The sequence below is a fragment of the Cyclopterus lumpus genome, chromosome 17 (genome assembly GCF_009769545.1).
Source record: "Cyclopterus lumpus isolate fCycLum1 chromosome 17, fCycLum1.pri, whole genome shotgun sequence".
NCBI lineage: Eukaryota > Metazoa > Chordata > Actinopteri > Perciformes > Cyclopteridae > Cyclopterus > Cyclopterus lumpus.
In genome coordinates, this window is record NC_046982.1 from 10,920,162 (window position 1) to 11,142,918 (window position 222,757).

The 222,757-nt window shown below is 40.8% G+C and overlaps 15 protein-coding genes, 2 long non-coding RNA genes and 1 other non-coding gene across 36 annotated transcripts in view; 9 read left to right on the top strand and 9 right to left on the bottom strand.

Moving 5' to 3' along the window:
* Positions 1 to 46,890, bottom strand: part of LOC117746932 (SPRY domain-containing SOCS box protein 4-like) — a 61,561-nt gene extending 14,671 nt beyond the window's left edge. Inside the window, exons 1-3 of one of the 2 annotated variants that reach the window (XM_034556278.1) lie at positions 46,664 to 46,890; positions 23,152 to 23,536; positions 14,525 to 15,499 (exon numbers count right to left, since the gene is read on the bottom strand). In XM_034556278.1, the coding sequence (XP_034412169.1) occupies positions 14,525 to 15,257 (733 nt within the window). In that variant the 5' untranslated portion in view covers positions 15,258 to 15,499; positions 23,152 to 23,536; positions 46,664 to 46,890. The remainder of the gene's footprint in view (positions 1 to 14,524; positions 15,500 to 23,151; positions 23,537 to 46,663) is intronic. The other variant, XM_034556279.1, reaches the window with a different exon arrangement.
* Positions 6,864 to 16,409, top strand: LOC117746934. 6 transcript variants are annotated; one of them, XR_004611369.1, is made up of 4 exons: positions 6,864 to 7,272; positions 12,920 to 13,011; positions 13,884 to 13,979; positions 14,576 to 16,409. It is a non-coding gene; the product is annotated as an uncharacterized LOC117746934 (long non-coding RNA). The 6 variants fall into 6 exon arrangements; XR_004611370.1 differs by having other exon boundaries at positions 12,920 to 12,984; XR_004611367.1 differs by having other exon boundaries at positions 6,865 to 7,272; positions 13,884 to 16,409.
* Positions 46,891 to 48,016: 1,126 nt separating the features above from the next.
* Positions 48,017 to 66,877, bottom strand: LOC117746873 (solute carrier family 25 member 36-A). The gene is made up of 7 exons (XM_034556200.1): positions 66,455 to 66,877; positions 64,371 to 64,535; positions 59,893 to 59,970; positions 57,691 to 57,791; positions 52,354 to 52,420; positions 51,976 to 52,265; positions 48,017 to 50,960 (listed from the first exon to the last, which is right to left on the bottom strand). Exons 1-7 carry the CDS (start codon positions 66,493 to 66,495, stop codon positions 50,767 to 50,769), a joined length of 936 nt encoding a protein of 311 aa, XP_034412091.1. The 5' UTR covers positions 66,496 to 66,877; the 3' UTR covers positions 48,017 to 50,766.
* Positions 66,878 to 74,876: 7,999 nt separating this feature from the next.
* Positions 74,877 to 79,465, top strand: LOC117746974 (E3 ubiquitin-protein ligase MARCHF2-like). 2 transcript variants are annotated; one of them, XM_034556340.1, is made up of 6 exons: positions 74,877 to 75,229; positions 75,713 to 75,791; positions 76,303 to 76,597; positions 76,699 to 76,894; positions 77,248 to 77,457; positions 78,117 to 79,465. In XM_034556340.1, exons 3-6 carry the CDS (start codon positions 76,413 to 76,415, stop codon positions 78,270 to 78,272), a joined length of 747 nt encoding a protein of 248 aa, XP_034412231.1. In that variant the 5' UTR covers positions 74,877 to 75,229; positions 75,713 to 75,791; positions 76,303 to 76,412; the 3' UTR covers positions 78,273 to 79,465. The 2 variants fall into 2 exon arrangements, with proteins under 2 accessions (XP_034412231.1, XP_034412230.1); XM_034556339.1 differs by having other exon boundaries at positions 74,881 to 75,229; positions 75,709 to 75,791.
* A 913-nt stretch (positions 79,466 to 80,378) lies between these two features.
* LOC117746241 (ras-related protein Rab-11B) lies at positions 80,379 to 84,842 on the bottom strand. The gene is made up of 5 exons (XM_034555261.1): positions 84,653 to 84,842; positions 82,622 to 82,817; positions 81,845 to 82,038; positions 81,520 to 81,600; positions 80,379 to 81,013 (listed from the first exon to the last, which is right to left on the bottom strand). The coding sequence occupies exons 1-5, from the start codon at positions 84,690 to 84,692 to the stop codon at positions 80,868 to 80,870; spliced, it is 657 nt and encodes a 218-aa protein (XP_034411152.1). The 5' UTR covers positions 84,693 to 84,842; the 3' UTR covers positions 80,379 to 80,867.
* A 1,149-nt stretch (positions 84,843 to 85,991) lies between these two features.
* LOC117746889 (mitochondrial import inner membrane translocase subunit TIM44-like) lies at positions 85,992 to 94,746 on the top strand. Its single transcript, XM_034556222.1, has 13 exons — positions 85,992 to 86,094; positions 87,557 to 87,661; positions 87,958 to 88,122; positions 88,237 to 88,317; positions 88,484 to 88,633; positions 89,215 to 89,348; positions 89,466 to 89,551; positions 89,763 to 89,855; positions 90,086 to 90,210; positions 90,697 to 90,747; positions 91,024 to 91,113; positions 91,338 to 91,448; positions 91,844 to 94,746. The coding sequence occupies exons 1-13, from the start codon at positions 86,065 to 86,067 to the stop codon at positions 91,961 to 91,963; spliced, it is 1,341 nt and encodes a 446-aa protein (XP_034412113.1). The 5' UTR covers positions 85,992 to 86,064; the 3' UTR covers positions 91,964 to 94,746.
* Positions 94,747 to 99,968: 5,222 nt separating this feature from the next.
* LOC117746888 (cortexin-1-like) lies at positions 99,969 to 100,241 on the top strand. Its single transcript, XM_034556221.1, has one exon. The coding sequence runs from the start codon at positions 99,969 to 99,971 to the stop codon at positions 100,239 to 100,241; it is 273 nt and encodes a 90-aa protein (XP_034412112.1).
* A 4,256-nt stretch (positions 100,242 to 104,497) lies between these two features.
* Positions 104,498 to 111,491, top strand: LOC117745921 (ceramide synthase 2-like). The gene is made up of 11 exons (XM_034554540.1): positions 104,498 to 104,675; positions 105,357 to 105,527; positions 106,653 to 106,770; positions 107,424 to 107,542; positions 108,192 to 108,249; positions 108,351 to 108,401; positions 109,448 to 109,540; positions 109,758 to 109,886; positions 110,136 to 110,245; positions 110,375 to 110,528; positions 110,615 to 111,491. Exons 2-11 carry the CDS (start codon positions 105,361 to 105,363, stop codon positions 110,831 to 110,833), a joined length of 1,218 nt encoding a protein of 405 aa, XP_034410431.1. The 5' UTR covers positions 104,498 to 104,675; positions 105,357 to 105,360; the 3' UTR covers positions 110,834 to 111,491.
* Positions 111,492 to 115,170: 3,679 nt separating this feature from the next.
* trnan-guu lies at positions 115,171 to 115,244 on the top strand. The gene has a single exon. It is a non-coding gene; the product is annotated as a tRNA-Asn (tRNA).
* A 348-nt stretch (positions 115,245 to 115,592) lies between these two features.
* LOC117746332 (ubiquitin-60S ribosomal protein L40-like) lies at positions 115,593 to 116,487 on the top strand. The gene is given in 4 exon segments (XM_034555392.1): positions 115,593 to 115,641; positions 115,644 to 115,679; positions 116,225 to 116,311; positions 116,381 to 116,487. Coding segments are annotated over 4 exon segments (279 nt in total).
* Positions 116,488 to 117,051: 564 nt separating this feature from the next.
* LOC117746489 (homer protein homolog 3-like) lies at positions 117,052 to 132,948 on the bottom strand. The gene is made up of 11 exons (XM_034555648.1): positions 132,433 to 132,948; positions 132,214 to 132,262; positions 128,913 to 129,069; positions 127,084 to 127,215; positions 126,812 to 126,916; positions 126,165 to 126,173; positions 125,596 to 125,729; positions 123,390 to 123,546; positions 118,812 to 118,919; positions 118,607 to 118,687; positions 117,052 to 118,505 (listed from the first exon to the last, which is right to left on the bottom strand). Exons 2-11 carry the CDS (start codon positions 132,234 to 132,236, stop codon positions 118,320 to 118,322), a joined length of 1,092 nt encoding a protein of 363 aa, XP_034411539.1. The 5' UTR covers positions 132,237 to 132,262; positions 132,433 to 132,948; the 3' UTR covers positions 117,052 to 118,319.
* Positions 132,949 to 133,195: 247 nt separating this feature from the next.
* On the bottom strand, positions 133,196 to 150,641 carry LOC117746916 (regulator of nonsense transcripts 1-like). Its single transcript, XM_034556255.1, has 24 exons — positions 150,281 to 150,641; positions 149,650 to 149,783; positions 148,882 to 148,971; positions 147,790 to 147,957; positions 147,494 to 147,674; positions 145,322 to 145,483; positions 144,804 to 144,888; positions 144,436 to 144,534; positions 143,775 to 143,883; positions 143,162 to 143,321; positions 142,832 to 142,950; positions 142,418 to 142,582; positions 141,973 to 142,087; positions 141,631 to 141,774; positions 141,278 to 141,491; positions 139,931 to 140,048; positions 139,519 to 139,675; positions 138,489 to 138,631; positions 138,104 to 138,278; positions 137,773 to 137,854; positions 137,418 to 137,579; positions 137,039 to 137,307; positions 136,623 to 136,742; positions 133,196 to 135,707 (listed from the first exon to the last, which is right to left on the bottom strand). The coding sequence occupies exons 1-23, from the start codon at positions 150,443 to 150,445 to the stop codon at positions 136,626 to 136,628; spliced, it is 3,333 nt and encodes a 1,110-aa protein (XP_034412146.1). The 5' UTR covers positions 150,446 to 150,641; the 3' UTR covers positions 133,196 to 135,707; positions 136,623 to 136,625.
* On the top strand, positions 150,535 to 155,287 carry LOC117746921. The gene is made up of 5 exons (XR_004611366.1): positions 150,535 to 150,636; positions 151,478 to 151,548; positions 152,907 to 153,046; positions 154,155 to 154,334; positions 154,463 to 155,287. It is a non-coding gene; the product is annotated as an uncharacterized LOC117746921 (long non-coding RNA).
* pgpep1 (pyroglutamyl-peptidase I) lies at positions 151,774 to 157,763 on the bottom strand. Of its 3 annotated transcripts, none has more exons than XM_034556260.1 (6): positions 157,264 to 157,763; positions 155,298 to 155,490; positions 154,791 to 154,843; positions 154,439 to 154,555; positions 154,075 to 154,307; positions 151,774 to 153,083 (listed from the first exon to the last, which is right to left on the bottom strand). In XM_034556260.1, exons 2-6 carry the CDS (start codon positions 155,326 to 155,328, stop codon positions 152,867 to 152,869), a joined length of 651 nt encoding a protein of 216 aa, XP_034412151.1. In that variant the 5' UTR covers positions 155,329 to 155,490; positions 157,264 to 157,763; the 3' UTR covers positions 151,774 to 152,866. The 3 variants fall into 3 exon arrangements, with proteins under 3 accessions (XP_034412151.1, XP_034412150.1, XP_034412149.1); XM_034556259.1 differs by having other exon boundaries at positions 155,298 to 155,525; XM_034556258.1 differs by having other exon boundaries at positions 155,298 to 155,543.
* A 64-nt stretch (positions 157,764 to 157,827) lies between these two features.
* On the top strand, positions 157,828 to 159,770 carry LOC117746918 (transcription factor jun-D-like). The gene has a single exon (XM_034556256.1). It carries the CDS (start codon positions 158,111 to 158,113, stop codon positions 159,041 to 159,043), a length of 933 nt encoding a protein of 310 aa, XP_034412147.1. The 5' UTR covers positions 157,828 to 158,110; the 3' UTR covers positions 159,044 to 159,770.
* A 325-nt stretch (positions 159,771 to 160,095) lies between these two features.
* LOC117746919 (ras-related protein Rab-3A-like) lies at positions 160,096 to 167,577 on the bottom strand. The gene is made up of 5 exons (XM_034556257.1): positions 167,460 to 167,577; positions 165,724 to 165,948; positions 164,074 to 164,192; positions 163,394 to 163,518; positions 160,096 to 162,542 (listed from the first exon to the last, which is right to left on the bottom strand). Exons 1-5 carry the CDS (start codon positions 167,460 to 167,462, stop codon positions 162,352 to 162,354), a joined length of 663 nt encoding a protein of 220 aa, XP_034412148.1. The 5' UTR covers positions 167,463 to 167,577; the 3' UTR covers positions 160,096 to 162,351.
* A 450-nt stretch (positions 167,578 to 168,027) lies between these two features.
* Positions 168,028 to 215,822, bottom strand: pde4ca (phosphodiesterase 4C, cAMP-specific a). Of its 10 annotated transcripts, none has more exons than XM_034555583.1 (18): positions 214,991 to 215,822; positions 214,443 to 214,558; positions 213,703 to 213,895; positions 180,449 to 180,643; positions 179,219 to 179,263; positions 178,584 to 178,620; positions 177,751 to 177,824; positions 177,564 to 177,616; positions 176,706 to 176,818; positions 173,800 to 173,893; positions 173,492 to 173,664; positions 173,269 to 173,367; positions 172,984 to 173,148; positions 172,727 to 172,826; positions 172,393 to 172,547; positions 172,183 to 172,305; positions 171,674 to 171,856; positions 171,020 to 171,526 (listed from the first exon to the last, which is right to left on the bottom strand). In XM_034555583.1, exons 3-18 carry the CDS (start codon positions 213,855 to 213,857, stop codon positions 171,020 to 171,022), a joined length of 2,271 nt encoding a protein of 756 aa, XP_034411474.1. In that variant the 5' UTR covers positions 213,858 to 213,895; positions 214,443 to 214,558; positions 214,991 to 215,822. The 10 variants fall into 10 exon arrangements, with proteins under 10 accessions (XP_034411479.1, XP_034411480.1, XP_034411470.1 ...); XM_034555582.1 differs by having other exon boundaries at positions 214,418 to 214,558; XM_034555588.1 differs by lacking the exons at positions 213,703 to 213,895; positions 214,443 to 214,558; positions 214,991 to 215,822 and adding exons at positions 200,931 to 201,215; positions 201,543 to 202,053 and having other exon boundaries at positions 168,028 to 171,526.
* Positions 215,823 to 215,967: 145 nt separating this feature from the next.
* On the bottom strand, positions 215,968 to 219,547 carry ifi30 (IFI30 lysosomal thiol reductase). The gene is made up of 7 exons (XM_034555590.1): positions 219,294 to 219,547; positions 218,684 to 218,872; positions 218,440 to 218,514; positions 218,097 to 218,183; positions 217,813 to 217,965; positions 216,301 to 216,369; positions 215,968 to 216,171 (listed from the first exon to the last, which is right to left on the bottom strand). Exons 1-7 carry the CDS (start codon positions 219,411 to 219,413, stop codon positions 216,106 to 216,108), a joined length of 759 nt encoding a protein of 252 aa, XP_034411481.1. The 5' UTR covers positions 219,414 to 219,547; the 3' UTR covers positions 215,968 to 216,105.
* Between the last annotated feature and the right edge of the window lie 3,210 nt (positions 219,548 to 222,757).

A 222,757-nucleotide genomic window follows, 5' to 3' on the forward strand; every position in this document is an offset into this window, starting at 1 on the left:
GCTGCTGTACTATGCCAAACTTGCCATATTAATGCATACATCAGGAGCATAAACCATCTTTGGTGTTCAATCCAAATGACTACATGTTGAGTAATTACCACATGGATTACTCCATCATGTAGTTATTAGTGTTGATCATGTTCTTCCCACAACATCAAACAATTAACTTGTTGGACCTAAATTTACTGCCTGTAGTACAGCTCTGAGACACTAAGCATCGTCACATCTATTACTATTATGGTAGTAATACAATACTTTACATTATGGGTTGTTCATCCTTGTAAACCTGGTTTCACCACCATTATTGTCGAGGGAAATTACAGATGCAGTCTCTAGAGATCATCCACAAGGAGAACAACTGGAGGCTGGAGCCCACCAGGAGATGCTGGTATGTTCATTTTTAAACATAAAATCTTTCTCAAATTCTCAAATGCTGAGCGATATTGTATGCAATTCCAAGCAGAAGTATAATTTGCCAAGCACATGTTACACATGCCCATAATTCATACTTTGTATTTGATCTTTGTTAACTATCAGGGGCAGGGAGCCATGTAGAGCTCTGCCGTCAGCTCCGGATCAAAGACCACTTCTGCAGTACAACAGCAGGAATATGTTAGGAACAAATGTTTTCTCACACAAGTAATGCAAATACAACCTGCAATACATTATTGTGAAAAAAATACAGCAAGGAAGTGGAATACAAATATAAGCATTAAAATGACAGATTAGGGATAATGAGATGGATAGATTCACTCTTTCTTCTCCTTCCTCTGCCTTTCATGAGGTCAGTAATTGATCATTCTATGGTATAACAAGCACACAAGACCACAACAAATGCCATGTTCACAAATCTTTGAAGTGAAAAAAAAAGTTCAAGCTGTCAGCTGCGGCAAAAAAAAAGCGTATTTCTCTTTTCCACCAGCTTCCCATGATACTTAATATGTAGCTGGTTGGTCACGTATGGGCAAGATCTCCACTAGCATCACCCTGCTGGGCCAGAGGCAGGTCTTTAAAACCAGAGGAAGTGGGGGGTCGTGCTGGACACACAAGGTTGGGGCTCATCTGATGAGTATATGTGCCCCGAGAGGAGAACATTGAACTGCAGAGAGTATTTTCTCTCTGTAGACTTGGAGGATCAAGTTGTTCTGATAGTGATCCCTCTGCTGGACGTCACTGACCCGAGAGGAGGGCAGTGGAGAGAAAGATGGAGATCTTCACCTCTGCATCTGGAGACACCCAGCAGTGGAGACTGGCTGAGGGGAAGAGGGCGGAGTGTGGAGGAGCCAATCCAACCTTGACGCCCCGCCGTACATTGGCTGAAGTAATGCTATCAATACCACATGTTTGATAACAAGGCATTGGCAAGCAAGAGATGAGGAAGCAGGTGGTGAAATGAGGTGGTAAGAAACAGGAAGGGATTTGGCAGAAAAGAATAACAAGGGACCAGGAAGGAAGGAGGTGAGGCAGATGGAAGAAAGCAAGGAAAGCAGGAGCAGGCGAGAGAGCTGCTGCGTAAAGTGGAGGACTCGTTGCAGGAGAACCGAGGGTGGCACTTTTTTGTACCAAAGGCCGAAAGGGGAATTTAGCCTGAGGGAGCAGATACTGAGAGCTTGACTGGAAGCATAGACAGATGTGGGTAGTGTGAGGAGGCAACAAAAGACAACAGAGACTAAGATAAACATGAAGCCACAGCAGGAGCAGAGGTTAGAGACAGAAGAAGAATAGCAGGCAGATAGCCCAAGGAAAGAGCAAGAGAACAAGGAGGAATGTGCGGAGAGGAAGATAAATAGACGGGAAGATGAAGAGGAGAGAGCGAAGCTGAAGAGACTGAGTGAGGAAGACCGGTGGGATACAGGCTCTGACGGCGGAGGAGAGATGGAGAAGAGCACTGAAGCGAAAACTGGAATTATGGCTCCATGTCGGCCTAATGGGGGTCAACGCTTTGCCTTTTTTTTTTGCCGGGCGACTATGGGTCAGTGGTTAGCATGCCCGTCTTTCAATCAAGAAGTTGGCAGTTCAATCCCCACCCTAGTCGATGTGTCCTTGAGCAAGACACTTAACCCTGCATTGCTCCCCGTAGCTGTGTCCACGGTGTATAATGTAAAGTGTCTTTGAGTATCTTGAAAAGCACTATATAAATTAAATGGATTATTATTATTATTTAGTTCAATCAGACGGACGGCCTAAAGTAACTATGCTCACAGTCGCTGTCATTAGCTCGGCTCAGCTGAAACTGACACAGTGACTGGATCGATTTTCTCATCGACCCTCGGCAAGAAAGCGAATAAGTGTATTTCCAAAAACTATTAATGTACAAAAAGGACTGATTCACATTTTACATTTATACTTTTAAGTCACCTACTGCCTAAAAAAATCCAGTTTAAAACTTATAGTAAGCGCCATCTCAGGATAACCTAAACATCAGCCTTGAATTACAGAATAGAATTTTACAAGGAAAACATTTCCAAGATAATTATACGTTCAGACGAAGGCTGTGATATGTGTCGGCTAAACAATAACATAAATACTTATATAGCACATTTAGTCATTAAGCTTTTTGTGCGTTATGTGAAATTGCATCGTTTTATCTCTGGAAGACTATATTTTATTTACTGTAGAAATGAATGTACCAGCTGATACACACACCAACATGTGAATAAGGGGAGTACGGGCGTTTGTTTGTTTGTTTGTTTGTTTGTTTGTTTGTTTTCTTTCTACTTCCAGCACTGGGTCAATCTAATATTGGCAACATGTGCAGTTCCCTTGCAGGTTTGTAATTGTGAAGCTGTTTATAGAAGGATTTCTTGAATTGGTGTTGTGTCTAAAATGATCAGGAATGTGAGACGTTCTCAAGACGAGTATACATTCACAAACACTGGATCGTGGCAATAGGCACACAGTCTGGTATGAAAGGCAGATGTATGAGAAATGATCAATTAAAAAGGATAGTCAAATTATTAAAAAAAAGAAGAAAGGTTGAGGTTGTCGTTATTATTTAATATTTTGTGCCTTTTCAATTTGCTAAAATGGGGCAATTATGCAGGCACAACCGAGGGACGTGTGGTCTTCCATCCATTTCATTACATCTGAACAAATTGTCAATTGGCTTCAGGGATTGCCGTCTCTCCCCGGCTGACACAGACGGTTAATCCTCATCTCTGGCTCACAGTCATGATCCCAAACAAGGTCAGTTGTGTTGTAACCAACGAGGTCAGTCTCAGCCCGGGACATTAGGCAAGGCCAGAAAAGCCCAAAATACACAACATCAGATAGAACAAATATCTCTGTCCCTCACACTGGAATTGGTTCAAACTGTGCAGTGATTATAAACCAATATGTCCAAAAGCCCAAAGCAATGCATGTCAATGCATTATTTGGAGCAATACAAAATGTTCAGCCCAGTATTTATTGTAGAGATATGGCAAAGCATCAGAGTGAAGAAAGTGTGCAGACAACAGCTTCCTTTATTTAGAGACGGAAAGCTGCTGTGACACTAATTTGGTTCGAGAAGTCTTCTGTGCGTCAGCACTTATGAGCCACTAAAAGATACAGTATGTTTACGGGGTTCACTGCAACCAAACACTCCACCAGATGCTTTCAGCAGTCAGTTCCTCGTTTGTACACTGTGTAAGCCATCAGTGTAGACATCTGTAAGTGTGTTCAGTTGGGGACAAAGCCTGCACATCTCTGCAGGGCACATGGATGAGTATGATGCCAACATGTTATTTACAAATGTATTGTTTTAAAGGCTGTTGTGGAACTGGATCATACTGTAGCATTACATATTTTATGTTAAAAGTCCTAAAATAAAATATCCTTAGTCAACCAAGCATTAAAGGGAACTCTATTGCACATCAAAGTCAAGTATGTTGTATTGGGCTTCTGAGTGTTCCCCAATATTCAAAGCATCATCTAGGCTTATGAGTCAATCAGAAATCTGTCTCATGTAATATCAAAGTTCCCTGTTGGTCAGGAGTTCACTTCTTTGTATGACACTGGTGTAACGTGAGAAAGTAAAAGAAAACTTAAAAAGAGGGAACGCCCATCTTGCATTGTAATGGCTTCCCCCGTCAAAGAGCTGGCTCATAGCAACAGAGTGCTCTCCAAGAAAATCACGACACAGAGGTAAGAACAACTTGGGGGAAGCGTCCGTCATGGCTACTGCTGTTGCAATGAGACATTTGATGTGCCACGTTCTTTAGCTTAAAGCTGGGATATTTTAGCTTTCAGAACTGGGTGCAAGAAATGTTCTCGGCTCAGAGCAGCAACAGGAGGCACATCAGCATGTATTTCCCTTTGAAAGCACAAGATGAAGGAGCCAGTGGTCTGAACACAATCCAATAAAGCGTTACCCATTCTGGTGTCACTTTACTCTCTTTAGGTAACCTAGCAACATCCATCCATCCCAGAGTCGCTGCATGTCTGTTCAATATCAGCAGTTTTCCATAAGCAGCTCAAGGTGGATTTAGTAGCTACTTTTACTTTTCAGATTTCAATAATAAAAGTGTTATTTCACTGTGGAAATATGTTTATATATCATGTGAGTAATAAACATTTAAAAAAACTCAAAATATGTCTTGATTATCTCCTTGTTTGTGTTGAATTGCTTTTTTATTGATTGGTCTGGTGGGATAATTTACCATGCAAATTAAACAATTAAAATGTTTTGGGGGAAAACTCACATCAGCTTTTTCTAGTCTGGTGCGTGATGCTCTTTCCCCATCCCCTCGCCCGTGTGACTCAATTGTACGAGCAGTTCTACGAGCCTCCGGTTTTCAACAGAGGAGTGGAGCTAATTATAGGAGAGAAAAGCACCACTGCCGACTGTTTTTGTGTACTTAAGCGGATCTTGTTGTAATTTCTCTGCGAGGCTAAAAAGAAGTAGAACACATAAAGATGTGAGATACCTCAATTTCCTTCCACACCCTCTCTAACTTTAGGCTTGTTTCTACACGATTCCATTTAAAACCATTGAGGCAAAACGACCTGCAGTGCAGCCATTCTCTGTCTATAATGATTTACAGAAAGGCAATGCCCTCCACTCATTCTATTATAGCACACTTAACAATGAATTATCTTACAACATAACAGTCGTCTATCTCACAAACACGGCAGTTTAAAAAAAGATTGATAACATTTTGTCACAATCAAGATTATGAAAAGTAAAAATAACATCCAAGAACACAGGAATGAGACTGAGTTTTAGATCAGATAACAACGAATCATATCAATTCAAAAGGAAGTAGTATAGACCATTCACATCTATAAAACCAACAACCATGTCCTAACTACACTATTATGAAGATAAAACATTTTTGGGGACCTCAGTAACTTCAGCAGGGCAGGTCGGGCTGGACCGCTGCTGTACCACCGCAGGTCACGGTGTCTCTGAGGAGGACGCACAGATAACTCTGAAAGATTCTTGCACAAATCTTAAACATTTTACAAAATCAGCCCAAGTCTGTGTATCAAGCTCATTGCGACCTTTGTATTTTTTCTTGTGTCACTGAAGTATTTCAGAGCAAGACGAAGATGAATCATTTTCTATTTGTGGGTTGAGGACAGATGTTTAAATGTAAAAAAATACAATTACTCATTCACATATTGGGAGAAAACTAAAAATACAAAAATAACACGTGGTTTTGTCTTGAAGGAGAGCAAAAGGCAGAACGGGCAATTTGTGTTCCTAAGAGAAATGTAACAGATTCATCCCTGCACAGACACTTTGGGCTGTTGGTCTCCAAGGTTACGACATGCAAAGCTGCTGCAAGAATATTCACAACCGAACAAACACTAATTATAGACATTAGTAAAGAGTAGTCCTGTGTGCACACAATGCATGTTCATCCAGCTTTCAAACCCCACAAAGAAGTCTGTATAAAATGTTGGCCAACTGCACTCCAGAGTCGAAGGTGGTTTGCTTGTAATTACATGTATTGCTGTACTTGAATATTACTAGCAAGTTAGCAACATGTAAAATATTGAAGTGAACAATGAATATTGGATTTACAACTAAGCTACGACAGCAGGTGCCTGGGATTCATCACTGGTCAAATAAACCTGAATTATTTTACTTAGATTATGATCTTAAAAAGCATCAGCCTGAGAATTGTTGGTGCACTGTGTAGCAGTTCAGCTCCGTCAGTGTTTACATGCACTTCAATAACCAGGTTTCCAGGAAGAAACCTCATTTCCCACGCTCAGTATACATGTAACCAGATTTCTAACCCGGCTTTGCACAAATGTGCACGTCACACAAAAATTGCTGTTTCAACAATGAGGTATGAGCATCACCAAAGCTGTTCAAATAGTAAGTAATGCTTTCAACCTAAGGCCGGGGACAAATCTGATTACTGAACTGCTGCTGCACGTATACGTAGATTTAGTCACCAGGTTACATTGCATGTAAATGTTCTCCGTTTACCTGCAAAACATGTTTTTTCTTGTGAACCCATGAATGAAAAAATGGAAAAGTGAACAAGCAATGCCACTTAGTGTGGAGAGTAAGAAGAGTTGTGTTAAGGTGCCTTTGAGCGAGGCACTACACTCAAACAGCTCCAGGACAGCTGCTCAGGCAAACAGCAGAGGACGACATGGGTGAAGGTGGGAAACTGCAGTTTAAGAAAAGAGTAAAAATGCTCTGTCAACTTTCCATGATTAAAAAAAAAGTTTAAATGAAGGTTTTTTTCCCAGGACATGAACAAAAACCCATTACATCATGCCTCCTGAGCGCTAAGGCAAACCCTGTTCACCTGGCTGAAGTCATGACATCATTCTCCCAAGATGTACAAACAGGAAACGTTGAATAAGTGCTGTCATGGAAACAGCATGAACAGATGAACAATAGCCGCCAAACCGTTAACTCAAAGAGAAAAGCTGTGTTGTTGACTGCCTACAAGCTCTCAGTGCCCTGGGTAGCATTAAGCTTTAACTTTGCTTTTGGTCCAACAACTCAGTGTTCATCGGCCAAACTGAAAACACACATCTAATTCAGCAAAGCCACAAAAAGAAGAACAAGTGAAGCGAATGACGTATGAGAGTTTTCTTCATCCGGCAGAAAAATACAAGAGAGAAAGAGAGAGGCAGGAAAGACGTTTGAATAGAGCTGAACCCATGAGCGCGGACAAAGGAATTCAGTCTGTCAGTAAATTGGTAATGTTAGGAGGCCAAATTGAAGTGTTGATTAGGGACCGATCCTACAGCTTCCTGAACAAAGAGGGAAGGAGACAAAGATTGGGGATGACTATCTTGCTCTCAGTCATTAAGGGGACGGTGAGTGATTGGAATGCCCAGTTTATAATTCTGTGCGCGTGTGTGTGTGTTTGTGTGTGTGTGTGTGCGTGTGTGTGTGCGTGTGTGTGCGTGTGTGTGAAATGAGTAATAGTCTGTTCCTTCTGTCATCCAAAGAAGGTACTTGTGTCTGAGAAAATCGTGGCTCACAATCATAGACTAGTTTGCGGCAGCGGATTTGTGTGTTTGTAAAAAAATGAAGGGCTGAGCTTTCAAAACTGATTTCAGCTCCTCAGCTTTCCTTGCTCACATGACTTTCTTTGAATATCTGGTGGATGGAGTTGTGGTGCATCAAAAGGTTTTATTCTGTTCAAGGTTTCTTTTGGAAGTTAATGGCATTCAAATGATCTCTCACAGATTGACCTTCTCCTTAGGTCAGAATACTGTAAATGCTATATTGTTGTCGAAATCACTCTGGTTTTCTTCTTCTGTCATCTTCTTTCAACATGCAGAGCCATTTCAGTTTTACACAAAACTAATAGCACTAATCACAGGGGTTTTAAAACTCTTACTTGTGGTACAGTAGGGGCATGTTAACTGGTTTGCTCCCAAAAGTATGTGACTCCCAGGGAAGCACCAGCATTAGATTTCATGCTTTTCCTCTGTCTTTTTATCTTTTTCCTTCACCCTTTCCCCATGGACCCTTCATATAAATCCCTCATTTTGTTGATCAGTCATTGGCTAACCATCCCTCTGTCTATGCTCCTACATCTCCATCCCTCCCTTTTAGTCTTCTTGGTGACGTTTTATACAAGAACATGAATGTGAATAATAACGTCAGGATAAAGAGGCTAAAATAAAATGATGTAAAAAAATAGTAATGCCAACTAAAAAAGATGCAATGTAGAAATACTTACATTTTTCACTGTGGTTGAGTTTCTGAAGTTTAATTATTTTATTCAAGAATCCTAAATTAAAAAATATTTCCTTGACAGTTGGTAACTAAGCATGCCTGCCACTATCTAGTTGTTATCCGGCAGCAGACTGGCAGGAAGCAAACAATAGAGTTGGTGTTGCAAACAGACTCCTTGCCGAGTTATAGCATGTTTGCATGGGGAAACAAACACACATAAAACCACACAAAAACCATCTCATGAGCTCTGCTGTTGCAAAGGAATATAATAATGTTTAAAGTAAAAATATTGAATAGACTATCTCACATTGAGACGACGACAGCAGCTGCTGTAACAGGTCTCGACTATTCTGAGGGCAACACCAGGCACACCATGCAGACCTGTTAAAACATTTGCCGCGTACAACGGTGAACAGTTATTACACAAATCCTATCATCATTCCAACATTCATATTGGAATATAGGCTGTGTTGTTCATTAGTGAAGCACAGGGAACATCAAAAAATCTATTATCTTTGTGTTGAACAAAAGCTTCCAGCATACAGCTTTTAATGTCTTCGAGGCACTCCCAGGTGAAGGTGTTGTCATTTGGGTTGTTATGACAACTATATCTGTGAATCACCATCATAATAATGCCAACGGTTTCATGTACAGGAACAAGGGGCTCATCTAGAGCAGTTAGTTCAGGTTTCTAAAAGGGATTTCTGAAACAGTTTTTCTAAATGTTATTCATTATTTATGTTAAACAAGATTAATGTCAAGCACCTGTGTTGGCATTGCTCATTACCTCGAGCAGGTACTTATGCCTCGGACCTCGATGGTGCTTGCAAAATCTGGGCTGGATCAATAAAAGCCCATTCATGTGTTGGAATCAATGACAAGAAGCAAATTCCAAATTCCAAAAGAAACCTTAAACAGCAATAAAACCTTTTGATGCATCACAAAGATGAACAAATTGGTAAAACCGAAATAAAACAGTAGTGTCCCCCCACCAAAAAAAAGGATAAAGGTGTAGAAAAGGTTACTCTGCATTGAACTCGTCTTAATTGCAGTCTAGGAATCCGTCTAATCATTCAAAGTGTTGCCCTGCAGCCTGATTCTTTAGTGTCTCCTTCATTTTTCAGAACTAACACCAGTCACTTGACGTGACTTTACAATTGGCCCCTCACTCGCTCTTTAAACCTCACTTCTTCTTCACGTCTCTAAGGTCTCTCCTTTCTTTCTTTGTCTTCCTTCTAGCTGCCACACTTTGATCTGTGATAAGTCGCACATCTCACTGCTGCTTCTCTGTCTCATTGTTTGTATATTGTGGTTTATTTATCTTTCCACATTCTCACAATTTCCCCCCCCCCCCATTTACTCACTTTTACTCTTTCTTTACGCAAACCTTCTTTTTGTCCGAAGGCTGCAACTTTCCTGAAAGCTACGACACTAGACAGCATACAAGACATCACTCTCTTCACTTTTCAGGCTTCCTGTTTTGTACACATTTCTCTGTTTGTCTTCTCCTGCGTGTCGCCAGTTTCCCCAAACCTATTCTTATATTTATTTGCCAGTTTTTCCCCCGTTCCTCTCTTCGTTGCTGCTGTTAAATATTTGATTACGAGCAGGCGGACTTGACACCACTGTTCCCCACTGGAGCTTGGGGCTGTTTAGATCTCAAGCAGAGGATGCAGAAGGAAACATGAGGCACTTTCAAATATACATCTGAGCCTTTTCTGTGTCATATAATCGTGTGGTGCAATTTCAGAACAGTCAATCAGACATTTCGTCAAGTCACATGACTAGCAATATAAGTGACTAAAGAAGCAACAACTTTCTTTCTAGAACAAATACCACAATGAACATAATGGAAATTCTCAAAATTAATATTCGAATGCTCTGAGAAGCTGATATATTGTGCCAGGAAAATCTAATTTAATTTGTTCGTTTTGCTAACAATGATGACATCAGTTAACCATAATAAAATAATACTGACGAGTCTATACGAAGAAGGAAACATGCCGAGGAAATAGAGAATAGCCAAATACCTTCAATGTTACACATAGTTCAAGATGTAATGTTACCAGAACTTATCTGTTCTGGTTCGATTGTATGTGATCTACAGGGGAAAGACAAAATTACCATAAGTGTGAAGGCCAACTCTCTATAGTGAATGCAACCAAGCATGGTACCACAGGGTGCTGCGGCCTTCATGTAAACGAGCTGGTCATGAATGGATCTCAGTGTTCTCGTGTTTGGGTGAATGCGAGTCTGCATGCAGCAGCAGCTGGTTTAGGTCTGGCCTGGAGTGTGTAAGCCAGGCCAGGCTTACAGGGGGACAAGTGGGTCACTTCTCGTTGACAGATCTGCTGGAATGTGACGCCTGAATAAGCCTGTAATAGTGATTTTGACTCTGAAGTATGAATTAATCCCTGCCGACAAAAACCCGGCGTTAGTATTTGTGTCTTCATGGTGCAAATGTCACATTTCTCTAGAGTTGGAAGTCCTGCGGCTTTATGGTGTGTGGTTGACATTTTTCACACAGTGCAGTTAAAATAGACAAGGGGCAGTTTTGAAACTCACTTGAAAATATGACGAGTTTCTATCCCGAAGCCGAGTGTCATCTCATTCACAATATCTCACACAACTGCACAGCTCTGCTAGCTCTCTAGCTGTGTGGCCTTATTGTTCACACCCTTTGTATTCTGGCTCCATCCTTCTCCTGATAAAACTTCAGGATGGTCCTTTTTACTTTTAGGAAACCTGGTTTTAACTTGTTCTCACTGTAACGCTGTCTGTCTGTTTTTCTTCCATTCTGTCACCTCTTTATTACTCTTCTATCCCTCTTTTCACCTTCTCCGTTCCACACAGTTCACCTCACGTTGCTCCCTTTAGACAGTAATGATTGGTCCTGTCATCTGGTCAGCTAAACTGTCTGAGGATGAAACTGGGTTGAGCTGTTAAATCATATCACAGCGGATGGATAACAAACCTTTAATGTCACATTTTCAGCAACTGGGGAAAAATGCAATGACATTAGCTTCACTGCCAGGAAATAAAGGTAATCCTTCAACTGAAATTAAAAACAATCTCCCAAATTGAATTTACAAGGTCTTCACTTGATAGCAGACATATTTGCAAAACAGTGGCTATATTTATTTGCCCAAATGCTTTAGAAAAACTCTATTCTGGGGGGGCTCTGTGTATTAACTGATACAGAAGGCAAGATTAAAATGCCAGATTTTGCATTAGAGTTTGGTGTGATGTATGCTTGAGTACAAAGAGAAGAGAGGAGAGGAGGAAGTGCCACAAATCAGGGCCAAAGCTAAGACAGCTCCCATTGTAGTGAATCAAAGTGCTGCTAATTGGTAAAATTATAGGCACAGGACGAAAGAGAATACAGAGCTGTGTGTGTGAGTGTGTGTGTGTGTGTGTGTGTGTGTGTGTGTGTGTGTGTGAGTGTGAGAGAGAGAGAGAGAGAGAGAGAGAGATGTGCACAGACACATTAGACAAGCAGATGACAGTGAGCTTCAAGATAGCTAAATTAATTAGTGACACATTTTTATGTAATCTATCAACGATTAAGTGAAATGTACACTTTCTGGCGAACGGGGATCTGGTTCAGCTCTTAATTGAAGTGGAGAAATTCTTCAGTGAGAGCTCTTGAAGGATGAATAATTTACATCACATTTACAGGATAATGCAGTTTGAACCTCGCTCAGCATTTATTTGCATTAGTGCGCATACTTCCCTGACCCTGATTGCATTTTGTGTGATCTTCCCGAAACTACCATAAACCTGGAGTGCTGCTGGTTATAGGTCTCACCGGTGTGTGTCATGTTACTGCAGGAATGGGAGCAATGATCTGTAGTGCAGCGGTGCCAGAGAGATGAGAAAAGCAAACAGTTTGTGGAGAGGAGACGCTGCGTCTATAAATCTCTTTTTAATACCCTGCAGTCATGTTGTTTTCGCTCACAACAATAATTTAGAAACAATCCAATAGTCGCTCCTCAAGGGAAGGGCTGTAAGATTAAGTCATTACCGAACTACCAAGAAGATCTTTCATGACCATACACTCATAAACACACAGAACAGATGCATATGTTCTCATTTAAGTTTAAACTCACACATTTCATAGTGATAATACTTGAAGCAATTACCAGGGAAGAAAGCAGCCATGTGATACAATGTCTGATAGCTGACCACACACACAATGCTATTCTCACACTCCCCGACACTCACAGGCAGACAGCAATTATGACTTCTCACTGTCCGAGTCATCCGCCAATTCAATTCCAAACTGATGATGAATGAAACCGCAACACAGACCGTAATCATAGCCTGTTTGCCGAATCTGCAGCAAAGAGAGCACTCGAGGCTATTGACTTCCCCTCTGAAACTGGAGATATTATTCTCATCGCAGTCTTTGTTTCAGATTCAGAACAATGACTGGAGCACCCAAAAAAAGTAGTTTACCTCGGGACTGCTCAATTTTTCGGAACTCCAATAGTCCAACAAATGTCCTATTCGACCAACAGACCATGTGTCCCAAAAATATACACTATTGGCCCTATTTTCTTTTTCATTATGTTGTGCTCTGATCACACATGTCTTGCCGTCTCAGTGTCTGTCTGTTTCTCATGCACATCCCTGCTTGCCTCCTTTTCTCCACCTGATCCCTCTTTTCAAATTGCTGAAGACCTATCAGGATGAGCCTTTCACCCACAGCATGAAGTATATGCTTGGAGTAGCGAGGGCTTTGAACACACTCAAATATTCTCCATATTCTCCTAGATGGTCCATCACACAGACTCACCGTGAAATCCAGCAGATGGCTCCATAAATGGGAAGTGGCTGAGGTGAGGAGCTTGCTTTCAACAGCCAAAGTATGTACTTTGAACTAAGCCCGAGTGTGGGATATTACCAAACATCACACACACATACATATATATACACACATATATATATATATATATATATATATATATATATATATATATATATATATATATATATATATATATATATGAATATGAATTTCAGCCAACCCTTTGTTACACTGATTCATATTCTAGTTGACCAGCTGCAGTTTCAAGACCAAAAACATCAAATTTAAAGCTAGGATGCGTGTAGAAAATGGTCTCTTGATGTCGTGGTGACCCCTAAGAGCAAAGGAAATTTCAAGGAGGAATTTGAGGTGAAAATCCGACGTAACGAACTACAGAAACAGATGGGTCAGATCATTAGCGTGTTTTCACAACACACACTTTACTTTCCCTTCCTGGCAGGTGTGTGTCTGTGTGCATTAGGTGTTCATGATGTGTCTCTGAGAGCTTTTATAACAAGATGTTCAAAGAGTCTGGGTTTAGACTTAGACTGGAGGAAAGCCTGTCTCTTCTATCATAACACACACATATAGAGAGACGGTGGGAGTCAAACAGAATGTAGCGTCTCCTGGGAACAAAACATAGCATATTCAAATACCTCAACCCAACATCCAAACTGCTCTTTATGAACTCATCTCCCTCAACTCCTACCACGAAAACACAGCTGTTTTACACAGACACAACAACCTCTTGATACAGCCAGATGCAGTGCTGCTACAATCAGGAATATTTAGTGCAGAACAACCCCTTCCAGCGACGGTAGTGAGCCAAAAGACTATCACTGAAACAGCTAAAACAAGGATGGCAATATGGTGTTGATACCTGCAGGTACCATTTGTAAGACTACATATGAGAAAACAATATGTCCTCAGGTACCTGGCACAAGAACTGCTCTGTAAGATCAGGAGAAATTGGTTTGAGAGAAGCGTCAACAGAGACCAGAGAAAATGAGAAAACTTCACCTCCAGGTCAGCTCCTGTACCTCTAACAAGTATTATAATGAACTCAAAACAGAGGTCAACCAAACGTCCATCACCAACACTTAAATGTTCAGGAGCAAACAAATTCCTGTCTGATTTTAATACTACACAAAGCCATAACGAGTAACTTGAATGGAAGAAATGGCATTGAAAAAACAGGCCACAGCAGAGGAGCAGTTAAACTGGAAACTGGTGTAATCACTTCCTTGAATATTGCAAAACATGTGGATTTTCTGTCTAACTTTTCGCCCTGTTTGCTGCCAAAGAAAGTATGTAAAATGTACAATCTCTGACTTTACAGAGTTGCATAACGACTGAAAGTCTTGCCACAATCTGGGACACGTGGCCCAGATTGTGTCCTGACATGTCCTGATGAGAGTACCACCGTTAGTTTTCAAGTATCAACAGCCACCTAACCATAAATCTAAAGACTATTGTATTGACAGATATCATGAAATATCAGCATTGAGCACTCTACATTAGTACTCAACCATGCTCATAATGTGTTGCTAAGTGTGATGTATGATACTTACGATCCAAGCCGTTGATGTACTTCATGGCTATCTCACAATGTCCCCACACAGCGCTGACGACGGGATACAACTTCTTGCCTTTCAGTCCTCTAAATGCAACTCCTAGATACTGTCCATCCACCATGAAGCTCAGCGTCCCTTCGTCCATGTCCAGGATCACGAGCAGAGAGTCCGGCAGGGTGAATGACTCCTCCGGCTCCAGGAAACAAGGGTAAGAGGGCAGCGAGCTGTGAGCCCTGTTCTTACTGTCGTGGTAGAGCCTGTTGCGTCCCAGATCCCAGCCCCAGGATTCACAGTCTGACCCCACCAGCGCCGTGTAGCCAACAGAATGTAAAGCAGCTTCTGAGGTCGCCACCCCGACGACGGCGTGTGTGCCACGCTGCCTGGAGGGCCAGTGGATCCTCCACACGTGGAGCCCCCTCGTGTATCCGACCCGCCCCCGGATGCAGTCTGTGCTCTGAGCAACCGGGTGGCGGTGAAACGTCAGTTTATCATCGTCTTTTATGAAGATGTTGAGCGAACGATCGTCGGAGTTCCACGCGTGACGGAGCTGGGTCTCCAGTCCAGCACACGGCATGTCCAGTAGGAGATCCAACCTGGGAGGTTTGGCGAAATCAGGGCCCCTCAGTTCTGGGTGCTGCCGGTGTTGAGCCGAAGGTCTGTAGGATGGGGAGCCACCGCTTTCCCCGCGACTATCTACCGATTTGATGCCACCAGAGATCTTCTGCCCCATGACTGCGATGGAAAGGTTGACAGAAGGAGGGGATGGAGGGGAGAGGGTGGTGTTTGTGCAGGTGGGTGCTGCGCTGCGTAGAGCTCGACGTTACCTCATCAATGCGGTGGAGCTACAGGGAGAGTTCCTAACTGGAGAGTTGAAGGACGAGATGAAGGACGAGGAGTTGATGAATGAAAGATGTGTGCAATCTGGTTTTTTATGCGACAAATGTCTTCAGAAAGACAAAGCTGCTGGAACTCCTGTTGAGAGAAGAGAGAGAACTATTAAAAAATAAACCGCTATTGTGGACCATTGCTAGTTTTAGCATACTCCAAGCAATGAGCCAGAAACAGAACAAGGACTAAAAAGAGAGACGATGATGAAAAGGGAAAGTCAAGAAGAGTAACTGAAAGAGAACTTGCAAGTGTCGGCAGAACTCTTTGTTCCACAGATTTTGTGTGTCTTTGTTTTGATAGGGATAAACAATGAACAGGATGAACAAGAATGTACACACACTGGCACATTGACACACACATTTCCTCTGACTCATCCTGCATCCTCCTCACAAAGTCATACCAATAAATGCACACACACATTCCCCAGTTGTGCAACATTACCCACATTTAAACCTGGCACGCTGTCATTTAGGTAACCTGATGACATTTTAAGTATTGCCTGAGTCAGAAATATCAGCACAACAGAAGGAAAACAAAAGCACCAGTTCATAATTTATCTCCATTCCTCAGTGGCACAAAGTTGAAAAAGTTACTCTTCCCTCACACTTAATATAGTAAATGATATACACATGTAAGCAGTGGCAGGATGTTTATGTTTTGTAATCTATAACCCAAATCTTAGTGAGCAATACCCACTGACAATATTGTGGTTTCTTTTTTCGAATGTTATTTCCATTTTTATGTAATTTTCAGTGTAAAGTGTTAGTTTCCAGTGTGGGACAGTTTTAGTTTAGTTTTTATTAACTTTCAGTTTCATTTTGGGTATAGATGACATGAAAAAAACCTGTTAATTAACTTTAAAAGAAAGATGTATTGATTCTATTGATATTTATTGTTATCTTGTATCTCTAGTTTACATATGCGTAAAGAACATTTAATATGAAATAGTTGTTTTTTATGAGTTGAAAAATAAAGCTATATTTACACAGTCAAATATACAGTTTGTTGTTATTCTATTCAACAATCAAAAGTCTTGCACAGCATATCTTAGCATATAAACAAACTACAAAGATGATCACACAGAGAGAGACATACACAGACAGCTCTGTGCGGTTTACTGACGTAGGAATCTCTTCCAGGAATGGCAGTGGGTGCTTCCTGTTCACAGGAAACGAGTCAGTCACCTCGGGCAGACAGGGAAGTGGATGACACAACACTTGTGCTTCAGCTGCTTGTCTTTACCTCATCTGACACAAGCACCTATTTATTTGTATGAGTACCCTGAACTGACGCATCTTCTGGTAAGAGTGTCTCACACTTCGATAGAAGTGACGCATAGCTTAGCTACGTGTCAACGCTGCATAGAGAGAATCAAAAAAAGAAGGTGAAACCTTCTTCCACTGTTTAAATGGTAAATGGACTGTAGTTGTATCGCGCTTTTCACAACATCATTCACCCATTCATACACTGATGGGAGGGGCTACCATGCAAGGTGCCACGTTCCCATCAAGACTTATTAACATTCATACGACATTCACACCGTAGCCACAGTTACGGGAACAATTTGGGGTTAAGTGGCTTGCCCAAGGAGACATCGACATGGACTACCACGCAGTTTGTGTTTTTATTTTTAATCAAAGACTGATGACTCCAGCACTAATACTCCCACCAAATCAGTCGGCCACCGTACCACAGAATGGGATCATGGTGTAATTCTGTGTAAAATTTCTATGCCCTCCACACACACACACACACATACGTTTGGCCACTCGCATTTTCCAATTCTCTGTCTCTCTCTTTCTGTCTCCCTTGCTGTGAATGAGGTCATGGCAGCTGGCAGCCAATGTGTGCCACCACTCAGTTCATTCCTCAGCATGAGAGGGTTCAGTGCTCGGACACACGGAGACACACACACACACACACACACACAGCTGTCACAGTGTGTGTCATCACGGCTGGCAGGTGGGTGACGGGTGGACACCGCATGGAAGATTCCAGAGTTATCTACCAAACTTCAGCCAAAGAAAACACTATTTAACATTGTACAAACTCTCACTGTGTGTGTGTCAGCTGGCCGAGTCTGGCACAGCATGTGGATGACGATCTGGCATTTTGGGCTGTCATCACAGAGGCACTTGACCTCCGACACTGTGTCGTCACGGTCACCATTGCGTAGTATCCTCTCTAGAGGCGGGTGGTTGGCTGGCACAGCATCTGCTGCTGCAAATAATGGCAACATGCTTCAGCCATCTGTTGTTTACTTTCCATCCATCTTCTCTGCCAACTCATTTAGGACCGACCACACTCGTTCCTCTTCCCTTCATCTGTACTTTCAGCTGGGTTAGACAAGACGGGAGATCACGTGGTGGCACACATACAAAAGGCAAAAGGAGTGCAACTAAAGATTATTTTCGTCATCTATAAATAGGTTAATTATTATTAATGTATGAACTAATTCATCATTTGGACCAGACGGTCTAAGATCCACAGTTGTCAAAATTACTATCACAGGATATGAAGAAAAGCAGGAATTCCCAAACTTTTAGAAGCAGTAACTAGAAAATGCTTAGCTTGTTTCTTGATAAATGACAACCAATTATTAGTATTCTATCAATCACTCTATCAATCAATTAATTGATAAATCAACTAATTGTTTTAGCTATAATGATATATACTTATGTGGTCAGAAAAACAACACAGAAATGGATTCTACAGGGGATGAATGTTATTAAGGCAGATATCAGCAGCAATCTGAAAGAATAGGAGACAGGTAGGACGAGGAGAGAAGCTGGCAGCAAAAAGAGAAAATGGGAGAAGATAAAAAAGTTCAGCAAAAAAATTTTGTGAATGTGAGACAAAAAGGAGCCGACAAGTTACATTAAAGAAAGAACAATTCAAAAAGCCTTCAAGAAAGTAGAAAAGAAAGGAAAGGGCAGATAGGCAGCAGTGTGCACCTGGTGTGTGGGCTAACCTCATCTGGCTTCCCCTGCTGCACTACTAACAAGCTTCAGTCACTAAAAAGCATGTGAAGGCGGTGTGTGTGTGTGTGTGTGTGTGTGTGTGTGTGTGTGTGTGTGTGTGTGTGTGTGTGTGTGTGTGTGTGTGTGTGTGTGTGTGTGTGTGTGTGTGTGTGTGTGTGTGTGTGCGTGTCGGCCTCAGACTGTATTTCATTTACTGTCCAACAAGCTCTGACTGGGCAGACAGGCTTTGAAGTCTCACACACACAAACACACCAACTCACACACTGAGATAGAAACTGCAGAGGAACCTCTCACTCATTCTGCACCACTCTTGGAGAACACACCAGGTATGACTAAGGACGAACAGAAACCAAGTTCTCCAAGTAATATTGCGTCCAGTGGTATTTACTGTACATGTGTCCTTCTTTGTTGGTGCCTGAGAGGTTCAGCCACTGACACATAGGCCACACACGATCAGAATGAGGAGCCTGACAGTCATTCAGCCTTGCAGCCTGTTTCTGTGTTCATGCATGAATGTCTGGCCTGAGAGGCTGCGTGCGTGTGTGTGTGCGTCTGTGTGTGTGTGTGTCCTTTGTCCTAGATCAGCTGGTCCACAGTTATCATCCCTGCAGGCTCCTGCAGATGGTCACAGCAGCAGAAACAGCTGTTGTCTTGCACCACTAATACGCCATATAGAAACAATGAGGTTTTTAGCGAGTCAAATATTTGTGAATATTTCATAGACATCTCAAAGGAATAGTTTGACATTTTCGGGAGCGTATTCACTCGCTTGCTGAGGGTTTGGTGAGAAGATTGATACCTCATACATTCCATCTTACTCTCAGAAAGAATTGGCAAATAGGCATATTTCTCAAAATGTCAAACTATTCTTTCTTTTAAGAAATGTTCACATAACTTGCCCACAAGACAGCTAAGACTGCAGGGACATTCATTTGGAAAGAAAGTCCTTGCAATGAAACATTAAATGAACTACAACTAAAACATTACATGTGTCTGTCTCTTTTTATCTCTTTTTTATGAGAAATTCAGCAGCCTCCTCCTGAAATATTGAGGTGTCTTCTTTTGGGGGGGAACAGCTATGAATCGGCGTGAAAACATGACAGCAGTGTGCAAAAGTAACTTTTTGACTCGCCTTTCATGGGTCGGTGAACTCGAATCATTCTGGTTGTAGTGAGTTCTGATTTAAGTGCAGGATTAGGGAGGGTGATAATTTAAAAATTGCTTGCTCACTGATATGTTGGTCAGGTCTGAAATGCATCGTGGAGAGCAGGACATATTTCTTAAAGGCCAAACTCATGTTCTGTGTCTCATTAAATCAGATATATGGAGGATTTGCTCACCCTTAAGTTCATGTTTTGCCATTTTTACTCAAGAACTTTTTTTCACAGCCTGATCCCAGGCCATATCACCTTTTACCACTGTTAACAGATTTTGAACCAATCTTATCTTATTTGAACCTCATGCTAAAACACAGCTTATAAAACACAAAGAAAAACAGACACACACGTATAAAATATCTCTTCATGGCATGTACCCACTAGATTAAACAAACTACCTCCTCTCTTCATTGCTGACATTCGTTCCTTATGAGGGAGTCCCTGGGTAGCTGAAGATGCCGCAGCTAGACGTAAACTGTATCGTCTGGCTGCTAACAGGATGTCAAAATACAAAGAGAGACTCCAGACTGGGACTTTCAACTCATCTTGCAGCTGATGAGGAGAAGTGGTGCGCTCATATAGACATCTCTGGACTTATTAGGCAGTTGTAGAAGAAGACATCAGTACTCTTTTATCACCATCTCTCTTAATAGGCTTGGCTTTTTAACTTTCCTCACTCATCTCTATTTACACCAACTTTCTACCCTCCTTGGGGTCTACTTTCTTCCCTATTCACCTGTCTATTTGTCTCTGTCTCTGTCTCGTCGCCTGTCTTACTGTACCAGTAAATCCATGGAGGCTACAGCAGAGCTGACACCCTATCAATTGGTACAAATGATCTCATGCCTGCCACCAAAATGCCCCGGTGTCTACCATGCGGCAATCAATACCAGCTCAGCATGCGGGAAAAGCACGGCCGGCCAAACACTGCACACAAGCAAATTTACACACAGCTGCATACAAGTAAACATGCTCCCTGACACAAACTAACTCAAACAAAGAGGAAATTGACTTGTGGAAATTACCTTTAAACACAAGTTGAGCACAGTATGTTTTTTTCTTCCATCACATTCGTAACTCTTTTGTAAACAACTCCAGTCACTGTCTCCCTAATGCATCATGTTCCCTCTCCCACATTAATCTGCTCTTTTCTTGAAATGAAAAATTCCCTCCTAAAACTCCCTCGCTCTGCCTTAAATACTGAAATTGCTTCATTGGTGATCTCGAAACTAAATAGTTGCAAAAACAATTAAATGCAGCGCATTTGGACAGATTGAAACACGCACACACACACACACAAAACACACACACACAAAACACACTGTCTGCTCCTAAGTTCTTATTCATCTCATGCCTGCTGTGACACCTTCAAATCCATGGTGCCCTAAGGGAAGACCATTAGTGCTGCAGTGATTGAGCACCCCTCTACAGACACATACGCAAAACCTATTCATCTTTTTCACACATGTGGACACACACAAACACACACACACACACACACACACAGAGAGAGAGAAGGCCTTTGCGGTGCCATTCATAAAGCTCTCTCTTGGGTAGCAATAGATTCAGGTGGCAGATTCACTACCCCAGCAGTAATGAAACTGAATCAAAGTTCGCCTGAATATGACGCACTGCTGCTGCCTTACTCATTTAGCATCTGTCCCGTATGCACCGAGTGTGATGAAACTTCTCACACCCACTTGAGTCTAACGCAATACATACATTATGAATTTTTTACGCTGTCATCATGATAGAATGACGTCAACAACATTTGGGCCAATATTTTTATTGGTTTCACTGGATGGTTTTAAACTCTGAAGACTGAAGAGCTATTAGTTGTTTATCTACCAAACAGTACTTGGCACCAGGCTACTTATGCACGGTGACGCTTTGAGCTAAATACCAACGTCGGCATGTTTAGTAGGAAAGATGACCATATTAACCATATTAGCTCATGGTGTTAGCATGCTAATGATGCTAATTAGCACTAAACACAAAGTATCAGTCCACACATGTGGTCCAACAGACCAGCATTTAAATCTCCAGAGTCGTCCTTGCTAGAATGGCACAAAAAATAAAACATTTGGATTTTCAGCTCTAACATGTGAGGATTTGTGGCTTTTCTCTCATTTATATCATTGTAAACTGGATACATTTGGGTTTTGGACCGGTGTTTGAACAAAACAAGCAATTTGAAGGCGTCGCTCTGGGCTCTGGAAAGTGAGGAAGAGCATTTTTTGCTATTTACTGACATTATATTGACTAAGCAATTCAATGATAAGACCAACGAGAAAAGACAATTGGAAAAAATGCAGCCTTAGCTCTGACACACAGGCTCATGTTTTATAATTGGTCCTCTTGTCTGTCTCACCACAGTGTTCTCCAAAATTGTACTGCGGAAAGTGGAACATTGGGTTCTGTGCCAGGACATTTGACATGGAAGAGTACATCCACGCACATAAGCATACACACCCATTAACAGCTTGACACTTAGACATCTCCCCACTGTTCTCACAATGCAACCAGAGAAATTAAAAACAGTGCATAAAAAAAGTGGTTATTTAAATAGGAGGCACTAACTATAAAAAGCAGGCCACGGCTGTGGTGGAGAAAGGCTGTATGGATTTGACAGAAATAAAGAGAACATAAACAATGAAAGAGATGGAGAGAGGGAGAGAGAGAGAGAGAGAGAGAGAGAATCTGAGGTCAGCAGCTGACAAAACAAAAGGATAAAGTCAGAAAGGAGGGCTGCTATCTCTGTATCCCAGGATGGACCACACAAATACACCCTCCCACCCCAATCCATAGACCAAACACAAACACTGTGAGAAAAGCTACTGCAGGCACTGTGGAGCAAGGCGGCAGATTAGGGGTGTTTGTAACGTAAAGACAAACAGTGCGTTTAAAAATAGAAAGCAGGATCTATCCTATTATTGTATAAGACTAAAGGTAGCTTATCCCAGACCTCTCAACTGTATCCACACACACACACACACACACACACACACACACACACACACACACACACACACACACACACACACACACACACACACACACACACACACACACACACACACACACACACACACACACACACACACACACACACACACACACACACACACACACACACACACACACACACACACACACACACACACACACACACACACACACACACACACACACACACACACACACACACACACACACACACACACACACGGCATCAAGACCATTAAGAGAATTAAAGGCAACAGGAGATGAGCAAGAGGGGGGAAAGAGAGATGGAGGGAGGAAGGAGAAAGGAGAGGCTGAGTGCATGGTAGCATCCAGAGAAAAGGAAAATGTTGAGTATATTTTATATTGTCACAAAAACACGTGATCTTGTCTAAAGTAAAAGAAAGACAAATGTATACAGATAGTTTTAACCCTCAGACATGCATATAAATAGCTGTATCTTCTATTCTATTTGTTCCTCAAATACACGCACACGCACACACACACACTCCTGAAATAGCAGCACTCTCCTTCAGTAAGACATTTTTCAGCGATGACACAACCTTGTAGACAACAGGCAGATCGAGCCTCTTACTGTGAATCTCCGGTGACTCTCCTCATGTCTCGCTGCGTGTAGCCGTTCAGTTCATGTTCAAATCCATCCAAACAACAGCCAAACTCCTCCAGTCAGCCACCCGGCGAGGAGAGAACCCGAGAGGACAGGAGACGAGGAGACCAGCAGCCGGCAAGTCTGACGACAAGAGAATGAGAGAGCTACCCACCTCTCCCTCCTTGCTCCCTCTCTGGTTCCCTCCCTCTTTCACTTCCCTGGAGCTTATCTGTCCCGAGGCTATCACTTCTTCCTCACCTCCCCAACACAGTTGCGCTCCAACTCTAAAGAGTGTTTCCAAGGCAGCGACGTCACGACGTCGGCTCTGAACGCACTTTCAGCCCCGCGACAGATTCAGTTCCACTTCAGTCTTTCCGAGAGTGAGGGAGAGAGAGAGAGAGAGAGAGAGAGAGAGAGAGAGAGAGAGAGAGAGAGAGAGAGAGAGAGAGAGAGAGAGAGAGAGAGAGAGAGAGAGAGAGAGAGATAGCTAAAGAGAGAGGGGGTAGAGATAGCATTTTACATTATTGTGTACTTTTGTATTTTAATGCTTTTGCAACATTGTTTAAAAACTTGTATGTCAATAAAGCCACGTTGAATAGATTGAATTGAGAGAGAGAGGGATAAGGAGTGAGAAGAGAGAGAGAGAGCGAGAGAGAGAGAGCGAGAGAGATAGATAGATAGATAGATAGATAGAGAGAGAGAGAGAGAGAAGAGAAGAGAGAGAGAAAGACGGAGGGATGAAAGTCGATCCCCTCTGATCTCATCAAGCAAAGTTACCAACAGCAACCAGACCGGCAGGCAGCTGAGAGAAACACCCAGTCCACCTCCCTTCCTCCCTCCTTCTTACAAAGAGCTCATACCGAGCCAACCAACCAAACCAACCCCCCCTCCCCTCCCCCTGTTAGAGGCACACACACACACGCACACACACACACACACACACACACACACACACGCGCGCACACACACGCACACTGCATGAGTGGAGCATGTTCACATTTGAGACATCAAGGTAAAAATGTCAACGTCTATATATAGTATAGTATATGTTTGAAATTAAAATGACAAATATCACTGACGAATTACACTATTAGAAGTCACAAATTACAAGTATTTGAACTAAAATGTAGCAACTATCTGAGGAAAGAGTTCTCTATACCACAAATGGCTCTTTCTACAATGTGAGATTATGGTTGTTGTGTGTCTTTCCTACTTTACATTTCTGCAATTAACACATTAGATCCAGTGCCTGCTCAGTTTTGTTCTGCTCTGTTATCACATCTGCACATAACTGCAAAAATTGGCCCTGAGGTGATGCGATGACTAAGGTCATTTATCAGCCCTAAGTTGTTGGAGCCTTTTCCCATAGCTACATCAGTCAGAAAGTGAAGACAGTTTGGGAAAGAACATGCAAACATTCCCAAAAAATTTGAAAATTAAAAATTCACATATAGTCGCTCACACACACACACACACCACTGTTGTGCAGGAGTACTCGTGTGTGCGTGCGTGACGGCAAGCATTTTCACACTTTTTTTACATACAACAGCGGTGTAGTAGACTACAGTGTTCGCCGTCATGCAAGACTGAGGCCCAGCCAGTTCACTTCCTGTATAGACTTCCTTTTCCCAGGGTTGCAGCGACCACCGGGGAACCAAACTCCCCACAGAACCACTATGTCATTACTATACTATTGCATCACATGTCTGCAGAGGCATTCAAATATAACAGACCGTATGAGAGACTCGTGGAATGGTAAATCATGGTTTTGTCTGACTTTTGTTCTCAGACATCTACAATTAACAATAAGAGGACGCATTGGTACTAACACACACACACACACACACACACACACACACACACACACACACACACACACACACACACACACACACACACACACACACACACACACACACACACACACACACACACACACACACACACACACACACACACACACACACACACACACACACACACACACACACACACACACACGAATAGTTTGACATGTTGGCAAATATGCGTATTTGCTTGCCAGTGGCGAATTATATCAAAATTAGAGACTGAAACCACACCCATACCTGTCAGTTTAATATGAAGCTAAAACCAGATTAGCTTAGCTTCCCACCAGTTGCCATTTTTATACATGGTGTTTTACAAGTGATTAAACAAACACTATATATTGTGTTAATTGTAGAGCTTTGGAAGTACTGGTAGGAGTCTAGCTAACTGTGTCTAGTCTTTGTACTAAGCTAAGCTAACCAGACACTGGCTGTATCCTTAACAAGCCAATCAGCTCACAGGGCTGCAATGGTGGGGGTCGGTGCGGTGTCGCTTCAGGTACCGGTGAGATACAATAGTCCGTAAAGTCCTGGATGGATGCCCCAGCATTATTTCACGTAAAGCTAACTTTGAACTTTTGCTTTAAAGTAAGCTAATTTGTACTGTTTATGTTTATGGCCTACATGTAACTCAAACTATTCAACACACACAGAGAGACAAATAGGATCACACACACACACACACACACACACACACACACGCAGGCACGCACACAGGTACACACACAGTGTGTCCACGTCAAAGGCAATCAATTGGCCTCATTCAGAGTTGTAAAAGAGGAAATGTGCAGATCTGGCTGACATGAATCACCTGAAGCAGACGTATGGGTTAGACACATTACCTGTGCCCCGCACGCACATGGAATGTATGCACATGCACACACGTAAATGCACACCTCCTAACTGACCTTATACTAGACACCAGCCGATGTAGGTCAATGGTTTCGAATGTAAGCAGTCCCTGTAGGCTTAACACACACACACACACACACACACACACACACACACAGGGAGGAGGGGACTTTGAGTTTAGTTTGAGTTTTAGTTTCCACTAAAGTCCTGCTGCTGTGAGGTCAAGTTCAGGTTTCATGGCTTGAGGAAATATTTCACTGATGATTCTCCCTGTAAAATTGAGATTTGCTTATAAAGTTATGCCTTATTTGTATTTTTAGGCAGTTGTGCGCACATGAAGTGAGTGTAATTTATTGGTTGTTGATGTACTCGCCTAATTGCTTTAATCCTCTCACTTCTTGTTTGTAATCCTGTTGACTGCAAAAATCAATCAATTACAACAACAACATAAAAAGGCAATTAAGCGTTCTTTCCCAGTGCTAGAAGGAGATTGTGGAAGTCTAATATCGCAAAGAGACACGACTTGCCGCACTGATGGTAAAGCTTTAAAGACAGTGTGTCTATAGGCTGAATTTCAGAGTATATGAAGGCTCATCTCATTATTTCACTGCTGCCTTTATACAGTTTAATTTGCATGTAACATACAACCACAAGCTTATTCTGCTATTGGAGGCTTTTCTGGGTTTTACTTTTGGGAGGCAGTGATCACCAACATGTATTCTGTTGTCCAGCATTACAATAATAACATACTGTATGTAAAGTTACTTTAAGGGCATACCATGATAAAGTAGCATGAGGTGATAAGGATTCAGTCCTCAATGTATTTGATTGTTTAAACAAACTAATAAAGTAACAATTTATTTGATTTTGATAAGTTTGTTGTAACTTGCACAGAGACATTTAGGAGGGCAAGAGATTATTAGAAAATATGCAGAAAAATGTCTAATTTACAGATATTTAACGTTTTCTGCACCATTTGAGTGTGTTTCTGTAAACACTATATGAATTATCAGTACACTCCACTCAAACAATTCCTGTACCTTTTTAAGACATAACAAGACATGAATTGTCTCACATTGGGACTCCCTTCTCTCATCCAGAATAAGAAACAAAAGATACAGTTTGAAATTAAAGCTTCAAACAGCGGATTGAGCCTGCAGTACATCCCCCATCTTCTCTGCTGGACCTGCCGTAAATTGCCCCCTGATTTTCTGCCTAAAGGCACATTCACACTTAAGGGACCCCATGGGGGTCTGAGGAGAGTGTGTGTGTGTGTGTGTGTGTGTGTGTGTGTCTGTGTGTGTGTATGTGTGTGTGTATGTGTGCGTGTTAATCTGCAGGACAATGGGGGTCCTGTCCTCACCCGCACATACAGAATTAGGGCCAGGGGGCTCACAGCTGAGCAGCTTATTGACAATAGAAACTGGAAGTGTGTGTCCATGTGCATTTGTGGGTGTGTACATGTGTCTGCGTGCTGCCTCCTGCCAACACATGTGTCAAACACAAAGCCATCCAACTGTCCACATGGCCCAGGGGAAAAGGATCCACAGAAAGGGAGGGATAGATAGATGCAAAGGGAGAGGAGGAGGACCGAACAAAGGCAGTGGCAGGAACAGGGGTCTGAAACGAGCAACCTCGGGGTGAAGGGTGAGGACAGCTAGAGGGAGAGAAATGGTAGAATTACATGTGTGTACAGATGGCCGAAAGAGTTACAAGAGCACGGACCGTTTGGACCAGGTCATCGTGAAAGAGGGATGACAAAGGACACACAGGCGGATTTTGATTAAACGATCAACTGTTGTTTTCACACTTGGACCCAAACATGTATATTCCTGTACCTGTGAGGACCCTACATATTTACTCTCACCTAGAACATGTCAGTTGGATGTTTTGTAACTTTATCAAGTTAAATAACAAGATTAATATAATTAGTGTTTTCAATTATCGTTTTTGTACTGGACTATTTCTTGGCCAGGCGCAATGATTTCTTGGAGTCGTGTTGTCACCTTGTGGTTTCCATGCACATGAGAGACTTCAGGAAGTCACTGCACCTGGCCAAGAAATGGTCCCTAACATAACCCTTCCTAAAACCACAGCATGTCCCCTTTACACTTGGGTTTTTGTACGGATGAAATAAGATAACATATTAAGCAGTTTTCACTTGTTTCCAGTATTTCTGCTAGGCTAAACTAAAATTGTCACATGGTTGTAATTTCATACTTAGCGTATGGTATTAATCTTCTCATCTAATTCTGAGCAAAAAGAAAACAACAATGATTCTTTTACTTCGAAATCCTGATTGTAATCTAACATAATCAACCATGAGATAATAATCTGCAAAAATCAACCTTAAATGGTCCTTTCTTTGCTGTTTTTTTAGCACCCAGGGAAGGTTTCCAGGAAATGCTAGTCACAGATCTTTTCTTTGTTTGTTTATCCTTGGTGGCTGTACTCAAACCACTGTTTAAAAAAGCATAACTTCTCCATGTAGATCAGGAAATCTCAAAGCTTTCATAAGTATATTGAAAAATGGTATCAATATATGGTAGCATGTAGAAGTTTGATCTTCATAAACGTCAAGCATAATACATAATCCTAATCCCATTTAAACCTTGAACTAACCTTAATACAACCCATATCACATTTTAATTGTAATTATAATCTTCACACCCCAGTCCTCACCCTATAAGAGCCCCTTAAAGGAGCAATAATAGCCTAATTTGAAAGGGGTGTCCTCATTGCCTGTGAGGACATTCATGAGAAGACAACATTCAGCTGCCATAGTGTGTGAACACGAAAGGAAGGCTGACTGAAACACACAGGCACTCCATTTCTTTCCCTCTTACACATCAATACAGATGCTGGCCATCTGAGTACAGCAGGTAGGCATTAACTCAGCCTGGCTGCACAATCAATGATAGTAAATGGAGGCAGCAGGAGGGACAGACTGCGATCTGCTGGTTTCATTTCCCCTCTCTGCCTCTCTCTCTTTCTCTCCATTAAAACACAACCTCTCCATGTCTTGTTTTATTATGGGAAAGCTCTCACTTTATATAGCACACATGCAGTTTTCTCTCTTTCAAGCTCCTCAATTACACACAGTGACTGGGCATCATGTCTGTCCCTCGCTCTCTCTTTACAGAAGGCCCTGTCCTTACCACTGCAGAGAGGACACATCTGAAACCCGTGTTTGAAGCCGTAAAGTTTTCCGTCTGCACTCGCATTGCCAGACTGTTTGTTATAGTTTGCAGTTGACACTTGTGGAAGCCACTTAAGCCAGCGGTTACACAACATTTTCACCACACTGGATTTCACAAACTTTGAAGAGTTGTTTGCTATTTAAAAGTCGGTAGAAGGGAGCGTGTCAGCAAGCCAAAGTTCTCAAGAATACTTCAGATGACAACAAGAAGCCTTAGATCCTGTGACGTTCATATGTCAGCGTTTCCTATTTACAATAGATCAGCATTTTCAAAAATATCTCTTTTCAACACTCACTCAACATTCAATCGATTATCAAAAAAGTTGCTGATTAATTTTTTATTTAAAAAGGTGAAAACAAATTGAATAATAGATACAGCTTTAATTTCATTCTAATTTAATTTCTGAATTTATGTCCGTCCTTCGTTCTTTTACAGCTGCCTTATGGGCTCTTTCCTCCCCTCCTCCTCTGCTCTTCCCCTCCCTTCAGCCCTCCATGTCAACCCTCTCCTCCCTCTGTCTAGTCCACATCTCCTCTATCTCTGCTCATCCATCCATCTCTCCACTCCTCCCACAATGTTTTCCACTGCCAATCCTCTTCCTCTCTTCTCCCTCCCTGTTACCCTTCTCCGTCCCCCCTCCTCCCTTTTCTCAAACATCTGCTGGTCTGCGTCTGTCACTGTTGACCCCTCGTTTGCCACGTGCCAAGTCCTCCCCTCTGTGTCCCACAGAGACCCTGAATCATTAACACACACACACACGCACGCACACACACACACACGCACACACAGTAGGTGGCTGCCTCCCATCCACAGAAAACGAGAAAAGCCCACAAACTCCACCTCTGATTTCAGACTCTCATCTCTCATTACATCGCTGTATTACTTTCCAATTAAAGTATTTTAAAGGCCAAATCCTTCAATTAAAAAGGGGCCTGGACCACATGGGCAGAGAATCTCAACACATTTAAGCTGATTAAATTACAGCTGCGCTCACACTGGCGTTTGGGTTCTAGTGCTAAAACACAATAGCTTCAAGATTCGCCAACTAATGGAAAAAGTGTGTGCTATTCAGCTAAAGAAATTGGTCATATACAGCTGAAAAGTAACAGACTCAGTAGCTGTGTCACTGGTAGTGTATTGTAAGTAGTATTGGTAAATCTCTTCTACTGGCCACCCTGCAGGGCAAGAAGTCCTCAGTATCCCCAACAATCTGCATTGAACGTTCAGCTTGTGCACAGGCTACAACAATAAGAACATTATATGGCAATAAACAGCAGCTTACCACTGGGATGGAATAAACAATGTGTCCATATCATCAAAATGCTTCTAGCAAAGTGCAGTCTCTCTGCTGTTTTACTGACGTTGTTTTTGTGGCTCATAACCTTTTAGACTACATTGTATATACGAGTCACACTGTGTGAAATCAAAGTTATCTTACATTTCACTTCATGGTCAAGACACACCTGGTAGTCTTTGTGTCTGCGCCTCCATTCCATTATCACAACGCTAATCCTATTCAGGGTCGCGGGGGCGCTGGAGCCGAACCCAGCTGACATTGGGTACCCTGGTCAGGTCGCCAGTTTATCACAGGGCACATATAGAGACAGACAACCATTCACACTCCTACGGGCAAACTTCACACACTGCCTGGGATCGGTGATCGAACTCGGGGGGCCTCTTGCTGTGAGGTGACGTGCTAGCCACTACACCACCATGCAGCCCTGTCTGTACCTCTGCGAATGGATATGGCGATTGTGAAATCTGTGTAGAATAGCCATTCATCTACTGAATCAACCATTGTTTCAAAGTCTTTGTTTATAAAAACAAAAAAACACATCAGACTCGGGTCAGATAGAGAAATAGAGACAGAGGTAATTGTTGGAGACATAGATATACCATCAGTATCCACACACACACACACACACACACACGCGCACGTGCGCACGCACGCACACGAAAAAGCAGGCTTTCCTTCACTATCACATAGAAACGGCAGAACAAATTTACTTTCATCTCTTGTCAAAAAAAAAGTTCCACACACTGTAATGGAAAGAAACCTGAGAGGTAAATGTAAAATCAACTCGGCCACTATGATCATAATTCCTTCAGCCATCTGAGATCTATTCGCCACAATTGCTAATATGTTCCGCAGTTGTTCTTTGCACTTAAAAAAATATTTAGTGTTCAGTCTACATGGACACTTCTTTAAAAGTGAAAGGTCAGTCAAATATGTAGACTTCAGGGTTGCTTGTCATCAATAAACACAGATAGTAAGTTATCAGGACGACACTAGCGACACATATAAACTCCTCTACTTGCACACGTTTAGCTTCCTTCTTCCTTTCTCTTCTTCTTTGTGGTGCAGTTGTGCGTTCACAAACTGTGTCGCATTAGGTCACAACATGGCTGTTACAGCAGCGTTTAAAGTTCCCATCAACCCCGGAGTATCGTATTTTCCATTGACCACATGTCATGCTGTGTAAAGAGAACCATTTCCAAAATGTGATCCGAGCTTCGTCACACGCAGGTCGACATGCACTCTGTTGTGCTGTCGTACTGTCTGACGAAGGTGCCAACGACGTCCACAGACAGGCCTGACGTGAGTCATTTTCATCCGTCTCACTTGCGTCAGTGTCAATATTTAAGCGGTATTTTTGTGTAACTCAGCAAAACAGAGATGTAACCAAGTCCCAGCGAGACATCATTTGTACTTATGTGAGACTAAACAGAAAAATACTCTTCATGACCATGTGGTACTCAAATAACATTTGTATTGTCATGGGCAGTGATCACAAATAAAAAAACAGATAAATTGCAAACTGTAAAAGTCATTTAAATTGAATGTATTTATATATGGAATTTAATATGACCCCCTTGATTAACAAATACATTTTACATAAACGGTATGTCAGTCTCAATATCACTAAACGTAGTTCTTTCTTTTCTAACTCACTCCACTCTTTTAAAACACCGGCAAAAAGTATGTTGTCATGGCAACACACCACCTGTTAGATACCGTTCAGATGGATACGTTGGTCTCTAGTGAGTTAATTGAGTCTTTAGATTAACTGTATTATGACTTTGTGTCTAAATTGTGCCCAACAAGAGTTGTTTAAAGTTGATATGCACTTATGATTTTTTTTTTTAAATAACCCATGTAATGTAAAATGTAATGTACATATATTACATAAGGGATTTTGTTGCACTTCATGCTCTTTGTGATGAGCAGCCGACAGTCTGTTCACTGCATGCATATGCTGTATTGTGGTGTGTAAAGATGAAAAACGGAAATGCTAAAAGTTAAGACAAAAGGAGAGACAGAGGAAACTAAATTACTTTTTTCGAAATGAAACTTGGAATTGACAAGAATATGTTGAGCAGGTTATTAACTTAAGTTACATACTGTAAACGCAATTTGTTTCATAAATCAAGGGCTCTTTGCAAATAGTCGTTAGTACACACACACACACACACACACACACAGAGAGTGACAGCAGCCACACACACACACACACACACACACCTTGTACAATAGCAGGACTCTGCAGAGCAGGTAAAGAGACACGTAGAAGATGGCAGGCGGGTTAAAGAGGAGTCGAGAGTGGAGCGGAGTGATATCAAGCAGGGTTCTGGTCAACACTGCAGCACAGCCAGCAGTTTCTGAGCCCACAGAAATGTGGCAGCTTATAGCAGCTTGTTCCCTCCAGGCAGACTGAGAGCGAGCACCAGGCCGCAACAGTAATCTTCTTTACTTTTGGATTAGCAGCCCTCTGCAGGTCTCTTTCATTATCTGTCAGTCTGTCCGGCTCCGTCTTGACCTCACCAACGCTCTCCCTCACTCTGTGACTGTCCTGTCCTGCTCCTACTGATTCTGCATTTGCATTCAAACCAGTGCTCAGCTATTAAGCTATTGATGCACATATCATCAGTGAGTTCATAAATCTCTCTTTCTACTCTAGAATCCTGAATGTATGAAATAAGTAATGGGCCTTATTGAAATTAGGATTTATTTTGTGTTAAAACATACTAGAGACCGACAGGACACTATGCTAAGTTCAATGTGTCAAAGCTGATCAAGGCAACGCAACAGACCTGTACAGAAGAGAGTCTAGTATGGGTTGGTATTGGTACTAATACACCATAAGAGTAACTAAACCACAGAGTTTTGGCTGAAGTGCCTCTTCCCTGGAAATTAAAAAAATGCCTCTAGAACATGATAAAAATATCAACATGCGCTGGGCTGGGAGGGGGAGCTAAGACACGCTCAGTCACGTCTATCGTTGGCTCATTTGCCCTCACCAGTGTAGTATTACAATCAGCACAGCACACGCCTTTTCTTTCTTTTCTGTGAATTTAAAATTAAGCTGTCAGAACATTACAAAATCTGGGAATTCAGTGTAATATAACATTATGAGCATTAAAATAGCAGCAAACATCCTGTCTAATGTCTACCTCAGCAAAGTATGACGTCGCTGTTCTCTGTGTGTGTTGTCATCGGAGCTTTTCTGTGATTTGTTGACATAGCTCTCATATGTTGGCTACAGCTGACCGAGGGCGTCATCGCAGAAGCGTAGCACCCACCCTCAAGTTGTTAACACTGGGTCGTGAAAGGGGCTAACAGACGTGCAGCTCCGTCAGCGCCTTTCCCATAGTTTGAACTGTAAGACTAAAGGGCAGGATAACTCTGTTTGTCTGATTTTGATGAATTATTGTATGTCTCTCACCCCTGAAACACTCTCCAGATCAGAGTATTTTGGCAAAGTTGTTCACAAAGAGGGAATGACTAATAGGAAGAAGAGGACGGTTAAAAGGGCCAGTGTAATCAGGACTGCTTGTTGGATGGTCAAATAACTTCAGAAGCCCTCTTCTGCAACACCTTTTTGATGACATATTAGGTGAGTCTGTGTCCGCCCAACATTATGACATTCACGCTCGCATAACATCGTCATTGCAATGACCAGCTGGTTCAAACTTCTTTTTGTAGCTCTCCTTTTTACGTTTGGTACAAAATGTGCACCGCTATCCCCATATTTAAACAATATTGTGTCTCCCCCTCTTTGCTTTTTTTCAAAATAGTGTAACCCAGGCCATAGTGGAAATGTAAAAATAAATGGACTCGTTCTTTACACATCTTAATTTGGCTATCGTCTTCTATGAAATCTGAATAAGCACCAATCATTTTATTATTGTGCACATGCACTGTGAAGCCATACCTCGCTGTACTGGGAGTAAGAGTGAGAAACTCGATGCTGCAGAAGGAGCCTCATACATTCAAACTGCTGATCTGCTCTGCTGAGGGGAAAGGTCAAACTGATGAATATCTGCTTCTGAAAAACAAGACCGTGGCTCATTATACATCAACCTCACTGAAAACACCCTCATATGTCAGACAATCTAATGTTGCCATGACAGCCACAGAAGTACTGAGGGGGCAGAGACATATGCACACACACACACACACACACACACACACACACATATGCAGAGACAGACAGACGTTGAGGCGACGGCGTTCAGAAGGATGTCTCCAATGTGTGCGCGAGAAGAGAGAAGGATACTGTATGCCAAATATAGGAACAGAATAATGAACTTCTTATCATCGGATCCATCCTTTCTATATCGCCTCTGCTTTCCTCATCACTCCATCTGCTATTTTCCCTCTCCTCCTTCCTCCTTGAATGGACCAAATATTTCGCCAGGGCCACTCTTCTTTATAAAAGAGATATATAACACCAGGAATCTTCAATTATTTTGACACTGGCAACCTAAAAAAACATCTCGACAGTTACCAGCAGGATATTGGACAATTTCCGCACCTCAAGCACAGAATACTGTCTGTCAGAGCGCGGCGGTTCATGGATTCAGATATCAACTAAGTCAGCACAGTTGACAAACACAAAACATACTAATTTAGAGCTCTAACTCACTAATCCTCTAACCACAAATACACTGATGTTTGATGCCAAAAACACAAGAGACTCAAAACTCATCTGGTGACTCTCTCTCTTTCCGGTTGTAAGGTGAACAAGAGGAGTCAGGATGACGTGTGTCCAACACATCCTCAACCACAGACACACATGCTCACCATCCAAAGCCCAAATATATATGATTTAACATCACACAAAGCAGATGAAAGGAGCAAATCTTCACATTTGAGAAGCTGAAAGCAACACATATTTGGAGTTTCTGCATGAATGATTTATCGATTATCAAAATTGTTCCTTAGTTTAAGCACCGATTGACGAATGGATTAATTGTTTTAGCTGTAATCTGCACTCTTGCTGTCTCTATCTCTCGGTCTCTCTTTCCCACAGACACACACAAACTCACAAACGTACACACTCTCCGGTTTCACAGCCACCTCCTGTTGCTTTGACTAATTCAAGGCGATGGGTCAGATCTGTTACAGACGCAGATGAACCAGCTCAGAGGCCGAAGTCGAGAAGCAAACTGATGCTTTTCCTCTATCTTGCTTGCCACACATTTGACAGCATCTGTCATTTGACTGCAAACACCTGTTACTTTCTGACCACGGTTAGTGAAAAGGAACATGACACCCAGCTGGCTCACATACGATTGTCTCTCTGAATGCTAGTCTGTTTTCAAGTCACTGTACCCCTCTCATATCCTGCACCTGCCACCAGTCTCATCTGTTCGGCTAAACTGGCAGATGTCAGTCTTCATTGTACAGAAAACATCTGTTCTCATCTTTATTTCTTCCTCTCCCTCTTGCATACACACATGCTGCGTTGTCTGACCCAGATCCTCGCTTAATGAAAAACTAAAATGAATGAATGAATAAATCATAAGTGGGGGATGCTCTCCTTGTTATGGGAACCTCATGCCCTTTAATGCAATAGCTTTTTTCCCCATCTCTCTCTCTCAAAACAAACATTCTCGTACTCATTATTCTGTTCGTACACACACACACACACACACACACACACACGCACACGCACACGCACACACGCTCCTCGTCATCTCTTGTAATATTCCACAAGTGGTAGTGTAATTTCTTTTTCCTCTCCCTCTTTCTCTTTTGCACACACACAGACTGTGTTTCAGTATCCGGTGACTGGGATGACTTAGTGTTCTAAGTGTTCCCTGAGAGCTCCAGTACACTCATTTGGTAATTGAGTCTGGTGTGTGCTCAAAAGCGGGGCTGCGTACAAATTCCGCTGTGAATTCCCCCCAAAAAAGGCAAAGATGTAGCTAATAATACAGGAAGAAACGGATCCTTTACAACTAATTCTAGCACCAATTTCACTGCAACAGAAACAGCAGTCAAGGAAATGTTATATTCATGACCTAAATCAAACAAAAAGGATGGCATGGAGAAATTCTATTAAATTTATTTGTGTAGGCCAAAATCACAAATCACAAATTTGCCTCAGAGGGCTTTACAATCTGTACACATAAGACATCCTCTGTCCCGGGACATCGGCACACAAAAAACTCCCCCCCCCCCCCCCCAAAAAAAAAGAGAAGAAACCTCAGGGAGAGCAACAGAGGAAGGAGGATCCTCTATCAGGATGGACAGAAGTACAATACATGTCAAGTGTAGAGAATGAACATCATAACAGAGTTACAATGCCGGTTAGAGCAAAAACAAGTGACCACTGTCATTAAAAACTGCCCTATGATGTTTAATAAGCAACCAGTTACATTATAAAAATGTGTAAAACAAATAAATGTGCGTTATTGCATGAGACGGTATTTTACATGCTACATTTTGGAGTATTCTGTATTGTGCATATTGGCCATGATTCAGGCATATAATAACTACAGTTGTATGCTAAACTTGACTGCATGTACTTCTTCCACAGAACATTCATCAGATGGACACAAATACGGCTCCACATGAATCATAATGTTGCTCTGTATCTGGATCTTTGCCAACAAGTTCGCCATTTACTCTAGCCGAGTGATATATCAGCGATGGCTTCCAAGGGACCAAAAAGACCGTTATTGCAGATTTAATGAGTCACTGGATCAGTCAGTGGTTATAATAAATCAGGCCAATACATATCATCATAATTCTTCCACATTTACATGAAAGGTACACAAGTACAGACAACATTATCTGTAATTTAGCGTTCTTCGGGCAGTGTGAAAGAAAATAAAGCTCTGCAACGATTAAACCAACAACAGCCACTGTGTATTTTTTTACATTCAGGGAGTTTAATTAGTTAAGTTACATCAATCATCTGAATAAACTTGGTCTTGCAATTCCTCCACCTTGATCAGGTGGAAAAAAATATAAACTGTAGGTTGAGAAAACATAAACTGTCCACAGGAACCACGTGAAATTCTGACGACCATCAAAGTCCAGCGCAGGGCTTGTTTTCCCACTATATTTATTATCTATCTTTAATGTTTTGTACTATCTGGACCTTGAGTCTGAAATAAAAGTTTGATATCTGTAAAAACACGCAATTACCATTTCCTTTCAACTGAACTGAACTGACAGCTCAATGTGTTAGAGAAAGTAGTATTTGACATTTACATCATAACGACTCTTTTTATTCCTCTCGGTTCAGAAAAATATACACCAACTCGAGGTTGAAAGAATGATTGCAAAACACCACCCATCGCATTTGAAATAACAAAACTAAATCTGAAACCTCAGTAATTTGGCGCTGAGGATGCTCTAAAACACTTTAAAAGACATACTGACGGACTGACGGCTACACTGGAATGGTTTATTCATTCAATTCTCAGCTCATATAAAGCATGCATAAATAAACATACATTATATTCCAATGGCAGCTTAACATATACACGCACATAAATATTCAGAAACACACAGACACACACACACACACACGGGTGGGCTCTGCTCCTCTCAGACTGGTGACACACTCCATCAAACTGTGCTCTGTTATTAAGTAGTGCTGACACGTGTGCTTGTGTGTCTGTGAGGGTCTGCCTGTGTTCATAATCATACCAGTGTGTGTGTGTGTGTGTGTGTCACTGTCTGTGTGTCTTCACAGCATGTGGTCGGTGGTGCTCTGGTTTCCGCTCAGAAGGCTGTGAAGTGGCCTGATGAAAGCTCACACATGGTGGTGGCGTGGACGAGCCAGATCTCCTCACACAGCTGGACGGCACAACTTCCTGCTCCGTCGCAGGTATTTAGCAGGGACAAGACCGTTAGCAAAGACTCATTGTTAATGGCTGGATGCTGCCATTGTTCAAAAGGATGTTCACACTTTATTGTCACTCACGCTGCTCCCAGAACATGAATGAGCTACATCAGGACTTTTACATCGGATTTCACTTTCTGGAAATTGTGATAATTAATCTATTTTATCATCCTCAGTTTAACTCCAGTGAAATAAAATCACACTTCCATACAGTTGGGCGATAATAGTAGTTTGATACAACTTTCAGAAAGCGCAAGCCCAATAAGACGTGTTTTTTCTCATTATGGTGACTTTTGCTGGATACACTATTTATTACTATTAACTAAAAGTTAATGTACAGTCCAGGGTTTGTGTTAAGCTAACGTTAGCACTCATTCTGTGTTTGTTTTTTTAAAGACACAGTACATTGAAAGGAAACGCTGTGTCTGAATAAGCACTTTGTCTGATCAGGGCCAACTCTTGATCTCAGTTCAGCAGGGAGTCGGCCGGCTCGCCCGCAGCCGCCGGCCATCAAGAGACCGTCGGCCAGCCAGCAAGAGACTGTCGGCTAGCCAGCCAACGCCAGTTGTCCAGGATTGTCCAGGCGGCAGCGGTGGAGAGCATCCAGCAGGGAGTCGGCTGGCTCGTTGGTAGCCGCCGGCCAGCAAGAGACTGTTGGCTAGCCAGCCAACGCCAGTTGACTACATCGCAGTGGTGGAGAGCAGGAGCCAACGGCAATCACAAAATAAAAAAAAATCCAAAGATTTGCATAATAATTAAGTCAGAAGAATGGCTACACTGTTAAATAAAATTAAAAATAATTTAAATGAATGTTAAATTGTAAAAAAGGTAGAAAACCCCCAAATAAAAACAGTCCTAGACGGAGTGGCGTTAAGTTTCGCCAGCGTCCCCGTTGCCAGGACTACCAATATTAACATCCTAGTCTCTATTCTGGGACTAAACATGTTTAAATTCACCACCCTCGCGTCTCACCTTTACAGAGACATCACCATCTGCAGTGACACACTCCACTGTTCTCCCTCTCCTCTTATGCTGTTTAGGTCTCTCATCTTGCTCCCACATTTCCTTACACTTCTCCCGTCTGTTCTCACCAGAGACCGCCGTCTTTAAACAAGCCTTCCTGTCTGAAATGACTCATTATTTTAAGAGCCTCCTTCAAAATGCTTTTTTTTCTCATTTGCTTCTTTCTTTCACCTGTCTTCTTTCTTTCTTTCTCTCACACACACACACACACACACACACACGCACCTCTTTACTTCCTCTTTCCTCTCTAGGCCACCCACCCTCTTGCAAACTAGCTCCTTCCTTTTCCTTTACAATATCTGTCTCATCCTTTTATTACTCCTCATGATTTCCTACCATCATCATCCCTTTCACCCCTTCTGCTTCCATCCCTCATTTAACTCTAATTAAGTTGTGTGTCTGCATAGTTCAAATCCACCCGTTCCTTCCTCTCTAGCCCAAAATAATGACCCCCCCCTCCCTTAAAGTGCCCATCACAGAGTCACACTTCTGTTTATCCCGACCAGGATTAAGCACGATAAGACCTCGACAAAAACTAAGAGCCCCCAGAGTCCCCTTGACTACTCTCCCAGTCTCATGTCCATCACTAGCTCACTATTAAACAATAGGGAGCTGAAAGAACCAGCTGCAAGCCCCAATAGCTATGCTATTATAAACTCCCGCTGTGTGTGTGTGTGTGTGTGTGTGTGTGTGTGTGTGTGTGTGTGTGTGTGTGTGTCTTCTTCTTTTTTTTTTGCATGCTTCTACCTTTGTTTAAGCCCACATTAACTTTTCCCAAATGGGCAGCTTTTGATAATTTTCTGGCCTTCCACCCTCATTTTTAAGTGAGTGTGTGAGAGAGTGTGTGTAGGCTCATCTCCATAATTAGGGCAGACCATCCACACATGGGTCTCCCCTGACACTTCCCCTCCAAAGCCTAAATATTCATGAGACTCTAAACACTTTCATGAGCTCTGTAATTATGGCCAGAAAATAGACAGAGAGAGACCAAGACAAAAAGAGGAGAAAGTGGGAATCATAGTATGGAGAGCTCACTTCAAGCGTGAATATTAAAGCAAAAAAGCTGACAGTGTTGGTGGTAGACGGACGACATGCTGGATTCCCTGAGCTTCTCTGAGGCTGCTGGATGGTGGACAAACTCTTTACCAGAGTTTTGCAGCTTGGTCTGCTGTGTGTGTTTTTCCCCGGTGCAACGCAAAGTAAAGCAAATGTTTCCATCGCGTTATTCGCAGGAGTTTGATCGCGGGTTCATTTGTGTGTATTCGTGGCTCTCGCGTAAAACACGTCGGAGAGGACCGGTGGCTCTCTCCATGTAGACAACATCTATATATCCATAGTATTCTTATTCGTTATTTAATAAGAAGCAGACGCTTTGGTGTGTTTTATGCATGTTTGTAATCCAGATGGGTTAAAAACAATTAAAAAATAACCACATACCAACATTTAAAATCAAATATCCACCCAACGAACGAATAACTGCATGACCAAATAGTGAGGTCAAGCCTCACGAGCTGATATACAAATAATTATCTGCTCTTAATCCAAATGATGCAATATGGTGTTGCACTGGTAATAGGTGGATGGATATGTAGAGCTGTTGCGTCACACAGGCAATTTTCCTTCGACAGCTGTGAACAGAAATCGAACAGTCCAAGTAATCAAAATGAATATGGCAGTATTTTTCATTGTAATGACTTCAAGAAACAGACTCCCTCAGTGAATTCCCCATTTGGCTTGGAATCTCTGCCAAGTAGTGCTGAGGCAAAACACTCAAAAGTATACTCAGGCTGACATCGGGAATCCGCCTGCAAGTGATCTAATTTGGCCGTGAAGGTATGTTTCAGTAAAAGTAAAATCCCTGTGCTATCAATGTTTTCGCTATAACCCAAGTCCAAGGCTATGGTACAATAAAAACGTATCATTGGTTGGGTTTCCCACAAATATTGCAGCCCATTCCATTTAAGGCCTGAGAACAGATCTAATATCACATATAATATTAGTGTGAATATGATACGTTGTAATCAAACCTCAGACTGCTGTCTGGTCCACTTCGGGATTCATAAGTAAATAGTCGGGGAAGTCAGCAAGGATTCCTGGAGACAATACGTGAGAAGACTTCAAGACTTTTAAAGAGAGTCTCTGGCAGGAAAATCTCTTGTTTTCTTGTTTTCTTGCTTTTCGTGAAACAAATTAATCTTAAAACCCAGAGTGTAGCGAATACACCTCGTCAGTTTTCATTCCATGGCATTTTCCTCATGTTTTTTGCTCTGGCCAAAATGATCACATGCCTGCTTTAAATTCCAGGATGAGTCAGTTGATTTTATCTAACTGGAAAAGCCATCAGATTGTCTCCTGGAAGCCATGAAACCACAGGCAGACTGACTGCAGCACGAGGCAGCTGATTCAGAGCCGATTGCCCACATTTGACACATCGTGACGCTACACTGACACACACAGAAAAGAAAAGAGAAAAGAACCAATTAAATTAAGAGGAACACAAACACAAACACACACACACACACACACACACTCTCTCTCTCTCTCTCTCTGAATCACAGCACCTCAGACACTGCTGTCATTCACATGAAAATGAGCACCACTACTTCCACCATGCAGCCCTCTTTACTCTGCCGAAACCAAAAGATAAAGCAAACCTCCGATAGATCAGACAAGATATCAAGATGATTGGGAGCGACATGAAGCCAAACGATACTCGACAAGACGGGACACAACAAGGTGAAATGAGTCAAGATGACGGAGTTTAGAAGGAGTGGACATTAGCTGTAACTGAGGTCGGTCACAACACTCATGATTTCATGTCCCCTCGTGGGTCCTCAACTCCACTCAGGATGTATTATCTGTAAGGGGCACTTTGATCACTGCTACCTATCAGACAGGATGATGACATGGTTGTCCGAGGACATCAACCTCGCCCTGATGAACTGATGAGTAAGCTCAAACACAAGGAGAGGCACCAGCAAAGTTACAAACAATTCATGAATACATGACATCTCTGCCAGTCACTGGACTATCGGGAGGAAATCTGCACATATTACTGTAAAGTACACTGTTACTGGAGTTATCCTGTCATTATAACGCCCCCTGTGAGTCACCACTGCATCAGCAGGTACAGCACACTGCCTACACGCACACACACACACACACACACACACACACACACACGTGTGAGCACACACACACACACACACACACACACAGGTGTGAGCACACACAGGTTGTACGTATTTAGACCCAATGTACCTTTCAAGGGTAAGAGGAATACATCGTCTTCAGGTTTTTTTTGCTCTGCAGCCGCATGTCATTGACTTTAGAGTTCAGCAGTGCATGAGAGTGCTGTTTTCCTTGAGTAACGCAGGCACGCGTGTGCATGCATGCGTGCGTGTGTGTCCGTGCATGCGTGTGTGTATCTGTGTGATTTTTGTAAGCTCAGCAGTCTATCACTGACTTAACAAAAGGCTGCTGAATATAAATTCATTCCATCTCCCATCTGTCAGTGTAAGATGTACATACACATGGTTTTCCTGGACAGAAGAAAATAAATTACTCAACCAAAAGTGATATACAGCCATCCATCTTCTAAATAGAGAGCTGAAACAATTGGTTGATCAACAGGTAATTAATTGGCCTCGAACCATGCAAGCTGGCTCAGCTGTCGCTACTCAGGCAGAGTGACGCTTTAAGCTAAATACTAACATGTTCACAATGACAATGATCCTGTTCATTGTCACACTTTAGTGTTAGCATGCTAACAGTTTATTGCTTATTTTGTACAGCTAACGGAAAAAACAATACACACATTGCTGTACCAATCAACAGCTTTGTGAGTCTAATTTTGTTTTTGGAAGAATGTGTGAAATGTCAAATACAACGACTTCAAGGCAATAGCATGCATTGTATGTTTTTGAGTTTGAAGGACGTGTGTTGTATTCATTCAATCACACAATACATTAGTGGTCGTTGGAGACCCATGTGGTAGATATCTGCACCTTTCTAGTTGTTGAAAGGTGTTAATTTTCCATTTAAGTGTTTTGTTGATGTGTGTTGCAAGAAATGGTGATGGTTCCTCCCAAAATGTGGAAGGGGGGATTTGGGTAGGGTGCTTTGCCTGAAATCTATAACGAGTTTGCAGATATGTTGAGCAGGAGGTTGTTAATAAGACACCAAATGGTTGCTTGGGAGACATGTTCACTGTATTGGTCTTCATTGCTTATTAGTCCATTTATGGTTGTGTATGTTTCACGTTTGACCAGCAACATCTAATGAGTTAATCCTTGAATGGATCAGATGGACGGGTTAATGGAGGGTCGTAACGATGGACGAATAGACGGACAAGCCAAAATCATAATGCCTACATGCCACGGCTGTAACCAACAGGAAGGCATAAACATAAACAGCTTTGTTGAAGTTGGCCTATGTTATGAATTGGCAAATTGAAAAAGCTGCCGAGAAGGGCTGACAAAGGCTGACTAGTGCCAACGGTGTTACACACACACTGCAGAAACTATAGGGCCATCGGCCTGGTGTATCAGGGTCTTTAGAGCCACACTGCTAGCATGGTTAACATAGCTAGCATGGCTTAACACATCAAACAATCACTGGTCCCAGCTTCCCAAATGTGAGGATGTGCTGCTTTTCTTTGTCTTAAATGATAGTAAAATGAGTATCTATACATTTTGGACCGTTGGTCAGATAAAACAAAGCATTTCAGCAAAGTCACTTTCAGCTCTGGGAAATTGTGACAATTTTCACAATATTCTGACACATAATTACTGATGATGAATCAGTAATGAAGATTATTGAAAGTTACAACTCTTAATAGATAATATATGAAATCAGAAGTCTTTTCAAAGCACCAATTTAACACTTTTCTCATGCTTTCCAAAACACTGTGATCTATGTTGCGCCTTGATTTAGACCAGTTTGAGGCTTCACAGGTTCATATCTTTGAATGGGCTTCCTGTAGAGCCTGCTTCCTGTGGTACTGTGCTTTGGCACACAAATAAAGACAGTGGTGGAGGTGGGGGAATTCAAGTAATTAAAATGAATGACGGTTGATAAAAAAAAACAGCTCATTCGTTGGCTGCCTTTCCAAATCGTCTTGTGTGCCACTGAATGCCGAGCACGTTGAAACATTGGGTACTGAGCAGAAAGCAAATGTGCAATATGTCCGGCGACTGGTAAGAAATTAACCAAAAATCGAATTATGTTGTTGATTAATTGAGTTCACTTCTTGGCGGTTGTTGCCTTTGAGAACGGCCCAAAAAAGTCGCTCATCTCTGCATCACTGCATTTAAATCATTACTCTGACATCACTGCCACCCTTCTGAACAGCGATTACTCCAAAATGCTACAGGCAGAACTTCCACTATCTCACTTTAAGGATTTTTACCGCTCAGTACATAATGCCTGTCAGTATCTTTTCAGTTTAAGTAGCAGTGACAGGGTGTGATAAGACACAGTCAAGTTAAAAAACCCTTATCTGGCCTACGAGCTGAATCCCATCTGCCTCTCTCCCCACACTGACTCATAATGCTGCTTATTAGTCCCTCTGGAGGGATTAAGGGGACAGGGGGACATTTTTTAAAGAGGAGGGAAAACAGATTAGGAGGGAGAGAGCTGCAGGAGAAAGAAAAATATGCAGAGAATGTACGAGACTGGAAGATGCTATTTTTTTTATATTGAAAATGTAATTTTGATCGCTTACAATGAACACGGCAGGTGTGAACAGGAAAAAATTAAATCATTTCAAGATCTAGGCCGTTGAATGTTCACTTTCTATGTCAGCACTGAAAGTTAAGAATAAGAGATGAAGACCATTAAAGTTGAAGCGCTGGAGATAGTTTAGAAGAAGTGCACTGTAAATAGTTGGAGTGTAAGTTCAAGTGCTCAAGAGGCCAGAAAGAAGAACAGAGTGAAGATGTGGACAGGAGACAAAACGTTGTGGAAATAAACAGGAAAATAAGGCAAGTGCTGTGGAAGCAAAAGAAGAGGTGGAGAGTCGGGAGGTTTATGGACAGAAGACGAAAGGGAACAAAAAAGACACCGGCGGTGAGGTAGGTGCTAGTGGGCAGACTGTTCTAGTGACCGGCTGGTCAGATCCATCGAACAGATGAATGACACCCTGTCAATCTTACAATGCACCATTTCCTCCGCCCCCTCCTTTTCTAAATCTCTCCATCTCTCTCCCCACTAACAAGCTCTCTCACTTATCTCGACAGGTCATCCATCAACCAGCAGACTCTGCCCACCATCACACACACACAGTGTTGCCTAGTTGTTATGAAACAAAATGAAAACCAAACTGGACATGTGAGGAGGGAGTATGTGTCCCCTGTTTGAAATGTTCTCACTCTTCCATTTTTTCTCTTCCGACACTCTCATCCTTCTCCTCTGCCCTTCTTTTACACTCCATCCCTCTCTACTCCTCCTCTTTTCTCTTTCCTCGTCTCCCCTCCCTGCTCTTACCAGCTCTGTATTTCCAAAGTCCTTTCCATCTTGGCAGAGTAAATATCAAGACGTAGTGGCCACAGAGAGATTTGATCACTCAGTATGTGAGGAAAGTTATTGTTCCTTTACACAACAGTATACAGACACCTATACCTCTCTAAATTCAAACGCTGGTGTAGAATAACACTTCCTATGGTAATTGTATTAGGATATTAAGGATCTTCACAACACTTAAACAAACCCTTTTATTGAGAAATATTACAGCGTTTTACCTCATTGGGACTCTTGAAACTCTTCAGATTAAACCATCTAGGGCCACTCAGTTCTGGTTGACCTACTAATGCAAAGTGCGACAAGGGACCCCCAGATATAGAGATTGCTTCATTTGAAAGAGTCAGCCATAAAGGCTGACGACCACTGGTCTTCTTCTTGTGTCAATGGTCTCTTGGGATTTCTGATGAATGCATCTGTCAACGCTCCCTTATAACACATCCATGCCCCCACATTCAAACAGACGCATCGCATCCAGGCAATCCAGAGATTCAGTCAACCTTTCCATCCCATTACTGCGCGCTGCGATGACAGATGAGGTGCCATCGGTGTGGCCAGCGAAGTATAACCATGAGACAATGCAAACACGCGCAGTACGTCACACAAGCACACGAGTGCGTACACAGTCCGGTTCAAGTGCCTGAAGGATTTCTACTGCGACCTGTCAGGTCGTCCGCAGATTGGGAGGAAATAACAAGAGGCGACAAACTCAAAGTAACCCGCACCGCGCAATGGAGAGGGAAGTCATTTTTTCGCGCAGATCATTTTAAAACTAATCAGTCAATCAACGGCCTAAAATATTAATCGTAGATTATTTTCAAGTAACGTTAAAAGCGTACTGCTCACCAGTATGCAACTAAAACATAACCCATCGATCAGTCAGCTCATCCAGCGTGAACAGAGCAACACTCACCGAACTCGTCTCCAAACGACACTTTTCTTTTTGAGGATTTATCCGAGAGTTAGGACCAACCGACACGTCTCTCTTTATCCGATGATGACGATGATGATGACAACCTTTTTGCAACGATGCTACTTATGTGTCGGCGGAGTCGCTTTCTTTGTTGCGGTGAGTTGCTGCTCGATACATCCAGGCACTCGGACTACACAGGATTCTGCATTAACGCGATTGGCTCAAACTCCAGCGGTGCGTTGAGGGACTGCTCGTAAACCTAGGCTCTTGTTATAGCATTTTATAAGAGCTGTATACAAATACTACTACTTACCTACAACTACATGACACAACTAAATGTATCACTTAGACTTTGATGATTTAATCTCCTCTCAGTGTTTGAACTTCAACTTCAAATGCTTTGAGCACTTTCCCTTTAGCTGAGGCAGCACTTAGCACTTACACTTACATGGACAGTCAACCTGCTTCAGTTCTGAGACTGAAACTTGAACTTCTTTTAAAACTTCCATTTTAAGTGCCTTAATCATTTTCTTTTCAGGTACTTTGTTGTAAAAAATGTTCTATGTTGCTCTCATTAAAAAGTAATTTGTACAATTATTACTATCCCTAGAATTCCGACAGCATTTGAAGGTTTCATCATGCCCATGCTTTATTTCTGTTCTTGGGTACATACCCAGGCTGTGGTACCCAGCAGAATATTTATCACTAAACAAATCAGCGGGTTAAGTGGACGTTAATTTAGATACATAACCACAAGATCAATGGACTGATCTGCGGTAATATAAAAAAAAATCGGGCTGTTTGGTAAAACAAAGCAGGGCTGAATGATCTGCATCGAGTTGTAATAGTGTGTCCGCCATATGCTGCTTGTGCTAAACAACTTTAACAGCTGCACTACGAGATCAATTAATATAAGTCAAACCACGATGATGGATTATAACATTTGCCATCTACCCATATCAATATTCATTGATTAACTAAATAGTAATCGTTTTATTTTCTCTGTGTGTGTGTGTGTGTGTGTGTGTGTGTGTGTGTGTGCGTGTGTAAGAAATCATTGAATTCAGTAAATGTAACTTGTGCATTGGTCACTTCTGGGTTATTTGGCTCCTCCATGTGGTGATAGTAGGCAAATACAAACAAGTCGTGAACTTGTGTCTACCTACAACTACATGACGCAACTCAATGTATCACTCACTTACACTTTGACGATTTCAACTCCTCTCAGTGTGTCCTCTTTTTAATTATAGGTGTTACAAACTGCAAATACATGAATAAATAAACATTTATAATTTTAGTTGCAAGTGGATTTTTATTTACTTTTGTGTTTAAAAACAAACAAAAACCTCAACAAATAATCTTCCAGGTCAATCTTTATTCAACCCTGCTTGAGACCGCATCCTGTCCAAGCATGCAGGAGAAAGTTATTGAATTGCATACATACACTGAAATGAGTTACGAAATACAGTAACATGTCTGTACCGTTCAGGTACAGACAGGTAACATGCCTGTCCAGTTGACTGGTTATTTCACATTTTGGTAACATGACCTCAAGTATTACTGCAATGGAGCAAAGACATAAAAACGATTAGTGTTTTACAGTAAAACATGGACATTAAAATGAGTCAGCTGTTTTTTGTTTTTTTTCCAGGCACTGACAGCAATTCTGGGTTAGCAACATGTCAATGGTGACTGAAAATCAATAACTATTGACCCAGGCCTAGGTTAGCCTCTGAAATTATACTGCAATAAGGGGGCTGGAAATGAGAGCATTCAATAACTCCATACGCATAACACATCAGGTTTTCTGCAGATGGGGAAATAAACACAATACTTTTTTTAAACACGGAAACTGTGCAGACCTAATCCTTGTGGGCACAGAGACCACAGAGGTTGTGGAGGGAGGGCTTTTCTATGTTCTTCTGTCATAAGTTTTAAATGTCATACTAAAGGATGTTTTGATAATAAATATAAAACATTAATTTGATAAGGTGCTTGGATACAATTTCAAACATTCATGTGGCAACGTTTTCCAAAAGGTAATTTTTCTGTATGCTAAATGAACTTTCACGTTTAAAAAGGGGTAAATTCACAGTAACAGATTAGCTTGGCATTTCTGTAACGTATTGTAAAGATGATTCCAGTTGTTAAACTTTCACATTAAAATACCTCCATCTGGATATTCAAAACATTTTGCTATGAGACCTATGAACAATGTAAACATTACCAATGATGGAAACATCCAAACTTTGCAAAATGTAACTTTTTTTGGACCACTAAAACAACTAACCAACGCACAAATGCTGACATAAAAGTATTTATCTCGCAGCCTTTGTTAGCTTTACTGTTAACACAAATGTTCGCTTGACAGAAACATACCAATATAAATTAACTCAGTTTATACTGTAAGAAAACCCAGTCAAGCAATAACAATATTCATGTCAACAGTCAATGTCAAACCAGGTTAAATTGCACAAAAAAGATGCAAACTACAGCATGATCATACATGGGCCTAAGAACAAAAACAATAAATGATATGCATATACAGTATCTATATTATATACACACATTTGGACATCCTTCACAACTACTGAGAACTCTAAACTGTACAATATATCTGCTATAAGAACAGTTGCGCAAAATACCATTTTGATATACAGGAATACTTTTTTTCTTTTACAATGTACAAGTTCAAACTGTCCACACAAGAAAATGCAAAGCACAAGCCCTAAAAGGCCACAAAAGTGCATATTATCAGGTCAGTTGGGAGCCACTGGAAGGAAGGGCTAGCATAAGATTGGGAATGAAGGCTGCCAGTATCATACAGGAGCTTTTCCACACTCCCAACCGCAGGGTCTTGTAAGATTAATAGTTAGTGGAGGGAAATCTGGAGTAGATATTAATTATACATGCAGGCACACATGACCGCAGATGAACAAACACATTCTTAAAACATAGTTAGATCATCATGGCGAGAGTGACCAACATGTGTCTCTCTCTCTCTCTCTCTCTCTCTCACACACACACACACACACACACACACACACACACACTCACACACTCACACAACACACAACACACACCACACACAAGATGTGATGATGAAACTCAATCAACATTCTCCCACTGCAGCATTTCCCCACACGTCACATTATATTCAAGTAGTGACACTCCAATAATTGATACTTAAGTGTTGGTACCTTTTGGACAATCACACACTTCACATCTCAAAAAGGACACGGTGATCTCATGTTTCACACAATAATTTAAAGTCCTGAGCAGTTACGGGGTGCAGGCAGAAGCTGGCCTTGGATGCCAATCATATTTCAGACAGAAGGCAAACTTCACCCGAACCCCGTCACCACCATGCACCGAGTAAAACACTGAATGTCAGCTTAGCATTTCAACTTACTCTTTATGAGTGACAGGTCATAACAAGCTCAGGGGATGGGGACTGCAATGTTCAGAAGGAAATGCTTGAAGCCACACTTTGTGGGTGGTTCAGGTGATTCAGATGGTTTTACAGCCGTCTGACAGCACTAAGGCGAGTCCAGCGCAGACAAATGGTGCCAAGTAGTTTGACATTGACCTACATTTAGTTCTCATCTCTCCTGTCAAATTGAGCCTCCAAGCATTCCCCTTCACAATATCTCTATCCAAGATTGGAAAAGGCCGTTTATCACTCTCCACTCAAACGAAAATACGTAAACTAAAACCCTTGTTAAGGCCACTGAAATGTGCTTAAAATGTATTCCTTTAGGAGGTACCCTTGGTTTGACAGATGCCAAACTCTTTCCTGTCTTTCCTGTCAGCGCCTCTCTTCTTACCCATCTCATATTACCTCTCGTCTGAACTGCAGTGACCTCTATCGGTTCCAGCAATCTGATAAAAGGAACTTTAGTTGATGATGTTGATATGGTAAGAAATGGCTTTCCTCCCTCCTATTTCTTCATCTTTTGTCCATCTTTCCTCTTCTGGTCCACTAGAGTATTTTCGGTTTTCCTTTGGTCTTCATTTCAACATTTAGTCCACAGTAGCGCTACCTTCTCTGTCATTTGCTAACTGTCTCCCTCTTCAAAGAAGAAGGAGACATACCTGGAGGGTTAACGGCAAAGCAGGTAGACCACCACTTCATAGGTGCACATCATGATGGCAGTGTTGGGGATCTGTCTGACAAGGTGGGTGGTTAAGCCGCGGTACAGTGCCCGGTATCCCTCCTCCCTGGGTACCGTCAGCAGCGTTTGGAAGAACGAGCGGTACTTGCTGCCTTCCTCTCGTAGCCGTGTGCGGATCACCTCTGTAATTTGACAGTAGAAGAAGAAAATTGTGTTAAAAACACCAATGGTCACAAGTTGTTCTGGTCAGACTTTCTCTTTGAGTGTCGTTTGGTCTCCCCTAGAGCTACATTTCCATATCTGACACTATTTATGGATCCATATTTTAGGATACCAACTGTCCCTTAGTCTGCCTTCTCCTAACCTACTGAAAATACGATTTTGTTTTAGTCCCAGAATGACTTTAGACAATCCTAACAGAAGGTATCTGAACAGTTGCATTCAGCTGTGGGCTGTACGTAGGTGGAGAAGGAGAGTAACATTTACAGCATAATATTTTCCAATAAGAGAAAGTGAGACATTGTCCCACTGAAAATGTAACATGGTCTGTGCTTTCTACCTGTGAAACTACACAATTATTGTGTTTACATTTGTTTGTCTACAACATATTCTGTGCTAATTGCTGAGCTTTCAAAAGGTTGTAAGCTAAGCTAATTGCCTTCTGGACTCTGGCTCCATACTTAGCATACATGTCAAGCATAAGGATACGTCTTATGATATTCCAGTTGTTATTTATTACAAAACACATTAAAGACCAACTCCAACAATAATTGAATTCCACTAACAAGTATTTTGCATGTAACCAAAGCCAATATACATGTTATGCCTGTGCCACAGAATTCATTTCTATTAGAAGCAGATAAAGGAGACACACTTTTACACTGGTTGACAGGTTTCTTCATGATGATGAAGAGAAAGAATAGATAAGCCATAAAGTCCCCAAACATTGTACATGGGTTGAAAACAATTAGCATGTTTTTTTAAACAAGGGTATTTAATTGTGACCTGTTTTTAAAGGTTCATTCCTCCACTAGAAATCAGTGTGATTATGGGCTAAGTGCCACAGACAGGCTGGGAAAGTCAGAAATCCTTGGAATTGTTGCTTTTGGTCCTTTTATAGGATTTGTTGAAAATAAGAAAAATAGTGTAACTATTAATGTTATTGATGAAAAAATAATGAGTATGACAGAAGATTACCATGAGGGTATGCAATGGAGGTGGCACAGGTCTTGGAGGTGGCTGCTGCGAGCATCATGCCCACAAAGTCTGAAGCATCTTTGACAGACTCCTCCTCTTCGTCCATGCTGGCGTGGGCCTTAGACTCCACCAGTTTACGTTTGATGCTCTCATAGATGACAAAATGGATAACTGTCTCAGAGATGCCAGCGTATGAGGCTGACATGCCCCTGTAGAAACCTCGCAGGCCGTCCATCTGGTACACCCGCCGCACGCAGTCAAATGCATTCATTCGCCGCTCACCCCGGGTTCTGTAATCACACAGAGACAATATACGACAGGATTAAATTTATTATGATCGTCATGCAGGTTGGATGTTTCAGGTTGGATGTTACTCACCTGGTTTCCAGCTGCAGACGGGTCTTGATCAGCCAGATTGGATTGGTGGCTGTGATGGCGGTGAACCCTGGGAATGTCAGAGGGGGACAGAGGTTCAGACAGATGCAGAACATGTGGAATCTAATTTAACTGTATTAAACAATCTATACTGAACTACGACAATGAGAAAGCACTTCACTAAACAGGATCAACTCGCTTCAGTGTTTATTTTACTATGAGACATTTCAATACTGTCATAGAGAACTTGTGTACAGATGATTTGAAACAAGGTCTGAATCAATTCAATTTGTTGAACAATCATTAATTCAGTTACAGACAAAATGGCTTTTCAATTTCACATATTAATCCTCTTCATGTGAAATGCAACACAGGTGTATGTAAACAACAGCTATCTTCCTGAAGAAAACCTTCTGTACTAACAACAGTGCATGAAGGCAGCAGTTTCTTTTTTTTAATTTGTCATCTTAAAAAAAGAACTAACTGAAAACATTGGGAGATGAGGCCAAGCAGCAAAGTCATTTTAGGCCTTTGGGTGTGGCATATTGTTATTATACTGCAGTATGATTTATTTTGAAAACATGTCAGTAAGAGCTTTTGTGTTTAAATTAAAATAATTTGTTATTAAAACATAAAAGGTAATCTTAATGAGCTTACAGAGGCGGACTGTTTTAAAATATTACAACACACAAACGCATCAATCCCTTTACAAGAACATCTGTCATTCACAACATAGAAGGTTTGATTCCTAGTATTGACACTGGTCTAAATGTTCTTTCATCGTTGGATAAGCAATAGTCAATGAACGAACATCTTTATGTTTATTTTGTGACATTTACCAAACCAGTAGTTGACTGGTTAGACACGAGAGACAGGCAGTTGGCCTGGTACGAGCACAACTGGCACACCTACAACAGCACAGAAAAACAAAATGGTGTCTGGAAAATATTATTAAATTATTCAGCAGGACTAAAGTCGAAGGTCACTGACATGGAATTTAGTGTAGACTATACTTCCTAATGGTGGTGGGAAACCTTATTTTAAATATGCATCTGTTTTCACAGCCAAAATTAATGTTAGCTCCGTTTGACACGGGTCACTCAATAATGGGGCCCCTGAAAATGCACTTGTGTCCACAGAATATATATCAAGCAGATGTGAGTGTGAGTATCCACTTGTTTGAGTTATTTACAGGGGATGGTACTTTGAATAGAAGGCTGGACAATATACAGTAATATAAAGTTTGATATGTAAGGTGTAAAGTTAATAATGAGCACTTTGCATTATTATGAAATGACACAAAGTTTCTCTAAAAGTTTATACAAATGATGCAATAGAGAGATAAAACATGGCCATTTGCAGAAAACAGCTAAGACGAGGACAAGTCTAGAAATAGACCTCAGTCACATCTAGTGTATCAATGCAACACAGCCTTAGCTTAAGGCAACTGTGTGAAGAAGAGAGGAAGACACAGGTCTGTTGAAGAGATGAAGAGAAGAACAAAAAGAGGAAGAAGAAAAAAGAGGGAAGTTGAAGGAAGTAGAAGGAAGTAGCGTCTATGGCGTGTACTCACGAGGGAGGGGCAAAGCTCCTCCAGCTCCTCCCCGCTGCAGCTAGTAGCCTGCAGATATGGGGGGCACAGATGGCGGGGGTCTCCCACCCAATCACGCAGGGGTGAAAGCTTTACAGTAAAGCCCTAAAATAGACACAGGCTTTTCTGTACCACAGTCACACACAAGCAGCAGTCACATCCACCCCCAACCACCCACCCCACACCACTGGTACTGTACAGGTAGTTGGAGAAGAGATGGGAGGTAAAGGACTGACCTCCCCCCATCTTTCCCCAAACTCTACGCCTCATCCCCTTTAAATTATTCTTATATGTTAAATTATTTTACAATTCTTTAACTTTACAATGTATCCCTCCCTTTATTCCTTTTATCAACTGGAATAAAACAATGTTGACTGAACAGAAGCCAACCCAATCCAAAACTCCAGCTCCATCTCACCAGAGCGAGGTGGAACAAAGCACAAATACAAAAGGCAGAAAATTAAATTTAAGAGGTATTCTTCATTTACCTTCTGCCATTATCAGTATATAATCTACATATTGTAGATATAATTAAATCAATTGCTTATTAATAAATAAGGTAGAAAATTAAGAAAAGCAGGTGGAAATGCTAACCTTGTCGGTGTGTATAACAGACTCTAAGCGTTGGATAATGGTGATGAATCATTTTGATGGATCATTCTTTGAATATGTGATGACATAAGGATTAAGTGATTGATCATAGTAAAGTGAGTCAATGAGATGGAACAATGAATGCAACTCAGCATGCTCCATAAACCTGTTTAAGCGAAACCTCATTCTGGAAAAACTGGGATAAATTTTAATACAACGTTAAATTGTGTCTCTGGAGAGCCAGCCTGCTTCTACAAAAACACATCAAATGAATCATAAAAGAGTTATTGAAGTCCACTTCAAATCCACACAAAAGGACTGTGGAAATGGCAACCTCATAGCACAACAGATTTCCACAAGTATTGAATATTAATTTAGTCTTAATATTTATTGTAAAATAAACAGCTTAACGCTGATAATTGTGCACAGTACATCGAAGAGGCCTGTTCAATGTAGTGGTTTTTATTATGGCAATTCAACTCTTCAATATGAATCGTCTAAATATTTGTTTCTCCTTGAATATTTATTATTAATGCGTTTCTTTACTGCTAATTTATAACATGGGTCAACTTAATAGGACACGTGTCCAATAATGACTGATTCATAGTGCACATAAAATAAATAAATGCGTCACCATTATTCCTCTGAATCAATAATGCTCAAATACAAATGTCTCAATTTAGATTTTGACACATTTCATAAAAGCAACTTGAGAAATAGTTCTGGACGTGAAGTGAACCACATTTGCCTACTTGGTCATAAGCCACGAAGAAGATACGTATGAGCCCACACAGGCCAACTAGTCCTTGAGCTGAGCCCCTCTGAGGAGCTGCATCTACATATGAGCATGCTGCTGCATGTTTACAAACCCTTCTATAGACACATAACTCACATCCAGAGGAGGTTGTCCTCCATTCAGAGGAGGCAAATATGTTTTAGATAAAATGCTGGAAGAGATAAAAGGTCTAAGTGAGAAAGTGGGACCAGCCTCCCTTCTTAGACTGCAGGTTTAGCCCACAAGTCCCTGCAGGGAGGTGATGAGAGGCAATAGCTCCTTTCACACACGTCAAGTTCCACCACGGTGTGTGACATTAGATAGCATGCCGAAATAAAAAGGAGCCAAATAGGTGTGACGAGTAACACGACAGTGTCTAGTTTGTGTGTGTGTGTGTGTGTTCCATCCCTTTTACACAGGCATCAAGCTCTGCTTTGTTACCTCCGCTGCCGGCTCAGTTGCGGAAAATCTCGCCCCCTGCCCCCTTTAAATCTCTGTACCTTTGATACAGAACAACAGTCCCACCTTGAACAGGCTGTGTGAAAGGAGCTAGTGACTCCTCAAAAGTTAGCTTTCTTTAACTCTGCTATGTCCCAGTGCTGACAAATTTGAATATGGATTATGTGCCCATGAAAGAGAATAAGTATATCTGCGCAGTAACAGTGTTAGACATGTGTACTGTAGAGTACAATTACACAGATATTCCATTCAAGGTACTAAATAAATGCAACTGTCATGCTGATGAACAAATGTCTGCAACAAATGTCTGAAGAGAAAAACACTATTCTCCATGTTTACTAACCCCAAACTCTTCCATACATTGTGTTGAAGCTCAACTCCATTACATGTCTGTGGCTTCACTGCATATTTTGAATATTCAAGTCATACTTTGTGTTATATTGGGGTTTAACTTTTAAGGCAAACTCTTCAGAAAAAAATCAAAAAAATGTATGTAATGTTGAAATAGTGCTGGCCTTTTGGATGATACAGAGATACTGATTCTCCTTGAAAAGAAATGACTGGAGGACTAATGATGTTGATGGATGATGACAAAAGACAAAATGGAGAACATAAATTACAACCTTCTGTAGCAGTGACAAGGTTAGCATTTCTTTTCTGCTGACAACATAAAATCCACAGAAGTATGTGTCATTACTTTACCTTGACTATGTTGATGGAACAAGGCAACAGGAAAAGGGGGAGGTATGTGTCAAGACTAAGCAATAGTAAAACCTTATAATAAGAGTCTACAACTACAAACCAGCAGCAAACACATTGCCATAAGCAATGGTAATATCATTACAAATGAATAACCATTATGAACTTTCTAATATTCATAACAAAACAACCATGGCTTGCATCATACCAGTGTAAAGAAATAGGATGCTACCTGACTTGTCCGCCCGAGTGCCAGGGGCCCCGGTTGACCTTTGGGGGCCGTGCTCTCTCCTCTATACACACACAGAGCAAAGAAGGGGGCCCAGACCACACTGTTTAAGTAACAACCGGGATGTTAAACCATTTACAGAGTCCTCTGGAGAGGCCTCGAAATGAAAGAATAAAAAGAGGGGGAAAAGGGCAAGGAGAAAATAAAAACAATGGAGGGCAAAGGGACTAGGAGAAGTGGAAAGCACAACCTAAACTTTGAGGACCATGTGGTTTTCTTATTTTTGTCAAACACACTAAATTATATATAACACATAGTGTAAATGCCAGAAATTACACTATATAGTATGAATATGTCTGACCATTTAATTTAAAGTCTGAGACTGCTGATATAAGGTTGTCTCCTCAACTGTATGTGGGCTGGCAAGGCCACCAAACATTTACCAAATTCCCGCCTGAGGATGAATAAAGTATATATCCATCTATCTATTTGAGGCTGTTTCCACCATAATCAAGGTCAAGGTCAGTTTGATCCTGAAAGTCTTACATTGTGCTTTCTGATAAGCCCCCTACTGTTTTTATATAATATTTCTATACACGAAACAGCTACATAATGCCGACTTATAACAGACATCATTTGTTAGCTTTGGCATGCTTTAGGTATTTACATTCCTTTAACTTAGTAAAAATCCCATCATCCCACACATTTCTATAAGAGGGGGGTAAAAGGGGGTTGGAGGGGTGGGGTGTGTGTGTGTGTGTGTGTGTGTGTGTGTGTGTGTGGGGGGGGGGGGGGGGGGGGGGGGGGGGGAGAATGAAAATTATGAAAATATAATGTAAAATGAAATCTGTCAGATGACAACCTGAATAATTCTTAAACATGTTTTTATTTAATCTAAAACCCATCAGTGATAACACTGCCCAGGTAGACTGACAGACACTCAGCGACAGACAGTGACAAACAGACAGAAGGGAGGGGAGGAGGAGCCATCATTACCTGCCAGCCCAGCCGACACCATGTGCACCTGGGTAGAGTCTGGCTCCAGCACCCCATTGAGCTTCTCCTTGGCAGTTGAATAGGCCGCAAAGTAGATCGCCCTGTTGCAAATGATCGTGAGGAAAAAATAAGATAATAAATAATAAAAACACTGAGTAAATTGACGAAGAAGGATGAACTACTACTGACTAGAGAGGAAATAGCAGGAGAAAACAATTCATTAGCTTCTTCACTTTGAACACATGTACCACTGATCAAAAAAAAGAAACGATGAGTGCAGTACAAAAGACAACTGCAACCATGAGTTCATCAAATCAAAATAAAATATTGTATTATTGCAAAATATATAAACAGAGCAGCGTTACATTAACAACATACTGGCTAAATTGTACATGAGGGCCTGAAATAGTCAGGCTAAAATGTAGTCTAAATATAGTCAACTGAAAGAAGTGTATCTCTGCCTGTGTGTGTGTGTGTGTGTGTGTGTGTGTGTGTGTGTGCATTTCAATCTCATAGTGGGCTTTAGTAGCAGATGTATCTCACTAAATAAAAGCACAGGATTTAGTCAACATTTCTGCTCAGTAGAATTAAACCCAATGACTCTCCACCCTCCCTCTAAATTGAGAGCATGCACACCGTAATCATGCTGCTTTGCAGGCGAGAGATTAATTACAGGAGTTGGTCTGAATGTGTATGAGCATCTTTTGCACGTAATGAGTGATGCTGCAAGCTGTGCTGTGTGTGTTGCTAATGAATGCCAGCAGCAAGCCTAGTGGACTGCACCCTCATTAGAATCAGAAGATTGTATTTTAGTTTTCCAGCATCAGCGTGATGTTTCCCAATTATAATTGATCAGACTGCAATTAAATTAAGTGAAAATATTACATCTTACATTGTCATACATCTTCAAAATCTAAATCTCCCGCTGTAAACAGAGATTTTAATGGCGGCATGACGATCAAACGGTAGTAATTTGGGTATATTTTTATATTTGGGTATTCTTTCTTGAAGAATCTGAACTGTGGCAATTTTGTCTTTTTATGTCTTAAATTATGTCCACAAATACACAGTTAAATGTGGTACAGTTTAAGTTAAGTGGTGGGACAATCACATACTATTTATACAGTACATGTGATGATACATAATATCACACAGCCTCTAAATATGTTAGAGAATATTAGGTATTGGAAGATCAGAATTCAAGTGGTTAATAAAACTGCACATAAGACAGTCGGAAATCTCATATGTTACCATTGAGTTCATCAGACTCACTTCTTATGCAACAGTATCTTCCTATAGCACAATCTGCTATGGCTGTCATGACATGGAAATAAGCTGCCATTTCCACAGCTAGCCCATGGGACTGACACACATGCGCACGCACACCCAAGGGCATTTTTGACCCTTCAGTATCTGAGCCAGGCCGAGTCAGACAGCATAGATAGTGCAGGCCCCAGAGGACAGGAAATAAATCTGATTTCATAGAGGCGAAGAATGACAAAGATGACTCAGACAGAGAGAAAGAGACCACAACGAACCAACGGGAAGAGGACAACAATGGCCATGTGATGCAGCAGTAGCTAGGGAGAACCAGACAGGTCAGGGAGGGGGATTAGACACACACACACACACACACACACGCTACTCTCAATGTAGGAACTCCATTGTGATAATTCACAACAACATCAGCAGTCACATGACGAGTGTATCACAGCTGGCCAGCTCCGGCTGTGGTTAATGTTTCATTCAGACTTTGATTGACTGAGTTCAGGCTGTTATGCAATCATAAGCAGCCAAGCTAAGGGAGAGGGAACCTATTAATTTCCTCTTGGATTTAAAGCACACATTTACATTACATTTCTGTGAGTTTAACTCAATCTATTACGGTATTCTTATAAAAAGGTACAACTTGTTGCCGATAATTCTTCATAATTCATTCTCTAGGCTTCTTATAAGCATAAAAGATTGTGGTGACTTACTCTACTATGTTAGTTATGAGATATCTAAGTATAGCTTATTTGATTTCCCCTTAATTTTAGCTTTATTCTGCACATTGTAGTTCTGAAGTCAACCAAAGAAAATCTCTACGACCAATTGATTGGTCAATGGGGACAACAACAAAAAAAAATTGATTAAATAAATTGACCACAGTGCACGAAGTACACTTTACACCCAGAATACTGTAGATAATACTGAACATACCTGGAAGGTGCCACACCCACAAGATTGGGTCCCAGTCCTCTGAAGAGTGAACGAGGACCCTCTTTCTCTAGAATTAACCTGCAGAGAGAGATGTTTTTTTGGTTATTCCCTTTTAATACAGAGCAAACATATAGTACATTTAACATCCAAGTAATATGCTTTCATTGAACAACTCATCATGTGACTGACTGGAGAATAATGTCCTTTGCTCAAGTTAAATCACAGTTATGTATTTAGAAAGATCTTTTACTTCGGAAACTTTATACAAAAATATTGGAATGCTTTTATTTCTACAGAGATGACTAATGTCTGTATGCTAAATCCGAAAACAAGCACCAGTATCTGAGTAGCGTTGTACGGACACGAGATTGTATCAATATTCTCGACTAACTCAGGAAGAAAGCAAAAAACTGTATTTCCCAACATGTCAAACTATTCCATTAGGGTTGGGGTTTACACTGAAATAGTTATCTTTCTCACCATTGTATGTATAACAATAAATTAACCTAACATGCTGTATGATCACAGAAGAAAGACAAGAAGAACAAAGCAAATACTTCACATGAATGTGTTCAGGGCACCATGGGAGACAGAAAGGAACATCCCTACATGCTCATAGCAGATGAACCAGATTAGAACATGTTGGGCAATCTGTCAAGAACTGACACTCACTACAGCCTGGTATTATCCAAAGGGGCACTATCATCACACAGGAAGACACAAAATAAATTAAGTGTCCGGTGTCATCATGACAGCTCATGTGTTGTGTTCATGGTGAGTTGTCAGGTCAAAGACTGTTTATTGGTCTCCAACCTAACCTAGAAACCTCACTCAGACCATGCATGGCTTATGGTTGGCCTTCATTCATCACACGGTTTCAGATAAACTGTAATGCATAAATCCTGAAAAGAAATAACAGACTTTTGGGCTGCTAAACTTGATTCAATATAGATTTGAGCCGTCCCACACGGTTTAGAGTACAGTAAAGTATTTTGTTCAGCTCGTGGGTTTGTGGACTGTGCCTTGGCCTTCCCACAACCACAGCTGTGAGATTTTGCCAACTTCTGTTCATAGCTAAATACTCCAACTCAAAAATGATTTACATCCTCAAGAGTAATTGCCCAAACCTAAACAACAAACCGAACTCGGAGTGTCAGTGTTCTCCACCGTCAAAAATCTTGAATCATGAGTTGACAATCTCTGCTCTAAAATGTAACATGCCTTCACCACACGCCATGTTGACCCACTTTGACTTGTGAAGGTTTTTTTCCTTTCCTTGCCGTACTGCGTTTCCCTCTTCTACCCTGCTCCACTCTGTATTATGTAATGGTGGTCTAGTTTCTGCTTGTGGCAGTATATTTCAAGGACAACCCAAGAAGTTGGTTTATGTCGAGACAAAAGATCAAACTTTTTGATCACATATTATTGCCCCAATTACCTGCAGTTGAAAAAGGCATTAGTACTATGTTATTAAACGAAATCCTGAAAAAAGCAATGCTAACAACGCCTTGTTAAAAGCAGTCAAAGTGACAAAGAAAATATTGAGAGTAATTCAATATTTCAGCCAAACAAATTCTAGTGAACCACCGTGGTCAAAATTAGGATTGTAAGTGCAAGATTAGCATATCCTGGCAAATCAGTATTCCATGTTAACAATCTATTTATTTCCTGAGATTCCTAAAATGTAATTATACTAATCAAATACATTTTTTTAAACAATTAATACAAAAATACTATGTCAAATATATCTTTATTAATATTTGTATTACTTTATTGTATATTGTGCATTTTTAAATCTCTTTTTGCCGAATTAATTGCACTCAAAATACAAGTGTATGGAGTTGGAGTGAAAGTCTCTAACCATAACTGCATACATAAAATGTATATCAAAGATAACATGTATATTGCAACACCTAGAGAATGAATGCAAGTATTTGACTGTGGAAAATTCCCCACACGGCAGCTTGTGCATTTTGCAATACATTTAACACTGTATGACCTGCTCTGTAATAGAAATAGCGATGTGATAAGAGCGATGTGATAAGAGCGATATTCGGTATTTCTTACATTGGTTTTCCAGTAGTTGTATAAAGGAAGTAGCTTTAAAGTCAAAACAAAGCTGAGTGATCTACTCCGTCTTTGGGTGCCACTAATGAAATATACCTGACGCTCAAGTGGTTAACAAATTGAGAAAATATTTACCAGCAATCCCGAAGATTTTGACCATGGGAAGATTTAAGGCTAAATGCATAATCCAGAGAAAGTCTTTGGCCAATTTCAAGTCTAGTATTATGGTGATGTAAATGCTCATCTCCTAATACATTCAGTATGTCAAATTGGGGTAAATCATTTTCCTCTAAAATCAAATTTTTTCTCAGGAAGTAGTGTAAAAAAGCTAAGAGTAAAATAACAATAGTTAATGTAAACTCACAGGAAGATTACAGTGATACAGGACATGCAAACAACCGGTTTCATTCTCATCTCTGCCAGAAGGATCACGCGATCGGTCACGGGGTGTGCGTGTGTCTGTAAGTGAGCTACTCTCGCATTTTGCTGCAGCGAACTGCATAACATTTGGAATCAAAGACCGTGTATCACACGTACGGCAGAAACACCTGGCGGAGATCTGCATCACTCTTGTTATTACTGTGGATTCACTTTAGAGTACCACAGACAAGTTCACCAACTGATATAGAAGTTGCTGTGACAACAAACACAGGGTGTATGTTTCACAGCCCTACCCGATTAACAAAACGTATGTTTGTATCTTTCAGACTTCCATCTAATCCTGTCTGTGCACATTCATTGAGTGAATAATACAACATTTTCTCGGAGGCTGATATATATTAAACTTGGTCAGGTGTACTTTTGCCTCAATTTCTGCTGCAGATTTGCATCTGTTAGCATCCATTTGCTTCTTGCCATACCATTGGACAGTATGTATTCAGGCTTCCTTCAGTCTATTTTATTAATGAGTAGGGCTGGGCACGTTAACGCGTTATAAATACGTTAACGTAGGAATACATTAACGCCGACAATGATTCTATCATGAGTTAACAGCATTTCTTTTTTTGGAGGGGTCGGTCGTCAACCCCCTCTCTCTAGCCAATCATGGGGAGGCTGCGTGCCTGTGATTGGTGGAGCAGAGGGGAGGCGGGTTTGACCTGTTCTGGGGACGGAAGTGAGTTAAGCTAGTTAGACGAGTACCGTGTTGTTAGCGTAAGAGTGCCTCGGCAATGTTGTTGTTGAATGCAATCAATAAAGTATTCCTGAAGGACGTCAATCCGTCTCCGCGCCGTGAGTGAAACGTACCGAAATGTTACCATAGTGATGAACTGTGGGTGCTGCATTCACATGCTTTGACTGTCATGAAAACAGAAGACAGACATTTAGCAGAAACGTGCACGGAACATTGTATTCATGTTGCACAGCAGTGGAACGTTTCCAATAAAATTAGCACACTTAGCACGAATAGTGCATGAAATATATGATGCTGCTGCGAGACATCTGCCGTGTGAACACGTGCCCTGCGTTGCGCGCACCTCCTGCAGGAGGCTAACAGTTCTCTGTGTCCAGTGCTGTCACAGTATCTGCAGAACAGTGCGTTTGACAAAGTCCTGAACAAACAGTTGTGGGCCACTTCAAACACTATCCAGCAAGTGCTGCTGAATTAGAACATAAACAAATTGAACATGGACAAAGAAATAGATACAAAAAGTGGATGTTAAAAGTTAATTTTGTCATTGTGTAACTGCTCAACCTGCATCACTCAAATGGTTTCTTTCTTTGACTGAGATTCTCCTAGATTCTCTAGACCACTTTAACAGGGACCCTTACTACTGTTCAGTAAAAAAAGAAAACTTATTTATATACACTGTATGTTAACTTTCTGTTGCTCTGAGAGTGCCTGTTATATTGTTCTGATAACATTACTTTAAAAATAAAAGTGTGTAATACAATAGTTTTAAATTCATTATTGAATTGTGAGCATAATGCGATTAAATCGCTGTTAATCACAGAAAAATCATGCGATTAATCGATTACATTTGTTCATTTTTGCCCAGCATTACTAATGAGGTGACCATACCTGTACCACCCTAATTTAACAACAAACATTTTGAGGAACACGCACTACTAGTTTGGATATGATAGTATTAACATTCACTGTTCATTTCACACAGCTAGAATTGTCAGATAGTTCAGATATATCACTCAGCGAAGACTAAAACTAAGACAACACAGAAGCTTTATCACAATATTAAAAAATCCAAAGTGATGTTTATAATGATAAGAATATATTTTGACAATTTAAAAAACACTGTCATCATCTGAATATGTGCTCAGAATCGGTTAAAATAAGTATATTACATCCACTTCTTGTAACTAATAAAAACGAATCTTTGCATGGTGTCTTTTTTTTAATGATCCCTAATATAGTAAAGTTAGTGCAATTAACATTTTGCGCAAATGCAACTTACTTGAGACAGTGCAGAGGCCCTGGTGGCGCGACACGGGCCACACTGGCTCCATTCACGGTACTGAGATGGACTTCAGAGATGTAGAGAGTGATAGAGGAGGACTGCAGTCTGGTCTTCACAACCTCCAGAGGACAAGTCAAAATTGCTCCCACTGTGCCACCACATCTAGAAAGAAGTAGAGAAGTTAGGGGGGTTAAAAAAAAATAGCCAAGTGGTTAGGGCTCAGACTACTTGGGCAAAATAGAGCAGCGAGTTCTATAATTACAAGGTATTAACATTATTATATTTGGTCCAAGTCATATCTATATTTTGCCTGTTTACCCTGGAAGTTTTTTTTAACCATCCTCTAATACTGATCTCCCCACCAATGGTCACTGGTAATCCGTTATTCCTTCCTTAGCACTAAAAGTCTCTAGGGGATGGCACATGACATGAGCTTGTGTTGTGATATGCAAGATGCAACATGCAAGCTGCCAGCTAAGAGATGCTGTTCAGTGTAAATTGACCATGGCTCAGTGTATCTGTAACCATATTGCTGAATTTTGCCATCTGAGAAGGCAAGAATGAGTTGATATGAAGATTACAATGTTGTTTAGCTGGCTCACTGAAGCCAGCAGCACAAAAACAAACTCAAGTTGATTGAATATTCTGTCCCTATGCCACACAGGTACATTAATTTGTTTGAACCAAAAGGCCCAATGTTTTCCACAATAGGACTCAGACAAAGCTTCACAATCCCACCACCACAAAGATGGAAAGTGACAAGCAATGTGAATACAATACAGGGATAGTTAAGTGAATACTAGTGGTGTATGCTGACATCTTGGCTGTTGGCAGTGAATTCCTCTAACTTGCAGTCTTTTCTGAGTAGCACCAGCTATATTTACCTTTCAAAAGACCGGCCCACATTCATGCTCACAGGCAGCTGTGACCCTTGGCCTACTTTAAGGGCTACGCTGTCTGCTGTGTGCCTGTGTGTGTCACAGTGGCTGCGAGAGGAACCACTGTGCTGAAGTTTCAGCTCAGGTTTTTGGGGAAAGCAAAACTGACTTTGCTTATTCAAGATAGCAATGTGTCTTGTTCTCGGATTGAAAATCCCTGACGAGAGATAACAGAAGAGTTGGGGTGTGATGAGATTGCCCTATTTGAATGTCAATGGTTTGTGGCAGAGATAAAAGCAGAGGCAACAGACAAATAGAAACTGAAGACAATATAATAAATTAAGAGAGAGACATGCCGTTTCAATACACTTCTAGCTTTTACATCTGTGTTGTCATTTTCTTTGATTAAGTTGTTGGGCCTGTCTCCAGAGTTGTGAATTAGAGTCGTTACTCAACTTTGGTTTTGGTTGCCGGTTTAACCTAAAGTAGTCATCATTTCTTAACCACATGTTGTGGTTTACAATAGATTCCCAGAAACAGCTAAATATGTGCACCTTCAGTTTGGACAGTTAAGCTATAATAATAATAATAATAATAATATTATATAATATTTCGTCCAGTAATATAATAATATAGAAAAACCTCTGTGTAGGAACAAATCTTATCAGATGGCAAATCAGAGACAAAATATGCAAATACAAATTTACATATGCAACTGAGATTTCGTTTTAAATCATCCAATTAATCTCTTCAGGTTCTTTAAATTGAGAAACGCTGCTGTGGCTGCTGCAGGACTTAATCAAGCTATCGAGAGCAGCAACGAGCCCGGAAATAAAAGCGTAAAGCTTTTCAATTTAATATAAGAAGTCAATGTATTTACAGGCATTACAAAAAACAAAACATATGTTTAAATACTGTATACCCGAAGCCACTACGAACAACCTCTCTGTGTCACATTTGTGTTAATAGTTTACTGTTCAAATTCTCATATTTTGAAATGTCGACAGGAAGTTTAGTTTGAACCCACGGGTTTGACACTGGCGTGCACACAGCTGACACATGCACGCGCTGCATAGAAAACCGGCCCTTGTTAGCTCGCTTAATCTGTCGAGATAACCCGAATGATGAGTCACGTTGGAAGTACCGAGACTGCTGATTGTAAAACGACCCCAATATCGGAATGAAATTCGTTTTCTGACTTACCCTCCAGCGAACAAATGAACCAGTGTGTCCCTTTGGCTCATTATTTAGCACGCCCTGCCAAGCAGCGCAACTCGGGGCTGCAGCACAGGGTCAAATGCGGGCTCGGGTCGGTCCCTTCCCCGTTGCTTTCTGCCTCCAAGAGGATGCGCACGTCGATGGGCAAACGTCGTCGATGATGAGCCAGCAGCGGGGCGAGTCAGCGGTGATTCAGACTGCAGTGGGCCGACAAAATCCCCCTCTGTCGCTCTCAGCTTGTCCGGGTTACCCTCACACACAGAAATGGGTCTTATCTTCGACTAGACCACTGCAGAGCTGCGTGCTCACCAGGATAACTACTGGCAGAAGATTATTACCTCAGCTCTACCAAACGGTTTTATGGCACATCCGCAGGTTTGTCTCGAATATCTCCGCTGCTTTCATCGCTGCAGCGAGAGGGAAGGGGGCAGAGCTCATAGTATTTACTGTACAATCATAGGCTGGCAGACTGACGCTCCTATTGGTCAGCTGGGCGCGTGACGTCACGTAGTGTCCGCCCTGACCATGCACTGTTCACATGCTCAGCATTAGGGATGCATCATGTTGGAAATCTTTATCTGAAGGTTTGGTCTAATATGAAACGTGCTTTTCGTTGCTGTGTTTGTCTCATTGAGGCCACGATTTCTCTTGTAAGACACACCTGAGACAAAAAAGATTTAGCCTAAAATCAGAAAAACAAAAAACAAAAACACATAGATAAGGTTGATCAACCAACAACCAAGCAACAGTCAAAATAATTAAAACAATAGCCATCCTCACAGTGTTTCAAGGTTTATTAAGTAGGTGTGAAAAGAATTTCTTGATAATTTATCATATCGCAATATTTAATGAAATGTCAACAACAATTGCTTGTACCTTGACACGACTTTATTCTTATTGTCTACCCCGATCGCCCACCATGGATCTGAGCAAAGAAAAAGCTGAGGATGCTCAACTTCACATCCTTAAAGCTACAAGTCAACTCTTTAAACTCAATCACTGTCTCAAATCTAGTGTAATAAAAGTGCCACATGTATAGCTTCAGAGACTCTCACCTTGTTCCTTTGAGAAAGCCTTTCGCTAAGCTCAAACACCTGCATTTTAAAGTGTAACAACTTTAATACTTGATCTGCTTCAGGCAAGTGCTGCAAAAACATACAAACTGCCAAAGATTAAAACATATATTGGAAATTATTGAGGACATCTGGACATTGTTATTGTTTAACCAGGGCTTTCACGATGATCATTTACTTATTCAAAGTATTTTAAATAAGAAAATGTTCTTAGTATGTTCTTATTGGATGCATAACAACAACAAAATCAGCATTAAGTCAAAATGTGGCTTGTTCAAGTGAATGTTGAATGCACTTCAGGGTTTCATTCTCTAACCCCAATGAGAAGGTCTTCACTTGTATGGGGGGGGGGTTCTGAAAGCTGCCATCCAATCAGCTGACTGCACTCAAAATACCCAGTTGATGATTCAATAATGGAGCTGAACGAGTACACATCGTTTTGTAATTGGGAATTGCTGTATGACAAGTTGACCAGTCATGTGCATGGTTTCACTCCTCACATTTGTAGAGTAAAATCCAATAATGTCATGTCCTGCATTACAGAGGTTATGAAGGTCTCATGACCATGATGGATGAGGAAGGACGGATAAAAGGTTATATTGTTACGCCATACCGAACTAGGATCAAATGAATATATATATATATATATATCTTTATCCAATCATTTTTTTCGTCATATCTTTACTCCACTTCAACTTTGTATTAAAGAACAATAAAAAGAATGAAAAAATGCGGCCTGATATAAAAATAAAAGTTGTACCTTAAATCAACAGGGTTTTTTCTGCACTTTGTTAGGATTTTGCTCTTACTTTTAAGTGTGTTATTATATACTATGGAAAAGAAAAAAAGTCAATAAATCTTGTCAGTATATAAAAAATAAAAGCTGATTTACCTCTAATCAATTTAGATTTGAACTAAAATAAATGTTATGATTAAAGCAGGGACTGCACGGTGGTGCAGTGGCTGGCACTGTCACCTCACAGCCAACTCCTGTGTGGAGTTTGTACATTCTCCCCGTGGCAGCGTGGGTTCCCTCCGTGTTTCTTCCTCACATAAGTTAATTGGAGGCTCTAAATTGCCCGTAGGTGTGAATGTGAGCGTGAATGCTTGTTTGTCTCTATATGTGCCCTGCGATAAACTGGCGACCTGTCCAGGGTGAACCCTGGCCCAATGCAAAAGCAGGATGATTAAAGCAGCTTCATGTTTTGTGTTTTTTTGTTGTTGTTTTTTTTTTGCAGCGGGACCATTCATATCTTTGAATCAATACTGTCCGTAGGACTATTAGGTAAAAGTCTAAAACACCATCATCAAGGTCATATTCAGAATGGTCCCAAATGTTTTTCAATGAAATCCCAATGCAGTTTTGATTTGTACTTAAGTTACCCCCAATTGATGCACAGTAATGTATGGGTTATTTCCAGTTTGTATTTCCCTACAGATTATATTCAAATTAAGTGATCCTGTTAGTGCTGCTGAATGTGACACAATATGTCCAGAACATTGGCGTAAATTGATCGACTGGCATTAAGCTGGATGGTGTTAAATAGTCACCAAAGTATACCATTAGGCGTTGACTATACACAGGTAGTGTGAGAAAGGTCAAGTTAGTTCTCACGAAGACAAGCCTGAGTTGGAAAATTAGCAAAACCGTGATGCTCACGAGGATTCCTGCTGCAAGTTTAAAGGGTCACGAGATGGAATTGCAGCAATTGAATTATACTGTTATTGAAAGCCAAACGTAGTGAATAAATCTAAATTTTGATATCCATCGGTCTGCCTCTCTGTATTAGCAGTGGCTGTCTCACTCTCTCTCCATTTATCTCTGTGGTACTGTTGATGAACTATGTAAGAATATAGCAAGGTACTATTGTGTGTGTGTGCCAATCTTCACATTGCCCTGTTCAAAACTGTCAACTTTGACTCATATATCTAACTTAAATGGGACACAATCTGAATTACTATAAATTAATAGTTTAGTTTTTACTAAATCTATCTAATTGTTGTGGACAAGTGGCAAAGACATCATAAATGCATTTTTTTAAGTGCCTGAACAAGCTGCTGAAGGGAAAGACACACAGTAAAACATGAACTAAAGCAGTAATGTGCTTTATATATATATATATATATATATATATATATATATATATATATATATATATATATATATATAGTATATATAAATATATAATTACTCAGGTCATTCTCAGGCATCATGATAAGAAGAAATTCCACCAGCAGCATGCAGGAATCATGACGCACTGTCAATGAAGTTAAACAATAGGAGCTACTATTGTGACAAACACATTGTGGCAGCTTGTGGAATCTCTACTATGTCATGACAACAGTTTCAAACCTTATCTACCACCCTCAGAAACGTCTTTGTGAAAAGAAATGGAGCAGCAATGGGTCATGAAGGCAAAACAACACACTTAGACAAGATACTTGAATTTTACTGCTGGATACTTCAGAAAAGCCTACTGTTTTATGTAAATGTACTTTTCTCACATTTCCAAATGAGCTGCAGTAATTTGTTGTGTCTTTCAATGTTAAAGTCCACAAATACTTTTGTCTCATGATATCCCACGCATGCAGAGATAGTGTCTCATGGTTTTAGTTGGACTTTGACCAAACAGACGGGTGGAATAGCTAATGAGAAACATGCTCTCTCTCTCTCTCTCTCTGTGTGTGTGTGTGTGTGCGTGTGTGTGTGTGTACTCAGATTACACTCACCACAAGTGGACCCTTTCTTATCAGTGCTGTGGTTCAAAGGGAAGAAAAAGGTACTTTAGGGGAGAGGTTGAGGCAAAAATAGATATTGTTTGACTAACAGTTAAGGATTACATGTGGAGGTTTACTATTTTTGGTCACACTAAAGGGAAGTTTCAGAATATATGAAGCAAACATTTTAAAAGTCTCCAAAGTATCGTGATTTTGAATGTTTCTGCAAAATGCATAATTACATTGGGATATTGTTTTTTTAATATCTGATAACAATATGTTTAAAGGATAAATTAAAGTGGAGCTAGATCTGCCGGGGCATTGCATGAGTTGGTCAAGATCTAGGTCACATTTCACAGTGTTTGCTGAAGCAGGTTTTAATGTCATTGAGTCTGCTTCTGTTTAAAAGAGTCATTGACCTTACTAAAACCTATTTCCAGTTCCCTTAACTCAACAAAGTGCAACACCCTCATTACGGCTAACATGTTAAATTCGATAATCTCGATAATGACAACAGCGCCAGCTTGCTTATTTGACCAGATCATAACGGTCTCAATTTTTGACATTTATCTAGCTAACGTTAGGTAGACTAGCTTGTAGGAACGTTACTTCATCTGTGAAAAGCAAGCTAACATTGGCCCAAGTCAACGCCATAACTTACCATCATATCACTGTCACCAGGTGGTGTTTTCCCAATTAAGTCAGAGATTTGTAAATATTTTTGATGCACCTTCCTCCAGACATCTCTTCTTTTTCTCCCTAAGCTTTTCAGCTCCACCTTTTAAAGGATTTACTTTTTGGTGCCGGTGCCATGCTGCCGGCTCGCGCTGAAAAACAGCTTTGTATGCGAGCGAGTGACGCAAGTGTTGAGTAGGCTAGATGATTGACATTTAATAACACCTAAAACAAAGTTAGTTAGCTACTCCTTCGAAAAGAAGGAGCCTCAACTTCAAGTTACCTCCTGATGTCCGAGTTCCTACTAATGCTGAGCCCAGCCACCCTACGGAGGAAACTCACTTCGTACAATTTTTTAATTTTTTATACAAGTTGGATAAAATCTCCACTTGTCCTCTTTTTGTATGTTAGGTGTCAGTAGGTGCCACGAGCTGCAAGTGCCAGTATTTGTCACACGTGGGGGTGACTGTGTCTTGGATTCCCGGCTACGCTAGCCGGCCAAGCGTCCAAGGTGCTGAAAAGCCACTATTTTAGCCCATGTCGATGTGATGGACACTTAACCCCAAAATTGCTCCTGTAGCTGTGCCTACGGTGTATGAATGTGTGTGTATGTTAGTTACTGCTGATGCGCAGGTGGAACCTCAGCCCCTCCCATCAGTGTATGAATGGGTGTGAATGGGCGAATGATTAAAGCGCTTTGAGTGGTCGGAAGACTAGAAAAGCGCAATACAAGTACAGGTCAATTTACCATTCACCACGTGGGGTCAGACTATTGGCACTAGTCAGATGTGCCACTATTCATCAGAGAAGTGCAAGTAGTTGTCAGATGATTGCCACTAGTTAGAGGAGTCTGCCCCCTCCTGTTTTATTCACCTTTCTACAGTAATTGAAAACACAACTTCCACTGACAATTTAACAAACCACTTTTTTTCATTGATGTGAGTATGGTGTCATTTTTCTAAACATAATTCATTTCTTGGGATTCATTCTGTCATCTGAGCATGTTGTCTTGTTCATCTCAGACGGCCATCAGATGTCAGAAGATTGCCACAGACTGCCAGGTAGGTGACAGGGTGGCTTTACGACAGCTTAATTATTCCAAAGGAGGATCATGGATATCACAAAGGTTTACAAATGTCTCTGTCTCTGAAGGTTTATACATGTCTCTGTTAATAATTTCTATAATACTAAATATTAAAACCAGTCTACCACTTTTATTTATGGTAATACATGTCCTCGAATCAATGAAGCATGTGGAATAGGTAGTCAAGTATTTTCATGTGTTCATTAAAAAATAGACATGAGGGACTGATATTTGTACTCACTTAAATGCAGTGTGGAGACGTTGCAATTTTGCTTTAACTGTTTGTTAATGTTTTGGATCGACATAAACTATGAACGTTGGCACAACATACAACCTCTGTAACACAGAGTTTCAACATTTCAAATTAAATGCATTGTCAAAAGTGTCTTTTGAAATAAAGAAATAATTCAATAAAACATTGAGAGCCACTTTTGCAATTGTAACATATTTCTATAAACATTCACAAACAGAAGCAGATTACGAAATTAGATTAATGGTTTAGCGAGATAAACCAAAGTAACACATCAACTTTTTTAAATGTTTTATTTGGTTAGTCTTAACGGACTATAGCCTATACTTTTTTAGTGGAGGGAATACAATACACAGATCTATAGTTTATTAAGCTTTACGTGTCCAATGCCACACAACTAAGTGTTCTCACCTCAAACATTGCTTCCAATTGACTCTATGGGTTGTTTTATTGTGAAACTGCTGAATTAATTTTTAATGAACAAGTGAATTGCACGGAAAACACAATATAGTTTTCATTGCTAGGCTATTATCTAAGCTATAATCGGTGCAAATTCCTGCAGTTGTCAGAAGCTTTGGTCATTGAGAGTGCAGTGATGAGATTAACGTAATATGAATTTTCAAGAACAGAAATGTCCTTTCAAGTTTTAAAATATGTTTTAATACTATATTGAATATTTTGGAATTCTGTTGTTCTTGAACTGAATCACGCTGCAAGCAATACGTCCATTTTGTAGCCTGAGGTGGTTTATTTTTGGCTAAAAGAGGCTAAAAACCCTTTCTGTGGTCATTTTGTTATTGTTTTGTTTTGTTTAACCTTACACCACTTGGGGGCGTAGGGCTGCTGTCAATTAGGCAAAAGGTCAATATAATCAGGAGGATCACTAGGACAGGTGTTGCTGTAAAGGCAGGAGCAACCCGTTTTTGAACATGTGATAACGACCTGTGATAATGAACGTTATGATTTATTTTTGTCTACGGTTTAGGAAAACGGATTATGACAGAGAACGCTGTCTTCTGTTTATGTGGGAAAATATACAATTCTAAGGAATTAATTACTTTTATTTTTGTAAACTAAACATTTCAGCGTTAATTGCACGCATCTCTAATCTAAACAAACAGCAACATAGTGGCCTTTTTTTGAAAGGCAACAGGTAACAACATATGGTAACACACATTTAGCTTGTTAATAGCTTTATAGTAATAGCGAGATGCCAATAACATAACACAAATAATAATGTAAGGGGAACAGTCACTTTGCCACAAGTGAGATACATGGAGAAAGCAGACCAGCTCAAAGCTATAGACCTTGAAAAAGAATATCCAAGAGAGGAAGAAGTCAAAGACTCACCACAAAGACTCTTTGTCTTTGAATTCGAATACCTGAGTGATTACGACATGTTTTTTGAGGAGTTCGTAGACAAGGGCTACAAGGTGGATGGTTCATATAAGCTGTTTGATTAGATGGAGGTGCAATCTGCAACCTCACCACCAGACACTGCATTTATTAACTTGTTGTTTTTATATGTTTACTTGAGAGTTTCTTAAATGTTTTGACTTGTTCAATTTTATTTTGATTACAATAGTTTACATATATAAAAATAGGTTCTGTGAACCCTGTTTCCTGACTGTCTCTGCGTTCGGTTCAGTTCATCTTCTGTTCATGACAACTGTAGCTTTATTGATTCAGCAATTATTTTTGTTTTAATGTGTAACTTGATTTTGGTCTATTATTTAGTTAATAACCATCATATTATTACACTTGCACTTTTCATTGAAAGTAGAATATAACAGAATCTCGCGCATCACAGAAACGTACAAAAAATGTTTACCAATGTTTGCACAATACATTGTGGCAGCTTAGCACTTCTCTGACTGTTCATTTTAATTAAAATTAGTTTGTCTAGGCCAAAATCACAAATTTGCCTCAGAGGGCCTTCACAATCTGTACACATAAGACATCCTCTAACCTTTGACCCTCACATCGGTTCAGGAAAACCTTAGGGAGAGCAACAGAGGAGGATCCCTCCATCAGGGTGGACAGAAGTACAATAGATGGCATGTGTACAGAATAAACAACATAACAGAGTTACAGCACATTCAATGAATATGACAGAAATAATTCATATGATGAGAGTAGTAGGCATGATGACAAAGTTACAACTATCAAAAACAGCAACTAACAGCAACAGTGGATATATTAAATTTGATACTTTACAATTTCAGAAATTGTCATCCAGGGGTTCGCGTGGCGCTATCCTGACGCCTCACTGACGCCTTGCCACAGACTTGCCACAGACTTGCCACTGTCAGTAATCGCACTCGCTTTCTCTCCATTCGTGCTCATGTTCTTGTTGAAAACAAACTAATCCAAACAGGGACGACCACAACAAAAATGGAAAGCGGTAGGCTATTTGTGTAATTGATAATATACATTCATCATCAGTTTCCAGTGGCCTTACTGATCTCCTTCACAGCACATTCAACAATAGAAAATAACGTAAATAAGTAGGTATTACAAGCGTAGGTTAAAAGTCGTATTTCGTCCTTAATGACTGATAGGTGTGTAAAGCGTAGACAGTGTGGCGTGAAGTGTCCGTTATTACGACATCACCAAGGACTTTGAAGGCAGCATTGTGTCACGTGACCAACGCACAGCTGAGGGACATTGGGGGAGGCTGGCCCGCTGCTAGCCTGTTAGCCACTTTAGCCTGTCTCTAATCCTGGTAGAAAATAGCCATTTCCGTTCAGCTCTTTCGAACAAAATCACCCGAGGGAGATATGCCACAAGCCATGGAGAGGATGCAATGCGCGCGGCTGTCCTCTGTATCCTCTCATATAATCCATTTCTGGTTAGATGTCAATGTCATTATGTGTAGCTAGGGCTGTACACTTAGCTAGCTTGTGTCTGGTTAACGCAGGGCCAAGGCCAAGGCCAGGAGAGACGAGAGAGGCCGTCGGGTGAGTACATTTACGTCAACATCAGTTTTTCACCTGGTTCACCAGCTTTTCCACACACCAAAGTCATACATCAGCGTGTCAGTTGGCAGCTTCTCAACTGCTTTTCATGGTTTATGGTACTAAGATGGGTTCTGTGTTGGTGTCTGTACAGTAACAACACTATATCGATCATGTAACGCTGCTCATCAGACAGAATGAGCTGTGCAATGTTTACTGATCATAATCGAATAAAACTAGACAGTGTGATTTAAAATGCTCACGCAGCCTGACAGTTTGATGTTTTATGTTATTTTCAATGTTAATATGATGATGATGATAGTCTGAAGCTACTGGATTTGAAAAAACAAACAAACAATGCATTAAATCGCAATGACATTTGTTGGGCTCATGTTGTCTGTATTGTCCAGGGCTTTAGATGCACAAATATGCTTCCATACGTAGTATTATTATTATTATTAATAATATGTTTCTTTTTCAAGGTAGTGTAGGTGACAATATCAGTCTGGACGCCAGGTTGTAGGGACTGGTCCTTCTGATACAACCACCTGAACACCTGTGAAAGGTATTTTCTTTGCCCAGCCCAGATCTTTTCTTTTTTATTTATCATTAATTTTATTTACTTACCAATACAATTTTTTGAGTCTATAACACCTTTATTTAATGAAGCATAGTAATTACTTATATTGAGTAAAATATGTTAAACCTAAAATGCATTTTTCATCACCATCACTCCACGTTCCAGGTGTTTTTTTTTTTACCCTTCCACTGCAACAGTACATATTTTGTATTTTTAGAAACTACGAAAATATTTTTTGTGAGGCTCGAGTATTATGTACCCTTCATAACTTGCCTTTGTTCTGGTTTAAAGGTTGTGTGTCTTGTTTATTTTCGGCAAGCAATTATTCTAGCTTTTTGAGACCTAATGCTGGTACTTACTTTGCTCTCTCTCGCATGGCATCACCAAGACTTATATAGAATCTTATGAGAGGCTTGCAAGGATGACATCAGGTTTGACTCGTGTTGTCATTTCAAGTCAACCAATCATACTTTCTCTCTCGTTCCTAATCCACCAGGCATTTGCTCTGTAGGTGGACAGAGAGGAGGAGTAGGAGGTTGTGTTTTGGATCAGACTTTTGAAGTTGTCTCCACTACCATCTTCGTGACCATCATCCTCAGCTGAGCCATGTCTTCGTCGGGGTGCTGCCACCTACCTGGCTCCCTTTGTGATTACTCTGGGAATGCAGAATCTGATACCTCCAAGGATTCGGAGGAGTCTGATTCTACTGGGCAAGCCCAGTACATTGCCAAGGTTACGGCCAAAGATGGCCGCCCACTCTCCACCGTTGTCAAAGCGGTGAGCTTACAGAGGTAAGAGAGAGTGGCACTCAGATGGGTCCCGAATGAATATTGTAATTATTCTGTACTTTGGAAAATCGTCACATTGTTGTCTTCTCTCCTTTGCTCCATAGTGATGTGGGCATGTGTCGGATTTGTCATGAGGGAGCTGGAGGGGAGACACTGCTCTCACCCTGTGACTGCACTGGTACGCTGGGTAAAGTGCACAAGAGCTGCTTGGAGAAGTGGCTGTCCTCCTCCAACACCAGCTACTGTGAACTCTGTCACACAGAATTCACCATTGAACGACGACCACAACCACTCACACAGGTTAGAGGGTTTTTACTGCAAGGAGAAATCTTGGCCTCATACTGATAGGATTACAGTTTGATATGATTACAGTTTGATTAATTTTAAGCCATGTTGAGTCTGTGCCAGCTAGTTGCATCTTCAGGATATGAGATGATTGATAAGATGGTGGCCTGAAGAGCGCTCTCTTCACAAGAGTAGTTTTCACTTGCATCAATGCATTCTTTTTTTGTTACGCAAGAAACACCATTTTGATTTTTGACTATTTGTAATTGTCATTGCAAACTAAGATGCATCAATCAGCAAAATTAAGACTATGGTGATACTGTGACACATTTTTAGTTGAACCAACTTTTCATTAAACTTTTACTCAGTGGCTGAAGGACCCAGGCCCTCGCAGTGAGAAGCGCACGCTGCTGTGTGACATGGCCTGTTTCCTTCTCATCACGCCGCTGGCAGCCATCTCTGGCTGGCTGTGTCTGAGGGGAGCCCAGGACCACCTGCAACTAAAGAGCAGACTTGAGGCTGTCGGACTCATCGCCCTCACCATTGCCCTCTTCACCATCTACATACTCTGGACACTGGTAACTAATGCATTACTTTGCTTATTCTCCTGTCAATGAGAACAACATGCTGATGAAGTGTGTCTACTTATGTTAAGGTGCTGCCATAGATAATATATTTATCTCCCATGCATCTTTACACCCACAACCTGGCTCTAGTATTTATTTTACTTGGTATCCTACATAGATTTGTAAAACAAATGTGAACTGGCACACAGACCCTAATACAAATAAAGCCACACTTATCCAACATATCTATGTTCTGCTCTTGATTATCGTAGAAATGATGGTTTAAAAGTTGGCCAGATGGTTCATGCAGGCTCATACATGCATTGAGACAAGAAATAGTAAGCAGCCTTTACACTGCACTTTTACTTAACTGGACGCAATTTGATTGTATACTTTAATAATTGGATTTATTTTGAATCTGAAACTTTCTTCAGAAACCCAACCCTTTAATCTTCAGCAAAAGAGTCATTAAACATGTCAAATTGTAAAAGATTAGCTCTTTAGCTCCCAGTTTGTGTAGCAAGTGCAGCTTGAGTCAGCATGTCATTCCTGTCCTGTGGACGTACTACTCCGTCCCAAATAACTTAGTGTCAGTTGTATTGACGTCTTCCCTTTCTTCCCTTGTCCCTGCCTGTCTTGCCCCCTCCCACTCTTCTTCCATTCAATCGCAGGTGTCATTTCGGTATCACTGTCAGTTGTACTCGGAGTGGAGGAGGACCAATCAGAAAGTGCGCCTGCTCATGCCTGACATGAAAGGGGCACACACCACTCAACGTTCTGTGCCGACCAAGTCGACCAAGAAAATGACTGACGAGACCATCGTATGAGTGCAGACTGGTGGCATAAGGAATATTTAAAATAAAGCCCACTGAAGCACTACCTAAAGATTAATCATGATAATAATTTTTTGCACTTCATAAGGACCATTCTGAGAGGGGAGAGGTACCTCCTCCTCCTGTTTTCTTTTATTGAAGCACTTGATGTAAACTACTACGATATTGGCCGACCACAAATGTGGTTTTGGGAAGAACTCATTCCGGAGTCATAGTAGATGTGGAAACACAGAGTTGTCACTGGACAGCCAGTGCTGGGATGTGAGCGACTGAAGACATGGATAATGGACTAACCAGCCCAACTGCACGTCCGTGACACAAACTTTTGAAATACTAGGACACACGCTAATGTAGCAGGATATAACTGATTCAGCATGCTACTACAATATAATAGGAAACGTATTCACTACCTATAATTCCCACATGCCCCTTCACAATGTATTTAGCTGTTTTTGAACAGCTGAGGAGAATAACCTGAGACATGTTTGAACAAGTCTTTCTGTGAATATCCTTTCTTGACAAGTAGAGGGCGACAGTGGCCCGTACCAATGTTGTTGTCTACAATCTGAACCCCTTTTGAAATTTCTTGCTAAAGCTTATCATTGCTGTATGAACGTTGAAAATCAGATATTTTTCCTGTGCAGACAACAGCTAAGGCATCACATATTTATCACACTTGTCACACAGGGTCAGTGACGATTATAGTATGTGAGACAACACCAACTGAGGCCATTAAACGGCAGTGCAGTAATGCATAAAGAAATGGTGTTGACGGTGTGAAAAAGTGTTTACATTCTAATTGGTTTCTACTATTGTCATCCAAGTGCATTAGCAAACAGCCCTGTTCCACTTGTAAATGCACCATTCATAATTTGAGCTGCCTAGCAATGAACAGTAGTTATCATTTCCTTCAACGCGAGGGATGCAATTTTAAATAGAAGCGATACAGTGTTCAGAATAGTGAGACTACAGACTTTTGCCCGATATAAATACAGCGATATACCAGAGCAAGCTGGTATTCAGTAAAGGTGAAAAAGAAAAATGTGTTTTGAGATGTCAATCAATGTGTGCAGCATATGCTATACAAAGTATTTTGTGTTATTGTAGTCTTCCTGCTGCATCCCCCTGAAAGTTGGGTTATTGTGCAATAAAACAAGAGGGACTCCTGGACTAAATCAATGTGAAAAGTGACTTGTCTGTTGATTTTAAGTAGTTCCGTCTCTAATAATCGTCATTTAATTTTGGGAAATATATCTGTAATGACAAATTGTGTGGGAGAAGTGTTTTCCCGTTTCATGTTTGTGCAGGGAGACCCTTAACCTTCACTATTTGTAGAACAGTTGCATTGTGTCCCATGAATGACATTTACCAAAGTAATTTACTCCAGTATAATTCTTGTACTACTGGTTACTTCAATGTTTGTTTCAATGCTACTTTTCAGAGGGAAGGTCCACTACACTTATCTTACAATAATAGTTCCTTTTCAGATTAAGATTTGACATAAAAGATGAGTTTATAAAATAGAATACATTGCTAATACATACTTACATTGCAGGTTCACGCTCACACTCATGAATAGTTAGCAGCTCCACAAAAGAGCGGTTTCCCTTCTAGGCTCATTTAGATGGTTTAATTCAATTAACTATTTGAGGCTTAAGGAAATTCAATTATTCAATATTTAAAAAAAATAGCACAAGTCAGTTCAATGTAAATAAAACTAGCTCCACCTTGACCTGAAACAACAGTAGCATCAACATATTTAAAACATAGTTGGCTGAGTGTAAATCACAAGTTTGATTGTGGTAAGATGATATATTGATTCTTTCGACAACTACAATATTTGCTGATATCACAAAGTGTTCGCGATAGCATTTTGATCATATGATATGAGACTATATGTCTTTTTATCACAATGGACAGAAATGGTGATCCACAAAATAAAAAAAACATCTTTAAGATTATGGTATTGATGTTTTCTCTTTGCATCAATGATATTGGATAATTAAATCAATATTTAAATTGAGATCAATGTATCGTTACACCCCTACAGCTTGTCATTTTGTCTATTTAAGGAGAAATTAAAAAAAGGGCACAAAAACATAATATTGTAAAATTTAATTTCATGGCATTAATATAATGTATGTGAGCGGACAAGCTATCAAAATCAAAACAACAAAAAAAAGATTATATTTTACAGAAAATGAGATGATGACTGAAGGAGGAAAGCCCAAAAACAGGACTGCTGGTACGACAAACAGGCAGGCCTTCAACAGGTGCAACCACCGTCTACCAGGGAGAGGTCTAGGCTTCACAAGGTCTCAGACAGAGCTATTCTGCTACGCTATCATGGATAACTGTGCAGCTACGTACGCAGTACCAGCAGTCCTGTTTTTGCACTGGGGTGTAGCAAACTGTACCTGGGTCAGATTACAATTTGAAATCAATTCAAACAGCTCTTTCTGGAACTAACTCCACTGATCTAAAAAGTGCAGACTCAGACAATATAGCACCCCAGGCGGATGGAAGCATACCAACACTGTGGATTTCAATTAATAATCGACCCAGGTGAGGAGGGACGGTTGCCATGGGTTACAGGTTCTGACAGCACTGCAATTTGCTCCCCCTCTGGCCGTCCGTGGTGGGTGGCACGCTGATGTCCACCACGTTGTTTCCTGGGGACTCGTCATGGGCAGACCGCTCAGCAATCTGTTTCTGCGAGACGATGCGGTAGATTTCTGTTTTTGAAAAGATGGAAAAGAAACAGCCATTTCCCCCTAAATTATTTTGTTGTGTTGGGTGTACACAGATAATGCTACTGAAACCCAAACAGGGAAGATACAGTATATTATATATTTTAAGTTGATTCTTAAGTTACAATTTTCCACAAGACGGAACAAAAGAACTTCCCACTGTAAGGGAAGTTACTCAAGTTTAGGAGTTTAGTTACCAGAAATGACCATTTATTTCAGTTGATGATTTCTGTCAATATCAGTAGCTGCTTTTAAAACAGACTGCGTTGTTGTTTACCTGAACATGTGTCTTAAAGCCTACAGGGTAAAATCTTAAGCAACACAGTTTCAGCTTAGAATCACATAGTAACGGTACGTTATCAGACCATGGTTTTGGAATGATTGGTGTTTAAGAAGTTACAGTGACATTTTAAAAGCACTTTAATTTCTTATCGTTCAAGTACGATAACAACAGTGCAGCTCTGACGTCACAACTCTGTTCACAAGCATACCTGTGAGGATATTCTTGAAGGCTTCTTCAACGTTTGTTGAGTCCAAGGCTGAAGTTTCTATGAATGACAGATTGTTCTTCTCTGAGGGGTAAGAAAGAGCACATTTAACAACAATAGAAGCTTGCAGCGAGATAAGTTAATATCAAGAATGGCAAGAGGACATCTGAGTATTATGGTATATACAGATATATAGTCTTGTCTTGCCACATTCAGAAAATAGAGTTACGGTAATCTATAACTTGAAAGAAATAGAATTACATTCTATAAAATCCTCCCCACACTAAAATATTTTGTCTTTCCTGTATCTTTTTGGAAGTCACAGTACCTGCGAAGGCCCGGGCCTCATCTGTGGGCACGGCCCTGAGGTGGCGCAGGTCGCTCTTGTTGCCAACCAGCATGATAACAATGTTGTTGTCTGCGTGGTCTCTCAGCTCCTTCAGCCAGCGCTCCACATTCTCATAGGTCAGGTGTTTGGCTATGTCATACACTAAGAGCGCCCCCACCGCTCCTCTGTAGTATCTGTAACAGGGCAAAAGACACAAGGGCATCAGCACATTTCACAGGTGAGGACAATAACCATCTGCAGGTCTGGTTAGTCCTTAAAATCATTCTGTTAAATATATTTATGTTGCTTGTACACTGACTAATCCAGAGCCTTTTCAGGCAATATACATTTTTTAAACTGTTATGAGATGTTCATTCGAAATGGATTCATATTGTACTTTATTTAAATATAGTTAGTTGAATGTAAAATTCAATGATATGTGAGGTATAAAGGCTAAAGTCAAAGTTTGGTCTGTGAAACCTGCAGATACTCTGAATCTACATTGAACATGTTTGATATATATCAGATGCATATCTAGGACATTGGGAGGGCTGCCTGGGTTCTTACTCATAAGGACATTAAAGCAACAAGCTCAAGACTTGTTGAGCTCGATCAAAAGTGCCATCCTCTTTAACTAAATGTTGGGAGAACATATTTAAAAAATCTGCCTCGTTTGAGATGATCTAGTCTGAAGGATAATGTGTCACTTGTGACTGCTCTGCTCAAGTGTTCCCCCCACTGAGGCCAGACTATCAGCAGCGCACAGACGTGACTCACGCCGAGGTGATGGCTCTGTAGCGCTCCTGTCCTGCTGTATCCCAGATCTGAGCCTTTATCGTCTTGCCGTCCACCTGAATGCTGCGCGTGGCAAACTCCACCCCAATGGTACTCTTACTCTCGAGGTTGAACTCATTTCTGGTGAACCGAGAGAGTAGGTTGCTCTTCCCAACGCCCGAATCCCCAATTAACACAACTGTCGTGGGAAAAAGAAGGAGGAAGGGAAGGAAAAGTATACTGTATGAGTGATGCGAGAGATAGGAGCCATATACAGTATATTAATAGATCCAAGAAATGTTGATATTGCATAAAGCAGTGCCTCTAAGCACTGGTTTCAAGAGAACCCAGCGGCTTTGTGTTTGTGTGATTTATGGGATACAAAAAAACATACATTTCTACTTTAAAATAGTAATGAAACAAATTACATAACAAAAGGCTTGAGAATGGGCCTTTTTAATTTTAAATGAATTATTCTTTGGAATTAATGTTTTAATTTTTTTATAAAACATTTTCACTGATCAGACTTCACTGAATTCATGTTTTGCTGTTCCCTCTGTGTCTTTTGTATATATATATATATATATATATATATATATATATAATAGTAATATATAATAGACACTATATAATATATATATATATATATATATATATATATATATTATATAGTGTCTATTATATATTACTGATGCTTTACCTTTCAAAGAGAGTACTCCGCTCTAACAATTGTGTACTAACCCTCATTTAAAACGTATTTTCTACCCCTGATATTCAATCTACACAAAGAACTATAGGAACATTGAGTGTAAACATAGGACTTTGATATTGAACACATCTGGAAGTCACTGCTGCAACCAGCTGAGTAACTATTCAGCATAGTATAAGCTGTCAATTTTGATGATCCTCATGCCCTGTTGTTTATGCATTGTCTCAAGCTGTGTCGTAAGGGGAACGTGATTGATTCGGCTCGTGGACCTGGGCCGAGCTGGGCCGAGCTGGGCCGAGCTGGGCCGAGCTGGGACGAGCCGGGCCGAGCCGGGCCGAGCCGGGCCGAGCTGGGCCGAGCTGGGCTTCACAGCGGAGCCTTTTTGTTTTCTCGCTCCCAAAGGAAATAGAGCCGAACTTTGTCCCTGTCAACATCGTGCTGGTGCGGGCTGCAGGATGCTGATAACAGGCTTCATCAAAACCTGAATCGACAGTTTCAGGCCGCCTTGCCCTTCCTGTTTCGGCCGGGTATACAGACGATGGCTCGGGTAGAGAGAGCGAGAGAGAGAGAGAGAGAGAGAGAGAGAGAGAGAGAGAGAGAGCATTCGCCTCCGGCAGATGCCCTATTCATCCCACAGAGGATACTTTGTTGCATCTAAATGGCCCTTTGGCTTATGCAGGCCCAGGATGTTAATGTGCCACAGGAGCTGATATCCGATCAAAGGAAGTCATTCTGGATCCAACTGAGCACCCAAGATAAACATGGACCTGAGTCTGGTACCGCTCAGATCTGATACAACTCAGACCCACTGATCAGTCACAACAAAACAACACTGATAAGTTATAAGTTTCAGTATTTTCAGTATGAGCAGGCTGAGTAACCATCCTCATTTGAGGATGAAGCTTATTGATCAGGAGAGGTGGAGTCTAATAGGCCTTTAATCAACCTCCTGAGGAGGAATGAAACAGCATGTAATTCAATAAAGCAGCAAACCGTTCGCTCAACCGAGCAATCCTCCTCTATGACTTGATGAAAGTTTAATACAAAGGCTGAGCTCGGATAGGGTGTTGCATCCCATACCTATAAATACAGCTGCAGGCGTTGTAATGTTTCAATGACAGCATAATGTTTTAATAACCAACCGATTATCATCCGGGCAGTTTCTTAAAAACATTAGACCGTTTCTATAGAAATGGTAGATGTCTGGTGTGTGAAAATGACACAATTATAGATCCATAGGCATTTCTAAAGCATAGCTCTGTCGGTGTGAGTAAAGGGGGAATGCAGTCATCTTTTTTTCTTTCTTTCTTCCTTTTTTTTTTTACCTTTGAACAAGAAATCGTATTCATCGTCTCGGTTCCCCATTCCGGAAGAGGCCGCTCCAACGCTTGTCTCCCGAAGAGGATGTGTGAAAAATATGGGTATGAATTGTCGTTATATGACAGAAAAATATGGTAACGGTTTGCGCTGAGACTCTGCGCCAGTGTTGGCTGTCAAGGCGAGCTGGCCGCAGAAAGAGAGAGCTCCCAACTCTGCAGCGGGAGGGGAGGAGTCCCTGCACTTCAAATACCTTTCTCAGGGGGGCGCTCTTTACTGGCATGCCAGCAGATACCATCCAGCTGCAGACCCATGCTGTCGTTTAACTCTGAATGAAAAGAATGACAGGGTCAGTACAATGTTGGTATTGCCAAATGGTTATATGGTTGGCAATGTATATGAAAATGTTATGTCACCAACCTGTAGCAAGTATCCACCCTCTGAATTACTTTTTAAAAACATGTTGTCGAGCTAAATTATATACATTTTATGATGGAGGTGATGGAGGATATATATATATATATATATATATATATATATATATATATATATATATATATATATATTCTCCATCACCTCCATCATAAAATATATATATATATATATAATATATGAGGCCAATTTTAATCAGTGGATCAAGTTAGGAGAGAATTGAATGAAAGATGATGGAATGGTCTCACTATAAAAACAAATTTGTTTCCCAACATGTAATAGATTAAACTAATGAGTTCTAAGAAGGTTGTACTTTTGTAGTCTTTGTTTTAGTATCATTGTTTACTGTTTTTATGTTTATGTCTAAGTTTTATTTTTCTTTTGAATGTTGTGTTTTTTGTTGTAATGCATTTGCTTGTATACAATGCAATATTTGAGTTTGCCTCTTAAATATTTTATAATTATGTTTGCACATGAACAAATTCTCCATATAAATGAAGTTATATAGGCTTTATTTGATCACAGACAGAAAAGATTACAAATACCATCAGTAGCAGAAAAGTATGTGATATAACAAGTCATTTTTATGATTATGTAGACTACACACTGAAGTGACCATTTTTAAAAGTTCACTATTGGAGCAATTCTACACTCTGTTTGTGTGACAATAATGCATTGTAACATTTATTGTAATATACTGGGAACTATTTTGATTCATAACTGTGCATTCAAATGAAGCCCATCTTTATTCCGTATTATTAGTGACGGAATGAATTCAGTTCTTAAACGCACGGATTTCCTGATTGGAGAGACAATATTATGTCATTATAAAAGTACAATGTATTTTCTTTTTAGGATGGACTATCCCTTTAAAGTTTTACTGACAGCTGGCCCCGCCTCTGCCTATCAGCTCTGCTCCTATTGGTTGAGCGAAAGGTCAGCTGCTGTAGCAGGAAGCACGTGCAGCTCCGCGCATTTCAAGATCAAGATGGCAGCCTCCGTGTGTCGGTGCTACGAGGTTAGACCATTCATGCCCTTCATTACAGCGTTTTAGTCTCTAGCAGATAGTTGAGTGAAGGGAGTAGACGTATTCAGCTTCTAGGTCGTCTGTTCACGTCTAGTTGTGTGCAGTGTTTTTTGTAAGTTGTTGTTTATGCTGAAAGAGACGAGATGTCTGTTAGAGAAGGCCTCGTTGCATCAGACGGACGGCAGGGGTTTTAATGTGCTTGCTCACCTATCAACGTCTCAAATGAACTTGTTCTTTTAGGTTCGTTGGTGGAAAGGGGTCTCTGGGGGGTCTTACAACCGGTAACATGAGGTTAAAAAGCGAGCTGTATAGACGCATGCTGTAGCCAGGTACTGACTCGTCGGTTCTGACCCGCAGGTCGAGACCATAATCTCAAACATAATGGAATAGTTTTTGGTGTAACCTAATTGGCGAGGGCTGAGTTGAGGGACATCATGTCTAGGGGCATGAGACATGATGTAGGTTAAACCCATATTCGGGTCAGCGAGCCAGCAGATTCCACCAACAAGTGACTGTATTGGCTGTGAACAAACTTGTATAATATTCAAAAACAAAACATCAGTTGAACCCTGGAATTAATCAGAAATGTGACTATACAAACAAATGGCATTATCAAACTCATAAACCTTAAAGAGTAACTCACTTGTGGACACACAAACAAGCATTAGGGAACACCAGGTCTGTGACAGAGCAACGCTTTCTCCTCGTTATAAGGGCACTGATTCAAGGCAGACAGAGTTCACCTGTGTCTAGTTGACTCCACACAGCACAGGTGAGCCTGTGGCTTCTCCCAGAGATCACCAGGGTCATGGCAGACATAGACTGTCATCAATAATGTAATATATTAGCATAGCAGACTCACTACCCATATACAGGCGGGTGACAAATTACAGAAATATCTTTATTTATTAATTGAGAAGCTGAACAAATACAGATTCTTACAAACAAGTGTACTGAGTGAAACAACGAAGCATCCTGTTGTGCCCTGTGAATGGAATTGCTGAGCTGTGCCCTTTTGAATGGCTTTTTGGATTGCAAGAATAAATCATCTTGGTGACTTTCATTGGGCACAGCTGTTTTAGAGGCTTGTGGGGATGTTGGTTTATCTTTTATTTATATATCTATATCTATATCTCAACCATATGTGTGTGCTTTTGAAACAAGTTTTTAATGTAACCTGGCAAAGGTGTTTAGGTATGTGTAAATAGTGAGCCAAGACCTAATTACCAACCTGCAAGCGACCAAAACAAATAGTGAATGGGGTTCTTACAAGTAACATCACAGCAACATGACTCCCCTTCCTGCCATTTACCTATTTGATATCCTAGTTTATTACTGAGGTGGCATGACTGCTTAGTATCCCATTAACCACATGTCACTCTTACTTCATCCACTGCCGTTGTGGCTGAGTTGATGTTTTTTTGTGCTAACACTGGCTTTCCTTCCATTGCAGCTGGTTGGCAGACGAGCCTTGGCCCTCAGCTCCCGGCCTACTTTCTCTTCAGTGTGGAGAGGAGATGCCTATTCGTTACATAGAAGCTCAGCTGCAACTGTGCAGGTAACCACTGATTGCTCCCATTTACCTTAACATGATGCATACTTATTGATCATTTAATTACATAAAAGAAACTTATAGTTGTTTGTGTAGAATTAAGTTAAGTTGTTTTTACTAACTGATTCGTCCCAGTTTATCATCTTCTTTCATTCTAAATAGTACATGGTATCTAGTTAATTCTTTCTTTCAATGGCACAGACAAATAAAAGAGAACTTTCCAATGGAAATGTGTGAATTGTCTGTTCACTCTAAGCGGCTGTCTGTCCAACTTAAGTCCTACTTTCTATTTATCTCATAAGGTGCGATATGCGTCAGGACGTAAAGGTTTCTTTGGAGAGTTTGTGGATAACCTGCGACAGGATCTCAGTAAAAATCAGGAGATGAAAGAGAACATAAAGAAGTTCAGAGAAGAGGCCAAGAGGCTTGATGAGTCTGATGCTCTCCAACAAGCCCGCAGGAAATATGTAAGAATATTATTATTTATGTATTTGAAATATGATATCTGCTACCAGGATTTGCTTTCAATTATTTAAAATGTTATAACACGGTCACATAATGTTTTTTTTTTCCTTTAATAGAAATCTATAGAGTCTGAGTCCGTGAAGACTTCAGAGGTGTTTAAGAAGACCTTAGGCTCCCTGTCAGAGACCGTCAAGGAGGTAAGGTACCACCACTCCAAAAAAAAAATGGCCTCAAATGAGTAAATAAAGTATAGTCTTTTTGGTTTCTGGAAAAGTGACACATTGTATATTTAACTATACTGACTTACTAATTGCACTTGTCTCTGTGTTTGTGTATGTGCATGTATTACCATTCTGGCCATAGGGTTTTGAGGAGGTGAGTCGTACTGACATCGGGAAGAAGATCAAGGAAAGTGTGGAAGAGGCCGCCAAGACAGCCATGCACTCTGCTGAGTCCGTCTCCAAAGGAGGAGAAAAACTGGGCAGAACCGGTGCATTCAGGGCCATCTCACAGGTCAGAAGAAAAATCAGATTCATAAGTTAACAAGGTTTCACTATCATCTCTGGAGGAGCATCTTGTCACATCATCTTCATCTTTGCATTGTTGTTGGCACCCACCCATCTACCTACCAAAACTCTGGGTTTGGATACTTGCTGGGATTTTGAGTAACAATTTATTATTTGTTGATACAGTGACCATTTGCATAGGTTAATATGTCAGTGTGCACTGCTCATAAGTCAAGGACATTCACTTAAAGGTATAATATGCAGGAATTAAAATATATATATTAAACATGTGGGACATTTCTGGGATCAGCAAAGAGCTATTTAAAGAGAAATTGAATTGACTGAAAACCCCAGTGTTCTCAAATAGTGAACGTCGGAGGGTCTTGTAGTTCTGGCTTGCCAGCCACAGTCGCCTGATTGGCATTGTCAAATAGTCAGCGGTTGTAACTCCATCAAAGCATTTGGGTGAAACTTGCTTGAGGATTTAGACCAAGAGCAAGACTGCATCTATTTGGCTCATACGGTGTACAATCTGAAAGTCCTGTACTGAACGGTTTGGTACATGTCCTGTTACATCCCTCTCTGTAGGGTGTGGAGACCATGAAGAAGGAGATAGATGTTGGGGATGCCGGCCCTTATAGAGCTCCCTCGCAGCTGAGGAAGAGAAGCGATTTTTCCTCCAAAGGAGCCGAAAATGACTCCAGAGTGTTCGAGGCCAATGAGTGAGTAAATGTTGGAACTTAATCCTGTTTCCCCCTCTCAAACACCTCTTCTGTACAAATGTATCTTCACTTCCCGTCTAATGATGAAAGTAATTTTCTCGTATTTCTTTGATGCAGAGAGGATATGGGTGTTGTTCTCCACAAGGATTCAAAGTGGTACCAGCAGTGGAAGGACTTCAAGGACAATAACTTAGTTTTTAATAGTAAGGAAACCCTCTGGATAAATTATCAAAATCATCTACAGTTTGCACTTGTGTACTGCCCTTTAAAGGCAGCAGGTGGCACCAGATTCTTTACTGAGACAGTCATCACAAGCGCATGTTTTTGCTACTAGCACTGAAAAATGTGTATATTTATATTTTCCTCGTTTAACAAGTTATCCTCACCCCAGTATTCCCTTTTTGTTTCCTACAGGATACTTTGAGATGAAGATGAAATATGATGAAAGTGACAATGCCCTTGTCAGAGCATCCAGAGCTGTGACTGACAGAGTCACTGGCTTCCTTGGTGAGGCTCTCCAATATTTGATTTTTCAGTTATACGTTGTGATGTCTCTGTATAACTCAGTTACTGTGTCTACCGAATAAGTGGTAGACAATAAAATAACATGCTCCATGTTGTGGTCTGTTTTATAGGTAAATGTGGGTATTGCAAAGACATATGATATAAATGTATGTTTGTTAACATCCCATCTATAGTATCAACTGATCTATTTGTTGTTGATGTTTGTTTTCCAGGTGGTCTTTTCTCCAAAACAGAAATGTCTGAGGTGCTGACAGAGATTGTGAAGGCAGACCCCACCTTTGACAAAGACTCTTTCCTCAAACAGTGTGAGAAAGACATCATCCCAAACATACTGGAGGTAAATAGACTCCAGAAAAGAGTTACTGAAGGTCTTGCTTCATTGAAAGTGAAATTATACTCCATTTGACATCAGATTAAGTACATTAATTTGTGTTGGATCAGGCTGGAGCTGTCAGATTGTCATGCTGAGCAGCAAAAGAAGTAATTAGAATTATTGATGAGAGGAAACATTCAAAACAATGTGTTCTTTCATTTGTGGTCACAGAACAAGAGCTGAACAAGATGACAAAAAAACATACATTTCTAGTTTAAATTAACCTAGAAGTGAACCTGGCACTCACATGAGTTTGCATCCAGTTATCTAAACGTACTGCACTTGGTGTTATAGAATGGAAATCTGACATTAAGAGTACAATACAATGCAAATAGGCAGTATTAGTATTTAACTAAATAAGTTTGATTCACTGGTTCAGCTCACTTTGTGAAAACCCTTCTGATGTAGTAAACAATCGACGTTGACACAGTGTCGCTGTTCTTTCTGCAGGCCATGATCCGTGGAGAGCTGGACGTATTGAAAGACTGGTGCTATGAAGCTGTAAGTCATATGCTGCTGCTTTATTTTTTAGTTGTTGAATTTCTGAAGTTTAACCTTAAACTAGTAGCTTCTCTTCATTTTGTTTTTATATATTTGGCAATTTGCTCATCTCCTTAACAATGTTTTGATGTACTTGCAAATAGGCACACTTACCTTTTCTCAGAAATAAAGCCTTCACAAATGGGGAACTACTATGTTGGTCTCTCCACTTTAGTTGGTATACAAGTATGTGTAAAGCTTAATTTTCATGCCTAATGTCTATTTACTTGCCCTTAGACGTACAGTCAGCTAGCTCATCCCATCCAGCAGGCCAGAGCACTGGGGCTGCTCTTCCAGTCCAAAATCCTGGACATTGATAACATAGATGTAAGTGCTTGTACACACATTGAGTCATACTTTACTGTGTTCTCAAATTTCTAAAGTCATATATGTAATTATCGTTTCTTCCCTTTTCCGCCTTTCAAAATTAATTTCCCTTTACATGCACAAAAGCAGACATCACTTATTGTTTACGCGCCGTTTAAGAAGTCATGCGACTAAGTGATGTTTTCATTTAATTTGTTTGTTCATCGTCTCTTGCTGCGTTGTAGCTAGCGATGGGTAAGATGATGGACCAGGGCCCAGTCCTGATTATCACCTTCCAGGCGCAGGTCGTCATGGTGATCCGCGGACCCAAAGGAGACATTGTGGAAGGAGATCCGGTCAGTAAGCTCATGTTACTTGTGCTAGAATAGTGAATCTAATCAGTCATTTCAAGGAAGTAAATTACTCAAATGGCTGAAATGATATCAGCACTCCTCAACACGTGTCCATTTTCCATCTTTTATTTCTTTGAATTTCACAAGTTTCATGTAGCCATAGGAATCTAGGTTGTTTTACGTCATGTGACTCATACAGTTTATCTGATAGTGAGAAATAGCTCATGTGAAAATAAACATATTGCATCTAGTCTGTCAAGCAAGTTGCATCATACATCATGACAGACATTAAATGAGTTGTGCTTGTTCAGCGCTTTGAAACGTGAACTTTTGTCTGGAAGAAACTTGTCTTCACTGTCTCCACGTACTGACACTGTGCTCTCCTCCTGCCCCAATAGGAGAAGGTGATGAGGATGATGCATGTTTGGGCGTTATGTCGAGACCAGGAGGAGCTGAACCCCAACGCAGCCTGGAGACTCCTGGACATCTCCGCCTCCAGCACAGAGCAGGCCCTCTAGGAGGAGAGCAGGTGAAAAGGCAGACACGAGGCACCCAAACTGTGATGAACGGAAGAGACGCAAGGATGTGCCTGCAACACCTGCACGTACTGTCTCGCACACATACATTAACATCTGAACACAGAGTGTACCCATGCTCCTGTGTCATGCCAGATACTGTGTTTGTACACTCTCACATTTCAGATTGCCCAGAGTGCACATGTCAATTCATCCCCTCTATGGTGCAAAGACATCCTACCGGTATATGATCTAGCCATAGAAAACTGTGCGGCCACCAATATATGTGTGTTGTCTCTTGCACTGGTTTGCTCGGTCTTTGAGTTTCCAGGTGGAGAGTGAATACAGAACACTTGGATTCATTTTCGGATGAATGCAACCAACCGTTTCAACAACTGGCTAAAAGTGGTACAGTCCATTCACACCAGGTTGGTGGCTCGATCCAAGAAGATCGGTGGAAGAAAATGGACATCAAACCTGAAAGACGAAGCCTAAAACTAGATTTAATGTCACCACTGTCTTTGTCGAATAATGTAAACAGGAAATTAGAATTTGGGCACAGGTGTGGAGCCTTGTTGCAACAACCAAAAAAGCTAAGTGTCACAGCACGAGAGACAATGTTAATCAAGGCAATTGTGCTTCAAGTAAAAGAGGCACTCCACACATTTACACATGCAAATTGGTTTAATTGTCACATGGAGTCTACTCCTGTGGCTTTGAAGGGAGCTTTCTAAAATCTGATCAAATAGCCCAGATGTTGTCAATTACCACAGATTGGACTTCACATTTTTAACAGAAACTCTGTTTTACAAATTTGGGATGTGGCGTTTGAAAGAAAGAAGCATTTACCAGACAGGAAGGTTCTAACGAAAGATGCCATTGAGTTGCGTTATGGGAAATGTAGGATTCATTGTTTTTCAAGCTTGGATCATTTCATGGGATAAAAGTCAAGATATCCAAACCTTATGAAACTGCAATACTACATGGCTGCAGTACAACTCCAAGGCTTAAGGTGCAAATTGTACTTTCTGCATAGCTGCAAGTGTGTGCCTGCATATGTCCATGAGGATCTGCCAACAAACGTGTGAATACTTTGCCTATGCAGTCACCCAATGTAATATAAACAAACTGCACGTTCACTGTTGAGAGAGAGAGATGTTTTACCAAGTTTCCGTGCATCAGGCTCTCAGTCACTGTAGATCCACTCTCAATAACAACAGAATTGTATCTAAATATAAGCTCTCAACTCCTTGTAAATATATTAAATGTTGAGTATCACTTCTTTATAAGATTGGGAGGGACCACATTAAAATACGTTGTTATGGCCAGCTTTATGGTTTGATCATTTGCCATCTCATGTTATGTATATCCTTCAACTGTTTGTTTTACTAAAATGTTTGTTTTACTGTTGCTGAAGATGAATACTTGAATGAATAAGCACATTACTGTACCGTTGTGTTGACTGACTTTGATATCGCATGTCACTGAATTATGATTGTACTGTAACGCGCTTTACTTGACTATTCAATTAATCTACAGAAAAGTCCATAATTGTGAAGAGAAGTTGAGCTCCTGATGAATATATTTAGTGCCTAGATTATAACCCAAGAATTTGACAGTTGTCATTCATGGCCAATGCATGTGATGTGCGATGGTCACACAAGGCTCAACATGTAGTTGTGTCACTCCTGGGAATGAGACTTTCAATTGAGACGACTCATTAAGGGTACACGATTTAACTAAGATGAAACTTCCACAGTTAATTACTTACAATTATTAATGTTTTGTCATACAAGTGTTTCAATATGCAAATGAGCTATCCTCTCAAATATGTGCTAATTTAAGTTCATGATAGTTGTTTTCAATTTGTTGACATGTTAGAGGCTTTTACATTTACACTTTGGGATATCTCTTTGTATCACTCTTTAAAATCATAAATTACGGCAACAGACATTAGAGAAAAAGTCAAATTGCCATGTTTTTAGAGATAACATTTTATATAAACCAGTCGATGAAAGAAAGTTGAGTATATTTAGGATTTAAACTAGAAGGTTTGTGGAAGAATGAGAAAAAAAAACTAATTTTGAGAAAACAGCCTTTAAAAGATACGTCTTAGGCTAAAAATATTTGAACTAATATATCACTACAAAACTACCTCAGTTAATTACAATAAGACCTTTTTTTAAAAAAAGTTTTCTGAAATGTTATGGTTCAAATGCAATACAGCAATAGATCTCAACAAGTATTGGTTAGATTGCCTTGACCTGGCATCTTCGGATCTTCAGCAAATCTTTAAATTCAGTGAACCACACTCACTCAACACACTTAATGAGCTTACCTCTAGTGACACTATCAACCAAAGTGTCATCTGCACACAAAATACTGTTTCTCATCATTAGAAAATAAGATTGCCAAATTGTCTAAGGGGAAACATTTTATTGAGTCAATGTTCCTCGAACACTACCCTGAGGAGAAATTATATGTTGGCTGTGAAAACAGACCCAGCTTGCTAAAAATCTATAATTTATCAACAAGGTTCACTTTAACTACGTTGCCACATTTCCCCATGAGTAGGAGCCATTAAATCCATCCTTCAACTTTAAGTTTTAAGTTGGCAAATGAAAAGATATTCATGAGTTTTTCAATTTTTATCTAGAAATATGTCTGTCTGCAGAATAAAGGGTGCTATATTATGATTCCCTTCATCGAAGCTTTCATAGTGTCAGCAGCTTTGTATGTTCTGTGTGTGTTTGTGCTCACGAGCGAACATTAAACTCTGAAAGTTCTGTGTGTCCTTTGTTTTCTCATTTAGAAACTGAAGCTTTGATAGATGTCCATGGATCTGGCTATTGATGCTGGTAGTATAGGGATGATGTATCAGGCTTTAAATAACGCATGCCTATAGATTCACACATGGCCAATATATAGGGGACCTCATCCCATAGCTTACTGTTGTGATGAATGACCGGGGACGTCCTTCCACTAACTAACCTCCTTTGTTCCTCCAAATTCCACCCACTGAGGGTTGATTCCTCATCTAAGCTCAATAAAAGTTCATCTTTGCCAGGTAATGATATGTATCAAGTTTCTGCAGCAATTATATTTATGTTAGGCACGAGTTAACAGTAAAACCATTTAAATCGCAGCATTCTTCCAGAAAAAGTGTGTTTTGCCTTCTGAGCAATGAGCGCTCTCCTGGTACTGACTGAAAGGTACAGTAACAGCCTGGAGGCCGAGCAGTACTCTCCTTTATACTTTCTTAAATCACAAGATGTTCTTGGAGGCACACTTATCATGTATACACCAAGCTGTGCTCTAGTTTACATTGTAAAAAGGCTTTCAGTGCAGTGTATGCAGCAACATCGGACCATTATATAAGCAGCTATCAAACTATGAATGTCATTCAACCTATATTGCTTATTTAGATACTTATATATATTGACATAATATGTCAGGTGTACAGTATTCGACATTTTGGGGAAATTATTTTAAATAAACAAACTTGATATAATGTGTTAATTAGTAAGCTTTAAAAGGTCCATTCTCAATGCTAAGCTAACCAACGACGCACATAGTGTACATATTTAAGAGTAGAATCAATTTTCTCAATCTAACTAACTAAAAGTATTTTCCAAAATATTGAAATATTCCTGAAGATATAAATATCATCTATTTAACTGACCAGGTTAATATATAACTTTCTCTGCTTTTGGAAAAAAAACTGTTATGTGCCTCCCAACAAGGCCAGCCTAAAAGGATTAACCCAGGGCAACAGACGCTCTAGTGACCCACACACAAGGATTTGGTTATTCAGACTCACCTGCTGTCAGGGGTCCAGACATCTTGTCGTGGTGACCTGAGTCTGCTCCCTGAACCACAGCTTGACCTCTCAGTGTACCATCTGTAACAACTAGAGTGATCGCGATGAAAATATTGAATTTCATAGCCTTGCAGGCTGGAGACCCTTGTCAATTAGGTCCCAGTAGGCGGCCTGCTGGAGCACTGCTCAGTGTGATTTGATTATGATCCCCTTCAAGACAGCGTGACAATACACAGACGATTAATTAAACCTACGGGGAGATCCCATCCGGCCTCAGGGAGGGAGGATGAGGATGTGTACGTACTGCAATCTGTCCCAGTGTTTGTACAGTTTTAATAGGGTTAATTAATTACTTCTCACATGTATCTGGAGCTGAGCCACAGGTGCAGTCAGGCTGCTCCACTTGTTTTGTTCCACATCATGATAGTATAATTTCTTGCAGTGCAGTTCAGCAAAACCTCCAATGCAGTCTGACGTTAGATTTAACTAAATCATCTTATACAACTGGCAGTAATGAGGAAGTGTATTTTATTAATTCATCAAACCTACTTTTTTCCAGACCAATCATCAAGTTAACATCTCCCTATTGATCCAAAGACAACAATAACCCTATATAAATGTGAAATGTTCCTCATGTGATCAACGCATCATCTTTATTTAAAAAGCCCCAAATTACAAATTTGTCTCACCCATACAATTTGTACAACATACTGTACAATAAACCTCAACATGAAAAGCAAGTGTGAAGCTAGTTATAAGCAGGCAAAGTAAAACTGTTAAAACTCAAACTGGCTGCAGGACTACCAGGGCCCTTCGGTGGCCATGTCCCACACACTCCTCTTACATAATGCAAAAGCCACACATGGCTCCCGGCACTACACTCATCCAAACGAACAGATTATGTGTGCAATCCATACAGGAGCAGGGACATAAGTGGGCTGCGAGGTGGGGCGGATCCCTCAAACAGCACAGACCTAAAGCTCCAGACAAAGCAGAGGAGGTGCTGCAGGACGTGACAGAGATCAGACCTGAAGCTCAGTGTGCAGGAGGAGCGAGCCCGGAGCTGCAGTGCTGGATGGCTGCTGCTGCATCATCATCATCATCACTCCGTGTTTCTCAACACATGTCCTCCTCACCTGTGACAACAGCCGGGAAGTAAGTTCTCCAATCTTATCCTCCTCCACTTTGTCATTGTGTGAACTTTTGTATGTAGACAGCGTGGAACTTAAAAACGTTATGTCTATTAAATTGGAATAATGGACAACATTATTGGTTGATCCTTCCGTAAAGAAATCATTAAATTAAATGTTTTTAAATCAAGAAAAATATTTACTTGTATCCCTTATTAAGACAGGGGTGATGCAGCAATAATAAATGTTAAAAGTTACGCCATTGTGCTTAACTTCATAGATTGATGATGTGAAAATCTTCACAATATAAAGTCGATCTCCCTACTGCATGATGTTCTTCTCATGTCCTGCTTTTCAAGGACATAATCAACGTAGAACAAGTATGTTGAGCATCAGATGGTTGCAATAGAAGCTTTATAAAGAAGAGGAATAAAAGCTTCTCTGTTAAACTCTTTTCACAGCAATTAAACACAAGTTGCCTGTCTTTCACTCTTTATTAATTTATGTGATCAAGAAATATTATTGCTTTTCACCACAATAATAAAAACATCAAACTACAGAAAGTCTTTGGGGTGATATAATCAGAGATCACTACCAGCAGGGATTAAAAAAAGATGGAGGCAACAGCATTGTGTAGTATTCATACAACATTTATAGATACCATACAATCAGAAATGTCAGATGACAGAGAGCTCATTGCTTCAGCTATTTGGTTTCGTTCAGTGTGACATTCCCACATTCAGGGTTTACTTTAGACAACATCATTTCACCCTTTTATTTTTTGAGAAGTCCTTGACTTTTTCAAAGCTGCCATCATAATCCACAGGTATGAATGGGAGGTATTACAGGTATTACAGCCACGAGGGACACCATATGGTGCTGCATGTGCTCTGTCCTCTGTCCACTGGCATGGTTCACTGGTTTGACACTTGCATAAATCTCTATTTCATTGCATTTTTTAAATGTAAAACCGTGGTTCTGTGACATTTGTTCACATTTTACTTTTAACCTGGACTCCAGAATAGCTACACGTATTGTTTCTTTATGTGTAAGCCAGAAGTAGCAAGGCCCCGCAGTGTGATTCATCTGCTGCTTAGGAACCAAAGCAGGTCCCCCAATGAGGATCGATGAGCCATGAAATTGATGTTGCCCATTCTTTCATATTTTTTAAAGCTGTATTTGTTTTTTCTCCTCAAAGCAACCATTTGTTCATCCTGTGTGGTGTTTGAATCAACATGACCTTGGATAACCTGCTTTTGAAAGCCCATCTTTAATGGAGCCACATATCTGCAGAGTTTGCTTGTGAATAAAAAACACTAGACAAGTTTGACTTCCTGATGTAGGATGGGGGTAGTTAATATAACCCTCCCCTACTTTATATTCTGCCAATATAGGAGAGTAAACTGTCAAGTTAAGTTGCAGTGAGTAGCAAAAATGTTGAATGTGTTGCATAACTCATTGTATATTCTGACTGGGCACATACTCAAAAAGGATTTCAGAAAAAAAACTCAATAAAACTATAAAATTGTGTGTGCAGAAAAATGTGATGCAGACTTTCATGGGGAAAAAAAGAGTTGTAGAAGTAGTTAAATGTAAAAAAAATGGTGTGGTTTTCACTGACCCTGACTAATGTGTGGTCCTGTTGTGTAATGGCTGTCTTTCTTTATAATTTAGCTTCCCTCTTTACACGCAGCTACCTGAACTGTCCAGCCTGATGTAACCATGGGCCATTTGATAATTGATCCTGAGGCAGGCAGTTTCTTTTATTATGTCTTCAAGTTCCCTATTAAAGCTGCTCTTGGCCCTTGAGTCCCATCATCCAGAGAGCAGGGGAGCTATCAACGTGTCTTTGCGAGGATCAGCGGGGTGGCTGACTAGGGAGTGCATCTATAGCAGAAGATGTCTCTCCACTCCACGGCCCATTTAAGAGCCTACGGAGAGTGTTTCTTTGCAAGAGTGATGCAACTCTCTCAGGGTTTCCTTCATATTATTCTCTTCCGTCATCAGTGTCTGATTTATTTATCTTGTGCTGTGTTGTGTGTTTCTGTCTGGTCCCAGTTATTGATCTCATGAGAAAGATTAGCAGATTGGAGTGAGTATGTAATAACAGCTTTAAAGTGAGACTGTGCTTGATGGCTGAGGTCATGTTGAGTTTGGACCCCTCTGAAAATACCTCAGTCGGGTCCCTGCAAAGTAACTCTATAATCCTCGACATGTTTTCCGAGGCCCCTGTTGAGCTCTGAACACCCTGAATTAATCCCACGTTTCCCTCCATTCAACAAACTCTGCATGCTGGAAATGCACTCACTCATGTTGTGTCTCATCTTTGCTTTTTCCCCCTCAGTGTCTTGAGGAGTGAATCCCCAAATGAACACGTTACTGGTGGATCAAGATATAAAAATAGCAGCTCTTTCAATAAATCAACAACTCACTGCAACACGGCCAAACAATTTGAGGGATTCAATACGAACACCTTTGTTAAAGCACCACAACGCGGATCATTCACAGCCTGCCAGCCCTTTGATTGATCTTTGGAACATCTTCAGCCACTCGACTGAGATTTATACTTCACTTTTTAAATCCCCATTAATACCCCTCTAGGGCTGCTGGATGAAACTTTAAATATTGACAAATGCACTGAGGACTGTACAGATGATCTGAAATTGAAGTAGTGACCTCAGCTTTTGTATTACTAGCTTCTCTTGAAAGCAAGTGAGTCTATGTGGGAGAAAGAGAGCGGGACAGTTCAATCTAATAAAACCTCACTGAGTATGCCTTGGCGTGCTGCTCTGATAACTGAAGGGCTTATTCCTTTGCACTTCTGATTTGCCCTGTGTTTTTTCTGCTGGAACCGTTTCTTTGTCCTGTGGCTTGTGGGAAACATTCAGTTCAATCTGTTGACATCTGCCAGATTGTACAATGTGATCCCCCTCTGGGTTTAGAAATCACACTCACTAACAAAGATGGACTTGCAGGGTGATGCCATGCTTCTTAGCTTCTGACTGCAAAATAAATTGTGTACAGTAAACAACCGTCAAAACATTCCCTGACTTCCAAGATGAGTGACACAAACTACTGGGTTGTGGACTATGGTCTCTCCTCCCCTGCTGCACCTGGGTTCCCCCGAAGCCCAACTGTGCAGCCCATGTCGGGGCACCCCGAGCAGGGAACGGCCCTGTGTTTCGTTGGCCTCCTCGTGCTGCTGCTGCTCTTTCTCGTCGTTCGCTGCGTCCGTATCTTATTAGACCCCTACAGCAGCATCCCGGCCTCATCGTGGACGGATCATAAGGAGGGGCTGGACAGAGGACAATTTGATTATGCACTGGTGTGAAGATGAGGGGTGATCGGCGGGAGGAGGAGGGGGATCTTTTGAGGGATGATGTGTGTTCTGTGTCCTGCTGAAATCTTCTACTTTCTAGTTTCAGCTCCTTAAAATGAAAGAAACTGCATTATGTTTTTTGTTATGGTTGGGGTATTGTAATACAAGCTGTAAAGATACCAACACTAAAACCATTAAACAGTATCTGTATAAGGATTCAGTTCAGAAAGGGAGCGGATCCATTTGAATTCCCAGTAATATTGGAGACTCTTAGGTGGGTATGTTGTTGCACTGCAGCTTCTGGAGTGACACATTGCAGGAAGACAACGATCGGAATCACAGCATTACGTTATGACTCCTGTTTGTTCTGTCATTTTGTAATTCTATAATGGTTTTACAAATCCCAGGGCTGAATGCATAAATAGAGAGCAGAGCTGCTGCAAGGAAGGTCCTGATTGAATAAAAGTGAAATCAAATGAGTTTAGGGGAGACATGGAAGTCACTTAGATTATTTTGGAAGTGCAGCTGAACGAAGATGTTAGAAACCTTTTTTATGTGAACCATGCTGGGTATTGTGAGGCATTAGTACAACCTCTAACATGATCCTCAGGTATAATGATTTCTAATTAATTTAAGCCTCTATAATTAGATGAAATTGCCTCATGAAATTGAGCTTTACCTTCCATTTGTATCTCTCTATTTTCTTCAAAATTCAATGTGTCCTGAATTTCAATCTTATCCCATTATACAAGCTGATGTTTATAACACATAACAGATAATACCAATTATTCTATTTGGGGTTTTGCTATTTCATGTCGCCAACCCTTTAAGAGGCTTATGAGGCTTAGTGCAGAGAGTCACTATGCTGACTCAATACATGTCATATAAAGTTATGATTATGAAATGCATAAGCACCTATTTCCTTCCTCTAATCCTTTTTGCCTTTAGGCCCAGTCCAGTGCACTAGCCAAATCTGTTCATCAGTGCCTGTAGGGATATGAGAAAAGCAAAAAACAATGTCATATACTGCCCCTTTTGCCACTTGTTTTATAATATTGTTTCTGCCCTTATTTTTCTGTAAAGTCCTTTCTTTATAAATAAACTTAAGTATTAATCATTTTCGGATTTGTTAAAAAGTTGTTTTGTTTCATTTATGATGACCGTGACTGTGTATCAATACCAATTGATAAGGTCTTACTTCCTGGATGTAGACTTTTTCTGGTTAAAATTAGATATTTTCCTAATGTTTCTTAAAATTTGCATTCAGTTTTTAATGCAATAAAAACTTTTGTCTTGTCTTTTTATAAAGTTTCATCACTTTGCAGTACACACACAACCACACACACACACACACACACACACTCACACACACACACACACACACACACACACACACACACACACACACTCACACACTCACACACACACACGGCATCTAACTCACACACTTTTACTTGAGCAAACACTGTGCTCACTACTGCCCTACAATCAATACAAGCAAGATTTAGAGCACATGAAATCAACAGAATAATTAATTGGAGGCTCGTAAAGAGACGCAGTCAGTTAGATTAATGAGGATCGGCCCTCACGGAGTCAGACCAGCCCCCCAGACTAAATAGATCCCTACGCTGAGTGACTTGGACCCTCATCACAATACTCTGCTTGTTTGGATGAGTGGAACATACAAGAGCAAATCAGTCATCATTTTTTTTAGCAAAAGCACTAAAATATAATATTTAAAGTGATTTAGGTCAAATTGAAATGGGACTCAATGGTATTCCTTCCTAATCATAAAAAACACACAGTTTCAGTCGAGTTTTTAAAGTGCATTTCCTGACTGCGTCTCCAGTTGGGTTTTGTGGTACTCTCCCGGCCTTTGCTTCAGTTTGTGTGCACTCTTACTTAGGATCTTCTGATTAGCTGTGACCTCTTCTGGATACTTCTGGAACTACGAGTGTGAGTCCACTGACAACTGTCGGATCAATGAATGTTCAAATGTGCTTCTAATCAATGAAGAAACACATGAACAAGTTTGGGGGTAAAAGTCATTCAAATCTATTTTTAAGACTGTGAATGCAAATGGGAAATGATACATAAATGCATATTGCATACATCCATACAATGGCTTACTCAAAAGTCATTATGCTGAGTAAATATTAAACTATATTTGTAGAGTCCATGTCCACAGTACATTCACATCCCCTTTGGTGACTTGTCCTCTAGAGTCATCATCAGGTCAAAAGATAAATGTTTCTAATACTTTGGTGTATAATTACAAACTTGGAAATCAAATGACATTTACATCAGCCTTAGCTGTACTTTGTGTTTAGCGCCAATTAGCACTGGCATGCTAAACTAATGGTAACATGCTATACCGGCTAAAAGTCAGCATGTTACCATCATTATTGTGAGAATGGAAGCATCCAAATGTTAGCAATTAGTAAAGGCACGTTATCTGGAACTAAAACAACCCTTTACAGTGTACAATTCATCAGGCTCCAACAGAAGGGTGGATGCACAGTGTAACACCCCCACCTCATTACTCCACCAATTAACAGGACAGATTTTGCTTCAGTGCGTCCTGACAATTTATTTACTAGGCAAAACAACAAAGGCACTCAGTTTCCATCAGCCTCTCACATATGCCTCTCACATATGCATATGCACACAGATAAGTTATATAAATATGGCTGGAAGAACCGGTCCTCAGGCCTGACATGCATGGCAGACCCTGTTCTGTGATAACACACTGTACATGTGACACTTCCAACTACCAACAAGATGTAAATTAATATTACTACGGATAGTAATACTACTATTATTATCAAAACAAAAAAATACAAATGTGACATTTGTCTCATTTTAAAAGAATACATTTTAAATATAAAGTATGTTACTGTAATGGCTGCTGTTGTAAGCGCTGATGATTTGATTACCTCTCACTCTCACTATAATTTACATTCAGACGTTAGACACATGGACAAGGCACACAGTATGCAAATATATATATATTCCTGAATCTGGACAGCCTAGTTTCCTGGTAGTCAGACGCCATCCCAAAGAAATGCATGGAAACAAACTCTTACATACAACCACACACACACACATAAGTAAACACACACATCAACAGAAGGCACAGCCCACATCCACACACATGCAAATTATGGTTCTTGTTCATGGTTGTTGTTATCCGTGGTAAAACGTACACAACTCCCTTACATGACTAATAATGCTCCTATGCGATACACATAACACAGCTGTGCGGTTCTAACTGATGATATGATAACCATCTGCATTACAGTAGTTATGTTATCTCTGGTGTCGCCGTGGGTTTAGTAGTGTGTGACTGTGTTTGTGTGTTTTAGGGTGTGGTAACAGAGTGTCTGTTACAGCAGTTAAACACAAGGCCCTCAATTACAGGATGCACGTTTATTCAGAGTAAAGTCTGTGTGCTCAACTATGCACATACTTGCTGAGATCTGCAGGAAGTCCTGGAAGTGTCCTGGACTTCTGGGCTTGGGTGTCAACAGCTGATTTCCAAGAGGGTGGTAACCCAGGAGATGTCTGTGGGCATAATCTACTATGGAGTATAACACATTTTGAACATTAAGGAAACGTAATTAGATATACTTAGATATTTCTTGTGAAAGATGCGACGAGCACTAATGTTTATTATTGAGTACAACTTCTGGTAGAATAAACACTTCTTTAGTGGGTTTAATTGAACCAGAGCGCGTTTTATTTGATCATGAATTAAACTTTTTTAGAAGTTACTTATTATCACTGCTGTTGTCATGTGTGTTTAACTTATAGCATGTACAAACTAACTATTTTTTTCATATTTTTTTCCTTATCATAATCTGACTGAAAACCTGCTGCAGTGGTAACCTGCTGAGTTACCTTCTGGGTTGTGAACTTGTGACCCGTCGCTGTGGGAAGGAGACGCCCATGCGCTTCATTGTCATTATCAAGCTACACCATCGCTGACTCCATCCTCCTGTTGGAGAAAGACGGAATAACGGAACCCTTCAGAATAAAGGTACACCTTTACGAGCGATCGCCGTAGATCGTCTGCGCAGAATTGTCGCTCGGCATGCCTGGAAATTAATGACATTATGTTTTAGAAGGTGGCAAATATTTCACTGTTAAATATTTTATGAACACGCCTCGTCTTCATTAAAGTACCTGATGTCATCGTATCTTCATCTTTCAGCATTAAACCATTACAAACTGCAACGGGCTCTACCAGTAGCTATTATTTTGAAAGGAGAAGTATATTCTCTTCGTCGTGTCTTGACAGCTGAGCGACTCGCCTCCTCTGTGGTGAAGTCGTTAGGGATACAGCGGTACGGAGGCGCATCCACAGCCTTAAATTCACACTTTAAAGTGGATTTTCTTCTTCTATTCCCTCAGGATCCGTTCATCATTTCCACGAGCTGCGGCCAGGTGAGTCTCTGCCTACAGTTCAACAACAACTTGGTGTGCTTCACCTTGAAAATGAAAAAACTTCCAGCTGGTTTTCAACAAAGACAAGATGTATGACATTTTCATATTTCCTCTGGAGGATTTATGCTTGTGCTACTCTACATGCATGGTTGCTTTGAAGCATTATTGACAAACTGAGTAATATTCCAAAAGAATCTTAAACTTAATGTATTGTTTATAACTTTTCTGCGATTTCGTAACAAAGAAATCAATATGTTGATGTCATTGTTGTAGTTAGGTACAGTATATAGACAGGTATCAGATATTACAATATTTTGTCCTTAAGCTCTCAAGATGTTTCTGGTATGCCAACATAGTATTCCTTGTTTTCTTATATATATATATATATATATATATATATATATATATATATATATATATACATATATATACATATATATATACACACATTGTGCACGCACACAAACACACAAACACACACACACACACACACACACGCACACACACACACGCACACACACACACAGGTCTGACTCCACTCACTGCCTCCCTAAATCAAGTACCAGACTACCCAGACCGGGTTTACCTGGCTGAAATTACATTTGGTTGGTTCGAGGCCTAACTATGTGGAAACATCTGATTTAAACATAATCCTCAACACTTCTGCCTGTCCATCTGCAGCAGAATGGACCTGCTGCCTGACATATGGAGGCAGGACTACTGGCTCCCTCCAGGTGTGACCTGGAGGGACATGGAACAGCTGGCACACTCTGAGCGACCGCAACCCCATGACCTTCTCCTAGCGCTGCCCCTCGCGCTGGGCTTTGTCGCCCTACGCTACGTGTTTGAGAGGTAACACACTGGTTCTGTAAAGATCTGGATGATGTTTTGGGGATATTGTAGATTTACGGGAAGACAATTAAATACTTATCGTGCCCGATCTCAAATAAAACCTTCAGCATTCTTTTAAGAAACACAATTATCAGAGTTTTTTTAATGCCATTTTCATTTTTAGAGCAGATATTGTTATCATCCGGGAAAAAGAGGCCTTAGGGGAATAGAAAGAGAGTAAAATAGAAATGTTATGACCTAAATTAATGTTATGACCTAAAATTCGGATTGCATTAATTTCTTTTACCACATCTAATGCTTTTCAGATTTAAATTAATTTTCTAAAATCAAATGATTTATCAACTCGAAGAAAAACTATAGGTAGTTCCACTCTAAAAGTGTAGCGGGCTTGTTAGGAGTGCATAACATGAGGCATTTTACACACACAAAGATAATCTTCAGGGGTTTTGATTGGTTGATTACATCCCCAGAGTGTCCACTGTTGTAACAGTCACAGAGTGGAATCAATGGCTTTTAAAAGCCAATTAAAATGTCATTGTTATTCCCTCACAATGCTACTTCATTGTGTTGTATTCTGATATCAGATATTTACTCTATGAGGTATATTATATGTGTTGTTTTTCACATTATGCTTTGTTGTATTCATATTTCATACATACTAATCTACTATAAATATATACTGTATATTATTTACACTATACAACACTACAACACATGTTTACTGTAAAGTGTAAACATTTACATATTTTATATCAGGGTTTATTTTCTACTTATATTTCCACTTCTCTGGACTCTGTCTTGTGCTGTAATGCAACATTTCTTCCCTGGGATTAAAAGTAATATATTATCTTAAATACAAATATCTGTCAAGCGTGTGTTGATACCATACATCCATGGAGGCACACTGCTTTGTTGCCTGCACAAACACATATATTGTATAAACAGTGCAGCCTTCAGTTATCTTGAAGTGTTTGCTTTAGGCTGACTGTTAGTGGGGGGGGGGGGGGGGGGGAGGTTATGCATATAGATAGTATGGCTAAACAATTGCAGGCTGGTGCCTGACTCTCCCGCAGGGGATGTCACCGGTATATCATCACTTGTGTATGCTGTCTTGTGTCGCTCCAGGTTTTTTGCCCCATTTATGGGCAAATGTTTGGGGGTGAAGAATAGATTACAAGTGACTGCTGCCCCCTCCCCAAAGCTGGAGTCGTTTTACACTCAGAGGAGCAGACAACCGATACAGGTTAGTCTGAAAAGGCCTCAATATTCATCATGCATTCAATTTATAGCATGTTTTGACGTCATCCAAAAGAAGTTGGAAAAGGATCAAGATGATGTGTCTTTGAGTCTCTAATAATGCTCGTTATGAGCATTTACTTCCTGGTGTTAGTTTGTTGCTGGTGTATTGTTTGTTCTGTGTGAAAATTGCAGAGGAACACGAGTGTTGTGATGGTAACATATCCTTCTTCCTGTAAAACCTGTCCTGGGGGAAAAGACTACATGTACAGATATCATATCATATATCCATTAATTGTCCTCTTTCAGTTAAGGGATAAACTAAGAATGCTTCCAGTATATTTCATATACAAAATACTAATGAAGAATATGAAAACGCTTTACTGCATCACACAACCACATTTAATTAATCCCAGCAGGCCTGTTTGTTTAAAACCTGCAGATGATCATTAATCTGCTTCACTTTAGTTTTTGCAACGACAACACTTTGGAAGTAACTTACCACCAGTGTCCCTTCAGTAGATGGAGAAGTAGATCTGATGCGCCTGCCTCTGTGTTTCCCTTTTGTTATTTCGAATTACATTTAGTATCTTTCAAGATAGCTTTCTGCTCTACATCCCCCCCCATGTAATTCATTTCTTCATTCCATTGTTGTTTTAGAGTGAAATTGTTAGTTTGATGTCACTGTGTGGCCAAACCCAGAGGCAGATTGAGACCTGGTTCAGACTTCGCAGGAACCAAGACAGGCCTTCTCAAACCAAGAAGTTTGGTGAAGCTGCGTAAGTGCTCTCTCTCTCTCTCTCTCTCTCTCTCTCTCTCTCTCTCTCTCTCTCTCTCTCTCTCTCTCTCTCTCTCTCTCTCTCTCTCTCTCTCTCTCTCTCTCTCTCTCTCTCTCTCTCTCTCTCTCTCTCTCTCTCTCTCTCTCTCTCTCTCTCTACACACCCCTTTTTCATTGTTCAGTTTACAGATGACTCCCCTCAAGAATACTTCCACCACCAAAACCAAATGAGACAATTGTGGGAAAAACCTTGAGAACTAGATTAACCACTGCAAGAAGAGACCAAGCTATGTGTAGAAATGTGTAGACGTTGTTGTAGCGACTATCAACAAAGAGGGCTGACGCATGAGGTTTGTCCACCACGTCAACAAAGATCAACGGTCATTATTTGTGTTTATTGCAAACAAACAAAACAGGTTTACCCGACATGATGCTCTCAGAACTGGACTGATTGTAGCCTGGTAGCGACCAACAGAAAGACACGGCTCCTCTTTTCAGTTACAAACCTACAACTGATCCACAACAGGTGATTTGAATCACCAGCGGTGACCTAGTGACCAAACATTGCTTGCTCCTACGGATTTGTTTACTTTTTTAATATTAAGTGCCTTTCTATGTAAATGTATGATCTGCAGTGTTTTATTTTACAGTTGGAGGTTCTTCTTCTACCTCACAGCCTTCATGGCTGGACTGGCGTGTTTGATTGATGTGAGTATGAGTTTCAAAAATGTTTTATTGCAATAACTTGCTATTATATAATATATTATAGTATACTATACATGCTTTTTAAGAATTACTTTTCTCCTCAGAGCCCATGGTTCTGGGACCGCAGGGAATGCTGGAGACAATACCCAGTTCAGGTGAAGCCCGACAGTAACATCATTCCAATGCTTTGGATAATTAGTGTGTCCTATTTCATTATTAAAATGTTGTCAATGCTGTCTGTCTATATAAAAACAGTGTGGAGGAAAGCCTTGTTTCATAAGGAATCTGTTAATTGTCAATGAAACCCGAGTTTGAAGGAAACAGATTCAATATGTTTTGAAGAGGAAAGCACAAGATGGTGAACTAATCTCACTTCTTGTTCATATTCTTGAGAACAGTGAGTTTTCTGTCCCACTGTTATTAAAGTTCAATTACTCATCCTATGGGTAAATATATCAAAACAAGTCAAGAATTGAAGAATGCCATTGATACGAAAGAACGAACAAGCATGTTTATGTTTTATTTCTATATTTTAGGTAAAGTTCCCTACTGCCATTTTACTCTGCTGCACAGACAACTAGGAACTTCAGCCAAGCAACAATTTGCCGTGTCGTGTCCATCAAGCCTCTGGGGCTGCTGGGAAGCCATTGTGCACAATTCACACTGGCACTAGTCCTTTTCGACTTAATCTTCTTTAATATTTGTGCGATGTACAATCAGGGAAACATGAAAGTGTTCAAAGCCCGCTTGACGTTAATCGTAGCATTCACTGCAGACAAATTGTTTGGTCTATAAACATCACAAATATGTGGCAATGCAGTTACATTCTCACAAAGCCTAAATGCCTCGTTTTGTCGGACCCAAAGTCCATAACTGTAAGACATTCAGTTTGCTATCACAAAAACTAAGAAAGTTAAACTAGTAAATGTTGGTCTAGTTGCAGAATAAGGATATGTTCATCAACTAATCAATGAATCCACTGATGCTTTTAGTTCTGCTTCATTTACGTCTATCCATATACATACTTCCTCACAAGGTTTTAAAGCTTGATACAAATCTTGAATGAAAGGATGTAAACTGTAATTTCTAATCTATATTTTGAGTTCTGTTCCTCTGTATGCGGACCAATGTTCTCCATGTTTGTGCCACCAGAAAGTATGGCTTTTATCTTTATTGACGATTGAATAATGTTTCTACGCAGTCGATGGAGAGAGCTCATTACTGGTACTACATGCTTGAGTTGGGGTTTTATGGCTCTCTGCTCCTTCGGATCTCTGTGGACGTCAAGAGGAAGGTGAGGAGCTCAACCAGTAACGAGTAAAGAGTTTCCAACCTACGTGGCCTCACAACACATTTCCTTTAGAGGATGTATAGGAGAAGGAATTAGCCCGATGTTTACTTCAGCCTGGTCATATTTCATAGTTGATGGCTTGCACTTCTGCTTTAATGAGAACTTTTTCTTAACACATGGTTAATTAGTGACTAGATAATCTAAATGTTTGCTTTGCCAGGATTTTAAAGAACAGGTGATCCACCATTTGGCCACCATCTTCCTGCTCAGTTTCTCCTACTGTGCCAACTTAATTCGCATCGGCACCTTGGTCATGCTGCTTCATGACTCCTCTGACATCCTGCTCGAGGTAACATGTCCTCTCCAACACTGTCATGTTGCTTTCATGTAACATTGGTGGGTCTTAAGCGTTTAATTCGATCCGTAACCACAGATGCTCATTTTGATCTTGTTGAAGACATATTTGCCTGTTTATTACTTTATTCTAATCCCCAGTCTTTGCTCAGTAACTCTCTCTGCCTGCTGCTTAACTAATGTTTTTTTCAGTGGGGTTACTTCGCTTTACATTTAGCTTCAATTATGGTTTGTATTTTTGCAGTCTGCCAAGATGTTCAACTACGGCACTGGCTGGAGGAAAACCTGTGACACGCTGTTTGTTGTGTTTGCTGTTGCCTTCCTTGTGACTCGACTGGTGATCTTTCCCAGCCAGTAAGGTTTACTCTGGAACTGGTTTTCCGTTTTTAGCGCTGACATGATTAACTACTTAACTACTTAATGCAGCATGGGTGACTTGTAAGTCTGTTGTCAAAAACACTTTTATTATTTGAATACTTACAGAATCATCCATACCACCCTGGTGCTGTCCATGGAGACGTTTGACCCTTTTGTCGGCTACTACTTTTTCAACGTCCTGCTGATGGTGCTGCAGGCTCTTCACATCTTCTGGGCTGGTTTAATCATACGCATGGTTTATAAGTTCCTGAAAGGAAAGGTGAGAATCAGTGAGGAAATCAATCGTAGGGCATCTCTGACTTATATTTGCAATTTTTGCACATTGAACTCTGCTTCTGTCTCCAGCTGGAAAAAGATGAGCGCAGTGATGAAGAGAGTGAGGTTGAGGAGGAAGAGGATGATAAAGGAGGAAAGGAACATGCAGATCAAGGAGGAGATTATTGTTGGGAGAGAAGAAAAGACAAACTGAACTCCAAACTGTCTATGCTGACCAACAATTGTGTCCTAAATAACCTGACCAACCACAGGGCGTCTGTAGCCGACAAGATGCATAAAGCTCAGTAAAGTCCTGAGGATTTCCACCCACAAGTCCTGGCTTTGAGGTGCAGGACCGTACCCATTAGGCCTCCTGGGCACTTTCCTATAAACACGGATGGCAGTCTGGGTGTGTGAAGTACAATTCTGGAAATTGTGAACGTGCACAGTACCTGCATTATGTTTTTCTTTGTTGTAGCCGACGTTTCAGACTGTCTGCAGATTGTAACTAAGAAATTCTACAGTGAACAAAATATGTCAACTTAGATAGCTGATGTAAGTCCAAGTACAGCCAGAAGAAGACATTTAAATGAGGAAAAAAGTCATGATTTTAATCTTTATATGTATGTCTTTCGTGATGACTTTAGTCGCTGAAATAGTAGGATGATATTGTTTCAGTTACCACTCTATTAAATCATACATAGACAGTCCGTTATTGGACAGGTTACAGCTAACATAAATGCAAACGTCATATTTTATTCATTGTTTTAGAATAATAATTATTGAAGCTCTACCTATTGTTGCTGACTGATAACCTACCGTGAACCTGTTTTTTGGCATTGCATATATTGTAATATATTTTGTATTTTCACCTTATTGTTATTGTCATTTTTGTGACGCATTCTTTATATTCACAATCTTTCCTTCTTTGTACTGCAACTGCTGCACACCAACTTCCTCAAGATGAATAAAGTCCCATCTTCTCTTATCACAGGCTCGTATCTTGTTCTGTACCACAGCGCCCTCTAGTGGCTGAAAGAAGTGACTCACATAGGTCGACACATAGGAAGGCTGCGAATGTATTTATAACTAATAGCGTCATCCATCCATCCATCCATTATCACCCCCTTATCCGGGGTCGGGTCGCGGTGGCAGCAGGTTCAGCAGGCCGACCCAGGCTTCCCTCTCACCCGCAACACTTTCCAGCTCATTCTGGGGGATCCCGAGGCGTTCCAAGGCCAGCCGGGAGATATAATCCCTCCAGCGTGTCCTCGGTCTTCCCCGGGGCCTCCTACCAGTTGGACGTGCCCGGAAAACCTCTAATGGGAGGCGTCCAGGAGGCATCCTGACTAGATGCCCGAACCACCTCAGCTGACTCCTTTGGACACGAAGGAGCAGCGACTCGACTCCAAGCTCCCCCCTGATGTCCGAGCTCCTTACCCTATCTCTAAGGTTGAGCCCGGCCACCCTACGGAGGAAGCTCATTTCGGCCGCTTGTATCCGAGATCTCGTTCTTTCGGTCACGACCCAGAGTTCGTGACCATAGGTGAGGGTTGGAACGTAGACCGACCAGTAAATGGAGAGCTTTGCCTTCCGGCTCAGCTCCCTCTTCACTAAGACGGACCGGTACAGCGCCTGTTTTACTGCTGCAGCCGCACCGATCCGCCTATCGATCTCCCGCTCCACCTTACCCTCACTCGTGAACAAGACCCCGAGATACTTGAACTCCTTCGCTTGGGGTAGGCAGTTTGCCCCCACCTGGAGGGAGCAATCCGCCGGTTTCCGGCAGAGCACCATGGCCTCAGATTTGGAGGTGCTAACTCTCATGCCTGCCGCTTCGCACTCGGCTGCAAAACGCCCCAGTGAATGCTGGAGGTCACGGTCCGAGGAGGCAAACAGGACCACATCATCCGCAAACAGCAGAGAGGCGATCCCGAGACTCCCGAACCGGATCCTCTCCGCCCCCTGGCTGCGCCTAGATATCCTGTCCATGAAGGTCACGAACAGGACCGGTGATAAAGGGCAGCCCTGGCGGAGGCCAACACCCACCGAGAACGTGTCTGACTTACTACCGAGGAGACGAACACAGCTCCTACTGCAGGCGTACAGAGACCGGATGGCCCGTACCAACGGGTCCGGCACCCCATACTCCCGCAGCACCCCCCACAAAAACTCCAGAGGGACCCGGTCGAAAGCCTTCTCCAGGTCTACAAAGCACATGTAAACTGGTTGGGCAAACTCCCAGGACCCCTCCAGTAATCTTGCGAGGGTAAAGAGCTGGTCCACTGTTCCACGACCGGGACGGAATCCGCACTGTTCGTCCTGAATCTGAGGTTCGACAAGCGGTCGGAGCCTCCTCTCCAGCACCCTGGCATAAGCTTTTCCCGGGAGGCTGAGCAGTGTGATACCACGATAGTTCGAGCACACTCTCCGGTCCCCCTTCTTGAAGATGGGAACCACCACCCCGGTCTGCCAGTCCATGGGCACTGTTCCCGACCCCCATGCGACACTGAAAAGGCGTGTCAACCAAGACAGCCCAACAATGTCCAGCGCTTTCAGCATCTCAGGGCGGATCTCATCCACCCCTGGCGCCTTGCCACCAAGGAGCTTTTTGACTACCTTAGCGACCTCTGCCAGGGATATGGGTGAATCCACCCCAAAGTCTTCCGGCGCTGCCTCCTCTCCGGGGGACATGTTGGCCGGGTTTAGGAGTTCCTCAAAGTGCTCTTTCCACTGCCCGAGTGTCCAAGACATACGGCCGCAGATCAGATGATACGATTACAAAGTCGATCATTGATCTCCGGCCTAAGGTGTTCTGGTACCAGGTTCACTTATGAGCCACCTTATGTTCGAACATGGTGTTCGTTATGGACAAACTGTGGCTAGCACAGAAGTCCAACAACAAAACACCATTCGGGTTCAGATCGGGAAAGCCGTTCCTCCCAATCACGCCCCGCCAGGTTTCTCTGTCATTGCCCACGTGAGCGTTGAAGTCTCCCAGGAGAACTATGGAGTCGGCAGGCGGCGCCCTTTCCAGGACCCCTCCCACCGACTCCAAGTAGGCCGGATACTCCGAAATGCTGTTCGGTGCATAAGCACAAACAACAGTCAGAGCCTTACTCCCCGCAACCCGTAGGCGCAGGGAGGCGACCCTCTCGTTCCCCGGGGAAAACTCCAACACAGCGGCGCTCAGCCGGGGGCTCGTGAGTATCCCCACTCCCGCCCGGCGCCTCTCACCCTGGGCAACTCCAGAAAAGGACAAAGTCCAACCCTTCTCCAGGAGCTTGGTTCCAGAGCCCATGCTGTGCGTGGAGGTGAGCCCAACTATATCTAGCTGGTACCGCTCCACCTCCTGCACCAGCTCCGGCTCTTTCCCCGCTAGTGAGGTGACGTTCCACGTCCCTAGAGCTAGTCTATGCTGCCGGCGATCGGCCCGCCCAGGTCTCCCGCCTGGCCCGCCGCCCGGTCTACATAGCATCCGACCCCGATAATTCTCCCTGCGGGTGGTGGGTCCACAGGGTGACTGCTGCTCCATGATGTTTTTTCGGGCTGAGCCCGACCGGGCCCCATGGGCGAAAGCCCGGCCACCAGACGCTCGCCAACGAGCTCCCCTCCTGGGTCTGGCTCCGGGAGGGTGCCCCGGTTTCCCTTGTCCGGGCAAGGTGGCTACAATCCGTGGGCTGCTTATCATCAGGGTTTATTGAACCGCTCTTAGTCTGGGCTCTCCCCCGAGACCTGTTTGCCTTGGGAGACCCTACCAGGGGCTGATGCCCCGGACAACATAGCTCCCAGGATCACTGAGCCACTCAAACTCCTCCACCACGTTAAGGTGGCGATTCATAGGAGGAGCGTCACAAATAATGTAATTGACTGAGGTGATATTAGGAGATATGTTACATGTACGCACGAGTCTGTTGATGAGTTATGGTTAATATCCAAATCAAACACGTGATTCATGTTCTTGACGGCTCCTGACGGTCCGAGAGCGGAGCGATTCTGAGCGTTCATTTGCTGGCTTTTCGATGGATGTGAGTTGTATCCTAAGTTATTATTACTAGTTTTATAGTTGTGCAACTGATGAAAGATGTACTCTTGGTTCACGTTAGGTGATGTGTTCAGTTTAACGAAGCTCTGACCCACGTGGACACCTGAGATTGCCATTTGCCACTTACAGCCAACAGGTTGAGCCACTTGCTCGGCCCTGCGGTTCATTTGAATGTCTTTAAATTAACTAGTCAACAATTGTAAGCTACCTGACAGTTATATAGATAGCGTGTAACACAGTATATTAACTTAGCTTGACGCAGTGCTCAAGTTAACCACAGGTTAGTTTTGTTTCGGCCGTGTGGTACGATATAAAAGTTGTCCGTCACATGTAACTAACCCTCCACCCGCATGTTCGCCTCTTCTTAGTTACTGTCTACTGTTACTTTTAGTGTCTGCAATGCTTTTATATACTTTAATTGAAGTACATTTCTATTTTTCGCCGATGATCGGCCACCTAGCTGATCCAAGATGCCAGAAGGGGGCGCTCTTGCATCGGTAATTAACGTGACGACGTGACCCTGATGATCCTGCAATCAGCCCTACAACAGTGCAAATATGGCGCATATTTAATGTCTTTCGGTGTCCTCTCCTGTAGGGCAGTCTCTGTGGCGCAATTGGTTAGCGCGTTCGGCTGTTAACCGAAAGGTTGGTGGTTCAAGCCCACCCAGGGACGATTCATTTTTCAATACCTTTATTTAATTCCCCGTTTTATTACGGTGATGAGACATTTTGTGAGCAGCCGCATGGACGTGCTCTAAAATGATTGTTTTTGTTCGATTGTGAGGGAATGCAAAAAAGTATAAGCTACAAGTTGGTCTAACTGCAGTCGTTAACTGTCCGGTGTTTTGTTTTGTGTTGTATATGTTTTGTTTATTAAGTATCCTCTGTGAAAAAAGTATAGCAGACAGGTACAGGTACCTGGATAATCAATACATATGAGGAAGTTGTATATTATCAAAAGTACAAGAACACACAATCCGTCTGATTGACACTTTCTTTGGCTTCTCTCTACTGAGGAAAGATGCAGATTTTTGTGAAAACGCTGACGGGTAAAACCATTACCCTTGAGGTGGCACTATCGACAATGTGAAAGTCCAAGACAAGGAAGGTTACATTCTTTAGTGTGAGCAAATGTGAGGCAAAAATAAATGTTAATGATCTACAGCATATGGCTATTTATCAGAGTGATGATGTATGTTGTTTGATATTATGTACCTTAGCTAGGACGAAATAGCTTATTTTTTTTGTATTTCCCAACATGCAGATTCATGTGTAACTACGATTTCTTGAAAACAAATTGATTGGCTCAGAGGTCACATTGCCATTATCTCTGCATCAAAACCTGTTGCGTAAACTTTGTGTGTTGCTTATTGAGATTTCCAGAAAAATATAAAATTCTTAGGGAGGTCACGTGACAAACAGTAAGGTTACTATGAAAATATCTATTTATTATAAGAACGGTTACATAAGAGTACAGGTAGTGTAGGATTACATAAACAAAGGGTCAGCTGATAACAGTATTTAACTCTACACTACTATCCACATCAAATAATAATCCTCTTATATACTTACAATTTGAGTGGCAGCTGTAAACTTTAAATTACCTTCCATGACTGGCACAAGCACCAATTCCCAGTTGTGACGGTTTTCAAGGTATCACCCCTGATCATCAGTGTCTCATCTTTGCTGGAAAACAGCTGGAGGATGGACGCACCTCGTCAGACTACAACATCCAGAAGGGTAGGTTAGAATCATCACTGATGTTATAAGGTAGAGGTTTGGCCTTTTTCATCATGTTTATTTCCCCAGAGTCCACCCTCCACTTTGTCCTGCGCCTGAGAGGGGGCATCATCGAGCCCTCTATGAAGCTGGCTCAAAAGCACAACTGTGACAAGACGATCTGCCGCAAGTACTAAACAAACCCAGCACAGTGTCACGTTGGTGAGATTGAACTCAGCCGGGAGAGGAGCAAAAACCCAAAGCTGCTCGAATATGAAATGTATAAGTAAAGCGTAATTATTTCATATTACAACGTGTTAAATCTTTTACGAGTGAGATTCTGTAGCAACTTGTAAAGCTTCCTGACCATTAATCTTAACAAAATAACAACTTTATTTGTTGCCAACGTGGCTGCTTACATTGTAAATGTTGAAAGATAGTCTGAGGACCACTGGACTTTGCATGTAATCACATTGTAGATTTGTTGGTAGAGTTCAAGTACACACAAAAACATGAAGCCATTTACATCTCAGCCTGGTGAAACAGGCACTACCACTTAGAGGAGGGGTGGAGATGTGATTGGCATTAGCTCTGTGCTTATTAAAGAGATAATGAGATGAAGACTGACACATTCATCGATGGGAGTGACGGAGTGATGATGGTTACTGTTGATGCATATTTTAATCAAAATGCTGAATCCATTTGGTAGACATAAACCAGAAGGCCCACAGGGGAAACAACTGTCAACACAAGGAAAAGGTACATTAAAGTGTATTCTTTGCTTTTATTTCCAAACTGCAATGACAACAGTTGAGAGACAGACTGGCGTGATTATCAACAACCATCCTTGAAATAGAACAATAAGGCTTGAAAAAATATATACACACACACACACACATAGCATCATGGACTGTGTTGACCAATAGGAAAAAAGATTTGTACCACTTTTCAAACAGAACAGCCACACTCACAAGGCGTGCGGCGTATTGGCCACAGACAAAGGCAGAACATGTCTCTTATCCTAAATCAGTTACTCAGTCAGTGGTTCGTTCAGAGATGATGCACAGGACGACTATTCAGACGGGACCAGTTCAACTTATCTAAGTGATGACTTTTATTTCTTGTGTTTACTTAATAGCTGTAACATTATTGATTTATATCATGTGGAAAATACTAATTTATCCTAAATGTAATTACATATTGTATCATATCTACTTACAGGTTACTGTCACACATATTAGATTTAAAGGATTCTTACGAGCTTAAATGAAGATGTGATAATAGACAAGTGCTGAAATACCTTATCGATGACTCTGCTTCTAACATTTGATCTTTGGTGTCACTAGTAAGATCTAATGTTTAATGTGTGTGGCATACATTTTTACTGACTATGAATATATGTCATTGCTTAGTCCTGTGGTAAAAGCACCAACTAGAACAACTCTGTCCTTCACTCAACACAAAGTAACAGCTACTACATTATGCATGAGTATCTATAAGACCATGCACAAGTGTATCTCTGCATAAATTAAACTTTGTTGGTTGTTAATTCAGTAATACATATATTTTAGGCAGGCTGTTAAATAGGCAATTCTCTTTAAAGTAATTTTGTATTGTCTTATTTTTTATTTGCATTCACTTCATGGACTCGTTTTGCTCTAAAGATGTGAAAATATCCCCCGTCATTTAAAAAAACAAAAGAACAAGGCCTCTTATTCATACCGACACTGCACAAGTGTACAAAAGTCATACTTATGAAAAACTACAAGCACCAATTCTCATTAAATGTCTAGCGGTGTTAAGCACTTACCTTAAAGTTGGTTTATTGCATTGACTGTTACCCTTGAAAGCAACATGAAGCGTTACATTAGATTGTATAAGCAAAACCATGTTTATGCTGCTCCCTCCCTGCTGCCGAGGTGGTTCTTGTGCGTGAAGAGGACAGGGCCAGCTCCATCTTGTTTTGTTTAAACCTGTCATCTGTTCCATGTCTCTGTCTCGGGTTGGATATTGACCCATTTTCACACTCTTATTTGTCTATGAGTTTAACCAGGCTCTGGCGAAGGTCATTAAGGTCAAAGATCTTGATGTCTAGAATTTCGATGGCCCTCTGGATTTCACAGTCCATGCGATCCCGGTCCTCCAGAGAGTTATTCAGGTTCTGCTCCGAGTTCTGGATGCGATGCTCCAACTCAGCGTTGCGCATCTCTGTCTCCTGCAGAGAAGAGGAAGCTGTGGATTATTTCTCTGTTACTCAACAAAAGTGTGCATCATTTATGAAAGCATACCATGTTGTCGTAGTTATCTCACTCCTACCCGTAATCTATGAATGGCCTCATCCCTGTGATGTTCCATCTCGTGGTACTCTACTTTCTTGCTTTGCAAAATGTGGATTTCCTGGAAAAGTTATATATATTTTTTACAAGGTTCACTTTGAGTGGCTGAATCGTTCATCAACACCTTTGACGGACTTTACAGCTTCCCGTCTCCCAGCTGATAAGGAAATAGAATAAGCACTAACCTCATCTTTGGCCTTCAGCAGGGCCTCTAGCTCCTCCAGGGACTGGGTCAGCTCATCCTTCAGCAGGTCACTGGGGCCATGGCCTCCATGGGCCTCTAATTCAACCACCTTACAACACACAGAGATAGTCATATTCAGTATGTGGCATATGGCTTCACATGGAAATCTTAGCATTCAGTATTGTTAAACATTAAGGCCTTAAAATGAGGGGAGACCAATTATTTGCTGTCTTTGCCACCAAAGTTTACCTTTCAATTTTAGCTCAGCCAATCTAATTGAAAAGAATGATCGATTCTCACTTATTTTTGCTTTTCTTTATCAATGTCATTTGTGTTTTATTAATTCTATAGCCTCACATGTTTTTAGTTTGAACAGGCAGGTGAATCATGTTATCGTTATCAGGTAAACAGGAGTGAAATCGTTGCTGCTGTGCCATCGGGGTCTCATAAATCAGGGAAAAAACAGAAGGACAACCTTTTTTTGTAAACCATGTATGGCTGAGACTCAAGGAGCAGTAGAACTAATAAAAAAGAGAGAAGGAGAAGCGAGTGGATGCCAGCTCCCTCTGGTGATTTTTCATTTTTCCTAACTGGGGCATTGAAAGTAGGATATTGCTGTCCTACAAACCCCTCTCCCTCTCACACCACCCCAGAGACGTGAACCATTTTCAGCCACCTGGTCCCCTTCTTCAGATAGATGGAACAAGCTCGGTCCAAAGGAGACGGAGAAATGGTTCTCACTTGTAGGAATTCATTTGTTGATGTGGACCAAAATGGGGAAAACTGTTTCTTGTTACGAGTGGTGGATAATTAAAAATTAGTGATCGATACTGTAAAGCTGGGCTATAATGGAAAAGTATCAAGGTTTGTAATTGTCAGCTTGAGGTGAGGTCGTACCCAGAGGAAACAGCAACCAGCAAATGGGAAAATACCTTTTATTGATGAGTGAGGATAGAGAGGCCAGAGGCATCTAAATTAACTGGAACCTCAGAGGTAATTCAAGTGTAAAAAACAGCTACGGTTCTGGGTATATAGACCAAACTCCCTTGTGGTGAAATGTGACATTGCCTGCAGCACAAGTCTTGTCAACAAATGATTAAGTGTGTTACCAGTCTGACTAACTTGTCCTTTTTTATTTTGTTACGCAATGGATACAAATCAAGGAAATTAAGTGGGGAGCCAATCAAAACCAGCATGACCTCCCTTAGTAGAGAGTAGACTTTTCAGTGTTTGGCTCAGTAATGCAGGAGGCTTTCTTTGGCCTGATTTAAGTTGAACCAGTGGTGTTTAATCTTTGAACAGATCTGTTTCAACAGTGTATTCCAGAGGTTTTTCTAATACATTTAATATGTAGCCGCTGAGTTTGAGGTCAAGCTTTCAATGTAACAGTTAATCCAGCCATCAAATCAGCCACCCATTCATATAAACTGCTTATTCTGTTAAGCAACCACTGGGTAGGAGGCTGGGTACTCCTTGGACAGGTCACCAGCTATCACTGGGGATGTAATGGTCTGAGACGTTCACGTTACATTAACCATCTCCGAAAATATCTTTGTATACAGTATGACACTATTATAACCATTACGATTAATGTTATTTATTAAGTTATTTGGTATGTCCATGTCCATGTGTACTTGGCAAGACACTTAACCCCAAATTTCTCGAGTCCTATCATCAGATCTGTGACATGTCTTGGACACTTGGGGGAAGGGAGAAGCAGAGCTGTCAACTGATCACCACCCGGTGGAGAGTTGGATCAGTTAGCGGGGAGGCTGTCGGACAGACCTGTGTGTGGTGAGGGTGTAGTAGGAGCGTCTGGCTGAGGCTCCTGTCCACAAGGTCTCCCAGGCCAGGGACATGGAATCTGAGTCTGCCACGTTTAGAGCCTCCTTTGTGGAACAGCGGTCGGAAGGTCATTGGTGCCTGTCGTGGCTGCAATCGAGAACCCGCGGAAACAGCAGACATGTAGCGGGTTTGCCAGATGGGCCGTAGCGGTCTCCGAGGCAAAAACCCAGGTGTGGGAGGAGTTTGAGGAGACCATGGAGAAGGACTTGAGGTTGGACTCAAGGAAGTTCTGGCAAACTGTGAGACATCTCAGAAATGGAAAGCAGGGCTGGGCTTGGCTTGGCTTGGCGCAGACTTTCCCAAAGCCAAGCCTTGCAGAGTTTTAACACTTGGGGGATGACTCATCCATATGCCTAGCTGAGGTTGTTGAGGGGGTCAAATGCTCTTGGATACTCCTGGATATAAAAAGTCAAGGATGTTTCCAGTACGGGTAGGCCTCCGCCAGGGTTGTCCCTTTGTCACCAATTCTGTTTGTGATTTTCATGGGCGGGATTTTAGGCACAGCCCCAGGGTCCTGAAGACCTGCGCTATCCAGCTGTCGGACGTCCTGCAGCACCTCTACAACATGAGCCTGAGACAGGAGTCCCGGTGCTGTGGAAGACATTGTGCCTGGTCCCTGTTCCAAAGAAGAAATGGTGGAGGAGTACACGTTCCTGGGTGTCTCCATCGACAACAGACTGAACTGGAAGGCCAACATCAATGCTGTGTACAAGAAGGGGATGAGTCGACTCATTTTCTTGAGGAAACTTTGATCCTTCGATGTGTGCAGCAAGATGTTGGAGATGTTCTACCAGTCTGTGGTGACCAGTGCTCTGGACTTCTCCATAGTCTGCTGGGGGAGCAGCATTGGAGCCGGAGACACTAACAGACTCACTACACTGGTGAGGAAGGCCGGCTCCATCATTGGCTGCAAACAGGACTATCTGGAACAGGTGGTGGAGAGGAGGACACTGAAGAAACTATTGTCCATATTGGATAACCCGGACCACGCTCTCCACCTACTGCAGGGACAGCGGAACACGTTCTCCAACAGACTGATTCAGCTCCGCTTCACAAGGACAGATACAGGAGAACATTCCTGCCCACATTAAATTAGACTTTATAATAAATCTACTCCTCAAACTGATCATCAATAAACCTTGCACCGCTGTCACTTTATACTTTAGAGACATTGTATACACTTTCATTTTTACACTTTAATTTTTATATTTTCATTTCCTTTATTTAAATTCTTAAATGTAACACACCCTGCTATTTTATTTTATTGTATTATATATTTGTAAAAAATGTTTTGCTGCTGCGTCAAGAAATTTCCCCTTGGGGATGAATAAAGTAAAATCTAAATCTGATACTCAGGTACTACTTTACCGTGATATAGGATTGAAATGTTAAAATGAACTACTCCAACATTTCCTTTTAAAGTCTCCTCGATGGAAACCCTTCCCTTTTCTGTTACATTTAAAACATAATTTTTAAATGTATGAAACCTGGGCACCTTTAAAGAATTACACACTCTTGATTTAAGACCCATGTAGTTGTTTTCTTTCTCAAAGTAAAGCTAAACAAATATGTGATATATTTGAATTACTTTTAAATTAAGGAGTAGGAGTGTATGAGAAGGATGTGAAGTCAGAAACACTCTTCATCCCCACACTGTAGTAATGGCAAGAATATAATGGAGCGTCAAAAAATATGGTGCGTGAAAAGCAGACGGCTATATCTGTGTTTTTTTAAACGTTCCCAGGGGGGTGAAGATGTCTCTCTCCTGCGACTAGCAAGTACAGAAACCCCCAGGTTTTGACCCAGCTTGGCTGTCAGAGGGGAAATACTCCCCCTGGCTCTACAAGACTAATCTTGGTAAGTAAGTAAATACAGTACCTAAATAAAAGAATGACTTAAATAAATACATTACATGAATGAATAGATAGATCAAATACAGTACAGCAAGTGGTCTCTGGTCCACTCAGGGTAACTTTAAAATGTGAAATTTCAACATGACATTATTCTGAACAAAATACTGTGTGACTGACATCATTTTGAACCTTTTCATAACAAGACATAGCTGGCCACACTGTCAGAACTGTCCTCAAATTATGAGGAGTTTGGTGTCTTGTACCCAACAATGAGCCTGCTGGCTTCCATTGCCCTGACAGCCCCGGTCAGCAGTGTAAACTGTAGGAGGGACTTCTCAACCATGAACAGGGTAATAAATATGTGATTTACTGCTATAAGCTATCATTATTTTAAGCTATCAGCTATCACTTTTAAAGCCTAACAGTTAATGTATTTGCAAGTCATGACAAACATCTGCAACAAGACCATCTTGCAGTCTGCCTGCGGGTCTCGATTAATGGGCCAGACGTTTCTGACGCATATCAAGAGGCTCTGGAAATGTTCTTCCAAAAGCCCCAAAAAACACACTCTAGTTACAAAACCTGCACACTTTGTGGTTGTCATTAAAAGAAATGAACATAATTTTTCCTTTAAGTGTTTGTGTTTGTGTCGGTGTGTCACCCCTCCGCCAAAGCTGTAAACCTAGGGGAAACACTGAGTAATGTTGTACTTCTGAACCTACTAATGAAGACTGTTGGAGATGGCTGACATGAAGCTACAGACATACAACTGGTATGTGGGTTGATTTTTGCTTTTGAATTAATATCTTAATAATGACTAATAGAGTTTTCAGTGAATGCACACTTCAAAATGTCTTCTGTACCTGTCAGTCAAGGCTCACCTGCTCTCTGAGTCTGTCTGTCTCCTCCTGATAGGCTACAAGCTGTTTCTTCCACTGCTCCACATTAGCATTAGCCTCATGCAAAGCTGCCACCAGCTTGGTGTTGCTGTCCTGCAGAGTGAAGAACTCTGCTTCCAGGTTCATCTCACAGATAGACCTAAAAAACACATATTACATAATAGTGTACATGTAAGCCTTATGATAATATGGCTTATATGACAGATACTTATTATACACAATTTAAGCCAAACGCTGAAAACTGAGTCTTGTGTAAAACAAGAAAACACTGAATACTATCGCTACTAGAGATTTTACTGGTTGGCCTGGTTAACACAAGCAGTAAGCCACTCCAACAGTGTTAAGAAACCAAGGTCAGCAGCCTGCAGCAGCACACCCACCGTCCGGTCCCTTCACAGTTATTATAACAGAGCAAAGATACACTAATTAAAAGTCCCAAAGTGCAAACAAGAAGACCAAACTGTTCCCATGGTCTAAAAGTCATCTTAATCCAAAGACTCAATGTGACACTAAGACTATTTTTAAAGGAAATTAGAGTGCCGACATAGTCCGAGTAGGTCAAATAATTTTTTTTAAACATCAGGGAATAAAAATAATAATTAAAAAAATAGTCGGCATCAACCATGTGTATTGTGAAATAAATATGGCATCATAGAGTCTTCCTTTGTGTCGTTTTGCCCATAACAATGGTGACACATGAAATGTTGTGAGCATAAAGCGTCATTTGTGTGGCTGAAAGCTGAATCTTAATTTAAAGCACATTTACAATGTATTGAGTCCCCATACGAGATGCATTCATTGTATACTGAACACTCGCAAGTAAAACGGGCTGCTTCACAATCTATGCGTGCACCTATAAGCCACTTGAATCTATACATGAGCCATGAAATCATGATCATCATATTTCAATCATATTTAGTATGATCTGCAGGAAAGATTAGTCAGATTCTCTCTTCGCTTTTGATTCGTCCCTTTTACATCTAGAAAGCTTGCGGTTGTCCCATGGCAACAGTTTACCATGGTAACCATTAAGGAGCAGCTTTCTATTGTGATAATTGGACTGCAGGATATAAAAGCTTTGAGGGTGGCTCAAACCGACTGAATGAGCAAATGTTTACAAGCTTTATTTGATGTTAATGAGTAAAACCTCAACAATGGCCTCTTCACTGACTCAAAAAGCTTAATAGTTTGAATAACGTCTGTTATTAATCCTCAAAATGAAAACCATGTTAATACTCAGTGAAGTCTGCTGGGAAAATGGATGTTAAAGGGGACAAAACAAAGGTGCAATCAATAAGAAGAATAAGAATTAGATTAGAAAATAACATTCTCATATTTTTCTCTTTAATATAAAGCTGGAGCCAGGAAACTGTAACTTAGTTTAGCAAATAAGCAAGAAAATCCATTAACCAGCAGCTCTAAAGTTGTAAAAACACAGCTTGTCTATTCTCTACTCTGCTTTTTTGTATGATAAAACAAACAAGATGTGGAATGTTAATTATTGAGCTTTAGAAGTGCTGTGAGGCAAATGGTGATTCCTTAGAACAGAGGTTCCCCTGTTTCCAGTCTTTATGCTAAGCTAACCTGCCTCTGAATGCATCTTCATATTTACTATATTACTACTACGTGATATCAATTTTCTCGTCTAACTGCCACCAAGGAGGCAAATAAATCTAAAACAAAACCAATCTTAGGACACATTCTTTTACTGACACGTTTTCTGAAGCTTTCTGCATCCTTGAGAGTTTGCATAAGTGAAATTCCATACTCATGTCATGTGACCACTGAACCATCACCATGACAACTCTATCCACTAATGTGATGTGGCTGAAAGCTCTGGAAACTTTACCAGGTAATGAAACCGTATGCTGAGATTTATTTTTTGTCAAACTGCTATTTCCATAGTCAAACAAGAACGTATAAAGTGAGGGATATGTTTTTCATCTTCTTTCAAATCCCAATGCAAGATTTCTAAAGAAGAAGTAGACACGATCACCAATGTGAAAGCAGATTCTTAACACCTCCACAAAACAAGCATTTCTCAAAGGGATTCTTATCCGTTTGAACAGAAAATGAGACTTCAGGGACAATTTCCACTCTAATGTGTGCGTGTGTGTGTGTGTGTGTGTGCGTCTGCGTGTGTGTGTATTTGTGTGTGTGTGTGTGTGTGTGTGTATAACTCAGTTACCCTTCAGAGAGCATCTTCTTAATGCGCTCCTTCTCAGCAGACAGGGTGATGTCCGCGCTCTGGCTGCGGAACAGCTTGTCCTCGGGTCCGTTCACACACATCACCGGTGGAGACTGGAGTTCATCAGAGAGGTCCTGAGAAACACATCAGTAAATGGACTCTACTGGTAGCACACAAGGTATTATACAACAATGAATGGTTATTCAGACAGAAGAGAGGCTGCTTCTTTTATGAAAACTACTGTCAGATCTTAAAATCTCTTTCACATCAAAGTCAAGTGTAGATTGCTCAATGATTAAATCAAAAACACACTGAAATAAATACAAGCTATGCTGCAGAGCTACATTTTTGTCTCAGGTCTGGATGGACTTGTGGTGAAGTGAGCTGTATTATTGCATTTCTGATCAAATAAGAGATATAAGCCCATCACAGCGGGTGTAAGTAAATACAAAATTCAGAGACAGACAGAAAGAAAAGGAAAGTAGAGTATATTTTCACATATATTTATTTTTTCTTCAGTTTCTGTTTTGTGTGATGAAGTCAGAAGATAAAAAAACCGACAGACTCACCTGTGAGAACTAGAGGAAATCAATCAGGTGGAGAGAGAAAAAAAACAGACAAAGAAGTCATCACAAAGCTCACACCAAGCAGTTATGCACTTAGCAAACATCAAGCACAATTAATTGACGCGGTTGGCAAGTGTCTGGAGAGTCTCCAATGTGTTCATCAAATCGATAAAGACAAAGCTAGAGACATGACTTGAAATCTGTTCAGACAGAATCAAAAGGAAATTGGCATGTTCCTCATGACCAAGCAGATGCAACTGATGGGTAATTATTCTCTATTGATCAAAAGAGCCCTGAGCTGACTACATTCTCATCATTACAGTGTTAGATTCAGAGGCTTCTCGGCAGCAGAGGAAGCGCCGCACCACTGAGCGACACAGGATAATTTTACCATCGTCCTAGTTTTCCTCACTTTGTCTTACCTCTGAGACAAGTGACCCAGCTCATCCTTCCTTTCTCTCTCTCAATCCCTCCTTTGATTTAATAACAGTGGACATTTCTAATAGCTGAACTGCTGCAAAGTAACAGGTGCATTCATCTAACCTTGGCCAGTGCCTCCTCTAACCTAAAATGACAAAAATGTATCACTGGCAGTTTCTGTGGATCATGACTGTGGCTTGCTCTATGATTTCATGTTTTTTTTCCCTCACCTGTGGAGCAGCGATGGTGAGCGCCGTGTTGGCCAGTTCTTTATCCTGCGATTTTTCTCGCGCCAGACGAGCTGCATCTTTCACCTCCTTAAACTTATCTGAGAACTTTTAAAAGAGGACAAGTGATAAACCATTTCAGGTAATGACACATTAATAATGCAGCACTCATTGGCCTCCAGAAATGTGTAATGATTGAGAGGATTTGATGAATAAAATGGATTTCCTAAAGTACGGTATTCATCAGTACCTTTGTTGACATTGGATTTGTTTACCTGATGCAGCTGTTGCTCTGTAGCAAAACCAAGTCCATACACAGTGTTGGCCCTGCTGTCCGCCCACTGGCCGAACTTCTGAGACGTCTTGGTGAAGGTCATGCTGGGTGTAATGGTGCAGTTGATGATTGCCTGCAAAGGCAGAAAAAAAAGATTGGTCCTTCAGATTGGTCCACAGCAGTAAACAGCAGCAGCTACGGACAGGACAAATGAAATGATTACTTGGCATTAATAGTCCTTATTAAAAGCAACATTTCATAACTCATCGTCATTCCAGACCTTACAGCACTATTATGGAGAAACTGTAATGTTCACACTCTTGATTTAACACACATGTAGTTTTTTTGTTCTCAAAGTAAAGCTAAACTAATATGTGACAAGATATATTTTAATTACTTTTAAATTAAGAAGTAGGAGTGCATGAGAATAATGTGAAGTCAGCAACACTTCGTCTCCACACTCCTGTACTAATGTTATATATTGTATTAATTTCTGTATCATTTCTTATACTTGTGCAGGAAAACAGCAAATAAATTGATGAACTACGATGAGTAAAATATTAACTGGAATTTTAAATTCAGTTAATAGATTCAAGCGGTAAGAATTTAAACTGAATCAACCAATAACACTGTTGGATTCACAAGAGCAGAAAAAAAGCTCAACATTGAATTAACAGAGGCATCAGACAATTGATTGATTTAATTACCTAGAATGTTTATTTATTCTAAAATGTAAATATTGTGGTTGCATTTGGGATTTCTCCTTTTGGAGTCTGCAGCCGTAAATAACAAAAACTACTGCTGAGAAGTTTTATTATTTAGTTTAGTGTCATTGTTTGAACCCAGCGCCTCCATAAACCTTCATGTTTGACATGTTTGCTGGAAAGGGGAAGAATGCAGGGAAACATCTGTGCTTGTGGTGACATTTGTGAAGCAATAACTTTCCTCTGGGATTCCTGGCAATCTATTTTCAAGCACTTGAGACACATTTATTCTTTTGAATATGAATAAAAAACTAAAGCTCAGCCACGTCACAATTATTGTCTTTGTCTAAAGTAAATTCAGAGTAGAGGCAACCACCTCTCTCCATCCACATGAGAGAAAAATGATTAGAGCGGATATATTTATAAACCTTTTTACGTCATCTCCAGCCTTAAAAAATGAACCTGATCTAAAACCCCAGAATTGCAGGGCAATGGCAGCTTAGGAGTTTTTTTTTTGGTCCTTTTCTCTCCTCCAACAATTTTAACATGAATGCTACGGCCTCCGTTTCTGAGGTGAAATGTTTGACATAACATGTTGGACGATGGCGACAGCAGTGAAGATTATTGTGGAGGCAGACACCAGTCCTGGCAGGATTGGGCTGCTGAGCGACCAACTGCAAAGCCTTCTGGGAGTCAGAAATGTGGGTCAGACCAGAGGTGCTCAGAAGAGATCAGATAGACCCCCCTCCCCCTCCCCCCTGCAATCTTCCTCATAATCTAAATCCGCAGGCCAGAAAGACACTCTGGCTGCTGATTTGTTGACACCTGTTAACATATATATATATATATATATATATATTTTAACCTTACAGATTTTCTTGTAGGATGACAGCTGGCGAAGACGGAAATTATTAATGTAGCGCTGTTTTGTTTGGACAGAAGCCTTTGTTAGAAATCATCTTTTGTTGCCATGGTCACCACATAGTAACACTACTTTCAGAAAATCCCTCAGAAATTGGGTGTTTTCACTGTGAAAGATACATGGTTCACATTTTAGCTCTGGACGTCTACTGGAACTATTCTTTATTGATAATTTTCGTATAGTCTCTGTCATTCTCCTCCTCACCTTGGTACCGCCCACGCTGATGATGCGGTACACGTTACGGTTCGCATCATAGAAGAAGGACACAGTGACGGCATGTTTGCTGGCGGGGATCCAGTTCCTCTTGGTGGCCGGGTCGATCTGGAAAACGTGTGCCCGGGCACTGAAGATCGGCTGCTCCCTGGAGGAGGAAGCACAGCGATGGCGATGAGAAAATTGTTTCTGTATATAGAAATATCAAAAAGCAAGCTCTTTCACACACATCAGGTTAATCAACAATGGTTTAGAAGTAGCTGAATATAATGTAGTTAACGTTGATGTTCGCTTTGAGGAAGATCTGCACATTTTTTTAAATCATGGGAAACAAGACGAAAAGCATTTTGAATTGACAAGAATGGGTTTTTGCTTATGATTTCAGCATAAAAACATTTAAACTGCCCTCCATTAAAACCCATTATCATGCAACTCGGTTCAAATTGTGTTTCTTTTTCTTCTTTTTCCATCTGTCTTGCTGCCATTCAGGGACAGATGGTGGAATCCTCCTTTGGCTTTCTCTCACACTTTTCCCTGCGTCATTCACCATAAAGGGCTGTGACTTAGCTGGCAAAGGATGTTGACTAAAACGCTCTGGACCCTCTCCCGAGTCGTTCACCCTCCACCCTCTGCTCTGCGCCTGCCAGTATTTGCAGAGATGTATCCTGGATACGAGGTAAATATATCAAAGCAACAAAGGCCCTAGTGTTGGGAGGAGGTTTAGCCACGTGATATGTGATATGAGGAACAAGACTGCTAAAGGTCTTTCTCCATTTTTAACTCCTTTGTTCCTCTTCAGCTGGTGTCCAGTCTGTGCATTTACAGCCCTGTGTATTACAACACTTTGATTTAATAATAAAGCAAAGTAGCCTACATATGACAAAATATAAAACTAAGAGTTACGCATTAGTCTAAATATGAAACAAAATGTCCCTCTGACACTCACTGAAGTCACAGTGTAGGCTATCAAACTGTTGCGGTTTGTCTGCTTGGTACACATTCCTCTCTAAACCAATGCAAAGGCAGAAACAAGACACAACAACAGAACGGTCTACAGCCATGTAAGTGCTAAGTAATCTGCTCGCAGTGAAACTGCATGCTCCCATGTTGATGTCTACCAGGTGTAATGTTGACCATCTTCACCATCTTACTTGACACATTTTGACCTGCTGGTAGCACTAGAGGCAAGTCACCAAAGTCAGTAGGATACATCCTCTCAGGACCATGAATGTCTGTGCAGAGCTCATGGAACATCTAATAGTTGTTGAGATACTTTATCCTGGATCAAAGTGGTGGGACGACCAGTCCACGGACATTACCATCCATAGGGCTCAAGTGGCTAATAACATGAATAACTTAGCTAAATAGATCATTGACAAGGTCACACATCAATGTCAACGTGATCGCCAATTAAACTGGATTGACTCTCTCGTTGTCTATGCCTCTATAACAAATATGGCTAACATAGACATTTCTGAAATGTCTTTAAAATATGGGAGACAGATTATAAACCCAATGCTGATGTTTTTTTGGTACAGACAATAATGACATTGATAAGACGCAAGAAAAAAAATATATATCACAGCAAGATGCTGCTATTCATTACTCATATCTTTACTGTCAGTCTCCATCTCTTCAAAAAATTGCCTAAAAGTGGTGCTGTTCAAATATAACAAGGTTAAAAGCAGGATACTTCTTCTGTGCAGTATTGTATGTTGCAGTTCCCAATAGAACGACTTATCTTGGCCAGCCATTGTACATTTATATCTGACCCCATTAGTGACACACAAATCCAATAATGGACTGTCTGTGTGTTTCTCGGCGCAGGAGATATTGATGAAAGAAGAAGCATAACACAGGCTGGTACATACAGTCCTGGACTGTAAAGATGTTGACATGAACGGTGGCATTTCGACGGCTGACCCACTCCAGTCTGATAGTCTGATAATAACGCGCACTATAATTCTCCTTCTCATTTCACAGTGAGCCTGCCTGTTGTCAGTGGATCTCCTGTTGCAGCCCTGATACACTGATCTGAGGTCTGACTGAGAAGACAGCGATGAGTGCCGTTTGAAGCTGGGAGTGAGATTTGTGCTCTGGCTTTCTATGGACATACATTTAACTTATTAGTGGGAATGAGAAGCAGCACAACTTAAAGCCACATACAATATTTTAAAGAAGCAGTCTTTTGCACTCCTATAAGGTTGACGGTCTTGTGCGACTATTTGATCTAATATTTCTTTGGTCTATAAAATGGCTTTGCTGATTACAATTTTCTAAAACACAAGGTGATGTTTGCAAATCGCTTTTAGTGTCCGGGCAACCGTCTAAAGCCTAAAGATATTAAATAAATTATTATAAAACAAAGAAAATATTAAATCTTCAGTCATAGTTATTACTTAGTAAGTCGCTTTGGATAAAAGTGTCACCTAAATGACATGTAATATAATAGTTGGTTTAGGATGTTCTGTCCTCAGCAGATGGGTGTGGGCTACCAGGCTCAATGGGGCTCTTTAAGCATAACAAAGCCTAGTGATTAGACGGGGGCGTGGCTGCCCCTGATGATGAACCCCTCCACTAATTCATACAATCTTCAGTAACCCAGTAGCTTTACTGGGTTTCTCCTGCACTCGTTTAGACTGATTTACAGTGAATGCAAGGTTGCTATTTGTATTTAGCACCAATCCTTCAGTTTTGCCAAAAGAAATGAAGTTCAACCAAAGAGTCTTTAAATAATCAATCTAAAAGACAGCAGTGCAACAATATCTGACAACACAACCATCCTGCAGACTGATACTCAGCCACCTTTGATATTATACACATATTCTACAAATCGGAGAGAAGATTATTGTAAAGAAAATGAGCAATTTCATACAATAATGATCCTGCTTAATCCTCTGCATGATCGCTCCTTTGTCTTTTAGCTTACTACTTAGCTTACTTACTTACTTTTAACTGCAATACACTTAGTAATTACTACAAATTATGGATCAGATAGTATGAGCACTCTGGGGCCACAAAGAGAAAGAAGGTTACAGAAGATTTGCCAAGTGTGAAATGACCCTGCTGAATCTGTGTCAGTACAAGGGGCTAAAAGAAACCACAACACTGCTCCACATGCACTGCACAGAAAAAACCTTTGATGCTATGAGATTTAACTTTCTTCAAGTTAATGACTTTCCACTGTTTATGAATCAAATACTGTTTGTTTCTTTGTCAGGTTCATGAAGTGGTCCGAGTACTAATGTCACATGGGACCAGTAGATGACACTGGCACTCAAAGTGCCCTTACCTTTCTCTGTGGTGAGGAAACATCTTACAAGGTGACTGATACTTCTTTTCTACAATACACAGAGAGAGAGAGAGAGAGAGAGAGAGAGAGAGAGAGAGAGAGAGAGAGAGAGAGAGAGAGTTCAATCATTCCATTAGCCCAACAAGTATTTTATTTGGGTCAAAATGTGAACAGAACCCGTTGCTATCAAATGTCATAATCAACTGTAGACACACTTACCCCATTTCGGTATAAACCCTTGGTGAGTCCGTGTTGTATCCGATAATAATTCCGCGTCCCACTCTTCTCTTTCTCCTCTTTCTTCTCTTTCTCCCAGTCTGAGCTTCCAGATGCTTTATTCTCCAGGGGAGGGGGTTCACTGCAAGGCGCTGCACCGAGCCTGCTGGCCACCGGCGTCCACCGGTCACCTCTGCGGAGCCCGGAGAGTCACCACCCGGCGGAGGCTAACCTGCTTACCTCGGTGACTGAAGTGCCCGGTTGTGTGTCCACCTCCTCCCGGATAAAGAAGCCGCTTTGCTTTTCTCCGTCTGACCTCGTCCCGGTGGTCAGATCGCTCTTCAACCAGCCGGCCGCCCGCATTCAACAGTAGGACACAGTCGACAGTAGAGTACCACCTGCTGGCTCCACCGGCTCCGAGCACCCGCTACAGCTGCGCGAATCTGCGGAGCAGGGAAACGGTGTCAGCCTGCCTGCAGCCAATGAGCCTCCACGTGTGCACACTGCGACCTGGATGCTACAGGACCGCTCTGCGCGGACTGCTTTAAAGGATTCGGGAAATATAGTCCCGGAGGAAAAACCATGGCCTAAAAAGACTTCTTAAGAATCATACGACAGCACATTTAGGACTGCAGCTGTAATACAATGTTGTTGTTATTAAAACTGCAAGTTCCGATTTGAGAGAGAATTGCATGCTAATAATAGTCTAATAGTCTGTCCATCCACCTGCAACACGAGTGAAACACAGTGAAGACAAAGGAGCAAAAAAATAAGCAAACTTTAATTTGCAGAGATGATCTTATATTATTTTAGTGAGCATAATTGTATCACTACTAACATCTAATCAGCAGATACACAAAATAGTGCAGACACAACTTTCACTTCAGTTCTAAACAGCAACAAGCCAAACAAAGATTTGTATAATAGGAACACATCCAACTCAAAAAGTTACCCTATAGTCACAGGACATGCACAAACTACTTCATATGTGTTGGAGAGGGATGTGGTCGTCATTTATTGGTATGTTTCTATCTTCTTTATAATACTTGAAGACTTTAAATTTGTCAACACGTGTGCATCTAACTAGTAATAAAGATATAATCCAGATAGGATGTTACACAAATTGAGTGTAAATAGATACTTCTCTGCAGACAAAGTCATAGAGAAAATGTGTAAATATTGTAATGTCCTATGCAGTAAGATGCACAGCTGAAGTTGGCCAAAACCTCACTTGCTTTTTTTAGTGATTCATTATTATGGGGATGAAAACACGTAAAATAGCTCGTTAGTGAAATTTTTTTCAGAAATGTATTGAAATCCCTGTGGCTGCTTTTTTTCTCGGTAGTTCAGAGCACTTTGAGCGAGTGCTCTGTACAAGTATTTATGACTGAATATTAAGCTTATTCAAACCAGCCTTTAAATATCCTGACAACCAGGTGAGAGGAGAGGTAGCTCATCATGAAAACAACTACAGTTTTGACAATTATTTTTTTTCAATGGCATGAAAATATAAGTAGTTAGTACACCTCATAATAAAATTAGATAGTGATAAAAACAAGCATAATGTAAACGTCAGTAGTGTCCATCTAAAGCATGTAAAATGAAAACTTACAACATAACACTATGGTCACTAATGTTTATCAAAGTTTCGCACAAACTAACTGTTCAGCCCATGACATGTTGCACTACTACTTGTGAAAGTTTCCCACTTTTCTATAATTAATAATAAAACAAAAAGGTAAAAATAAATAGGGCAAGAAAACAAAGCGTGTCTTCAGAGTTATTTTTTGCCAAATTTCACAGTGCACGTACAAGATGTAACCTCTTGAGGGGCTTTCCAAAATGTTAAATATCATTCACTACCATCTAACATGGTAAAATATATGATCACTTTCTCTTCAACACATCACCTCGTTAAAGGTTTCCACCATCCTGTGTACCGAGTAGTCGTGGCAGGTACTCAATGGGCATGACAACTCGGTCATGATTTCTTTCATAACAGTGATTTCGTAATTCACTTTACTGTGATAATCAGGTGCGTAACTTGCACATAAAGAATCTCAAGTATTCATGTGTTTTTTTTAACTTTTGTAGAAGGAGTCTTTGGGAATAACTGCCCTCTTGATTTGGCTTACTTGATGCATTTAGCCATTTATGCTCAAGGGGTCTGCTAAGCTTTAGGGGCTTTAGGGTGAGCAGAGTAAGCTGGTTATAGTGTTCACTTTCACTCTATTACAGTACTAAGAATATACATTTAAAAGAACAAAAACTAATTTGTCTCATTATACTCATTATCCTTGGAGCAGATCTAATAAGATCTGTGCATATCTGGAGACAAAGATGTTTTTCTTTCACATGTATATTTTTTAAATCTAATTCCACCACTTGTTCTTTGCAGACTACCTTGAAATCCTGCCTTAAAAGACAGCCAACAACACTAGCTTGCATCACATATTATGTTTAGACACAGCCTTTATTAAGAAAACTTTCCAGCTCAAAGCTGAGAAAGAAAATGTAATGATTCGCGGCTGTGTAATCCTTATTTCATTTGATCTCTTTGAGGCACAACAGCACAAGCACCTTTGAGTTCATTTGAATAGCCAAACAGTGTGTTCACGCTCTTCTCTCCTGGATGCTTAGATGTGATCAAATGCAGAGCCTCAATTAAAGCCTTTAAGTGGAATAGTTGCCGAATCAACTGCTTTAAGAGTTGTATCCTCTTTTATTTTCTCGCTCACTCTCAAAGTCACAGAACACATCCTGTTGCGTTAGCTTGGAGGATATTTGTGTGAGACACTTTTTCTCCATCTTTCTCAGCTTTTGGAGCAAGATTCCCAATCATACCGCCTGGAGATCCCAGAGGGTTCAGAAGGTGCACGATGGACAAGATGACACAGCCACCCCCCTTCTCCCACTCCAGAAACGTTCGGACCTTCCACCCTCCTTGACCTGTCGAAGGTCTCGTCTCTCCGACAGCGCTGCTCCGACAGCGACTGTTTTCTCCTTCGCCATGTCCTCGCGTGTGAGCTGCAGAGCCCTCTCTCCTCCCCCAGCCTGACACTCGCTCGTCTCTTGCTCTCCTCCTGTCCAGCTCTACTCCCATTGTTGCGCTCACTCTTGTGATTGGTTGGTTTCTCACGGTCTCTCTCCTGTTACTTTCACACAGTGGTGCTTCGGTTGTAGCAGTGGAAAACAGGTTTCCATGTTTGTTCTTTTTTGTTCCAGAATAAAATGCCATTGAACTAAGCTTCACACAGGCCTAGCTCCTTTCAAGCAACCTGAAAGAAAAATACAAAACATGTATATAGAAAATATAACTTTCTATTTAAAAAGGAACAGTTCCATGTTTTGTAAAATGCCTCATTGTCTTTCTTGCCAAGAGTTAAATGGGAAGATTCCCTGGTACTTGATTTGAAAAGCCAATCTTCATTGAATTTGGACTCCATGTCGTCGCTAGCTAGCAGACGTTCATCTGTTCTGAACATCCCCGCCACTGACTAAATACTTTTGATGGATCAGTGGGAACCCTGTATGTAACAAAATCCACCTACTCGCACTATTAAAGATCCCAAATGAACACATTACATCCCATTTGTTTACTCTGGGCTGTTGCTTGGACAGAAGCTTCCTGACTTCCTAAAGTCTTGTCTTCACCATGAAGAAACTGCAGGAAGTCACTGGTCTCAGTCAAGAAATAGTACTAGCACATAACTGCCCCTGAATGACAAACTTTTTGTTTTTACTCAGATTAACTAAATCAGAATTAGCTTTATTTTGTTAAGTGTGTATGCACATGCAAGGAATTTGACTCTGTTTTGGGATCTTTCCCAATGTACCCAATGTAATAGAAATAACAGCTGGGGACCAAGGAAACAAAGCTGGAAAAATAATAAGAAATAAAACAACGAACAAATTACCTGTAACATGTTAATTAAGTGAACTTTTGAGATGCTGATGGGTGGATTTTGTGACATGAGCCAGGCCAGCTGTTTCCAGTCTCTAAACAGACTAGATAGAACACTTTATTAATCAGAAGATGTAATTGCACTCAACAGCCGAAGCCTATAGTGGTATTAATGCTTTTATCTAGTTACCTCTTGGCAAAGAGGCGAATAAGCATATGTCCCAAAACGTCAAACTACTTCTTCAAAGTCAATGAGTCATGTTATTTAGTCCACAGTGGAATTACTTACAGTCTAGTACTGGGACAGCCCAGTCACACCGTGTTGGTAGGCCCGCTCCCCCTGGTAGGTGGAGTCCTGCGACAAAGCCACATCAATCTGGGACTTGAACTCGTCTCCTAGGTAACTGTCCTATAAAAAGGAACAAACAGAAAGTGAAAGAGAGCAGTCAACAGTTACTCCTTCATTTTTTTCCAGGCAGAAAGGGAATAAGTGGTTTTGGAGTCTTTAATTGAAGAGGAAACCTGGACAAACACTTGGAATATATGTGCTAACAGCCCTGGCAATGGATACTGATTGCTATGAATAAACAGACTATAACAATATTGCTTCATTAAGTGCACCTACTTAGCACTTCATAACATATCTTAAATACCAAATGAATCATTGAGATGTATTCACAATGGATGGCAGCTCAGTGAACAAACCTGTGAGAGTTCAGGCTGGGAGAGTCCAGGCTGGCTCATCTGAGAGGGCTGGCTCATGTTGATGTAGCCCTGAGTCAGAGGCCCCTGGGAGAAGGGCTGGGAGCCCAAATCCTGGCTGGTCTGGCTGCCACTCATGTGGCCTCCACGCCGGTCTGCTCCTCCATTTCCTCCACTGTGGTTTCCCATGTTGCCACGGTTTCTTTGACGCCCACCTCGAGCCCCGCCTCCTCCTCCACTGCCTGCCTTGCCTTTCATTCCTCCACCACGACCTTGAGGAAAAAGAGGGCTGTTACACGTGTTTCATAGCAGCTTTAACTGAACATTAGGCCTTTAAGAACTCCACACTTAGTATTAGTCTACAGTTGTTTGCCTTCGTCACCTGCAGAGGGTCCATTGACCTGCCCCATGTACCCAGGTGGAGGTATGGGGGGCATCACAAGGTTGAAGGGGATGGGGATGTTCAGGGAAGTCATAGGACCGGGACCTGTGCCGATCATACCAATCTGGTCGTGGGTCTGGAAATACATATTGGACGACCGTCCTGTAGGGGAAAGAGGGACAAGTTAATTGTACTTCCTTTTAAATTATACGGTGGTGTGCAGAGCTAGTTTTGTCACACCCGTCCAAACACATGGCTCTTGTTTTTGTATTTGAGATGCTTTAGTAAGCACATTCAACCTGTTTGCAACAAACTACCCAAGCAGATACAGTACTTTGTTTTAGTGACTTCTCACCGTTACTGTTCCGGTCATAAACAGATCCAGGAATGAGGGCTTCCCTAGCATCATACATGGCTGTGCTCATAAATCGACCCCCCTGCAAAACAAAAGAAGAGGTGCTATTTTTAGGACATTCATTATTTTGTGCATGTTCACTGATTTATTACGCTGTTTTCTATTAAGTACTTGTTCTAAGTGCACAAGGACATTTTGAATTGCATCCTAAATCCTTCACATGCCCCACAGGAATATAACATGTTCATGATCTAGTTAAGAAACCCATATTTCAACGTTCTATACGAGTTAAGTATGTAATCCACTCACATACAGTATGTACAAAACTCACAGGGTTGATGGTGTTGACAAGCTTGCGGGGCTTGCTGAATTGCATGAGGCTCTCCCTCAGATTGTTAAGGGGCCCTTCAACCAGGACCTTCTGCTCCTTGTAGTAGTTCAACAGGTGGTTCCAAAGAGGCTGCTTGGACAGGGCCTTGGGGTTTCCCACAATAATCACACCATACCTACGTGACAAGCAGTAGATGAAGCTATAGTTAAGGATGCATAGGAATAACAGTGTTGACAATAACATTTAAAAAATACTGCGGGGAACCTGAAATCAAGAATAAAGCACAGCGCAAAAGACTATTAAAAAACAAAACATTTATAAAAATTAGACAGAGGGCCCTGCAGGCTTATGCAAACTTGTGTCGTTTAATGTTGTGTAGTCCTACCTGGCCCTGGTGAGTGCCACGTTGAGACGTCTGGGATCATTGAGGAAGCCGATGCCCTGGTGCTCATTCGCCCTCACACAGGACAGGATGATGAAGTCCTTCTCTCTGCCTTGAAAGGCATCCACGCTGGCTATTTCCACCTCCTACAGGAAGACATCAGTGGGAAAAACTGAGTGATCATTTGGGATAATATATTTCCTATGGAATAATTTGGTTGTGCTTTCTTTGCAAATATTATATTGTTTAAAGTAGTCAAAAAATAAGAAAAAAGACATTACAACCTCCACTACTGTAGAACTGTTTGGGCCCAGATCCTGATCTGAGTCCTTTAATATTTGGTATCTGCCGATACCGAGTCCAATCCGATACATCTATTTGATACAATATGTATCTGGCACACGGAAGTAACAGCTGTAACCTACTAAATACGGCAAACTGCATTTTTCACAAGTCACTTGATCCCAATACTTAAGGTCGTCCTGCAAAACTGTTATGTTGATATGTTTAAATTATCGATTTGAATTCACAGATGATTGAGAGAAAGCAACATGATGCTATTCGCAAGATGATGCATCATTCCGTCTTAGTCTTAAGAGTTGTTGGACCTACACAAACACAGTCACCTTGTAAGTAATGTTACAGAGTGGAGGTTAATCCCCGACAAGAAAATCTGAAAGTACAAAAAACTGGTTGCAGAGAACACATACACACAATAGAAAACTCACATAATTAACGTTAAATAGAAACAGCTGACAAACCTTTATCATTTGAACCACTGAACACTGAAAGGTCAGCGCTGGCTTAAAATTAGAAATTGCTACTTGTTTGTACACTGCTCTTGATAATGGGAAACATAATGTTAAAGTCTGGAAATGTGCAATCCTCTGTCAGAATTCAGACTTGAACCGCTGTGCCCAAATATGTTTTCTAACATTCACACACACACTTGCATACGGAGCCAAACGCTTTAACTTTTTCTGATGAAGTGCACAATACAAGATTTAAACTTCAAAAATATAAGTAACTTTACCTGGTAGAGTTTGGTGTGGAGGGAGCCACTGAACTGCATGTACTGGACCAGGTAGGACCTCTGTCCCTCATAGGGTGTAATAATGCCAATCTGATTGGGTTTGGCTCCAGCTTTCAGCAACCTTGTGGTTATTTTCTCCACATTGGCTGCCTCAGTCCTGCAAAGACAAGTAGGGTTATTACATGACAAAAACATGTTATATAATTTGCCATGGTACAGAAGCTAAATATGCTCGACTGAAACTCTGGACATAAAGTTATGTAATATCTCTTAAGACTAATCTATGTAAATGTGCCATCACTGGCTACATGTGTGTGAGGCCAGGACTGAAGTGACACATTTCAGGTTTACTGCCTGATATAAAATTGCAGGACAAATATCAGGTCAACATAATGATCAAGAAAATGTAAACCTGTTGAGATAGGATGTTCCAGAGCTGGCTATTTCCTCTTGGCCTTGGGTGACATAAAAGAACATAGGCTTGTCAGGCTGCGGCCACTGGAAGTCAAATCCTTTCTTCACACGGTCCGCTGTCGGAGAGACAAACACAGATAAACTCAATTAATTAATTAATTGAGATTAATTCAAACTTTAATCCACACCTTCATCACCTCCAGAATTGACTATTGCAATAGTATTCTTTATGGCACATCTTCCAAAATCCTAAACAAACTCCAATACATCCAGAACTCTGCTGCTCGCCTGCTCACCCACTCCCGTTCCCGTGATCACATCACCCCTGTTCTCCAGAACCTTCACTGGCTCCCCGTCCCACAACGGATCCAATACAAAATCCTTCTCCTCACTCACAAAGCCCTCCATAATCAGGCCCCCTCCTACCTCACCGACTTGCTCCACCACCACACTCCATCCCGTCAGCTCCGCTCCTCTGATGCCGATCTCCTGTCCATCCCACATAGGACCAAGCACCGGACCTCTAAAGCCTTCTCTATATCTGCCCCCTCCCTCTGGAACTCTTTCCCCAAACTCATCCGGGACTGCACTGATCTTTCCATATTCAAATCGCAAATCAAAACCCACCTGTTCAGAACTGCTTTTAATGTGTGACTGTTTTTTTATTTTTTTATTAGGGTCCAAGCAACTCAGAAAGTCCCTATTTTTTTTATTATTTTTTTACCTGTATTTTAGTTACTCTTATTTATTTATTTTTAGCTTTTAGGATGTTCTAATTATGTGAAGTTTCTTAGAGTATCATGAAAAGCACTATATAAATTCAATGCATTATTATTATTAGATAAGACTCAGGACGAGTGCAGCTGATGTACAGGGAAGCACACTGAGTGGAATTAGCCCGACAGAATCATCTGCAAGCTTCGTTTGTATGTAATACTACAGATGACGCATTATAATAAAAAACAATTAAAAACACATTGATGGATACAAACAGAAAGAAAAGTAAAAATGGCCTGAAAAGAAATCTGCTGTAAATTTGCCTCAATTGTTCTCCACAAAAGATTTATGACTAATTCCAAAGTTTTGACATTAAAAGTGAGCTAACGTAAGAAGGCATATCTCTAAATTCATCTGATTGGACAATGGAGAAAAAAACCCGCAAATGACGTTGGGTGCTTTTCTGCTTTGAGTTTTTTCAACTCGAGACTCAACTGCAAAAACACGAGGCCCTCAGCAAGACAAAAGCAGCGAGCTGCTTCACTGTCAAAGAAAACAATTACAAGAAAGCTGCAAAGAAGCACTGTGTCTAACTAAATTGATTCTAATGATGTTGTTGTCATCTTACCGGCAGTGACCCCATTCTGCAGAGAGCCCTCATAGAAAATGTTGGAGGGGAAGGCACTGAGGGCCGGATGCATGCGGTACTGGACCTGCAGACGGATTGGCCGGATCCCCAAAACTACTAGACGCTCAAACAGCGACTGGGACAGACCTGCTTTGGCTGCCTTCTTACACATCACCACAGGGCCCAGCTGGCAGTGATCACCCACCAGAATCAACTGTGGGGAAAAGAATCAAGACAAAATAAATAAATAATTGTGGACACTGAAGACTTAACAACTGGGGAATGATGGCAGTTTAAGCAGAGCGGTGAGGACACAGACTTTCCAGATCTACTTTCACTTATGAAGCGCATACCTGTTTAGCCCCCAGGACGACGGGCACCATGCACTCGGGTTCAGTGGCCTGGGTGCTCTCATCAATCAGGATTGAGCGGAACTGCATCTTAGCCAGACGAGGATCCCCTGCCCCGACACAGGTACAGCAGATCACATCGGCATTCTGGAAAAAACAAAGGAATATAGTAGACATGTTTTGGAACAGTGAAAATGTAATTGTTGCAAAAGTTTTTATAAACCATTACCATGACACAAACCAGTGCCTGAACTGTTCAGCACTTAACCATATAACCAAATCTAAGGTGACGTATTGTCACAAACTAGAAAGTATTTAGTATAATGTTGAGTTCAGTCTTAATACCATAAGCAGCTCCCTCTCAGCAGTGCGTCTCAGAGCTCTGTAGCGCTTCTCGTCTGAGGAGGACAGCTCTCCAGTCTCGTCCTTCAGCTGTTGGAGCTTCTGTAGTTCTGGCATACTGCAGATGTGAATAATTTTATACAGTGCGAGTTCAACAGTGTGCTTGAGTGCAGAGACTTACATCTGTAACCAGGTGTGTTACTGAGGAATCTGGATTTATTTCAGACAACTGATGATCCCAAACTCACACCAACGTTCGCTCTAACAGGACTTACCACCCACCCCTAATTTAAGTTATTAATCATAATTGGGAAATGTCCTTATTTTTCAAAGACACATTTTTCTAGACTGGTGTGTATACAAGTATATGCATGTCTGACAGTAGTACTCATAGTAAACCACACACAAGAAAAGAAAATTGTTATTAATCATAGCCATTATGCGTTACCTGTCCATGTTACGGGTCTGGTTGTGCAGTGCCAGGAAGGACACCGGCGAGTCGATAGCCTCCCTGCTCTTGGCACACAGCCTCACAACCTTGAGGCCTGTCTGATGGATCTTCTCTGTCAGCTGGTCGACGGCAATGTTACTGGGAGCACACACCAGCACTGGCCTGGTGGAACAAAAGTTACAATACTAGCAATCATAACACGAAACAAAACCATTCTTCAAGTACATTAATGATGATCGAGATATTTTTACATGTATTCGAATCATTAAACTACCAATCAATAATAAACCTTGAACGGTATATTCTAAAAGACACATGTTAAGTTAAAAGTTGAGTAAAAGATCAAACAGTGATGGTAAATATTATCATAGTACCAGCACATACATACAAAGTAATAAAAGACTTTCTTACCCGTTGCCCTGTCTGGCCAGGTGGTAGACGATGGTCGCTGAGGTTACCGTCTTCCCTGTGCCAGGAGGCCCCTGGATCAGACTGAGAGGACGCTGCAGCACTGTCTTCACAGCGTACACCTGCATTACAACAGACCACATTAATGTGAACCCTGGGGTCAAAAGACCTAAAATGCTTCATACAGTCACTATAGGAAAGATGTATGGGACATGAGTGAGCTGTATGATGGTATGTTGTTTGTGTGATCTGTAATGTAGGGTAGGTCATAGGTTTAACTTCTCTGAAAATATATAGAGAAGTCTCTCACTGACGTTACAGTCTGTAACTCACCTGTGAGTGGTTAAGGTCGGGCAGGCCTTGAGCAGTGAAGCGTTTGGGCAGCTGACACTTTATGACCACATCCTCTACCTCATGTCCCAGCAGCTTGTGGTAGATGTAACCAGACACTGAAGTTTCATCCACCGCAAACGTCTTCAGGGCACTCTGCATCCTGGATGATGATGATGATGATGGGAATATCGACGTAAAGTTATAAACTGTAAAACATTTGCCTAAAATCACCTGCCCCAAACTATTAGCTGAAAACATCAATGTATTAATTTAGAGTTAAGTTAAAAGGAATTGTTTGATTAAAGTTGTTAACTGTACATTGAAAAGCTTCAGAGTCGCTCGGGCTCATACACTGCAGTGAAATAGCCACCTCTCACTAAACATGCATATTGCATAACCTTAAACAGGAAATAGATCGGTAGACACTCAGTTCAACGCTGGAATATCTTGACGTGTGTATACTTTGGCTCACACTTAACCCAAAAGGACTGACTGACCCTCAGAAAGTAAAAATTATTTATTTTAAACTAAAGATGAACCTAACTGATACATAAAGCTTTGCTCACATACATCACATCAAAAGACAACAGCGTGTGGCTTTTCTAGTGAATACCTGTCAAAGGAAGTGGACTTCCATACAAAGTCGACCTGAAAATGGTGTGGGATCTCCACTGGAGCCCCGGCACTGCTCCTTAGCTCTATGGCAATCTCATCACCATAATCTGGTACATCAAGGAAGAGGTAACTAACATTGGCAGCATACGGTAATGTGTGAGCCATTGGTCAGTGCATATAGGAATTAAGTACAATTACAAGTAAATTAATCTTTGACAATAAGGCATTCATTGTGTGCTAAAACAATGAAGCACCACTTCACCTGAGTCAGTTTGTATTGTATGGAGTTATTGATACATTTCAGTAACATTTAGTAGTGTTGGGTATGCATGCAGCAATGATTGTGATGATATTCAGCCTCAGGTCTTATTGCCCAAGTACTGGACCTATTAACTAACTAACTAACAGGTGGTAAGCAAAACCTAAATATAGAATTTGCTTTACAAAAACACTGTAAAGAAGACCGTTTGCAGGAATTGTTGTAGTTCCCAATAGCTGCCCCTAGATGTTACTAAAAAATAATTTTATTGATGGCATGTTAAATTCAACTTAATATAAATGATAATAATAATAATAATAATAATAATAATAATAATAATAATAATAAGGGTCAATTCTGGTTGAATACACTATGTATATTGTATTAGTCATAAGGATACTATCAGGGACTTTGATGACATGTCCAATGCCTTTCCATGGAGGGGCCAGGTCTCCTTTGTACCTCAGGCAAATTTCATCTCCCTGCATCAGTCGCATGTCTACAAGAAAGCAGATGACATGGACAACAACAACAAAGATGACTCGATTCAGTAAACAAGTTCAAGCAGAATTTAAAAATAACATAAAAAAGGTACACCATTGCAAGGGAAAGCTACACATACAAATATTAAAATTACATTAGAGGGTCAATATAGATTTTCTTTCTCACTTATTTTAGATTGTGCTAGGAATAACATACAAAACATTACTTAGACAAAGTAAGCTGATGAAAACAATGGAAACTTGAAGCAAAACTATAAATACATACCCGAGTCCGTCTTGGGAAGAGTGAAATAAGCAATCCTCTTTTTATTCAGGCCCAAGTCCCATCGAACAGTGATGTTGTCTTGAGTCTGTCAGCAAGCAACATAAAACATATGTTTATTTATTTTTAGCTTTTAGGATGTTTTAATTATGTGAAGTGTCTTTGAGTATTATGAAAAGCACTATATAAATTAAATGCATTATTATTATTATTATTATATGTCACACTTAAATGACAGCAGAAACAACCTTAACTCAAGATTACGACAACAAAAGCGTACAGTTTTTGTAAGAGAACAATGGGGGGAAAAGCTGAATATCGATTGAAACAAAGTAATTCAGCATGGCTGTAAGGAGTACAACATAGATAACTTCTTTTAACTCCAGCTTTATAGAATAAACTAATTTCAACTGAATCCGTTTGTTGATTAATTGAAGATTTGTAAATTGACAATTTTGACATTTGTATGTGTTACAACAGGCCAAATGTTTTCATATAGAAATTCCCATTTTTCTTTCTACCTGAGACTCTTTAAGTTTTTTATCGTAGTCAGCCTCCAGCTTCACAAGAGGACCAAAGATGTTCTGGTACTGGTAGGCATCCTCATAGCGGAGCAGCACATGGTTGGGCTCCTCATCCACACCAGGCTTCTCCAGGTCCTCCAAGGTTGCAGTGGGATTTACCTACCAAAACGCAACACACACGATCACACAAAATGAGTTTAAAATATGGATAGATGTTGTGCAGAGTGTTTTCTAATAATATGCTAAAATTTCCTAAATTTCAACTTTTCAAACAATTCTTTTCACAAAAGACATTTTGACATGCCACAGTAGCAAAAGCACAGGTGTGAGTAATACAGTGAATGGTGGCTGAATTCCAATTAGCTGCTTCAGTTCCAGGGTCCTGATGTTGTGAATACTGTCTCTCAGTCATGGCTTACTGCAGCACTTTAATAGAACAGAGCCATTGTTAATGGTAATTCAATTCAATTCAATTTATTTCGTAGAGCCCAATATCACAAATTACAAATTTGCCTCAGATGGCTTTACAATCTGTACACATACTTCATCCCTGTCCCAGGACTTCACATTGAATCAGAAAAAACTACCCCCAAAAAATAGAGAATAACCTTTGACAGGGAAAAAAGGGAAGACACCTTCAGCAGAGCAACAGAGAAGGATCCCTCTCCCCAGATGGACAGAAGCAATAGATGTCATGTGTACAGATGAACAGCATTACAGAGTTACATAAACACATTCATGAAACAGGAGGTAGAGAAGAGGGGGGGGGGGGGGTGCCCTCTGGACCAGGGCAAACCTGATTCAGCCCTAACTATAAACACTATTAAAGAGGAAAGTCTTAAGTCTATTCTTAAATGAGGTGACTGTGTCTGCCTCCTGAACTGAAAGTGGAAGCTGGTTCCATAAAAGAGGAGCTTGATAACTGAAGGCTCTTGCTCCCATCCTACTTTTTAAGACTCTGGGAACCACAAGTAGTCCCGCATTTAGTGAGCGCAGCTCTCTAGTGGGGCAATATGGTACTACAAGCTCCTTAAGATATGATGGTGCATCACCAATCAAGGCTTTGTAGGTGAGGAGAAGAATTTTAAATGTGATTCTTGAATTTACAAGGAGCCAGTGCAGAGCAGCTAATATAGGGGTAATGTGTAATAGCGACATCTGTGCTTTTACTACTATGACAAGGTAAAATTACTGCTGTAAAAATGAGCACATAGTCACATATACTGTTGAGTTGTAGTGGATTTTATATATACTTGCACATGTAAATAAGAGAAGTTTATGTTTTAAATTAATACATAAAGAAAGTTATGATAATAATTTGGGATATTATGAGGAATATTCTGGAGGAATGTATTATGAAACATAAGAGAGGATCACTGTTTTATTATTCTGTTTGTTAAAGACACATGTAATGATTAACTGTATGATGCATGAGAAAGAATGTTTTATTGTTTAGACAATAGTTAAAATGGATGCCGATTGAAACCTGATATGTTGCTTTTATTCTGAAGGCAGGATAGTAGGTTTTATTCTGACGGGGAACTTCCTGTCCCTGACCAGATGTGTGCACTTTGACCCCGCCGGTTTACTAATTAGCTTAGCGGATGAACGGCGGCATCCTTTGAACTGACCAATAGAACTAACCTTTAGATGTGAATTCATTTGCTTGACCAGACTAACGACCATTTGTGCTGGGGAACATGGTTCTACTGGTCTGGAGACTCGAGACAGCCCCGGGCTGTTGCTCCTTGGGAGCTGCAGTCCGTCTGTGGAGAGTTTCTCCTTTCTGGCCCCACGATCGTGAACGCTATATGAGTATTATCTTTTACATTAAATATTGTTAAACTTTAACTCATTGAATCCTGAATTTCCTGCGGCCACGGGACCCGGAGCTTTGAACAAATCTTACAATACCCAACAGTTTTGTTATTTATTTTCCATGTACACAGCAGGAAATTGTCAAAAAAAATAGAAACACTGGCACAAAACAGGAAGTGAAACAAACAGAATAGCTCAGCAGACACGCAGTAAACCTATATGCATCAAACCCAACTATATCTGGTTCACTGTTTAAATAAGCCCAACCCATGCTCAAATTTAAGTTAGGCAGGTCAAGAATATTTACATTGTGCAATGTGGGTGGGTACTACGACGGTTACATTTCCATACCTTCCAGAGTTCTTCCAGCTTGTTGATCTGCTGGGCGGTGATCTGACGAGCCCTGAGCTGCTCCTGCTCTGAAGGGATTTTCACCAGCCAGGACAGGAAGCAGCGGTCCTGGATGAGAGGCTGCCACTGTGAGCTGTCCCAGTTGATGTCCTTCAGGCTGCTCTGGCTGGCACATGGCTGCCTGCGTTACAACCAAAACACAAATGTTAAACAACTGGAAAGTGTGTATTCTCCTTGATTGCCCCATCATCAGGAAGGTCAGTGTGCATGGTCAGCTACACAAAAAGCCCCCTTACCTGCACAATAGCACCACTACCGAGTCGGCTTTGGCAGGGATGAAACCCAGAGGGAAGACATTGCGACAGCCACAGTTGTAGCACTCCAGCACTGTTTCCCCCAGAGGGCCATCTTTATGCAAGGTCACCTCCTTGGACTTTGCTCTCACCAGGTGGTTTACAATGTGGCTAAAAGAGAAGAGAATTAATGCACCACAATGAGGAAAGGCAAAAAACAACAGTCCTGTATAGGATGTGGGTGTTTTGTACATTATATATACTTCCGTACTTAAAATTTGATTTTATTCAAATATTATTTTGATAATAGATTTTATTATAATATTCGAATATATCTAAAACGGACTGAGGATAAATAATCTGTATTATATAATTACAACCCCTAAAAATACAAATACAACCTCTAAGACTACACCGATACAGCGTAATGCTTTTTTTTTTGCCAAATAAGTGTTTACTAAAAAAGATAATAAATACACAGAACCAGCTTACTGCCAAATAAGTAAGTTTTAAATAATAAAACATTAAAGTTGTTGTAAGTGGGTTCACATTATTATCAAATGTGTTATGTATTTATTGCCCGAGCTGTCCAACGGCAGTCTACAGTGTCACAACTACCAGAGCATGACGTGGAAAAGGCAGCATCAATTTTACATGACTGAGTACTGATTGCCAATTAAGTGTCAATGTTCAGTTTCTGTATAAATTGAACTATGTGTAAGAGGAGACCAGGTGTTATAGGTATTCCTCTCATTCACAGAAATTAATCGTGTCTTGCTGATGTTTTCATGTTTATTACCAGGCTGATTCAAAAGAGAACCTAATGAAGAAACTAATCTAATTAAGATGTCCTTTGGCTCAATAGGTTGAATTACAAAAAAGAAGAAAGCCCTCAAAAGTAAGTAAAACATTTTTTGAATTTTGTTTTTAACTCCTCGTAACCACTTGCATATTTATGAGTGAGGCTTTTGAACACAACAAAAACTCATTATCACAGTCGTTGTGCACAACACTGATGATATTGTATCTGTAAAATGACCTTCTTCCAGTTCATTTAGCTAAGTACACCAACACGGATAAGTCCTTGTATCTTACCTGCCGGATGTGTTTCCACGGCCATTACAAAACCATTTCTTGCTGGTGTTGCAGTAGACCACACAGGCTGGATCATGAATACCACAGTAACTAAAATAGAAGTGAGTCAAAATTAAAAAAGAAACACAAAGCACTACTGTTAAGAGCCATAAAACAAGAACAATAAGCACATACCTTTTGATAAATCAACAACACTGACTCAATTTGGATTATTGCAGTAGCTGATGGTAAGGACTTTAAACATATTTAATATATATATATAATATTAATGAGAAACAATAAATCTGCAACGTTGATACATCAACATTATTAGATCATCGCAGAAATTTATTTTAAACATTTGCATTGGCTACTGATCTGCTGGTGAAAGACATAATGATACATCACTTGTTCTATAAAACAATCAGCTGATTGAGACAATAAGGTATGCCTAGGCAGTCAGCGGCAGGGATTGTTCAAAAAGTATCATCTTTCATTTTGTCCATATTGAGCTTTTTATAGATGATTTGAAAAGTTTGATATTTGTAATTTTAAAAAGGTTTTTTACTTTGAACTACACTTTTCTGTGGATTATTATGGTCCACAGAAAAGGCCCACAACCCACTGAGACTCAATTGAGTATAAAGAAGGGGGCTAAATAATTATATTAAATAACAACAACCATTACTAATTGCAAACATGCAATAACACAATGCGGGATAAACTCATAGCAAGTGAGCATTTTTCCGGCACCAGTCACATTAGTCTGGTCCTTTTTTTAAAAGGTACCTGCAGGCATGTAGAGGCAGGTCCTTGGTGTAGTAGGCGTCCTCCTCATCCTCCTCAAAGTTCAACTCTGCGAGCAGCTGACTGGCTTTTATGACAGAGTCGTCCCCATTCTGGAGTATGTCAGGGCCATTCACCTGAGGAGATGGAGAGAGGCGTATGCAGGAAACTAAATGTCAACTTTGTTTGGGTTAAACTTGCAGTTAAGGATCACAGATAGACAATACGATTGACAGTCAACGAGACGCATCAAACTGTGCATGGTCCTATTTTGCACATCAACAAACGGTTTGCTGACAGCAAAATCTCACTGACCGTACCTATTTGATCTCTGATTTTTTGTTGTCCGCGGGTATTGTATTTAGTACACATAAATGCCGGTATAATATGCCGTTATGTGCGTTTGACACTCTTGTATGTCAATAAAGTCATGCACTGACATGCTAGCTGTCCGCTAGCTAACGGAGCTCAGACGCTAGCCTGCTCACCAGGTAACCGGGAATACGCGCTGTGACGGGCGGGGGGCGTCGTCGAGCGACCCGGAGGACGCCAGCGGGGTTGCGAGCTAACGTGAGCTAATTCACGTCATGTCAACACCGGAGGAGACGCGTCGGTGTCACACAACCGCACGCACCTGGCGGTCTAGCTGACTCTGGGTCCGGGTCTGGGTCTGGCTCGGCAGGGTGAAGTCGGTGAAGTCGTACTCGGAGCCCTGGGTGTCCGCTCCCAGCAGCTCGGCTTCCTCGGTGTCGAGGAACGTGAGAGTCTGCGAGCTCGGCCCGTACGCCTCCACACTCATGTCGGTCGCCTTCTTCGTGGCGGGTTCACCCGGACGGGCGACTAGTCCACAAACTGTTGCTAATCCAGGAGGAACTGAATAACCGAGGCACGGTGGCGATGATGAGAGAACTCATCTCAGCCTCGACTACGGCTGCATTCCGTTTGTCTTCTCCCCCGCTCGTTTCCTCTCCTCCTCCGACACTACCGACAGTAAGTCATCTGTAGGAAGCTAGGGAAGTAAAGGAGGATAGAAGACATACTGTACGTGAGCCGAATTTAATGTGGGACATTGATTCCTTACGTGGTCATAAAAGTCCCTCTCTATCATTATATTAGTCTAACCATTAATAAACAAAAGTGCAACAAATGTGGAAACTGGGTTAAAGAGATATGAAGCCTATTTAAAGATGTTTACGTTTTTGTATTCGACAGTGCCAATGCTCAGTGATCAAAATAAAGAAAACATGTCAATGATCCAGAGTTATACTAGAAGCCTTGCAAATTAATTATTCTATTTCACATTTCATAATAATGTTGTCCCTGCCCAGATTGTTAAAAAGGACATGATAAAAATAGAAGAACATTTCATAGTTTAGTAAATGTATACACAACATATATAATATAATGATCCATAACACATCCACCCATAAATCATATCACAGGTATACAGTTAAAAAACTAAGCAACGAAAGGAAAAGCAGAGATAAAAATACATTTGTATGTGTACCCATGTGGGAACAATCTGTGTAGATATGCACATTTAAAGGGCTGTATGGGTTTTATGATGACATTAGTGATCATGGGCTCACTACACATTTTGGGCCTCCTGAAAAAGTCTGACAACTTCTATTAAACAATAGATTTTTGTTGTGCATTATACTCTTGTCCAGTGCATTCTGAATCTTATCTTTTATTAAATGATGTTGTTATACCAAGCAGGTATACCTTCAGATTTAACACATAACACGATTGGTAATCTTTTGATAATTTATGATCATTTAGATGATACTTATACTTGTTTGAAACTAATTGTTCTTGTTTATGTTCACAGACGGATCATTGTCCTCATCCGAACAAGTTAAGACAGCTCAGAGGCTCTTTCAAATCCTCAAGTTTTGAGAGGTGATTAAAATGGATTTTCAAAAAAACAAAGACAAAAAAAAGAAGCGGATCAGCAACATCATGTTTCTTTCACTCTGCTGTATACGGATCTGTCCAGTCAGAACAAGTTCAGCAGGTCTGTCGAACAAGAATGTACAACAAGCAGTGTTACCATAACTCACCCTGCACAGGAATGTGAAATGAATCAAATATGAAGGTGTTCATTGGAAAACTTTACACGCGACAAAGCAATAGATAGTTTCTTTATTTTGTGTTACACCTCGCTGCACGAACATTCTCAATGTCTTAGGAAAATCACAGACTTAAAATCATACTTTTCTAACATCAAAAGTCTTTAAAAAAAACTGAATCAAAGATTAGTTGTCTTTTCATCCTAATCCAACCGGAATCACTGAAATCTTTTTGTCTTGCTTGGCTTTTCATCTGGACAATAGCCACAAGTCTTTAGTTGTCTCCAGTCAGTGGCCTTACTTGGTAAGAAGCCTGAATTACAGAATTCAGACAACTTAAAAAGGCAACATAAGCATGTCAAACTACTCAATGCTGTAAGTCATTTGTAAATGATGAAATCATTCGTAAGCACTGAACAACACTTTTTTAGTTGAGTTAAAATAAAACTAGATGTACTCAAAAGCAGTACAAGTGTGAGCAATATTTCTGCTGAAGATTTCACACTGACATGGACAAATAAAAAAATGTTTTAATTATACTCAGCTTTGAGCTGGCTTTGACTTGCAAAGCTGCACAACATACATAGGACAGACATATTAAATTGATCAAATTACTTAATATTGATTGTGTGTGAAACATATTCCCTGAGACAAACAAATCATTAGAAGTGTGAATCTGTACATTTATCTGGTGCAAATACAAGCAATAGAACCAATGCAAGGGAATGGCAGCGTAAAACATGAGGATGTGACTTAAACCGTAAATGTTCCCACAATGTATCACCATTTATAAATTGTAGTTTCAGCTACTACCTTGTTAATACTACTATTCTATCTTAATGTAGTCAGATAAATCCCCCTTTCACATGATTTCACAGTCTTATCAGAGGCAGAATTGTAGAGACATGAACACTTACAGATAGATGCCCACTACTCTTGCACACACATTCAAACCCATTCATGCAAAGACCCAGACCAGGTCTATAATAAACAGATGCTGTAGTCAAACTTGTAAAAACCTTCACAATTGTACAATTGGCATTGATATAACAGTTAAAAGCACCCAGTTTAGACAACAGGAAATTCATGCCATTAATTTCTGGAGCTAACGGTGAACTATCTCGGGTCATCACTCCCCGCACTAGAACTCAGTAGTGCTCATGCTGGTGTTGGTGCTTGTGATTGCAGTGCTGGTGGTGTTTGTGATCCAGTTCCAGCAGTTTCAGCATCTCCTGTATAGCGGCCTGAAGAGCTCTGCCCAGGTCCTGGCTGCTGTAGGGTTTTCCAAGTGGAGGCACATGGATGAAGGCAGAGTGGCCCTGCCCCAGGTACAGAGAGGTGTAGTAGGTGTAGTCACACAGATACCTGCCCAGGAAGGATGTCGGGTTAAGTAAAGTCTGTATTATCACATTTCTACCTGGCCAAACAGACGTGAGAGTTAAAGGGATATGCATGTGACAAAGGCTATGAGCCAACTTTGCTAAACAGTAAAGGCTGTTAAGACTCCAAGACATTTCAAAACGAGTCACAAGACAATCTCAATTATTATGCACATTTGCAGCCAGGTATTCAGTGTGAAACCTTCTGTCTACTTGTAACCGTAGGCCTGGATCTGTATGAGGGAAAGATGTTGGCAGAAAACTTACTGAAACCAAATTCTACAGACCAGAAAGCATGAAGACCAGAAACTTATTGCATATTTAATATATAATAAAGTAAACAGACCTCTCTAAATGTAGTCATTACAAGTACAGACACAACAAGTTCACGGTCTTATGCCAAACAGGCGTGAATATAGAAGCTATGCAATGTGGCTGAATAAAGGGAATCAGGTTATCATTTACTGCATTATACTAATATATTTCCCTGTTTAGAGAATAACAACAGCAGCTCTACTGTTTTTAATGATCATGTGGTTTTACCACAGACTTAATTTAATCAACTTGTTTATTTATTTATTGTATTTCCTTTCTGTTTTTTATGATAGAATACAGGTCTAAAAACAATACAAGACACCATTTTAGTTTGAGACCAACAAGTCTTCTCAGCAGACATTTTGACATGAAAATATTCAAATGAACGACGGTTGAATTCCATTCAGCTGCTTTAATTTAGAGACATTTTCTCAGGAGCAATGTTGACATGGCATTGCAGGGTAAACACAGGTGTATTTAATAACATCAATTAATTCCACGTAGGGCCACGGCCCTGGTATTGTGCATGCTGTCTCACTGGCCCACTGTCATGGCATACTTGGACACTTAACTAAAGAAGCACTATCACTAATGTTATTAGAAACACCTGTGCTGTTCATACTGTGACCAGTACAGGTGCATGTGGAAATCATATAACTTACCGTCCAGCATCCTTAGATACAGAAATAGTGACCCCGAGGCCGGAGTCATTGACCCTTCCGCAGACTGTATCCATGTCCAGGACAGAGTGTATGCAGTCGGGGCCGCTGTCCATGCAGCACTGGGAAGCTGGGCAGAAGCTGCAGTTGTCCAGGCGCTTGTAACCCTTGTTGTGGCCGCACTGCTCCAGAGTGACAGTGGTGGTTAACCCAGAAACACCGACATGGACCATCAGCTGCTCAAAACACCCCAAAATACAGAGGTGGCAGAGTTTATTTTTCATTTTGTTATTGATTGATGGATTTTAACAACCTTTGATGGAAAAATGGGCTTCCCATGTACAGTATTATGTATTGTATTGAATACCTGGGGCTTGTGCTCTTTCCACAGAGACGGCAGTATGCCCTGAACAGCCTGGTATTCAACAGGCACCTCACACACATGAAGGTCTACTGCTTCACCCAGCCCCAATCGCTCCAGTTCCTGAGCACAGGAAACATATTTATTAAAATCGCAGTCTTAAAGGGTTTTAAATGCCCACAATGAAACAAAATTACAACCCCTTAAATCAGGTGGGGATTTTTTTAATATAAAAATAAATCAACTTTAAGTGTATTTTGGTAATCATGAAATGTACTTCCCTATTTAAATGTCATATTTAGATCAAAGTCCTTAACTGGAACTTTTGTTAAAAATGGACAGCCTGGATACTGATTACCTGTACTGCCACCCAGCTGGAGTTCACCGCATGCTTTCCAAAAGGCTCAAACCCTACGTACAAAGAGACACAGTGCAGCTAGTAAATAATAAAGTCAGTGAAGATGCTTATCTCATTTGGACATAGGTTATATGGGTGGATGTAAAAAAAGGACTCGTAATTCAAAGTCCAAAGGTTGCAAGTTAAACATTAATTGCAGTAGTAGCAGAGACAAATAATTATTTCTTTCTCGCAGTTAAGCAGCAAAAACAGATGACACATATTGTTATTCAATCTCCTTCTAATGCATATCTGTGTTCCCTTATCTAAAACCAGCGCATAAAAAAACATTCTGACTGCAGCATTACTCTCTGCAAAACATCAGTGTCATTACATATTTACAATATGAATACAACCATTAAAGTGCAGCTCAGACAGATGGAAAACTATAAGGGCTGCAACAGCACTGCATTGACAATGAAAACATATTTGTTTTATCCAATCTTTTCACCAATTAAAACCTCTCACCTGTTACTATTACTTTCTTCTTATTTGCCATTGTCCTTGGTTGTTATGACGAGAATTGTCATTGATGTATAAAAAGGGGATGAAATATCCCATGTAAGAATCCCAGGACTGTGTACGCTTGCTGCTGTTATCTTCTGGCTCAGGGCTTAAAGGAAGTGGCTCACCAGATCTGGATGGATCATACTGCCATCTACTGGATGGGCATGCAATCGTCAACAGCAGTTCCTCCTACAGTAAAACATTTGGCTAAGAAGTGAGAAACCAAATCAACAAAGGAAGACTCGTGAATTTGTATTTCTTCAACATGCAGCACAATACATGACAGAAGACAGGAGAGGATGCAACCTGATCCTTTTAATCCAACTGTTTTAATGCAAAATAATGTAACTCAAGACATGTGTGTGCTGAAAATGAAAAGCAAGCATCTGCACTGCTTTCACAGATTAAAGGTTATAGAAGCCATCTCGTGAGTAGCCATCTGAAGCCAATGAAAAACAACCTCCCCTCCATCAAAAAGAACTGTTGATACAGCCTAAGCATTTAACCACCAACCAGCTGCTCCAGTTGAGCTGATAAGTGGTTTTACTGGTTGGCTCCCAGGTGTCAATGTATCCAGTGTAACAACGTGAGAGTGACACAGGGCGTTGCTGAACATGCATGCCCTGTTAGCTTACCTCAGGGGAGTTAAAGTCAAAGGACACTTCTCTGGCTGAGGAAGGGAAGTTGTATCTTACGCAACCTTTGACACACTCCATTACCTACATTTAGAGGACTAACCTTCTTCCCAGTTTGTTGTCATGAAGGTAGCGATAATCTAATAGCACCTAACAGCCACTTATTTCATTTTGCGGTGCAGTCCACACCCTAGTTGCGAAATGACTCACACATTCTGGACACTGCACCCTATGTGGCTCCAAACTGGCATACTGAAGAAAATATGCTCTCCATAGGGTGGAGTTTTTTTTCTCCTTGCAAGAGTCTTTTGTGGTAAATGGTTCAAACAAAAGTCTTTCATTCATGCCTCTACGGTTACAGAATCAACATTGATTTCTGCCTCTGAATCACATCACACAAACATACCACCTCCGCCAACCACCTACACAACCTGCACTGCAGTTGCTAACATCCCCTTCTATTCCCTCAACCCGTTCACCTTCCTCTCTCCATCTCGCCTGCGTCACTTGGTATGTCAGCGTTGCCATGGAAACTAATGATGCCCTCTCTGCTCCGTGGTGCTGATGCAGACAGTCTGCTGACGTCCTCGCTGTGTTTGAGCGGAATAACAATATTCTAGTTTCCACACAGGGCCGGACTCAATGCCTTATACAACGCTTACTGGATGTGTGCTATATATATATTTGTCTTAATTTCTTTCTATTCTATAATGCCTTATTATATTCTACTATTTTATATTCTGCTCTATTCTATCATATAATGTCCTATTCTATAATGGTTTGAACCTATTCGTTTTCTATTCTATTCTATTTCATTACATTCTCTATGTGTAATGCTCTACTATATAATGTTCCATTATGTTCTGTTCTGTTTTGTAATATTCAGTTTGTATTCTATCTATTCTTTCCTGTTCTCTTAGGATGTGATATTCTATTATACAAAGCTCTGTTTTATTATGTTCTGTTCTATTGTATTTTAATTAATGATGTGCACTCTATTTTATATCGTTCTATTTATTTCTGAATTTTATTAGAAGGAATGCATAGGTTTAAATGCCTGAGATTTCACAGCCTTGCCATTCATCATTGTGAAAATAATAATATAATATTTATAATATTATGGAACAATTTATATAAATGGATATGCGCAAGATCCACCAGCCATTTAACCAATTGATAATTTCAATCATAGAAAACACATGGTTTCCTCATTCTACTGTCACTGTTTCCTTCCCTTTTTCTAGAGTATGCTTCTCCAGAAACACTTTCAGAGCACTGAGACGTTGTATCACCTCATTTCATTCTCTTGGTCTTGTGTGAGGGTTGAATGTGACCATGGATCCTTAAAGAGCTGGAGAAAGAGGCGTTCGCATTAGTGTTGGAAGGCTGATGAAGTGGAATAAAAATATGAATTCGGTTATCAACTTAATAATTTAAGACCGATGTACGTCTTGCTCCGGATCCTATAGCCTTGTTTTATGGAGTAGCAGGCTACAAGATTACATTAAACGCGTGTGTTAAACGTATGTAATCAAATATAATATCTAGAGCTCATTGTCATACTCTATTATATTCTTCAAGTCTTTTAAACGTGCCTTAGTTGAAGGAATACTTTCTGTAAGGCATGTTCCTCTGTTCTTTCCTCGGCCCTCGTCTCTTACACCTTCCCCGCCCAGTCTCTGCTCTCTTTTGGCGACCCTGAGCTTTTTTATGCTATGACATCAAACCACAATGCATTGCACTGTTTGTAGTTTACCCAAAGTCTCCATGGCAATAAAGACCGGTTCGGCCCCTTATTCAAATTTAACCGGAAACCAACGTCATTTTGGGCCAATCTCCGCGCTCTGGAGTGACATAATGGAATTTTTAGGGCTAGAAAGCGAGCGAGGTCTGGAGCTGCGCATAGCAGTCGTGCCATCGGGAAAAGACAATATCGTCCGCGCGCTGAAGAGACACATCAGAGCCCCTCAGGCGCAACAGCACAAGTGGTCGTCTGATAGCGTGACTGATACGCAAGAAGGGGAAGAGGAAACAGGATTGCGTAAGAATAAGGATCAGACGATTTCTTCCGGTTTGGATGGGATTGCTGAAAGATCATTAATGCGTAACGCTCAACACTCCCTCATGTGAGGGTGTAGAATGGAAACAACCCTCTACCTAGGCACCGTGAACACTCCGAGGGTCTCCAGCATCTATTCCCAGAGCACGATGATGAAGAAGGATATTAATCTGAACCTGGACCACCACAACCCCGAGCTCAAAACAAACCCGCTACGGGACACCGACGGACTTCTCAACTCCCCGGACTTGGGACTCTTGAAACTAACCTCCCCAGACCTGGAGCGCCTTATCATCCAGTCAAACGGTCTGGTGACCACCGGCAACCCGGCCTCCCAATTCCTCTACCCGAAGTCCGCCAGTGAGGAGCAGGAGTTCGCGGAAGGCTTCGTCAAGGCGCTGGAGGATCTTCACAAGCAGAATCAGCTGAGCGAAGCGGGGTGCGTCTCCGTGGACAGACTGGAGCTCCTCGGATCAGCACACGCAGTCGGCTCCGGCGGGCTTCAGACAACAGACCTTCCGGTTTACACCACTCTGAACGGCTATGCGGCCAGTCCGCTCGGAGCCACCTCCATCAACTACTCCACGGACACCATCCCCTTCCCACCGCCTCCGTCTCATCTGGCCAGCGCGCAGCAACAGGCGGCTGCTGCGGCGGTTCTGTCACGACTCCAGTCTGCCGGGTTGGTGAAGGACGAGCCTCAGACTGTTCCAGACATGCAGTGCTTCGGGGACAGCCCCCCTCTGTCTCCCATTGATATGGACAACCAGGAGCGCATCAAGGCGGAGAGGAAAAAACTGCGGAACCGGGTAGCCGCCTCCAAATGCCGCAAGAGAAAACTGGAGAGGATCTCTCGACTGGAGGACAAGGTCAAGAACCTAAAAACGCAAAATACCGAGCTGGCCTCCACAGCCAGCGTCCTCAGGGAGCAAGTGGCCCAGCTGAAGCAGAAGGTGATGAACCATGTCAGCAGCGGATGTCAGCTTTTACCAAACCAGGTCCAGGCTTACTAAATCTCATAATGGAGCTCTTCGTGGATGTTTTTTTGTATACGGCTCTGAGTATGCTCCCAGGATGCAGGCGTGTATAAAGCGGGACATTTGCCTTTTGTAACACAAAATCCTTATCAGAGAATTAATATTGCACCCTCCAGAACATGTTAACTGAGGAACAGAAGACATTTGCACACCTTGAGAGCTACAAGTCTACTGGAATAATGGCAGGTTAACCAGCAGCAGGTGTGGGCTGCAGCCTCTTCGGATTCAGGAACATCTGGCAGTGTTACGCAGCAAAAAGACTTCATTTTTTGGGAAGCCATGTAGCAAACTGCTATAAAGTGGACTGGTGTGGGATGGCGTTTATATGCGTGAGCTGGACAATCTCAAGACAAGTGCAACCAAAGACCAGTGCTGTCACCCAATGTGTAAAATAATGCCTTACTTGTTTACAAGCACTTAGCAATGACAAATATATATTTTATTTACTGAAACATTTCTTATTTTCCATATGGTCTTACGTCTAGTTTTTTCCTTTTCTTTCTTTGCAAAAATGAACGCTGCATGTCTTGTTGCTTTCGTGTACAGTAACAATTGTATTTTTCATTATGGTGGCTGCTGTGTAGTTCTTCAGTCACCAAACTTCCATGAATGTATGTGTACATGCTGAGAAAACCTATCTATCCATGTGTAATGGACTCTCAAGTCTCTACCTGACATTTATTAAATTCACTACATTACTAAAGCTCACGTGTTCTGTTTCTTACTAAGGACGAGAGGCTCTGCTTGCTTTATTAGTTAAAAGGAACATTTGCAAGCATAGTGAATTAAATAACTTTGCATGCGTCTTCTCTGATACAGTTGATATGAGGGTGTTGTATTATGTGCAGAAGGGGAAAGCTGAACCAAACCATAGATGGTCAAACAACTCTTGAGGGTAGAAAACAAGACATTATTGCAGTGTTATGCCCTCTGCTGGGCACATTACAACATACTTTAAACCATTTTCTGAAACGTCACGTGCACTAAATTGGTGACTTGTGGGAATAATTGTTGAACCAACGTAAACTCCAGCTTTTAGAATTTGTTTATTGATTCCTTATTTTAGCAAATCTGGCGTTACAGAATTACAGCACAATTCAGACAACTAATACCCGACAGGCAGAAAATTCCTATTTACAAGAGTTCTTTACGGGAGGAGAGTTGAACAGGATCGAGAAGTGTTCCTAAGTCACAGGCAAGTTTACAGCTGTAGCAAAACACAATAAATAAAGTAACAAAAATCCACAAACGTCAAAAGTGAACAACTGCAGTAAGAATCAGCGTTTTAACAAAGTGTTCAGAGTATTCACTTACTTCCTAAACAGTTTCCCTCTTTGAAGCTCCTAGGAAAGCATTACCACATGTTAGTGCAAGTCTCACAAATGTCTAACAATCGCTTTCTTTGGCTCGAAACATGTTGAGATGTTTTCAGAAAAAGAACAATGGTTAAGACTGCCTTTAAAGAAACTGTACATTCGCACACCCACGTACAGTACATAATTACAAACCTTCAGCAGGGCAGTGCATTGCTCATATTTGGGTGCGGAGAGAAATGACTCCTATTGCTCTGAGAACAGTCTGCTTTTACACCAACACGTCTTGGAAGTTACATAACTGATATCAAAAGACAAACAAACGTCTCACCAAAGCTGCGCTGATATAATAAGAGATTCTTAAACTGGAAACTTTGAATGTACCTCTTGAGGAAGCATCTTAAGCTTTACATTCAATGTAAACACAAATACATTTTCATTTCGAAGCTGGGAGAGTTTAAGCAATTGAATACTATTGAACATCGCCTTTAAAAGTACAGTGCAGACTGCAATGCATAATCTAGGAAGAACATTATCTTAAAAGTAAATGAAGTTATAAATAATACAAAATAAAAAAAGCTTTATTTTGAAATAACTTAAATGCTGAAAATATTTCTGCACGCCTTGCATGACTTACATTAGGTTTTGTAGTGTATTACACGAGCAGACAAATCTCAAACCGTTGCATCAAAGAGAGAACTCACAATTTGACATTTAACATGCTTAAAAACATACGGCTATCCCATAACGTAGATATGAAAATATCTTCCACCAAGACATAAGTGACTATCTGAAGTTGATGGAGAGGTCTGTGCTCAAATGCCTTTCTAGTGAGTGCATGTTGCACACAGTAAATGACAGTCAATACAATGAGAATGGGGTTGTGGTCTTAACTTGTGAAACCTTTAGCCCCATTTTGTACCTCCAAGTACTGATACTGTAGGACAGACGAGTTTAATTCAGACAGCAGCTCATACAAATGACCATCCGACCAGAATCGGTTAAAAACATCATGAACCTCTCACTGAAGCACAGAACCCTATATCATTATTGTATAATATACTTATTTAGGTATATGTATTAAATCCACATATCTATTGACGTTTAAATATTTATACACTCTTCTCATGAGTTGGTGAGACTTCCCATATCTTTCTATTTTGTAGAATGTCTTAAAAAAAGATTGCCATTGCCATCCAATTTTGCTAAAATTATTATTATTATTATTAAACAGATAATCATGACCTTTGTTATTCTTATATTTGTTCCTAAAATTAAAAGAAGAAAACCAACTTTCAAATGACCCCATTTGGACATCAAACTTGGACCGTAACTATTTGTAGAAACTCAATCACAACACTGACAAGGGCCAGTGATTTCACATGCTCAAAACCACACCCACAAACTCAAAAGAAAAACAGCAATGCTATCACAGTAGCAAATCAATATTTCCAATGGAACTGAAAGTAAAACTAATTTGTATCCATTTAGGTTTGAGACGTTACTGCCGAGTGGGGCCTGTGATTGGAGGATCCACATCCTCTTATAGTAAAACCCAATTGCAGACACGTCAACAAGGAATGATTGAGTTTCAGCCTTCCTGGCCTCTTATATGTCTGTTAAGATAAAAATTGTGTGTGTGTGTTCAAGTAAGAGGAGTTGGGATTGTACCTCGGTTAATTGTTCTTCACCCCTATAACTAAATTAGAACCATCACATAATCTCTGTACCACTGAAGTGTGGGGTTCATGTGGAGAATGCTCTTAGTGTAGAGAGAGGGCTGGAGAGTCAAAGCAGTCGGGTTGTGTTTCTCTGTATGGCAGTGTGTGTGTGTGTGTGTGTGTGTGTGTGTGTGTGTGTGTGTGTGTAATAACTGTGTATATGAGAAAGAAAAAGAAAGTTAGAGACAAACCTAAAAAAGGTTGTGTGGGTTTTTAGGACAGCAGACATTGTGTGTGTGTGTGGTCATGTTTAGCAAGCACAATCCTGATGGGACCTTTGTGGCTGCTCGCTGAGCTGCGGTCCCTGTTTAGAACCAGTAACAGTCGGGTCGTTGTTGTCCAGACTGTCTGACATCTTCTCACAGATGATGTCCACCAGCCGTTCGAAGGTCTGCTTCACATTAATATTATCTTTAGCACTTGCTTCGAAGTGCTCAAAGCCTGCCGGGAGGTGAGAGACACAGAGAGGCTATGGTTACGCTTATTGTTCAGATGGGAGGCTTACCCAGTTAATCCACTTATCTCATCATGTCAGGACACATCGTGGCTACGGTCAGACAGGCATCTCAAACCTCAACAATTTTCCCAAGTATTTATAAAGTAAATCTATTCATAAGTTTATTTTTTCAGATCATACTTAAACCTCTTTAATAGGTGGTTTGAAATTAAGTCCAATTACTGTCAAGTTGCATGTGATACTATGACTCAGTCTGACCACTCAGATCACTCCCAGAGAGATATGTTTTTGATCTTACATGTTCCAACAGGGAGAAGAAAGCCAGCTTGACAAAAATAAAGATCTCCTTTGTGCCTCTGGAAGTTGCCTTACAAAAGACTGAAGTGTTGATAGTCAGACCAATGTTAAAATGAAAATATAGTTTGTATTTAAGACTGGTGTTAGTATGGCTCATTGGCATAGCAGCCTTTGATTTACAATGACTTCAGCCAAAATTGTTCCAACATCCATGTCTAATATGGGGAAATAGTGTAACGTGGCAAGAAGAAGTTTAATCATAATGACATACAGTATGCCAACTATAGAAAGGGGCATTAAAAAAGGATATTAAACAGGACATTTGTGACAAAACACAACCTCTAAAATAAACAAAATCCCCCCTGTGCAAATATAACCCAAATATTGTGAATTTTACTAATGTTTAAAGATATATAGGAACGTTATTATATAGTCACGATTATATATAATTTTAATGAATAATTAATTAATGCACCCAGGAGAGGAGAGGAGCCATAGTGTAAAAGCACCAGACACATGTCATCTAGTTTTTACTTACCCAGCTGTTCCGACAGCTGTCTGCCCCTCTCGGAGGCCACCACTCGTTCATCCTCCATATCACACTTGTTCCCCACCAAGAGGACCTGGGCATTGTCCCATGAGTATGTCTTGATCTGGGTTGACCTGTTAGCAGAAACAGCACAGAGTGTTTAGCTATATCGTCTTAGATGCTAAAGTAGTTTTAGAAAGCGCTGAGGGCTCAGCACTACAACAGACCTAACACACACGCTTTGGCTACTGAGAAACGACGCATTGAGGTTTTTTACAACCATCATTCCTGTTAAATTCCCATTTTAAATCACCAACTTCATTTTGAGATATGAGAAAGTGGCAAAGCCATTGGTGATTGCTTCAAAAGAGTAAACCATGATAACATAACACAAGCCACCAGATACGTTTCCAACAAGTCCAGTTCAACACTATTATATAAACCACTATTTTGGAAAAGAAAACAAAGATGTTAAAAAAAAAATTACTAAATTATCTGATGTAAAAACTTTGTCTTCTTAGTTACTTTTTTTATTTAAGTGTGACCCGACATTACTTTCAGAAATTCAGCAGGTTGGCACAATGTGGCCAGAAGAAAGAGAAAGCTGATTGAAAAGAAAGAAATACAATTGTAGGTTCCTAAGTTTAGGCATTCATGCACACAGACATCCATACTCAGGTGTCACTCACCAGTCTTGAACGGCATTGAAGGACTCCTCGTTGGTCATGTCATACATGAGGATGAAGCCCATGGCTCCCCTGTAGTAAGCTGTGGTGATTGTCCTGTAGCGCTCCTGGCCAGCAGTGTCCTACAAACACCATCATTTTTAATTTAATAAATATATATTTACCATTGTCTCATGGACATGACAAGGTTTCCATCTATCCAGATATGCTCTTGCTCAGGTTGTGGTCTCAACTTTGTCATTTCCATGTAGAATTAAATAAACATTGGGATTTGTTTGTCTTTTCGTGCAGATCATCGTCACCCAGCACCTGCAAAGGATTTATGCCTTACGCACGTGCTTCCTGATTATTGTGGAGGTTTAACATTAAGCCAAACTCCCATGACCATGAGGTATTCCTGTGCTGTGCCCTCACATGTCATAAACAATTGGTGTCAGGATCAGGCTTTATGGCTCATGTTAAGAACACTTCAAGAGTATTGCCATGACACAGCAGATGAAATGATTCTGGGGACAGCTGGTAATCATTAGAAACACATGGTAAGAGAAAGCGCTTCAGTTACAGATGTGATGGGGCAGCATAAAAAACAGGCAGTCTTACTAAAGACGGTCTGCATGTAGAAACAAAATGTACATTCATTCTGTCGAACTAAAAGTACTTTAGATCTGCAACAATCAGTTGATTATTTTGTTTGATGGAATATTAATATACAATGATTTTGATAATTGATGCAATGTTTGAGGCACCTTTCAAGCAAAAAATGGCAAAAACTATCTGGATGCAACTTCTCCAATGTTGGGATTTCAGTGTTTTCCATTTGTAAACTGAATATTTTGGGGTTTCGAACTAGTGGTTGGACGAAACAAAACATTTGAAGACGTGATCTTGGACTAAGATATTTAAATATATATATTCTGACATTTTATACACAAAAATGATTGTTAGAGAAATATAATCAGCAGATTTGTTGATAATTAAATTAATCGTTAGTGTCTTATATACTTAATACTGTAACGGGAGTGTCATTACTGCTTTGTTCTGGGCTACTGTAGAAACATGGCAAAGCAAATAGGACCAGCTCCCTATGTAGACATAAGCAGCTCCTTCTAAGGTAATGAAAACACAATAGTTCTTAGTTGCAGGCAATAATACACTAATTAAAACATAGGTATGAATGTTATATTTAATTACTGCCAATAAATCTACATAAACCCTACCTTTAAAAAGGAGAGCAGTAGTTCAGGCTGCAATTTCTTAAATTATAGCTATTCAGCTCTCACATGTCTTAACTCTCTAACCATAATGTAGGCCTTTTCGGCTCAGAGTGTCACTGTAAAATGGAGGGAAATATACATAGGCAATAAGAATTCAGTATCAGCAGATACAAAGAAAACAAGCAATTGTTGCATTGGTATTAATTATGTAATGTAAAATAAAGTGTGGCCATAGACTTCACCACCTGTTACCCTTCCTCAGTGGCCAAGATAGCACAGTGGTGCTGAATGCAGAAAGCAGCAATAAGCAAAACAATGTGAGTTCAATTCCTTTTCACAACTTTTCAGGAGTTCGGAGTAAAATGTCAGCTATTGTGAAGCAACTGTGATTCACTAGCTCCCCCACGTCTACATGCATGTGTATGTGCTCATTCCTCACCCATATCTGCAGCTTTATCCTCTTGTCGTTCCTGTAGATGGTCTTCACCTTGAAGTCGATGCCCACTGTGCTGACAAAGGCTGGCGTGAACGAATCGTCTGCATAGCGGAAAAGGAAGGAAGTCTTTCCTACGCTGCTGTTGCCAATGATGAGGATTTTAAACATGTAATCAAAGTTCTGGTCCGAGGACTCCTTCTGTCCGTATGTGGCATTTGCAGACGCCATCTATACAAGGATTAAGATCTCATATTAATCTCATACAAGGAAGTTGCTTGAACAGCATGTAACAAAAGAGACGTTAATATAACACAACATACACAATACCCCCGTCACTGGATAAAACGTCTCATGTTCGGTTGAAATAAGAAAAATGAAACAATCCCGCCTTTGTGACATTTTATAAAATACTGCTGTTGAAGTTTAGGACATGTGACAGATTACCACACCTTTTGTCAATGTGCATGTTTTTGTATAATTCATACAGGACGTGTTTCAATTGGTCTTTAGATGGAACAAGATAAAATAGAAGATCAGCACATTTAAGAAACATGGAAATACAAGACAGAGAACATATATGCATCAAGTGGGCCTGGTAGCTGTCAAATACTGAATTTACTAGACGGACTGTTGAACTAAATCTGGTTTGCTCTCTTGCAAACTCATCCATGAATCTCATCACAACTAACAGACCATTCTGGGGCACATCTGTGAGGAATACCATGGAACTATGCACATACAAATGAGACACGGATCATCATTACTCTCCAGACAGACCAAACCATCTGCTTACAGATGACAGTGTAAAACAGCCTCCTCATTTAACCCGGGCTGGGGTTCATCAGTATTTATCGTCTGCTGTATGATGCCAGGTTACACTATTGACATTCTCAGGGTATAACATCATGCAGCAGTTTGGCCAAGAGGCTGTGTCAATACCAGCAGTCAATACCCACACACAGCCTCGAGAGTTTCAACTTCGTGTCAATAACACTGGTCGGACAAGGACTGCACACCTCCGCCCCACGCAAGATAAGAAGACGGAAGTACCACAGCTTAACAGGCTAAGCATCGGCTAAACTAACTATCCTTTCCCATAAGGACGCCATGAAACCTGCACGCAGCGCTCCGCTGTCCGATCAAATCATGAATGACTATATGACACAACCTGCCTTGTAGTGAATGAAGGCTTTCAGACACACGCACGGGCCTGTAGTGCCACCTGACCGTTTGTGAACACAACATTTTAAACCATGTTTAAACGGCCTGAACAACAACCTCACCCACAGTGCAGCTTATCGGGGGTTAGCTCGCTCGTGATGTTGCTAGCTAGCTGCTTTAAATTGACAGTCTGATTCACGTCTGCTGGAGAAAAACACATAAAAGAAAAAAAGCAGTACAAGTCTTTTTTTGTCACACATTACTCAGCTAGCTAGCACTTATAATAACAATCAAACGATTGTTAAAGACATGAAAGCAATACAGTTTCCAAGTTGTAACCTTTGAAAACGCATGAATTACCGTTAATGCGACCACAGCAGACCGTTACCAGAATGTACAAGCAGCAGCTAGCGGAGCATCCCAGCTAACCTTGTGTCAAATGAAGGTTACTCTTCCTTGTTTACCACCACATTTCTGTCATAATCCAAGATATGACAAGCGACAAACAATCCGAATAAAATCCGTTGCAACTGTGAGGCTTAACGTGGCCCGCGATGACAAATAAGCGCAGCGTTTACCATGAACTGTGTGTTTGATCCTCGGCTTCCCAGCAGCGCCTAGCCCAGAGTCCAGTTTTGCACCTGCAGTAGCTCGTGCGCATCTTGATTGACAGCCCCAGCATAAGCGGGTACAAACAGAGTGTAAGGATGATTGGCAGGACGATTGACCAATCAGAGAAGAGCACCCGTTCATTCACACAGAGCCCTGTACTCACCCATTCTGGAAATGATTCATAGGCGTTAATTCAGTATTATTTGTGAGAATAAATAGTGAATGTAGTAGAGAAAAAGAGTTCCGTATTGAAAATGTTATATAGGTGTGACCAGCTAAATATACTCATTATGAAGAATGGCCCCTTACAGAGTTTTATATTATCATCAATATTGAATATTCAATGTTGAAGTTGGTTGAGGTATGGTCACTTTCTTTATGTTCCTTGGGTTGTTTAATCTATAAATTCATGATGTGTTTTGTATATAGTCACCTAATAACTACAGCTGTCAAATGAAAGATGTGGAATAGAAAGAATATTCTGCTTAACTATGTTTTATTATTTAGTTTCCTCATAAAAGTAGAGAACAAGACTTCAAAGAGTGAATAGTTCTTCTTTTATTGGCAAGGCATACAGTTCTAGTTGGAGACAGGGCGAACAGTTTGGATTGTCAAAGCTGCAGTCTTAGTCCATGATCCTTATTCTATTATCTCTAAGAACGGTAATACTGATCTAGGATGACTTGACGCTGTGTGACTATATTATCTTCACTATGAATCAAACACGTCTCAGATTAGCACACCTACTGTAAGATCATGTGATCTGTTCAGATCAGTGGAAACTGAGGAAGACAGGAGATGAGAAATATTTCAGAAAAACTCATACAGAAATCTGTAACTAAACTATTTTTTTATAACAAGAAGAACATGAAAGTGAGTATTTTTGTTTATGTATCACGTTATTTGCAGACAATAAAGTAATGAAACGAGAAGGAAGACAGCTGAGTTATAGTCGAAATATGTCATGTGTGACTTTCTACACATCAAGCTATACTAAACCTCTACTGTTCCATTGTTTCTGACAGAAAATATAGAAATAATAAATAAACTGTACATGAAGAACTGTGAGGAATATACACAACATCAAATAATTAGTGACACGCAGAGAGACCGACAGAATATCTGCATGTTGTGCTCGTTGAGCTGTTAAATAGACCTTAATGTTGAAGGCATCCTTGAGCACCTCTGTTTGGTGCTGTTTATGGCTACAGAGCTACAGAAAGGATTGCACATGTTTAATCCAGCATGACAGTGAACACATCTATGACCAGAAGAAAAAAAAATCCCAAGTTTGAAAATAAGGCGTCAAAAAAAGAACTTTTTAGCTTGTTCACACATTAACACATGATGTACTCTTTCATGGCAATACAAAAAAAAAATGTCATCTTAGGCTAAGTTTTGTAAAATCTCCATATCCTCTTACATCTTGCAGCCAATGTCATGCATTTCAACAAAACACATTTTTTGTGCAGTCAATTATAAAAAGAACTCCCGTCCCTCCAACATCAGACCTTTAAGAGCTGTAGTGGTCCAGCCCGTGCAATTCAACTCAACCACCAGGCGATTTGCCAACAGAAAAAAACAAACAGTGAAACAGTCACTATACATGTTCAACTGTAGTGGAAGTGCAGAACTGTAAAAGTACCATACAAAGTGCTTTGGTTTTTTCTTAGCAAATGCATCAACAAATTCAACCCAGTCATTCACTCACACACACAAAAAACACATCACTGTTTTAAGAAAATATCAGTTTCAGTTACTGTTTGAACAAGAGTTAGAAAAAAAGGAACAGACACGAGGGTCAGATTGGCACACAGGGTGCTACAATCAACCAACTGTATCAGTCACTGATGGAAAGTAGCCAGTGGCAAAATGGAAATTACAGTACGGGTTGTGTCATGCTTGCTTGGCACTTGTTTTGTCATTGACTATGTCCCTGTGAAGAGCAAAATATTGATCAATGAGTGAAAAAAGATGAAAAAAAAAAGATCTGCCATATAAAACTGTCTCCTCGCTTATTATTTGTTTGCAGTTACAACCATGCTAACTTATTATTTTTTTGCAACCCTTGGGCTTCTAACAAGTTGCCCGTATCAGTTTAGTGATGTATGCAAGTGAATGTTTCCAGAAACTGCATTTTAGGAGGTGGATACTGTGTGTAACACAGCATGTAGTAACGGAAATGGATTTCAATGGATAGTTTAATGCATTCGTAGCTGTACTGCAGCATTTAGTTTGTCTATGCTGGTTGCTTGACAGCCATGGACAAGCTGTTTTTTTTTATCAATAGCCTACAATGTGTTCATGTTTTGGCTCAAGCCCTTAAAAACCACAATGAGGGTGATTTATGAACAAAACTGTAAAGTGCTAAACTTGAAGGCAAACTGATAAAAATGGGTGCCAAATACTAAGATTGCCAACATGAGTAACTTGAAATAAAACAACAAAAATATAAGAGAAATAAAAATGAAACATAAGTGATATTTTGGGTAGTCCTACAGTTTTAAATGTATTTCCCATATAGGCCTATGCGAAACCTTGCTCATTTTTTACCTCCAATGCCAGAACTTCAGTTCCATATGTCAACACTGGGAGGCACCATGTGCACAGCCCATATTGCTTTGGATGTAATTCCTTGACAGTATAACTCTTCACTGACCCTGGCTCAGTTTTGTTGCTAACAATCTAATAGTTTAGGATTATAAAATCAGAAATAGTAAGCCTAAAACAACTGAAAATCTCCAAATAAAATGTTCTGCCAGTCACTTTATCATAGTCATATTTTTCTGCTTGCTGACCACAATTAAATGGGCTGTGCAACTCCAGCTGAAAGTAGGGCTACTTATACAATAATAATGCTACATTTAAAGTTTCCTGCATAAAATCATGCATAGCTCCTTTCTGCCATTACTTTGTTTCTGCTGATTTTCTTATTGTACTGTATCTTCCTTCACCATATTTCACTGCATGTAGACCAAAACAAAAGATAACAGAATAACAAACAATAAAAAGGCAGGCAAAACCGCATCGTCCCTATAAATTATAAGTTTGGCAAGATGTCTTACAAGATGTTGTCGTGTTTTCACTCATTTTTCACTCATTCATCACTTCCTCACTTTCTTTACAAAAGAGAAAGACAGTTCCGTCATTTGTTATAGTCGAGCTTGAGTTGGCTGGTAAAAGATTTGTTGGAAATGTCTCGAACTTTATCCACAGTATGTCTGACTGAGAGACACAGAACACAAAGGACTGGTCAGAAACTTGGTTTCCTGTCCTCTATTAGAACAGTGACTCAGTCAATATGTCTCTCTCCAGTGGAAATGACTGCTGTGTAAAACTGCAGACTTTCTTAACACCCCCCACACCCACCTGCAGTCCCCACCCCCCGAGGCTTGCTGTCACCCTGACTGCAGAAACCAGAGTTGGCGGTGCTTGGTTGGAGTGTGAGAAGGGGAGTGACAGAGGAGGCACACAAAATCTAGAAAAATCAACAAAAGGCCTAAAGAAATATAACTTTTGACTGGTGCTATGTGCCGAGTCTGAAGCGTGGCATCCCAGAGATGCCTTCCTGGTCTGTTTCTCTGTCTTCTGCTATATCTTTATCAGAGTCTAAAGAAAACGTCCTGACTGAATCAGCAGTGAGCTTTTTGGTGAGCAGGCGAGTCGTAGCAGATACTGCACCAAACCCCCTGCCAGAATCAGTTCTGGAGAGTTCAGGCCCCGTACTGCCGCTAAAGCCCTCCTCTTCCTCAGGTGGACTCTCTGTATCAGACTCTCCCTCTTCTTCCAATGTCAGCTGAAACTGGAACTTGTCGGCCGTAACAGAGCCACTGCCCCCACTGAGTGCTGACGATTCTCCGGCATGGGCTCCTTCCTGCTCGTCCTCTGGATGGGGCGAGGGGCTGTGGGGGATCATGCTCTGGTACCACTCTCTGTTATCCTCCAGTGTGTCCAGGATCTCCTGAGCATCTGGGTGGACGAGGTCGGCCCACGTCTCCCACAGAGGATGAACAATGTAGTCAATGAAACCCACCTGAAAGAGAGAGGCAAGAAGTGGTTTATATCTATCTTGGCATTTCTCTTTATCTTCAAGTCCCTTTTTTGTTAAATTGTCTTCATTCAATTTAAGACTTTATTATAATGTATAGTAGATATCCTGAATGAAGCTTCAATAATGTACCTGGTTCTTCTCTATTGAGGCGTTTTGTTTATCACACATGGGGCTGATCTCCATGCCCTTGTCTCTCTCCCTGTCACCCTGGGTGAAAAACTCCACCATGATGCGGTCCGTCCACTGGCGGTACAACTCGAGAGGCTTGGTGGGGTTGCTCAGGTCTGCACAGTGCACCATGTTCTGAAGGACCTGCGGTGAAAAAAAACATATTCCTTTTCAGCTTTTGTAGTTTTTTTTCCCACCATAAACTGAAATGTAAGCAATCTTAATACTATGAGGTACTCAACGTATAGCTGTACGAATAGCTGGAGCTTCGTCTGCCATTTGGGGCTGAGTAGGTAGTGTACAGTGTTTTTTTTCTATTCATAGCTTTTATGTTGAAAACACCTGCCTGCTAGAATCATGGTTGATTCAAAACACAAACCTGAGCAGAAGGATGCTAAAAGGCTCTGCAGTGATTAGATGCAAAATGTGTCAGATGTCACATGACACTGATTTTATGAAATGGTTCTCACCTGTATGCGGTCTGAGTAGTTGTCCAGCAGTAGGACTCCTAGACTCGTGACCTTCTTGGTCTCCACCATGGTTTTGAGGTCTGCCAGTAGATTCATGTGTTTAGACATATCTGTGGCCAGCACCTGTAGGTGATTTGAAGACAACAGTTACATTTCAGACAGAAACAGTACCAAGTCTGCAATCTCAAGGGTTTCAACGAGGTGTCCCACCATGTCAATGACAATTTTGCGCAGCGACTGTCTCTGCTTTTTGTTGAGGTTCTGAAAGATGTCACAGTTATCTTCCTGCAGAAGCTTAAAGCCAACAGCCAGATGGTGATTCTCCAGCACCGAAGAGTCATTGTACATCAGGGCCAGCTCTGAGTCTAAAAGCAAAAAAATAAAAGAAATAAAGTGCTTTTACAGACTCTAAACCACCTGGATGGGAAACAAATTTATGCAGAAACATAATTCTACACAGTGTTGTTTATACGGGCACCTCCTCAGCATAGTTAAATACACTCATGCACATTCATATAACCCCTGTGGAGTTATGCAAACTCACTGGTGTTGATGAGAAACTGATTGGAAACTCCAGGGTGATCCACATCATGGATGGCGCTTGAAAACAGAGCGGCAAGGATCTCCAGATCAGTAAACACAGCCTTGGACAACACAAGAAGGCAGGGACGGTCAATATGTGTGTGTATGTGTCAGTGTGTATGCTAAACATGACAGGACATATACAGATGCTTGTGTTTTTCTTTTAACAATGCTAAAGTTTGTATCTGCTCTTAGTCATGGGTGAGTTAGGGTGTCTACCTCCAGAGCAGGTGTGGACAGTAAGACATGCGTGGACTGGACCACGTCTGCAGCATGGATGTTGTTGTGGTAGGCCACGTCGGCATGGTAATGATCCTCCAAAGTCATCATAAAGGTAATGAAAGTGTCCGCTGGAATCTTAAAGGACTTCAGCAGGTCACGTTCCTAAAGCAGCAGGAGAGAAAGATCACATCAGACACAGGGTAAGTCAGGGTAAAGCTCAATAATTCATTGAAATATCTTTGTTACGCCATTGCTTCATTCATTTACTGTACTAAATGATACCTGAAAGATGGTGTACATGGTGACCGTCAGTGGGCGATTCCCAGAATACTCAGAGACCTTGAAGATGTCAATACCCCATCTGTTAACATCCTCCAACTCCTGGCGGTGGACAATAATCACAAATATATATTATTACAACATACTATACACGGGAGAAAGAAAGAAAAAAAATATGCTAAATTATTTGAATAGAGATAAACAAGTGTTGAACTTGTCCTTATACCTTGGATAGGAGTCCTTCCTGGCTGGCATTGACCCCAAAGCGAGGGATGGTGGAGGGGGCGAGGCTGGGGCTGTGGGTGGCCTTCTTCACTCCACTGATCTGGGACATGGGCCGCCTCTTTTTGTCCTTCTCTTTGGTGGGGGTAGACATGATGTCCATGTCATGTTGCTTCTCTGTCAGATGAAAGACAACATATTAACACTGCAGTCTCATAGTGATCGCATTACCAACACTTTTCTTTTAATTAATTTAAGTGATACATATATTTAAGTAGAGCTTGTGGAATATACAAAGTGAAGGTATTTTACCTAAGAAGGTACTAGAGATGAACTCGGACACCTGGTTCCCTGAACGACTGGTTTCTGACAGCTGGGTGAGCTCTCGGTTCAGCATCCTCTTGAACTGAAGGACAAACACACACACACACACACACACATACGTGTTTGATCACACTCACTTATTGCTAAAATGTGGAAAGACTAGGATAGATCAAATAGGCATTATCTGTCTTTCGAAAAAATCCAATTCAGAAAATACCTCTCTTTGAAGAAATATAAACTTGTTTTTAAGTTTCTAGGTCCCTGTTTCTGTCATTTTACCTTCTGGTTTAGTGTAGTGTCATTGCTCTAGACAGACTAAATGTAATGTGCGTACAGATGCCACAAAGCAACCCACAAAAGCAATTAACAATTGATTCCCTGTGTGCTGAAAGCTAAAATATGTAATTTTGAACAGCGCTTGACTTACAAGAACTCTGAGAAACTAAAACACAGACAACCATTAACCATCTATTAATATAGCCACCTAGATTCTTTCTTTGAACAATTTGCATGTGTCCCATGTCAGATGGTGAAAAAGGGAATGATTGGAGACCGAAAAAAGCATGACAAGTTTTACCTCGTAGTATCCTGCACCCACACACATTCATGCATGCGGATCAAATTTATCAAATCAAAAATCTACAAATCTAATTGAAGGTGTCTAGAGTCTCAGAGAAAGTCCACTGTCACATCTCAACTACCAGTTGTTCACTTGACGAGCTGTTGCATCCTCTCCCACACACTTCGTCCCTCGCCTCTCCTTACCTGAATGAACATCCACGACACGGTGATGAAATAACTCTCCTCTGGCATTTCAGCACAAAGTCAAGCATGAGAGCAAAAATAAAACTGAGTGAGAGAGCTGAGCTTTCTGGTCGTCCTCCGGCACTGCCTGTTCGACAGACAGCAGAGACACTTAGTGCTCCTGTACTGCTTGCCTGAGCAAAATCCAAACCCATCAGACAGTCCACTAGTGAGTGCTCTGGAAGCTTTGATCAGTACGAGCTGAACACATGGAAATAAAAAACGGTTTCGAGGTCCATAGAAGAACAAAGGTGTGGAAGTGTGGCTGTGGGAAGGCTGTGGGATGCGAGGATGCAAGGCAGAGAAGCCACACTCCCTGGTTCCCCCTGACTCCATTCACTCAGTTACTGCCTGCTCCCCTATGTGTGTAAACAGAGGGAGAACGAGGTACTCTAATCTCCGCCTCCTTCCAAAAAGGCCTAAGAATAGCAACCAATCAGGCGACATCTGCAGGAGCTCTCGGGAGAGACCGAGGGCCCTCATTGGTAGGGGGGGATGTACAAAGTAGGCAGGGTTGAGTATGTCAGAGGCAGAGGTTGTGAGACACCATGTGCACCAAGTTTGAAGAAGATATGAAGGAAAAGCTTTGAATTGAGGGGGGGGGGGGGGGATTTCATTCATGTTGCCAAAAATAAAAACTGTACAACATGTACTACAAATATGTGGGTATGTACATACATTGTCATGAATATGATTGCCAACATAAGATAGCAACATATTTTAGCACGGCCTTAGTATAATAGTATTGATGTGTTAAGTGTGAAAATAAGCCCAAACTGAATAAAAGAATGCTTCAAATCAAATCAGCGGTGGTGAGTATTATGTCAATATGAGCATGGGCTTAAATGAGCATGTCTTATCCTTCCTCAATGACACTCTCAGGAGTCATGATTTTAAACAAAATTGTGTTAATGAGTTCGTCAGAGATGCAGAGTCAATGTTCCCTCCGGTCTCCCATGCGCACGGCTTTATTCTAAGGTGCCAGCATGGACTGAAGCTTCTCATTGACTGATCTGCATCAATGGGGAGATTTTGCCTCCCATGAAGTTCCGGCCTCCACCAGATGAGCGTGTGGTGTGTGTGTAATAGTGTATGTATCCAGGCAGGCAATGTGTGTGACATGTGGGCCAGGCAGGTAACGTGCATGTATATGCTTGGAGTAAGTGTGTGCATGTGTGTGTTAGCATCTAGAGCATGTGCTTGTTGTGTGTCCGCTCTCATCATGGAATCACACAAGCGCCGGCCTCCAGGATACACGTAGGACGAATGAATGGGGGGGATGCCGTTTCATTTTCAGCTCCCACTACCTCATGAACATTTTTCTGCACATGAGTGGGGGGATGGGTGTGTCTGTGTGTCTAGTCTCTGTTAGCATGCGCGGAGCATTCTCGCTCATTCATGGAATAAGCCCGTCTTCCATCTGCTGACGGGCGGGAGATTCTATTCATATTTTTTTGATGGATTCTCTGTATTAGTGGGCTTTCCGATTTTTTTAGGGATCAGTGAAGGCTAACTGCACTGTACTAGGAGTCTAGGAGTCCATTCATGTAGGCTGTAGAAGAGTGCCATCCATGAATGAAAAACTGATGAAAATGATCAACATGTCCTATGCATTGATTTTATTATCCGTTCTAATAAAAAAAAGTTAGGACGTATTTAATCTGAAAGGGGAAACTTTATTAAATGTATTTAATATGATTGCTGAAGCTATTTACACCACAAGCTAACATTTGACTTTGGTTAATGCTGCATTGACTAATATGTTTAACTCTTTCAATGTGATGAACATTGTTTTGTTATAAAATGTACCAGGTTCGACCTCGGTGAGTTCAGGGTCCTCTACTGAACCGTGTTCATGGAGTTGCAGTTGGAATACCTCAAAAAATGGCAACAAGATGGACATAACTAATTAAATCCTTCAGGGGGGTGAATCATAACACAGATTAGAGCGAGTACACTGCACTGCAACCTTGAACTATTAATGCTACCCTGAACAGAGTGTATCTACCTTTTATCCTGTGACAGGTGTGTATGTTCAGTATATCACTTTGGGGCTGTTGGTAATGTGTTAACGTATTATGTTGAAGTACCTTGTTGGACGCCATCTCGCTGACAGAGTGTCGAGTTTTCAGTGTCTCTAGTTGTTCCAGACACCAGTCCAGCTCATCTAGCGTCTCTATGGCCAGCTGCTGGTGAGGCTCCTCTGTACCAGACAAACACAGCAAAGCATTATGTGAAGGATACAACTCTCACAGAGCATGAACATATTGTTCAGATTTCCAAAAGAGTGTTAAACTGGAGCATAAAATGAGCTGTGAATCTTTCTTCTTGTTGTTTTATAGAACACAAAACAAATGTTAGATTTCATGAAGTATTTATTGTCATGGTACTTTATACTTCAATTCTACTACATCTTTCGTCACTCCTTAACATATCAAGATTTCCAATTTCCGATTATACAATATGATGGCAAAATTATGGATTAATCTGCACCGCATAATATACAGTAGTAGCTCAATATAACTCCACCTCGACAGTAAAATGTAAAAAATTACCCATACATTAATGCATCAGGAATTCTAATATAATAAATAATTGTGAACACTAACAGGGGCCATTGTTGGTACTAAGTACCTTCACTTTTGATACTGTAAGTATGTTTATTGCTGATAATACTTATATATATTTTAAAAACAATTTAAAGCAATATTCTTACATTGTGATATTGATACTTTTACTTACGCAAATAATCCAAATACTTCCCCTAACACCACTGAACTTCATGTATTTGAGAATGACGTTAATTTACAAATTCATTCCTTTGACATGTTATCAGTAACCTATTTCACAATTCACAAATTGAAGCAAGATAATGTCCTTGTCTTTCTGACCAGGGTCAGTGTTGATAATCGGATCAGTAGATAGCCCACTCTAACACCTGTACCAACCTGCGAGGCTGGTCTTGCACATGGATGGTGGGTTGCTGCCTGAGGATCGCGTCCTGTAGACAGAGATCATCCACAGTCAGCAAGAAAAAGTCACACTGTAGACACTGCACGATTATATATATGTCACGACACGTGTGACGGTGAAAATGTTAGAATATTCATTTTCATACATTTTCTAAAAACCTACTTGCTGGCTGTGCGATCTTGCTGGTCGGTTATTACAGCAAAGTTACCTCGGACTGTCCTCAGGCTGGCAAGGACCTATGAGGAACAAAAGACTGAATGTAAAAGATCATCATATATGTATTTATATATATATATATATATATATATATATATATATATATATATATATATATATATATATGTAGTGAAACCACAGATATAATGTAATTCATAGACTTAATTGCATATGCCTTAATTTAATAATATTGAATCTAGATTAATGTGAATCTCTGACAAGCCTTTGAAACCAGATACTGAGGCTTTCGTCCTCCCAGCTGAAGTGCTATGCAGAGGCATTCCCCTTTCTGGTGTTTTGATGGCATCACTGACACCCCTCTATGTCATGTCTGTCACTCCATCTGGAGCCAAACACTGACTCAGCACACAGAGGAAGCCCACAGCGTATCCGGTGTCCAGGCCTGACCCATGTGGCAGCCCTTATCAGCCTGCATGCAAATTTAAACAGCATGATCCAGCAGTATTGGATTCACCGCTTCTTTCATGGTGTAAAGTGAGCACAAGTGTGACGCACATCCCACGCAAGAGCCGTGCAACGCCAGCGGGATGCCTGATCCCGTTGCAAGGCCAACATAATGCTGAGGGGCTGTTCCGATGAGGCAGTAAGCCCAGTCTCGTACCATCTGGAGTTCTATTATAGTTTTCTTTAAAGACCTACTGTCTTTAGCTGACAAATTAACAGGATTTTATTTGTATTTGACAATCTGGCACAGTTTCAAATAGCAAAAAAAGGAGAATTGCTTCAAAAAGGTTGGATGGGAAGGTTTCAACACTCACCTGTGCAAATGGTGTGACAATCATGTCTTCTGTGTGTCTGCAACACAGAACAGAATACAGGAGGAACAGGCATGAAACCCTGACTTGAGGTCCAATCTATAATTTCCTAAATGTAATAATGTTAAATAATATTAATTCAGCAGTGTTGGATGTGAAGGCTGAACGACTTTGTTAAGTTTAAATAAATAGAAACCAAACTGCACCTGGTATCACTTCTATCAAAAAAATGAGGTTGTCTGAACAACCGGGCAGCCAGAGAATTAGTTATCATATTTACTTACTCAGATTTCCTCATTCGACACTCCCTTTGTCATCATTCTATTAAAATGTAGCTTTGTCAAAAAACAAATATGTCATGCACTGAGGAAACAGATTGGGGTAAGTGGAAGGGTGATATAAGTACGAACTGGTAAATGCTCACAAGTAAATCAAAACAGACTTGGTTGTCTCTGCATAAGCGTCACATGCAAAAACAAACCAAAGAGAACTGGGTGCTTCGTTTGATTAAGTGTTTAATATTTAGTCACGCTTGTCAGGAGGGAGGTGGGATGAAGCCATCTAGAGGGAATGCAGGAGAGGGCTTCAAGGGGACAGAGTCAGTGTTTTTATCTTAATTTTGTTTTATCATGTCTCACCGAGATGACAACCAGTTGACTTCCCAGTGCTTCAAGCTTTCTTCCCTTCAAAAACAGATAGGCGAGAGTCGATAAGGAGACCTCTTACTTTTCAGACTTAAAGATGTTTAGACATTATCAACTGTGTAGGGGACGATTTTAGGGACATATCGCAAACACAAACGGTGAAAAAATAAACATCAGACAATAAATTTGCTCCTTTCTTTCAATTTCTTGCAAACCAAGTGAAGCAGATTTGATATACAAGCATTTGAGGTGGAAGAACAGCTGGTTGTACTAATGTTGGGCTGTAGATCTGTGGATTGTTTTGACACGCAATGCCCAGCATGTTTTAAAAGTGTCCATATAAAAACTAAAAGACTGGGACAAGCAATCTAAACTCACTTAAAGGTAGAACACTCTTAAGTTATCAGTCCGTGGAGGAGTTTATTCAAATACAGGAAAGCATGTGCAGAATATCCACCTAAACAGGATGGCCCTTTGGTTTTCGAGCGCTCTCTCGGAATCCAAAGAAAATGTCAAAAAGACTAGTTTTAAAATGTGCAAATGTAATTGAGACCGCAACTGTTTGCTGCAGTTTGTAAGGGAGCCAACCCTTAAACCAATGCACCACCATCTGAATCTTCCAATGTGGAAACCTCTCTGCACAAGGACGATAGACATGGAGATCTTTTTTTTGACAGACAATATCTTCTTTTTGTTTCAGGGCATTTAAGGTAATCTTACATTGGTATCTCAGCATTAGGGCCAACGTCTTTGTCCAGAGACGTCCCATGCTACACTTGTGATTCAACTGTAGACATTCAGAGTAAGGACTGAATATCTACAGTATACTCATTCATGTTGTATGTGACCTAAAGCACAGCAGCAGAACACTGTTGGTCTTGAGATTGAGGCAGAAAGACTTTTTGGACAGGGAGATATCAATTTTATATTTCATTAGAGCATCACAGAGGTTTATTCAGCATGCTATTAGTGGACATTTAAGTTGTGGAAAGCAGGCCCATCATTGTGTGTATTTAAATATACACATAACAAACAACATAAAAAAGGGAGGAACTATTTAGAGACAATTGACTGTTCTAAGGGGTCTAACTGAAGGTTATCATAATCTTGAATAAATAAAGAAAACGGCTACTGACTACAAACTACTTGCATATTGTGTCTCTCGTTCACAAAGACGTGCCATATCAACAATATTGAATCGAGGGACATCTGAAATGAACTTACAGGTCACTGGCAGTGGAGGAGTTTCTGGAAGGACCTTTGGGTGAAAGGTCAAAGTCAGAGTCGGAGCGGTAGAGGAAGGATTCCCGCCTCTGGCTGTGAGGAAAGTTGGCCTGTAAGACCAGACCGCCAGAGCCAGGGCTGGCCTGGGGGTCCAGGGGGCTGCGTCCCACTGCCAAGCCATTCTCAACATCAAAACTACAGCAACAAGCGAGAGAGGGGGGAAGGAATGTATTCAGGTTAGATTGACTCAAAACACATTTTATGGATAAACACACAAACACAACGATTTATTCCACAGAATGGAAAGGAAACGAAAGAAGCAGCCATGCATCCTTCCTGGACACCGAGTTCTTAGTTGAGACGTTGTCATTGTAATTAACAAGTGATCGCTTAAAATATTAATCCTATATATTGTACAGTAAAGAAATATACTGCCTGAATGGTGCTGCTCCAGAAACAATGAAAGGGAGAAATACAATATACAATACTTTAAAACTAAAAATATCACAAGCTTTCATGACTGTGTAACAGCATTCAGACGTTTTTATCTCTTGAACAGGAAATAGTGTAATTTAGAAGGAAGTGTGACCATTATGAACCAGAAAGGACTGAAATAAGAGCTAAACATGACACATTTAGGAGGGTGCCACAAAGGATATGATAGTGTGAATATGTGGGAGTGCAGATATAACACTGATATGACTAAAACCAGCACTGCATTTATTGTCCGTGATAAGAAAAACTAAATTAGAAAAGAACCACAATGAGAAGTGTTGAGAGCCACAGAGAGAATGGCTTCTAATTCTGATGGCTGCAAATCGGTTATCCTTAGCCGGCTTCTTCAGCAGGTTTTTAAAGAAAATCAGGAAAAACACAGACTCCTACAAATCCCATCACTTCCAGCCTGCCTGTATGTATGTATGTACTGAAATGAGCCTGAAAAAAGAAAACACAACAGCATGAACACATTATAAAAAGGTGTGAAGCCTGTGTGGTTGATGTCATGCAAATAAGGTACAAGAGTGTCTAGAGGAGGTCCGTGTGTGTGTGTGTGTGTGTGTGTGTGTGTGTGAACAGCGGGTATAATATTAGCATCAGAGTATTGACGTAGGGGGGTCATGTGAGTGTGAGTCTAAAAATAGCCCAGCGTTCAGGTGAGGAGGAGTTCCTCCTGATCAAACATGATCCGACTTCAGGCAAACCAAATAAAGGAATGGCGGAGTCTCTCTTCACAGTCTGGGCACGTTTGTGCTTCGATCCACATCTCTATTTTTCCCCACAGTCCCTCTGCTGACATGCAAACCCAGAGAGAGTCCCTTGACCCGCAGCTCCGTTTGGCAACACTTATCCTTTTCTAAACAGTCTGAGGAAGTCCAGAGCAGAAATCCATGCTTTGGCAAAACAACCATTAGCAGACTGTGGAAGATTTTGGACGGGCAAGTAGCTAACACACACATTCAATATTTTTCAAATAAATACAGCAGTGGAAACGAAAAAATCCCTGAGTTATAGGTGCAGGAGAGCTTGAGCTTAAAATGTCTGTTGATGATAAAACACACCAAAACACCATCACAGTCCTGAAAGTACAAATGATGGAAATGTCATTAGTTTTATCAGTATTTGTTAATAAATAAATATTAACATTACCATAGAATTATGAGTTTAATATATGAAAAAGTAAAAGGGAGTAGATCGAAAAATACAGGTGTATTTCTTCTACACCATAACTTCTAATACTTCTAGCACTAACATACAGCATGCAAACATCCCATTCATTCCTCTCTCCACTCCTTTCTCCAGTGCCCATCCCCCTCCTGCCAACCTCCAAGGATGCTGCATGAGGACAAGACGTTGGTGTGCTACTGGCTATTACGTAACACTGAACAGAAGCCCCCATCCCTCCATTCATGTGACAGATCCAGACTCACTGACTGCACCATACATAACCAGGGAGAGGAGTCAGAAGGGGGGATAGAAGACAGATTGGTGAGGGGTAAAAGAGCAAAGAGAGACAGAGTAAATACAATTTCAAAGAGCAAGAGAGTACAGCCTGTTCTGAGACACGCACATGAGTGCTTTTTTGTCTTAACTGTGCACGATGTGACTGTGCTAGAGTGGCTCAAGCTGGTGGGGTGCATGCCTGCAAATGTACAAATGTGTATGTGACTGTGTGTGTCAAATGTGCGGACTACTCATCCATCACCTGTAAAGAAGAAATAGGTATTAAGCCTGGTTTAGATGTGTAAATGATGCCTTTAATGTGCTCCAGCAGTAAAACGTGCCACCTTCTACTACACCTATAGTGTGTATAGTTTTGATCGATAAGCACACACATCATCCATGCCCAGTTACTACAAGTACACATGCAGCTTGGAGCTACATCCACTCCTCACTCTTATCCTGTTCTCTCCATCTATCTTGTTCTGACCTCTCCGTTGATGCTGCACCCCTGACTGCTCCTGCGTGCTCTGACCGTAAACGTGTTTCTATTTTTGTCTCTGCACGACACTGCTGCCTCTCTACAGTTAAATTTAGCCTCCCGTGCATGGGGACTAGACTGAGAGAAGCAGCGACGCAGCTAAAAATAGAGTTTCAGGTAAAATACGGAGCCATCCCCTGCTCTCTCTTTTCCCTCTGCATCACAGAGCTGCAGACTTTCCCCCTCCATTCATGAATATTTATGGGGATGGTTCTATTTGAAGACGATGCCGAGCTAAAATTAGATCACAGATCAAAATATCGCCCACGTCTCTCCCTCGCTGTTATTTCACTTTCAGTTTTGTCGTCTTTCTCAGTGGAGTGAACATAGTCGTGACTTACTCATGACACTGAACTATTTACCACACTTCACTTACACACACGCACAACAATATCATATGCATGTGCATGATTCCCAATAGTACTATTGCAATGATATCCTTTAGGTTTATATGAATGAAGGGAAATATAAACATCAGCATGAACACCATGAGCAGCTGTTGCCTAGGTAACAAGAAATGTAGATCCAAACTGAAACAATGATTTGTGTAAAACTCACTACAGTATGTGAAGATAATTTGTCAGTTTTTGTGTCAGAGGTGTTGATTTCATGTTTGTGATATTGTTCTACATACATTATATTTTCCTGCTATTCCCTTTGTTTCACTTGATGACATTATTTTAATATGGATTTCTTTCTGAAGATTAAATGTATATTCAGCTATTGTATTCTATATATTACATTGATACTGGAAACAACTATTGTGGATGTTTATATTATATAATGAGTGTTGACAGGCAAATGTGCCCTGAATGTAATACAAAAAACTGCCATTGTGCATGATCTTTAGGCATACACTTAACAATATGTAAGCTAATAATGTCAATTGAGGCATTTTGTGTTTTCAAGGGGTCAAAGGTCAGCGTCCAGGCTAAGTGTACTTGTTGTCCGGACAGGAAGCACACCCAGAGGTATCGTGACTGTTTGGAAGGCTGGTCTTCATATACGACTCCATTGTCTTTGTGTCTTTCACATGCCAGCCAGTCGCACTCACCACCGTTCATGCCCCCTCCCCCTTTTTCAGCCTGAGCCACAAGTGATAGAAATAAAACCAAGAGAATGGGATTTTGTTTTAAATAATCATGTTGTGTGAGAGGGGTAATAATATATCAGATACAGTTTCTGGAGAGTGATGGCTGATGTGTGTAGTAGTCTGGAGAATTGAAAGAAAACTAACAAGTCCCTCAGGGTCCCTCTACTGGGATTTAGTGAGATTGCATGAGCTGGCCAATATGGATATTCCACTTTAGTTTAGGAAAAGCTGAAACAGTCACATCACCGTTTAATCAATTAACAAAGAATCCATCAGCAAAAGTTTTGATAACTGAATATCTTTTTGAATAATCAATCCAAAGACAAAGAAATGGCATAAGATTTGCTTCAGCCTCTCAAATATGAAAATGTATTTTTCTCATATGACAGCAAACCTTTTTTCATGTAAAAACAAAACATTTCAAACATTAGGGTAAAAATGCATGCAGAATCTGACTTCAAATGTTCAAAAGAGAAACTCGTTTTTTGAGTTTATAAAACAATATCAAAATATGATCATGTTTTCAATACAGGAGTAAATGATAATATTGAATTACCACCACGCCCCTGTACTGTAAATGAGACAAAGATGTTCATATGCAGAAAAGGTGCAGAAAATATATATAAAAAAAAAATAACAAGCTGAAACACGTGCTACTTCTTTGAACTGTATATTGTTCCTGATCTGGCATCTGCATTTGCACAAAAGGCTCACATCTGCCTCAAAGGTGTTTGCGCGCGCGCGCACGCACACGCACACACACACACACACACACACACACACACACACACACACACACACACACACACACACACACACACACACACACCTTTCTGTAGTCTAAATACCAAGCTGGAGCCAACATTCTTGGGCATCATAAAGCCCTTAAAAAAAAGGTGTAGAGAGAGGTGTACTACAGCATTTGTTATTTAAGTGGCTGGCTGGTAAGAAGTGTGATTGATGGTTAACTGTCAGTGGCCCTGATACCCGACACCCCGCCTGCGTCACTGCCTGTCACAGCAACCTCAATCCCATCTGGGGAGCATTAAAAAACAGGAGCTACGGGGCAGAGCGAGCGAGAGAGAGGAGATAGGCCTGTAAACCAGGGCAAGCTGTCATCTGACCCTTCATTCATCATTCCCAGGACTTTTCTGTGACAGAGGTAGAATTTATTACACCAGAACCAACTTGCAGGACCGGTTCAACCATTCACAAGACATTTAAAAGAAGGAATTTATTACATGTCACACAGATCTCATCGAGTGACGCTTGAGAGTATTGTATTATTTTTTTTCCTGCCGTGGTGTTTACAGTAAGCATTATAGTCTGGGCTGTATGTATCTGCAAAAGACATATAAAAGATGTTCTGGAACGAACAAGGATTAGCGTTGGCTTAACGAGACCACAAAGTTCACACCAGCAGCTGCTAGTCCACACCCTGACGCACGACACACAGAAAAAAGTGAACCACTGAGGTGGTAAGTTTAGCCACATCAGAAAGACAGGCCTTAAAAAGTTAACTTGGAGCAATTTCAAATTCACTGTGACATTTCTATGTATAACACGAGAGCCAGCAGTATGTGTTCTGGGATAAAAGCTGTCTGGTTGTTTTCACTGAGGCCCCTCGCACAGAGGGAGAACCACCCTGTTTGTTTGTCTTGCCCTTCCTCTCCTTTCCTGTGACATCATATTATTTGGCCAATGCAGCAACCTGGTGGAGGTTGTGTGTCTTTATAGGTTTACCTACATTAAGTCACTCAGCCTTATGCGAACTCTGTGCCTTCTGGCTGCAATCTCTATTTGAGTTGTGGTTGAACAGCTGACAAGTTGTCTTTGTCTTAGCTTGTTGCCTCTTGGGCAAAATCTAATACTTTAATATGAACTCCGATTACATTCATGTGGTTGTATTGCGTCTCACATACATGTATTGAATATTCTTTAAATGAGTATCACCCTTAAGAATACTAGAAATATAGTTTTGGGAAATATGCTTATTCACTTTCTTGTTAAGAATAAAATTGGAGGAAAAGATCTCATGTAAATGCGATAAATATTAAGACAGTTAGCGTAGCTTAGCATTAGTACTGGCACCAAACAAAAGTCGGAGAGTTAAAAGCTCAATTTGTCCGGGAACGGTAACTTCCTAGAGTTTTTCTGCTGGTTGCATGGCAACTGCTGTTAGCCAATAAATAATTTGGTACATAACACCCGTAAAACGGCAAATTGTCATATTTACTAAAGGTTTTTGTAGTGATTAAACTAACAAGTTAAAACGTGTTAATTAATGCGCTTTAGAGGTGCCGAGAGGCTAATTGTGCCTGCCTTTCCAATTGTTATACAAAGCTAAGCTAACCAGCAGAAGGCTGTTGATTTGTTTAGTATACAAACATGATATCTTCTCAACTAACTTCCTGCAAAAAAAGGTGAACATAGAATTTCCCTTTATGTTCCTTTAAGTGATTTCGATGGTCAAACACTTGCGTAGGCAGCAGTATGCAGGAAAACATTACATCTGGTTTGTGCCCTTATTGTCTCTGTTTCCGACTAATCTCCCGTGTTAAGAAACATGAGGGCAACAGCTACATGTTGTGTGTGTATATATATATATATATATATATATATATATATATATTTATATATATATATACACACACACAGACACACAGTAGATCACATTTAAGCATTCAACCAAGTAACACAGAATTTAAAAGTTGAGTTTAGCTGGTATTATTTTAGAAAGTACATATAAATAGCAACACAAACTATAACCTTTCAGGCATTGTGTCATTTCACACCCAACAAAGTAAATATGTCAACCTCTTTAGAGTATAGACATAATGAAACTGTGACAACCATGTATGTGCATTGTTCAGTGCAAAAATGTTTTATAAAGAATGTGAGCCAGTGTCGTGTTAGCTGACACAACAGAAAGGCAGAATCACTTCACTGACCTTTTTATAAATAAAAGTCAGAGTTCAGAGACATACTGTATAATGGGACAAGTTTGTATAGAGCCAATGACGTGAAAAAGACTGCATTGTTGACTGTTTGTTTGTTTAATTAACACAAAGAATCAGTAAAAATGTAGTGAAGAGAACTGGATCTATGCCAATGACAAGAAAGGTTATATTTGTTACTTTATAACAGCGTGTATTTTTTATCATATCGACACACACACACACACACACACTAACTGACTGCAGCAGCTGGTTTGTAAATTAAACAAGTGTCTGTCTGTCTGTCTGTCTGTCTGTGTGTGTGTGGTCACTGCCTTACTGTACTTAAGTTTGCCACCTGTGATTAAATCAGAAAAGTTTATTTTCTCGGGGTTCCCTCTCTGACGCCTGTAATCTCAGAACCTAGCCCTCTTCTTCAGATCTTTTCTTTGAAAAAAAATCACAATGCCATCATGACGGCTGCACTGGTGGATGTGGAACGCATGCCAACCTTTGATGGATGTTTGGTATCACGATCAGGGAGGTGTGCTAAAAGAACATGATAAACCTGGTAGCAGTGTGTTTTCTCTTTTCCCTGAAAGCCGACAGTCTGGTCATTGTGTGAAGAACTACAGAGTGAGGTTAGAAGCATTTGCAGCGGTTAATACACCTTAGTGAGTTAGAAGAGATTTACAGTGACTCATAGGAGTGTCCTAATACCTTTGTACACACACATTCACACATACGTACACATACACACATATAGGACTATTATCCTCTAGGATTGCATAGCACTGCAAAGAAAACAAGGACATTAGTGGTGAGTCTGAAGAAAGAAAGTGGAGAGAGGAGAGAGTAAAGGTTCGGAAAGGTTCAGAACATGGTCTATAAAAATGTTGTAACACGATCAGCGTGAGGTATTAATGGTAAAGGTTCCTGAGGTGAGATGCACTCACAGAACAACATCAGACATCCTGCGGGAAGATGTGTGATGATGATATTACTTTAACATGCTGAACCCTTATGCGATATGTGGCTTTGTCATAACAGCATAAATCAACTTGCCACAGTTTGAATTCAGACAATATTTAGATGGTTCTTTGTTCTAAAAGTAATTTAGGGTAAGCTTCAATGTTTTAACAGTGTCACTGGTGAAATTATGAAAGCCACTGCAGAAAACCATATGTGGCACAGCACAGAGAGACTATAGATAAGACTCAGGTTATTACTGCATTTACTAAAACAGGCAGGCATAAGGACAAAACAAACGCAACAGGAAGCAGAAGCAACAAGAAGCAGAAGCAGGAAAGGACGATTTTAAAATGCCGTTGATGCTTGAAGAGAATTAGATCTTCATATCTGTGTTCCAGTGTATAAAATGACAAGTTAGTGTGAACTGTTTCCATGGTCTATGTCCACCAAAATAATACAAACAAAGTAAAGTACACACTAAATACACACTAAAGCCACATGGTACAACTACATTATGGAAACAAGCATGCATCTAAACACAACAGGCGATAACGAGGTCAGCAAAAATGATGGAGGTATTGTCATGGGGTTTTAAGAAAGAATTCAGTCCATAACACCTGTCACACTGCAAACGCTCAAAAACAAATCCAACACCCAAAACAGTGTTTGAGCTGGTTCAAAGTGTTCGTGCACAAAGATTACGGTGTGTGTGTGTATGTGTGTATGTGTGTGTGTGAGGCCTGCAACACAACACCAGTGGACCTGTTCCTCCTGCTTATGAAGGAGATAAATGAGGGTCTGTGATGCTCCCTGTGGGCCAGACCACCATTAGAAGTTACTGATGATTTAAGAAATGCTTTGGAAACACTTTCAGACACATTTATGATGACAGAATACTCCCTTTCGCCAGGACCAGTGAGAGTTATACTAATATACTTATGTCTGCAAATGATGAGATCCATATACTGTGACTGAAAGTACAGATTCATTAATCACAGTCACACTGACAATTTAGATATTTTTGACCTCTGGCACAAGTGCTGTCTCCAAGACAAGAGTTTATGTCAACAAGCTCATCGAGAAAAAAATGAATCCATCATTCACACTATATTTTGATAAATCGAGTAGATTAAGATTTCTCTTTCCCCCTCCTTTCCTCCCAGGTTGAACTGACAGGAGAGAGTATTGTGTTTCCAAGAAATGCACTACTAAAGCTAAACCTCACCAACACGCAAGTCTTTGTAAGACTTATTCAGAATAAACTACTCTGTGCATAAATCACACTCGCTCACTCCCAAACACCATACAAATATCATATTTGTATTTGCTGTCAGTGGTTCATTTACATCTAATCTTGAAGGAGTTTTCCATCCATTCCCTGGCTGTCGTAGCTGGTTACCACTTCATTCATTCAAGACAGCGTTGACTTAAATTAAGAGCCTTCGTGAGCCTGTAGTTGGGCTTTGAGCTAAATGCTACTCACAATGACCATGTTAACATGCTGATGCTGCAGGTATAATGATTACGATGTTAAGCTTCTTAGTTTAACATATAAACAAGGACATGAATGTCAGTACCCAATTCTATGGCAAACCATCCCATGGTTGTTGAAACATTTCACTGAAAGCCCAATGCAAATGTTAACCTCCTGGTGGTGTTAGAGGAAGAATCAGAGGATCGTCAAAGGTATCATCCTCTGAGGAGCACGAATGTCTGTACAAACTTTCATGTCAATCAGTCTGACTGTCTGGACAGAAGTGACGTACATACCGACCAACACTCCCATCCTTAAGCGCTGCACTGCTAGCTTTGCTAGAATCCCAAGTTCTTTCATGCTGTTGTTGGCTGGCAAATACAGTCAAATTAAATGTTTAGAGTAGACTGCTTTCATAGCCTAAAGACAATTTCATAAAATGTAAACCAAAGGATAAATGAATGCAGCAGAACACTTCAAAGCAAAAAAGCTGCAGAGAATCCTCTTATCTGTGCTCCTTTAGGAAAAGCAGGTGTAAGATTTACGGTTCAAAGTTGAAAAGAGGAACCAAAAAAGCCCACTGGGAAAAGTAAACAGCTTATCAAGTACATCAAGAACAGATGTATTCCACATGTATTTTGGACACGTCAAAACATGCGTACACTCGCCAACTATCCATCTATGGAGAAAGGGCTCCTGCTATCTGGCTGTTGTCCTCTGCGGTTAGATAATTGGGCTTTAAATCACGCACCGAAGACCGAATAAAACACAAGAGTTTGGTGTCTGATGTCAAAAGCTGCAGATGAATACATTTTCTCCACCTTCTGTTGCATCTTGTCAGCTTTTGCCTACACGAGGAGGCACTCATATGTTTTACATATATAAAGAGAGCTCTGGCCGGTATGTCTGGGTGTATACATCAGGCCTCTGGATGTCACTTTATTACCAGCACTGTGCTGCCTTCGACAAAGAGGAACGGCAAGCAAAAAAGGAACAAATTAAGAAGAACTAGAGCTAGAAGATACCAAAAAAGTGGACACACTTCAGAAGCCTTAACCACCAATCATTGCTGTTAATCATTTCATACTCATAAATATAGCTTTTACTTTAGAAGTGTCGACTTGTGATATTAATAGATTCCCAAAATGGGCACCGGCAAGGCTGATAATCTTATGCTCCTCTCTTCCCCCTGCACTCCGCCTTGTTTTTCCTCAAGAGAATAAACAGGCTCTAACAGGCCCTGGGAAGATCGATACTTTAACCGCCCAAAAAAAAACTGCGTTTGAGCAGGCAGAACATTTCTGCACTGCTTTTTAGATTCACAGGTGGAAGTAATGTGAGCAGTAGTCAGACATTTCCATACCTTTGCTTTAACATGGACATTTTGGCCACAGAGGGCATGCAGAAGTCAATTATTTATATTGGCATGGGTCTTTAGGGACAACTGTTCTGCATGACATCTGATAAAGCTCCTGAGAAAGAGGACAGGGGAACATAATGTAAACATGGCTTTATCTCCAGGTCCTCCTTCACCGCCTCCCCGCTGGCACTGACGATTATGTGCGAAGCGACAGAACCTATGGTGTATTTTTCACAAAGTTCTCATGAATGTCTTTACAAAACACTTTCACACGCTATATTTGTCTTGAGTGTGTGTGAATGTGGTTCCTTCACATGTCGTCTAGGGAAAAAGTCCCACGGTTGGTGAACAGAGACGTAAAAGGCTGGCTGGCACAACAATCAATTAGTTGATTTTACCGCTATGTGAAAGCAATACAAAAAACAGACTATCCTATCATATTTATACTTATTTACCTTTTAAGATTTGCAGTTAATAAACTGTCAACTGCAGATACTGTACAACAACAACCTGCATTTCTATTGCTGTTACACATTTAAAATAACTGTTACTGTATTATTTTACAGCGTGTAACCTTTTCAAGTCATGGCTGAGCTACATAATATAGTATGCAGTTAGTTTGTCTTTTTGACTGCAGATTTCTTAAGTGTTTTATTTACATGAAGTGCTGTTCTTTTTTACCCAGAAGCAATACAACATTCAAATGAATCAAAAACTATATTTTCCCACAATTCCTTTTTGCTGACTCTTGTGACTCGTTTAAAACAAATATTACATTTGGTGTCTATTGCATGATGAAAAAACAAATCACTCCTTGGAGCAGTCCCTAATCTAACAAAATTGGAGACTAAACAACACGTGAAGAGGAAATATGACAACAAAAAAATATTTTAGGAAATGCAGATATGAACCAAAAACAACAGATAAGAACAACATAATTTGTTTGAAAATACTGCAGCTAATAAAAGACTTAGATCTCAATACCGACCATGCTCCTAACTTCATATACAAATGATGTGTATAATGTTACACATGCTCGTGTGTGTGTGTGTGTGTCTGTGAAATTAAGGGGTCACTGAGAAGGAGAGAGAGACAAAAGGACAGAGTAAATGAGATATCTCTTAATTACCGCCTGCGTTTCGGTATGATGTCAATAGGCCTGTTGACAGCACACGGCGATCCCCATATGTTCCCACTCCGCACAGTGAAACTCCGCTCCACGGAGTAACAGAACCCACAGTTCGTTGGCACACTCATCTTTCTTTAGCCTACTCTCTTTTAACTCGTCCTCACCCTCCTCTTCTCGGCCGCTCTGCTGCTCTTCCTCTCTTGGTTCTCCTCAGCTTGTGGATGGTCTCATCCCTGTGAAACCCGGCCCTCTTCCTCGTCTGTCTCGCTCTGTCGGGCTGTCCGGTTCTCCACGGCTTCCCAGGAACTCTCATTACCTCTTGCAGGAGTGGACACCAGCTTTAGGACCAGTGGCTCCGGCGCAGAGCCAGGACGATCGGGGTTATGCAATCCATGCCACTGTATGCTGGTGAAAATCCGCTCTTCATTGGATGATTTGAATCATCTGGAGTGTATTCCTTTCTGAGCACCTGAATTCCTCTTGTGAGAGCTGCACACTTCCTGCCGCATTGTAGAGAAAGCTTTTCATCACTCTGAGCAGAACTCCATTAAGCTGTCCCCCATGCACATCTTGTCTTTGCTCCGGGTCTAAATGTGGCGCAACGCTGCTGCCCTCTTCCCCCTCTCGCTCTCTCTTCTTCTGTTTCTCTTTCTGCTTCCTCCTCTACCCTCTGGTTTTCCACCTTTAATCTCAGAAAAACAGATACCTTTCCTTGCCCTGGAAAAAACTTGCTCTCCTGCTTCAATCCTATGTCCGATGCTGTATGTGTGTGGGGGTTTTCTTCATGTCCGAGCGCCCTACAGAATGTGCACAGATCTGTATGTGGTGTGTGTGTGTGTGTCTGTGTGTGTGTGTGTGTGTGTGTGCTAGCGATATAGCATGTGCGTCAGTGAGCAAGCATGTGTGTAGGCATGTGACTGAGCAAGTGTCTGCGTACGTTTGTATGTGTGCATGTGTGTTTGTGTGTGTGTGTATCACACACAAGGGGGAACAAGTTTCAGAGTGAGGTCAGAGCCGAGAAAGGGGGCGGGAACAGAGCCAGTATAATTCCTGCCTTCCCAAAATGTTTTAACCATTTTAACCCCTACACACACACACACACACACACACACACACACACACACACACACACACAAACACACACACAAATACAATCGCAGGGCAGCACTCTTCCTATGAACACTATTATCCTTTCCAGATGGAGTGTTTAGTTGTGTGTGTGTGTGTGTGTGTCACAGGTATGTCTCCTCTATGTTAGGTAAAGAGATTGATAACAGGATGAGTATGATAGGGTATTACAGTAAGTAGCTCATGGCACACAGCTTGCTGAGAACGAAGAACATGTCCAAACATACACACACACACACATACACACTTACCCATATACAGTATGTCCTCCCACACAGGCTTAGGCACGAGCATGCAAGGTCACCCATGGCCGGTGTATTTTTGAAGACCAGAAATGTGAAAAGTAAATGTGAAACTTTAGCCGGTCGACCTTCTGTGCACTTCGTATGCGAACTTAAACAGGAAATATTTGACAAGAGATCAGAAAAATTAGACCATGAATCTACAGGTTATGTTCCTGGAGGCAAATTAGCTCTGGGTTTTTAGATCAGAGAAGAACAAAGGACAAGCAGTCTTTGGAAGAAGATTGAGTTACTGGAGTGCCATCAGGACCACAGAAGGTTTTCTGATTTCAAAGCAGGTGTTTTGCTGTTGCCAAGTCCTTCTGAAAATGTATATGTATGATTGATTTTACATTGTGTACTGATTACCACTTTCCATATGTTGACCATTAGCTATAACTGCCCCAACAGTGATTATCCAGTCATAGCTTGGCAACCATACCTAGGCTGACCTGTCAACCGTTGGATCACTCCACATGTTGAAGCAGTGTGAATGATGTTGTAATAACACCGTAAAGACATTGATGGGTGGTGTCTTTTTTGTCTCTCTCCAAAAACCAAAAGTACAGAGAATAAGTGTGGATTAAATGCTGTGTTAGTTATCCAGGAATGCTAATGATTGCAGGGTAACGTTCGTAGCCAAGAAACAAATGCTTAACAAACTACATTAGTTTGTGGGGTTTCAGGTTACAATAAAAAAAGGGCCCTTGCGACAAACATACACTGTGTAGCCAAACAGGGTTATGTTAGAATAAAATGTGTCTGATCATTCTTTCTGATCATAATAAAAGAAAGGTGGGCTACTTCTACACTGTAATACAAGAACATCTTTAATTTCCTATATACATGGAGCAACTGGCAAGGATGCAATAATTGTATCTTAAAGTCAAGATGAAATTAAAAATGAGTTGTTAACCCGGTCATATTGAGCACCTTCTTAACAATGTATGTAAACAAAATTAAACAAAATTCTTCGTAGTGTTTTTCATAAAAGTCTAATCATCTTTTCATCCTGTATAACAACATATTACGTGTACTTACGTAAATTAGTACCAACCAATTTAAACCAATAATATCATGATATCCATCCATAAATCAATATGCAGCTTTTAGCAACAAGGGAGGTGTGTGTGTGTGTGTGTGTGTGGAGCCTCAGCTCCATAGACTCCAGCAGGAATGAGTCCATTAAACAAGATTGTCATATTCAAATGAGTAAGCAGGAAATCCCAAAAATCAGGTTGGGGCATTTTTCGACTGTCTCATGAAGCTAGTTAGCTAGTTAGCTAATTATTAGCTGCAGCTAACAAAATCTGCCATTGCGTTTCAGTAAAGATGTCGAGTGCTGGCTAGAGATGAGAAACTGTGTACAAGTGCAACCTATCTCTATCAGGAACCAGGTCTGTTTCTAGAGGCCAGAGAGTTTAAAATGCACCACAGGACAACTGATTCATTACCTACATATAAGAAAAAGATGTTGTATATATTTTTTTCATATGGTTTTATTTTTCAACTTTATATTTACGTTGGTTGCAGTCTTTTGTCTGCAAAGGTATTTAATATAATCCTTTAATATAATACACATGTTCTGTGTCTGTGGTAGTCAAGAAAAACTTCCATTTAAAGAAATCTAAAAAGGTGCACAAGAAAAGGACCAATCATAACCACAAACTGTGCAGATCTACACTACTACTGCATATTATATGGTTGTCTGGAGCCTGAATACAACAGAAACTGTTAATAAATCCAGTTACAAGACTACAATGATTTGAATGGTAGCTTTTGGAGTTAGGCCCTTCATGGTTTGACAAAGAAAAAGTCAAACCTAATATAGTGAATACTTTTACTATAGAGTCTCTCGTTTTGTTTAGTTTCATGGCCTGGTATTCACACTTAGAAGGAAAGACTTTAGACTTGTAAAACTGTAGAATGTATTCCCAAGTGGGATGAACGGTGTCTTGATGCAAACCAGATGAAGGGATGTTGTAAATAAAAATGTAGCTGGGGGCACTTTTTAAACGTTTTCATGTGCAGTTAGAAGAATTAAGTGCTTAAACAGCCTAGTTCAAGAGACTTTTCCTGGTTATATAGTGGACATGCAAATCCCCCCCCCCCCCCCCACACACACACACACACACGCACGCACACACACGTTGGCAGTATGCCAGAGGATTTCACAAGTGTTCCTTGTATCTGCGTCAGCGTGGTGAAAGAGAGTGGATGTATAAAGAAAGACCGACATTAAATGTTTGGTTCTGCTCAGTATCTTCACATCTTGTCTTTCGACAGCCGTACTCTAAAAAAAATCATAAAATAGGGAGGCATCATAAATTCTATCCGACCCCTCAGTTTTGGGTTTAATAGTCCATTATTTGCAAAGGTGGCTTATGACATCATGTGTTGGCTTCATGAAGGCACGGCGAGCAATCCTAGATAACGAGCTGTTGTGAAGTCAGCGAGGGGCGCTGAGTGTCGAGCTGTTGTCAATGTTAACTCGATGTTAATGAACCTTCCCTTTGTAATCCAACTTTGTGGCACTTCTTTGTCTAACAATCATAGAGGTCAACAATATGCCAATAATGCAATATTCATGTTCTATCCATGTTCTCGTAATTGTGTTAGTTTAATAAGTTACGGTTTGTTGTTTTTTCAAATTAAAGTAAATGTGGGATTTTCAATGTGGTGGAAAAATAAAATATTGCATGAAGGTCAAATCTAATGGTCAGGTTGAGATTTGGCCACAAAGTCATTAAAAAAGATTTCCAGTGAAGTCAGAATATTAGACAGGAAAATATAACTAACATTTAAAGAAATATGCCTCACAGTATTTCATTGATTGTCCCCTAATCCTATCCTGAAGACATTTTCAATTTAGTGTATTTACAAACAGTGAAGATATTATGTGCAGCAAAGAGTTCTCGGCTACTGACATGGAAATATTAAGTATTTTAGAAATATTTTTTAGGAACTGTTTAGGAAGGCTATATAAGAGTAGATAGCAATTCAATAGTATAACCAGGTCAGAAAATAGTCACCCTCCAGTTATTCGGTACGAGTTGGAGGCTCGAGTTGGAGGAGAATATTCTCAATATTTCCTTTCACACACCAAAAGTAATAAACAATTTAGAAACAGACTCTCATTCCTCAATGCTGCTCAAGTCTCACCATAACAAATTAAAAATAGCTGCACATTTTACACCTACTTCTTTCACACCGTACATCATGGAAATGCCCTAAAAGATGCATTATGCCAGTCCAAAACGTTTATGTGGCCACACAATGAATATGAACAAATACTATTTAACTAAGACAGAAAATCAACCTCAGACAAATACGTATATACAATGTTGCTGCATCATTACATCAAATGGACATATTCTAAATTGTGCTGTTTTATAGACACATTCTTCCTAAATATACCGTGTTTTATATGTTGGGGAAACTCTGGGATCTCCATTAGGAATGTAAAATAATAAAAATAACGTGTTCGTTTTAGACCACGCTCAGCCGGGTGAGTTTGTAGAGGGACCCAGTGTTGGGCACAGCAGAGGTCAAGGGGTTAAAAAAGCAGCTGCAGAAGAATAAGGTACACACACACACACACACACACACACAGGCATATTTACAAGAGCAAGGCTGCTCATCTCCACTCCAAGTTTTCTGTAACAGGATCCCCAGGAAGAATCCTTCTTAAAAGTGTCTGCTTCCTTGAGAAAGAATAAACAGACTCCCAGTCAACATGATGCAGCAATACAGTTTCTACATTAGAAAGCACGGCCTTGTAGTGTATTACGTCTCTTCAAAAGCATCCACGAATTGCAGTTGTTCTGGTTATTAAAAAGAAAAACCTACAACAACTTTCTTCACGGTACAAATGTCATCTAATATAGCGTGTACGTAACAAAGCAGCAGCGCCAGGTGTCAGCATGTGGCTGTTGCTAGCAAACTATATTTAACTAAGTCTCCTGATGTCAAATGTCGTGTTGCAGCGTGTACCGTAGTAAAGGCTATCAGTGTGTCGCCTCATGATTCATTAGGCTGCCATCTGCTAGCATGACAGAGGGATCTGGGGCTCGCCTGATTTGGGGATTGGGTGGATGACAGACTTGCATGCCTACATGTAAACAACTACACACAGACAAAGAAGGCCAAGACATATACGCACGTGGGAACTCACTAATGGATGCATGTGCATTGACATGGACAACACTCATAGGAACACATTGCATGGACATTCAGATGCACTAAGGTCTGTGCGCACACCCAGATGCCAGGTGGCCACTTCTCCAGCAGGGAAGTGTTTGTAGGAAAACATAAGGGCCGTGAAATGCAGCACGCCACGTCACCACTTATTTCTGAAAAAATGGAACCTACGGTAGATATGTGTGCATGTTTTTATTGCATGGGTGATGTATATGGAATTGAAGGTGTAAGTAGTTGTACATACAGTAATGTAGTGTCCGGTAGATCTAAAAAATAGAAAGAAAAACAATAAATTCTCAGTTGTGGCATCATGTGATAATGAAGAAGTTTGCCAAAAGCCAAACAGCACATAAAATATGGGAGAAGACACATTTAAGTACCAAACTGAAAGTTTGAATCTGAGTTTGAAGAATAATTGGTATTAATTATCGGAGGTGAGCTCAGTGTTTATTGATCACACTAAATATTAATATTAATTTAAAAAGGTTATTCTGCCTTCATCAAATCAATGTGCCGCGTCTGTGATTACAATAAATGTGTGTCTGAAGTTTGGTTGTGATGACACACATCTGCTGACGTACAAACAACTGCAGTATAGCAGCTCCATCCTCAAAGCAGGATATGTGCAATAGATGTCATATATACAGAGTAATGATGAAAAAGAATAACAATATTTTGTGAATGAAGGACAAAATACAATATTCCATAATTATCAAGTGTACGAAAGAATGTTAGTGTCAAAGTCAATCTGAAGCCTTTTAAGGAAAAAAAACTAATAATTCCTTAACATCTTAATTAAATTGCGTGAAAGACAACCCTGTACATTACCCTAACTCTCCACAGCACTATGAAAGTTTAATCCGTGATATGTGGCCTCTTTCCAGTAGTCTTAAAATAGAACTATAATCCATTGATTGTTTTTATTTCTGTATCAAACAACTGCTCGGTCTGGAGGAGGTTGCTGCTCTCCAACAGGCTCTGAGCATAACTTAGTCGGGTTCCCCCTCTGGTGGTTGTAATGAACAGTGAACCTGATGCTGCTGTTTACAAAGCGAACCTCAGCACAAACTAGAAGAGAGGAATATTTCTTTCTAAAAATACATTTTGCATAATAACAAAGTGAAACAAAGCTACACATTTTGATGTATTAGTTGGTTAGGTGTATAACACAATTTACGGATCCAAGTATTGAGTATTATTTTAACCAAATTATTTCTCATAATTTAATGTCGGAGGCTTAATATACTGAAATGAATGACTACAATAGCAGCACATCTGATCGATTAGGGACACTGTTGTGAAAAATCATCAAAAATGACATTTCATTTGAAGTAATGTGAATCATTTGTTCTCTCACAGAGCTACAATAGAGTTACTAGTTTTGAATGTCAGCATTGGTAGTGTTGTACCTAGCTGCTGCTGTTGCTGCCAGCCTCAGAAATCGATGAGGCTCTGGAGGCGATCGGGGAAATCAGTCATGCTGAAAATATGGAGTACAGCAGTGACGCACACAGCAGCCAGCCCGCCGCAGCCACACAGGCTCTATTGACTAATCTGGGTGTGTGTTTGAGGAGGGGGGCTGGCAGCTATATTGGGACCTCTGACATTGACACTGTACCCTTTGGTTAAATGGCCTCCCTTGAAACTTTTCTTTGTTTTCCTCATTATTCTTTCAGCCACAATTTTCTTTCTGCCTCTCATAAGTATCTTTTTTCCCCTCTTTTTCTCCCTCTAACCCCTCTCTCTCTGTGTCTAACCCTCTCCTTCCTGTCATTATCTCTGTGTTGAGAGCAGCACTATCTCGACCCATATCCCCTCTATCACTTCTTCTCCGCCCTCTCGTCTGTGCCGTTACCCTCTTTGTTTAAATTATCTGTTTTCCCCACTTGGTCGACCGTTGCACCCGTCATCCTCACTCCGTCTCTTCCCGTCATTTCTACTGAAGATAAATTGCAGAGTGAGTGTGCGTGTGTGTGGTAGTCGGAGGGTGAATCGTGTCCTGGTACTGTTAGTACAAGGGGGGATAAGAGCGGTCCTTATTGTGATGGACACATCTTGATTACAAAAGACTGCTTTGTCTCAGTTGCACAAGGGCAGAGCAAATGATTACATTTTTGCTGTAACACACACACACACCAACGATACCTTCTCCATCAACCTTTCAATAAACAAATCAATGGTGAAAATAAAAAAAAGAGAAGCTCCTAAGTAGTACTACCTCAGTAGTTTTTTGTGGAGTTTTTTCAACAAGGAAGCAGGATGCACAAATCAGGTAAAGAGGATAGAGGCTTGTTCTGTTCCCGTCTGCACTGAAATCTCCTGCTTTGATCTCCTCATATGATCCAAACAGGCTCACGGCTGGAGGAGTTCAGATGACACTTGTGAAGCACATGCCTTATGCCCAGAGTTCAGAAAAGTACCACACACTGCACTAAAATAAATCCCACAGCACTTCTGAAATCTTTTTTTTCTCTCAATGTAAGGAAGGAGAGATTGATTCTTTATGAATCTGTGCAGTGTTTAAAATGCATGTTAACTATGCATCTCTGATTGCGAGCTAACTTCAATTTAGTTAATCAGTCCCATCAGCGTGTCGACAAGAGACCTGTGATGTAACTGTGAGTTAATTTGACACATCATTTTTTATTCCTCTCTGTTTTGTTTACTAGAAGACAAGATAGAAAACAGAGACACAACTCTGCTGCATATGGACAATTTTCCACAGTGCACCTATATTTCCGCAGTCCTCTTATGAATCCCCTGGACCACATGATAGTCATACCATGCCTAACATGAACACCTGGGCTTGGCTCAAGTCCATGGACCACACGATGGACACGGTCCATCAATGGATAGAGCCATCGATCCACCATGGCATCCATCCCGAGGCCTGGACCACCAACCACAGCACCCAGCACACCAACAGCAACACCCACCGGCTTCACCTTCAGCACACATTAGATCATTGGGAAAATGTTTTGCTTTTTGGCAACAGACAAGGTCAAAGTTAAAGAGGATAGAGGTGCAGACTCCCCAATGGATAATTATTAAAGCAAACCAAACCACTGATTTTTGTCAGAGAGTTTCCATGTCAAAATGTTTCCATCTTAAACAATTTTTTGTATTCAATGCAATCTAAATGGTACTCTAAGACTGGTGCCTCTAACATAACGACTACATAACGGAATAAAACACATAGAATCACCCGATAAACACCAACAAAATGCAATACTGCTATAAAACATAGCAACAGAGTAGCAGTATCAAACAATTCCCCATCAGTTGATATTTCTGAGTATAGGTACTTTATAGATAAAGAAACAAGTAGAATCAGCTTTCCAATACCTCTTGAATATCTGCAAATGTATCATGTAGCGTCAGTGACTGTAATCACACTCACAAAACTCTCAACACACAACTGGATACATACCCGATGCACGAGTGCCTGCGTGTGGAGAAGTTGCCGTGCATTTTCCTTGAAAAGCGGGAGTCTTTGTTCATCATCTTTTTGGCGGTTCAAAAAGAGTTGCGTTGAGTTCAGAAAGGCATCAAAAAAGCAGGCGAGGGATAAACAAATTGAACTTTTGTTGAGCGACCAAAACCCCCATGCTGTCGTGAAGTGAAGGAGAGCTGTCCAAATGGCTTTATGTCGTCTGTTAGGTATGGGAGACCGGTCCCTCTGATAGGGCAGGAAAAACAGCTCCAAGAATGACAACTGTAAAATAATACCAATATGCAAAACACAAGAGTCTCATCAGCTGCATCTGGTGGGAACCAGACTAAAAGAAAAAGTCAGACCTGCTGAGTATTTTCTCTATGTATAAGATCAAAGTTATTAGCTAGAATTGATTCACTGCCAGCTCAGTGCACCAAACTGAAAAATAAATGTGCAGTTCAGCTTTTGGTCCCGGCTTTAAGAATATGTCCATTAGTTTTTGTAGTAAAGGAAGATTCAAAAAGATTTTGCCCAGTGTGTGCGTGTGTGTGAACAGCCTAAAAAGGCAAAGAGTCTTGTGAGAAACCAGTTAGCGTATCATCTCACCGTCAGTGAAAATATGGGGCTGAATCAAATCAAGTGAAATTGAGGATGGTGTCAGCTCTCAGTGCTCATCTGGGACTACTTCCTCACTCGATCTCCTTTCAGATCATCACAGACTAGCCAAGATAAACACTTCTCTTGAAGTTTATTTTACCCCGTGCTCCTAAACGCGAAACAGAAAGCTTGAATTCTTCTAAAGCTGCAAACCAAATTCCTCAACAATGACTACCGGGTATTTTCTGTCTTTAAAAATCAGGTCCAGCAAACTTGACCCAAAGCTGTCCATTTGAGCATAATGTTGCCTCTGTGATGCTGCACCACAGAGCAGAGCTATTCTTAGTGGGAGAAAAAAAGAGAGCTGGAAAGAGTGTTATAATCCCATCAGATGCTCCCTGGAGTGGGCCGTCCCATGTAGTCCCTGTCAGTGGGACATACCAGATTCTGCTCTCTCTTCTCTTCTCTCCTGAGAGTGGTGGGACCAAACTCAGGCTTAAAACAACAAACAACAACACTATCTCCCCTGAGAGAGAGCGAGAGAGAGAGAGAGAGAGAGAGATTGTGAAGGGGTGGGGTGCTGGGTGGTTGAGAGAGTCAGAGCGAGAGAAACTTACATGAAGAGACATGTCATGTCATTCCATTAGAAAGTGGACCAGTGTGAACAGTACTGGGTTAGAGTGGGAAGACTAGAGGTGAGGTGAAAGAAGAAGAAAAAAGTACTCTAGTATTACAAGTAGTCTTTTTTTCTACGAGTGTAAACAGTTTCTCTTTTCGTGTAACCAGCCTGCCTTCACAATAGTACCACGGTCAATCAATACTTCAATATTGTGTGTGATTCAATTTTCCTTGTTTAATATTGAGTTCTCCTCTCATGCCACCATACAATCCATCTGATTCGCACAATATCCTCTTCACTGGTAAACAAATATTTTATTTTTCACAATGTGAGAGAGGAAGCAGACAGGAAGTGTCCAATATAACACATCTGAGGTGTATTACTGTCCATAATGACCATCACGTTAAACTGTCTAACCTGAAGCTAGGCCTAAAGAAAACCAAGTGCTAAGTTATTTAACAGTTACTTGGAGAAAGCCCTGGAGATGAGGGGAAAAGCCTTTTATCTGGATACTATTTTAAAAGGATGTTTGAAAGTATATAAAAGTGCATACATATATGTTATAACTAATGTTTTCTTTTGGTTCTGAATAAGTGTTACTGAAATTATATGTGTATAATATTTGATTAATAGCAGTGTCCTGTATTGTCACAGGGGATGGGCTTTGTGTTTGCAGTGACATGGTTTTATGAAGTATTTGGGGTAAAAAAACACACACACACACACATTTATGTAACTAAAGCTGTCAATATTTTCTAGGAAAAACTTTGCATAAGTAAACTTTTGCTACTGTGCAGAGTTTGGTCATTTTCTCTACAATTCGCCAGCTAGCATCCTAAAAATAAATTCTGCTAACATAACTGAGATACTAATATTTCTGATGCCAGGATGTTTTTCAACCTCCTGTAAGGGACGAAAGGAGAATATCTCTTTCCTCTCCTCCCCGACCCAACACAGAAACAGAAACATATCTTCCTGATGCTCCACGCCCACATTGAACAACGCAGCAGCCTCTAGTGGAAGAGAACAGGAAATGCATTTTTTTTAAATTCTCAGTAACAAACATATTACTGAGTAGGTGAGAGGGTTGATCCGAGGTTATTTCTTCAGAATCATTAAAAAATCTTGAACTCCTCTAAAATGCGCATTGAATTCACAAAAAAAACGATGATTCACTTGATCTTGTAATTATTAGTTATCATCTCATAATTACAAGAAAATAGTTCCTAATCATGACAAGCGATCTTGCGTTTATGAGATCAGGATTTATGAGATCCTAATCTCAGAATTATGACAACAGTTAAGATTGCCGAGTTTGGTAAAGTTGGAAATGAACAGATTCAGACTTCCCGATCAATAACTTGTTGGTAAAACACAAACAATGCCTTTTTGCAACTGTAGTGAGGTAGACAACAAGCTGCAACCTAATTTCCACCAAAGCAACAAATCCTCCGAGCTAGACAAGTAACATTGGTTTCTACGTGCAACCGTCTATTTATTTATATTCCAATACTGTTATGTAGCTTATACGCTAACGTAAAAGAAATTGAACAAGTTGCTGCCCAAATGTCTATATCAATGGAACAAGTTGCCAAGTGTCTCAGTTACTTATGTCTCGCTCTGAACACGGAACAAACAGTGACCATGTATTGTTCTTTGAATAAACAAAAGCAGAGGGTTTTTCCAAATATTTATGTCAATGGACAAGTGAAACAAAATGTTAAGGGTTTAAATCCTCACTCAAGATCCCACGCTCACATTTAGAATGCATATTGAAGAGATGTGCCACGTGTTAATATAAAACAGCTAATGTGTGTTAGATATATTATGAATTCTTTAACAGTCCAAGTCTCTAAAATATATTTGAATGTAGCAACTTTTTCTTATTTACGTTACTGACTATCATGTTGATCTCTGGCAAACAAGAGCCGTAAAACCTATGAGGTCGCTTCATAAACAAGCCCAGAAAGTCACGGACAGGAAACAATGACAACATTCCCAATGTTATAAACTTGTTAAATAGACATTTTAAGATTTGACAAATCAATTTCTATTCAGAAGTCCGTTACATAATTCATAATGCTGCTCGTCCTCTGTTCAACTCTGCTGTGGGCAAATAAGCAACGCTAGGAGATTGTAGTGTTCCTAAACGAGGCTCTACCTTTAAATCTGCCTTTTCTTTTGAAGCCATGAAGAATAGAATATGTTTCCTGTCAATCTGAAAACCAGCACAGACTGCTCTATGCAGCAACCAGCCTTGTCAGCGTTAATTTTCCATTTTTGATGACCGTTGTAATATTTTACATTTATTATTTTGACGACTTGTGTTTTATTACTTTGTAAACCTAATATATTATTATACAGAATTTTTGAGTAGATTATAATATTTTGTCTGTGTGTCTGTGTGTCTGTGTGTGTGTGTGTGTAGTTGGTCAATTTGTAGTGGAGATTATGGGTTTTATATTGTTTTGCCTGCTCAGGAGCTGCAGATGGAAATGAGCTCGTAGCTCTGCTACAAAGCATTTCTTCTCTTTCCTGAGATTAATGATTTTTTTAACATGGTCCCTGATGTACATCATTTAAAAATAATGGAAACAAAACAAAACTGTCCATTACCCTGGAGCTGGCTTTCAAAAAACATTTTCATTCACTGTTATTCACAAAAGAATCCATTTGACATGGTGTCAGTGTAGTGGAAAAAGAGGCTTAATCAACTTAAGACAGTAAGTGAAAATAACTTGGCGGGTATGTTCTATATTTGAGCTGCCTGTGACATTTGTTTTCCGCTGGACCCCCAGTTTGTTTAATTTCTCCTCCCTGCCAGCCATCCTGCAATAACTCATCTCCATCCATTTATTTAGCTCTGACATTATGGGACATGCACAAATCTTGGCCGGACCTCAGGAGCTGTACAATCTAAAAGCTCTGACAGGTTGAATGTCTGAAAGCATCTGACTTTCCAGATTGAACCTTGAAATCCCCTTCACTGGACTCTTGCCCTCCAATATATTTTGAACAGATACACTGAAATTAATGAAACCGTTTTTTAAAGTTACAGTAAACGACGAAGGAAAATTTAACCTTACGTCTGCCATGTTTATAAAGGTGAATTAGCTTGTAGACACATTTTTTAGCTTTCTAGTCTTTAGAAATGTTTCTAATTATTGCATTTCTTGCCAATAAAAGTAAGACATGATTTCACATTACCGGCTAGTTTATCACATGCTTTTAATTTCACTTCACTGGGGTGGATGTGATCTAACATCATTGCAACAAGTTAAGGACACCTTTTAACACACCCGGATCGCTATAAATGTATACGTTCAGCAGTGACGAGTTAACATTTACATTGAAATCAATTTTACACTTTTATTACTGTAAAACTGGTTTTCAGGAATAAGCAATTTTGCACAGCAGGCCCTTAGTGTGAAGACAACTATATTTAACGCGCCCACAAGGAAACCCACAAACGGAGCCAAGCAGACAGCAAGACAGCTTTACTCTTAACAAACTACAGTTAAGGCCACTATTGCAGATACTAAATTAAGACTAAATTAAACATGCTTTAGCTAAGCAGGAAATATCCTGTTACAAGCTATAAGTGTCTCCATTAATAAAGATTATGTCACTGACAGAACAAAGCACAGAGAAGTAGAACAACAAACTGCTGATTGACAGCAGGGATGCAGCTGCCTGTTTACTGAGATGATGCCCCTCAGGGAAAGCAAAAAACACATTCACCTGTAGGAAATTAAGCACTAAAACTGAGCTTTTAAAATCCAACTCTTTCCACTGACCTTTGCTTTTCAACAAAATCCACTTGGGGTACCTTGTGAATGTGTTTGGCAGCTATAAATAAATCAAGCATACAGAGCAGATATGCAGCATCAACAGAAACCGCAATCCCCTTATCTGGTCTTTTCATAGAGAACGAAACATATTATGCTAATGTAATTTAGTAGAACATCTCTGAAACAACAGCTGATTTTATTTGGGTAGAGGACAATACACGGGCATCTTGTTGTCAGGATCCATTTCACAACATAAGCTTAAGGGCAAACATTTTTGTTGTGTAAAGCGCTGCTCCCTTCACAAAAACTAAACAAAAACACATCAATATCTCCAGCTGAGTAAAGTAACGCTCCGCCATGTGACAAGAACCATCTCCAACGTCAATAACACACACAGATCACCTGAAACATTAACCAGCAATTATTGGAAAGGAACACTGAACCCAAATATAAACTGTTGTACATTTGGTTTAATTGTTTGTAAAGCCTCAGGTCACAGCGTAAAGTTCAAGTCTACAATATGTGTTGTTGTGGCTTTATAGCTCACAAACCAGGGTCATCTTTGCCATCTTGGCCTCAAAGTTAAGGACTCTACCTGGGCGTGTGGGCCAGAGTGAAGCGGCGCCTCTGGAGGTTGATGCTGCGGTTCATCAGTAGCTTCCTGAACAGCAGCGGGGAGTTTCGAGGAGACCCGCGTGGAGAATCCTTGGGTGAGATTTTGGGGGATCCTCCTGGGGAGCCCCCTCTGGACCTGGGCATGAGCTGAATGATGGGCAGCCTGGTCACTCTTCGGTCCTCAGGCCTGTCCTCAACTTCAGCCTGCTCCTCCTCAGAGCTCTCAGAGCACAGCTCGCTCATGGCGACCAGAGGATGATCGGTGGACAGGTAGTCAGTTATTCCCTTTGCTCGTTCTGCCTTCGGTGACTTTGGTCTAAGGAACAGTCTCTAGTCTCTTTCTTTCAAGTTTCTCAAATCAACTTTGAAACAGGACTTTTTCGCGACATGGCATATGAAAGGGTCCGTTAGTTTCTGTCTCTTGCGTTTCCAAGTCCTGGAAATGCTAGTGCTTCTGGTCCAACCCTTGCTTCTGCATATTTCAAGTGAACCTGGGCCTGCTGATGATACTCCAAAACGCTCTCTATCAGACTTTTTATCTTTATTTGAAATCTATCAACCCTTTTCTAGTCTCTTCCAAGGGACCACGCTGACTGCTGTGCCGGGGCAATAAACTCAAACATTAGTGTTGATGTACTCTGCCTGCTCCTCTCTCCCAGACTTTGTTTACATTAGCGCTAGGCCCTCCCTCTCTCCAACTAAATATGGATGTCTGATTTACAGGGAGGAGAAGCATAACAGACCACCGTCTGCTTCTCTTTCCCTCTTTCCAACTCTGCCTTCCCCCCTTCCCTCACTCCTAATCTTCCAGAGAATAGTGTTCATCAACTTCAAACTGTGATCCATAATTACTTCCTCCAGTGTATAAACATTTAGCCGTTGCCTGGCACGGCCCTTCAGCACGCCTTTCTTATGCTCGCTCCAAACTGACTCAGGCTCTTCCTCTGGTCCCCGAGGGGCTATTTGTTGTGAAGTTGCTCTTTAGAGACGAACTCTTTGCCTCTCACGTGCTCCGAGCGCACCAGGAAGAGTCACATGAAGGGCCTCTAACTATAAAAAGCAGAGGTAGATAAAAGCTAGAGAGCATGAGAGCTGTCACGATGGTGCTCTCTATCTGTTACCAGAGGCAACATCACCCCCCCCCCTCCCCCCCCCTCAATCTCTTTGTTTATCGCTGGAGAGTGAGGAAAGGTCCTCCTGCGATTCAGGACTCGCAGCTAAGCCCCGGTGCAGTCAAGAGAAACTAGAATAACCTTGGGTGCTGGAACATCTGACACAGGGCTGACCAACAGCTGGTACGGGAAGCGGAGAAGAAAGATCCTTTGGTGAAAGGCTTTGTGGGTCTACATCCATAGCTACCGTACTGTGTGTATTATGGAACAACAGTACTATACTTGTATGCAGAGAAATTAGTTCAAATCCAAAGCAGATGTAAACCTGTTTTTTTCAGGTCAAATGCATGTCAAGATTTTTGTCCACACCGGATGTGAATTCTGGTCTGTCCTTTCCAGTCCATAACTTCTATTTCCATCTGCAGACACCAGGTTCAACCCTAATCTAATACGGATCATATTTCCTCTGGAGTGTAATTAACAGTCATTGCCCTACTGTACAGCTTGCTCTGAGAGTGCACATTGAGATGTTGCCTTTAGATCTAAAAATTGCACAAATAATGTACTTTAAGGCATAAATGAATTAAAGTAACAGAGGTACATTTATTTGGCAAAAGGTATCAAAACTCTTTTAGAGCTCCACTCAATATGTTTGTATTAACAGGTATGTGTGTAATGTGAAAAGTGTCTCTTTGTAGTGATGAACAGAGAATTATTACTGAACTCCCTCAGCGTTACTCATGTGAGCCATTACGGGCCTTTCAGCTTGTTTTTGCACCCTGTAATGGGAATTTTATATATTCTTAGTGTGTAAATCATCTTCTGTCCTGCAGAGGTGAGGAAGCATATGACATACCATCCCCCATACCTTTGAACAATGAAACAATCACTTGTGGAGACAGATTATAACAGGACAGGACGGAGACTGTTCAGGCACCACACTCTCACTCTTCTCATCCTACCTCACCGACCGCACTTACCGGGTAACCTGGAGAGGATCTGTGTCTGAGCCTTGTCCTCTGACTACTGGGGTCCCTCAGGGCTCAGTCCTTGGTCCTCTTCTCTTCTCTCTGTACACCAACTCTCTTGGCTCTGTCATTCGCTCACATGGCTTCACCTACCACAGCTATGCTGACGACACCCAACTGATCCTCTTGTTTCCCCAATCCGAAACACTGGTAGCAGCACGAATCTCTGCCTGTCTGACCCACATCTCTCAGTGGATGTCCGCACACCACCTGAAAATGAACCCGGACAAGACTGAACTTCTCCTCCTTCCAGGAAAAGGCTCTCCCACCCACGACCTGACTATTAACTTCAACAACTCAGTGCTGGTTCCGACTCCGACTGCCAGGAACCTCGGAGTGACGCTGGACAGTCAACTCTCCCTGACTGCCAACATTACCGCAATAACACGCTCCTGTAGGTACATGCTGTACAACATCAGGAGAATACGACCCCTTCTCACTCAGAAGGCGGCACAGGTTCTGGTCCAGGCTCTGGTCATCTCACGGCTAGACTACTGTAATTCCCTCCTGGCAGGTCTACCTGCTAATGTCATTCGACCTCTACAGCTCATCCAGAATGCAGCTGCTCGACTGGTCTTCAACCTCCCGAAATTTACCCACACTACTCCGCTCCTCCGCGACCTTCACTGGTTACCGTTGGCCGCCCGCATCCGCTTCAAAACATTGGTACTTGCGTACCGTGCTGCGAACAGATCGGGTCCGGTCTACATCCAGGACATGGTCAAACCGTACACCCCAACCCGTTCACTTCGCTCGGCTTCTGCCAATCGGCTTGTAGCTCCTTCACTTCGAGCTAAACACTCAACAAAGTCACGACTGTTTGCTGTGCTGGCTCCTCATTGGTGGAACAAGCTCCCCATTGACATCAGGACAGCAGAAAGTCTCTACACCTTCCGTCGCAAACTAAAAACACATCTTTTTCGACTATACCTTGAATAGGGAAGGTAGCGCCGTAGTAGCACTTTAGTAGCTACTTAAATAGCCCTTAAATACATGTGTCTGTGTGTTTAACTCTTCATTGCACCCTTGGCAGACTCCTGTGTAACGGTGACTCTTCTTGCAAGAATAAATGATTTCATAGACAAGTTCTGGTTCTTCGATATTCGTCATTTCAGCTTTAAAAGACTCAACTGTTTACCAACTGTTTACTCTCTTCCTAACGTAAAACAGCAGATAAGCAAAGTTATCAACTATCTGGTGGAATATTTAGCAGCAAAAGAGGCAGATAATTTTTCTCGGGAGTTGGTGGAGACCAAATCAGAGCTAAAAGTAGAGTGAATATTGGACTTAACATTTGTTGCGTGAACATGATCATGGACAGACTCCATGTCTACTCAACGGGTAAATAAGCAACTGTTTGCCATATCAAAGGTGATATAATATGTCAACACAGTTTTACAGTTTGTTATGATGCCCCCATGTGGCCACAACATCTGTTAATACCGATTTAATCTTCTGTGCTTTGCAAAAATGTTTCATTATCAAAAGATTGCCATGTCCATTTTTCAACCATTTCTAAATAAGTTTGAGTCCTTTTTAGCTATATTTATATCACTAATTCTATCCTGTACGGCAGTTAAACTTGTGCCAGGCCCACATTGTTAACCCATTTGATATCGCTTTGTTCTAATATGAATGACCACGAATTACACCCTTTCATGCTATAACTCCCAATTGGGCAAACCCTGTACATCGTATGAATTTGGGAAGTCCTCTGTTCCCTCCCGGATCTATCTCCTGAGTTTCTCTGGAACTTTTTGGCCACAATAAAATAGCCAGACAGGGAAAACAAACCAGGACTTGAAGACAACATCAGGCTGACTCACTGCCTCCATCTCGTCCATCTGGAGTTTTGTGGGCACAGTGTGTCCTCCATTAGGGAGTTCATACTTTCAGGCAGTGCTCAAGCCACGGGTAATCTCATCTTTAATAGATATATAATTATATCAAATTAGTGACATCATAATGAACGTATTTAGTAAAAGTTGATTAGATTGTACTAACATGTGTGGCATTGTTTTTTTAAGACAATCTGCAGCTTTAAATGCCGCTCCATAAACAATTTCTCTGGCGCCGCTTCAGAATTGCACTACCGACTTGTAAACCGGCCGCCACATGGCCCTCTTCACAGAGCCGGAACACGATGGAAGGCTTTTTAGTCCATCAACACTGTTCTTGCTTTACACCTGCTGATTTATAAACACAAATGGAATAAATATAGCCTGATTATCAAAATATGGGATCTTACTTTCCAGTGACTCATTTGTAGAGTTTCGACTGTAGCACAATAAATGTGATGAATCTACAGCCCAGTGTGTTGCCTTGGTACTCTGAATGTGCCTAAATAAAAGAGAGCAACGGCAAAATCCTAGTATGGTGTCCCTCAAGGGTTCATACGAGGTCCTAATTTATTTATAACTAATATTAATAATCTGTGTTGCAATGTTATTAATACAAAATTAAATGTGTATGCCAACAACATCATGATGTATAGTTCTGCCTCATCTTTAGCAAGTGTGATAGAGGAAGTGCAATCTGCTTTTATTATTGTTTACCATACTATTAAGTATGCCAGAGAAATATGTTGTGTATCCCAATATGCAGTCAAATGTCAAATGCAATATGTCCAAAGTACCAGAATCATCATTTGGTTTTCTGGTTATTCTGATCCACAATCCTCTGTGTAGCAGAAATATGAGCAAGAGGGTCAAAGTTCAAGTTGCAATGTTTTGAGGAAGTAGTATGTTCCAATTGAAAGTATACTGCAGCAACAGTGCCTACTGTTTAAGGGCAGCTGCATTAAATAGTGAAAGTAAAAAGAAAACTTATGTGATTCGGAACGCAGCTGAGATTTGTACTAAACAAAGAAGCCTGATGATGTGTATCTGATTGTCTGATTATCTACTGTATGTCCTCTACTGATGCAAAAAACTCATCATTGCAACTTCCAATCATGCAAACAAATTATGTATGTCATCCCAGGCTATCATCTGAGTAAAATAATTCTGTTTTGGAATTGGCCACTGGAGATAAACCCGTGTTCATCTCTTTGAATTAATTACATTATATATTTTTTGATTTTTACAAGAACAAAATCCTTACATTTTCAGAAGAATTCCACTTCAGAAAAGATGTTCTGAAGCATTCAAGGTTACTTGCTGTGATAGACTTTAGACAAATTTAACTCAGTATGCATGTGCTGCTCCTTGATTGACGTCACAATGCTGAAGGTTTGTTTGCTAGAAAAGAAAAAACGTCACTGATACAACAGTGTCTTTGTCTGAAGTAAAGACAAATCTGATGATCACCTCTGATTTGCACTTCAACTCCCGATGTAAAAAAACAGGTCTGTCTGCGTACCTTCGGCATGTGAAAAAGAGAGCAAGGGGGACGCACGCACACACACGCGCATGCATGCCCGCACGCACGCCCACAAAGTATATACACAAAGTGGATGGGCAAAAATACTACGGATGTATTTGCAGCAACGACTTGAATGTGGAATTTTGGAAACAATCACAAGAGCCTTGTTTGCCTGATCTATTCTAGAGATAATCATTCAGCAGTGTGACAGAGGGGAGAGCCTCGTCAAGGAGGAAGAGCAATATCCAAGAGGAAGAGCGCAACGTCCAAGAGGAAGTGCAACGTCCAAGAGGAAGAGCAAGGTCCAAGAGGAAGAGCAAGGTCCAAAGAGCAACGCCAAGAAGAAGAGCAACGTCCAAGAGGAAGAGCAAGGTCCAAAGAGCAACACCAAGAGGAAGAGCAACGTCCAAGAGGAAGAGCAAGGTCCAAAGAGCAACACCAAGAGGAAGAGCAACGTCCAAGAGGAAGAGCAAGGTCCAAAGAGCAACGCCAAGAGGAAGAGCAACGTCCAAGAGGAAGAGCAACATCCAAGAGGAAGAGCAAGGTCCAAAGAGCAACACCAAGAGGAAGAGCAACGTCCAAGAGGAAGAGCAACATCCAAGAGGAAGAGCAACGTCCAAAGAGCAACACCAAGAGGAAGAGCAACGTCCAAGAGGAAGAGCAAGGTCCAAAGAGCAACGCCAAGAGGAAGAGCAACGTCCAAGAGGAAGAGCAACATCCAAGAGGAAGAGCAAGGTCCAAAGAGCAACACCAAGAGGAAGAGCAACGTCCAAGAGGAAGAGCAACATCCAAGAGGAAGAGCAACGTCCAAAGAGCAACGCCAAGAGGAAGAGCAACGTCCAAGAGGAAGAGCAAGGTCCAAAGAGCAACGCCAAGAGGAAGAGCAACGTCCAAGAGGAAGAGCAACATCCAAGAGGAAGAGCAAGGTCCAAAGAGCAACACCAAGAGGAAGAGCAACGTCCAAGAGGAAGAGCAACATCCAAGAGGAAGAGCAACGTCCAAAGAGCAACACCAAGAGGAAGAGCAACGTCCAAGAGGAAGAGCAACATCCAAGAGGAAGAGCAACGTCCAAAGAGCAACACCAAGAGGAAGAGCAACGTCCAAGAGGAAGAGCAAGGTCCAAAGAGCAACGCCAAGAGGAAGAGCAACGTCCAAGAGGAAGAGCAAGGTCCAAGAGCAAAGTCCAAGAGGAAGAGCAAGGTCCAAAGAGCAAAGTCCAAGAGGAAGAGCAAAGTCCAAGAGGAAGAGCAAGGTCCAAAGAGCAACACCAAGAGGAAGAGCAACGTCCAAGAGGAAGAGCAAGGTCCAAAGAGCAACACCAAGAGGAAGAGCAAAGTCCAAGAGGAAGCGGCAAAAATAAATGTCACTCTGCTGTTTACAAACGTAAGCAACTATTCCTGCATAGTTTACCTTTAAGCTAGAAAAAATACTTTTTTTCCAGAGGAATTGTGGGCTTGCTAAATTAAGTTTAAAGTTTGAAATGAATCTAGTTTTGTATATCAACACATTTTTAAACAGATCCTCAGTAGGTTCAATTACCTAGATGACTCCAAAGTGTTGACGAGAGTGATGGAAATTAAAAAGGCGTTGAACCAAAAAGGAGTTTGCCAGTGACAACAACACATAGCATCACCGACTCACAAGGCTTTGGAGATATAGCTGGTCAGAGTCCGCAGGCTCCTGGAGGGCTGGATGCTACGAGCTGAGGGGCCAGACTGGGGCCCATCCTCAGTGGAGGGTCTGCAGGAGAGCCTGGGCAGCTGCAGGATACCTGAGAAGAGCCTGTTCACACACATCTGATGCCGTGGTCATGTGGTAGCTCGATGCAGGAGGCCTGCATCGAGAGAAAGTTAGTCATTTAAATTAGGTCAGGTTGGATACATTATTAAATTAGATGCTTCAAAAGGTCAACCTAGATAATAACAACTGTGATAGCATGAAGTTATGTGAAATCTAGATGATCCATGAACAGTAAATAATAGGCCACTTCTTTCATAGAGAAGTTGGGTGAGCAAAGTTCAGCTATTCACATTTCCACAACCGCTTCATCATTAAACACAACTGCAAAAAAGAAAACTACCAGTGTGTGTTTGTCTTGGCAGTGAAAATAGAATATTAATTTTAATTAAACTATTCAGTAAAAAGTACATTAGAAAAGGTCAAACTTGGCCTTGGTTTAACTTCTTGAGGATACTGTATGAAAAAGAGAAAGATGCCCTGAGATCTAAGGTCTGCAAACAGGGCTGTTTTGTGCTGTGGTCTGGAAATATGACGAGTCACGTAAATAAAAGCCCAGTCGGGCATTATTTTTGGAAGGATTATCTGATTTCAGGTCCCGAGACCCACACACAATCACCTTGGACACAATTGGCGGTTCTCACAGTGAGATTTAGCTCTCAGGGCATCTTGTAGCGTCAGTGTTGAGCGCAAGCAGATAGGAGCGCTTGTTTCTTTGCTGCTCCCTGTGATCTTCTCTTCATCTCCTTGGGAGTTCTACCTTTGCATAAACAATTGTAAACACACTGATATTATTGAACGTTTTTTTACCAAGATACTAAGCAATATTAATTTCTGGCAAACGTCACTTGTGACAAAACGTTGAGTTTTTGTCATTAAGTTATTTCTCTTCTCAGTGACCAAAACATATATTAGAGAAATTATGGCTAGTCACATGAACTTTAAATTAGATGGGGCTTTTTCTAATGTACAAGGCTCCATTCATCTTCTCCACAACTGTTTAGCAATGGACACATTAGCATTATTACATAAACCCAAATTAACAAGAGATCAATCACAAGTAACCTGCAATCTTGTTTTTAGTATTATAGCTTGTGTGAAAACGGTTGATTATGTTTATTTCAAAAGAAAAGACATAAAATTTAACATGATTATTTTTGGTATTTCTTAAAGGTTAATTAATTACCCTTACCTCAGTGAAGTTGAACAATTATGATGAGTTATTTCTCTTCATACGTTCAGCTACTGAATCATGGGAACGAGACAACTGGGTAGGACATACCAAAGAGGAGCATAAAGATAGCCCATTTAAGATCAGATATGAAGTAGTCTGTAGCACCAGCACTTCCTTATGCTCTGTCAGTAAATAACTACTATTGCCACGCCTCTTCAACACACAGCTGTCATGAGATCAGTAATAACCAATTCTTAGCACATTTGAGTTTGCATTAAGATTCTTTTGTGACCTCTCAGACTGTAACCCAATTAAACCCACAATAAATTAATATTTAGCAGTAATTAGGCTGAGATGGTGTAGCCGCCTGCATGACAGGCTACTATTCATTTGAGTCTGATTAGGCAAGACTGGCTGTGACCAAGCTGTGGCCTCCTGAAACTTTTATACAACACAACTTTGGATGGATTTGACATTTAATTGATTTTTAAGTCCATGTTTGACATTCAGTACGATTCTACAGGGATGTTGTGAACCCGACCAGCTGCACACCCATATGAACGCAGCTTTAAAAACCAAATACAAAACATAAAGTACAACATCAGTTTTGAGATGGATAGATAGATAGCTTTGCGTTTAGTGTCTTTACTTTTGTGGTTTGGTATAGTTAGCATCTCTATTTTATGAAAAACATGTTATTGGACATTAAATCAAGACCAAGGTTTAGCGGTGATGTGCCAAATAACCATCATTTTAAAAACAGTAGTTTAATGGATATGCAACTGTTATTGTTTCGGTTTTTCCATTACCTGTGGTAACAGGAAACTAAAGATAATATGAGATATGGCACCATCTAAAGGGCTGTGAGAAACATTTCTTTGACCCGACTGAGCAATGGACACTGAAAATACTACAAAGCTATAACTGAGTCAAAAGGGTACAAAATGTGTTATTGTTTAAAAAGATAACATTTCAATGACGACACTTAAAGTAAATTGTATTCATACTCAAATTAAATAGAGGCTTTTATTTTTCCCCTTTTAAGAAATAGTAAAAACAATATTGATGACACTCATTATTCCTCATTTAGTGGCCACACCTGGAACAGAGAAAGCATGTGTAGTGCTGCTCCTTCACTCATTGTTGCAGTAGCTTCTGTAGAGCTTCTTCCCCCCCCCACAGGCTGGAATCTTGGGGCCCTGAAAAAAATAAAAGCACTTGTTGTTAGGTGACCTGCTTGTGCTTTTATAGCACCAGTAAAATTGTACTAAAAAGGCCAAAGTGCATGACTCAATGAATGATTCAGACTTGATTGCCATTAACTGTACCTTGTACATGCTGCAGACCAGAGTGAAGAGAGAGTTTAAGGCCTTGTCCTGCATGTCGTCTGTGTGCTCCTGCGAATTAAGTAAAAATGAGTATCCCAAAGGCCATGTAAAATAATTAACATTTTAAAAAGTAGCATTTAGGAGACCGAAAGAACAGTTGACTTTCTAAACAGAAGATCTGTAAGATCATGTGAAAACTAGAATAATCTAAACTGTCAATTGTCATAAGTAGCATATAGAATTCTTGATTTGTTATCTTGTTATGGCCTAAAACTTGTTTTGTGAGGTCAGTGAGCCTTGACCGCAATATTTTAAATTAGTGAATCCTCTGGTCCAAATGGAAGTCTGTGCTAGATGTAATGAAATTCCCTACAGGCGTTCCTGGGATATCACATTCACAATAACCGGATGGACATGGTGTCAGTGACCTTAACCATCAAGATCTAAGCATTTCATCTTCGAGTCAAAGTGAAAATGTAGGAATATTTTCATGAATACCAGAACTAAAATACAGAAATCAAAATTTAAACTTTTAACCGTTACATTTTGGTATGGTTATCAGTCACAGCTTTTAACTTGCAGTAGCTTGAGCAAGTGTCAACATAATATCTTTGCTGTAAACATATTATCACCCGTTTACAAGAAAAGCATCATAGGCAGTGGCAGAATGGGGGCATTGCAGAGAAAGTGGCTTCAATGCAAGTAAGGATGAAAAGGTGGACCATCAGAGAACTATAAACATACAGTTGATTTAAAACTCAATTAAAGAAATGGTTAGTTACTACCCAGCGCCGTCAGCACTAGAACGCAACTGCTCCTTACTATCCTCAATCTGTCCGTGTTGAACTTTCCCTCTGTCTGTTGTCAGGTGTCTGTAGTTTGCTAGTCGACCATCATCTACCTGCATGCCTGTCTTTTGTTGTTGTTGTTTAGCTGTGTCTGACTGATTTATATATTTCATATACTCTGCATGCTTTTAAGTTATGTGCCTCTAACAGAGTTTTTTTTTTTGTGTCCAACAATGCAGCATAATCTTTTTTTTTTTTTTTAAAAGCCTATTCTATTTTAACATTAGTTCTCCCTCAATTTATTTTGCTGTGTGCATGTTGAATTTGTGAGCCTCTGTGTTGCATGTCTAGTTAGTACTTGACAGCAAGCGTTTCCTGAATGAGGCTACTACTTAAAATATTCTGACTCTATTAATTGTTTGTGCACCCGTTATAAAGCGCCAATATTGTATAAACCATGTACACTTAATCTTATCCGTTTTTAGATTTGTTTTGTGACATCTGCCTCTGGGGACCACAGATGACAAATAGCCTCTTGGCTAACTATGGCGCATTTACAGAAATGTTTTTATTAATGTCCACCGTCCCTTATCAAATAAACCAAAGTAAAAAGAAAGTTTGTGATCCATTCATGTCTGAAGCGTTATAATTTATAGCGGTCCCCTAGTTATGTTTTTTTCCACAGAAGCCTTAGTTTTTCCTGCCGACTGTACTGGAGCCTTACCCCATTTATGGTCACCCAGGGAACATATTGGTGGGGAGGTTTCAGAGCTTCGGTCCTCAAGGCATTCTGATGCATCAGCTGGTTTCCCACGTCCCCTTTTACACAGCTCATGACGCTGTCCCAGTTCAGCTGAGGGCTGTAGAGTTCCACGCACTGCAAACACCAATGAGTGAAATAAACACACAAAAGTAGTAATATGTTGGGGCAGTGGCAGTGACTGAAAAGGACACACACACACACACACACACATATACACATATACACATACACCCCACCCCCCTTACGCTCTTGGCTGCCTTGATGACATCAGAGGAAGATTCCATGCAGTAGATAATCTGGTAAGCAACGTCGGTCATGTTCAATAGACAAGTCTGAGAGGAACGAGGAAATCCATTAATCATAGTAGAGTGCCAGTATTGTGACACTACTACAAGACAATACTGACTTTAGTTAAAAACAAAAGCATTTAGACTGAACATTTCTCCAGGCAATTATGGCACTTACACAACACAGATTTAAATTAATGCATTATCTGAAGGATGAATAGTATTTATTCCCATTAAGGGAGATTACATGTTTCTGAAGTGTATTTACAGTATTATTCAGCGGTTTACTCTGTAACTTTACCTCAATCATGTTGCCCAGACATTCCAGTTCTCCATGCTGGCACTCAAAAATATACTTCTGTCCATCAGGTTTCTCCTGGGGTGAAATACATGCAAACAACCAAGATTATGACACAAATAACATTACGTTCAAGGGAAAAAAATAAAATAAAAATAGTCACCACACATGATTTGAGGACAACCCCACTGCCTACTCTAAAGTGTATAGGAGGGACTGCAATCCCAGAGTGAGGGTCACGGCTTACCCTTGCATTGCCGTAGGGCACCAGAGTAACCGACATGATGTCTTTCAGCATGAGCCAGGTGGGAAAGAGCATCTCAGTGAAAAACATTCTGCAGCCGGGACACAGACTCTCATAGTAAAGCACCACCTCCACGTGATCTGTTGTCTGACGGGACCTGGTGAAGTTAGACTCCTGGCACTGCTTCAAAACCTGAGAGAGAGAGAGAGAGAGAATACACACACACACACACACACACACACACACACACACACACACATATATATATATATATTTGGTAACAGGATTAATCTACAGTAGTTACATTAATTACCCAATCTTGTTCACAAAGTCCTTCAACTTTCTTGAAGATATATTTTTTTAACTTTAACTTTTGCTAGCTAACTTTAACGTAAACCTGGAAAGTGACGTCAAGGTGACTGGCTGGATACGGCTGCCATACCTGCTGTTACCTGTAGGGCAGTGATTTAACGGAAGTTAGGAAAACATTTAACCGGAACTAGCTTGTATCTGGAGTGTCCCGTGACGTCACGGGCCTGAGAGAGCATTTTAAGGATGATGAAATACGATAACAGACGATAACGTAACTTCGTATATCATCAACTAATCTTACCCCGCACTGGAGAGCTGAGTCCAGAGACGAGCACCACTTTGACGGCGGATGGGGACATAAAGAGAGAGCGCACTGAACATTTAACACGACAGTCAGAACCAGCAGCAGCGGGGTCTTCATCTTCACCTGCAGCACGAGGCTTTAGTGTGACGCTACACACACGTTAGTCACTTACAATTTAGTACCGAAACATACAATGCCACTTTAAATACGGCACCGACGCTTCCTCGTGGATGCTACTTAGATTTTGATTGGCTGACGGTCATATGACCAAGACAGCGTCGCTTGTAAACAGGATATATTTTTGCAGACAGCTGCTGGTTTGGGGAAACATAAACTCATAAATGAGTCAAGATGTCATGAGACTTGTGTAGTTTGGCAACATTTGGTCAGCTTTCAACCTTATTTTATGTATCCCAGAGATGACTAATGTGGTAGACAATACAACAAAGGTTTCATAAATCTTGGAATGCATTGGCAATTGAAAAACATGACTTTCTTTTTTTAAATCACAAAATGTGTTGAACTTCACAATTTCACATGTTTTGTATTTACACGACTGTACGCTACGAGTTGTATTACTGAAATTACTCCTATAACACCTAATAAACGGGATAAAGTGTATTCTGCAAATACACCATAAGTTATATAAGTTATACCAACTTAAAAGGTGACGTCAGGGTGATATAAGTTATAACACTCTGGTTGAGTTACACCGAAATTAGGACTGTCATGTTCTGCATACAAGGTTCAAAAAGTTCCTTTATACCTTTGTACTATAAATGTTCTGGCACAGATAAAAGATAACTAGACAATGTAAAATACTTTTAGGAGTAATTGGGTGATGAGTTTTTCTTGTATGGAGTTGTATGCTTGGCGTGACTTGTACACATCATCTGGCTAATTATAAAACTTGCATGTCTCAGCTCAGTTTTTCGGTCCAAGTCATGAGAACACACTGCATATGTACACACCACATCACAAACCCTTGAACATTATGGAAGGTTTTACCTGGTGACTCTCACATGATCTCTCCCAGCTGTCCTCTCAAACCAGGATAAGAGACAAAAATAGCTGACAGGACAAAGACTGCATGATTCACTCTGCTTCCTGTCTGCTTTGCTGTGTTTTGGCTCAGAGTGTTTCATATAAAACTAAACCAGTACAGTACAATACTTCATCTCTGCTATTTGTTACCTGTGTTTGCTTTGACCATATTCTCATACAGTGTGTGGACATTTATGTTATAATGTATGAGAAAGTCACAAACACATTTGTCACATTTTCTCAGTTCCCTCGTGTGGTATCTGGCCTTCAATTAATGTTGGTCTTCATGGCTTAGGTTTTTAAATACTTCTATACGTTTATGTCTCCACCCTAATTTAATTGTAGAGAATGCATGTTATCCTTTGTGGTTCTCAAAGAATTAAACATTTTTGAATAATCAGTAACACTATCTTTTTAGAAAAAAAAAGGTTGTAGTTAATCTAGTTACACCAGAGCTCAGAACAGTGTTCATGCTTTCGAGGGAAAAAGTTCCTATAAAACTGTTAATAGCGAAGAAAGGGATTTTTCTAGTGAAGGTTTCTCATTGTGTTTCTCACTCAATATGTTTGTGTACCCAAAGTAACAAACACATTTCAGTGGGTGTTTCAAATGAGGGGTGCCATATTGTTTAAGCCCAGCAAAGTTAGCAAGAATATAACTAGGACAAGAACATATGAGTATGTGAAAGTGTGACGAGTTAATGATTGGCTGAAAATTATAAACCAAGGAAATAAAAGCCGAGAGCAGCAATCATCATTTTATATATTTTATTGTCTTTTAAAATCATTGCATCAGCCTAAAGAAAGAACCGTACAGATGAAAGAGCTGTCTGAGGACAAACAACTCTGAAGCAAGCTGTACACAAGTGAGAAAGAAAGACACGTTGTATCTGAATAAAGGCAGACCAACGGGAGGGAGGATGACACATGAGAGAAGAAGAATAACCATCTTTTCGTTCATAGGGGTTGGGCACACCTCAACCAATAGGCTCTACTGGCTTAATCAACAGTGCTCCCTCCGAGTTCAATTGCACTTTGGTGTAGAGTAGCTTTGTCTGACTGCCCCATTTGAAAGAAAGCGATCATTGTTAATTATCCACTAAGAACCGTGTGTTGCTGCTGAGGCAGTGATACATTAGTCAACTTGTTGGGCAACATGGGAGAGCAGACAAGACGTTTCCTTGTTATTAGTGTAAAAATGTTGATGCACATTTTAAATTGTTGCTGATCTTCAATGTTGCCCAGGCAGTTGCGAAAGGGATCACTGCCAATCTTGTCTCCAACGTTCAGAGTTGGGTCTTGAATATGAACTACTACCAGTGAAAAGCACTACAACATTCACATCAGAATAATCAAACAAATGGCAACCTTCCAGGTCAAAGTCTAGACTGAGAAGTGATGGTGTGAGAAGATTGGATGCAGGCAGACAAAGAGGAAATGAAAGTGCAGTTGTTAATGTCATAACATTTTAAATGGAAATCACACAAGCTGAAACTATTATGGTAAGATTTGGTCGATAAAATGAGTTTAACCAACCATTTTAATTTGAGTATAATCTGTTTTGTAGTGCAAATCAAGATAAGGATGCCTTGATAGTTATTCCAGAATGTCAGACTCTGTTTATGTAATAAAAGTTACTCAAGCATGTTCAACAAGTGGTGTGTTTTTACTGTTATTCACAAGATATGGGTGTCACCCCATATCATTTCTTTGATCTGGGTCCTTACCAGAAAACACCTGGCAGAGTCACGCTGTCTACTATCGATCCACCATATGTACATATTATAAAAGCAAAAGATGTCACAGCGTCTCAAGTTATGATTCAGTCCTGCATAAACAAGGCTCAGTGTAAGGTGAACTACTCAGCAGGTAAAGAATGACAAAGACTGATGAATAAGTGTGTATTAAGAAAAACATTATTTTGTTGCGCTATTGTTTTGAAATTGAGGGAGCACTGTTCTCATGAGTCAAAAAAAAGATTAATAAACCAAAACAGAAAAAAACAAAAAAAACAGAAGAAGCAGTCATAACATTTTCAAGTTTAAAATGACAGAGGAAACAAAGAAATATAAATCAATCTATTACAGCCACTTTGAGGGACAGACAGATTGATTCTCAAACGCATATTTACTATTTGGTTATTTACATATTGTAAACATTTGTATTTTCTTTTTTTCTGTACGGAGGAAAAAATTCAAGCTAGCTTATTTTTGTCTTTATAGGCTCTGTAAGGTTATGATTAACAATTATAAACAAACAAACAAAAACTAACCAACACTTGGACTGACATCTATCAGCTTTTTTAAAAAGCCCCCAAAAAAACCAAAACATACTTAGGCACCATAAAAGAACACTTTCTAATGCCATCATTGTTCCACGTACATGTGCGTAAAGGAGTGATCACAAACTATTCATGTA

Bases quoted from the DNA above. Each gene is read 5' to 3' on its own strand.
- LOC117746873 (XM_034556200.1), bottom strand. From the start codon at position 66,495: ATGAGCCAAAGGGACACACTGGTTCATTTGTTCGCTGGAGG. The intron at 64,536-66,454 runs GTAAGTCAGAAA...ACTTCTTTCTAG, and splicing joins GTTCATTTGTTCGCTGGAGG to ATGTGGTGGCACAGTGGGAG. The intron at 52,421-57,690 runs GTAATGATGGCT...TGACATTCCCAG, and splicing joins GGTGTCGGCTGGGCTGGCAG to GGTTCACCGCCATCACAGCC.
- LOC117746974 (XM_034556340.1), top strand. From the start codon at position 76,413: ATGTCTTCGTCGGGGTGCTGCCACCTACCTGGCTCCCTTTGTGATTAC. The intron at 76,598-76,698 runs GTAAGAGAGAGT...TTTGCTCCATAG, and splicing joins AAAGCGGTGAGCTTACAGAG to TGATGTGGGCATGTGTCGGA. The intron at 76,895-77,247 runs GTTAGAGGGTTT...ACTTTTACTCAG, and splicing joins GACCACAACCACTCACACAG to TGGCTGAAGGACCCAGGCCC.
- LOC117746241 (XM_034555261.1), bottom strand. From the start codon at position 84,692: ATGGGGAACCGAGACGATGAATACGATTTCTTGTTCAAAG. The intron at 82,818-84,652 runs GTAAAAAAAAAA...TTCCCACGACAG, and splicing joins ATACGATTTCTTGTTCAAAG to TTGTGTTAATTGGGGATTCG. The intron at 82,039-82,621 runs GTGAGTCACGTC...GCCCTGTTACAG, and splicing joins TACAGAGCCATCACCTCGGC to ATACTACAGAGGAGCGGTGG.
- LOC117746889 (XM_034556222.1), top strand. From the start codon at position 86,065: ATGGCAGCCTCCGTGTGTCGGTGCTACGAG. The intron at 87,662-87,957 runs GTAACCACTGAT...TTATCTCATAAG, and splicing joins GCTCAGCTGCAACTGTGCAG to GTGCGATATGCGTCAGGACG. The intron at 89,856-90,085 runs GTGAGGCTCTCC...TTTGTTTTCCAG, and splicing joins CAGAGTCACTGGCTTCCTTG to GTGGTCTTTTCTCCAAAACA.
- LOC117746888 (XM_034556221.1), top strand. From the start codon at position 99,969: ATGAGTGACACAAACTACTGGGTTGTGGACTATGGTCTCTCCTCCCCT.
- LOC117745921 (XM_034554540.1), top strand. From the start codon at position 105,361: ATGGACCTGCTGCCTGACATATGGAGGCAGGACTACTGGCTCCCTCCA. The intron at 106,771-107,423 runs GTTAGTCTGAAA...TTGTTGTTTTAG, and splicing joins GGAGCAGACAACCGATACAG to AGTGAAATTGTTAGTTTGAT. The intron at 107,543-108,191 runs GTAAGTGCTCTC...TTTATTTTACAG, and splicing joins AAGAAGTTTGGTGAAGCTGC to TTGGAGGTTCTTCTTCTACC.
- LOC117746489 (XM_034555648.1), bottom strand. From the start codon at position 132,236: ATGTTTCCTCACCACAGAGAAAG. The intron at 123,547-125,595 runs GTAACTGAGTTA...TGTGTTTTTTAG, and splicing joins AAGAAGATGCTCTCTGAAGG to GTCTATCTGTGAGATGAACC. The intron at 118,506-118,606 runs GTAGGAGTGAGA...TCTTCTCTGCAG, and splicing joins AGGCCATTCATAGATTACGG to GAGACAGAGATGCGCAACGC.
- LOC117746916 (XM_034556255.1), bottom strand. From the start codon at position 150,445: ATGAGTGTGGAGGCGTACGGGCCGAGCTCGCAGACTCTCACGTTCCTC. The intron at 142,583-142,831 runs GTAAGAAAGTCT...TTGTTCCACCAG, and splicing joins CTGGCCAGACAGGGCAACGG to GCCAGTGCTGGTGTGTGCTC. The intron at 141,492-141,630 runs GTATGCGCTTCA...TTTTCCCCACAG, and splicing joins TCGTCCTGGGGGCTAAACAG to TTGATTCTGGTGGGTGATCA.
- pgpep1 (XM_034556260.1), bottom strand. From the start codon at position 155,328: ATGGCAAATAAGAAGAAAGTAATAGTAACAG. The intron at 154,844-155,297 runs GTGAGAGGTTTT...CTTTGTACGTAG, and splicing joins GAAGAAAGTAATAGTAACAG to GGTTTGAGCCTTTTGGAAAG. The intron at 153,084-154,074 runs GTAAGTTATATG...CTTCCTGGGCAG, and splicing joins GTATCTAAGGATGCTGGACG to GTATCTGTGTGACTACACCT.
- LOC117746918 (XM_034556256.1), top strand. From the start codon at position 158,111: ATGGAAACAACCCTCTACCTAGGCACCGTGAACACTCCGAGGGTCTCC.
- LOC117746919 (XM_034556257.1), bottom strand. The intron at 164,193-165,723 runs GTGAGGAATGAG...TGGTGTTTGTAG, and splicing joins GGATAAAGCTGCAGATATGG to GACACTGCTGGCCAGGAGCG. The intron at 162,543-163,393 runs GTAAGTAAAAAC...ACCTCCCGGCAG, and splicing joins ACAGCTGTCGGAACAGCTGG to GCTTTGAGCACTTCGAAGCA.
- pde4ca (XM_034555579.1), bottom strand. From the start codon at position 206,801: ATGAGCGAGCTGTGCTCTGAGAGCTCTGAGGAGGAGCAGGCTGAAGTT. The intron at 173,894-176,705 runs GTACTTCAACAT...TTTGTCCTTCAG, and splicing joins GCGAGATGGCGTCCAACAAG to TTCAAGAGGATGCTGAACCG. The intron at 173,149-173,268 runs GTATCATTTAGT...CTGCTGCTTTAG, and splicing joins CCATGTACACCATCTTTCAG to GAACGTGACCTGCTGAAGTC.
- ifi30 (XM_034555590.1), bottom strand. From the start codon at position 219,413: ATGAAGACCCCGCTGCTGCTGGTTCTGACTGTCGTGTTAAATGTTCAG. The intron at 218,184-218,439 runs GTAAAGTTACAG...CGTTCCTCTCAG, and splicing joins GTCTGGGCAACATGATTGAG to ACTTGTCTATTGAACATGAC. The intron at 216,172-216,300 runs GTACAGTTAATG...TATTTTTTTCAG, and splicing joins TGGTCTGCAGCATGTACAAG to GGCCCCAAGATTCCAGCCTG.